At 44.4% G+C, this 217,197-nt stretch overlaps 3 protein-coding genes and 2 long non-coding RNA genes across 16 annotated transcripts; 3 read left to right on the top strand and 2 right to left on the bottom strand.

Annotated features, from left to right (window-relative positions):
- Window positions 1–580: 580 nt before the first annotated feature.
- LOC140846501 (uncharacterized) lies at window positions 581–37,794 on the bottom strand. Its single transcript, XM_073223052.1, has 5 exons — window positions 37,473–37,794; window positions 22,992–23,067; window positions 22,522–22,648; window positions 22,126–22,224; window positions 581–3,884 (listed from the first exon to the last, which is right to left on the bottom strand). Exons 2-5 carry the CDS (start codon window positions 23,037–23,039, stop codon window positions 1,354–1,356), a joined length of 2,805 nt encoding a protein of 934 aa, XP_073079153.1. The 5' UTR covers window positions 23,040–23,067; window positions 37,473–37,794; the 3' UTR covers window positions 581–1,353.
- Window positions 37,795–37,802: 8 nt separating this feature from the next.
- Window positions 37,803–154,574, top strand: LOC140846511 (uncharacterized). Of its 2 annotated transcripts, none has more exons than XR_012125673.1 (2): window positions 37,803–39,761; window positions 154,277–154,574. It is a non-coding gene; the product is annotated as an uncharacterized lncRNA (long non-coding RNA). The 2 variants fall into 2 exon arrangements; XR_012125672.1 differs by lacking the exon at window positions 37,803–39,761 and adding an exon at window positions 148,756–148,916.
- On the top strand, window positions 39,776–44,325 carry LOC140846506 (uncharacterized). The gene is made up of 2 exons (XR_012125667.1): window positions 39,776–43,036; window positions 43,431–44,325. It is a non-coding gene; the product is annotated as an uncharacterized lncRNA (long non-coding RNA).
- On the bottom strand, window positions 67,833–100,958 carry LOC140846502 (uncharacterized). The gene is made up of 5 exons (XM_073223083.1): window positions 100,804–100,958; window positions 86,003–86,078; window positions 85,533–85,659; window positions 85,137–85,235; window positions 67,833–71,132 (listed from the first exon to the last, which is right to left on the bottom strand). Exons 2-5 carry the CDS (start codon window positions 86,048–86,050, stop codon window positions 68,602–68,604), a joined length of 2,805 nt encoding a protein of 934 aa, XP_073079184.1. The 5' UTR covers window positions 86,051–86,078; window positions 100,804–100,958; the 3' UTR covers window positions 67,833–68,601.
- Window positions 154,575–157,001: 2,427 nt separating the features above from the next.
- Window positions 157,002–191,523, top strand: LOC108389157 (zinc finger protein 337-like). 11 transcript variants are annotated; one of them, XM_073223054.1, is made up of 5 exons: window positions 157,002–157,722; window positions 169,207–169,282; window positions 169,625–169,751; window positions 170,030–170,128; window positions 188,228–191,523. In XM_073223054.1, the coding sequence occupies exons 2-5, from the start codon at window positions 169,235–169,237 to the stop codon at window positions 190,753–190,755; spliced, it is 2,802 nt and encodes a 933-aa protein (XP_073079155.1). In that variant the 5' UTR covers window positions 157,002–157,722; window positions 169,207–169,234; the 3' UTR covers window positions 190,756–191,523. The 11 variants fall into 11 exon arrangements, with proteins under 11 accessions (XP_073079155.1, XP_073079162.1, XP_073079160.1 ...); XM_073223061.1 differs by lacking the exon at window positions 157,002–157,722 and adding an exon at window positions 157,797–157,935 and having other exon boundaries at window positions 170,033–170,128; window positions 188,231–191,523; XM_073223059.1 differs by lacking the exon at window positions 157,002–157,722 and adding an exon at window positions 157,797–157,935 and having other exon boundaries at window positions 170,033–170,128.
- Window positions 191,524–217,197: the final 25,674 nt, after the last annotated feature.

The raw sequence follows: 217,197 nt of genomic DNA, 5'->3' as shown, positions 1-217,197 counted from the left end.
GTGGACCTGAGCACCCAGGGTGCAGATGTCTGAAGGAAGGAGAGGGTGGAAGTTGCAACTCCAGAAGAATATTTCACACTTCACCTGTTTGTTCCATTTGGGCCAATGATGCTGCCCACACAGCTGAGGACAATCTCCCCAGTTTGCTGAGCCAAATACTCATCCCAGGGACAGCCTCCCAGAAACACCAGAATAATGTTAGCTCTCGGGGCACCCCTTAGTGTAGGGAACACAGTTAACCCCCAGTCACTGACTCCGTGTTGCACACGAAGAGCCTTCTGCATCCCAGTGTCCTTCTGCAGTGTTTATGGAGGGCAGCAGGGAGCAGTGACCCATTAGTTCCTCATCTGTACATTCAAGTGCCCAAGTCATCACACCCATCACACCTATGCCTCCACGAGGGCATTCCCCCGGGGACGGCGGGGGAAACAAGTTGAGCACCTACCTGTGCCCACATGCCAACCTGCTCTTCTGCCAGACATGCAAGAAGCCAAATCCCTAATCCCTATTTTCCACCCACGTTGTCAGGCTGCTCTGAGTACCACTTGTGCGATGGCTCTCTGCAAGGAAGACATTGAGATGACACTGAATAAAAGAAGGCTTTTATCTGGACAGAGAATGCGGGAGAACATGGGGAGGAGGTGAGGCTGGTGGGAGAGGGAGGCAACAGGAGCGTTTGGTGGAAGAGCCCTGGGCTGCTGGGTAGCCTCAGGGAGGGCGTGTCAGCAACAGCCCTGCCCTTATCCCCGGGCTGTCATCACCGGCTCAGGGCTGCCCACGGGAAGATCAGTCAGTCACAAGACCCGGTCTGCAGGAGAGACATTTCCCCAGGATCCCGGGTAATTCGCTCCCCTCCCCTTCCCTACTGTCTGCTTCTCAAACCTGGACATTGTGTGTCAGAATCTGCCTTAAATACTCAGAACCACGGAGACTTAATTTTCATGGATGGGGAGCATCTCCAAGTTCAAGTCTTGGTAGACCTGCGGATCTCCTTGGCCTGCGTGATGCATCTGCAAGCGGGGTCACGGGCTCAGCTGCAGCTTTGCACAGCAGCGGTTACTTCACGGGAATGGTTGACCACCATAGGCAGACCCTGAGGTGCGGACGGTCAGCCATCGACTAATGCTTTGGCCACACGCTGCACACAAGTGCTTCCCTGATGAGTGGAACCTCTAACACCCACACGTGTGATTATGGCTCACGTTCCTCTCCATGAAGCACACATGGGCCCTTTCCTCCATGTGTGCACTGGGGACTTGGCCACACTCCCTTCATACGAAAGGCTTCTCCCCTGAGTGTACCTTCTGATGTCTCTGGAGATTCGATTTACTCTGAAAACCTCGCCCACAATGACTACACACAAAAGGTTCCTCCTGAGTGTTTCCGCTGGTGGTAGACGAGGGATACCTTGTGGAAAAAACCTACACCACACTCCGTGCACTCAAAAGGCTTCTCCCCCGAGTGTCTCCTCAGGTGGGAGGTAAGAGATGATTTATTTAAAAACCCTTGTCCGCACTCCCTGCACTCAAAAGGCTTCTCCCCCGAGTGCGTCCTCAGGTGGTAGGTAAGAGATGATTTGTGGAGAAAGCCTTTCCCACAGTCCTTGCACACAAAAGGCTTCTCCTCTGAGTGTTTCCACTTGTGGGTTGTCAGGGATGATTTGTGGGCAAAGGCTTTCCCACAGTGCTTGCACAGAAATGGCTTCTTCCCCGAGTGTCTCCACTGGTGGGCGAGAAGAGATTTTTTTCGGGTAAAGGCTTGTCCACACTCCTTGCAAACAAAAGGCTTCTCACCTGAGTGTGTCTTCAGATGACGTAGGAGATATGACTTCATGCTGAAATTTCGCCCACAGTACCTGCACACAAAAGGCTTCACCCCCAAGTGTTTATTCTGATGGTTTATGAGACTGGGCTTCCACCTGAAACTCTGCCCACAATACCTGCACACAAAGGGCTTCTCTCCTGAATGTGTACGCTGGTGGGAGTACAGGGATGGTTTATGGTAAAAGCTTCGCCCACACTCCTTGCACACAAAAGGTTTCTCTCCTGAGTGTGTCCTCTCATGGGAGATCAGGCCTAATTTTCGTTTATAGGCAAGCCCACACGTCTTACACACAAAAGGCTTCTCCCCTGAGTGTGTACTCCAATGGGATTTGAGGGATGATTTTCGGGAAAATCCTTGCCCACAGTCCTTGCACACAAAAGGCTTCTCCCCAGAGTGAGTCTTCTGGTGGCACATCAGGTTTGATTTATGGGTAAAGCATTTCCCACACTCCGTGCACACAAAAGCTTTCTCCCCTGAGTGAGTCCTATGGTGCTCTATAAGGACTGATTTATACATAAAGCCTTTCCCACACTCCGTGCACACAAAAGCCTTCTTGCCTGAGTGAGTCCTCTGGTGGCACATCAGGGCTGATTTACGGATAAAGCCTTTCCCACACTCCTTGCACACAAAAGGCTTCTCCCCCGAGTGTGTCCTCTGGTGGTACATCAGGTCTGATTCATGGATAAAGCCTTTCCCACACTCCTTACACACAAAAGGCTTCACCGTTGAGTGAGTCTTCTGGTGGTGCATCAGTTCTGCTTTACGGATAAAGCCTTTCCCACACTCCTTGCACACAAAAGGCTTCTCCCCTGAGTGAGTCTTCTGGTGGTACATCAGGATTGATCTACACATAAAGCGTTTCCCACACTCCTGGCACACAAAAGGCTTCTCCCCTGAGTGAGTCCTCTGGTGGTGCATCAGGTTTGATTTATGATTAAAGCCTTTCCCACACTCCTTGCACACAAAAGGCTTCTCCCCTGAGTGTAACCACTGGTGGGCGACTAGGCTTGATTTTTGGGTAAAGCCTTTCCCACACTCCTTGCACACAAAAGGCTTCTCCCCTGAGTGTTTATACTGGTGGCGGGTCAGGTGTTTTTTATGGGAATAGCGTTTGCCACACTCATTGCACACAAAGGGCTTCTCCCCTGAGTGAGTCCTCTGGTGGTGCATCAGGTTTGATTTATGAGTAAAGCCTTTCCCACACTCCTTGCACACAAAAGGCTTCTCTTCTGAGTGTGTATATTGGTGGGACATCAGGGCTGATTTTTGGATGAAGCCTTTGCCACACTCCTTGCACACAAAAGGCTTCTCCCCTGAGTGTGTCATGCAATGGTATCTCAAGGCTGATTTATGGGAAAACCGTAGCCCACACTCATTGCACAGAAAAGGCTTCTCCCCAGAGTGTGTCCTCTGGTATGTTACGAGGTTTGACTTACTGCTGAAGTCTGGCCTACCCTCCCTGCACATATATGGAATCTCTCCTGGGTGCATCTTCAGGTGCAAGAAGAGTGCTGACTTATCAGTAAAGTCCTGTCCACACTCCCTGCATGTTAAAAGATTCTGTCCACGATGTGCTTTTCTGTGTTCGAGTACGTCTGTCTTCTGGCTAAAGCCTTGCCCACAATTCGCATGCATGAACCCCTCCCACCCTGAATTTCCTACTCCTTCAAAAACTTTGCCTGTTTCTTTAGGATTTACCTTCTGGGCTTGGCTGCCCTCTATTTCCACCACTGAGTTCCTTTGCCCCAGACTTACTGCCTGGGTGGGGTGTGGGCTGGAAGGTATCCCAGACATCTGACTCCCCCTCCTCGGGAAGGTCTGGGAGTTTTCTTCTCTCTCTTGACCTGCTCCCTTATGACCATGGTCACTCTGATGAGAGAGTTCTTCCTGCTCTTGTTCCTGGTGCTCCAGCCCAGGATTCCTCGGCTGTGGGTTATTTGTTGCACGTGCACCTGCAGACATCTGAGCAGAATGGTCGTGAATCGTGTGCCTCAAGAGGATGTGCTGAGCGGAGGCCAGTGGGCAGCAGGGAGAGAGATGGATTTCTGGCTTTGCTTCTGCTGAAGAGAAAAAGTGCCCCATCAGGATGGTCGCAGGCGAGGCAGCCTGGACCACCACACAAGACAAATGCCACCACCTCCCATGAGGGTTGCCCTCCCAGGCCCTGCTCTTCCATCTAGTTGGAAGCTGCTATCTTCTCTTGCAGAGAGCAATGTACACACTAGGGAAGGATTTTCTTCAGTCTGTTATCTGACTTCAGGTAGTGCATCAGCTAAGTTACAAATGCTACTGAGCCTCAGGAGGGAGATCTTCCTGTGTGTGACAACATGGATGGCCCTGATGTCATCATGCTGACTCACGGCAGACAGACAAATCCCACACGACAGCACCTGTATGTGGGATCTGAGAAACAGAAACAGAAATAGACGGACAGGCAAGGAATCTGAAGGACACCAAAGGTGGGGGACGGGCTGGTAGCAGGCAAAACAAGGTGAGGGGATGAAGATGCGCAAACTTCCAGCTATAACATAACTAAGTCACGGGAAGTAGTGTACAGCACAGGGAAGATGATGTAATTAATTTGTGAGATCATACATGGCTAGTATTATCATGGGGATCATTTTCTAATGCATAAAAGTAATAAATCACTGTGGCCTGAAATGAATCACACCTGAAAACAATGGGAAGTTGTACATCAATGACACCTCAGTCAAAACTGTATCAGATGTCACCTATGGTGTAAACACACGAGAGGCTCCACAACACATGGACTACATCTTTCAACGAATTGCTGGGCCCTGTACCCTTCCCGCTCAAAACTCAGTTTCTTCCACTTTTGAGTCCCCCACTCCAGCCGACACTGACGGAGGTTTTTCTGTTCTTTGGAAAATGCTCCTTCCTGACTGGGTAGAAGGAACACAAAATACACCCATATAAATCTGCTTGGATTCATGGTTTACTTGGTCTGAGTTCTGCTCAAAGCTGATGACATGGTCAGAGAGGCCTCTGCTGTCCGTCCTGTGTGACCAAGTCACCCACTCCCAGCCCACTATCCCAACGCCACCCCCACGTGCTTCTCTGGTAGTGCCTTCACAGCACTTCTTTCCTGAAATCACAGAGGCGGTTAGGGGTGCTCCTGTGCCTACCACCAGTGCAGGTAAGCAAAAAGGAGAGGGGATTGTATGGGCCCCTTCAGTGCTGCATTCCCAGGGTGACAACAGAGGTTGGCATGGAATAAAAGGCCAACTGATGATTCATGAATGAGTATGTTCTATGAATGACCACATCCTAATAGTATGATGTCTTAAAGGTGAGCAATTAAGAACACTAACAAGAGTCACCTTTGCTGAGAAAGGTGGGAAATATTTTAGTAGACTTGATTTTTATTCTGCAAGCTGCTCACCATTAAGTGCCAATGTGAGAAAACAATATATACACACACAAAATGAATACAAAAACCACCTGTAGAAAGGAAATATTTACACTCGCTATTGTGGCTACAAGGAAAACAAAACATTCATGTTCAGAAGGAAAATCTGCAGTAAAAGGAGAAAGTCCACTTTGGAATGCACTCCTGGTGCTTTTGGCCATCAGTGTGCAGACGGTCCCAGCGGATCACCCGGCACCTCTCAAACGTGTGACTTTCTGAGTATTTACATGTCACCCGAGGGCTTCCAGTTACTCTCAGTGGCTTCTGACCATTCCGAGGATACAGCGCTAGCTGCATCTACGAAGCCTGAGAAGTAAGAGTGTCTGGGCTGGCAGCCTTTATTCTGTACCACCTGGGACACCCCAGATTCCTGAGCCCACTGTGTTGGCTTCAAGCCCCTGCAAGGGCCCTTGTCAACCCTAACAGGCCTGACATGGAGTTGCTTTTGTAAGAATTCTGTGGTCAAAATATGAACACTGGGGCCATGTTTCAACACTCACAGTCTGACAAGTTGGTGGCAGAAAGAACCACTCTCCTTAAAATTCACTGACAGATAAATCAATGAGCAACTCTGTTGGGGTGGGAAAGGAGCTGCTATGCTCGGGAAAATACAGAGCAAGGAAAGAGAAAGACGTCCAAAATCTGAATGAGCTCCCTCCATGCAGACCACACGGAATGGGCAAGTCAACAATGTATTGGTGTTGGCACAGAAGGCCTGGTACAATTCCACTCACATCAAGGTCCAGAAGCGACCAAGTGCTGCCCACTGGGCAGAACCACAGCAGTGGAGGCCTTGGGGGATGGAGAGGTGGGGAAAGGACTGGGAAGGGGCCTGTGGAGATGGGCTGGGGAAGAGCAGGGCTCAGCTCACCCACATGCATGCACGTGAGAACGCATGGCCTGTCACTGCAGGTCTGCACATGTCATGGTATTCGGACTCTACCTACAAAGACCCGCACGGAAACATGTGAATATTGGTTGGATGGACTTCCATGCAGTAAGGCTCAAGAGTTATAGGAAATGGTGTGTGAAACTCCCTTTGACAGCACCAGACATAAAAGGGGATCTTGGACAAAAGAGGAAGGCACAGATGGGGAAATATGTCATCAAGAATATACAGCAAAATGCTAGGTGTTCAATACAACAAATAAAAATTTCACAATCTTGGCACTAAGTATTGTGGGATGTAGACTTAAAAGACACATGGGGAGAGGTTAAAGACGGCAGAATAAGAAGTGAGACAGAGAATCCCTCCAAGAAACCACATATAATATGAAAATACACTTAATACAACTAATCCAAAAAGAGCAACAGGAAAAAAGACTGGGCCAGGCTGCATACACCTGGGAAGAGAGCAGACCTCACTAAACAGGGTGATGTACAAAGCCCTGATCCAACGGGACTCAATCCCTTCCCTGAACCCAGCTCACGGGAGGAAGAGAAACACAGTGGGGAGGGGGTGGAGCCTGAGGCTGCTAAACACCCAGCCCTGGAGATCTGCTTTGGGAGCACAAACCTACACTGCATTTTGCCCTGAAGATTAGTGGGGTTTTAAAGCTAAGACAAGAGGAATACTCAAAGGGACTGAGATTTCAGATGTATTTGGAAAACAGGGATCCACATGCCGTGGCTGTGGGACAAAGGAAAGGTGGGCAGTCTGAGTGGCTTCCTAGCAGCAAGAGGGCTGCTGAAGGAGTGGGGATTGCCCAGACCTTGCTGCACGGGAGATGGTATAGTGGACAAAGATCTCTGGGTGCGCTCTGCCCAACAGCTTGGGAACTATCGGAAGCTTCAGGTGCTCCATTTCCCTGGCTGGCTGGCTACTCAGCTCCGAGAGTGCCACTGTGTTATGCAGCCTACTGCGCCTTCCTCCTTGCCTGCTTGCACAGACTCACAAACTGGCAGTCCCTGCCCTGGTGTCACATCAGGCAAAGGGAAGACCACCTATACCAGCTACACAAAGCACAGAGGAATACAACTGTGTGCTCTGTCCACTGGTTTTGACAGTGGAGACAGGCACTGCAGCTGGTAAGCAGGTAATAGCTCTTTCCTCCCGCTAGGCACTAGCGCCGCTAACCTGACACCCCCAACATCACTTCAGGGGATGAGCAGAACCAGAGACTAGAGCTTCTGGGCACTACAGAGTGCCACACACAAATATGAAATGCCAAAGGGATATGGTTCAAACAAAAATCTCACAAACACCAGATAAAAGGCCAAGAGAAACTGAACTCAGCAGTGTTCCTGAATGACATTTCAAATAAAAATCATAAACATGCTCAAGGAGGTACAGAAAAATATTTAAGAACTCAGAAATGAATTTAGGATGGAGATTTCATAATTAAGAAATTCCACACCCGAAATGAAATATAAAAAGGAGGGACTTAAAAGCAGATTACATGTAGCACAAGAAACGGTAAATGGAATAGAAATTAGAGAAAAGGAATATAAGAAACCTGAGGAACAGAGAGAAAAGGGGAAGTATAGGAATGAAAGAATGTTCAGAGAACTGTGAGGCCAATATAAGCAGGACAATATTTGTATTATAAGGGTACCAGCAGAAGGAGACAGAGAAAAAGGGATGGAAAGTGTCTTTGAGGAGGTAAATGCTCAAAACTTCAATCTGTGGAAGGAGATACTCTCTCAGGCCATGGAGGTGCACAGATACCCCAACACAAGAGACTCAAGGAAGACAACACGAAGACATGTGATAATTAAAATGGCAAAGATCAAGGATAAGGCAGACTTTCAAAAGTACCTAGAGAGAGAAAAAAGATCACATAAAAGGAAAGCCCACCAGGCTAGCTTCAGATTTCTCAACAGAAACATTACAGGCCAGAAGGGAGTGGCATTGATATATTCAATGCAATGAAGCACAAGGGACTTCAACCAAGAATACGCTACCCAGCAAGGCTAAAATTTAAATTTGAAGGAGGGATTAAACATTTTCAGATATGCAAAAGCTGACAGAATTCACCTTCCACAAACTACCTCTACACTGCATTTTGAAGGGACTGCTATAGATGGAAGTATTCCAAAGGCTAAATACCTGTCACCAGAGGGAATAAAACCACAGGAAATAAAGCAGAACAATTAATCACTAAGCAGACACAGAATCCAATCAACTAGCTGCAAACTAATTCAAGGAGCAGACAAAGAGTACCGAATATGATACCTAACATACAAAGAATGGAGGTGGAAGAAAAAGGAGGAAAAAAAAGAACGTTTAGGTTGTGTTTGTTATAGCATACTGAGTTAAATTAGACTGTGAGATGCTAGGGTTATTACCCTTGAATTTTTGGTAACCACAAATTTAAATCCCGTAATGGCAATAAGTACATACCTACCGATAACCACCGCAAATAGGAATGGTCTGCATGCAGTAATCAAAAGATATTGAGTCACTGAATAGATAAAAGAAACAAGACCCATCTATGTGCTGCCTATGAGAGACTCACCTCAAACCCAAAGACATACACACATTGAAAGTAAAGGGATGGAAAAAGATACTTCATGGAACTAATAGGGAGAAAATTGCAGGACTTGCACTACTTGTATCAGACAATATATTCTTCAAAAGAAAGAAAGTAACAGGAGACAAAGAAAGACATTACATAATGATAAAGGTGTCAATCCAACAAGAGGGTATAACCGTTATAAATATCTATGCCCCCAACAGATGAGAACCTACATATGCGAAACAAATACTAACAGAATTAATGGGGCAAACAGAATGCAATGCATTCGTTTTAGGAGACTTCAACACACCACTCACTCCAAAGGACTGATAACCAGACAGAAAATAAGAGACACAGGCACTGAACAACATTTCAGAACACATGGACCTAACAGACATCTACAGAACTCTACACCCAAAAGCAGCAGAATACATATTCTTCTCAAGTGCACACACATCTTTATCAAGAATGCATACAGTAGGCCACAAAAAATGCCTCACTAAATTCAAAAACATTGAAATTCTACCAACCAGCTTCTCAGACCACAAAGCTTTGAAACTACAAAGAAATTACACAAAGAAATTACAAAGGAGGCTTACTAACATGCTAGAAAGAAAATCAATGGATCAATGACCAAATGAAAACAGAGATCAAGCAATATATGGAGACAAATGGCAACAGTGATTCAACACCACAAAATTTCTGCAGTGCAATGAAGGCCGTGCTAAGAAGGAAGTATATTTCAATACAGGCCTACATCACGAAAGAAGAACAATCCAATATGAACAGTCTAAGCTCACAATTAATGAAACTAGGGAAAGAACAAATGAGACCAAAAGTCAGTAGAAGGAGGGACATAATAAAGATTGGAGCAGAAATAAATAAAATCAAGAAGAATAAAACAATAGAAAGAGTCAGTGAAAGCAGGAGCTGGTTCTTCAAGAAAATAAACAAAACAGATCAACCCCTAGCTAGACTTACCGAGAAAAACAGACTCTACACACAGACACAGAAACAGAAATGAGAACGGAAAAATCGCCACAGACACCACAGAAATAGAATTATAAGAGAACACTATGAAAAATTATATGCTGACAAACTGGATAACCCAGAAGAAACTTTCAAGAAAAATACAACCTTCCAAGGTTGACCCAGGAAGAAACAGAAAATCAGAATAGACCAATTACTAGCAAGGAAATTGAATTGGTAATGAAAAAACCACGTAAGAACAAAATCCCTGGAGCAGATGGTTTCACTGCTGAATTTTATCCAACATTTGTGAAGACCTAATACTCATCCTCCTTAAAGTTTTCCAAAGAGCAGAAGAGGAGGAAATACTCACAAAGTCACTCTATTAGGCCAGCATCACACTAACAATTAAACCAGGCAAAGACAGCACAAAAAAGGAAAATTAGAGACCACTATCCCTGATGAACACAGAAGCAAAAATACTCAACAAAATATTAGTAAATTATATTCAAAAATACATCAAAAAGATCATGCATCATGATCAAGTAGGATTTATTCCAGGGGTGCAAGGATGGTACAACATTCGAAACATCCATCAACATCATTCACCACATCAAGAAACAGGAGGACAAAAACCACATGATCATCTCTATAGACCCTGAAAAAGCAATTGACAAAATTCAACATCCATTCATGATATAAACTCTCAACAAAATGGGTATACAGGGCTAGTATCTCAACATAACACAGGTCATATGTGAGAAACCCACAGCCAACATCATACTTAATAGAGGGATGATGAAAGCTTTTCCTGTAAGATTGGGAACAAGACAAGAATGCCAACACTCCCCACTTCTGTTCAACAGAGTACCGAAGGTCCTAGACATGGCATTCAGAAAACACAAAGAAATAAAAGGCACCCAGATTGGAAGGAAGAAGTTAAACTGTCCATGTTTCCAGTCGATATGATATTGTACATAAAAAATCCTGAAGAATGCACTCCAAAACTACTAGATCTAATATCTGAATTCAGCAAAGTAGCAGGATACAAAATTATTACACAGAAATCTGTTCCATTCCTATACACTAATGACGAACTAGCAGAAAGAGAAATCAGGAAAACAATTCCATTCACAATTGCATTAAAAAAGAATAAAATGCCTGGGAATGAACCTAACTAAGGGAGTGAAAGACCTATATGCGGAAAACTACAAAACATACATGACAGAAATTAAAGAAGATATGAATAAATCGAAATACTTCCTCTGCTCATAGATAGAAATAATTAATATTGTCAAAATGGCCGTCCTACCTAAAGTAATCTCCAGATTCTGTGCAATCCCTCTCAAAATACCAACAGCATTCAATGACCTAGACCAAATAATTCTAAAACTCATATAAAACCAAGAAAGACCCAGAATAGCCAAAGCAATCCTGAGAAGGAAGAAAAAAGTGCGGGGGATTACACCCCCAACTTCAACCTCTACTACAAAGCCACAGTAATCAAGACAATATGATACTGGCAGAACAACAGACACATAGAACAATGGAACAGACTAGCGAGACTAGATATAAAACCAAGGACATATGGTCAATTAAAATGTGATAAAGGAGCAATGGATATACAGTGGGGAAATGAAAGCCTCTTGAACAACTAGCATTGGCAACACTGGACAGCTACATGCAAGAGAATGAAAATGGATTATTTTCTAACCCTGTACACAAAACGAAACTCAAAATGTATCAAAGATCTGAATCTAAGTCATGAAACCATTAAACTATTAGAAAAAGATGCAGGTAAAAATCTCCTGAATATAAACATGAGCAGCTTTTCCTTGAATGCATCTCTTTGGGCTACGGAAACCAAAGCAAAAGTGAACAAATGGGACTCCATCAACCTAAAAACCTTGTACAGCAAAGGACACCAACAGCAGAACAAACAGGAATTCAACAGTACGGGAAAATATAGTCACAAATGACAGATCCAATAAAGGACTGACATCCAAAATATATAGAGAGCTCACACACCTCAACAAACAAAAAGCAACTAATCCAATTAAAAAATGGGCAGAGGAGTTGAATAGACAGTTCTCTAAAGAAGGAAGTAAGATGGCCAACGGACACATAAAAAGATGCTCCACATCGCCAATCATCAGAGAAATGCAAATTGAAACCACAATGAGATATCACCTCCCATCAGTAAGGATGGCCAACACAGAAAAGACAAAGAACAAAAAACACTGGCGAGGATGTGGAGAAAGGGGAACCTCCTACACGGCTGGTGGGAATGTAAGCTAGTTCAACCACTGTGGAAAGCAGTATGGAGTTTCCTCAAAAAACTAGAAATAGAAATACCATGTGACTCAGGAATTCCATTCCTAGGAATTTACGCCAAGAAAACAACATCTCACATTCAAAGAGACATATGCAGAAGGGCGGAGCCAAAGCCAAGATGGCAGCATGAGTAGAGCAGCGGAAATCTCCTCCCAAAACCACATATATCTATGAAAATATAACAAAGACAACTCTTTGTAGAATAAAGACAAGAGGACACAGGACGACATCCAGACCACATCCAAACCTGCAAGAACCCAGCGCCTTGGAAAGGGGTAAGATACATGCCTCTGCCTGGTGGGTCCCGAGCACCCCTCCCCCCACCTCCCAGTGGGAGGAGAGGAGTCAGAGCAGGAAGGAGAAGGAGCCCAAGTCCGCTGAACACCCAGCCCCAGCCATCCAGACCAGAGCGCAGACACAGTGCATGTGCGGGGCTCTGGATACTAGGGAAACAGGGCAGCAAGAACGGTGAGCAGGTGCCTGAGGCCGGCGCCAGAGGACAAAAGAAAAGCGAGTAGGGACTCTCTTGTCCCCTCCTAGCATGAGCCGGGAGCTCTGTCCTTTCACTGTATCTCTAAATAAAAGCCTGTACTTTGCTCTACCAAATAAAAAAATAATAGTAATAGCGAGCGGCCATCGTTTTTTTGTTCTTGTTCTTGTTTTGTTGTGGTGAGTGCTTTTTTGAAGTCTTAAAGGGACAGGGACCCCAATACTAGGGAAATAGAGCAGCAAGAACGGCAAGCGGGTATCGAAGACCAGCGCCATAGAACAAAAGAAAAGCGAGCAGCCATTTTTGTGTTGTTGTTGTTTTGTTTCGGCAAGCGCTTTTTGGAAGTCTTAAACGGATAGGGACCCCAATACTAGGGAAATAGGGCAGCAAGACCGGTGAGCGGGTGCCTGAGGCTGACACCACAGAATAAAGAAAAACGAGCGGCCATTTTCCTTTTTCTTTTTTTTTGTGGTCGCTGTTTTGTTTTGGCGGGTGCTTCTTGGAAGTCTTAAAGGGGCAGGGCGGGACACATACTCTAGAGGTAGGGATTCCGGGGATCTTTGGCACTCTAATCCTCTGGGCTGCAGGGAGCACGGAGGCCCTTTATGGAGATAAATAGCCTCCCAGCCGCTCCCCCTCCAACGTAACTCCACCCCTTTGGAGCAGCAGCCCGAGCCACAGCAGGCCCACAGCAACAGCGGAGATAACCTCCATAGCAGATGGGGAGGAAGCAGAAGCCCTGTCTGTGTGCAGCTACCCAGCATAAGCCACTAAAGGTCGCTATTCTCCCAGGAGAGGAAGGCCACAAACCAACAAGAAGGGAAGTTATACCAGCCGTCACTCGTCCCAGCTCTGCGAACTATTCCTGTCACCATGAAAAGACAAAATTACAGGCAAACCAAGATCACAGAGACAACAGAGGAGACAGACCTAACCACTCTTCCTGACAAAGAGTTCAAAATAAAAATCATAAACATGCTGACAGAAATGGAGAGAAATAAGCAAGAGATATGGGATGAAGTGCAGAGGGAGATCACAGATGCCAGAAAGGAGATTACAGAAATGAAACAAACTCTGGAAGGATATATAAGCACAATGGATAAGATGCAAGAGGCCATTGATTGAATTGAAAGCAGAGAACAGGAACGCATGGAAGCTGACATAGAGAGAGATAAAAGGATCTCCAGGAATGAAACAATGTTAAGAGAACTGTGTGACCAATCCAAAAGGAACAATATCCATATTATAGGGGTACCAGAAGAAGAAGAGAGAGGAAAGGGGATGGAAAGTATCTTGGAAGAAATAATTGCTGAAAACTTCCCCAAACTGGAGGAGGAAATAATCAAACAGACCAGGGAAATACACAGAACCCCCAACAGGAAGGATCCAAGGATGACAACACCAAGATACATAATAATTAACATGGCAAAGATCAAGGACAAGGAAAGAGTTTTAAAGGCAGCTAGAGAGAAAAAGGTCACCTATAAAGGAAAACCCATCAGGCTAACATCAGACTTCTCGACAGAAACCCTACAGGCCAGAAGAGAATGGCATGATATATTTAATGCAATGAAACAGAAGGGCCTTGAACCAAGGATGCTGTATCCAGCACGACTATCATTTAAATATGATGGCGGGATTAAACAATTCCCAGACAAGCAAAAGCTGAGGGAATTTGCTTCCCACAAACCACCTCTACAGGGCATCTTACAGGGACTGCTCTAGATGGGAGCAATCCTAGAAAGAGCACAGAACAAAACACCCAACATATGAAGAATGGAGGAGGAGGAATAATAAGGGAGAGAAGAAAACAATCTCCAGACAGTGTATATAACACCTCAGTAAGTGAGCTAAGTTAGGCAGTAAGATACTAAAGAGGCTAACCTTGAACCTTTGGTAACCACGAACTTAAATCCTGCAATGACAATAAGTACATATATTTCAATAGTCACCCTAAATGTAAATGGACTGAATGCACCAATCAAAAGACACAGAGTAACAGAATGGATAAAAAAGCAAGACCCACCTATATGCTGCTTACAAGAGACTCACCTCAAACCCAAAGACATGTACAGACTAAAAGTCAAGGGATGGAGAAACATATTTCAGGCAAACAACAGTGAGAAGAAAGCAGGGGTTGCAATACTAATTTCAGACCAAATAGACTTCAAAACAAAGAAAGTAACAAGAGATAAAGAAGGACACTACATAATGATAAAGAGCTTAGTCCAACAAGAGGATATAACCATTCTAAATATATATGCACCCAACACAGGAGCACCAGCATATGTGAAACAAATACAGAACTAAAGGGAGAAATAGACTGCAATGCATTCATCTTAGGAGACTTCAACACACCACTCACTCCAAAGGATAGATCCACCGGGCAGAAAATAAGTAACGACACACGGGCATTGAACAACACACTAGAAGAGATGAACCTAACAGACATCTATAAAACTCTACATCCAAAAGCAACAGGATATACATTCTTCTCAAGTGCACATGGAACATTCTCCAAAATAGACCACATACTAGGCCAGAAAAAGCGCCTCAGCAAAATCCAAAATATTGAAATTCTACCAACCAGTTTTTCAGACCACAAAGGTATAAAAGTAGAAATAAATTCTACAAAGAAAACAAAAAGGATCACAAACACATGGAGGTTTAACAACATGCTCCTAAATAATCAATGGATCAACAAACAAATTAAAATAGAGATCAAGGAATATATAGAAACAAATGACAACAACAACACAAAGCCCCAACTTCTGTGGGACGCAGTGAAAGCAGTCTTAAGAGGAAAGTATATAGCAATCCAGGCACACTAGAAGAAGGAAGAACAATCCCAAATGAATAGTCTAACATCACAATTATCAAAATTGGAAAAACAAGAACAAATGAGGCCTAAAGTCAGCAGAAGGAGGGACATAATAAAGATCAGAGAAGAAATAAACAAGATTGAGAAGAATAAAACAATAGGAAAAATCAATGAAACCAAGAGCTAGCTCTTTGACAAAATAAAATAGATAAGCCTCTAGCCAAACTAATTAAGAGAAAAAGAGAATTAACAGAAATCAACAGAATCAGACATGAGAATGGAAAAATCACGACACACTCCACAGAAATATTAAGAATTATTGAAGACTACTATGAAAACCTATATGGCAACAAGCTGGAAAACCTAGAAGAAATGGACAACTTCCTAGAAAAATACAACCTTCCAAGACTGACCAAGGAAGAAACACAAAAGTTAAACAAACCAATTATGAGCAAAGAAATGAAAACGGTAATCTAAAAACTACCCAAGAACAAAACACCAGGGCCGGACGGATTTACCTCAGAATTTTATCAGACAGACAGAGAATACATAATACCCATTCTCCTTAAAGTTTTCCAAAAAATAGAAGAGGAGGGAATACTCCCAAACTCATTCTATGAAGCCAACATCACCCAAACACCAAAACCAGGCAAAGACCCCACCAAAAAAGAAAATTACAGACCAATATCCCTGATGAATGTAGATGCAAAAATACTCAATAAAATGTTAGCAACTCGAATTCAAAAGTATATCAAAAGGATCATACACCATGACCAAGTGGGATTCATCCCAGGGATGCAAGGATGGTACAACATTCGAAAATCCATCAACATCATCCACCACATCAACAAAAAGAATGACAAAAACCACATGATCATCTCCATAGATGCTGAAAAAGCATTTGACAAAATTCAACATCCATTCATGATAAAAACTCTCAGCAAAATGGGTATAGAGGGCAAGTACCTCAACATAATAAAGGCCATATATCATAAACCCATAGCCAGCATTATACTGAAAGGCAAGAAGCTGAAAGCTTTTCCTCTGAGATCGGGAACTAGACAGGGATGCCCACTCTCCCCACTGCTATTTAACATAGTACTGGAGGTCCTAACCACGGCAATCAGACAAAATAAAGAAATACAAGATATTCAGATTGGTAAAGAAGTTAAATTGTCACTATTTGCAGATGACATGATAGTACAGAAAAAACCCTAAAGACTCCACCCCAAAACTACTACAACTGGTATCAGCATACAGCAAAGTTGCAGGATACAAAATTAACACACAGAAATCTATAGCTTTCCTATGCACTAACAATGAACCAATAGAAAGAGAAATCAGGAAAACAATTCCATTCACAATTGCATCAAAAAGAATAAAATACCTAGGAATAAATCTAACCAAAGAAGTGAATGACCTATACTCTAAAAACCACAAGTCACTCTTAAGAGAAATTAAATGGGACACTAACAGATGGAAACTCATCCCATGCTTGTGGCTAGGTAGAATCAATATCGTCAAAATGGCCATGCTGCCCAAAGCAATATGCAGATTTGATGCAATCCATATCAAATTATCAGCAACATTCATCAATGAACGGGAACAAATAATTCAAAAATTCATATGGAAACACCAAAGACCCCGAATAGCCAAAGCAATCCTGAGAAAGAAGAATAAAGTAGGGGGGATCTCACTCCCCAACTTCAAGCTCTACTATAAACCCACAGTAATCAAGACAATTTGGTACTGGCACCAGAACAGAGCCACAGACCAGTGGAACACACTAGAGACTCCAGACATTAACCCAAACATATATGGTCAATTAATATTTGATAAAGGCTCCATAGACATACAATGGTGAAATGACAGTCTCTTCAACAGATGGAGCTGGCAAAACTGGACAGCTACATGTAGGAAAATGAAACTGGACCATTGTCTAACCCCATATACAAAAGTAAATTCAAAATGGATCAAAGACCTGAATGTAAGTCATGAAACCATTAAACTTGTGGAAAAAAACATAGACAAAAACCTCTTAGACATAAACATGAGTGACCTCTTCTTGATCATATCTCCCCGGGCAAGGAAAACAACAGCAAAAATGAACAAGTGGGACTATATTAAGCTCAAAAGCTTCTGTACAGCAAAAGACACCATCAATAGAACAAAAAGAAACCCTACAGTATGGGAGAATATATTTATAAATGACAGATCCGATAAAGGCTTGACGTCCAAATTGTATAAAGAGCTCACATGACTCAGCAATCAAAAATCAAATAATCCAATTAATAAATGGGCAGAGGAACTGAACAGACACTTCTCCAAAAAAGAAATACAGATGGCCAACAGACACATGAAAAGATGCTCCACATCACTAATTATCAGAGAAATGCAAATTAAAACTACAATGAGGTATCACCTCACACAAGTAAGGATGGCTGCCATCCAAAAGACAAACAACAACAAATGTTGGTGAGGCTGTGGAGAAAGGGGAACCCTCCTACACTGCTGGTGGGAATGTAAATTAGTTCAACCATTGTGGAAAGCAGTATGGAGGTGCATCAAAATGCTCAAAACAGACTTACCACTTGACCCAGGAATTCCACTCCTAGGAATTTACCCTAAAAACACAGCAATCAAGTTTGAGGACAGATGCACCCCAATGTTTATCGCAGCACTATTTAGAATAGCCAAGAATTGGAAGCAACCTAAATGTCCATCGGTAGATGAATGGATAAAGAAGATGTGGTACAAATACACAATGGAATACTACTCAGGCATAAGAAGAGGGCAAATCCTACCATTTGCAACAACATGGATGGAGCTGGAGGGTATTATGCTCAGTGAAATCAGCCAAGCGGAGAAAGAGAAATACCAAATGATTTCACTCATCTGTGGAGTATAAGAACAAAGGAAAAACAGAAGGAACAAAACAGCAGCAGAATCACAGAACCCAAGAATGGACTAACAGGTACCAAAGGAATAGGGACTGGGGAGGATGGGTGGGTAGGGACGGATATGGGGGGGGAGATGGGGGGTATTAAGATTAGCATGCATGGGGGGTTGGGAGAAAGGGGAGGGCTGTACAACACAGAGAAGACAAGTAGTGATTGTACAACATTTTGCTATGCTGCTGGACAGTGACTGTAAAGGGGTTTATGGGGGGACCTGGTATAGAGGAGAGCCTAGTAATCATAATATTCTTCATATAAGTGCAGATTAAAGATAACAAAAAAAAGAAAGAATGAAAACGGGGATTACTCCCTGATAGGATAAAACTAACTGTAAATCAATGATTAATGCATGCTTTAAATATCCTTAATTTTGATCACTTAAAGGGTATCAGATGATCAGCTATGGATGTACACTTTTCTGATAATATTCCTTTCTCTTAAAAAGAAAAAAAGCAATTCCAGTGTGGTAACCTCCAATGAGTTCTACACAATGGTATAAAGGGCATATCAAAGTGTGGGCAAAGGGTCTGTTTGTGTTTATACAGAGGATCAAAGCCTAATTTGGCTACCCAGAAAATGAACTAAGATACGATATGAAGAAGAACTTCCAACATCAGCACTCCCTGCAAGACTCATACCAGGAGATGATCATCAAAAAACCTCCACAAAGATCCAGGCGATGCTGCAGTTGTAGCTGCATCCATCCCACCGTTTCCTGGACTTGCCATTGGAATGAAGAAGGAGATATCTAAGCTGGCCTGTCCTTTCAGTAAAACAACAAAGTTGACTGGATCTATACTGTTGGAACTCAACCAAGAATTAGGAGAAGTGCAAGTTGTAGTGCTCCAAAATCTTACAATTACAGACTATCTACTGTTAAAAGAACATATGGGATGTGAACAGTTCCCAGGAATGGGTTGTTTTAATTTATCTGATTTCTCTCAGACTGTTCAAGTACAGTTGGACAACACCCATCATATCATAGACAAATTTTCACAAATGCCTAGGCTGCCTAAATGGTTTTCTTGGCTGCACTGGAGATGGATGGTAATTATAGATTTGCTTTCGTTATGTAACTATATTCCTATTATGTTAATATGTGTGCACAAGTTAGTTAGTAGTTTAAAACCTATACATGCTTATGTTACTCTACAAGAAGATATGTCAAAGAAATAATCAATCCTCCCATGTTTTCTTCCATCTGCTACCTCCATAGCTTTTCTTCTTTCTTTCTTATTACAACCCTTAAATAGAATTCGTGCCTCATATCGAATTTACCGAGTATCATAATTCCTCCAGGTGGTAAAGATACCTCGACACAAATGCTGGGCATAGAAGCCACAGGGCATAAATCTGCAAACAAGTAAAAAGCTAACCTTTTCAAACAATATGGCTTCTCTCCACTTACCAACTTTACATCTCCCTGTATGGCCCCGGAAGATGACTGGTTAGCCAGAGACGGGTAAGATTCCTCAAGGGAGGAACAACCTAATACAGGCACAGTCGCAGGAGGGCCATCAGGTGAGAAACTGGGGAACAACAGTGGTGAGGCTAAGAACCTCACCCCCCCAACCGTTTTGAGAGAAAGCTCCTGCATCCGTGGATGTTTTATTGCCCTTGTCTAGCTCGGATTACCACATAGTCTACATCCACACACATGATCGTCTACATTTGCTCTCTTACAACAGTAAACTATGTTTTCAACTTTATCTTGCATCTACCTACCACTTCAGCATTTTGCTAAAAATAAATATAATAATAATAAAGGGAGAAATGTGGGATCCACATATAAATCAAGTATAAAAATCAAATGAATATTCATATTTGACCTGATGGTTTATAGTTCATAATGCGTGATCGAAAGTTTCTGTGATGGCTGCCCTTGTACTGTTCACCATGTAATAACTTATTCACTACATAAAAATTTGTTCACCATGTAAGAACTTGTTCGTTATGCTTCAGAAGATTAGAGACTGATGAGAATTAGGCTTGAGATGGATTAATGATTGTGCATTGAGCATTGACCCGCCTATACAGAATTTTATTGTTGTTAACAACCATTTGATCAGTAAATGACAGATGTCCTCTCAAAAAAAAAAAAAAAGGAATCCTACCATTTGCAACCAGGTCGATGGAGGTGGAGAGTATTATGCTCACTGAAATAAGTCAGGCGGGGAAAGGAAAATACCAAATGAGCTCCCTCATTTGTGGAGTATAACAAGAAAGCAAAACTTAAGGAACAAAACAGACTCACACATGCGAAGATGGGACTAATGGATACCAAACGGGAGGGGTGGGGGATGGCAGGTAGGGTGGGACAGAGAAGTGGATTGTGCAGCATGATGATTAGTGAACACACTGTGTGTGGGGTCACGGGGTAGACAGTGTAGCGCAGAGACCAGAAGGGACTCCGGCATCTTAGTGCACTGATGGACAATGACTGCAATGGGGTGTTTGGGGGAAATCGTTAATAAGGGTGAATGTTGTAACCACATTGTCATTCTTGTGAAACCTTCATAAGAGTGTCTATCAATTGATATCTTAACAAAACATAAAATAAATAACAGACACATGGTACAAAAACATGTTAAATAATTTATGCTATCAAAAAGTAATCTAATGAACCGTACTATTAAGATCAGAATAGAGTAAGTGTTACTAGATTCTGGAGATGAAAGGATAGGAAGACCATGACTTGCTTCAAAATAATCGAGATGTGGAAGAAGAGGGTGAGAGTGGGAGGAGGCAGGACTGCCCCCAAGAGAGTGGAGCAGGGAGACAGGCCCACAGAGCTCATCAGATCAGGGCTATTTCACGTCAGGTCGCCTGTACACAAAGAACAAGGCACTAAAAAAATGACCATGATCACACAGGGACAGATGGATTCACTGGGGAGAAATACAATAGATGTCATACAATAGAAGACTTAAAATCCGTCTCTCAAATGCGGGACGGATAGTACAAACTGACCGACTCCTGCCAAACAAACTGGTAAAGACGTATAAGTAGAGAAACGACAACAACCTACAGGATGTGTTCGCGGCCGAGGCTCAGCGAGGATTCCTGCAGCAGGACACAAGGGGACTTCCAAGCACATGGCAATGGCAGCCACCTCAAAATGAGTCGGCTACCACGCTCCCCAAGAGGGGCCTAGGGATCAGGAAGGACAGACGAAGCCGAAAACCAACACCCTCAGCATAACCAGAAGACACCCCACAAATTCACACTTGTCCACAGCCAAGGAAGGGGCATCAGATCTCAGCAGAATCTCCCGTGATCCCACCACAAGGGCCTGGGGTAGGGAGGCCCAGGAAGTACTGGGCACACAGGAGACGGGAACAGGGGGCCCAAAGGGGAACCCCCATTGCTCCAAGACAGCACGTCCAGGCGACAGGTGAAAGAACCGTGACAAGCAGTCCCCATGGTGCCCACCTCCAGACAGCAGACACCCGAACGCAGTGCCTCTGGGTCACAAGAGGGAAAAGGAAGGAGAAGTGGCCCCAGAGACAATGGTGGCAAGAAGAAGAGGTGCAAGATGGGACACACGGGGCCCTGCAGGACAGTAACAAAGAGAAGACACTCCACTGCTGCCTCAGAGAGCCGGGTCAGCAAGGCCACAGAGGGAAAGCCTACTGGGGAGAAGGAGGGCTTCCTGCAGTCGGAAGGTGTCTGGGCACCCAGGACACCCCCTCACTCATCCAAGATGATGGGGTGGGAGGGAGGCAGGGCCAGGCAGCCCCAGCAGCCGCGGTGCAGGAGGACAGCTTCCTGCCAGGGCCCCTGAGCAGCCGCCACCACCATGCAAGGCCGAAGGCCAGTGTCCACCCGGAGGCTCCCCTCACCTGGATGGGGGCCTGGACAGTGTCTCCTCTCTTCCCTCCAGGGCTCTTCCCCTCGCTCCAGCCACGTGATGAGATCCGGTTTACAACAGGGAATTCCTGCTTAGCGGGACAAAGGAGCAGGTCAGTCTTAATTATAGGCTCAAGGGGCTATTTGCTGGCATGGCAGTGGTCCTGGCTCAGACCGACAGTGGCGTGACCTGTCTCCTGAGCTTGGAGTAGAGGCTGGGGTGAAGTGCCCCACCCGGGGAGCGAAGCCTCCCAGGGGGGCAGTGCAAGTACTACAGGCCCTGCCCATCCCCAGGGGAGCAGGAAGCTGAGCACCTGCTTCTCAGTGGGAGACCAGGAAGAGTAAGGATCAAAGGGGTCAAAACAGCCCTGAGGGGAGACCCAGCTCACCCAGCGACACCAGGTGGCTGAAGTTCTCCAGCATCACGTGTCTGTACAGGGTCCTCTGCGCAGGGCTCAGCAGCTCCCATTCCTTCTGCGTGAAATCCACAGCCACATCCTCAAACGTCACAAAAGCCTGCAACACAAACCCAGGCCTGCTCACCAGGAGGCTGCGAGCCACAGCCTGGCCATGTGTGGGCAAGATGGCTGCATCCGTCCCCCAGCTTTGCAGGCGACCACCGGGTGCCAGACCTTCCACACTGCAGGCGGTGGTTCCCAGGGGCAGCCTGAGACGGACAGCACGTCTGCCCTCCTCCCCAGCCCGAGGACCTGCCTCGTCCTGCGGTGGCTGATCAGGCAGGTCACCTCCCCTAGAAGGCTGCTGCCTTGGCACTGTACCAACGAGGCAGCCACCAGGGCAAGTGAAGGGGTGGGTCTGTCCTGTGATAGCAAAGATGGGACATCTGGAAACGTCTCACCTCTCTGCCGGTCTTCCAGGGTCCCAGGGCCGCATTCCTGCTCTCCATGGAGAAGGTAAGCCCTCGGAGGGCTGCTCTGTGGGGAGGGAAGAGAATAAGAGGGTGCGTGGGTGCACCTGCTCCGTGTGAGGCAGGGCTGACCCTCACAGTGGGGAGTAGTCATGGGCACCAGCACGGCCACCTCCAGTGTCCTGACAGGGGCAGAGGGAGCCAGGCTACCTGCTGGCTCATCTCCAAGCTGAGGCCTGGGCGAGAGGCTTCAGTGCCACGGGAGCTGAGTGAGGATTTCTTACCATGCTCAGTGAGAGACGGCCTTGGGACCCCCCAGGGGAGCTCCTGCCTCTCAGGTCAGGTCCCAGAGCTCCAGGGGGCCTCATGACGGCTCTAGCGCCTCTCCCAGCCTCAGGCTCCATGTGCTTAAGTAACCACAGGGCGCAGACCAGAGGCCACCGGTACATGGTGTTGGCAGGATGCACAGCATGCTGCTAACCTCATACTGAAGCCCAGGGGGAGACGTGGGCAGGTAACGTGGGGGGTCCCCGGTATAGAAGCAATATCCCAAACCAGGGCAACCGCAGCCAGCCAGCTCACCCCCAGAACCTCTCCCACATTTGAGGGGTGTGGCAGCCTGTGTCTGCAGAGCTGATGGCAGGTCACACTGTGGAGGGCTTGGGGGCTTCTGATCAGAGGTGACCAGGCAGAGGCTTCCCCCCAGGACTGCTTCTCACAGCGCCTGGCCTACCTCCACCCCTCATACACTCAAGGTTGGGGGCCAAGCCTGGGGCCCAGCGGACAAATCAGTATTGGAACAGTTCCCAGTATCTCAACGCACCATCATCACGGCAGGCGGATGAGCTGTGATGAAGAAGAAGCCCTAAGACACAGAGTCGGCCTCACGTGCGGAAGCCGCTGCCATCTGGGTCCTGGTGCAGCAAAGCACCTGTGGGCACTTTACCGGGAGTCGGTGTGATCCGAACATGAGCCGGTCGGAAGGTGACACTGAAGAGTCATTAAACAATACGGCCACACATGGTGGCATTACAATGGGGCAACGGGTCCACAGAGGCTCGTCATACCGTCCTTTCACAATTTGTATTTTAAAAAATAACAGCGAAAATATGGTAATTTAACTGTCAAAGTGCAGAGCAAAACGATGTCATTAGAACGTTCTCCATATTGAGAAATACAGGCCTGGGTAAACGAAGGGGCCACGTGCTGGAGAGAGAATCCGAGCACTGGGCGGCGTACTAGCTTAGAGAGACTTAACAAGACATCGTGTAGAACCGGTCAGAAGGAAAAGCATTGAAATCCCCTATGTTCTGTATGGGTAATCAAAAAGATTTTTTAACATTTCTTCTTGTGATTTCTTTATACAGACTTTTTATACCCCCTCTGTTGCATGTCTATGTACTCAAAAGTCCCAACGTTATGCTCCTCTATGTACTTTCAAGTTTAAATATTTTATGTTATCTGCAGTCTAAGTCACTTTTTATTTCCTCTTCTCATTATTTGTTGCCAGGTCACAGAAATTCAAGTGATTTTTAAAAACCTGATTTTGGATCTTGTGAAGTTCTAAGTTCTCTTCTTAGTACAAGTAGTTCTATGATAGATCCCTTACGAGATATACTGTAGGAGAGCCAGGGAGAGGCTTTTACTTAGAAATAAAGTGAGAGGACAGACCTCCGGGCTCATTACAGGAGGGGACGAGAGCCCCCCCCCTTAGGATATTTTCTAAGTACACAACAATGTCTTCTGGGAATAAAGACAGCCGAACTTTTTTCTCAGTGCTTATGCCTCTTTTTCCTTGTTTGCCTAGATATTCTAGTATATTCTAGTATAACGCTGAGTGAGGGTGGGGAAGGCTGGACGGAAACACTCGTCCCTCATCTTCCAGGAGGGCACCTCACCACTCACGCACGCCTTTGCTGCTTCCCACCCGCAGGCACTGAGCTATTACTGTGCTATGTAGAGGGCACGGCTCGGAGCTCTCAGCGGAGTGAGACGCACTACCTACTGCCGGGAGGACAAGCCGGTAATAAACCCTTTCACCCCCAGAATGATCTACTCTCATTTCTTTGGTCACTGAATCCATAGTGAACTTGTCCAAGGCAGGACGCCCCACAAGACAACTCCATTAAAGTGGCAAATTAAACTGACTTCAGGAAATTAAGGCTCTGTCCCTTCTTGGGCATGAACTCCACGTGCCTAGAGTATATGATCCTGTGCACGTGCTGCAGGACTCCATCTGCTAAGGTTTGGTGAGCCTCTCTGACAGCCTCTGGGCTGATGCCTCACATGAAGGGGCATGAGGGGTGTTACAGAAACGCCCCTCAAATCCTGAGAAGTAACGTGTGCACAGACATTTCTTAAAATGCAACAATACAGGGGCAGAATAAATTTTATGATGCTTTACAGATTCTGTGTCTCTTAGAAATTGAAGGTGTGTGGCCGCTCTGCACTGAGCAAGTCCACTGGCACCACTTTCCCTACAGCACTGGCTCACTCATGCCTCTGGGTCACATTTGGCAATTCTCACGTTATTTCACACTTTTCATCGTTCTCCTATTTGTTAGGTGACCGGTGATCTTTGATGTTGCCACTGTAGTGCTTTGGGTGCCCCCTCACTGCACCCACGAGATGGCAGAGTCCATCAGGGGGCGTCCCGAGGGCTGTGCTCACTGGCGGTCCCGTCCCTCTCCCTCTGCTCAGGCCTCCCTGTCCCCTCACACACAGCAATGTACAAATAAGGCCAACGGGTTACCCGACAGTGGCCTCTAAGTGTTCCAGTTAAAGGTCACCTGTCTGTCTTGTAAACTGAAAAGCTAGAGAAGATTCAGATGAGGGAGGAGGGCATGTCAGAGGCCAAGATGGGCTGAGAACGAGCCCTTTTCACTGAAGACTGAGCCCAGTTCTCTAGGTATGAACACACAGAAAAGGTTCATGAGGGCAGCAGTGCTCCTCCACTGAGCCCCCATTTGAAAAGATGAAACAGCGTGTGGACGATATGGGGAAAGTTTCGCTGGTCTGGACAGGAGACCAAACCAGCCACAACATTCCCTAAGACGAAAGCCTGACCCAGAGCGAGACCCTCAGTCTCTCCAATCCTACGGAGCTCAGAGATGTGAGGAAGCTGCAGAAGAAAGGGCTGAAGCCGGCAGAGGTTGCCTGATGCAGTTTAAGGAGAGGAACCACCTCTGTAACATAAAAGTGCAGGGAAAGGGGCAGTGCAGATGGTGAAGCGGCACAAGATCTTTTCCGACAACTTCCAGCTGCGATCGCTGACGACGGGGGTACACTAAACAACAGGCTTGTAGTGTAGACAAGGCAGCCTTGCATTGGAAGATGTCATCTAGGACCGTGATAGCTGGAGATCGGAAGGCAGTCCGTTTGCAAACCTTCAGAGGACAGGCTGGCTCTCTTGTGAGGGGCTAATGCAGCTGGTGACTTTACGTTCAAGCCCATGCCCATTTGCCATTCTGAAAATCCTAGGGTCCTGGAAATTATGCTACATTTAGAAAAGATTCCTTCCAAATTTTACTTCTTCACAATGCAGCTGGGCACATAAGAGCGCTGACGGAGGTGTACTCTAAGGTGAACACTTGCAGGCTTGCTTACACATCCACTGGATGCAGCCCTTGGATTAAAAAGCGGTTTTGGGTTTTAAGTCTTATTATAGAAGAAGCACATTTCATAAAGGTCCAGCTGCCGTAGACGGCAATTGCTCTCAGGGATCTGGGCAGAGGAAAGTGAAAATTACTGAAAAGGATTCTCCCTTCTAGGTGTTATTGTAAGAATACTCAGGATTCCTGGAAAGAGGACAAAATATTGACATTTACAGACGTTTGGAAGAAGCTGTGCCTAAATTTTGCAAGTGACCTCAAGTGGTTCAAGACTACAGGGGAGGAAGTAACTATAAATGTGGTGCGAACTACAAGAGACCTAGGTCTCCAAGTAAGGCCTCAAGAGGGGACTGGATCACTAGAATCACAGCATAAACTTTAATGGACAAGCAGATGCTTTTTAGGCACGAACAAAGAGCTCTCTTGGGGTGGAATCTACCTGTGGTGCAGATGTCATCAGGGTAGCTGAAATGACAGAGAAAGATTTAGAATATTTTATAACCTTAGATGAAAATGCAGCAGGACAGTTTGTGACACTACTATTGTGAAAGTTCTGGTGTGGGTAAAATGCAATCGATGTGCGTCCCAAGCTAGAGAGAAATCGTTTGTGAAATACAAAATGGGACACAATAAAGATCAGAACATAATATAATAGAGAAATTAAAGAACAGGGAAAAAAATGAATGACAACAACTGCTGTGTCTTCAAGAAAATAATCAACATAGATAAATCCCTAGCAGATTTGTCAGGAATAAAAAGAAAGGACACAAATAAAGTCAGAAAGAAAAAGGAGAAATAACTAACACCACAGAAATTCAAAGAGTTCCATGGAAAATTGTATACCAGAAAACTGGACAAGCTAGAACACGTGAACTAATTCCCAGAAAAGTACAAACTTCCAAAACTGATATGGAGGAAAGAGAAAAGCTAGACAAATTACCAGTGAAATAAAATTGAATTTTTAATTTAAAAAACCCTCAAAAAATGAAAAGCCAGCTGAATTGTACCAAACACTCAAGGAAACGCTAATACGCATCCTTCCTAAAGCACTGCCAAAATAGAAGAGCAGGGGCTACTTCCAAACCCACTCTATCAGGCCAGCATCACCGTAAAAGCAAAACAAACACATTGCAACAAAACAGCATGAAAGACCAACAGCCATGGTGAACAGAGATGTGAAAATCCTCCACAAAATAATAGAAACCAAATTCAAAAACACAGCAAGAAGACCATCCATCACGACCACGTGCGATTTCTCCCAGGGAATTGAGGAGCAAAAATATTTGCAAATTGACTAACGTGATACACGACATTAATAAAAAAGGCTAAAAATGAAGTGATAATCTCAACAGATATTGAAAAATCACTTGAAAAAAATTCAACATCGATTCATGATAACAGCACTCAACAAAATGGATGTACAGAGTGCACACCTCAACGTAAGAAAGGCCACATAACACAACTCCACAGCTAACATCACCTGAATCGGGAAAAGCTGAAATATTTTTCTCCAAGATCAGGAAATAATCAAGTACACTCTTACCACTTTCATTCAACATAGTAGTGCAAGTCCTAGTCATGGCAATCAGAGAAGAGACAGAAGGCTTCCAAATTGGTGAGGAAGAAGGAAAACTGTCACTATTTGCAGATGACATGATATTATACATAGAAAACCCTGGAGACTTCACTAGAACACTGTTAGAAGGAGTAACTGGATCCAGCAAAGTTGCAGGATACAAGATCAATATACAGATATTTGCGGCATTTCTACATACTAACAGTGAACACAAGCAGAAACCAGGAAACCAATTCCATTCGCAACTGCATCAAAAAGAATAAAACACCCAAGAGTCACCTTAACCAAGGAGGTGAAACAGCTGTACTCTGAAAACTGTAAGACACTAAAGAAAGAAATCGAAGAAGCACCAATAAATGGAAATCTCCTCTGTGCTCCTTTATAGAAAGAAATAATATTGTCAAAATGGCCATCCTGCCCAAAGGAATTTACATGGTCAATGCAATCCATTTTGAAACACCAACGGTATTTTCCAGTGAACCACAGAAGACTCCAAAGAGCCAAAGCAATCTGGAGAAAGAAGAACAACGAACGGTGAGAACGGGGGATCATGCTCTCTGACTTCAGGCTACAGTACACAGAACACTGTGGTGCTGGCACAGAGCAGGCCCATAGGCCAATGGAACAGAACGCAGAGCCTACAAATAAAGCCACATACATTTGGTCAATTAATACACGACAAAGGAACCACAAGTATACAATGGGGAAAACAGGCAGTGTTGGGAAAGCTGGACAGCTACATGCAAGTGAACGAAACTGGATTATGCTTTAACTGCACAGAAGAGTAAACCCAAAATGCATTAGAGACCTGACTCTAAGACATGGAGCCATGACACGCTTAGAAGAAAACACAGGCACAAGGGTCATATTTATGGTTGCATTACTTAAAAGAGCCAAGTTATAGAAGCAACCAAACTGACAGAAGAACAGATAGACATGCTACATGTAGGCAATGGAGCATGACTGAGCCACAGGAAAGATATCCAGCCACTTGTGACAGGAAGGGTGGACCTGGAGGGTATGATGCTAAGTGAAACGTTACACCAGGCAGAGGAAGAAAACACTATATGACTTCACATATGATACAAAACAAAACGAATAGAATTCACTGCCAGACTCAGAGAAGGGACTGGTGGTTACCATGGGAAGGGAGGGTTTGGGATTGGGGTTGAAGCAGGCGAGGAGGACAGAGGTACAAAAACTCAATCATAACGAAACTAGCGGGGGAGGGAAAGCACAGCATAGAGCATACAGGCCACAGCTCTCTTCTATGTTTCTATGGCGATAGTAAATAGTAGTAATTACACTAGTTGGGGTGAACACTTAATAATGCAGGGAACTGCCAAATCACTACAGTGCAGATCCGAATCCACTGGAATATTATACATCAATTATTCTTCAGTAAAAAATCATGATAAAATTAAACTTTCAGATTTAAAAAATGAAGAATCAAACACTTTTAGAAACACATGAATCTAAAAGCCCAAGACATCCATCCCGCAAACCCCAAGAAGGATGACCCCAGAGAGCCTCACTGAGGTAGCAGAGCCCTCAAGCATGCTGACCGGAGCCAGAGCTGTAAGAACCCAGGGTCGGCAGGAGGAGGAGGTGAGGACAACGGCGGTGCTGGCCACTCGGGGAGAAATCGCCACCGTGAGCGGAAACCTGGGGAGAGAGGGCGCTGCCTGTCACCTGCACTGGCCACAGTCAGTTGTTCCGTCACACCGACAGGGCGGGAGGTGGTTCCCAGTTTGTGGCTCAATCACAGATTCTTAGTATCCTTACAAACATTTAGACAGTTCTGAATAAATGTTTCTCCAAATGCTGAGTGGCCATAAGAAAGCTGTCAGTGATTTAAAGAGGTGTTTTTTAATAATATCCACATTACAGTAGTTTTGTGGGGAAAGGGTCCATAGAGCTCCCTACACTGCTTTTCCCAAAGTCTGAATTTTTGGTTATATTATGAGCACAAATAGGGCCAGGTAGTCAGGTGAGTGGTGGGCGCATTATCTGTCTTCCTGGGCACATGGGTACAGGCAGCACAGAAGTAGATTACGGGGAAGAACCCAGAAGGTGGGAGGGAGGGAGTTGGGGAAACATACGGCAAACTCAGAGAGAGGGCCTGTCACCTCGTGGAGGAGACGCCTGTCCACACGTGGGAGCTGCACCTTCACCAAGACGCACAAGGAAAGAACAGGAGAGAGAAGTGAAAAGTACCTGGTGAACACGAGACAGTTCTCTTCCCAGGCCTTTCATACTAACGGCCCCGAGCACGGAATCGAAAGTGCACAGACGCTTTTGAGTCCACTAGGGAGAGTTCCACGGGACCGAGTAGCTCGTGAAATTACGGGGTTGTTAAACTTCTAGTGTGATAATGGGGCCAAAGATGAGTTAAAAGGCAGAGCCACCACACTCGCGCTCAGGAAGCCTGCTGCAGTGTCCGCAGATGAATGAGGTCTGACCGGGCACAAGACACGGTATGAAAATAGAAAGCTTAGGTTAGGGTGGGGCCTGGAGACACAAATAACAAACTGTTGGGCTGATGAGGGTATCAAGAGATTATACATTATATTTCAATTCATGTGTAAGCATTTTTCATTATAAACTTAAACATGGATTCTCTCTTCCCAAACAAACGGGAATGAGAGGAGAGTCCTCTCTGCAGGCCCAGAGTGGAGACCCCCACGAGCTCTGGCTGTTCTGACTCCCGCCCCCTGCCGACATTCCTGGGCGCCAACACGTGCAGAACAGGAACGGAGAGGCAGCGACGGCGGCTTCACAGAGTCAGCAATGCCTCACGTGGGAATGCCAGGCACACTGGGAACATTTAGCTCGTCCACTTATAATTCATTGAAATGTTGAGGAAACAAACCATCCTGGGGTGATGAGAAACTTTCATATACGGATTCGGATGATGGAGACTCAACACCTTATATTTACCAAAACTTTCTGAACTGCACCTTAAAATGAGAGCGTTTTACTGTGTTGAAATCATACCTCAGTAACACTGACGATTTCTTCCTCTGCAGAGCAGAGATTCCAGCCCTAAGCAGCAGGCTGGATGAGAGATAAACCGTGGATAGAGCACAAAGCCCAGGACCTGCACAGAAGCGTTGCTCAGGGAATGCTACCTGAACCGTTTTTCACATGGCCGGTTCTACACCAGGCTCGCAGTCGCCTGCCCACAGCACCGACAGGAGCGGGGACAGACGTGTCCTGAGCAAGGGGCTGGGATCTGGGGAAACGTTTCTCGCTGAGAGGCTTGGTGGCCCGAGAAGCAGCTGCGGCTCTGAGATCACACGGCACAGTGCAGCTCACAGGCCGTCAGTCACGGCCGGGGGAAAGCCCTCCTGGCTTGCAGCAGAGACGGTAACAGGCAAGGAGTACCCAACCCAGGCGGCTGTCCTCCCTACGCCCAGCGCAGTCCCCTCTCCTGTGGGCACAGAACTGGAGGCAGCAGAGCGGGTGGCTACAGGAGTGTGTCCTGGGAAATTCCCAAACCTGGGGTCCACGGCCGCCTCTTGTTCTGGGAAGAGACCCAGAATGTAGGCATCTGCACACAGCCTCTCCTGACGGGATGCTGACACTGATCAGAAAGTCTGTCCTCTTAATGCATCTGGAACAGAAAGTTTTAATAGTAACACTTAAACTATTATTGGGCATTCACTGTACCCCAGAGATGGAACACGTCACAACAGCCTTATGATGTGGTTACTTACCACCCTCCTTTTTCAGATGAGGAAGTTGAGGCACAGAGAGTTTAAAACAGTAACAAAGCCGAGGTCTGAAGTCTCACTGTAAAGCCCATGCTTCACACCAGTGGGCATGGCTAAGGAGATGCCCAGCATACACACATGGGGGAGAATGTGGATCAAACCAGAATATCTGTGTTCATAAGAAAACCACTGGCCCAAAGATGATATACTCTTCTTATGGTCCTATGCTGGCGAACAATGACTTAATGCCAAACCTGATGGTAGTTTCACCCTCCCTGGAAGAGAACCTTTAACCAGTCAACATGGAATTTCCTGCTCAGCACTGGGGAATTTACTGAGACCCCTTCTGTTCCCCGCCGGGCATCCTCGCAGAAAACAATGGATCCTTGGCCAGTAATTTCCTTTCCTCTGCTCCCTTTCCACCTTTAATAACCTTTCCTTTTCTGCAGCCCAAAGGGGTCTCCCTCCACTCACAGAGGCAATGCTGCCCACTCTTGAGCGATCTAATAACGCCCATTAGATTTTCAAATTTACTCAAATGAGTTCCACTTTTTTCAACACTTGCAAAGTGATGTGTCAGATGAAGCTGATGCATTCATGGGATAACAGTATCTCTACTACTGTGTTTTGCTCACAATTTTTGCCACAATAAGTTAAAACCATTTATTTCGCAGTCATCCCACAGGCCTACTGGTGTTGGAAAACCTGCCTGGCCTCACTACTCCTCCCACGCCAATAACCGAGGGAGTCGGAGTGATGCAGGGGGAGGAAGGGGTCGCCTCCTTTCCCAAAGCCACCCAACCGCCCTTGGTTGCCTGCCCCAAGTTGAACCCCAGCCATGTTTCCAAAACCTCTGCCAGGACACATGGACAGCCAGCCGCCTCTTCCCTGCTGGAGGAAGACTGCCCCAAGGAGACCCTGCCCCAACCTCGACTGCTGGCCCTCACCCAAATTAAATCACCCAAGTGACATCTGCCCCTTTGTTAGGCAGGAAAACAGGTTTGAGCAGGAAGGAAAGAGAGTTAAGGCCAGAAAAGCCACTGGCAGGGGCTCAAAGAGTTTACCTGTTAAAACTACAAAGCCAGAAAGGATGGAGTTAGTGAATTGGTCAGTTAAAGCCCAGAAGGCCAGCTTCACATGGAATGTTTGAATACTCCCCGGATAAAGGAAGTGTCTCGGCACAGGATATGTTTTCACTGTGTCACTGGGCTCACACCTTTGTAAGATTTACTTGAGCCTGCTGAAAGCCCCAGCTTATTCGGGAGAAATTCCATCCTGAGGCTAAGACTGCATTTTAATCAAACAGACAATGACTCAGCTCACTTCCTAGGCAGCACAGATGGTCTCGACTGATATGCTTCCAGGCAGGACTGCTGTCCTGGGAGGGAATCAGACGGGTAAATGTCTTGTGCTAAGTTAAAAGAAAAAACTTCATGTCTCATCAAAGATGAACATTCTGGAACCAGTGGACAAGTCCACACTCCAAGCCTTTTGTTATAGTCCTGAAAATCCTTCACCACAGACAAAACTCCAGACCCTGAACACTTAGGGGCGCACCTCTGTGGTCGCCTGCACTTTCTAAGTGTGTAGCCCTTCCCAATTTTTCACCGCACCTGTCTCTTAGGTAGCCCACACTCCCCTTTCTCCAAGTGTGCACATTTTTGCCTTAAATCAACTCTCACTACTACAATGCTCTGTCTCTATGCTTTTCCACTGTGTCTGTGCCACTTTGCTTTGTCATTGTGATCCTCTGGATTTAAGCTCAAACTTTCACGCCCTCTGCCCTATAACAGATAAGGAGGGGCTGCTGAGAGCTCAGATCTGGGCTCGCAAATCACTGTCACCTGGGTGCCACAGATGGCGCTGCAGCTCACGGTCATGCTCTCTAGTAACCTGCCTGAAAGCCCACTTATTTGTCTCTAGGACGTTCCCAGAACATAACCTCATTCCATCCTGTGCTCTGCGGCTCCCCCAAAGCCTGGGGTGGTAGGGACTCGGTTCCCACGCTATACAGATCCGAGTACACACTGGATGCAAGGTGACATTGGCTTAAGCAGTCAGCAGGGGATGCGACCCATGCACAGCAGAGGTTCAGTGAACTTCCTTTGTCATTCTCTCTGTCATTCCCTCACACTCTTGCCTTAATAAACTGCTTCCTCGAGAAGGGGATTGAGGGGTATTATGATCAGTTCACATGGTGTGTGGGGGTCCTGGGGAAGACAGTGTAGCACAGAGAAGACAAGTAGTGACTCTGGCATCTTTCTACACTGACAGAGAGTGACTGCAATGGGGTACGGGATGGGGTACACAATAATGTGGGAGAACATAATAACCAGATTGTTTTTCATGTGAAGCCTTCATAAGAGTATATATCAATAATACCTTAGTAAAAATATTGTATAAAAATATAATGAGATAAACTCCTCCCTCACCTTATACTGAGTTCTCCCACTCCGAACCAACTCCTCTCCCCCAAAAAATATGTCCCAACTGTTTGAGGGTAAGTACTATCTCGGAGGAGAACTGAATCAAGAAATTGCTTGTATTAAGTTCATCTTACAGAACATCTACAGGACAGACTACGGATGGTGACGTAACATCTCTCACCATATCTCAGGTCATGAGGCCACATATCATGAGACTGTTAGGCAGAAGAATAGATATGAGTGGGTGGGGTGGAAAGAAAATAAGGCCAGGAAAACCCACCAGGAGGGACTCAAAAGACTTGGACACTTATACTGTTAAGCCAGAAATGATGGATAGTTAAAAGAATTAAACAGTGAGGCTAAAAACTCCTGGAGTCACTTGGCCTGGAATTCTTGAATATTCCCAGATAAAAGTATCTCAGCATAGCCTCTGTCTTCATCTTGTCAATTACATCATGCCATTGTAACATTTACTGTGCCTGCTAAAAGGCCCAGCTTATGCTTTAACTTTACCCATATGCTGTTTTCTCCTCCTACAGCCCCTAAACTAGTAATTTGCAACCAGGGCAAGAGATAAGCATCATGATTAATTGTCAGGAGCCAGTCCGAATTGCCCACCTGATGGCACTGCCCAGATGCCCAGCAAGACGGAACCACAAAGTGGACTTCTGACAGGAACAACCCCGCTAACTCTCCTTATTATTATGGTATTTGGAAATGTTGCTATAGGGTATTTATACACTAAATTGGAAAACCAAATTTAAAATACCCTGGGAGAAATGCTAGAGGCAAGACCCCATTTCCCCCAGAAAGTAGGGACGGAATGAGAAGGGGAGGATGCAGAGAGAACTTTGGAAACAAGTATTAGGATATAATAAACAGGGGTGGTTTGAGTGGGTTCCAGTACCCTCTCCCCGTCCAACTCGGCCCTGAGAGGAATTTCTAAACACTACTAGACCTACTGGGTCCCAGGGAAAAAAATAGAACAACAAAGGAGAGCCAGCACGTATAACGGACGGGATAGTGTGGGTGGAAGTGCCTGGCATGACTGTACACACTCTCCCCATTGAAGAGATTTTCTTACAGATATTATTGTATATGGTTTAAAGAAACTCTCAAAAAGGACATGACCCTGCCCTCCCTGGGAAGAAAGGTGGCCTGACTGGGCCCCTAAGCCTTCAAATTCGTTGGTTATTACCCCCTTACCTCATCCCCCCAGGGGCAACGCTCTCGTCTCTATGAAACTGGGCACCTACCCAAGGGTACAGTTTCCAGTTCCCGCAATTACAATCAGGTTAGTCTTGGTACACTGCTTTGATGACAGACTGTTTTGATGTTTTTCTTTATATCTGCATGTAATGCTCTAGACCTAGAAAAATAGACTTAGCTATACTTACTAATTAAATGAATAGTAACCGTGGCTATTTTAGAATCAATAATAAGGAAACTGCAAGTAGGGCCCAAGCCAACCAGGTGTGAGGGAACATTGTGAGAATTAAGTCTTGTTTGTTCTGAAACCGCCAGGGATGCCAAGCAAGCACACGTGGAAAACATTAATAATTGCTAAGGCGCCAATAATCTCATCTCTTAAGATTGACCTTTATGTGAACATTTTTTTCCCAAAGAATCAAATGATCTAATCTTTATGACAGTGCATACTCAAAACATATATAACCTTGCTCCATTTCAATAAAACAGGCCAGGCTCAGCTCGGGAACTCTGCTACTGTCTGTGTCCTCATTCATTCATTCCGTCACCCGCAGACACCGTTCTTCCCTCAGGGACCCCTGGACTCGCTGGAGCTGGACTCTGCCAATTAATTTTGGAAACAAGCCCAGCTCTAAACAGCATCGTGACAACAGGAAGAATTCCAGCTTAAAACCAAGACTGCGTTTTAAAACGCAGGAAATTAAGCAGTACGATACTTAAAACAGTCTTTAGCAAACAGACAATGACTCAGCCACCTAGGGGGCGGGGCAGGCAGTCATAAGCTGACATGCTGGCAGACAGATGGTGCTACCCTAGGGAGAAATCAAAGCACTAAATTTCCTGTGCAGAGTTAATTTTGTAGAATTACCTGGAGGACAGAGAAGAGACTTAATATCTCATCACAGACGAACATTTTGGGACCACTTAACAAGTCTACACTCCCTAGCCTGTGACATTCGTGAAAAATCAATAAATTGGGAAACCCCCAACCCTTCAGCACGCACCGCTTTGAGGTCACCCACACTAAGTGCTTAGCCTTGAATGAATCTTAAAGCTTCCAGCGCCTCTTCTCTGAGATCGCCCACACCCCTTCCCGAGTGAGCACTTTCTCTAATTACAACTTATGCCCTTCAGGGTGCCTCGCCTCCCTGAGGTCGCCTGCACTTTATCCCTAAGTAAGTAACTTTAAAGAAAACCTCTTCTCTGCTTCACTACTTTGTCTCTGCCCTTCAATTCTCTGTTGCAGTGGGGGCAGGAATGAAGGAAAATAAACAACGCTCCCCTAAGGACACCACAAGTCATGCGTATGCCCAGCAACGCCCCAGCTTTTCCCCATTCTTGAAAGCCTGAAAAGACACAATCCTAAGACTACGAGTGAACCTTCTCTGAGGCTGCCCACAACTCCCCTTTCTTCGAGCGGCACTTTTGGACTTAAACATTTCTAACTGGTGCGATCAAATTATTTTGCTTTGTCTCTGCGCCCTTCCAGCGGTGAGCGTCTTTGTTACTTCGCTGTCATTCTAACCTGCAGACTGAAGCGCAAGCCTCCCCCCTCTGTCCTACTTCGGGTAAGCAGGGAAGGGCCACCGAGGTCTGAGTTGGGCTCACGAGTTCCCGTCGCCTGGGACACCGGGACAGGCCTCCCGCTGTCCGACCGCGCTCTTTAGAAGCCGCCCCCCAAATCTCCTTTCTTGGCCTTCGGGAAGGTCTCCGAACACGGCCGCACTCCGTGCAGTGCTCTGGCCTCCCCGATATGCTGGGGTGCTAGGCCGGGGTTCCCAGGCTGTGCAGACCCACGCGGACCCCGCATCCAGGTGACCCGGCCGTGCAAGTTGCCGAGGCACCTGCCCCCGCGGAGCTCAGCGAGCGCCCCTTTCCGCCCCCGGCCCTCCCTGCTCTCTGCCGCTGCTCACCGTTCTGGACGCCGCCCTCACCTCCACTCGCCCGACCTGTTCGAGGACTCCCTCTCCTCGGGCGTCAGGAACCCGCCCGCCCAGGCGGAGGCTCCGCCGAGCGCGCGGGGAGCGGCCCTCCAGACGCAGCCGCCCCACGACGCCGGGACTCCCCGGGCCGCAGCTCCCGGCCTTTCCCAGAGGCTCTCCCGGCGACTCGCCCCGTCTCCCCCTGGGACACGGACTCCCTGCCCCTGCGGCCTGCAGGCGCTTCCGGCCTCAGCACCCCTCCCCCGCCGCACCCGCACGGCCGGCCTCCTCCCCGCTCGGAAGAGCGAGCAGGACACGGGGCTGCAGGGCCCCGACTCACCCGGGGACAGACGGCGGGCGGGGACGGGGGCTCCGCGTCCTCGGCCGGATGCAGACGGAGGCTCTGCGCCTCGGCGTGGCCGTCCACCCGAGCACACTACCCAGGATCCCCCGCGCAGGCCGGGATTCCAGGACCCAGAATCCTCAACGGCCGCTCCAGGACGTCAGTACCCAGAATCCTCGGGGGGCGCTCCAGGAAGTCAGTAGCCAGAATCCTCGGTGGGGCGGTGCTAGGACGTCGGTGCAGATTCCCTGGTGGGCAGTTCCAACGCGTCTACACCAGTCAGGGGTGTTGAAACCTCGGCACCCAGAAACCTTGACGGGGCGGCTTCAGGACCTCAGTACCCAGAATCCTCAGGCCCTCTTCAGCTGTCCAGCACTAACCCGTACCCAGAAGCGCCAGCGCGGCACCGCCCCAGGACTTCAACACCCAGAATCCTCGGAGGTGTGACCAGTGGTGTCCAGTACGCAGAATCGTGGGGCAGCTCCACCTCCCGGGACTGCACCTCCCAGAGCCCTCCTTTAGGGCATGCCTGCACTTCAGACTGGAGTCCCCAGCCGCATGGGCTCTCTTTTGTCTCAGCTTGGAGCCTATGCTGTATGTGAGGAAGGCGATGGAGAGGATGGGTGCAGGCTGGCCGCTACCTCAGGGGAGTCTCAAGCGGTCTCACCCTCGAATGAAGGGAGTCCCCCTCCTGGTGGGGAGGCCACATCTGAGTCATGGCACCAATAAAAGGAGTGCCAATTCCTTAAGGGAAGAGACAACCACACCAGAAGCAGATATCCAAGCAAGAGATTCACTCAGTGGTGGCGAGTTTGCTGCCCGCTAGAGTGAGGGAGCAGCCCTGTGGGCTAGGGAGCCCTGCCTACATCTCCTGATAAGGCACTTTAAACCAGCTGATTGGTTATGGCGTCGTTGGGCTTAGCTGGCAGGACGTTATTGGTCTGTGTCACAGAGTTTTCTGCATAATGAGTGGGAAGCTGAACCTAATCTTGGGAAACTGAAACTTAATGGTTGCCATCTCTGGTCCAAAAGTGTGGTGTCGGGCGCCACTTTTGACTAACACTGTAAGAATAGAAATAGGTTAGCATAAGCATAGCCATCTTAAAGGCCTAGAAGCCATTTTCTGAGTATGTGACTTAGAAAGAAAAACTGGAACTGGGTAAGGCCTTGAAAAACAAGTTAATCATGAGCACCGGGTGGTGGGCAGCTGTGACCCTTGGTCAGCTAACCTTGGTCAGTAAATCTTACATACCAAGCTTATCGTGCAGAACCTCCCTAACCATTGAGGAGTAGTCTTACCCTGCCCTTGCTTAACCCCAGGATATATGTCTTGCAAGAATAATGTATAGTTATAGAAAATTGCTATGAGTTAAGTGCTTTGAAATTGCTATATAAACCCTTGGCTCTGAGTGCTCGGGGTCCTTGTTGAGACCCGCTGCGTCGGGGCTGACTTGGACCCCAACTAGTTGGCTGAATAAAGACTTTGCTTGAATTTACATCTCTATGCCTGTGTAGTTTGTTCTCTGGGGAAGCCTCGGAAGCCTGGACCCTAACATTTGGGGGCTCGTCCGGGATACGAGCAGCTTCCCTGAGAACAAAGGACAGCTGGAGGCAAGGTCTAATTGTCCGGACAGGGCAGTGTAATTCGAGGGTCGCCCCCTCGTGTCTGCATAAATCCATTATAAAGCGGGAGTCGCCATCCCGTGTATGGTCTCGGGTTAGTGGTCCCGAGTGAGGAAGTCCGGGCTGGTAGTCCCGGCCCCCAGGTTAGCGACCCTGGGTGAAGCCCAGGTAACCAATCCTGGCCCTAGGGTCCGAGTGACTCGGCCTTAGGAAGGCAAATCCGATCAGCAGAAAACTGGCGCCCGAGGAGGAAAAGATCGAGCTCGTCACCCTGCGGCAGTCCGAGTGGACGCCCTTCAGGAGAATTACGAGAGTTTCTGAGGACCCTGAAAGTGGTGAGTGTGGTGCGCACCAGAGTGAGAGAAGGACCGGTCCGAACGAGTGCGATCAGATGTGGTGTGTGTGCTTGGTGTTATCATTGACTGTTTTACTGTGTTTTGGTTTCGGTTTATATTTTTTTGCGCTTCTCATTTTAAGTTTCCTTGTTCTAAGGTTCTCCTGCTCTCTCCGTTCCTCCTTTCTGCCACTACATCATTCCCCGCGGGCACGGGTCGGGCAATTAAGAGCCATTAGGGCGCCCGCCGCTAGAAGACTCCCGTGACAGGATAAGGGGGTCACAGCCGCGAATCCCAGATAAATTCGCGTCCCCCCTGGAAGGAAAACTGTGCAACGACAGGCACTCGTTCACAAGCACATACAACAGTCATTTTGTTTGAAGTGGCATCTTCATCCTTCGCCTTTGTCTCCCTCATATTCTTTTTCCTTCTTTCTCACCATGGGTCAGACTCAGACGACCCCCTAAGTGTGTAAATGAATATATCTTTCTACCTCCGGATGGTATTAATGAAATTGATTTAAAGACAAGCGCTTGTGAAAATTGGGTATTCTAAAACTTCCAGAAAACCTGATAAAAAGTGTTAAGCATTAATGCTAATTTGAGTTTGCCTGAGGCGGGCATGTCCTTGTAGTTATCAGCTGCCTAAATTTACCTGAGGTCATTTAAGTCATGTTATCTGCTAAATCTTTTAAAAATAAAATGCTTAAAAGCTTGGCTTTGTCTAATATTCAGTAAAAGTCTTGTAAGTAATCTAGAATAGTTGTTACGAATGAGTGAACTAAATGACTGAAGCAAGTGAACCTCTTTTTAATTGTGTGTTACAGTGTGTATACCTACCTACTGCGTGAGGATCTTTGTAGAAACCTAAAACCTTAAAGTTTTGCTAAGTTAAGAAGATATACTCTATGAGAGATTGTGCTGTAAAGCTCATGGTTACAGAAATTATAAAATGTGTTCATAAATTTGTCAATCTAAAGAATGTTAGTTTAACAGTTTACAATGGCCTGCTTCTCGGTGTTCACTGGAAATTAAAGTTTCTAATGGTTTTAAGTTTTAATTAAAACTATTTAAAGTAATAAAACATTTCTCTATGCTAAAAAATGTATGTTTTAATAAGAAAAAGTATAAAGAATGAAAAGTCTTCTGCATGCTAAAGAATGTGTTTTGTGATAAAGAAAGTAACTTTGTTCTAAAGTACAGCTATTTGTTTAAAGAGAGAAAACAGCGTGGTGCCTTTTGTTGTGGAAGACCTGCTCAGCCTGTTGCTTTGGGGGGGAGGGTCAGGATGTTTAGAGATTAAGTGAGATAAACCCAGTCAAGCCGCAGGCAAGCCCAGGCTAATTCTCACCGGCTTATGTGCTTGGGACCATAGGGCAAATGAAGAATAAATTACTATATTCTTACAGATATAGTCGTGCCTAGTGAAATTAAAGCAAGTGAGTCTTGATATCAAGTGCACAGCAAAATTAGAATCTCGTTTCTAGTTAAACAGTTTTCTTTAACTGTTAGTCTGCTCTTAATGTTGAAAGATCAAAGCAGTTTCTCATGCTTAAAGTCTCAGTGAGTTGCCAGAATATTAAAAAAAAAAAAAAAATGAAATCGTAATATTAAAAAGACTAAAAGCTAAAGTTTGTTAACAACTGTATAAGCTTTATTTACCTTTGAAATATTTTGTTTTTGAAAACGATTGCATGGCCTGAGAAATTGAATTATTTATTCCATATATTTTTATAAGTGGAAAAATCTCTAACCAACAAATGATTAAAGTTGTTACTGATTATTTGTTTTCTTAATTTATCCTCCTAAGCAGAATGGTAACAAAGCTTTTTTCAGCTGATTAAATGCACTTAGTTAACAAACCAAAATTTATTCTTAAAAATTAAACTAGAATCTAGACAAGATTATGTTTCTCCCAGAAAAACAAGTTTCACTGTAAAAGTTTAAATGGACAAACGTGTGACCACTTTTGAGAAAGGTTGTAATAGATTTTTTTGACAACCACCAGGTCTTCTTGTTTAATTTATATGCTGTATGTTTTAAAAAAAAAAAAACATGGGGGATGAAAGGAAAGGAGCGACACATAGCAGCAATTAACCGGAGAGTTCCGCTTTATTAGGGAAAGGTGCTGGGTTATATAAGAAGGGGCATGAATTGATTGAAGTGTCACTTCTACGGAGCTGGTGGCTGTTGGCTAGGTGCTGGGATTGGGAGGGGAGCGAGAGGTGATTGGGCTTCAGGTGGCGCCGGCGGAAACCAAGGACCCCCGAAGAGAAGCCGGAAGTTTGCCATCTTACTAGTAGTAGTCCTTCAGAGGACTCTTCATATTTTTTTAATGCAAATGATCTTAGAGCTTTTAATAGAATTTGCATAGCAGCTTATATCTACTATTAAAGAGTAAAACATTCTTGAAGCTTTCAGAGAAGACCTGTAGACTTAAGCACTTTCTCTGCTTTTTTTGTATCTGGTCTTGGACACTTATGCTAAGTTCAAAAAAAAAAAGTGCTTTTACCTCTAGTTAACTCTGATATTTTCCAGAGGGCCCCTGGAACATGTCAGAAGAATTTTTTCTCATTAGAGAAAGTATTTGACTAATTTGGCTTATTTATCTGATATATATATTTATTTATTTACCAGGAAAGCACTGTCAAAGAGAATGATGCTAAACTTTGTTACTAAATGTTTTGTATTACAGAAATATCAGAATTTCCTTATGTCAACTGTCTTACAGTAAGCTCTCATCAGATCTTTAACCATTGTCATTTGTAAGTCTTTTGTCATTTATAGTATTATCCCTAAACTGGTAAAGAACTAGATTTCAGCAGAACAGGTATTAGTTACATAAGATTACATAAACTAAAGAAAATAATTTTGTGTCTTTTTGTTTCAAATGTTGCTGATAAAGTGTTTTAACCTTGTTCTCTTAAACTGACAACAGTTTAGTAAATGACTATCTTTATGAGCAGAATTGAAACTTCCTTCTCTCTACCTGATCCCTCCAGAGTTTAAAAACTTTCAGTGACTGTTTTTGTATTCCATGGCAGTATGTTTATTTGCATGAGTTCAATAAGAATCTGCTTTCCTTGTGAGAAGACTACTTAAGAACACTGGTTATACTGCCAGGGCTTTGACTAGAATGTCATACCTGAGAGACATGTGCATGGACTCAGATGTGAACAACTTTAAGGAACTAAGATTGACTTTATAAAGCCAACAAAGCCCCTTGGAAGAACTGGCCTGGTACCTTGCTTACAGAGTTCCCAGCAGCCTTACCAGGTGAGTAAAGAAGGTCACTTCCTGGCAGGTGCAGAGACCTCGAGAAGAGAAGAATTCATCCAAATCTACAGGTACTGCAGGCAAAGCCTGATGGCAAGTCTAGCTTGGCTGTCTGGCCTCAAGAGGCCTTTAAAAGTTCAATCTGAAATTCCTTACAAAAAGTTCCAGCAAAGCATATTTAAAAGAGCCTGTGTAATCAATTGCTCTTCTTGCTGCACTTGTGCAAATGATCAAGCCAGCTGTTAATTATTTTCTTAACCTGGTTACTTCTAATAAAAATGAGGGTGATTTTAGAGAAAAGTATTGTTTCAATAACTGCAGCCTCCAGAATAGAAAATCCAACTCCAGATGTTGCTACATAACCTAATAACACAATTTGTTTTATCTTGCCTAGAAGCCACAAAACTGCAAATAGTAATAGAAGCGCCAGCCTTCTGAAGCCCTCTCAACTGACCAGTAATAGAGACCTAGCTGCACCCTTTACTGCACCCCCTTCTCAGCACGAAGCAGCCAGAGCGGTCATCGCCCCTTTTCCCTAGCAGCAGCTAGAGTCCCTATCTGTAGAAGACAAAGACCGAGACTCACTTTATCCTCTGCAAGTAGGCAAAGAACCTGCATTGAGAGAGTTCCTGAAACTTACACCTCCCTCTGCAACAGGACAGAAGTAATCAGCACCACCTCAGCTTATTCTAACAAGTAGTAGGCCCGCCAAACCGGAGTCACTCCATGTGTTACCTTTATCAAAGAACGCATTAGCACCGTGCAAATCAGAGTGTTGAGACAGAACTATCAGAGTGTTAACCAAACAGATGACCCCTAATTTCATGATTGAAATAGATACAAGAAGAAGAGGGGAATGTAAGAATAGAAATAGGTTAGCATAAGCATAGCCATCTTAAAGGCCTAGAAGCCATTTTCTGAGTATGTGACTTAGAAAGAAAAACTGGAACTGGGTAAGGCCTTGAAAAACAAGTTAATCATGAGCACCGGGTGGTGGGCAGCTGTGACCCTTGGTCAGCTAACCTTGGTCAGTAATCTTACATACCAAGCTTATCGTGCAGAACCTCCCTAACCATTGAGGAGTAGTCTTACCCTGCCCTTGCTTAACCCCAGGATATATGTCTTGCAAGAATAATGTATAGTTATAGAAAATTGCTATGAGTTAAGTGCTTTGAAATTGCTATATAAACCCTTGGCTCTGAGTGCTCGGGGTCCTTGTTGAGACCCCCTGCGTCGGGGCTGACTTGGACCCCAACTAGTTGGCTGAATAAAGACTTTGCTTGAATTTACATCTCTATGCCTGTGTAGTTTGTTCTCTGGGGAAGCCTCGGAAGCCTGGACCCTAACAACACTAAGGATTGCTCGGATCTGTTATGGGGCAGCTTTGCTCCCCTTTGCTTTCTTGGGTTTGGAGTCTTCTTTTCCTCTCCTCCTATTTTGTCATTTTTCTTCAGAGCTCCTTTTCTCGAGCTGAAATTCTGTTCTTGACACACTGTGGAGCATGAAGCTCTCGTGGGGAATTCCCTCTTGTTCCTTGGGCTGCACTTTCTCCGAGCTTTGGTTCTTTGTGTGCTGCATTCTTGGTTCCTTTTCCCTTTGGGGCGGGGGGAGAGGAACTGGAGAATGTTTGCACGGCTTCCCTTGTGCTCTTTCCCCACCTTTTTGGCTATCAGGGCACGACCTGCTTTCCCTGCTGCGGTGGGGGTGACCTCTTGATTTCCAGCCCACACTGTCTGACATAGGTGGGGTTTCCCTCATGAGCGAGTTGTTTGAGGTCCCGGTATTTTGTGATCTTGTATTTTTAGTAGTCTGGTATCCAGATGGAATCGCGGGGATGGGCATGGGGCAGGGAGAGAGGTCCACTGAGGGGACAGAATCTTGTTCACATAAATACAGTGTTCTCACTAAGCAGATTTGAGCTAGGTCCTCTATTCTTTTTCTTTTCTTTTAAAGATTTTGGTTTTGTTCTAATAGGTGAATACTAGTCCTTTGTCTGTGTGTGTGTATCATGCTTTCATTATCCATTACCCATCAATGGAGACTTTGGTTTTTGTGTTTCTCGGCTATTGTAAATAATGCTGAAATGAACATTGGAGTGCAGATATCTTTATAAGTATTTTCATTTGTTAGATTCCCCTGAGGAAGGCGCCGCCCCAAATCACTCACCAAAGACGTTTCTTGATGCAACAAGCAAGAGGAATTTATTCGGAAGCCAACTAGTTGGGGTCCAAGTCAGCCTGTCGCAGCAGGTCTCAACGAGGACCCTGAGTACTTACAACTAAGTGGTTATATACGATTTTCTGAGGCATTTAGCCCTAGAGATTTACCATGGTTACAGATTATGTTGTAGTAACAAGATAACAATACTATATAGCAAGATAACAATACTACAAAGGCAGTAATTTTTCAAACCTACGATTTCTGAGTTGGTGCCACGTCCTGGGGGTGTAGCAAGGTAGGGTCAGCTTTTATGTTTAACTAACCGAAAGGTTAGCGCTGCCAGCAGTCATGATTGATTAACTTGTTTTTCCAGAGGAGTTACCTGGTTTCAGTTGTTCCCTCTGAGTCATATATCAGAATGGCTTTTTGGGCTTCAAGATGGCTACTCTTAGGCTAACTTATTCCCCAGGGAGGTTGGGGTCCTACACATTTTCTTCAGATAAATACCCAGAGGTGGAATTACTGGATCATATGGTATTTCTATTTTTTCTTTTCTGAGGATCCTCTATGCTGGTTCACATAGTGGCTGCACTGGTTCACACTCCCCCTGGCAGGGCACAGTGGTTCCTTTCCCCCGCATCCTCGCCAATGCTTCTTATTTCACGTCTTGTTCATGCTAACCATTTTAACAGGGGAGAGGTGATATCTCACTGTACTTTGAACTTGCATTTCCCTGTTGATTAATAATGTTGAGCATCTATTCACCTACCTGCTGGCCATCTGTATGTTGTTTTTGGAAAAATGCCTATGTTTCTCCCCCGTTTTTTTTTTTATTTATTAAGGTTTCATTGATATACAATCTTATGTTCGGATTTCACATGGGCAACATTGGGGTTACTGCATTCCCCGTATTATCAAGCCCCACCATTACCCATTACAGTCACTGTCCATCAGCATAGTAAGATGCTACAGAGTCACTACTCTTCCCTGTGCTATACTTTCTCCACATGCCCCCCTGTATTATGTGTGCTAATCATAATGCCCCTTAAACCTCTAATCCCTCCCAACCCCTCCACCCTCCCCATTTCCTTTCCCATTAGTAACTCTAAGCCCATTCCTGGGTTCCGGACTCTGCTGCTGTTGTGTTCCTTCAGTTTTTGTTTTGTGTTATACTCCACAGATAACTGAAATCATTTGGTACTTGTCTTTCTCTGCCTAGCTTATTTGACTGAGCATAATACTCTCTAGCTTCATGCATGACCCAGCTATAGACTGCATAGTAAAAGGCAAGAAGAATTCCATCTTAACGATAAGATTGCATTTTAACACCCAGGAAGTTTAAGAGGCAAGATTCCTTAGCAAGTAGACAATACCTCAGCCTACCTTGGGGGCTGGGCAAGCGGCCTTTTGATATGCTCCCAGAACAAGGTGCCGGTATCCCAGAGAGAAATCAAGGCAGGAAATTCCCTATGTTAAGTTTTAATATTCAGAGGCCACATAACAAGACCTTCCCCAAGGCTTTAGAGATAGTCCCCACCTTTTTGGACAGGCTCTAGCACAACACCTCAAATCCCTTACACTCTTGAGCTCCACCATCCTTCCATACATAGATGATCTTCTCCTGTGCAGTCCCTCCCTACAAATCTCTCAACAAGATACTACTCTCCTTTTAAACTTTCTCTCAGAACACGGCTATCAGGTTTCACCCTCCAAAGATCAGCTGTCTGCCGCTCAGGCCAAACACCTGGGAGTTCAGCTCTCCCCGGGCTACAAATCCATTACCATAGACAGGAAAAAACTTCTCCAAACCATGCCCATTGCAAACACCAAAGACACCATCACTAACTCCCAAATGGCAAGGAACAGACACAGTAATCCTTTCCATGCCAACTGCAGTTAAACTCGAGGTTCCTCCCCATTTGATGCACAACTCCCACCTTAAGCCCTTTGTCTCACCTTATTCCCCGGCCACCAAATCTCCCCCAGGTTCCTACTCCTCCACCCTGATGGGACCTCTTACTCTCTGCATTTCGTGACGTTCATCTCCACTTCCACTCATCACAGAAGAAGTTTCTGCCAGCACGGAGTCCTAAGACCTCCCTTAAAACCGTCACGCGTCATGCTTCAGGATTGTGATCCCTGGTCTCAACACTTATTCTCCCACCAGACATATCTTCCCAACACCAGCCCTTTCTTCTCTTTCAGGCTATCCAAGAGATTTCACCATCAAGGAATCCCTTTGCCCTACAGGTTGCTTTGCTGCCTACACATATGTCCCCAAAGAATGCTATAATCCAGCCACCCTATGTGAACGTGGCAATTGGCCAAAATGCAAAACATTTCTAACCAGACCTTGAACCAGCTTGTATTACAGGGTTACCAACCCCTCTCCAAGGACGATGATCCTTACTAAATCTGAAACACACCATCGCCACTTCAGATCAAGGGCTCATCTGAAGATCGCCCCCCATCAATACAAAAATGACCTTCACCCCTAATCACCAGGAAGCAGTTACTGAAGGCTGACGCTCACCCCTTCCCAAATCCTCTACCACTTATAAAACAGAAAACGGAGGAACTTAAGAATATAGTAATTCAGGGAGCCAAGATAGCAGGGTGAGTACAGCAGCAGCAATCTCCTCCCAAAAACATATACATTTTTCAAAATGCAACAAATACAACTATTCCTAAAAGAGAGACCAGAAGACACAGGACAACAGCCAGGCTACATCTACACCTGCGAGAACGCAGGACTCCATGAAGGGGGTAAGATACAAGCCGGCGCCCGGTGGGACCCGAGCGCCCCTCACCCCAGCTCTCGGCGGGAGGAGAGGAGTCGGAGCGGGAAGGCAGAGGGAGCCTAAGACTACTAAACACCCAGCATCAGCCATCCGCAATGGAGCACAGACACACAGAGCGAGGATTGTGGGATACTAGGTACACAGGACAGTAAAACCTGTGGGCGGGTCCCCGCAGCCAGCACCCCTGGGACAGAAAAAGTGAGTGGTTTCTGAAAGTCTTAAAGGGACAGGGGCCTCACAGCTGGATGGTAATGTCCCAGAGCACACAGCCCAGCAGCTGGGAGTCCCAGTGAACTCTGGGCACCCTAACCTCCAGGGTGGCAGTGCAGCTCTGAGACCCCTCACAGCAATAAACAGCCCCCCATCTGTTCCCCCTCCAGTGTGGCCTGGCCAGAGCAGGGGAGCAGCCTGAGGCTGGCCACGCCCACAGAAAGGGAGCTTCCTCCATACCGGCTGGGCAAGAAACAGAGACCTATCTATGTGCAACCGCCCAACATGAGCCACTAGGGGTCGCCATTGTCCCAGGAAAGGAAGGCCAGGAGCGAGTGGAAAGGGTCTTGGTTCTCCCAGCTGACAGACGAGCCAACAGCATACCACTGCGTCTGTCACCATGAGAAGGCAGAGGAATTTGATCCAGACCAGACTAACCCAGACATCCTTCACACCCCCCCCTGAGAAGTCACCTGGGGAGATAGATTTAACCAATCTTCCTGGAAAAGAATTCAAAATAAAAGTCAAAACCATGCTTATGGAATTGCACAGAAACATGCAAGAGCTAAGGACAGAGAATACAGAAATAAAACAATCTCTGGAAGGACTTCAAAGCAGAATGGAGGAGATGCAAGAGGCCATTAATGGACTAGAAATCAGAGAACAGGAACCCAGAGAAGCTGATGCAGAGAGAGATAAAACGATCTTGAGGAATGAAAGAATCCTAAGAGCACTATGTGACCGATCGAAATGGAAACTATCCGCACTACAGGCGTATCAAAAGGAGAGAGAGAAAAAGGGATAGAAAGTGTCTTTGAAGAAATAATTGCTGAAAACTTCCCCAAACTGGGGAAGGAAATGGCCTCTTAGACCACGGAAGCCGACAGAAATCCCATGACAAGGGACCCAAGGACAGCAACACCAAGAAATATAATAATTAAAATGGCAAAGATCAAGGACAAGAACAGAGTATTAAAGGCAGCCAGAGAAATTAAAAAAAAAAGGTCACCTACAAAGGAAAACCCACCAGGCTATCGTCAGACGTCTCAACAGAAACCCTACAGGCCAGAAGAGAATGGCATGATACATTGAATGCGAAGAAACAGAAGGGCCTTGAACCAAGGATACTGTATCCAGCATGACTATCATTTAAATATGAAGGAGAGATTAAACAATTCCCAGACAAGCAAAAGTTGAGGGGATTTGCCTCCCACAAACCACCTCCACAGGGTATTTTAGAGGGACTGCTCTACATGGGAGCACTCCTAAAAAGAGCAGAGAACAAAACACCCAACATATGAAGAATGGAGGAGGAGGAATAAGAAGGGAGAGAAGTAAAGAATCAGCAGAGAGTGTATGTAAAAGCTCAATAAGAAAGTTAAGTTAGACAGAAACATAGTAAAGAAGCTAACCTTGAACCTTTGAAAACCGCAAATCTAAACCCTGCAATGGCAATAAGTACATATCTTTTAATAGTCACCCTAAATGTAAATGGACTGAATGCACCAATCAAAGGACACAGAGGAATAGAATGGAGAAAAAAGAAAGACCCACCTATATGCTCTTATAAGAGACTCACCTCAAACCCAAAGACATACACAGACTAAAAGACAAGGGATGGAAAAAGATATTTCATGCAAACAAGAGGGAGAAAAAAGCAGGGGTTGCAGTACTAGTATCAGACAAAATAGACTTCAAAACAAAGAAAGTAACAAGAGATAAAGAAGGACATTACATAATGATAAAGGGGTCAGTCAAACAAGAGGATATAACCATTATAAATATATATGCACCCATCACAGAATCACCTATAAATGTGAAACAAATACTAACAGAACTAAAGGAGGAAATACACTGCAATGCATTCATTTTAGGAGGTGTCAACACACCACTCACCCCAAAGGACAGATCCACCAGACAGAAAATAAGTAAGGACACAGAGGCACTGAACAACACACTAGAACAGACGGACCTAATAGACATCTATAGAACTCTACATCCAAAAGCAACAGGATATACATTCCTCTCAAGGGCACATGGAACATTCTCCAGAATAGACCACATACTAGGCCACAAAAAGAGCCTCAGTAAATTCAAAGAGATTGAAATCCGACCAACCAACTTTTCAGACCACAAAGGAATAAAACTAGAAATAAATTGTACAAAGAAAGCAAAAAGGCTCGCAAACACATGGAGACTTAACAACATGCTCCTAAATAATCAATGGATCAACGAGCAAATTAAAATGGAGATCCAGGAATATATGGAAACAAATGACAACAACAACACAAAGCCCCAACTTCTGTGAAACGCAGTGAAAGCAGTCATAAGAGGAAAGTATATAGCAGTCCAGGCATATTTAAAGAAGGAAGAACAACCCCACATGAGTAGTCTCATGTCACAATTATGGAAATTAGAAAAAGAAGAACAAATGAGGCCTTAGGTCAGCAGAAGGAGAGACATAATAAAGATCAGAGAGGAAATAAATAAAATTGAGAAGAATAAAACAATAGAAAAAATCAATGAAAACAATACCTGTTTCTTTGAGAAAATAAACAAAATAGGTAAGCCTCTAGGCAGACTAATTAATAGAAAAAGAGAATCAACACACATCATCAGAGTCAGAAACGAGAAGGGAAAAATCACGATGGATCCCACAGAAATACAAAAACTTATTGAATTATTAGAGAATACTATGAAAACCTATGTGCTAACAAGCTGGAAAACCTAGAAGAAATGGACAACTTCTTAGAAAAATACAACCTTCCAAGACTGACCGAAAAGAAACAGAAAATCTAAATAGACCAATTACCAGCAATGAAATTGAATCAGTAATCAAAAAACTTCCCAAGAACAAAACCCCTCGGTCAACTGGATTTACCTCAGAATTTTATCAGACATACAGAGAAGACATAATACCCATTCTCCTTAAAGTTTTCCAAAAAATAGGCGAAGAGAGAATACTCCCAAACTCATTCCATGAAGCCAATATCACACTAATACCAAAACCAGGCAAACGCTCCATCAATAAAAAAACTACAGATCAATATCACTGAGGAACATAGATGCAAAAATACTCAACAAAATATTAGCAAACCAAATTCAAAAATACATCAAAAGGATCATACACCATGACCAAGTGGGATTCATCCCAGGGATGCAAGGATGGTACAACATTCAAAAATCCATCAACATCATCCACAACATCAACGAAAAGGACAAAAACCACATGATCATCTCCATAGATGCTGAAAAACATTGGACAAAATTCAACATCCATTCATAATAAAAACTCTCAACAAAATGGGTATAGAGGGCAAGTACCTCAACATAATAAAGGTCATATATGATAAACCCACAGCCAACATCATACTGAACAGCGAGAAGCTGAAAGCTTTTCCTCTGAGATCGGGAACAAGACAGGGATGCCCACTCTCCCCACTGTAATTCAACATAGTACAGGAGGTCTGGCCATGGATATTAGACAAAACAACGAAATAAAAGGAATCCAGATTGGTAAAGAAGAAGTTATATTGTCACTATTTGCAGATGACATGATATTGTACATAAAAAACCCTAAAGACTCCACCCCAAAATCACTAGAAATAATATCGGAAATCAGCAAAGTTGCAGGATACAAAATTAACACACAGAAATCTGTAGCTTTCCTATACACTAACAATGAACTAATAGAAAGAGAAATTAGGAAAAGATTTCCATTCACAATTGCACCAAAAAGAATTAAATACCTAGGAATTAACCTAACCAAGGAAGTGAAGGACCTATACCCTGAAAACTCTAAGCCACTCTTAAGAGAAATTGAAGAGGACACTAACAGATGGAAACTCATCCCATGCTCCTGGCTAGGAAGAATTAATATCGTCAAAATGGCCATCCTGCCCAAAGCAATATACAGATTCGATGCAATCCCTATCAAATTACCAACAGCGTTCTTCAGCGAACTGGAACAAATAGTTCAAAAATTCATATGGAATCACTGAAGACCCCGAATAGCCAAAGAATTCCTGACAAGGAAGAAGAAAGTGGGCGGGGTGGGGGGGTGTCTCACTCCACAACTTCAATCTCTACTACAAAGCCATAGAAATCAAGACAATTTGGTCTTGGCACAAGAACAGACCCACAGACCAGTGGAACAGAATAGAGACTCCAGACATTAACCCAAACATAGATGGTCAATTAATATATAATAAATGAGCCATGGACCTAAAATGGGGAAATAACAGTCTCTTCTACAGATGGTGCTGGTAAAACTGGACAGCTACATGTAAGAGAATGAAACTGGGTCACTGTCCAATGCCATACACAAAACTAAATTTGAAATGGATCAAAGACTTGAACGTAAGTCATGAAACCATAAAACTCTGAGAAAAAAACATAGGCAAAAATCTCTTAGACATAAACATGAGTGACTTCTTCTTTAACTTATCTCCCTGGGCAAGGGAAACAAAAGCAAAAATGAACAAGTGGGACTATATCAAGCTGAAAAGCTTCTGTACAGCAAAGGACAACATTAATAGAACAAAAAGGTATCCTACAGTATGGGAGAATATATGCATAAATAACAGATCCGATAAAGGGTTGACATCCAAAATACATAAAGACCTCCCACAACACAACAAACAGAAAGCAAATAGTCCAATTAAAAAATCGGTAGAGGAGCTGAACAGACTCTTCTCTAAAGAAGAAATTCAGATGGTCCACAGACACATGAACAGATGCTCCAAATCGCTTGTCGTAAGAGAAATGCAAATTTAAACCACAGTGAGATATCACCTCACACCAATAAGGATGGCTACCATCCAAAAGACAAATAACAAATGCTGGCGAGGTTGTGGAGAAAGGGGAACCCTCCTACACTGCTGGTGGGAATGTAAATGAGTTCAACCATTGTGGAAAGCAGTATGGAGGTTCCTCAAAATGCTCAAAATAGAAATACCATTTGACCCAGGAATTCCAGTTCTAGGAATTTACATTAAGAATACAGCAGCCCAGTTTGAAAAAGACAGAGATGCCCCTTTGTCTATCACAGCACTATTTACAATAGCGAAGAAATGAAAACAACCTAAATGTCCATCAGTAGATGACTGGATAAAGAAGATGTGGTGCATATACACAATGGAATATTGCTCAGCAATAAGAAGAAAACAAATCCTACCATTTGCAACAACATGGATGGAGCTAGAGGGTATTATGCTCAGTGAAATAAGCCAGGAGGAGAAAGACAAGTACCAAATGATTTCACTCATATGCGGAGTATAAGAACAAAGGAAAAGTGAAGTGTAGGTTGCCATCCATAGATCATTCTGTTTCGGTGGGAATTGACTGTCTTCCTTGGAATCTGTGGTGCAGGCCGCAGCTCACTAAATCTAAACCGAGATCTGTTTCTTGTTATCTCTACCCCCTCATTGCCTGGCGCCAGGGAGGACTTTCCCCAGCGACCTGGAGGCAAATACATTCCTGGAGTAAAGCATGTTAATCACTGTGTCTAGAAACTTGTTCACCCACTCAACAATGTGATGCCTGGTCAATAAATATGAGAGGTGCCTTTCCAGCACCACTCTCGAGCTGGCGTGCCTCGAGTCCCCTGGCTGGCCCACTCAGGTCTTCAATATCTGATCACATTGCCTCCTTTATCTGTGGGTCAGAGATGGAGAAGAGGCCAACACTGAAGGAACAAAACATCAGCAGAATCACAGAACCCAAGAATGTACTAACAGTTACCAAAGGGAAAGGGACTGGAGAGGAAGGGCGGGGAAAAAGAAAGGGGGCATTACGATTAGCATGTACAGTGTGGGGGGGTATGGGGAGGGCTGCGCAAAGAGAAGACAGGTGGTGATTCTACAGCATCTGGCAACGCTGATTGACAGTGACTGTAGTGGGGGGTGGGGGGGGACTTGAGGGGAGGGAGCCTGGTAAACACAGTGTTCTTCATGTAATTGTAGATTAATGATACCAAAAAAATAATCTCCTGCATTTGCCCATGTCTCCTGAGTCATTCTGGGGTAAGGAGGGAAGCGGTGAGATACCCTTTCAATAGGTGTCATAGAAAGTACCTTGTGAGACTATGATGTTAGAAACCATTTACAGAATTAAAATGAAAATTCAGAAGTTTGTGGAAATTGGGCACAGTTAAAAAACAAACGGATCAAAGAAGATAAAAAGGAAATTGCAGATTATCAGTGCCCCATTCTGAGAAGACTTTAAACTAAAATGCACACACTCTTTTCAAGTCATGGAGCTGTAATGAACTTGTACAGTGGACCTGGGTGGGAAGGGCCTGGAGAGATTTTCCCCAAGGTAGGAAGGGCCAGGGCCAGCACTGGGCAGCAGGGACTGCCCAGCAGACGGGCCAGTGTGCACAGGGCAGAAACCAAGAGAAGCAGGGCTGCAGTGTAGCTTTCACTTTCTTTACTCAGGTGGTCTTACAATGGCCCATTAGAAATTTCTTTTATTAAGGTATGACTGATATACACTCTTATGGAGGTTTCACATGAAAAAACAATGTGGTTACTGCAGTTATCTATATTATCAAGTCCCCCCCACACCCCACTGCAGTCACTGTCCATCAGTGCAGCAAGTTGCCACAGCTGCGCTATGTCCCTTCTCTGTGCTACACTGTTCTCCCCGTGACCCCTCACCCTGTGTGTACTAAACACAATACCCCTCCGTCCCCTTCTCCCTACCCCCCGCCCTCCCACACCCCTACCCTGTGGTAACCACTAGTTCCTTCTTGGATCTCTGAGGCTGCTGCCATTTTGTTCCTTCGGCTCTGCCTCATTGTTATACTCCACAAATGAGGGAAATCATTTGGCATTTGTCTTTCTCCCACAATGGCCCATCTTTACTTAGACTTTATTTCCTGCAAATTTGATGACATCCTGTAGCTACTGGTATTACAACTGCCAAGGGGACCACCTTACAAATTATACTTAATAACCTGAGGCTGACCTATAAAGATGAGTCTCTGCATATAATGACTTTCAGTTGCTACAGCAAAAGTCAGTGGCTCAAATATTGACTGTAACATCCTGAAGCCTGGAAACATTGACTGAGAAAGAATTAGAGTTGTCAGGATGTCCTGTACCTGGCCATCACCTCCTTTTAAGTAGCAATGTTGGATGGGTCATGGAATGCCACTAGACTGTCCCAAAGGGACACCTGGGGAACATGCCCAGCCCCGCACTAGAGGACTGATCACACAGGCAGCTACAGATCCTCTGGGTTTGGTCTTGTGACTGCCGGCAAATTGTGCACATCGGAAACACAAATCAAACTGCTCTAATCCCCTAAACCCCCTTCCTCCCCTCGATGTTACCTGTCTTAGCCATGTTTTCAAGGGAAATCTGTACCCATTATGTCCATGTCCCTACATCCTCTTTTTCCCTAAATCCATTGCATAGTAGCCTCTGTCTTTGCCACTAGGATGAATTACACTCTCCGGGCAGGGAGGCACTTCCCAAGTTGCCAGAATCAGTGCTCATTTCAGGTCTGTGTTAATGACTTAACTGAGGCATTACACAAAATTGATTCTCCCTTCTAACCTCAGTACCCTTGACTTAGACCTCACCTGCACCCCCTCGGCTATATTGCCCCAGTACCTCTAGCTGCCAACAGTAAACACTACCTGTGCGTTTTGGTGGGCCCAGTCCCACGGGTTCCTGTTTAATTCTTGTTGTAGGCCAAATTGTGCTGGAGGCCAAGAGTTCGAGCTTTAAAAGCAGACACCGGAGTCTGAATCACAGCTCTTCCGGTACGTTGCTGAAAGTGCCTGAACAAGTTGCTTCCCCACTCTGAGCCTCAAATCCCCATTATGAAACCTGAATAATGATAGTAGTCCTCGCTATCCCTGTCAGGTGGGTTTAATGTGCTGCATGGCAAGTACCTAGCATCCGGTGTTCACCTGAAGAATTGTACTACCACCCACCCTGTCACCCAGCGTGTCCCCTCCGCACATCCCCTGCCTTTGTCTTCCCTAAGGCTGGGTGCAGCTCGTGCCTGGGCTGTTGCCGTGGTCCGGTCTCCAAGCTCACCACATCCAGCTCACCCTCCACATTCTCACCACAGCGGAATTTCTGGCACAAAGTCAGATTGTATTTCACTCTTGCGTTTATACCGTCACTGTATTTTGTTCAGATAATTGTTCTACACTTGTCACCAAATATTGTAAGTAATTTATGCAGCTCAGATGCCTGTAAGTAAACCGTGAGCTTCTAACAGGGAACTAACAGTCTTGGTCATCCTCATGTGATGCAGGGCAAATGTTGAATGATAGATGCTGGATGGACAGATAAAAATCCAGGTCTCTGGAATTGGTTCTGTTGACACATCCTTTATAAATAACTTGTGAAATGATCGGAATAGAACCTGGTGCTTCTGACTGTACGGGGAACGCTTTATCGCCTGAGACTACACCACCAGCCTTAGATGTGGGCCTCTTCAAAGGAAACAGGCCTGCTCTCAGAAATCACTCTGAGTGAACTGTGAAATCGGGAGGTCTGGACACTGGGCTTGGGGAGGACGCAGGTACTGCCTATATGCACCAGCTTTTTTTTTTTTTTTTAGACTTCTGGGAAAGGAATTTGTTTTCATCCTCTTGAAGCCTGCCCCTCAAGTGTCACTACTCAAGAGGAAACCTTCTATAGAAATGGAGGTTTCTCAGTGAACAAGGCAGAATCCATTTCTGCATTCCTGAGTTTACCTTCTGGCACTGAATGAACGCAGTTCTCAAGTTTAAATACATTGGTCAGATTAGGCCACATTGAGTAAAGTTGTTTGTGCAAAGACTTGAACGTGTAATAATAGGAGACTGTGCGATTGTCAGGCAGGGTGCTGTCAGCCATGTTTGGTGAGTATGTAATTTTAACTTCGACTTTTCTTGTATTTTTTATTTTGCTATCTTTAATGCACAAGTAAACAAACATTATGGTTACTAGACTCCCCTATTATCAAATCCCCACCACATATGCCATTACAGTCACTGCTCAACAGCATACTAAGATGCTATACAATCACTACTTGTCCTCTCTGTGTTATACTGCCTTACCTGTGTCCCCCATCACCACCTACATTGTACGTGCAAATCATAATGCCACTTTTTCCCCCTTATCCCTCCCTTCCCACTCACCCACCCCAATCCCTTTCCCTTTGGTAACTGTTAGTCCATTCTTGGGTTCTGTGTGTCTGCTGCTAATTTTTTTATTCGGTTTATGCTTTGTTCTTATACTCCACAGATGAGTGAAATCATTTGGTATTTGCTTTTCCCTGCCTGGCTTATTTCACTGAGCATAATACCCTCTAGCTCCATCCACGTTGTTGCAAATGGTAGGATCTGTTTTCTTCTTATGACAGAATAGTATTACATTGCATACATGCACCACCTCTTCTTTATCCATTCATCTACTGATGGACATTTAGGTTGCTTCCATTTCTTGGCTACTGTAAGTAGTGCTGCAATAAACATAGGGGTGTATATGTCTTTCTCAAAATGGGCTGCTGCATTCTTAGGGTAAATTCCTAGGAGTGGAATTCCTGATTTAAATGGTATTTCTATTTTTAGTTTTTTGAGGAACCTTTATACTGCTTTCCACAATGGTTGAACTACTCTACATTCCCACCAGCAGTGTAGGAGGGTTCCCCTTTCTCCGCATCCCTGCCAACATTTGTTGTTGTTCGTCATTTGGATTTTGGCCATCCTAATTGGTGTGAGGTGATACTCATTGTGCTTTTAATTTGCATTTCTCTGATGACTAGCGATGTGGAGCATCTTTTCATGTGTCTGTTGGCCATCTGAATTTTCTTTGGAGGAGTGTCTGTTCAGATACTCTGCCCATTTTTTAATTGGCTAATTTATATTTTGTTTGTCGAGGTGCATGAGCTCTTTGTTTAATTTAGGATGTCAAACCCTTATCAGATCTGTCATGTATGAATATATTCTCCCATACTGTAGAATGCCTTTTTCTTCTACTGACGGTGTTCTTTGCTGTATAAATGACAAAGGTTTGTCATTTGATATACTACCATTTGTTCATCTTTGCCTTTGTTTCCCTTGCCCAGGGAGATTTGCTCATTAAGAAGTTGCTCGTGTTTATGTCCAAGAGAGTTTTCCCTATGCTTTTTTCTAAGAGCTTTATGGTTTCATGACTTATATTCTGATCTTCCATCCATTTTAGATTTACTTTGTCTGTTGGGTTGGAGAATAATCCAGTTTCATTCTCTTACATGCAGCTGACCAGTTTTGCCAACACCAGCTGTTGAAGAGGCTGTCATTTCCCCATTGTATGTCCATGGCTTTTTATCATGTATTAATTGACCATATACGCTTGGGTTTATATCTGGGCTCTCTAGTCTGTTCCATTGTTCTATGGGTCTGCTTTTGTGCCAGTACCAAACGGTCTTGATTACTGTGGGTTTGTAGTAGAGCTTTTAGTTGGTAAGCAATATCCCGCATGCTTTATTCTTCCTTCTCAGGAATGATTTGTCTATTTGGGGTCTTTTGTGGTTCCATATGAATTTTAGAACTATTTGGGTTAGTTCATGAGCAATGCTGTTGTTGTTTTGATAGGGATTCCATTGAATCTGTAGATTGATTTAGGCAGGATGGCCATTTTGACCATATTAATTCTTCCAATCCATGAGCATGGGATGTGTTTCCATATATTTGTATCTTCTTTAATTTCTCTCATGGATGTCTTGTAGTTTTCAGAGTATAGGTCTGTCACTTCCTTGGTTAGGATTATACCTACGTGTTTCATTCATTTTTATGCAATTGTGAATGGAATTGTTTTCCTGATTTCTCTTTCTGTTATGTTATTTTTTCTTGTATTCTCTTTGATTTAGAGTCTGCATTGAGATTACTAGGTCCACTCTGATCTCTTCTGGTCACTCTTTGTATGTTACATCATTTTCCATCCTCTCAGGTACAATCTATTTGAGTCTTGTATTGAAACTGTACCTTTTGTGGATATGGTATAACGTATAGTTGGGTCATGTGTTCTCCACTATGCAAATCTGTTTTTGATTGGAATGTTTAATCTTTGACATCTAAGAATTTCTGGTAAGGCAGGACTTCTCTCATTTTGTTACTTGTTATCTATATATTTTACAGAATTTTTGTCTCAATTGCTACTTTGCCATATTGTTTTGTGTTTAGTTGATTTTCTGTTTTGAATTGTTTGAACTACTTTCTCATTTCCTTTTGTTTTGTTCTGTACCAGTTTTCTTGGTGGTTACCTTTACCTTGTAATTATATTTAACACTCTATAGTTACAACAACTTTGAATTTATGACAATGTACGTTCATGAGTAGACAAAAACTCTGCTCTTTTACAGAGGGGTTAACACCACTTTCAGTTTAGATACCAGAAAATTGCACCTTTATTCACTGTGTCCCCAAAAATATAAACTAATAATTATATGGAACATGGTACCTGCTTAAGTTCCATAGAAAAGAAAATGCAGATGTAGAAGCCAAAATAATGACACTAGCTTGGAAATTAATAATTTGTAATGTATTTGCCTTTTAAATCATGTAGAAAGTAAAAACAGTTACAAACCCATTTAGTATTAGCATCCTTTCATTTCACCCTGTGAGTCTCCCTGAGCATTTACTGCAGGGCAGGTCTGGTAGTAACTAAATTGTTCATCTGCAAATGACTGCTTTTCTCCCTCCCTTTTAAAGTTCACTTTTGCCAGATACAAAATCCTCGGTTAACAGGTTTTTATTTTCCTTTCAGAGCTATGGAGACATGGGCCCACTGCACTCTGGCCTCCGGAGTTTCTGATGAGAAGTCTGGTTTGTATGAGTTGCTTCTCTTAATTTTGTAACATTCAACCTTAGCCTTTTCAAGTTTGATGTTAGTGTCTTTGCATGATTCTGTGTCAGTCTTGTCTTTTGTGCTTTAGACATGTGTATATTTATGTCTTTCACCAACTCTGGATGTTCTATTTCTCTCCTTTCTGGTTCCCTTGCAATGCTTATGTTGGTCCACTGCATGGTGTTATGCATGTCACTCAGGACTTTTTCTTTTTTTTTGGTATTTTTAATCTACAATTACATGAGGAACATTACGTTTAGTAGAATCCCCCATCACCAAGTACCCCCTACAAAGACTGTGACAGTCACTGTCCATCAGCGTAGTAAGAAGCTGCAGAATCACTACTTGCCTTGTGTTGCTCTGCCCTCCCTGCCTCCCCACCCCACATTATACATGCTGATCATCCTGCCCCCTTTCTTTTCCGCCCCCTTATCCCTCCCTTCCCACCCATCCTCCCCAGTCCCTTTCCCTTTGGTATCTGTTAATCCATTCTTGGTTTCTGTGATTCTGCTGCTGTTTTGTTCCTTCATTTTTTTCTTTGTTCTTATACTCCACAGATGAGTGAAATAATTTGGTACTTGTCTTTCTCTGCCAGGCTTATTTCACTGAGCATAATATCCTCTACTTCCATCCATGTTTTTGCAAATGGTAGGATTTCTTTTCTTCTTATGGCTGAATAATATTCCATTGTGTTTATGTGCCACATCTTCTTTATCCATTCTTTATCATGATGGACACTTAGGTTGCTTCCATTTCTTGGTTATTGGAAACAGTGAGGCGATAAACATAGGGCGCATCTGTCTTTTTCAAAGTGGGCTGCTGTATTCTTATGGTAAATTCCTTGGAGTGGAATTCTTGGGTCAAATGGGATTTCTATTTTGAGCTTTTCGAGGAACCTCCATACTGCTTTCCACAATGCTGGGTCTAGTTTATATTCCGACCAGCAGTGTAGGAAGGTTCCCCTTTCTCCACAACCTCAGCAACATTTCTTTTTGTTTGTCTTTTGGATGGTGGCCATCCTTACTGGTGTGAGGTGATATCTCATTGTGCTTTAAATTTGCATTTGTCTGGTAACTAGCCATGTGGACCATATTTTCATGTGTCTATTGACTACCTGAATTTCTCTTCAGGTTTTTTTTACATTTCTTCAGTTTTCTCTTCCTGTTCCTCTGATTCATTTATTTCTATTATCTTAAATTCAAGTTCATGAATTCTTTATTCTGTTTCCTCAAACTTCTTTGAATCCCTTTAGGGAATTTATTGTTGCAGCTAGTGTATTTTTAGCTGCAGATCTTCATTTTCATTTTTATTTGTTTTCCATCTGTTTAATATTTCCATTTTTTGCCCATGCATATTCTTGACCTTCTTAACCTCCTTAGTTCTTTCACATCCTATAAGACAATTGCTCTAGAGTCTTTGTGTCATACACCTGCCATCAGCTCTCCCATAGAAACACACTTTTTCTTCTTTGAATGAGTCATACATACCTGGTGCATTGTATGCCCCATAGTTTTTCTGGAAAACTGATATTTGAATCTAACAATTTGTTATCTGTGGGAATAAACTCTCCCCCTTCACCAGGGCTTAGTGTTTTGGTGATGTTTTTATTTTTGACTGTTGAAGGCTGTGTCAGTGACAAGGATGATCCTGAGTTTTAAATTTAGAATCTCCCTTTATTTTTCTACCAGAGCCTTCCTTTCCTTTGGCTGTGTGGTCACTGTCCAGTTTTCCTGTATATGTAATTCCTATTCAATTTTCCAGTTTAATTAAAGCTCCAGAGGGGAAATGAGAGAAATGGAGGAACAGAGTGTTCTGGCCCTTGAAATCTCCAGGGAATCTCTTCTGCTGGACAGGGTGGGGCTTGCAGCCAAAAGGGAGGAAAAACATTGACCACGTGCACTCTGTCTGGGCCTATCTGGCCAGAAGCAGCAGTCCTCGTTCAGAGACAAGATCCCTGAGACCTGGACTCGTCCTTTCTTCCCTGTACGGCTCCTGCAAGTTGTGTGCAAGCTGCTGCAGGAGTGCATGGCTGTGGCCCTGGGGCTGGGAGGCTGCCAGTGTGCAAGGAGCTGAAAGGGATAGAAACTAACCACAGGTTACCTTCCTAGGCTTTCCTTGGAAGTTGTAAGGCTTCAGTAGCCTCCAGAGCCCAAAACATTTGCATCATGCAGGTTCTGCCAGTCTATGTGTTGTATCATTGGGAGACAGATTCCAGGGGCTTCCTATTTTGTCATCTTTCCAGAATGTTACAATGAAGTTTTCTTTTTGTCCCCAACAAATTATTCTTTTATTATTTCTTTTTATTAAAGTATCATAGATATACAATATTATGATGCTTTCAATTACACAAAACTGGCTCAAAATTCACCCATATTGTTAAGTCCCCATGCCCTCCATTGTGTCAGTGTCCCTCAACATGGTATAATGTTAGTCATTAGCTGTATTCTCCCTGCCATACTACCGACCCCATGGACAAACTATATAATCATTTTCTTTAACACAAAGCTTAAATTTAAAATTAAATCAGAAAAGATTAATTTCATATATACTTTTTCACATATATGATGGTGTTTAAAATGAAAAATGGATAAAAAGACTAAGAAAAATGCAAAGGAAATTGAAAAGCATTAACATATTTGTATGCTTTGTGAACATTTTCAGCCTTCTTATGCTGAAATTAAAATTATTTGCCTCGATGCTTTCATCAGGATACCACTAAACCTCTACAATGTTCCCAAATGTCAGTTCATTCCTGCATGTTGTAATATACATTTTATTCTTGCTTTAAGCCGAGAATTATTTCAATGTATTTTTAAAAGTTTTCAAATGAATATATTTCTTGTAATGGTTTAATTCTTCTTTCGGCATTCTATGTCGTTAGATTTCCGTTTTTTAAATGCAAGTACATTTCCCATCAAGCACCTGATCAGGACTTCTGAATTTTCATACTCAGTTCAAAGAAAAGTGTATTATGTAAAGGTGTGTATGTGTAGAAACAAGACAATGCTTGGCTTAAAGCAAAAATAAAAATGGATATTACAACATACCGGAATGATTTGAAATTAAGAGAGTAATGAACAAATTCAGTGGTATTTTGACAAACACAAAAAGGAAATCCAGTAAATTTAATTTCAAAGTAAGCTTGAAGTCAAAGCAGATTCAAACTTTCCTGAGAAAATAAACATAAAGACATAAGCTTGCATAGAGCAGACAAACTACATCAATGATTAAGAAAACCCAAACGTTGTTTTATGATTAAAGCTTTTTAAGGATAATCCCAACTTAATGACTGGAATAAATCCTGTCTGGCCATGTCATGTAATTATTTTTATATATTGTTGGACATTAGGTACTAATAGGAGTTCCTTACTATGTTCATAAGATATATTGGTCTGTTGTTTTCTTTTTAATGTCTTTCTATTCTTTGAATAGTAACACTGTCCTTAGAATGGGTTGAGAAGTGTTCCCCCTGCTTCTATTTTCTAGAAGACATTGTAGAAAACTGGCATAATTTCTTCTTTAAATATTTTATAGATTTCATCAGTGAAGCCATTTGAGCCCGGTGAATTCTCTTTTGGGAGGTTATTATTGATTCGATTTCTTTATTAGATATGATCCTACTGATGTGACCTATTTCTTTTTGTATGAGCCTCCGTAGACTGGGGCTTTGAATCATTTCATGCATTTCTCCTAATTTACCAGATTTCTGAACAGAGTTCTACATGTTCTTTCATTATTATTTTCATACCATGGTATCAATAGTGCTGGCTCATCTTTTAATTTTTGATATTAGCAATTTGTCAATTCTGTTAATTAACCTAATAGTTGATCAATATCTTTGGTCTTTTCAATGCAACAGCTTTTGGTTTCCTTCATTTAGTCTACTGGTTTCCCATTTATAGTTTCATTGATCTCTGGCCCAGTGTTCATTGTTTCTTGTTCTGCTTGCTTAGGGTCTATACTGCTCTTACTTTTTAACTTTATATGATAGATGGTTACATTAAAGAATTATTTCTTTTTCCATCCTTATGTGTGCATCACTGGCATAAATTTCTCTTTACAATGCTTTCACTGCATTTCACAAATTGCAACAAATTGTTTTCATTCATGTACAAAATACTTAAAAAATATTTTTCCCTAGTACTTCTGTTCAACCCATGTGGCACGTACAAGTGCATTTTTAAATTTCCAAGTATTTTGGTATATTGATGTATGTTTCTGGTATTGAGCGCTAGTTTCATTTGACTGATCATACAGTGAACTTTTTATGATGCGCGCATTAGCTTCTGGCGGCCACCATAACTCGTTACCACAGACTGGGGGACTTGAACATCAGCTGAGTTCCTCACAGCTGTGGAGCCCAGAATTCCAGGACTAAGGTTTCAGCAGGGTTGATGTCTTCTGAGGCCCCTTTGGCTTGTGAGTGGCTGTGTTCTGCTGCCTTCACATGATCTCTCTGTGCCTATGTTGCACTTCCTGTTTGTAATGACAGCATCCTATGGGGTTAGGGCCCAACCTACTGACTTCATGCACACTTGGTTACTTCCTTATACACCCCGTCTCCACATGCAGTCACATTCTGAGTTACTGGGGATCAGGACATCAACATATGAGGTTCGGTTGGGGGAACACACAATTCAGCCCATAGCAATGTCTCTTCTTTTAAACATATTGTGGTGGGTTTTACTGCACAGAATGGTGTCCACCTTGGTGAATATTTCATATGTGCATGAGAAAATGTGTATTCTGCTGCTGTAGGATCAAATATCCTGTAAATGTAAGATCCAATCATATCATAAGTGATTATCTACTCAGTTGAAATCTGTCCTAGTTTTCTGCCTTTTGCGTATTTCAGTTACTGATAGAGTGCTGCTTAAGTGGCCACCTCTTACAATAAGCATGTCTGTTTCTCTTTGCAGTCCTATCAGGTTTTGCTTCAGGTATTTTGAGGCTGTTAGGTGCACAGCAATTAAGGATTGTGGTAATTTCTTGGAGTGTTGATCCCCTTATTACTATGCAATGCCTCTATTTGTCAAGGATAATTTTTCTTGTTCTGAAATTGGCTTCCTTTAAAGACAATGTATGTTCTCCAGCTTTTGTTTATGATAGCTATGATATACCTTTTGCCACTTACTTCACCTTGCAGTGTGTATTTAAATATAAATGATTTTCCAGAGAATATGTGGTTCTTTACCTTGAAAGGAATTGTTAGTTGGATTAATATCTATCATAGATGTGTTTTGCATTCACTGCATTTTCTCTGTATGTTTCTCCCTTCTGTGAATCTGAACTTTTCACAATTCTGTTTCCTTTTAAGAAATCAATACTTATTTTTAAAACTTCCAATAGTTCATCAGCACATTAACAACTCACACAGATCCTCTAAAATAATGTTATACTGTCTCATGGGCAGGTTAGATACCTTATGACAGTGTAATCCCAATCCCCATTGCATTCATTCATTTTAATTATTCAAAAGCTATACATTATTGATATTATTTTGAAAATGAATCAGCATGTCCATTAAGAGTTGTATTTACATTCCCAGCACTCATTTACGTAAAACTGACATTCTCATATATACTGTATTCATATATATGTACATTTCTCATATATGTATATAAATATACATTTTTTTTCACTGACAAAGATTTAACACATCCTACAAGTCAGGCCTACTGACAAAATTTTACATTTTTGTTGCCTGAGAAAGGCCTTGTTGTCCACTTCTCAATGAGCATTATGGGATACAGAATCCCAGGTTAGTTTCTTTTTCTTTCAATTTCTTAAATATTTCATTCCTATCTTGTTGGAGTGTGATTTCTAGAGGGCTCCAACTTACCATTTTTTGCTGGATGCTAAAAATTATGTTACCAGTGATGCTAAAGTAAAACCTCCATGATTGTATATTAATGATATGTTAATTTAAAAAATGATGTTAGGTATGACAGAAGTGGAAGTAACCAGGCCTTTAGTGTGGTTTTATACTTATCTCAGTTGGGCTGTTAGTATTTGTTGCAGCTGCGTGTCAGACGCGTCAGTGCCTGCTTCTGTCCTCTCGGTCTCCCCTGGTGGGCTTTTCCCTAAGAACTTGTTCTTAGAGTGTCTGGGTTGTAATTTACTGCAACTATACCAGGCTCGATTGATCTGGTGGTCAAGTTTGGGGAAGAGTGTTCTTAAATCTTGTGACTAATTTCCATAAAGTGTTCCCATGTCCCTGTACTAACCAGTGAATGTTTACCATTTAGGAGGTGTGATTCACTTTCTTTAGCTTCTAGTAAAAAAGCTCCTTGCTTGCACTTTATGTTCATGTTGAAATGAGCTCTTCCCAATGTTTTCAGGGATACTTGGGATCTGAAGCATCTCTTAGTGGCCCCCCACCCTGTGTGTGAGAGGAGAGCGAGAGGGAGGAGAAGCAGGCTAACTCCCCTTCCTCCCAGTCAGAGGCTGAGGCAGGTCTCAAGGTCAGGACCATGTTAGGTGGGTCAGTGCATGTGTGACATTTCTCAGAAAAGTTACTTCTACCCACGGCATATTTTAAAGTGGTTCCTTTATTTTTCCCCTGCTGGAAGCATGAGTTTTTCTCAGATCTTCACTTACAATGTGAACATGCTGAAGGTAAACCTCATGAATTTGTGGTGATTTCTCCCCAAATGACCAACAGGCATTGTTCTTACTGTTCATTTCTCCCAGCTGGGAGTCTGATGGCAGGGGTGTAGTGTGCAAGGCCTGGTGCATGCAGGTCAGGCCGCATCGGCCCCTCTTCCTTCCTGAGAACATTTTCTAAGGAGGGCATAGTCACGAATATGGGTCGCACCACTGAGCTCTTTCTGAAAGACACAGACCCGTTCCTTTGAAGTCTGACCAAGGAGGATGGGGTTTTCCTGGTTTCTGTGGGGATAGAATCCTAACTGCACTAAGCACCTGCCCTGAGTACAGCCCACTGTCCTGCACTTTGAATATTTTCACTTTTCCTACTCTGCCAAGACCCTGTGCTCCCTCAATCCCTCCTTTCCCTTTACAATGCCCATCACCCCAAGCAGCAATGAGATCTATACACACGCAGATACGCTTAACTGGCTCATGCAAATATGAACCCCAGGAAGTCCCACCACCCGCCATCTGGAAGCCGGTCTGTAAGCCTGAGACCTAGGGGAGCCGATGTCATGAGTCCCTGAGATCAGAACGCCCACGTGAAGCTCTCTGGTGGACCTGAGCACCCAGGGTGCAGATGTCTGAAGGAAGGAGAGGGTGGAAGTTGCAACTCCAGAAGAATATTTCACACTTCACCTGTTTGTTCCATTTGGGCCAATGATGCTGCCCACACAGCTGAGGACAATCTCCCCAGTTTGCTGAGCCAAATACTCATCCCAGGGACAGCCTCCCAGAAACACCAGAATAATGTTAGCTCTCGGGGCACCCCTTAGTGTAGGGAACACAGTTAACCCCCAGTCACTGACTCCGTGTTGCACACGAAGAGCCTTCTGCATCCCAGTGTCCTTCTGCAGTGTTTATGGAGGGCAGCAGGGAGCAGTGACCCATTAGTTCCTCATCTGTACATTCAAGTGCCCAAGTCATCACACCCATCACACCTATGCCTCCACGAGAGCATTCCCCCGGGGACGGCGGGGGAAACAAGTTGAGCACCTACCTGTGCCCACATGCCAACCTGCTCTTCTGCCAGACATGCAAGAAGCCAAATCCCTAATCCCTATTTTCCACCCATGTTGTCAGGCTGCTCTGAGTACCACTTGTGCGATGGCTCTCTGCAATGAAGACATTGAGATGACACTGAATAAAAGAAGGCTTTTATCTGGACAGAGAATGCGGGAGAACATGGGGAGGAGGTGAGGCTGGTGGGAGACGGGAGGCAACAGGAGCGTTTGGTGGAAGAGCCCCGGACAGCTGGGTAGCCTCAGGGAGGGCGTGTCAGCAACAGCCCTGCCCTGATCCCCGGGCTGTCATCACCGGCTCAGGGCTGCCCACGGGAAGATCAGTCAGTCACAAGACCCGGTCTGCAGGAGAGACATTTCCCCAGGATCCCGGGTAATTCGCTCCCCTCCCCTCCCCTGCTGTCTGCTTCTCAAACCTGGACATTGTGTGTCAGAATCTGCCTTAAATACTCAGAACCACGGAGACTTAATTTTCATGGATGGGGAGCATCTCCAAGTTCAAGTCTTGGTAGACCTGCGGATCTCCTTGGCCTGCGTGATGCATCCGCAAGCGGGGTCACGGGCTCAGCTGCAGCTTTGCACAGCAGCGGTTACTTCACGGGAATGGTTGACCACCATAGGCAGACCCTGAGGTGCGGACGGTCAGCCATCGACTAATGCTTTGGCCACACGCTGCACACAAGTGCTTCCCTGATGAGTGGAACCTCTAACACCCACACGTGTGATTATGGCTCACGTTCCTCTCCATGAAGCACACATGGGCCCTTTCCTCCATGTGTGCACTGGGGACTTGGCCACACTCCCTTCATACGAAAGGCTTCTCCCCTGAGTGTACCTTCTGATGTCTCTGGAGATTCGATTTACTCTGAAAACCTCGCCCACAATGACTACACACAAAAGGTTCCTCCTGAGTGTTTCCGCTGGTGGTAGACGAGGGATACCTTGTGGAAAAAACCTACACCACACTCCGTGCACTCAAAAGGCTTCTCCCCCGAGTGTCTCCTCAGGTGGGAGGTAAGAGATGATTTATTTAAAAACCCTTGTCCGCACTCCCTGCACTCAAAAGGCTTCTCCCCCGAGTGCGTCCTCAGGTGGTAGGTAAGAGATGATTTGTGGAGAAAGCCTTTCCCACAGTCCTTGCACACAAAAGGCTTCTCCTCTGAGTGTTTCCACTTGTGGGTTGTCAGGGATGATTTGTGGGCAAAGGCTTTCCCACAGTGCTTGCACAGAAATGGCTTCTTCCCCGAGTGTCTCCACTGGTGGGCGAGAAGAGATTTTTTTCGGGTAAAGGCTTGTCCACACTCCTTGCAAACAAAAGGCTTCTCACCTGAGTGTGTCTTCAGATGACGTAGGAGATATGACTTCATGCTGAAATTTCGCCCACAGTACCTGCACACAAAAGGCTTCACCCCCAAGTGTTTATTCTGATGGTTTATGAGACTGGGCTTCCACCTGAAACTCTGCCCACAATACCTGCACACAAAGGGCTTCTCTCCTGAATGTGTACGCTGGTGGGAGTACAGGGATGGTTTATGGTAAAAGCTTCGCCCACACTCCTTGCACACAAAAGGTTTCTCTCCTGAGTGTGTCCTCTCATGGGAGATCAGGCCTAATTTTCGTTTATAGGCAAGCCCACACGTCTTACACACAAAAGGCTTCTCCCCTGAGTGTGTACTCCAATGGGATTTGAGGGATGATTTTCGGGAAAATCCTTGCCCACAGTCCTTGCACACAAAAGGCTTCTCCCCAGAGTGAGTCTTCTGGTGGCACATCAGGTTTGATTTATGGGTAAAGCATTTCCCACACTCCGTGCACACAAAAGCTTTCTCCCCTGAGTGAGTCCTATGGTGCTCTATAAGGACTGATTTATACATAAAGCCTTTCCCACACTCCGTGCACACAAAAGCCTTCTTGCCTGAGTGAGTCCTCTGGTGGCACATCAGGGTTGATTTACGGATAAAGCCTTTCCCACACTCCTTGCACACAAAAGGCTTCTCCCCCGAGTGTGTCCTCTGGTGGTACATCAGGTCTGATTCATGGATAAAGCCTTTCCCACACTCCTTACACACAAAAGGCTTCACCGTTGAGTGAGTCTTCTGGTGGTGCATCAGTTCTGCTTTACGGATAAAGCCTTTCCCACACTCCTTGCACACAAAAGGCTTCTCCCCTGAGTGAGTCTTCTGGTGGTACATCAGGATTGATCTACACATAAAGCGTTTCCCACACTCCTGGCACACAAAAGGCTTCTCCCCTGAGTGAGTCCTCTGGTGGTGCATCAGGTTTGATTTATGATTAAAGCCTTTCCCACACTCCTTGCACACAAAAGGCTTCTCCCCTGAGTGTAACCACTGGTGGGCGACTAGGCTTGATTTTTGGGTAAAGCCTTTCCCACACTCCTTGCACACAAAAGGCTTCTCCCCTGAGTGTTTATACTGGTGGCGGGTCAGGTGTTTTTTATGGGAATAGCGTTTGCCACACTCATTGCACACAAAGGGCTTCTCCCCTGAGTGAGTCCTCTGGTGGTGCATCAGGTTTGATTTATGAGTAAAGCCTTTCCCACACTCCTTGCACACAAAAGGCTTCTCTTCTGAGTGTGTATATTGGTGGGACATCAGGGCTGATTTTTGGATGAAGCCTTTGCCACACTCCTTGCACACAAAAGGCTTCTCCCCTGAGTGTGTCATGCAATGGTATCTCAAGGCTGATTTATGGGAAAACCGTAGCCCACACTCATTGCACAGAAAAGGCTTCTCCCCAGAGTGTGTCCTCTGGTATGTTACGAGGTTTGACTTACTGCTGAAGTCTGGCCTACCCTCCCTGCACATATATGGAATCTCTCCTGGGTGCATCTTCAGGTGCAAGAAGAGTGCTGACTTATCAGTAAAGTCCTGTCCACACTCCCTGCATGTTAAAAGATTCTGTCCACGATGTGCTTTTCTGTGTTCGAGTACGTCTGTCTTCTGGCTAAAGCCTTGCCCACAATTCGCATGCATGAACCCCTCCCACCCTGAATTTCCTACTCCTTCAAAAACTTTGCCTGTTTCTTTAGGATTTACCTTCTGGGCTTGGCTGCCCTCTATTTCCACCACTGAGTTCCTTTGCCCCAGACTTACTGCCTGGGTGGGGTGTGGGCTGGAAGGTATCCCAGACATCTGACTCCCCCTCCTCGGGAAGGTCTGGGAGTTTTCTTCTCTCTCTTGACCTGCTCCCTTATGACCATGGTCACTCTGATGAGAGAGTTCTTCCTGCTCTTGTTCCTGGTGCTCCAGCCCAGGATTCCTCGGCTGTGGGTTATTTGTTGCACGTGCACCTGCAGACATCTGAGCAGAATGGTCGTGAATCGTGTGCCTCAAGAGGATGTGCTGAGCGGAGGCCAGTGGGCAGCAGGGAGAGAGATGGATTTCTGGCTTTGCTTCTGCTGAAGAGAAAAAGTGCCCCATCAGGATGGTCGCAGGCGAGGCAGCCTGGACCACCACACAAGACAAATGCCACCACCTCCCATGAGGGTTGCCCTCCCAGGCCCTGCTCTTCCATCTAGTTGGAAGCTGCTATCTTCTCTTGCAGAGAGCAATGTACACACTAGGGAAGGATTTTCTTCAGTCTGTTATCTGACTTCAGGTAGTGCATCAGCTAAGTTACAAATGCTACTGAGCCTCAGGAGGGAGATCTTCCTGTGTGTGACAACATGGATGGCCCTGATGTCATCATGCTGAGTCACAGAGGACAGACAAATCCCACACGACAGCACCTGTATGTGGGATCTGAGAAACAGAAACAGAAATAGACGGACAGGCAAGGAATCTGAAGGACACCAAGGGTGGGGGACGGGCTGGTAGCAGGCAAAACAAGGTGAGGGGATGAAGATGCGCAAACTTCCAGCTATAACATAACTAAGTCACGGGAAGTAGTGTACAGCACAGGGAAGATGATGTAATTAATTTGTGAGATCATACATGGCTAGTATTATCATGGGGATCATTTTCTAATGCATAAAAGTAATAAATCACTGTGGCCTGAAATGAATCACACCTGAAAACAATGGGAAGTTGTACATCAATGACACCTCAGTCAAAACTGTATCAGATGTCACCTATGGTGTAAACACACGAGAGGCTCCACAACACATGGACTACATCTTTCAACGAATTGCTGGGCCCTGTACCCTTCCCGCTCAAAACTCAGTTTCTTCCACTTTTGAGTCCCCCACTCCAGCCGACACTGACGGAGGTTTTTCTGTTCTTTGGAAAATGCTCCTTCCTGACTGGGTAGAAGGAACACAAAATACACCCATATAAATCTGCTTGGATTCATGGTTTACTTGGTCTGAGTTCTGCTCAAAGCTGATGACATGGTCAGAGAGGCCTCTGCTGTCCGTCCTGTGTGACCAAGTCACCCACTCCCAGCCCACTATCCCAACGCCACCCCCACGTGCTTCTCTGGTAGTGCCTTCACAGCACTTCTTTCCTGAAATCACAGAGGCGGTTAGGGGTGCTCCTGTGCCTACCACCAGTGCAGGTAAGCAAAAAGGAGAGGGGATTGTATGGGCCCCTTCAGTGCTGCATTCCCAGGGTGACAACAGAGGTTGGCATGGAATAAAAGGCCAACTGATGATTCATGAATGAGTATGTTCTATGAATGACCACATCCTAATAGTATGATGTCTTAAAGGTGAGCAATTAAGAACACTAACAAGAGTCACCTTTGCTGAGAAAGGTGGGAAATATTTTAGTAGACTTGATTTTTATTCTGCAAGCTGCTCACCATTAAGTGCCAATGTGAGAAAATAATATATACACACACAAAATGAATACAAAAACCACCTGTAGAAAGGAAATATTTACACTCGCTATTGTGGCTACAAGGAAAACAAAACATTCATGTTCAGAAGGAAAATCTGCAGTAAAAGGAGAAAGTCCACTTTGGAATGCACTCCTGGTGCTTTTGGCCATCAGTGTGCAGACGGTCCCAGCGGATCACCCGGCACCTCTCAAACGTGTGACTTTCTGAGTATTTACATGTCACCCGAGGGCTTCCAGTTACTCTCAGTGGCTTCTGACCATTCCGAGGATACAGCGCTAGCTGCATCTACGAAGCCTGAGAAGTAAGAGTGTCTGGGCTGGCAGCCTTTATTCTGTACCACCTGGGACACCCCAGATTCCTGAGCCCACTGTGTTGGCTTCAAGCCCCTGCAAGGGCCCTTGTCAACCCTAACAGGCCTGACATGGAGTTGCTTTTGTAAGAATTCTGTGGTCAAAATATGAACACTGGGGCCATGTTTCAACACTCACAGTCTGACAAGTTGGTGGCAGAAAGAACCACTCTCCTTAAAATTCACTGACAGATAAATCAATGAGCAACTCTGTTGGGGTGGGAAAGGAGCTGCTATGCTCGGGAAAATACAGAGCAAGGAAAGAGAAAGACGTCCAAAATCTGAATGAGCTCCCTCCATGCAGACCACACGGAATGGGCAAGTCAACAATGCATTGGTGTTGGCACAGAAGGCCTGGTACAATTCCACTCACATCAAGGTCCAGAAGCGACCAAGTGCTGCCCACTGGGCAGAACCACAGCAGTGGAGGCCTTGGGGGATGGAGAGGTGGGGAAAGGACTGGGAAGGGGCCTGTGGAGATGGGCTGGGGAAGAGCAGGGCTCAGCTCACCCACATGCATGCACGTGAGAACGCATGGCCTGTCACTGCAGGTCTGCACATGTCATGGTATTCGGACTCTACCTACAAAGACCCGCACGGAAACATGTGAATATTGGTTGGATGGACTTCCATGCAGTAAGGCTCAAGAGTTATAGGAAATGGTGTGTGAAACTCCCTTTGACAGCACCAGACATAAAAGGGGATCTTGGACAAAAGAGGAAGGCACAGATGGGGAAATATGTCATCAAGAATATACAGCAAAATGCTAGGTGTTCAATACAACAAATAAAAATTTCACAATCTTGGCACTAAGTATTGTGGGATGTAGACTTAAAAGACACATGGGGAGAGGTTAAAGACGGCAGAATAAGAAGTGAGACAGAGAATCCCTCCAAGAAACCACATATAATATGAAAATACACTTAATACAACTAATCCAAAAAGAGCAACAGGAAAAAAGACTGGGCCAGGCTGCATACACCTGGGAAGAGAGCAGACCTCACTAAACAGGGTGATGTACAAAGCCCTGATCCAACGGGACTCAATCCCTTCCCTGAACCCAGCTCACGGGAGGAAGAGAAACACAGTGGGGAGGGGGTGGAGCCTGAGGCTGCTAAACACCCAGCCCTGGAGATCTGCTTTGGGAGCACAAACCTACACTGCATTTTGCCTGAAGATTAGTGGGGTTTTAAAGCTAAGACAAGAGGAATACTCAAAGGGACTGAGATTTCAGATGTATTTGGAAAACAGGGATCCACATGCCGTGGCTGTGGGACAAAGGAAAGGTGGGCAGTCTGAGTGGCTTCCTAGCAGCAAGAGGGCTGCTGAAGGAGTGGGGATTGCCCAGACCTTGCTGCACGGGAGATGGTATAGTGGACAAAGATCTCTGGGTGCGCTCTGCCCAACAGCTTGGGAACTATCGGAAGCTTCAGGTGCTCCATTTCCCTGGCTGGCTGGCTACTCAGCTCCGAGAGTGCCACTGTGTTATGCAGCCTACTGCGCCTTCCTCCTTGCCTGCTTGCACAGACTCACAAACTGGCAGTCCCTGCCCTGGTGTCACATCAGGCAAAGGGAAGACCACCTATACCAGCTACACAAAGCACAGAGGAATACAACTGTGTGCTCTGTCCACTGGTTTTGACAGTGGAGACAGGCACTGCAGCTGGTAAGCAGGTAATAGCTCTTTCCTCCCGCTAGGCACTAGCGCCGCTAACCTGACACCCCCAACATCACTTCAGGGGATGAGCAGAACCAGAGACTAGAGCTTCTGGGCACTACAGGGTGCCACACACAAATATGAAATGCCAAAGGGATATGGTTCAAACAAAAATCTCACAAACACCAGATAAAAGGCCAAGAGAAACTGAACTCAGCAGTGTTCCTGAATGACATTTCAAATAAAAATCATAAACATGCTCAAGGAGGTACAGAAAAATATTCAAGAACTCAGAAATGAATTTAGGATGGAGATTTCATAATTAAGAAATTCCACACCCGAAATGAAATATAAAAAGGAGGGACTTAAAAGCAGATTACATGTAGCACAAGAAACGGTAAATGGAATAGAAATTAGAGAAAAGGAATATAAGAAACCTGAGGAACAGAGAGAAAAGGGGAAGTATAGGAATGAAAGAATGTTCAGAGAACTGTGTGGCCAATATAAGCAGGACAATATTTGTATTATAAGGGTACCAGCAGAAGGAGACAGAGAAAAAGGGATGGAAAGTGTCTTTGAAGAGGTAATTGCTCAAAACTTCAATCTGTGGAAGGAGATACTCTCTCAGGCCATGGAGGTGCACAGATACCCCAACACAAGAGACTCAAGGAAGACAACACGAAGACATGTGATAATTAAAATGGCAAAGATCAAGGATAAGGCAGACTTTCAAAAGTACCTAGAGAGAGAAAAAAGATCACATAAAAGGAAAGCCCACCAGGCTAGCTTCAGATTTCTCAACAGAAACATTACAGGCCAGAAGGGAGTGGCATTGATATATTCAATGCAATGAAGCACAAGGGACTTCAACCAAGAATACGCTACCCAGCAAGGCTAAAATTTAAATTTGAAGGAGGGATTAAACATTTTCAGATATGCAAAAGCTGACAGAATTCACCTTCCACAAACTACCTCTACACTGCATTTTGAAGGGACTGCTATAGATGGAAGTATTCCAAAGGCTAAATACCTGTCACCAGAGGGAATAAAACCACAGGAAATAAAGCAGAACAATTAATCACTAAGCAGACACAGAATCCAATCAACTAGCTGCAAACTAATTCAAGGAGCAGACAAAGAGTACCGAATATGATACCTAACATACAAAGAATGGAGGTGGAAGAAAAAGGAGGAAAAAAAAGAACGTTTAGGTTGTGTTTGTTATAGCATACTGAGTTAAATTAGACTGTGAGATGCTAGGGTTATTACCCTTGAATTTTTGGTAACCACAAATTTAAATCCCGTAATGGCAATAAGTACATACCTACCGATAACCACCGCAAATAGGAATGGTCTGCATGCAGTAATCAAAAGATATTGAGTCACTGAATAGATAAAAGAAACAAGACCCATCTATGTGCTGCCTATGAGAGACTCACCTCAAACCCAAAGACATACACACATTGAAAGTAAAGGGATGGAAAAAGATACTTCATGGAACTAATAGGGAGAAAATTGCAGGACTTGCACTACTTGTATCAGACAATATAGTCTTCAAAAGAAAGAAAGTAACAGGAGACAAAGAAAGACATTACATAATGATAAAGGTGTCAATCCAACAAGAGGGTATAACCGTTATAAATATCTATGCCCCCAACAGATGAGAACCTACATATGCGAAACAAATACTAACAGAATTAATGGGGCAAACAGAATGCAATGCATTCGTTTTAGGAGACTTCAACACACCACTCACTCCAAAGGACTGATAACCAGACAGAAAATAAGAGACACAGGCACTGAACAACATTTCAGAACACATGGACCTAACAGACATCTACAGAACTCTACACCCAAAAGCAGCAGAATACATATTCTTCTCAAGTGCACACACATCTTTATCAAGAATGCATACAGTAGGCCACAAAAAATGCCTCACTAAATTCAAAAACATTGAAATTCTACCAACCAGCTTCTCAGACCACAAAGCTTTGAAACTACAAAGAAATTACACAAAGAAATTACAAAGGAGGCTTACTAACATGCTAGAAAGAAAATCAATGGATCAATGACCAAATGAAAACAGAGATCAAGCAATATATGGAGACAAATGGCAACAGTGATTCAACACCACAAAATTTCTGCAGTGCAATGAAGGCCGTGCTAAGAAGGAAGTATATTTCAATACAGGCCTACATCACGAAAGAAGAACAATCCAATATGAACAGTCTAAGCTCACAATTAATGAAACTAGGGAAAGAACAAATGAGACCAAAAGTCAGTAGAAGGAGGGACATAATAAAGATTGGAGCAGAAATAAATAAAATCAAGAAGAATAAAACAATAGAAAGAGTCAGTGAAAGCAGGAGCTGGTTCTTCAAGAAAATAAACAAAACAGATCAACCCCTAGCTAGACTTACCGAGAAAAACAGACTCTACACACAGACACAGAAACAGAAATGAGAACGGAAAAATCGCCACAGACACCACAGAAATAGAATTATAAGAGAACACTATGAAAAATTATATGCTGACAAACTGGATAACCCAGAAGAAACTTTCAAGAAAAATACAACCTTCCAAGGTTGACCCAGGAAGAAACAGAAAATCAGAATAGACCAATTACTAGCAAGGAAATTGAATTGGTAATGAAAAAACCACGTAAGAACAAAATCCCTGGAGCAGATGGTTTCACTGCTGAATTTTATCCAACATTTGTGAAGACCTAATACTCATCCTCCTTAAAGTTTTCCAAAGAGCAGAAGAGGAGGAAATACTCACAAAGTCACTCTATTAGGCCAGCATCACACTAACAATTAAACCAGGCAAAGACAGCACAAAAAAGGAAAATTAGAGACCACTATCCCTGATGAACACAGAAGCAAAAATACTCAACAAAATATTAGTAAATTATATTCAAAAATACATCAAAAAGATCATGCATCATGATCAAGTAGGATTTATTCCAGGGGTGCAAGGATGGTACAACATTCGAAACATCCATCAACATCATTCACCACATCAAGAAACAGGAGGACAAAAACCACATGATCATCTCTATAGACCCTGAAAAAGCAATTGACAAAATTCAACATCCATTCATGATATAAACTCTCAACAAAATGGGTATACAGGGCTAGTATCTCAACATAACACAGGTCATATGTGAGAAACCCACAGCCAACATCATACTTAATAGAGGGATGATGAAAGCTTTTCCTGTAAGATTGGGAACAAGACAAGAATGCCAACACTCCCCACTTCTGTTCAACAGAGTACTGAAGGTCCTAGACATGGCATTCAGAAAACACAAAGAAATAAAAGGCACCCAGATTGGAAGGAAGACTTCAACACACCACTCACTCCAAAGGATAGATCCACCGGGCAGAAAATAAGTAACGACACACGGGCATTGAACAACACACTAGAAGAGATGAACCTAACAGACATCTATAAAACTCTACATCCAAAAGCAACAGGATATACATTCTTCTCAAGTGCACATGGAACATTCTCCAAAATAGACCACATACTAGGCCAGAAAAAGCGCCTCAGCAAAATCCAAAATATTGAAATTCTACCAACCAGTTTTTCAGACCACAAAGGTATAAAAGTAGAAATAAATTCTACAAAGAAAACAAAAAGGCTCACAAACACATGGAGGTTTAACAACATGCTCCTAAATAATCAATGGATCAACAAACAAATTAAAATAGAGATCAAGGAATATATAGAAACAAATGACAACAACAACACAAAGCCCCAACTTCTGTGGGACGCAGTGAAAGCAGTCTTAAGAGGAAAGTATATAGCAATCCAGGCATATTAGAAGAAGGAAGAACAATCCCAAATGAATAGTCTAACATCACAATTATCAAAATTGGAAAAACAAGAACAAATGAGGCCTAAAGTCAGCAGAAGGAGGGACATAATAAAGATCAGAGAAGAAACAAACAAAATTGAGAAGAATAAAACAATAGGAAAAATCAATGAAACCAAGAGCTGGCTCTTTGACAAAACAAACAAAATAGATAAGCCAAACTAATTAAGAGAAAAAGAGAATTAACAGAAATCAACAGAATCAGAAATGAGAATGGAAAAATCACGACACACTCCACAGAAATATTAAGAATTATTGAAGACTACTATGAAAACCTATATGGCAACAAGCTGGAAAACCTAGAAGAAATGGACAACTTCCTAGAAAAATACAACCTTCCAAGACTGACCAAGGAAGAAACACAAAAGTTAAACAAACCAATTATGAGCAAAGAAATGAAAACGGTAATCTAAAAACTACCCAAGAACAAAACACCAGGGCCGGACGGATTTACCTCAGAATTTTATCAGACAGACAGAGAATACATAATACCCATTCTCCTTAAAGTTTTCCAAAAAATAGAAGAGGAGGGAATACTCCCAAACTCATTCTATGAAGCCAACATCACCCAAACACCAAAACCAGGCAAAGACCCCACCAAAAAAGAAAATTACAGACCAATATCCCTGATGAATGTAGATGCAAAAATACTTAATAAAATGTTAGCAACTCGAATTCAAAACTATATCAAAAGGATCATACACCATGACCAAGTGGGATTCATCCCAGGGATGCAAGGATGGTACAACATTCGAAAATCCATCAACATCATCCACCACATCAACAAAAAGAATGACAAAAACCACATGATCATCTCCATAGATGCTGAAAAAGCATTTGACAAAATTCAACATCCATTCATGATAAAAACTCTCAGCAAAATGGGTATAGAGGGCAAGTACCTCAACATAATAAAGGCCATATATCATAAACCCATAGCCAGCATTATACTGAAAGGCAAGAAGCTGAAAGCTTTTCCTCTGAGATCGGGAACTAGACAGGGATGCCCACTCTCCCCACTGCTATTTAACATAGTACTGGAGGTCCTAACCACGGCAATCAGACAAAATAAAGAAATACAAGATATTCAGATTGGTAAAGAAGTTAAATTGTCACTATTTGCAGATGACATGATAGTACAGAAAAAACCCTAAAGACTCCACCCCAAAACTACTACAACTGGTATCAGCATACAGCAAAGTTGCAGGATACAAAATTAACACACAGAAATCTATAGCTTTCCTATGCACTAACAATGAACCAATAGAAAGAGAAATCAGGAAAACAATTCCATTCACAATTGCATCAAAAAGAATAAAATACCTAGGAATAAATCTAACCAAAGAAGTGAATGACCTATACTCTAAAAACCACAAGTCACTCTTAAGAGAAATTAAATGGGACACTAACAGATGGAAACTCATCCCATGCTTGTGGCTAGGTAGAATCAATATCGTCAAAATGGCCATGCTGCCCAAAGCAATATGCAGATTTGATGCAATCCATATCAAATTATCAGCAACATTCATCAATGAACGGGAACAAATAATTCAAAAATTCATATGGAAACACCAAAGACCCCGAATAGCCAAAGCAATCCTGAGAAAGAAGAATAAAGTAGGGGGGATCTCACTCCCCAACTTCAAGCTCTACTATAAACCCACAGTAATCAAGACAATTTGGTACTGGCACCAGAACAGAGCCACAGACCAGTGGAACACACTAGAGACTCCAGACATTAACCCAAACATATATGGTCAATTAATATTTGATAAAGGCTCCATAGACATACAATGGTGAAATGACAGTCTCTTCAACAGATGGAGCTGGCAAAACTGGACAGCTACATGTAGGAAAATGAAACTGGACCATTGTCTAACCCCATATACAAAAGTAAATTCAAAATGGATCAAAGACCTGAATGTAAGTCATGAAACCATTAAACTTGTGGAAAAAAACATAGACAAAAACCTCTTAGACATAAACATGAGTGACCTCTTCTTGATCATATCTCCCCGGGCAAGGAAAACAACAGCAAAAATGAACAAGTGGGACTATATTAAGCTCAAAAGCTTCTGTACAGCAAAAGACACCATCAATAGAACAAAAAGAAACCCTACAGTATGGGAGAATATATTTATAAATGACAGATCCGATAAAGGCTTGACGTCCAAATTGTATAAAGAGCTCACATGACTCAGCAATCAAAAATCAAATAATCCAATTAATAAATGGGCAGAGGAACTGAACAGACACTTCTCCAAAAAAGAAATACAGATGGCCAACAGACACATGAAAAGATGCTCCACATCACTAATTATCAGAGAAATGCAAATTAAAACTACAATGAGGTATCACCTCACACAAGTAAGGATGGCTGCCATCCAAAAGACAAACAACAACAAATGTTGGTGAGGCTGTGGAGAAAGGGGAACCCTCCTACACTGCTGGTGGGAATGTAAATTAGTTCAACCATTGTGGAAAGCAGTATGGAGGTGCATCAAAATGCTCAAAACAGACTTACCACTTGACCCAGGAATTCCACTCCTAGGAATTTACCCTAAAAACACAGCAATCAAGTTTGAGGACAGATGCACCCCAATGTTTATCGCAGCACTATTTAGAATAGCCAAGAATTGGAAGCAACCTAAATGTCCATCGGTAGATGAATGGATAAAGAAGATGTGGTACAAATACACAATGGAATACTACTCAGGCATAAGAAGAGGGCAAATCCTACCATTTGCAACAACATGGATGGAGCTGGAGGGTATTATGCTCAGTGAAATCAGCCAAGCGGAGAAAGAGAAATACCAAATGATTTCACTCATCCGTGGAGTATAAGAACAAAGGAAAAACAGAACGAACAAAAGAGCAGCAGAATCACAGAACCCAAGAATGGACTAACAGGTACCAAAGGAATAGGGACTGGGGAGGATGGGTGGGTAGGGACGGATAAGTGGGGGGAGAAGGGGCGTATTAAGATTAGCATGCATGGGGGGTTGGGAGAAAGGGGAGGGCTGTACAACACAGAGAAGACAAGTAGTGATTGTACAACATTTTGCTATGCTGCTGGACAGTGACTGTAAAGGGGCTTATGGGGGGACCTGGTATAGAGGAGAGCCTAGTAATCATAATATTCTTCATATAAGTGCAGATTAAAGATAACAAAAAAAAAGAAAGAATGAAAACGGGGATTACTCCCTGATAGGATAAAACTAACTGTAAATCAATGATTAATGCATGCTTTAAATATCCTTAATTTTGATCACTTAAAGGGTATCAGATGATCAGCTATGGATGTACACTTTTCTGATAATATTCCTTTCTCTTAAAAAGAAAAAAAGCAATTCCAGTGTGGTAACCTCCAATGAGTTCTACACAATGGTATAAAGGGCATATCAAAGTGTGGGCAAAGGGTCTGTTTGTGTTTATACAGAGGATCAAAGCCTAATTTGGCTACCCAGAAAATGAACTAAGATACGATATGAAGAAGAACTTCCAACATCAGCACTCTCTGGAAGACTCATACCAGGAGATGATCATCAAAAAACCTCCACAAAGATCCAGGCGATGCTGCAGTTGTAGCTGCATCCATCCCACCGTTTCCTGGACTTGCCATTGGAATGAAGAAGGAGATATCTAAGCTGGCCTGTCCTTTCAGTAAAACAACAAAGTTGACTGGATCTATACTGTTGGAACTCAACCAAGAATTAGGAGAAGTGCAAGTTGTAGTGCTCCAAAATCTTACAATTACAGACTATCTACTGTTAAAAGAACATATGGGATGTGAACAGTTCCCAGGAATGGGTTGTTTTAATTTATCTGATTTCTCTCAGACTGTTCAAGTACAGTTGGACAACACCCATCATATCATAGACAAATTTTCACAAATGCCTAGGCTGCCTAAATGGTTTTCTTGGCTGCACTGGAGATGGATGGTAATTATAGATTTGCTTTCGTTATGTAACTATATTCCTATTATGTTAATATGTGTGCACAAGTTAGTTAGTAGTTTAAAACCTATACATGCTTATGTTACTCTACAAGAAGATATGTCAAAGAAATAATCAATCCTCCCATGTTTTCTTCCATCTGCTACCTCCATAGCTTTTCTTCTTTCTTTCTTATTACAACCCTTAAATAGAATTCGTGCCTCATATCGAATTTACCGAGTATCATAATTCCTCCAGGTGGTAAAGATACCTCGACACAAATGCTGGGCATAGAAGCCACAGGGCATAAATCTGCAAACAAGTAAAAAGCTAACCTTTTCAAACAATATGGCTTCTCTCCACTTACCAACTTTACATCTCCCTGTATGGCCCCGGAAGATGACTGGTTAGCCAGAGACGGGTAAGATTCCTCAAGGGAGGAACAACCTAATACAGGCACAGTCGCAGGAGGGCCATCAGGTGAGAAACTGGGGAACAACAGTGGTGAGGCTAAGAACCTCACCCCCCCAACCGTTTTGAGAGAAAGCTCCTGCATCCGTGGATGTTTTATTGCCCTTGTCTAGCTCGGATTACCACATAGTCTACATCCACACACATGATCGTCTACATTTGCTCTCTTACAACAGTAAACTATGTTTTCAACTTTATCTTGCATCTACCTACCACTTCAGCATTTTGCTAAAAATAAATATAATAATAATAAAGGGAGAAATGTGGGATCCACATATAAATCAAGTATAAAAATCAAATGAATATTCATATTTGACCTGATGGTTTATAGTTCATAATGCGTGATCGAAAGTTTCTGTGATGGCTGCCCTTGTACTGTTCACCATGTAATAACTTATTCACTACATAAAAATTTGTTCACCATGTAAGAACTTGTTCGTTATGCTTCAGAAGATTAGAGACTGATGAGAATTAGGCTTGAGATGGATTAATGATTGTGCATTGAGCATTGACCCGCCTATACAGAATTTTATTGTTGTTAACAACCATTTGATCAGTAAATGACAGATGTCCTCTCAAAAAAAAAAAAAAAGGAATCCTACCATTTGCAACCAGGTCGATGGAGGTGGAGAGTATTATGCTCACTGAAATAAGTCAGGCGGGGAAAGGAAAATACCAAATGAGCTCCCTCATTTGTGGAGTATAACAAGAAAGCAAAACTTAAGGAACAAAACAGACTCACACATGCGAAGATGGGACTAATGGATACCAAACGGGAGGGGTGGGGGATGGCAGGTAGGGTGGGACAGAGAAGTGGATTGTGCAGCATGATGATTAGTGAACACACTGTGTGTGGGGTCACGGGGTAGACAGTGTAGCGCAGAGACCAGAAGGGACTCCGGCATCTTAGTACACTGATGGACAATGACTGCAATGGGGTGTTTGGGGGAAATCGTTAATAAGGGTGAATGTTGTAACCACATTGTCATTCTTGTGAAACCTTCATAAGAGTGTCTATCAATTGATATCTTAACAAAACATAAAATAAATAACAGACACATGGTACAAAAACATGTTAAATAATTTATGCTATCAAAAAGTAATCTAATGAACCGTACTATTAAGATCAGAATAGAGTAAGTGTTACTAGATTCTGGAGATGAAAGGATAGGAAGACCATGACTTGCTTCAAAATAATCGAGATGTGGAAGAAGAGGGTGAGAGTGGGAGGAGGCAGGACTGCCCCCAAGAGAGTGGAGCAGGGAGACAGGCCCACAGAGCTCATCAGATCAGGGCTATTTCACGTCAGGTCGCCTGTACACAAAGAACAAGGCACTAAAAAAATGACCATGATCACACAGGGACAGATGGATTCACTGGGGAGAAACACAATAGATGTCATACAATAGAAGACTTAAAATCCGTCTCTCAAATGCGGGACGGATAGTACAAACTGACCGACTCCTGCCAAACAAACTGGTAAAGACGTATAAGTAGAGAAACGACAACAATCTACAGGATGTGTTCACGGCCGAGGCTCAGCGAGGATTCCTGCAGCAGGACACAAGGAGACTTCCAAGCACATGGCAATGGCAGCCACCTCAAAATGAGTCGGCTACCACGCTCCCCAAGAGGGGCCTAGGGATCAGGAAGGACAGACGAAGCCGAAAACCAACACCCTCAGCATAACCAGAAGACACCCCACAAATTCACACTTGTCCACAGCCAAGGAAGGGGCATCAGATCTCAGCAGAATCTCCCGTGATCCCACCACAAGGGCCTGGGGGAGGGAGGCCCAGGAAGTACTGGGCACACAGGAGACGGGAACAGGGGGCCCAAAGGGGAACCCCCATTGCTCCAAGACAGCACGTCCAGGCGACAGGTGAAAGAACCGTGACAAGCAGACCCCATGGTGCCCACCTCCAGACAGCAGACACCCGAACGCAGTGCCTCTGGGTCACAAGAGGGAAAAGGAAGGAGAAGTGGCCCCAGAGACAATGGTGGCAAGAAGAAGAGGTGCAAGATGGGACACACGGGGCCCTGCAGGACAGTAACACAGACAAGACACTCCACTGCTGCCTCAGAGAGCCGGGTCAGCAAGGCCACAGAGGGAAAGCCTACTGGGGAGAAGGAGGGCTTCCTGCAGTCGGAAGGTGTCTGGGCACCCAGGACACCCCCTCACTCATCCAAGATGATGGGGTGGGAGGGAGGCAGGGCCAGGCAGCCCCAGCAGCCGCGGTGCAGGAGGACAGCTTCCTGCCAGGGCCTCTTAGGAGCCGCACCTGCCCTGCAAGGCCGAAGGCCAGTGTCCACCCGGAGGCTCCCCTCACCTGGATGGGGGCCTGGACAGTGTCTCCTCTCTTCCCTCCAGGGCTCTTCCCCTCGCTCCAGCCACGTGATGAGATCCGGTTTACAACAGGGAATTCCTGCTTAGCGGGACAAAGGAGCAGGTCAGTCTTAATTATAGGCTCAAGGGGCTATTTGCTGGCATGGCAGTGGTCCTGGCTCAGACCGACAGTGGCGTGACCTGTCTCCTGAGCTTGGAGTAGAGGCTGGGGTGAAGTGCCCCACCCGGGGAGCGAAGCCTCCCAGGGGGGCAGTGCAAGTACTACAGGCCCTGCCCATCCCCAGGGTAGCAGGAAGCTGAGCACCTGCTTCTCAGTGGGAGACCAGGAAGAGTAAGGATCAAAGGGGTCAAAACAGCCCTGAGGGGAGACCCAGCTCACCCAGCGACACCAGGTGGCTGAAGTTCTCCAGCATCACGTGTCTGTACAGGGTCCTCTGCGCAGGGCTCAGCAGCTCCCATTCCTTCTGCGTGAAATCCACAGCCACATCCTCAAACGTCACAAAAGCCTGCAACACAAACCCAGGCCTGCTCACCAGGAGGCTGCGAGCCACAGCCTGGCCATGTGTGGGCAAGATGGCTGCATCCGTCCCCCAGCTTTGCAGGCGACCACCGGGTGCCAGACCTTCCACACTGCAGGCGGTGGTTCCCAGGGGCAGCCTGAGACGGACAGCACGTCTGCCCTCCTCCTCAGCCCGAGGACCTGCCTCGTCCTGCGGTGGCTGATCAGGCAGGTCACCTCCCCTAGAAGGCTGCTGCCTTGGCACTGTACCAACGAGGCAGCCACCAGGGCAAGTGAAGGGGTGGGTCTGTCCTGTGATAGCAAAGATGGGACATCTGGTACCGTCTCACCTCTCTGCCGGTCTTCCAGGGTCCCAGGGCCGCATTCCTGCTCTCCATGGAGAAGGTAAGCCCTCGGAGGGCTGCTCTGTGGGGAGGGAAGAGAATAAGAGGGTGCGTGGGTGCACCTGCTCCGTGTGAGGCAGGGCTGACCCTCACAGTGGGGAGTAGTCATGGGCACCAGCACGGCCACCTCCAGTGTCCTGACAGGGGCAGAGGGAGCCAGGCTACCTGCTGGCTCATCTCCAAGCTGAGGCCTGGGCGAGAGGCTTCAGTGCCACGGGAGCTGAGTGAGGATTTCTTACCATGCTCAGTGAGTGAGAGACGGCCTTGGGACCCCCCAGGGGAGCTCCTGCCTCTCAGGTCAGGTCCCAGAGCTCCAGGGGGCCTCATGACGGCTCTAGCGCCTCTCCCAGCCTCAGGCTCCATGTGCTTAAGTAACCACAGGGCGCAGACCAGAGGCCACCGGTACATGGTGTTGGCAGGATGCACAGCATGCTGCTAACCTCATACTGAAGCCCAGGGGGAGACGCGGGCAGGTAACGAGGGGGGGTTCCCGGTATAGAAGCAATATCCCAAACCAGGGCAACCGCAGCCAGCCAGGTCACCCCCAGAACCTCTCCCACATTTGAGGGGTGTGGCAGCCTGTGTCTGCAGAGCTGATGGCAGGTCACACTGTGGAGGGCTTGGGGGCTTCTGATCAGAGGTGACCAGGCAGAGGCTTCCCCCCAGGACTGCTTCTCACAGCGCCTGGCCTACCTCCACCCCTCATACACTCAAGGTTGGGGGCCAAGCCTGGGGCCCAGCGGACAAATCAGTATTGGAACAGTTCCCAGTATCTCAACGCACCATCAGCACGGGAGGCGGCTGAGCTGCAGTGAACAAGAAGCCCTAAGACACAGAGTCGGCCTCACGTGCGGGAGCCGCTGCCATCTGGGTCCTGGTGCAGCAAAGCACCTGTGGGCACTTTACCGGGAGTCGGTGTGATCCGAACATGAGCCGGTCAGAAGGTGACACTGAAGAGTCATTAAACAATACGGCCACACATGGTGGCATTACAATGGGGCAACGGGTCCACAGAGGCTCGTCATACCGTCCTTTCACAATTTGTATTTTAAAAAATAACAGCGAAAATATGGTAATTTAACTGTCAAAGTGCAGAGCAAAACGATGTCATTAGAACGTTCTCCATATTGAGAAATACAGGCCTGGGTAACCGAAGGGGCCACGTGCTGGAGAGAGAATCCGAGCACTGGGCGGCGTACTAGCTTAGAGAGACTTAACAAGACATCGTGTAGAACTGGTCAGAGGGAAAGCATTGAAATCCCCTATGTTCTGTATGGGTAATCAAAAAGATTTTTTAACATTTCTTCTTGTGATTTCTTTATACAGACTTTTTATACCCCCTCTGTTGCATGTCTATGTACTCAAAAGTCCCAACGTTATGCTCCTCTATGTACTTTCAAGTTTAAATATTTTATGTTATCTGCAGTCTAAGTCACTTTTTATTTCCTCTTCTCATTATTTGTTGCCAGGTCACAGAAATTCAAGTGATTTTTAAAAACCTGATTTTGGATCTTGTGAAGTTCTAAGTTCTCTTCTTAGTACAAGTAGTTCTATGATAGATCCCTTACGAGATATACTGTAGGAGAGCCAGGGAGAGGCTTTTACTTAGAAATAAAGTGAGAGGACAGACCTCCGGGCTCAGTACAGGAGGGGACGAGAGCCCCCCCCTTTAGATATTTTCTAAGTACACAACAATGTCTTCTGGGAATAAAGACAGCCGAACGTTTTCTCAGTGCTTATGCCTCTTTTTCCTTGTTTGCCCCACTAGATATTCTAGTATAACGCTGAGTGAGGGTGGGGAAGGCTGGACGGAAACGCTCGTCCCTCATCTTCCAGGAGGGCACCTCACCACTCACGCACGCCTTTGCTGCTTCCCACCCGCAGGCACTGAGCTATTACTGTGCTATGTAGAGGGCACGGCCCGGCGCTCTCAGCGGAGTGAGACGCACTACCTACTGCCGGGAGGACAAGCCGGTAATAAACCCTTTCACCCCCAGAATGATCTACTCTCATTTCTTTGGTCACTGAATCCATTGTGAACTTGTCTGAGGCAGGACGCCCAGCAAGACAACTCCATTAAAGTGGCAAACTGAACTGGCTTCTGGAAATTAAGTCTCTGTCCCCTCTTGGGTATGAACTCCACGTGGCCAGAGTATATGATCCTGTGCATGTGCTGCAGGACTCCATCTGCTAACGTTTGGTGAGCCTCTCTGACAGCCTCTGGGCTGATGCCTCACATGAAGGAGCATGAGGGGTGTTACAGAAACGCCCCCCAAATCCTGAGAAGTAACGTGTGCACAGACATTTCTTAAAATGCAACAATACAGGGGCAGAATAAATTTTATGATGCTTTACAGATTCTGTGTCTCTTAGAAATTGAAGGTGTGTGGCCGCTCTGCACTGAGCAAGTCCACTGGCACCACTTTCCCTACAGCACTGGCTCACTCATGCCTCTGGGTCACATTTGGCAATTCTCACGTTATTTCACACTTTTCATCGTTCTCCTATTTGTTAGGTGACCGGTGATCTTTGATGTTGCCACTGTAGTGCTTTGGGTGCCCCCTCACTGCACCCACGAGATGGCAGAGTCCATCAGGGGGCGTCCCGAGGGCTGTGCTCACTGGCGGTCCCGTCCCTCTCCCTCTGCTCAGGCCTCCCTGTCCCCTCACACACAGCAATGTACAAATAAGGCCAACGGGTTACCCGACAGTGGCCTCTAAGTGTTCCAGTTAAAGGTCACCTGTCTGTCTTGTAAACTGAAAAGCTAGAGAAGATTCAGATGAGGGAGGAGGGCATGTCAGAGGCCAAGATGGGCTGAGAACGAGCCCTTTTCACTGAAGACTGAGCCCAGTTCTCTAGGTATGAACACACAGAAAAGGTTCATGAGGGCAGCAGTGCTCCTCCACTGAGCCCCCATTTGAAAAGATGAAACAGCGTGTGGACGATATGGGGAAAGTTTCGCTGGTCTGGACAGGAGACCAAACCAGCCACAACATTCCCTAAGACGAAAGCCTGACCCAGAGCGAGACCCTCAGTCTCTCCAATCCTACGGAGCTCAGAGATGTGAGGAAGCTGCAGAAGAAAGGGCTGAAGCCGGCAGAGGTTGCCTGATGCAGTTTAAGGAGAGGAACCACCTCTGTAACATAAAAGTGCAGGGAAAGGGGCAGTGCAGATGGTGAAGCGGCACAAGATCTTTTCCGACAACTTCCAGCTGCGATCGCTGACGACGGGGGTACACTAAACAACAGGCTTGTAGTGTAGACAAGGCAGCCTTGCATTGGAAGATGTCATCTAGGACCGTGATAGCTGGAGATCGGAAGGCAGTCCGTTTGCAAACCTTCAGAGGACAGGCTGGCTCTCTTGTGAGGGGCTAATGCAGCTGGTGACTTTACGTTCAAGCCCATGCCCATTTGCCATTCTGAAAATCCTAGGGTCCTGGAAATTATGCTACATTTAGAAAAGATTCCTTCCAAATTTTACTTCTTCACAATGCAGCTGGGCACATAAGAGCGCTCACGGAGGTGTACTCTAAGGTGAACACTTGCAGGCTTGCTTACACATCCACTGGATGCAGCCCTTGGATTAAAAAGCAGTTTTGGGTTTTAAGTCTTATTATAGAAGAAGCACATTTCATAAAGGTCCAGCTGCCGTAGACGGCAATTGCTCTCAGGGATCTGGGCAGAGGAAAGTGAAAATTACTGAAAAGGATTCTCCCTTCTAGGTGTTATTGTAAGAATACTCAGGATTCCTGGAAAGAGGACAAAATATTGACATTTACAGACGTTTGGAAGAAGCTGTGCCTAAATTTTGCAAGTGACCTCAAGTGGTTCAAGACTACAGGGGAGGAAGTAACTATAAATGTGGTGCGAACTACAAGAGACCTAGGTCTCCAAGTAAGGCCTCAAGAGGGGACTGGATCACTAGAATCACAGCATAAACTTTAATGGACAAGCAGATGCTTTTTAGGCACGAACAAAGAGCTCTCTTGGGGTGGAATCTACCTGTGGTGCAGATGTCATCAGGGTAGCTGAAATGACAGAGAAAGATTTAGAATATTTTATAACCTTAGATGAAAATGCAGCAGGACAGTTTGTGACACTACTATTGTGAAAGTTCTGGTGTGGGTAAAATGCAATCGATGTGCGTCCCAAGCTAGAGAGAAATCGTTTGTGAAATACAAAATGGGACACAATAAAGATCAGAACATAATATAATAGAGAAATTAAAGAACAGGGAAAAAAATGAATGACAACAACTGCTGTGTCTTCAAGAAAATAATCAACATAGATAACTCCCTAGCAGATTTGTCAGGAATAAAAAGAAAGGACACAAATAAAGTCAGAAAGAAAAAGGAGAAATAAACACCACAGAAATTCAAAGAGTTCCATGGAAAATTGTATTCCAGAAAACTGGACAAGCTAGAACACGTGAACTAATTCCCAGAAAAGTACAAACTTCCAAAACTGATATGGAGGAAAGAGAAAAGCTAGACAAATTACCAGTAAAATAAAATTGAATTTTTAATTTAAAAAACCCTCAAAAAATGAAAAGCCAGCTGAATTGTACCAAACACTCAAGGAAACGCTAATACGCATCCTTCCTAAAGCACTGCCAAAATAGAAGAGCAGGGGCTACTTCCAAACCCACTCTATCAGGCCAGCATCACCGTAAAAGCAAAACAAACACATTGCAACAAAACAGCATGAAAGATCAACAGCCATGGTGAACAGAGATGTGAAAATCCTCCACAAAATAATAGAAACCAAATTCAAAAACACAGCAAGAAGACCATCCATCACGACCACGTGCGATTTCTCCCAGGGAATTGAGGAGCAAAAATATTTGCAAATTGACTAACGTGATACACGACATTAATAAAAAAGGCTAAAAATGAAGTGATAATCTCAACAGATATTGAAAAATCACTTGAAACAAATTCAACATCGATTCATGATAACAGCACTCAACAAAATGGATGTACAGAGTGCACACCTCAACGTAAGAAAGGCCACATAACACAACTCCACAGCTAACATCACCTGAATCGGGAAAAGCTGAAATATTTTTCTCCAAGATCAGGAAATAATCAAGTACACTCTTACCACTTTCATTCAACATAGTAGTGCAAGTCCTAGTCATGGCAATCAGAGAAGAGACAGAAGGCTTCCAAATTGGTGAGGAAGAAGGAAAACTGTCACTATTTGCAGATGACATGATATTATACATAGAAAACCCTGGAGACTTCACTAGAACACTGTCAGAAGGAGTAACTGGATCCAGCAAAGTTGCAGGATACAAGATCAATATACAGATATTTGCGGCATTTCTACATACTAACAGTGAACACAAGCAGAAACCAGGAAACCAATTCCATTCGCAACTGCATCAAAAAGAATAAAACACCCAAGAGTCACCTTAACCAAGGAGGTGAAACAGCTGTACTCTGAAAACTGTAAGACACTAAAGAAAGAAATCGAAGAAGCACCAATAAATGGAAATCTCCTCTGTGCTCCTTTATAGAAAGAAATAATATTGTCAAAATGGCCATCCTGCCCAAAGGAATTTACATGGTCAATGCAATCCATTTTGAAACACCAACGGTATTTTCCAGTGAACCACAGAAGACTCCAAAGAGCCAAAGCAATCTGGAGAAAGAAGAACAACGAACGGTGAGAACGGGGGCTTCATGCTCTCTGACTTCAGGCTACAGTACACAAAACACTGTGGTGCTGGCACAGAGCAGGCCCATAGGCCAATGGAACAGAACGCAGAGCCTACAAATAAAGCCACATACATTTGGTCAATTAATACACGACAAAGGAACCACAAGTATACAATGGGGAAAACAGGCAGTGTTGGGAAAGCTGGACAGCTACATGCAAGTGAACGAAACTGGATTATGCTTTAACTGCACAGAAGAGTAAACCCAAAATGCATTAGAGACCTGACTCTAAGACATGGAGCCATGACACGCTTAGAAGAAAACACAGGCACAAGGGTCATATTTATGGTTGCATTACTTAAAAGAGCCAAGTTATAGAAGCAACCAAACTGACAGAAGAACAGATAGACATGCTACATGTAGGCAATGGAGCATGACTGAGCCACAGGAAAGATATCCAGCCACTTGTGACAGGAAGGGTGGACCTGGAGGGTATGATGCTAAGTGAAACGTTACACCAGGCAGAGGAAGAAAACACTATATGACTTCACATATGATACAAAACAAAACGAATAGAATTCACTGCCAGACTCAGAGAAGGGACTGGTGGTTACCATGGGAAGGGAGGGTTTGGGATTGGGGTTGAAGCAGGCGAGGAGGACAGAGGTACAAAAACTCAATCATAACGAAACTAGCGGGGGAGGGAAAGCACAGCATAGAGCATACAGGCCACAGCTCTCTTCTATGTTTCTATGGCGATAGTAAATAGTAGTAATTACACTAGTTGGGGTGAACACTTAATAATGCAGGGAACTGCCAAATCACTACAGTGCAGATCCGAATCCACTGGAATATTATACATCAATTATTCTTCAGTAAAAAATCATGATAAAATTAAACTTTCAGATTTAAAAAATGAAGAATCAAACACTTTTAGAAACACATGAATCTAAAAGCCCAAGACATCCATCCCGCAAACCCCAAGAAGGATGACCCCAGAGAGCCTCACTGAGGTAGCAGAGCCCTCAAGCATGCTGACCGGAGCCAGAGCTGTAAGAACCCAGGGTCGGCAGGAGGAGGAGGTGAGGACAACGGCGGTGCTGGCCACTCGGGGAGAAATCGCCACCGTGAGCGGAAACCTGGGGAGAGAGGGCGCTGCCTGTCACCTGCACTGGCCACAGTCAGTTGTTCCGTCACACCGACAGGGCGGGAGGTGGTTCCCAGTTTGTGGCTCAATCACAGATTCTTAGTATCCTTACAAACATTTAGACAGTTCTGAATAAATGTTTCTCCAAATGCTGAGTGGCCATAAGAACGTTGTCAGTGATTTAAAGAGGTGTTTTTTAATAATATCCACATTACAGTTGTTTTGTGGGGAAAGGGTCCATAGAGCTCCCTACTCCGCTGTCCCCAACGTCTGAATTTTTGGTTATATTTTGAGCACAAATAGAGCCAAGTAGTCAGGTGAGTGGTGGGCGCATCATCTGTCCTCCCGGGCACATGGGTACAACCAGCACAGAAGTAGATTATGGGGAAGAACCCAGAAGGTGGGAGGGAGGGAGTTGGGGGAATATCTGGCAAAGTCGGAGAGAGGGCCCGTCACCTCGTGAAGGAGGAGACGCCTGTCCACATGTGGGAGCTGCACCTTCACCAAGACGCACAAGGAAAGAACAGGAGAGAGAAGTGAAAAGTACCTGGTGAACACGAGACAGTTCTCTTCCCAGGCCTTTCATACTAACGGCCCCGAGCACGGAATCGAAAGTGCACAGACGCTTTTGAGTCCACTAGGGAGAGTTCCACGGGACCGAGTAGCTCGTGAAATTACGGGGTTGTTAAACTTCTAGTGTGATAATGGGGCCAAAGATGAGTTAAAAGGCAGAGCCACCACACTCGCGCTCAGGAAGCCTGCTGCAGTGTCCGCAGATGAATGAGGTCTGACCGGGCTCAAGACATGGTATGAAAATAGAAAGCTTAGGTTAGGGTGGGGCCTGGAGACACAAATAACAAACTGTTGGGCTGATGAGGGTATCAAGAGATTATACATTATATTTCAATTCATGTGTAAGCATTTTTCATTATAAACTTAAACATGGATTCTCTCTTCCCAAACAAACGGGAATGAGAGGAGAATCCTCTCTGCAGGCCCAGAGTGGAGACCCCCACGAGCTCTGTCTGTTCTGACTCCCGCCCCCTGCCGACATTCCTGGGCGCCAACACATGCAGAACAGGAACGGAGAGGCAGCGACGGCGGCTTCACAGTCAGCAATGCCTCACGTGGGAATGCCAGGCACACTGGGAACATTTAGCTCGTCCACTTATAATTCATTGAAATGTTGAGGAAACAAACCATCCTGGGGTGATGAGAAACTTTCATATACGGATTCGGATGATGGAGACTCAACACCTTATATTTACCAAAACTTTCTGAACTGCACCTTAAAATGAGAGCGTTTTACTGTGTTGAAATCATACCTCAGTAACACTGACGATTTCTTCCTCTGCAGAGCAGAGATTCCAGCCCTAAGCAGCAGGCTGGATGAGAGATAAACCGTGGATAGAGCACAAAGCCCAGGACCTGCACAGAAGCGTTGCTCAGGGAATGCTACCTGAACCGTTTTTCACATGGCCGGTTCTACACCAGGCTCGCAGTCGCCTGCCCACAGCACCGACAGGAGCAGGGACAGACGTGTCCTGAGCAAGGGGCTGGGATCTGGGGAAACGTTTCTCGCTGAGAGGCTTGGTGGCCCGAGAAGCAGCTGCGGCTCTGAGATCACACGGCACAGTGCAGCTCACAGGCCGTCAGTCACGGCCGGGGGAAAGCCCTCCTGGCTTGCAGCAGAGACGGTAACAGGCAAGGAGTACCCAACCCAGGCGGCTGTCCTCCCTACGCCCAGCGCAGTCCCCTCTCCTGTGGGCACAGAACTGGAGGCAGCAGAGCGGGTGGCTACAGGAGTGTGTCCTGGGAAATTCCCAAACCTGGGGTCCACGGCCGCCTCTTGTTCTGGGAAGAGACCCAGAATGTAGGCATCTGCACACAGCCTCTCCTGACGGGATGCTGACACTGATCAGAAAGTCTGTCCTCTTAATGCATCTGGAACAGAAAGTTTTAATAGTAACACTTAAACTATTATTGGGCATTCACTGTACCCCAGAGATGGAACACGTCACAACAGCCTTATGATGTGGTTACTTACCACCCTCCTTTTTCAGATGAGGAAGTTGAGGCACAGAGAGTTTAAAACAGTAACAAAGCCGAGGTCTGAAGTCTCACTGTAAAGCCCATGCTTCACACCAGTGGGCATGGCTAAGGAGATGCCCAGCATACACACATGGGGGAGAATGTGGATCAAACCAGAATATCTGTGTTCATAAGAAAACCACTGGCCCAAAGATGATATACTCTTCTTATGGTCCTATGCTGGCGAACAATGACTTAATGCCAAACCTGATGGTAGTTTCACCCTCCCTGGAAGAGAACCTTTAACCAGTCAACATGGAATTTCCTGCTCAGCACTGGGGAATTTATTGAGACCCCTTCTGTTCCCCGTCGGGCATCCTCGCGTAAAACAATGGATCCTTGGCCAGTAATTTCCTTTCCTCTGCTCCCTTTCCACCTTTAATAACCTTTCCTTTTCTGCACCCCAAAGGGGTCTCCCTCCACTCACAGAGGCAATGCTGCCCACTCTTGAGCGATCTAATAACGCCCATTAGATTTTCAAATTTACTCAAATGAGTTCCACTTTTTTCAACACTTGCAAAGTGATGTGTCAGATGAAGCTGATGCATTCATGGGATAACAGTATCTCTACTACTGTGTTTTGCTCACAATTTTTGCCACAATAAGTTAAAACCATTTATTTCGCAGTCATCCCACAGGCCTACTGGTGTTGGAAAACCTGCCTGGCCTCACTACTCCTCCCACGCCAATAACCGAGGGAGTCGGAGTGATGCAGGGGGAGGAAGGCGTCGCCTCCTTTCCCAAAGCCACCCAACCGCCCTTGGTTGCCTGCCCCAAGTTGAACCCCAGCCATGTTTCCAAAACCTCTGCCAGGACACATGGACAGCCAGCCGCCTCTTCCCTGCTGGAGGAAGACTGCCCCAAGGAGACCCTGCCCCAACCTCGACTGCTGGCCCTCACCCAAATTAAATCACCCAAGCGACATCTGCCCCTTTGTTAGGTAGGAAAACAGGTATGAGCAGGAAGGAAAGAGAGTAAGGCCAGAAAAGCCACTGGCAGGGGCTCAAAGAGTTTACCTGTTAAAACTACAAAGCCAGAAAGGATGGAGTTAGTGAATTGGTCAGTTAAAGCCCAGAAGGCCAGCTTCACATGGAATGTTTGAATACTCCCCGGATAAAGGAAGTGTCTCGGCACAGGATATGTTTTCACTGTGTCACTGGGCTCACACCTTTGTAAGATTTACTTGAGCCTGCTGAAAGCCCCAGCTTATTCGGGAGAAATTCCATCCTGAGGCTAAGACTGCATTTTAATCAAACAGACAATGACTCAGCTCACTTCCTAGGCAGCACAGATGGTCTCGACTGATATGCTTCCAGGCAGGACTGCTGTCCTGGGAGGGAATCAGACGGGTAAAAGTCTTGTGCTAAGTTAAAAGAAAAAACTTCATGTCTCATCAAAGATGAACATTCTGGAACCAGTGGACAAGTCCACACTCCAAGCCTTTTGTTATAGTCCTGAAAATCCTTCACCGCAGACAAAACTCCAGACCCTGAACACTTAGGGGCGCACCTCTGTGGTCGCCTGCACTTTCTAAGTGTGTAGCCCTTCCCAATTTTTCACCGCACCTGTCTCTTAGGTAGCCCACACTCCCCTTTCTCCAAGTGTGCACATTTTTGCCTTAAATCAACTCTCACTACTACAATGCTCTGTCTCTATGCTTTCCCAGTGTGTCTGTGTCACTGTGCTTTGTCGTTGTGATCCTCTGGATTTAAGCTCAAACTTTCACGCCCTCTGCCTCATAACAGATAAGTAACCAGGGGCTGCTTAGAGCTCAGATCTGGGCTCGCAAATCACTGTCACCTGGGTGCCCCAGATGGCGCTGCAGCTCACGGTCATGTTCTCTAGTAGCCTGCCTGAAAGCCCCACTTATTTATCTCTAGGAAATTCACAGAATATAACCTCATTCCATCCTGTGCTCGATGGCTCCCCCAAAGCCTGGGGTGGTAGGGACTCGGTTCCCACGCTGTGCAGATCCCAGTGCACACTGGACGCAAGGTGACACCGGCTTAAGCAGTCAGCAGGGGATGCGACCCATGCACAGCAGAGGTTCAGTGAACTTCCTTTGTCATTCTCTCTGTCATTCCCTCACACTCTTGCCTTAATAAACTGCTTCCTCGAGAAGGGGATTGAGGGGTATTATGATCAGTTCACATGGTGTGTGGGGTCCTGGGGAAGACAGTGTAGCACAGAGAAGACAAGTAGTGACTGGCATCTTACTACTTGAAAGAGAGTGACTGCAATGGGGTATGGGATGGGGTACACAAGAATGTGGGTGAACGTAATAACCACATTGTTTTTCATGTGAAGCCTTCATGAGAGTATATCAAACGTACGTTAGTAAAAAAATTGTATAAACATATAATAAAATAAACTCCCTCACCTTATACTCACTTCCCTCCCACTCCCAACCAACTCTCCTCCCCCAAAAATATGTCCCAACTGTTTGAGGGGAAGCACGATCTCGGAGGAGAACTGAATCAAGAAATTGCTTGTATTAAGTTCATCCTACAGAACATCTACAGGACAGACTACGGATGGTGATGTAACATCTCTCACCATATCTCAGATCATGAGGCCACATATCACATGAGACTGTTAGGCAGAAGAATAGATATGAGTGGGTGGGGTGGAAAGAAAATAAGGCCAGGAAAACCCACCAGGAGGGACTCAAAAGACTTGGCCACTTAAACTGTTGAGCCAGAAATGATGGATAGTTAAAGAGTTAAACAGTGAGGCTGAAAACTCCTGGAGTAACTTGGCCTGGAATTCTTGAATATTCCCAGACAAAAGTATCTCAGCATAGCCTCTGTCTTCATTTTGTCAATTACATAATGCCATTGTAACATTTACTTTGCCTGCTAAAAGGCCCAGCTTATTCTTTAACTTTACCCATATGCTGTTTTTTCCTCCTACAGCCCCTAAACTAGTAATTTGCAACCTGGGCAAGAGATAAGCATCATGATTAATTGTCGGGAGCCAGTTCAAACTGTCCACCTGATGCACTGCTCAGATGCCCAGCAAGAAGGAACCACAAAGTGGACTTCTGACAGGAACAACCCCGCTAACTCTCCTTATTACTACGGTATTTGGAAATGTTGCTATAGGGTATTTATACACTAAATTGGAAAACCAAATTTAAAATACCCTGGGAGAAATGCCAGAGGCAAGACCCTCTTTCCCCCAGAAAGTAGGGACGGAATGAGAAGGGGAGGATGCAGACAGGTCTTTGGAAACAAGTATTAGGATATAACAAACAGGGGTTGTCTTAGTGGGTTCCAGTACCCTCTCCCCGCCAAACTTGGCCCTGAGAGGAATTTCTACATCACTCCTAGACCTGTTGGGTCCCAGGGAAAAAAATAGAACAATAAAGGAGAGCCAGCATGTATAACGGACGGGATAGTGTGGGTGGAAGGGACTGGCATGACTGTACACACTCTCCCCATTGAAGAGATTTTCTTATAGCTATTATTGTATATGGTTTAAAGAAACTCTAAGAAAGGACATGACCCTGCCCTCCCTGGGAAGAAAGGTGGCCTAACTGGGCCCCTAAGCCTTCGGATTCGTTGGTTATTAACCCCTTACCTCATCCACCCAGGGGCAACGCTCTCGTCTCTATGAAACTGGGCACCTACCCAAGGGTACAGTTTCCAGTTCCCGCAATAACAATCAGCTTAGTCTTGCTACACTGCTTTGATGATAGACTGTTTTGATGTTTTTCTTTATATCTGCATGTAATGCTCTAGACCTAGAAAAATAGACTTAGCTATACTTATTAATTAAATGAATAGTAACCGCGGCTATTTTAGAATCAATAATAAGGAAACTGCAAGTAGGGCCCAAGCCAACCAGGTGTGAGGGAACACTGAGAGAATTAAGTCTTGTTTGTTCTGAAACCGCCAGGGATGCCAAGCAAGCACAAGTGGAAAACATTAATAATTGTTAAGGCGCCAATAATCTCATCTCAGAAGATTGACCTTTATGTGAAATTTTTCTCAAAGAATCAAATGATCTAATCTTTGTGAAACTGCATACTCAAAACATATATAACCTTGCTCCATTTCAATAAAACAGGCCAGGCTCAGCTCGGGAACTCTGCTACTGTCTCTGTCCTCATTCATTCATTCCATCACCCGCAGACACCGTTCTTCCCTCAGGGACCCCTGGACTCGCTGGAGCTGGACTCTGCCAATTAATTTTGGAAACAAGCCCCGCTCTAAACAGCATGGTGAAAACAGGAAGGATTCCAGCTTAAAACCAAGACTGCGTTTTAAAACCCAGGAAATTAAGCAGTAGGATACTTAAAACAGTCTTTAGGAAACAGACAATGACTCAGCCACCTAGGGGGCGGGGCAGGCAGTCATAAGCTGACATGCTGGCAGACAGATGGTGCTACCCTAGGGAGAAAGTAAAGCACTAAATTTCCTGTGTTGAGTTAATTTTGTAGAATTACCTGGAGGACAGAGAAGAGACTTAATATCTCATCACAGATGAACATTTTGGGACCACTTAACAAGTCTACACTCCCTAGCCCTGTCACATTCGTGAAAAATCAATAAATTGGGAAACCCCCAACCCTTCAGCACGCACCGCTCTTCAGCACCCACACTTTTTAAGTGCTTAGCCTTGAATGAATGTTAAAGCTTCCAGCGCCTCTTCTCTAAGATCGCCCACACCCCTTCCCGAGTGAGCACTTTCTCTAATTACAACTTATGCCCTTCAGGGTGCCTCGCCTCCCTGAGGTCGCCTGCACTTTATCCCTAAGTAAGTAACTTTAAAGAAAACCTCTTCTCTGCTTCACTACTTTGTCTCTGCCCTTCAATTCTCTGTTGCAGTGGGGGCAGGAACGAAGGAAAATACACAGCGCTCCCCTAAGGACACCACAAGTCATGCGTACGCCCAGCAACGGCCCAGCTTTTCCCCATTCTTGAAAGCCTGAAAAGACACAATCCTAAGACTACGAGTGAACCTTCTCTGAGGCTGCCCACAACTCCCCTTTCTTCGAGCGGCACTTTTTGACTTAAACATTTCTAACTGGTGCGATCAAATTATTTTGTTTTGCCTCTGCGCCCTTCCAGCGGTGAGCGTCTTTGTTACTTCGCTGTCATTCTAACCTGAAGACTGAAGCGCAAGCCTTCCCCCTCTGTCCTACTTCGGGGAAGCAGGGAAGGGCCACCGAGGTCTGAGTTGGGCTCACGAGTTCCCGTCGCCTGGGACACCGGGACAGACCTCCCGCTGTCCGACCGCGCTCTTTAGAAGCCGCCCCCAAATCTCCTTTCTTGGCCTTCGGGAAGGTCTCCGAACACGGCCGCACTCCGTGCAGTGCTCTGGCCTCCCCGATATGCTGGGGTGCTAGGCCGGGGTTCCCAGGCTGTGCAGACCCACGCGGACCCCGCATCCAGGTGACCCGGCCGTGCAAGTTGCCGAGGCACCTGCCCCCGCGGAGCTCAGCGAGCGCCCCTTTCCGCCCCCGGCCCTCCCTGCTCTCTGCCGCTGCTCACCGTTCTGGACGCCGCGCTCACCTCCACTCGCCCGACCTGTTCGAGGACTTCCTCTCCTCGGGCGTCAGGAACCCGCCCGCCCAGGCGGAGGCTCCGTCGAGCGCGCGGGGAGCGGCCCTCCAGACGCAGCCGCCCCACGACGCCGGGACTCCCCGGGCCGCAGCTCCCGGCCTTTCCCAGAGGCTCTCCCGGCGACTCGCCCCGTCTGCCCCTGGGACACGGACCCCCTGCCCCTGCGGCCTGCAGGCGCTTCCGGCCTCGGCACCCCTCCCCCGCCGCATCCGCACGGCCGGCCTCCTCCCCGCTCGGAAGAGCGAGCAGGACAGGGGGCTGCAGGGCCCGTACTCACCCGGGAACAGACGGCGGGCGGGGACGGGGGCTCCGCGTCCTCTGCCGGATGCAGACGGAGGCTCTGCGCCTCTGCGTGGCCGTCCACCCGAGCACACTACCCGGGATCCCCCGCGCAGGCAGTGTTTCAAGGACCCAGAATCCTCCGCGGCGGCTTCAGGACGTCAGTACCCAGAATCCTCGGTGGGGCGGTGCTAGGACGTCGGTGCACAGATTCCCTGGTGGGCAGTTCCAACGCGTCTACACCAGTCAGGGGTGTTGAAACCTCGGCACCCAGAAACCTTGACGGGGCGGCTTCAGGACCTCAGTACCCAGAATCCTCAGGCCCTCTTCAGCTGTCCAGCACTAACCCGTACCCAGAAGCGCCAGGGCGGCACCGCCCCAGGACTTCAACACCCAGAATCCTCGGAGGCGTGGCCAATGGTGTGCAGTACGCAGAATCGTGGGGCAGCTCCACCTCCCGGGACTGCACCTCCCAGAGCCCTCCTTTAGGGCATGCCTGCACTTCAGACTGGAGTCCCCAGCCGCATGGGCTCTCTTTTGTCTCAGCTTGGAGCCTATGCTGTATGTGAGGAAGGCGATGGAGAGGATGGGTGCAGGCTGGCCGCTACCTCAGGGGAGTCTCAAGCGGTCTCACCCTCGAATGAAGGGAGTCCCCCTCCTGGTGGGGAGGCCACATCTGAGTCATGGCACCAATAAAAGGAGTGCCAATTCCTTAAGGGAAGAGACAACCACACCAGAAGCAGATATCCAAGCAAGAGATTCACTCAGTGGTGGCGAGTTTGCTGCCCGCTAGAGTGAGGGAGCAGCCCTGTGGGCTAGGGAGCCCTGCCTACATCTCCTGATAAGGCACTTTAAACCAGCTGATTGGTTATGGCGTCGTTGGGCTTAGCTGGCAGGACGTTATTGGTCTGTGTCACAGAGTTTTCTGCATAATGAGTGGGAAGCTGAACCTAATCTTGGGAAACTGAAACTTAATGGTTGCCATCTCTGGTCCAAAAGTGTGGTGTCGGGCGCCACTTTTGACTAACACTAAGGAGTGCTCGGATCTGTTATGGGGCAGCTTTGCTCCCCTTTGCTTTCTTGGGTTTGGAGTCTTCTTTTCCTCTCCTCCTATTTTGTCATTTTTCTTCAGAGCTCCTTTTCTCGAGCTGAAATTCTGTTCTTGACACACTGTGGAGCATGAAGCTCTCGTGGGGAATTCCCTCTTGTTCCTTGGGCTGCACTTTCTCCGAGCTTTGGTTCTTTGTGTGCTGCATTCTTGGTTCCTTTTCCCTTTGGGGCGGGGGGAGAGGAACTGGAGAATGTTTGCACGGCTTCCCTTGTGCTCTTTCCCCACCTTTTTGGCTATCAGGGCACGACCTGCTTTCCCTGCTGCGGTGGGGGTGACCTCTTGATTTCCAGCCCACACTGTCTGACATAGGTGGGGTTTCCCTCATGAGCGAGTTGTTTGAGGTCCCGGTATTTTGTGATCTTGTATTTTTAGTAGTCTGGTATCCAGATGGAATCGCGGGGATGGGCATGGGGCAGGGAGAGAGGTCCACTGAGGGGACAGAATCTTGTTCACATAAATACAGTGTTCTCACTAAGCAGATTTGAGCTAGGTCCTCTATTCTTTTTCTTTTCTTTTAAACATTTTGGTTTTGTTCTAATAGGTGAATAGTAGTCCTTTGTCTGTGTGTATCACGATTTCATTATCCTTTATCCATCAATGGAGACTTCGATTGTAAATAATGCTGAAATAAACATGGGGGTGCCGATGTCTTTTTTAGTATTTTTCTTTTCTTTAGATAAATACCCAGAGGTGGAATTACTGGATCATATGGTATTTCTATTTTTACTTTTTTAAGGATCCTCTGTACTGTTTCCCATAGTAGCTGCACTGGTTCACACTCACCCTGGCAGTACACAATGGTTCTCTTTCCCCCACATCCTCATCAACGCTTCTTATTTCATGTCTTGTTCATACTAACCATTCTAACAGGGGACAGATCATATCTCACTGTAGTTTGAACTTGCATTTCCCTGTTGATTAATAACTTTGAGCATCTATTCATCCACCTGCTGGCCATCTGTATGTCATTTTTGGAAAAGTGCCCATGTTTCTGCTCATTTTTTAAAATTTATCAAGGTATCATTGATATACAGTCTTTTTTTTTAATTTTTATTTTGGTATCATTAATCTACAATTACATGAAGGACATTATGTTTACTAGGCTGCCCCCTTCACCAAGTCCCCCCTACATCCCCATTCACAGTCACTGTCCATCAACATAGTAAGATGCTGTAAAATCACTACTTGTCTTCTCTGTATTGCACAGCCCTCCCTGTGCCCCCCAACACTATACATGCTAATCGTAATGCCCCCTTTCTTTTTTTCCTACCCTTATCCCTCCCCTCCCACTCGTCTTCCCAGTCCCTTTCCCTTTGGTAACTATTAGTCCATTCTTGGGTTCTGTGCTTCTGCTGCTGTTTTGTTCCTTCAGTTTTCTTTTGTTCTTATACTCCACATATGAGTGAAATCATTTCATACTTGTCTTTCTCCGCCTGGCTTATTTCACTGAGCATAACACCCTTTACCTCCATCCATGTTGTTGCAAATGGTAGGATTTGTTTTCCTTATGGCTGAATAGTATTACATTGTGTATATGTACCACATCTTCTTTATCCATTCATCTACTGATGGACATTTAGGTTGCTTCCATATCTTGGATATTGTAAATAGTGCAGCGATAAACATAGTGGTGCATCAGTCTTTTTCAAACTGGAGTGCTGCATTCTTGGGGTAAATTCCTTGGAGTGGAATTCCTGGGTCAAATGGTATTTCTATTTGTAGGATTTTGAGGAACCTCCATACTGCTTTCCACAATGGTTGAATTAATTTACATTCCCACCAGCAGTGTAGGAGGGTTCCCCTCTCTCCACAACCTCGCCAACATTTGTTGTTGTTTGTGTTTTCGATGTTAGCCATCCTTACTGGTGTGAGATGATATCTCATTGTGGTTTTAATTTGCATTTCTCTGATGACAAGCGATGTGGAGCATCTTTTCATGTGCCTGTTGGCCATCTGAATTTCTTCTTTAGAGAATTGTATTCAGCTCCTCTGCCCATTTTTTAATTGGATTATTTGCTTTTTGTTTGTTGAGGTGTGTGAGGTCTTTATATATTTTGGATGTCAACCCTTTATCGGATCTGTCATTACGAATATACCTTTTTGTTCTACTGATGGTGTTCTTTGCTGTACAGAAGCTTTTCAGCTTGATATAATCCCATTTGTTCATTTTTGTGTTTGTTTCCCTTGCCTGGGGAGATACGTTCAAGAAGAGGTCACTCATGCTTATGTCTAAGAGATTTTTGCCTATATTTTTGTCTAAGAGTTATATGGTTTCATGACTTACATTCAAGTCTTTGATCCATTTCAAATTTACTTTTGTGTATGGGGTTAGACAGTGATCCAGTTTCATTCTCTTACATGTAGGTGTCCAGTTTTGCCAGCACCATCTGTTGAAGAGACTGTCATTTCCCCATTGTATGTCCATGGCCCCTTTATCAAATATTAGTTGACCATATATGTTTGGGTTAATGTTTGGAGTCTCTATTCTGTTCCATTGGTCTGTGGCTCTGTTCTTGTGCCAGTACCAAATTGTTTTGATTACTGTGGCTTTGTAGTAGAGCTTGAAGTTGGGGAGTGAGATCCCCCCCACTTTATTCTTCTTTCTCAGAATTGCTTTAGCTATTCGGGGTCTTTGGTGTTTCCATATGAAATTTTGAACTATTTGTTCCAGTTCATTGAAGAATGCTGTTGGTAGTTTGATAGGGATTGCATCGAACCTGTATATTGCTTTGGGCAGGATGGCCATTTTGACCATATTAATTCTTCCTAGCCAGGAACATGGGATGAGTTTCCATTTGTTAGTGACCTCTTTAATTTCTCTTAAGAGTGTCTTATGATTTTCAGGGTTTAGGTCTTTCACTTCCTTGGTTAGGTTTATTCCTAGGTATTTTATTATTTTTGTTGCTATTGTGAATGGAGTTGTCTTCCTGATTTCTCTTTCTATTAGTTTATTGTTAGTGTATAGGAAACCTATATGCTAACAAGCTGGGAAACCTAGGAGAAATGGCCAACTTCCTAGAAAAATACAACCTTCCAAGACTGACCCAGAGAGAAACAGAAAATCTAAACAGACCAATTACCAGCAACAAAATTGAAGTGGTACTCAAAAAACTACCAAAGAACAAAACCCCTCGGCCAGATGGATTTACCTCAGAATTTTATCAGACATAGAGAGAAGACGTAATACCCATTCTCCTTAAAGTTTTCCAAAAAATAGAAGAGGAGGGAATACTCCCAAACTCATTCTATGAAGCCAACATCACCCTAATACCAAAACCAGGCAAAGACCCCACCAAAAAAGAAAATTACAGACCAATATCCCTGATGAACGTAGATGCAAAAATACTCAACAAGATATTAGTAAACCGAATTCAAAAATACATCAAAAGGATCATACACCATGACCAAGTGGGATTCATCCCAGGGATGCAAGGATGGTACAACATTCAAAAATCCATCAACATCATCCACCACATCAACAAAAAGAAAGACAAAAACCACATGATCATCTCCATAGATGCTGAAAAAGCATTCGATAAAATTCAACATCCATTATGATAAAAACTCTCAACAAAATGGATATAGAGGGCAAGTACCTCAACATAATAAAGGCCATATATGATAAACCTGCAGCCAACATCATACTGAACAGCGAGAAGCTGAAAGCTTTTCCTCTGCGATCTGGAACAAGGCAGGGATGCCCACTCTCCCCACTGTTATTCAACATAGTACTGGAGGTCCTAGCCACGGCAATTAGATAAAACAAAGAAATACAAGGAATCCAGATCGGTAAAGAAGAAGTTAAACTGTCACTATTTGCAGATGACATGATTTGTACATAAAAAACCCTAAGGACTCCACTCCGAAACTACTAGAGCTGATATACAATCTTAAATTCAGATTTCACATGAGCAACATTGTGGTTACTACATTCCCCATTATTATCAAGTCCCACCGTTACCCCAGTACAGTCACTGTCCATCAGCATAGTAAGATGCTACATAGTCACCGCTTGTCTCTCTGTGCTATACTGCCTTCCCTATGCCCCCCCCTATATTATGTGTGCTAATCATAATGCCCCATAATCCTCTAATCCCTCCTTTCCCTCCCATCCTCCCCAGTCCCTTTCCGTTTGGTAACTGTTAGTCCATCCTGGGTTCTGTGACTCTGCTACTGTTTTGTTTCTTTAGTTTTTGCTTTGTTCTTATACTCCACAGATGAGTGAAATCATTTGCTACTTGTCTCTTCACCTGGCTAATTTCATTCAGCATAATACTCTCTAGCTCCATGTTGTTGCAAGTGGTGGGGTTTGTTTTCTCATGGGTGAATAATGTTCCATTGTGTATATGTACCACATCTTTATCCATTCATCTACTAATGGACACTGACTTTGCTTCCATTTCTTGGCTATTTTAAATAGTGCTGCAATAAACATAGCAGTGCATGTGTCTTTTTGAATCAGGGATCCTGTATTCTTTGGGTAAATTCCTAGGAGTGGAATTCCTGGGTTAAATGGTATTTCTGTTTTTAGTTTTTTGAGGAATCTCCATACTTTGAACAATATTCAAACTAATTTACATTCCCACCAGCAGTGTAAGAGTGTTCCCTTTTCTCCACATCCTCACCAACATTTGTTGTTTGTCTTTTGGATGTTAGCCATCCTAACTGGTGTGAGGTGATACCTCATTATGGTTTTAATTTGCATTTCTCTGATGATTAGCAATGTGGATTATCTTTTCATGGCCTGTTGGACATCTGTATTTCTTCTTTAGATAAGTGTCTGTTCAGATCCTCTGCCCATTTTTTAATCAGATTATTTGCTTGGTGTTTGTTGAGGTGCATGTGCTCTTTATATATTTTGGATTGGATATGTCATTCATGAATATATTCTCCCATACTGTAGGATGCCTTTTTGTTCTACTGATGGTGTCCTTTGCTGTACAAAAGCTTTTTAGTTTGATATAGTCCCAATTGTTCATTATTGCCTTTGTTTTCCTTAACAGGGGAGATATGTTCATGAAAAAGTTGCTCATATTTATGTTTAAGGTAGTTTTGCCTGTGTTTTCTTTTAAGAGTTTTATGGTTTCATGTCTGACATTCAGATCTTTGATCCATTTTGAGTTTACTTTTGTGTATGGGGTTAAACAATGATCCAGTTTCATACTCTTACTTGTAGCTGTCCAGTCTTGCCAACATCAGCTGTTGAAGAGGCTGTCATTTCTCCATTGTATATCCATGGCTCCTTTATCATGTATTAATTGACCATATATGTTTGGGTTAATATCTGGACTCTCGGTTCTGTTCCACTGGTCTATGGGTCTGTGCTTGTGCCAGGACCAAATTGTCTTGATTATTGTGGCTTTGTAATAGAGCTTGAAGTTGGGAAGCAAGAACCCCCTGCTTTATTCCTCCTTCTCTGGATTGCTTTGGTATTCGGGGTCTTTTGTGGTTCCATATGTATTTTAGAACTATTTGTTCCAGTTTGTTGAAGAATGCTTTTGGTATTTTGATAGGGATTGCATTGAATGTGTAGATTGCTTTAGGCAGGATGGCCATTTTGACAATATTAATTCTTCCTACTGAAGAGCATAGGGTGAATTTCCATTTCTTAGTGTCCTCTTTAATTTCTCTTAAGAGTGTCTTGTAGTTTTCAGGGTATAGGTCTTTTACTTCCTTGGTTAAGTTTATTCATAGGCATTTTATTCTTTTTGATGCTATTGTGAATGAAATTGCTTTCCTGATTTCTCTTTCTGCTAGTTCATCATTAGTGTATAGGAATGCAACACATTTCTGTGTATTAATTGTATCCTACAACTTTGCTGAATTCCGATATTAGTTCTAGTAGTTTTGGAGTGGATTCTTTAGGGGTTGTTATGTACAATATCATGTCATCTGCAAATAGTGACAGTTTGACTTCTTGCTGTCAATCTGGATGCCTTTTCTTTCTTTGTGTTATCTGATTTCTGTAGCTAGGACCTCCATTACTATGTTGAATAAAAGTGGGGAGAGCAGGTGTTGGGTCCCTTCCCTGTCTCTGACCCGCAGATGAGGGAAGAGACGTGATTGTTCGTCAAAGATCTTAAGGACCAGTCAGGGGACTCAAGGCGTGACAGCGCAAGAATGGTGCCGAGAAGGCATCTCTCATATTTATTGATAAAATGGTTGTTAACAACAATATTGGGGTTTCCATGCACAATCATTAAGTTCAACTCTCAACAGTTTCACCTTCTGAAGGATAACAAACAAATCCTCACGGTGAACAAACACAGAAACTCTTTCTGTCTTGGCTACTGTTTCTGTCCTGACTACAATCATGAACCATAAACAAACCATCAAGGCAAAAGTGCTTATACATATGATTTTCATACTTTATATATAATTCCATATAATTCCCACATTTCCACCTTTTTGTTTTTAAAAGCCTTCAAGATAATGACCTTTGTAACTCAAGCAAAAGATCCGTTCTTAATTTTTAAAAAAAATATCAACTTAGCTGGACAAAAGCAGCAGAGAATGCCTCATGTAAATGGGGGGACGAGGTTCTAAGCCTCGCCTCAGTTGGCCCCCACCTCCTCACCTGTTGACCCTTTATGACTGTGCCTGTCTTAGGTTGTTCCTCCCATGAGGAATCTTACTTGTCTCTGGCTAACCAGCCATCTCCTGGGGCCACACAGGGAGAGAACGTGTGGAAAAAGGAGGCATTAGGAGTAGACTGATGTTTGTTTTCATACTCTCACTCTTATGTCCAGCCTTAATCATAGAAATCACAAAATATAAAGATTTGGTGCACGGACTTTCATGAGTAACAATGCAAACAAAGGACAATCATTTTTTAGACATCACTTCCAGGAAAGTAGCATAAGCATGCATTGGTTTCAACAAACTGGTGACTATATGACGCATCTAGGCTATCAAAACTGGAAGGCAAATACACAAAAGAAACAGGCCTACAATTACTGGCCATATCCAGTGAAACCAAGAAAACCATTTAGGTAATTCAGGCATTTGAGAAAACTTATCAATAATATGATGAATATTGTCTATTTGATTGTGAATAGTTTGAGAAAAGTCAGACAAATTAAAACAACACATGCCTGGAAACTGTTCACATCCCATATGTTCTTTTAACAACAGATAGTCTATAGTAGCGTGGTCTTGAAGTACTGCAACTCGTACTTCTCCCAGTTCTTGGTTGAGTTCAGATAAAACAGAAGCAGTCAGATGTGTTGTTTTACTGTATGCACAGGCCATCTTGGATATTTCATTCTGCATTCCTACAACAAGTCCTGGAACTGGTAGGATGAATGCAGCAGCGACAGCTACAGCAACAGGATCCAACAACTTCAAGTTGTCATCGCAATCAGGTGACAGGGCTCGAGAAACCTGTCCGTGCTTATATCCAGGATGGTCTATAAGAGCAGGAAGAATACGTCCTACTCCACAAACACCTTGATAATGTGAAGAAAAGGCTTGATATGTTTTGTTATTGCATAAAAATACCCAGCCATTTGGAAGTCTATATCCAAAAGGCCATTTTACACGAATAGTAGAATTACAGTAAGAAGGAATATGAGTGCAATTAATGCATATATATTCAGAAACTATAGTAGTACTGACAGGTAAGTTCAATTGAACTTCACGAGTAAGAACTTTAGGAGAGTGAGCAATGTTTATTCCTGAGATATTAGTGAAAACAGAAAAAGGGAGTCCTGTACCTATTAAATTTTTCTTTAATAATCCACTAATAGAGGAATCTCCTGCTACACAAAAAGATGACTTGTTTAGTCCTCGACTTGCAAGTTGTAGCCACAAATTAGGTGAAGAAAATTCCCGCTCTGGAGAGAGTGATATGTCTAAGTAGACATAACTACTTTTATATAATATATCAGGAGATCCTTTTTGATATTTCTCACAAGAATAATTTCTGTGAGAAACATCATTTCTGGTCAAAACTGTTTTATAAATATCATAGTGAGTATTATCTCTTTTAGTCTGATCAGTTGCATTATTCCATCCAAGCTTTCCTCTATACTTTTGTCTATATATCTCTTTGCCATCTTTTTTCCACACTATAGGACCTACAGGAGTAGAGCAGGTGGATACACACTGAAGGACTACTCCTCGGCCTAAATATGGAGGACTGCTCACACTAGCTATAATAGTGCAAGCTTGTGCAGTGTGTGTATGTATGAATGTTATCACCAAAATTAGAAGTAGAAACTTCACTATCCAGGAAGCTTCATTCCAGTGATGAAGTTTGTTGGTGGCCATCTTCTGGAGCAGCTCTTTCTGAGGATGTTGATATTGGAAGTTCTTCTTCATATCGTATCTTAATTCTTTTTCTGGGTTAGCCAAATCAAGCATTGATCCTCTGTAATGACACAAACAAACCCTTTGCCCCACACTTTGATATGACCTTTGTACCACTGTCAAGAACCTATTGGAGACCACCATACAGGAACTGCTGTTGTTTCAGGAAAAGAAACATTGTCAGAAAAATGTATTTCCATAGCTGATCGTCCATCACTTTTGAAAAGATCAAAATTAAGAACATGTAAAGCATGCATTAAGTGTTGATTTGCTGTTAATTTTATCATATCCGGGAGTAATCACCCTTTTTTAGCAAATAATGCTTAAGAGTAAGATGACGATGTTCAATTAGAGCTTGACCTGTAGAATTGTAAGGAATGCCTGTTTTATGAATAATATTATACAGCTGAAAAAATCTCTTTAGCGTAGAGGAGAGGTAAACTGGAGCGTTGTCAGTTTTTATGGTGACAGGAACGCCTAGTATTGCAAATGCTTGTAAAAGATGAGTGATAACATGATGAGATCGTTCTCCTGGTAAAGCTGTGGCCCACGAAGCGGAAGAATAAGTATCGATGGAAACATGAACATGCTTAAGAGTTCCAAACTCAGGAACAATAGTAACATCCATTTGCCAGAGGGCGTTAGCACGCGTTCCCCTGGGAACAGTTCCTGCTTGCAAACGAGGAGAATTAATTTGAGAACAGGTTGGACAAGAATGCAAGATATTGTGAGCTTCAGATGCAGAAAGAGAAAAACGCTTCTGTAAGGTGAAGGAGGGAGCATGAGTCAGGTCGTGATAGCGTTGAGCTGGTGAGTAAGTAACTAAAGAAACAAGCTTGTCCACTTTATCGTTATAATATGATAAAGGACCTGGTAAATTAGAATGTGATCGTATATGAGTAATGAAGAAGGGATGTAGACGTTGACGGATACACACCTGTAATTGAGAAAATAAAATGTTGATAGGAGATTGTACAGTGCCCAATGTTGCAGTTTCTAACAGAGGAACAGAAAAGGCAGCATAAGCAGAGTCAGTGACAGTATGGAGAGGACCTGGGAAATCTTGCAAAGCTTGCAACACAGCTTATAACTCATTTTGTTGTGCAGAAGTAAAAGATGTTTGAAAAGTTTTTGACAAACCAGAACAAGTTATATAGGCTGCTTTAAAAGATTTTGTACCATCTGTAAAACAGGTAACAGTATTTAATAATGGATTAGGAGAAGTTTTTTGAGGAAGGATCCATTGATGGCACTGAAAAAATGAAAATAACTTATTCTTAGGGTAATGACAGTCCATATTTCCTAAATAATCTGAAAGTGCAATTTGCCAATGAGTATTTTCTTGAAATACTTGCATAATATTTTGTTTAGATAAAGGAACAATAATAGAGTGAGGGTCTTGACCAATCATCTGTCTTAGTCTCTGTCGTCCTTTCAGGATAATGGAGGCTACTTTGTCAATGTAAGGTTGTAAGGAGGGTTTAATTTGATACTGCAGAAATATCCATTCTAACCAACCATCACATTGACAGAGCAGTCCTGTAGGAGAATGAGGAGTAAAGTAGATTAATAAAAGTAAGGGTTTGTGTAAGTCAATTTTTGATAATTGAGCTTTTTGAATGTGTTGTTCTATCCACTTGAGTTCTTCCTCAGCTTTTGAGGTTAAGTCTCTAGGACTATTAAGATCTGAGGGTCCCTTTAAAATATTAAAAAGATGTTGTAATTTATAAGTAGGAATTCCTAATAATGGTCGGATCTAATTAATATCTCCTAAGAGCTTTTGAAAATCATTTAAAGTTTTAAGATGATCTCTCCTAATTTGAATTTTCTGAGGAATTATTGAATTTTCTTGAATTTTATTTCCCAAATAATTCATTGGGTATTGTATCTGTATTTTATCTGGTGCTATTTGTAATCCCCATTGTTTTAACTCAGTTTCAGTCTCATTGAGAATATTGGTAAGAGATAAACACCTAGGCAGGGCTATGAGAATATCATCCATATAATGAATGATATAGGCTGAAGACCATTTTTCACGTATAGACCATTTTTCACCTATGCACATAATTTTGACAAATTTTAGGGCCATTTAACATTCCTTGAGGAAGTACTTTCCATTGGAATCTTTCTGAAGGTGCCTGCAAATTTAAAGAAGGGACAGTAAAAGCAAACTTTTCCCTGTCCATTATAGCTAAAGGAATTGTAAAAAAACAATCTTTAAGATCATTTATAGCCATGTTCCAGTCTTTTGGAACCATAGTTGGAGAAGGGAGGCCTTGTTGCAAAAGTCCCATAGGTTTAAGAACTGCATTAATTTGTCTTAAATCTTGTAAAAGTCTCCAATTTCCTGATTTCTTTTTTATAACAAATACAGGAGAATTCCATGGACTCGTGGAAAATTCTAACCTATCTAGCTGAAGTTGTTCTTGAACTAATGTGTGTAGGGCTGCCAATTTTTCTTTATTGAGGGGCCATTGATCCACCCAAACAGGCGTCTGAGTGGTCCACTGTAATGGTATAGGAGCTGACAGCTGTTTATCAATGACCCCTAAGAAAAAGACTGAACTGATGAAGGCTCATTAAAAGACAATGTAGTATGCCATTGTTGCATTAAATCTTGTCCCCAGAGATTAATTGCTACATCAACAATTAAAGGTTTTAACAAAGCTAATTGTTTTTCAGGACCGAGACAATGCAAGGTAGCTGAACTTTGCCATAGTTGAGAAGCTGTACCAATACCTGAAACTTGAATATGCTTCTCTTGTTTGGGCCAATTTTTTGGCCAATATTTAAGGGCAATTACACATACATCAGCTCCTGTATCCAACAGTCCTGTAAAAGACTTGCCTGGAATACTGATCTTGCATTGAGGTCTATCAGATGTAATTTTTGTATTAAGCCATATTTGTTTATCTGTACTTCCAAATCCACCTTGTCCTCTCTCATAAGGTGTTGTTGAAGGTGGGAGATAGGGAAGTAAAAGTAATTGAGCAATTCTTTCTCCTTGAGGTATATATAATTCCTTATCAGATGACACCATTATTTTAATCTCGCCCATATAATCTTGATCAATAACTCCAGGTCTTACTATTAATCCTTTTAGAGTCCAGCTGCTACGGCCTAAAAGTAATCTTACAGAATTGGCTGGTAAAGGACCAAAAATTCCTGTACTAAGTAATTGAACTTCTTGTGATGGGTGTAAATATACAGATTGAGAACAGGCAAGATCTACAGCAGCACTTCCTTTAGTTGCAGCTTGTAAATCATGCCATGTTCTTTTACTTGGAGAGGATGCGTCTGTATTATTTTCTAGGGCCTCAGAGGCTGGCCCGATTGGAGGTTTAAAGGCTGAGATTCATTGATAGGATTACCATCTTTATCAAATTTTGAATGACATTCATTAGGCCAATGTCTCCCTTTTTTACATTTTGGGTAAACAGACAGCAGTTAATCTTTAAAATTTGACTCTTTTGTTCTCTTCTGCAATCAGCAGTCTTTTTTCATATGCCCTTGTCTGCCACAACCAAAACACTTTAAATTTCCTGCATTTCTCCTTGACTTTCCTTTCATAGCAGTTGCTAGTAAATTAGCTTGATATGTAGGAGAACCTGTATCAGCACAGGCTTTGATATAATCTTCCATCCTAGCTCCTGCGGCTTTTAAAGGTCCAAGAACTCTCTGACACTCTGTATTTGCATTCTCATAGGCTAGCATCTGTAACAACAGATCTTTCAACTCTGGATGTGCTACTGTCCTTCTCAAATTATCTTGCAATCTCGCAACAAAGTCAACATAGGACTCATTAAGCCCTTGTTTAAGTTTACCAAATGGCAAGACAGGCTTTCTAGCTGCTTGTATTTTCTCCCAGGCTTTTAAGCAACACAAACGTACTGTGTTACTGCTATGTCTTCATATCTAACTTGTTTCTCTACCTGCAGCCAGTCTCCTTGTCCTGCTAGTTGTTCAGCAGTTATCAGAACTGGAGGACTGGCACGCTGACTTCTCAAAGCTTGTGCCTTTGCTTCCTCATACCACCAGGTTTTAAATTGTAAAAACTCAGAAGAGTCCAGACAAGTATGAGCCAACAAATCCCAGTCATGAGGAATCATCCTTTCCTGTTCTGCTAACCCTCTCAAGAGACCCACAACGTATGGAGAATTAGTACCATATGAAGAAATAGCCTGTTTAAAATCTTTTAATGTCTTGTAAGGAATAGGTGTATAAAGTGCTTTGACTCCTCCTTGTGGAAAATCAGGATCCTCACCTGGCCCAAAAGGAGCTAAACTAACTGGTGCTATTAAGGGTGTCAGGTAAGCATCTATATCACCCTCCCTCTGAGCTTTACGGATTCCTGCCACGAAGGCAGACGTTGCAGGAACAGAGACTGGGGATTTTTTACAATGAGAGGAGCGAACAGAACTCTCATCCTCGGTCTCTGAAGAAGAGGAAGAGGAGGATGAAGGGGAGGTAGGCAGATGTGGGGATGGAGATCGCCCACTTGATCTTTCCACATCATCCAAGAGCTCTCTCTCGCCCTCTTGTGTGTCTGACTTAGTTTCGGACAGTGGGGGAGTTTGCAAAGGCTGCACGGCGAGTGATCAGATTACATAAAGACCAGACAGGCACAGGGATGACATTTCCCTGCCTGGGAGCCTTTTTAAAATCTCTTAAAACATGATCCCAATCAGCTTGTTTAAGTGTCCCTTGTGGTGGCAGCCAATAACAATGTTTTTTAATATACTTACAGAGTTGGGCAAAATCTTCTTTAGAAGTTGTCACTCCTGATGTTTTTAGGAGGGCACCGAGTAATTTTAAATGATCCTCCGGTTTAGTTGCTTTAGTTTCTGTTTGGCCCATTTTAGTGTCCCTGACGTCTCGATCCTGTTCCCTACGTACGCTTTCCTGGGAATCTTACTGGATCGATGATCTTCGGAGCTTCCCCGCCTTTGAATTGCAAGTGCCGCCGAGCGGAGGTTCTCCCCCCTTAGTTTTGACCATCTTTCAGGTCCCTGTTTGGGCGCCACTTGTCGGGTCCCTTCCCTGTCTCTGACCCGCAGATGAGGGAAGAGACGCAATTGTTCGTCGAAGATCTTAAGGACCAGCCAGGGGACCCAACGCGTGACAGCGCAAGAGTGGTGCCGAGAAGGCATCTCTCATATTTATTGATCAAATGGTTGTTAACAACAATATTGGGGTTTCCATGCACAATCATTAATTAAGTTCAACTCTCAACAGTTTCACCTTCTGAAGGATAACGAACAAATTCTCATGGTGAACGAACACAGAAACTCTTTCTGTCTTGGCTACTGTTTCTGTCTTGACTACAATCATGAACCATAAACCGTCAAGGCAAAAGTGCTTATACATATGATTTTCATACTTTATATATAATTCCATATAATTCCCACAGCGGGCATCCTTGTCTTGTTCCCAATCTTAGGGGAACAGCTTTCAGCTTCTCATTGTTACCTGTAATGTTGGGTGTGTGTTTGTCATATATGGTCTTTATTATGTTGAGGTACTTGCTCTCTCTACCCATTTTGTTGAGAGTTTTTATCATGAATGGATGTTGAATTTTGTTGAATGCTTTTTCAGCATCTATGGAGATGATCATTTGGTTTTTGTCCTTCTTTTTGTTGATGTGGTGGATGATGTTGATAGATTTTCGAATGTGTACCGTCCTTGCATCCCTTAGATGAATCCCACTTGTTCATGGTGTGTGATCCCCTTGATGTAATTTGAATTCAATTTGCTAATTTTTTGTTGAGTATTTTTGTATCTATGTTCATCAGGAGTATTGGTCTGTAATTTTCTTTTTTTGTAGTGTCTTGGCCTGGGTTTGGTATTAGAGTGATGCTGGTTTCACACAATGAGTTTGGAAGTATTCCCTCCTGTTCTATTTTTGGAAAACTTTAAGAGAATGGGTATTATGTCTTCTCTAAATGTCTGATAACATTCAGCGATGAATCCTTCTGGTCCATGGGTTTTATTCTTGGGTAGTTTTTTTATTACTGATTCAATTTCACTGCTGGTAATTGCTCTGTTTAGATTTTCTGTTTCTTCTTTGGTCAGTCTTGGAAGGTTGTATTTTTCTTGAAAGTTGTCCATTGCTCCTAGGTGATTGAGGTTGTTAACATATAGATTTTTAGAGTATTCCCTTATTATTTTTTGTATTTCTGTGGTATCCATAGTGACTTTTCCTTTCTTATTTCTGATTCTGTTTATTTATGGAGTTTCTCTTTTTCTCTTAATAAGTCTTGCTAGGGGTGTATCTATTTTGTTTATTTTCTCAAAGAACCAGTTCTTGGTTTCATTTATTTTTTCTATTGTTTTATTTTTCTCAATTTTACTTATTTCTTCTCTGACCTTTATTATGTTCCTCCTTCTGCTGATTTTGGACCTCTTTTTATCTTTTTCCAGTTTTAATAATTGTGAATTTAAACTGTTCATTTGGGTTGGTTCTTCCTTCTTTAAATAGGCCTAGATTGCTGTATACTTTCCTCTTAGAACTGCTTTCAGTGTGTCCCACAGAAGTTGGGGCATTGTGCTGTTGTTGTCATTTGTCTCCATATATTGCTTGATCTCTGTTTTAATTTGGTCATTGATCCACTGACTATTTAAGAGCATGTTGTTAAGCCTCCATGTGTTTGTAAGCCTTTTTGTTTTCTTTGTACAGTTTGTTTCTAGTTTTATACCTTTGTGATCTGAGAAGTTGGTTGGTAGGATTTCAATCTTTTTGAATTTACTGAGGCTCTTTTTGTGGCCTAGTATGTGGTCTTTTCTGGAAAATCTTCCATGTGCACTTGAGAAGCATGTGTATCCCACTGCTTTTGGGTGTAGAGTTCTGTAGATGTCTGTTAGGTCCATCTGTTCTAGTGTCTCTGTGTCCTTACTTATTTTCTGTCTGGTGGGTCTGTCCTTTGGTGTGACTGGTGTGTTGAAGTCTCCTAAAAGAATGCATTGCATTCTATTTCCCCCTTTAATTCTGTTAGAATTTGTTTCACATATGTCAGTGCTCCTGTGTTGGTGCATAGATATTTATAATGGTTATATTCTCTTGTTGGACTGACCCCTTTCTCATTATGTAATGTCCTTTGTCTCCTGTTACTTTCTTTTTTTTTTGATGTCTATTTTGTCTGATACAGTAGTACAACAATTCCTTTTTTTCTCCCTATTCTTTGCATGAAATATATTTTTCCATCCCTTCACTTTTAGTCATGTATATCTTTGGGTTTGAAGTGAGTCTCTGGCAGGCAGCATATAGATGAGTCTTGCTTTTTTATCCATTCTGGAACTCTGTTTTTTGATTGGTGCGTTCAGCCATTTGCATTTAAGGTGATTATCAATAGATATGTACTTATTGCCATTGCAGGCTTTGGATTCTTGGTTACCAAAGGTTCAAGAGCAGCTTCTTTACTATCTAGCAATCTACCTTAACTCATTTATTACACTATTATAAACACAGTCTGAAGATTCTTTCCCCCTCCTTTTTCTTCCTCCTCCTCTCTTTATATGTTATGTATGATATTCTGTGCTCTTTGATCTCTTGACTGACTTTGTGGGTAGCTGATTTAATTTAGCATTTGGTTCATAATTAATTGGTCTTCTTCCATTGCTGTGGTTTTATTTTCTCTCGTGACAGTTATTTAACCTTAGGTGCACTTTCATCTAGAGCAGTTCATTTAAAATAATCTGTACAGATGTTTGTGTGAGGTAAATTACCTCAACTTTTGCTTATCTGGGAGTTGTTTAGTCCCTCCTTCAAATTTAAATGATAATCTTGCTGGATACAGTATTTTTAGTTCATGGCCCTTCAGCTTCATTGCATTGAATATATCGTGCCACTCTCTTTGGGCCTATTACATTTCTGCTGAGATGTCTTATGACATCCTCATAGGTTTTCCTTTGTAGGTGATCTTTTTCCTCTTTCTGGCTGCTTTTAGTACTCTGTCCATGTCCCTGATCTTTGCCATTTTAATTATTATATGTCTTGGTGTTGTCATCCTTGGTTCCCTTGTTTTGGGAGATCTGTGGACTTCCATGGCCTGAGAGACTATTTCCTTCCCCAAATTGGGGATGTTTTCAGCAATTATTTCATTAAGGACACTTTCTATCCATTTTTATGCCTCTTCCTCTAGTAACTCTATAATGCAAATATTCTTCTGTTTGGATTGGTCACACATTTCTCACAAAATTCTATCATTCCAAGAGATCCTTTTTCTCTCTCTGCCTCAGATTCTCTGCATTCCTGTTCTCTGATTTTTATTCCATTTACTGTCTCCTCCACCTCATCTAATCTGCTTTTAAATCTCTCCATTGTTGTTTTCATTTCAAGTATCTCCCTGCTGACTTCATTACTTAGCTCCTGAATATTTTTCTGTAGCTCCACCAGCATGCTTATGACTTTTATTTTCAATTCTTTTTTGGGAAGATTGATGATTTGAGTCTCACTGAGCCCTCTTTCTGGTGTTTGAGGGATTTTGGATTGAACAAGGTTCTTCTGCCTTTTCATAGTCCTGGAGCAATGGGATTGATCACAAGTGAGTGGCTCATGTGTCAGCTGGGAGGACAAAGTCCCTTCCTGCATCCTGATTGCTGTGCCTGTATCCACTGTCTGTGCTGGTAAAGTGCACACAGGGAGCAGCCTCTCAGTTGGTCCTCTAAGGTGCTGTGGGCAGGGTGGCCCCCGGGATGGCCTAGGGTGATGGCGGGTGTTGTGGGCGAGTGGTGCATGTGTCGGCCTGCAAGAAGAAAGCCCTTTTGTGCTTCCTAGTCACTGTGCCTCTCTATGCTGTCTGATCTGGTTAGCTGCATGCCAGGAGTGGCCTCTGGGTTAATCCCCTAAGCTGCCTTGGTGTGGGTGGCCCTCGGGATGGCCTAGGGCAGTGGAGAGGGTCACAGGCAATTGGTGTGGTTGTTTCCAGGAATGGTGCAGGCAGCGGGTTTGTATGCAGGTACTGGCAGGGAGGAAGGAACAGGAGGCTGCTTATCATGGTAAGGGACCGAGGGGCCAACCGTGGGGTTGGAGCACCTGAAGCTCCTGAAACTTCCCAACCTGCTGGGCCGAGTGTGCCTGGCCGATTTTGTCCACCTGTTCATTCTCCTAAACCCTTGCCCTTTTAGCATACTTCTGACTGTAGGGAAGTATTTCAAAGAGCCTGATTTTCATTTGTCCCAGGGCAGCCAGTTGTTGGAACCTGTTTGCAGTCTTTGTCACTGATTTTTGTTTTCAGACCCTCTAATCTCCAGAGCACCTTGCAATGTGGGTCTGTGCTCCCAGGGTAGATTTCTAGGGCTGGGTATTTAGCAGTTTTGTGCTTCCACTCTCTCCCTGCTCTGATTCTTTTCCTCCCGCCACTGAGCTGTGGTGGGGGAAGTGCTCGGGTCATGCCAGGTCACAGCTTTTTACTTTACCCTTTTCCTTGACATGTTCACTTCTCCCAGATGTAGACTGGCTGGTGCACTCTTACTTCTGGTTAGTCTTTTAGGGATAGTTGTACTTGCTGTATTTTCAAAATATATGTGGTTTTTGGAGGAGATTTCCACCACACTTCTTACACCACCATCATTTTTCTCCTTCTCTATTGTTTTTCTGTACTGTTTTCCTTGACCCAGAGAAAGTGGTTGTATCCCTGTGGGAGTACACAGGCTTCAGAGGTACCCACCAATTCAGCTTTTGGTTTATAAGGTGTAACTCACATAGAACATTTTATCAGTTTCAGGTGTGCAACACAATGATTGAATATACTCTAAAAGGATCACCACACTGAGTCTAGTTACCAGCTGTCAGCATACATACATGCTAGTGCACCTTTTTCTCTCCTGAGGAGAACATTTAAAATCTACTCTTAGCAGCTTTCTAATAGGCAGTAGAGTGTTATTAACTGCAGTGACCATAATGCACATTACATCCCCATTACATGTATTTTACACCTGGAAGTTTGTGTTTTGACCACCTTCACCTATTCACCAGCCCCCAATCCCTGACTTTGATAACCACCTGTTCTCTGGATCAATTCTTTTTTTGATGTCACATGTAAGTGCAACTGTATGGTACTTGTCTTTCTCTGTCTGGCCTTCTTCCTTTACCATAGTGCCCACTGGTTCCTCTGTGTTCCTGCAAAAGGCAAGGCTTCCTTCTATTTTGTGGCTGAGTAATATTCCTGTGTACTTGCATGTGTGTGTGTATATACGGGTATTATATTTATTTTACTCATTCATCCATCAGTGGACATTTAGGTTGCTTCCATGTCTTGGCTATTGTAAATAATGCTACAGTGAATATGGGGGTAAAGATCTGTTTTTGCGTTAGTGTTTTTATTTCCTTCAAATAAATCCCAGGAGCGGAATCACTGGGTGGTAGTTCTCTTTTTAATTTTTGGAAGTTTTTTCCATACCATCCTCTGCAGTGGCTGGGCCAGGTTACATCTGGACCGTCAGGGTAAGAGGCTTCCCTTTTCTGCATTTCCGTGCCAACACTTTGCTCGTCTTCTGGACAGACATTCTGACAGGTGTGAGGTGATAGCTCTCTGTGCTTTAGATTTGCATTTCCCTGATTAGTGATGTGGAGCACCTTTCCAGGTACCTGTTGGCTATCTGTATGTGTTTGGAAAAATGCCTATTCAAGTCCTCTCCCTGTTGTTTAAGCCTTGTTTGCTTTTCTCATTTCTGTTCTTTGGCTACTGAATATATGACTTCTCTGTGTATTTTTGATATTAGCCCTTTATCAGATATATGGCTTTCAAATCTTCTCTTCCACTTGTCAGGTCACCTTTCCATTTTGTTCTTGGTGTCCTTTGCTGTGCAGAGGCTCTTTAGTTTGATGCAGTCCTATTTTTTGCATTTGTTGCTTCCCTCTATAATGTCAACTCCAAAAAATGATGCTGAGACCAATGTCAAACACCTGATTGCATATTCACCTCCTGGGGTTTTATGATTTCAGGTATCACCTTGGGAGTATACAATGGGAGGTATGCTCAGGCTTTGAAGCCACTCTCCACTTCAGCATTTTCCACTGTGCACATTTTACACTTTGCTCTATAGTAGACATTTCCAGTGTCCTAGTCAGAAGATAAAGGGAAAAGATGGAGACAGACACTAGGGTCCATTCTGTCCATTTGGAGTATATGAGTGAAAACTCCCAGTGTATTTGCTGAAGCCCATGAGTGGGAAAAGGAATCTCAACACATTGCATGACAATCCAGAGTCCTTATTCAGAGTGACTGAGTGCAGGTTACCCTAATGAGTAACACTGATTACTCTAATGAGAAGGACAATTAACAACTGGGGTCAACCAACAGTCTTCACCACATTTGGCTGACGATACAGAGGTTCTTTACTCCAAGCCTTACAGCCATTCAACTTGTTTTCCTTCGGTTGCTTAAAGTAGGCTGCTGAGCATGTACCCTTCTCTCTCTCTCTACACTGCCACTGTCCTGGGCCTGCTGCACAGCACCAATTGCCACACAGCTGACTCTCCTTCCCTCCATGTGGGAACCACCACCACCCACTTTCCAGACAGGAGACGTGTTCTGCACACTTGAGAAGGTCTTTGAGGACAGACTAAATAGGGAATACCCAAATCTAAGTCCCTGGTACCAGAGGAAACAGAATGAAGGCAGAAAAAGGGAATAGTGAGTTCATGATGCCAGCAGTAAACTCAGGTGGGAAAAACAAGTGGGAGACAACTGGATCTGATATTTTAACTGAGAAACTGGGCAAAGGGACTGATGTGGCTGGCACATGAAATGACATAGCTGGGAACTAAATGGTGGAGGGAGAGGCAAAGAAATGAAAGCCAGAACTGTTTTCAAAGTATCTTGCTTAGGTAGAAGGTGAAGTAGCAATGTTGTCCAGAGCTTTCGGGAGAAGTGATGTGCTCTGTCCTCACCATGACTCGCTTGTGGACTATGGAGTGGTAATTGTCTTATCAAGTCAGTATTGTGTCACATTAATCAGAGATGGGGCTCAGAGGTCAGCCAGTACTCTCACTTAGAAGCATATCATCTTACCCACAACCTGAATGTAGAAAATGTCCCAACAACAATAGGTCAGTAACTGAAGCAGAAACATCCTATTGTATAGATTGTCTTATTCTATAGGAAACACTTATCAGCTTCTTATCACATGTGGCCTGTCCCTAGAGCACATTTGATGTCTGGAGAGACTACTGATGCAAGTGAAAGAACAAAAATTACTTATTCCAGACACAGGGGTGTTGATGTCGCCTTGAGCTATGAGACACAGCAGCCATGGCTCCAGTCTCCCAAACACCAGGGATAACAGTTGCTGTACCAGATCACACCCATAGCCCCTGCCTCCCCAAGCTTTCTCCTCTCCTCTTTGTGTAGGACAGATGATCTGAATCTTGCCCCAAACTGCTTTAGTCACATGTTCCTTCCCTCAAAGCTTTTGACAGCTGCAGACTTACTGGATGGTGGGATCCAGATTCACTAACCTGCACCTGGGATTCTTCCCAGACACCCCAGCCCATCATTCCAACTGCTCCTGTCACTTGCCTCATGAGTCACTGGTCCAGCCAAACTGGGTCCTGGCCACCTCTTCAGAGCCCCCTTTGCACCCATGATCATGTTTCTGGCACACCATTCCTCTGCTCTGTCTACTTGAGTCTATTAGACATGGTGGGGTGCAAATTTGGCCCCTTCTGAGACCACCCCCACCCACAGCACCTGCTGTCTGTCCCACCTGTGCAGTAAGTGGTCCCATTCTGCTTTGTGCCATCCATTCTGGTGTCTGGGCCTGTTATTCGGTCTTGTGTCATTATCTCAAGCTCGACTGGCAGGTCCTTCTTGTCTGAGTCCCAACTAGATTGTAAGGCTTTACACACAGCAGACATGATGACATCTATGCCCTTATGTACCCCACAACACCTCTTAGAAAGCCTGGTAACAGTGAGGATCATTATTTTACTGAATTCTAGTGTCACTTTTAGGGTTCTGGCAATCACTTGAATTACTGTGGAGTGGCATAGCCAAGTTTTCTCTGTTAAGCAGGCCTCTCAATTTTTCTTAAATTACCTATCATGAAATTGCCATCTGTGAATTCCAATAGGATGGGAGTTCAGAAATGTCAGGAGACCCTCAGGTGGTTGTGCTTTGGCAAATACCCAGATACAGTGTGTTTGTTTCATGGTGTTGTTAATTCACACTCGTTTTCCATGGTCAGTTCAATTAAAAACAACAAAAATTATCAGAAAACTTTATTCTTGCAATGAAGGATTTTCCACCTTCAGGTGGTTAGAACATTCCCTGGGTGTCTCAGCTGAGTGCAGAACTCAGCACATTTGGAAAACTCATTCAATCCTGGGTGTTGTTCCTTCATCACCCTTTGGGAAGCCTTGATCATTCGCATGTGCCCAGGGTAAATTAGTCTGAATACATCTGACTCATTCAGTAAATTTCACTTTCTTTTAATAAGAATTTATTACTTTGGAATAATTTGGTGTTCATAGGATAGTTGCAAAGATAGTACAGAGAGTTCCATACTCCTGTCACCCAGTTTCCCTCAATGTTAAGATCTCACGTAACCGTGGTACAATAAACAGAATCAAGAAATTAACTACTGGTGACGTGACTGGTGACTAACCTCCAGGCTTCATTTGGATTTCATCAGTGTTTCCACTGATATCCTTTTTCTCTTCCAAGATTCCACCTGGATCCCAATTATCACTTAGCCATCATGTCTCTTGCGTCTCTTCTGGTCTATTAAAGTTTCTCAGATTTCCCTTCTTTTTCTTGACCTTGACAGTTGTGAGGAGCCCTGGTCAGACATATCACAGACTGCCCCTCAATTAGCTCGATGTAACTGACATCCCCTGAATGTTATTGGTGATGTTACTCTTGATCGTTTGGGTGACTGGTGAAGTTAAACTTGACCGTTTGGTTCAGGTGGTCTCTGCCAGGTTTCACCACTGCACAGTCTCAGTTTTCTCTTTCCATAGTCTGTTCTTTCTAAGCAGGTTAGTAAGTGCAGACTGCATTCAAGAACTGGATGAATAAGTTCTACCTCCTGGAGGGGATGTGTCTGTATATATGACATAGAATTCTTTATATGGAACATCTGTCTCCATGTATTTATTTCTCTGATCATTTACTTATAACACTGTGGACTCATGAATCTTCATTTTCTGACCTCAGTCCTCACCCAGTGCTATGTTATTTATTTCATTGCTCAAACATTCCCAGCTGCGGCCACTGGGAGCTCGTCCACACCGGCTTCCGCGTCCCCTGGATGTGCCCTCATCCTTTTGCTCTGGAGCACTTCCTCCTTAGCTTCTGGCACCAAAGGTGTTCTAGGCCCAGCTTGTGCTTTCCCTTCCCCGGCCCTAGGATCGGTCATTTTCAAGGAGACCTAGTTCCCTTCTTTGGAGTATGGCATTTAGGAGCCAAGCTCTGGGTGAGAGTGTGCTCATTGCCACTAGGGACATCACTGCTTCCTGGCACTCTAAGCCACACAGCGTCAGGAAATAGATGCATACTGACCCATGGATACACACATAGTTACAAATTATCTATATCTACCTATTAAAATGAGCATGGGTTTATAATGATGCCTCCAACTTAAATCCAACAGTAGATGCTTCACTGTAGCACTCTCCCTTTGCTTCTTTGTAACTTCTTTCTTTGATGGTGAGAAAACTGGCTTCCATTACCTTTTTGCTCAACTCTAATAAGTAAATTCATTATTTACTTTCAGAATTGTTAACATACAACCCTGTGAGAAAAAAACTTACAACTGAATTACAGTGTTTATGTACAGTTTTTAGCCTTAGAATTTCCAGTCAAAATACTAATTTTCAAAGTTTCTTGGGTCATCTCCTTTCTTCCCCCTCCCCATTCACTGAGGTTGTATCATATATTTATAATACAATTAGATTCATCTGTCACAGTCTGCTCTCCATGGTGTGTCCTCAACATCCTGGTTGATGATTTTTTAACTGACAAACTGTAAAACTCATGAATTTGTATAAAATTGACAAATGTAAATCACCATATTTGCATCATCCTGGCGCCACACGTAACAGTTACCTCACCTAACAGTTCCTCTGTGTCTCTTGCAGGTAAGTCTCCCCTCCCCCCGAATCCCTGGCAACCATTTATTTTCTGTCCCTGTAGTTTCACCTTTTCACAAATAGCATATAAATGGGATCATATTGTCTGCTGGCTTTGGGGTTTGGCTTCTTTCTCTTAACAGAGTGAGTTCACAGTCCATGTCGCATGCGTCAGCTCCTCCCTTCCCGCCAGTGAGTGGAATCCCGCTGTGCGTTCATCCATCACCTGTTACGGGACCCCTTGGCCACTTCCAGCTTTTGTGAATGTGAACAGAGCTGATATAAATGTTTCCATACAAATTATTTGTTGTTGCTATTTGAGCACAAGTTTTTGCAATATAATGAGTCCTAAGAAATACAGTTTGTCATCCATATGACCAAATATATATTACCCAGGTATGTTTAGTCTTGATGTACAGTTCCTGAAAACACTGCAGAATCTTAAAGGTGAAATAAGTGTCTTGGCACATTAATAAAAGACTCTTGGATCCCCACCCAGGGCCAGGGGCTGGAGGTTGAATCAGCCACTGGCCAATGATTTAGTCCATCATGAATATGCGATGAAGCCCCTGAGATGAGCTTATTGCTCTCTGCTCTCTTCAATCCTGCTTTTGGTTGAAGAGAACTACTAAGCTTGGGGAACCAGTATGCCTCCATGTGCCACCGAGCCAGGCCCCAAGCCCCACCAGGATAGAAGCTCCTTTATGTGGGACCCCACCCTGTGTAGCTCTTCATCTAGTTGTTAACCTGTATCCTTTATTAAACTAGTGAACATATGTGTTTTCCTGGGTTCTGTGAGCCACTCTGTTAAATTAACTGAAACTAACGAAGAAGTTGTGAGTCAGTAGCACAGCTTAACTTGCTGCGGCCTGGGACTGGCTTCTGAAGTGGGGAGTGGAAAGCATCCCAGTGGGACAGAGCCCTTCACCTGGGGAATCCAGTGCTGTCCTGGCAGATAGCTTCAGATTCGAGTTGAGTTGACAGACACCCTGCTGGTGTTTGAGAATTTCTAGGTGGTGTGTGTGTGACACCCCTGCCCCCACAGACACATTGTAACCATACTGGGAAGCTGACAGGAGTCATACTGGTGCTGCTGGGTGATACTGTTACTGTAAAAATACATGTGATGGAAAAACACACCATCCCAGTTGGTGTCAGAGTACTGGGATTTGCTACACTGGCCCAGGCTCATGGAAATATGTGGGTTTTTTTTTTAAGAGAAATAAAAAAAATGGTGGCTATATAAAAAGTGGAAGTTTTATGGCCCAAATTCTCACTTGGCTAATTCTAATTTCAACCATTGTATACATATTTAGCCTGCTTATGTATCCCTTGGCAGAAAAATGTTTACCTGTCAAAGAGTCACCTGGAGCAAACTGTTAGTCAAGGAAGTACCAGCCCAGGTTTGGGGTGGAGAGGAAACTCCCACGCACCTGGATGTAATTGGTTGGGTGTCCACTTACCATACCACTTACCATAGAGACCTGCCTACAGAGTTCGTCCTGGTGCTAGGAGTAAGGAAGGAGAGAGCAGAGAGAGCTCAGAGAAGCGGTGGAGCCCTTTGTTAAGCAGGACCTGGTGCAGGTGCAGCAGGCCCCCAGCAGAACCTGGCGCTGAGGAGCAGGGGGCAGCCCCAGGACTGTGTGCGGCTGGGGCCCAGCCAGAGAGTTGTGACCAGAGACTGTCTTTGCCACTTGTATATATCTGGGTGACTGCTCTGAGAATAAGCCTTAGTATGAGCCCCTTTTAACCCCTGACACTTCATTGTCATTATTCTGTCTCACCATATTCATAGAGAACTTGCTGGGGGCAGGGACCTCCTCATCGTAGAACAACAGCAGAGGATGAGGAAACTCTGATGCCTTGATGGCCACCCTGTCACCTGTGGGATGGAACAGCAGCTGCACCAATCAGTTACTAAAAGTAAAAGTTACCCATGGGTTTTAGAAATGTCAGTAGGCCCAACTCCTAGGGAGTCGGCTCACTGGCTGTGTAAGGAAATGCAACCCATGGAGAAGCAGGCTGAATACACCGTTCCCCAGTTATTATCTGTAGCAGCCAAAAGGACAATAAAAGGAGGTGCTGGGTTAGGCCTTAAGGTGAACCAAGCTTGGATTTGGGTCAATCTGAGTTTTGACCATCAGCCTCAAAGCTGCCTAGCAAGGGAAGAATTAAGTCAGAGCAACAGGAAGCAACTCTAAGATGTCTGGATCACCAAAAAGATGCTTAATTTAGGGGGCAGCAAGAAACACAAAATGACTGAAACTAGGAGACACAGTGTGAAAGAACTGGCTCATTTTCTGGATTGGTGTCACCAGCTTGCTGAAGAACCTTTACTAAAGTGGATTGTGAGAGTAACCAGTCTTGGGACTGTGTCTTTAGTTTTGAATGCTTAAGAGTGGATGAGTTTGGGCTGATACAAGATCCACAGCTCACTATTGAACAATCACAGATGGCTGTACGAAATGTGGACATATAGGCCGTTATTCCTGAAGGAACAGCCAGACTGTGGACTGGATAAAAGCCACTTTGAGGTCTGTTTCTCCTGAGAAGGGGGACTGCCCTTATAAATGACAAATGGAATACCCCAGAGGAAACAGCTGATATGCTTTACATGCAAACCATGTGGGATTTCCTTTATGATGACCAAGATATTCACCCACTGAATATTCCTGTCACACAGGTTGAAGCCGGGGTTCTTGTTTGCGGAGCTTAAGAATGAGCTTCACAAACAGTCAAGGTAGGAGAGCAGGGTACAGGCGTTTATTTAGAGATACAGTGAGAGGACAGAGCTCCCGGCTCACGCCAGGAGGGGACAACAGAGTTTGTAGTGGTGCATGGTCTAGGGGGTTTTATAGGCAGTTGAGGATTTTTTGAGAACATGAAAAAACTTAGGGGTGGGGACTTGTTAAGTGGTCCCTGAATATTAAAAACTAACTTAACTGTAAGGAATTTCCTGCCTTGATTTCTCCCTGGGACACCAGTGCCTTGGTCCGGGAGCACATCAGAAGGCTGCCTGCCCAGCCCCCAAGGTGGGCTGAGGTATTGTCTACTTGCTAAAGAACCTTTCCTCTCGAACTTCCTGGGTGTTAAAATGCAATCTTACTTTAAGATGGAACTCTTCCTGCCCTTTACCCTGCCGTCTACAGCTGGGTCTGCAGCTAAGTTAGGTGCTCAGTTTACAGAATCACCTCCTCAGATCTGAAGGAGGAGAGACAGCACACAGGCCTGGGCCTTTTAGCATGCTGAAGTGAATCCTACACATGGGTACAGATGATTAGCATAACAGAACATGTGCTGCTCTTCTTTATCTGGGGAACATTAACTGATGTCACTGAAGAATGATTCTAGAGCTCAATGTTTAACAGTTTTAGCGGTGGGGGGTTCCTTGCATGTAGTTACATTGCTCTCACAGCAGATATCCCACCCTGCCCCCTCCAGAGGCCCTCACCCTACTCTGACTACATCTATGGTCCCTGTCTCAAGGTTATCGTGATGCTGTGATTAAAAAGGGCCCCTGTTACAAAGGCACCCCATGTAACTTCACTGCTATGAAATTGAGCAAAATTTCAAGAAGCCTGATCAGATTTGTTATCTCAGCTTCCTCACATGGGTCTTGATACCATGTGAGTGAGGTAAGAGCATTAAAGTAGTCAAGGAAATGGGGAGAGACAGGGACTGGTGCAAAAGAAGAGAAATCTTCAGGTGGGTATTGAAAAATGGGATAAATAAAGTGGACATTGATGGGGTTGAAACAAAGCTGCCAGTGCACCCACCACTCCAGGAGACTGGGCAGGTGAGGGTAAAAGTGCAGCATTTCCAGAATCTCTCACCTGGGCTTAGTGCATCTCCATATCAGTAGGTAATGACAAGGGGGAGCAAGGGCCTATCTGGACCGGAGAGGTTAGGTAGGGGCCTTTTTTGCAGCTGGGTTATGAGAGACTCTGGTGAGCAGAAGTGGGCAACTACTTTAAGCAATAAATGGGTTTCTCCTACTTTATTTATCCCTTTGACTAATTTTGGTTTCAAAGATAATTTGCCCTGGCCTGGGAACATATTTTTCCCTGGGAGTTACACTGGGCCAGTGGGGCTCCCTGTGGCTCCCCCAGCACTACAGAGGCTCAAACAAGTCTGCTCTATTTACCTCAGTTTGGAGGAATTTAAAATGCCTGAAGGCCAAGATAACAATGAGAAACCTGACCAAGAATCCCCTGGGATATAGAAAAGGCAGGCTAGTCAAGTTTACAATAGATAAAAGAGCCTGGATCTTCTGGCCACACCCCCATCCAGGCACCTGAGGTCATTTGCACATGTATGAGTAAAGTGGCCAGGGGGTGGGGAAGAAAGTTTCCTGGGTCTCCTTGGTAGTGGATTCCAACGCACTGTGATGTCAAAACCTGCAGAATTCTCCCTGGCTAAGGCTAGATTCAGTGGATGTGGTGGAGATGCAACAGTTGATGGGATTAAGGTGAAAGTTTGAATGAAAATTGGGGTATTGGAGCAGATTTTCTGTGAGGTGGTTGGATCTCCTTTTCCTGAATGTTTTATTGGGATGGATATTATGTCTGACTGGGGATAGCTTTCCCTACGTAGTGGTGTAAACTAGAAGAAATGTAAACTCACCCTCAGGCCAGTTTCTTTTTGGTATCACTAATCTACAATTACATGAGGAACATTATGTTTACTAGACTCCCCCCATCACCAAGTCCCCCCACGCACACCCCACTGCAGTCACTGTCCATCAGCATAGTAATATGCTGTATAATCACCACCTGTCTTCTCTGTGTTGCACAGCTCTCCCCATGCCCCCCCATTATACATGCTAATCATGATGCCCCCTTTCTTTCCTCCCACTTATCCCTCTGTTCCCACCCATCACCCCCAGTCCCTTTCCCTAAGGTAACTGTTACTCCATTCCTGGGTTCTGTGGTTCTGCTGCTGTTTTGTTCCTTCATTTTTTAAAAATGCATTTTATTATCATTAATCTACAATTACATAAAGAACATTATGGTTACTAGACACCCTCTTCACCAAGTACCCCCCCACACACATATACACCATTACAGTCACTGTCCATCAGCGTAGTAAGGTGTTGTAGACTCACTACTTCTCTGTATTGCACATCCCTCCCTATACCCCCCACATTATACATGTTAATCATAAGGCCCCCTTACTTTTTCCCTGCCCTTATCCCCCACCCCCTCCTGCCCAGTCCTTTTCCCTTTGGTAACTGTTAGTCCATTCTTGGATTCTGTGATTATGCTGCTGTTTTGTTCCTTCAGTTTTTCTTTGTTCTTATATTCCACAGATGAGTGAACTCATTTGGTACTTGTCTTTCTCCACCTGGCTAAATTCACTGAGCATAATACACTCCAGCTCCATCCATGTTGTTGCAAATGGTAGGATTTGTTTCCTTCTTATGACTGAATAATATTCCATTGTGTATATGTACCACTTCTTCTTTATCCATTCATCTACTGATGGACGACACTTAGGTTGCTTCCATATCTTGGCTATTGTAAATAGTGCTGCGATAAACATAGGGGTGCATCTGTCTTTTTCAAACTGGGCTGCTGCATCCTTGGGGTAAATTCCTAGAAGTGGAATTCCTGGGTCAAATGGTAAGTCTATTTTAAGCATTTTGAGGAACCTCCATACTGCTTTCCACAGTGGCTGAACTAATTTACATTCTCACCAGCAGTGTAGGAGGGTTCCCCTTTCTCCACAACCTCGCCAACATTTGTTGTTGTTTGTCTTTTGGATGGTGGTGATCCTTACTGGTGTGAGGTGATATCTCATTGTGGTTTTAATTTGCATTTCTCTGATAACTAGCAATGTGGAGCATCTTTTCATGTGTCTGTTGGCCATCTGAATTTCTTCTTTGGAGAACTGCCTGTTCAGCTCCTCTGCCCATTTTTTAATTGGATTATTTGCTTTTTGTTTGTTGAGGTGCATGAGGTCTTTATATATTTTGGATGTCAACTCTTTATCAGATCTGTCATTTATGAATATATTCTCCCATACTGTAGGGTACCTTTTTGTTCTATTGATGGTGTCCTTTGCTGTACAGAAGGTTTTCAGCTTGATATAGTCCCACTTGTTCATTTTTGTTTTTGTTTCCCTTGCCCGGGGAGATATGTTCATGAAGAAGTCACTCATGTTATGTCCAAGAGATTTTTGCCTATGTTTTTTTCTAAGAGTTTTATGGTTTCATGACTTACATTCAGGTCTTTGATCCATTTCAAATTTATTTTTGTGTATGGGGTTAGACAATAATCCAGTTTCATTCTCTTACATTTAGCTGTCCAGTTTTACAAGCACCATCTGTTGAAGAGACTGTCATTTCCCCATTTTATATCCATGGCTCCTTTATCATATATTAATTGACCATATATGTTTGGGTTAATATCTGGGGTCTCTATTCTGTTCCACTGGTCTGTGGCTCTGTTCTTGTGCCAGTACCAAACTGTCTTGATTACTGTGGCTTTGTAGTAGAGCTTGAAGTTGGAGAGCAAGATCCCCCCCCACTTTATTCTTCCTTCTCAGGATTGCTTTGTCTATTCAGGGTCTTTGGTGTTTCCATATGAATTTTTGAACTATTTGTTCCAGTTCATTGAAGAATATTGCTGGTAGTTTCATAGGGATTGCATCAAATATGTATATTGCTTTAGGCAGGATGGCCATTTTGATGATATTAATTCTTCCTAGCCAAGAGCATGGGATGAGTTTCCATTTGTTAGTGTCCTATTTAACTTCTCTTAAGAGTGTCTTATAGTTTTCAGGGTTATAGGTCTTTCACTTCCTTGGTAAGGTATATTCCTAAGTATTTTATTCTTTTTGATGCAATTGTGAATGCAATTGTTTTCCTGATTTCTCTTTCTATTAGTTCATTGTTAGTGTATAGGAAAGCCACAGATTTCTGTGTGTTAATTTTGTATCCTCCAACTTTGCGGTATTCCAATATCAGTTCTAGTAGTTTTGGAGTGGAGTCTTTAGGATTTTTTATGTACAATATCATGTCATCTGCAAATAGCGACAGTTTAACTTCTTTACCAATTTGGATTCCTTGTATTTCTTTGTTTTGTCTAATTGCCATGGCTAGGACCTCCAGTACTATGTTGAATAACAGTGGGGAGAGTGGGCATCCCTGTCTTGTGCCCGATCTCAGAGGAAAGGCTTTCAGCTTTTCACTGTTCAATATGATGTTGACTATGGGTTTATCATATATGGCCTATATTATGTTGAGGTACTTTTCCTCTATACCCATTTTGTTGAGTGTTTTTATCATGAGTGGATGTTGAATTTTGTCAAATGCTTTTTCAGCATCTATGGAGATGATCATGTGGTTTTTGTCCATCTTTTTGTTTATGTGGTGGATGATGTTGATGGATTTTCGAATGTTGTAACATCCTTGCATCCCTAGGATGAATCCCACTTGCTCATGGTGTACGACCATTTTGATGTATTTTTGAATTCGGTTTGCTAATATTTTGTTGAGTATTTTTGCATCTACGTTCATCAGGGATATTGGTCTGTAGTTTTCTTTTTTGGTGGGGTCTTTGCCTGGTTTTGGTATTAGGGTGATGTTGGCTTCATAGAATGAGTTTGGGAGTATTCCCTCCTCTTCTATTTTTTGGAAAGCTTTAAGGAGGATGGGTATTATATCTTCTCTGTATGTTTGATAAAGTTCTGAGGTAAATCCTTCTGGCCCAGGGGTTTTGCTCTTGGGTAGTTTTTTGATTACCGCTTCAATTTCTTTCCTGGTAATTGGTTTGTATAGATTTTGTGTTTCTTCCTTGGTCAGTCTTGGGAGGTTGTATTTTTCTAGGAAGTTGTCCATTTCTTCTAGGTTTTCCAGCTTCTTAGCATATAGGTTTTCATAGTATTCTCTAATAATTCTTTGTATTTCTGTTGGGTCCATCATGATGTTTCCTTTCTTGTTTCTGATTCTGTTGATGTGTGTTGATTCTCTTTTTCTCTTAATAAGTCCGGCTAGAGGCTTGTCTATTTTGTTTATTTTCTCAAAGAACCAGCTCTTGGTTTCATTGATTTTTTTTCTATTGTTTTATTTTTCTCAATTTTATTTATTTCTTCTCTGATTTTTATTATGTCCTTCCTTCTGCTGACCTTAGGCCTCATTTGTTCTTTTTTGAATTTTGATAATTGTGATTTTAGACTATTCATTTGAGTTTATTCTTCCTTCTTTAAATATGCCTCAATTGCTATATACTTTCCTCTTAAGACTGCTTTTGCTGCGTCCCACAGAAGTTGGGGTTTTGTGTTGTCATTTATTTCCATATATTGCTGGATCTCCCTTTTAATTTGATCATTGATCCATTGACTATTTAGGAGTGTGTTGTTAAGCCTCCATGTGTTTGTGAGCCTTTTTGTTTTCTTTGTACAATTTATTTCTAGTTTTATACCTTTGTGGTCTGAAAATTTGCTTGGTAGGATTTCAATCTTTTTGAATTTACTGAGGCTCTTTTTGTGGCCTAGTATGTGGTCTATTCTGGAGAATGTTCCATGTGCACTTGGAAAGAATGTGTATCCTGTTGCTTTTGGATGTAGAGTTCTATAAATGTCTATTAGCTCCATCTGTTCTAGTGTGTTGTTCCGTGCCTCTGTGTCCTTACTTATTTTCTGTCTGGTGGATCTGTCCTTAGGAGTGAGTGGAGTGTTGAAGTCTCCTAAAATGAATGCATTGCAGTCTATTTCCTCCTTTAGTTCTGTTAGTATTTGTTTCACATTTATAGGTGCTCCTGTGTTGGGTGCATAGATATTTATAATGGTTATATCCCCTTGTTGGACTGAGCCCTTTATCATTATGTAATATCCTTCTTTATCTCTTGTGACTTTCTTTGTTTTGAAGTCTATTTTGTCTGATACTAGTACTGCAGCACCTGCTTTTTTCTCCCTATTGTTTGCATCAAATATCTTTTTTCATCCCTTGACTTTAAGTCTTTGCATGTCTTTGGGTTTGAGGTGAGTCTCTTGTAAGCAGCATATAGATGGGTCTTGTTTTTTTTAATCCATTCAGTGACTCTATGTCTTTTGATAGGTACATTCAGTCCATTTACATTTAGGATGATTATTGATAGGTATGTACTTATTGCCATTTCAGGCTTTAGATTCATGGTTACCAAAGGTTCCAGGTTACTTTCCTTACTATCTAAGAGTCTAACTTAACTTACTTAGTATGCTTTTACAAACACAATCTAGAAGTTCTTTTCTGTTTCTCCTCCTTTTTCTTCCTCCTTCATTCTTTATATATTAGGTATCAATTCTGTACTTTTTGTCTATCCCTTGATTGACTTTGGGGATAGTTAATTTAATTTTGCATTTGCTTCATAATTAGCTGTTCTACTTTCTTTACTGTGGTTTTATTACCTCTGGTGACAGCTACCCAACCCTAAGAACACTTCCATCTATAGCAGTCCCTCCAAAATAGACTGCAGAGATGGTTTGTGGGAGGTAAACTCTCTCAGCTTTTGCTTATCTGGAAATTGTTTAATCCCTCCTTCAAATTTAAATGATAATTTCACCGGATAAAGTAATCTTGGTTCCAGACCCTTCTGCTTCATGGCATTAAGTACATCATGCCACTCCCTTCGGCCTGTAAGGTTTCTGCTGAGAAGTCTGATGATAGCCTGATGGGCTTTCCTTTGTATGTGATCTTCTTTCTGTCTCTGGCTGCTTTTAACAGTCTGTCCTTATCCTTGATCTTTCCCATTTTAATTACTATGTGTCTTGGTGTTGTCTTCCTTGGGTCCCTTGTGTAGGGGGATCTATGGATCTCCATGGCCTGATAGACTATCTCCTTCCCCAGATTGGGGAAGTTTCCAGCAACTACCTCCTCAATGACACTTTCTATCCCTGTCTCTCTCTCTTCTTCTTCTAGTATCCCTGTAATGTGAATATTGTTCTGCTTGGATTGGTCACACAAATTCTCTCAATATTCTTTCATTCTTAGAGATCCTTTTTTCTCTCTGTGCCTCAGCTTCTTTGTATTCCTCTTCTCTAGTTTCTATTTCATTTATCGTCTCCTCCACTGTATCCAACCTGTTTTTAATACCCTCCATCATGCTCTTCAATGACTGGATCTCCAACCTGAATTCATTCCTGAGTTCTTGGATGTCTTTCTGTACCTCCATTAGTGTTGATGAGTTTTATTTTGAACTCCCTTTCAGGAAGGGTCACGAGGTCCATATCATTTAAATCTTTCTTGGGAGTTGTATTAATAATTTTACTCTGGACAAGGTCCCTTTGGCATTTCATGTTTGTATATGGCGCCCTTAGTGTCCAGAAGCTGTAGTCTCTGGAGGTGCTGAGCCCCTGAAGCAATGTCGGGGGTCGCAGGGGAGCAGTACTGGTGCCTGGGGGGAGGAAAGAGCTGTTCCCCACCTCCCAGCTGCTGTGTCTGTCTCCACTGCCTGAGCCAGTGGGCTGGGCACACAGGTATACACTTTTGTCCCAAAGCAGCCAGATATGGATCCCTGCTTTCCACAAGTGGCTGGAGTCCCAGTCTCCCCAAGAACTCTGCCTGTATTAACTTTCCAACCTGGTAGTCATGCGAGTCTCATGAAAGCACAGTGAAATGTAGGTTTGTGCTCCCAGAGCAGATCTCCAGAGCTGGGTACTCAGCAGTCCCAGGCCTTCCACTCCCTCTCTGCTCCATTTCTTTTCCTCCCGCCGGTGAGCTGGGGTGAGGGATGGGCTTGGGTCCTGCAGAGCACAGCTATGGTGCGTTACCCCTTTTGGTGAGGTGTACTCTTTTCTCCAGGTGTGTGCAGTCTGGCGCCATCCTCTTTCCTGTTGCTTTCTCAGGATTAGTTGTGCCAACTATATTTTCTAATTGTATCCAGTTTTAGGAGGAAGCCTCTGTCTCTCCTCTCACACCGCCATCTTTAATCCATCCTTGTTCCTTCATTTTTTTCTTTGTTTTTATACTCCACATATGAGTGAAATCATTTGATACTTGTCTTTCTCCACCTGGCTTATTTCACTGAGTGTAATATACTCTAGCTCCATCCATGTTGTTGCAAATGGTAGGATTTGATTTCTTCTTATGACTGAATAATATTCCACTGTGTATATGTACCACCTCTTCTTAATTCATTCATCTATTGATGGACACTTAGGTTGCTTCCATTTCTTGGTTATTGTAAATTGTGCTGTGATAAACATTGGGGTGCATGTATCTTTTTCAAACTTGGCTGCTGCATTCTTAGGGTAAATTCCTTGGAGTGGAATTCCTGGGTCAAATGCTATTTCTATTTTGAGCTTTTTGAGGAACGTCCATACTGCTTTCCACAATGTTTTTGTAATGGGTCTCAGATCCGGCATGCCAGAACAGGAGGAAGGAAACAGGTCCTCACACAAAAGTAGGTTATAAAAAGGGAGATTTTATTTCAGCTGGCTGGCATCTGCCAAGGAGCAAGCTCTCCAAGTGCAGCCCTGAGCCCCTGTTACATCCTTTTAAGCATTTTTACTGCATCCTGCTTAATTTTTCCAGCTTTTCCACCTTTGCCTAAATTCAGCAAGATATATTCCTTGTTTAATGCTCAGGGGGCTTAAGCATCCTGTTCTGCCCACCTGTTGCAGGAAGTGTGTGATACTGCTGGTCTCTAACAAAGCAATGTACAGGAGCAAAAATAGCCTGGGGTTAGTTGAACATCCTGTTTCTCATGGGATTTATATCTTTTCCTTTAGTTTCTCAGAAGTTGGTACTTGACAAGGATCTGGGGCTAACTTTACAGAGAGCTTTGTGTCCTGTTTTTATGTCTGAAACTGCTTCAGCCCCTCACAGTTGAACTAATTTCCATTCCCACCAGCAGTGTAGGAGGGTTCCCCTTTCTCCACAACCTTGCCAACATTTGTTGTGTTTGTCTTTTGGATGGTGACGATCCTTACTGGTGTGAGGTGATATCTCATTGTGGTTTTAATTTGCATTTCTCTGATGACTAGCGATGTGAAGCATCTTTTCACGTGTCTGTTGGTCCTTAGGCCAGTTTTAATCAGGCGTGCTAAATGGTAACCACCAGAACTGCCTGATCCCACACAGGAGGTTAATTTCAAGCAGACCTGGTGGACAAAAGAGATCAGCACTTTAATTAGTGACCTGCTAGAAGCTGGAGTTCTGGTGCCCACAAATTTGCTGTACAACAGTCCTGTGTGACCTGTGGAAAAGGCACATGGCTCACAGAGACTAACAGTAGACTTAGTGAGACTTAAATAAAGTTGTGCCATCCATAGCCTTAGCAGTACTAGACATTGTCTCAACCATATAGAAAATACAGCAGGCTGATGGAGGCTGGCACTCAGTGACTGACCTTGCAAATGCTTTCTTCTCCATCTCAATCTCTGAAAAGAGTTCACCCCAGTTTGCTTTCACATGCGAAGGATCCCAGTTTACATTTACTGCTCTGCCTCAGGGTTATCTGAACTCACCTGTTTATTGCCACAACTGGAGGGATTTGGACTGGATGCAGGTCTTGAGTGTTATGATACACTATATTGAGGATGCTATGATAATACTGGAAACAGAATATCAGGCTGGGATTGATTTGAATGTGATAGTGACACACATGACCAACCAGGGCTGATTAATAAATCCAGCAAAGGTCCAAGGGCCTGCTCAAACAGCGATATTCTTAGGAACAGTGTGGGCAAGGAGCCATCCTAGGTTCTCCACAAGTGACTAAGAGTAAACTGCTGTCACTACCCGCCAGAACCAAACAAGAAGCCCAGCATTTGGTTGGTTTATTTGGATTTTGAAGGATGCATATTCCACACCTGGGAATGTTGCTAGCACCCATCTCTAAGACTACATGAAAGAAAGCTATCTTTGGGTAGGACTTGAACAAAATTAGGCCATGTCTGAATTACACAAAGCAGTCATCCTCTTGACTCCTTTGGGCCCTTATGACCCCCATTCAGATAGGATTTTGGTAGTGTCTGCCACACATACCCATGCAGACTGGACCTTGTGGCAAAAGCCCATGAGCATCTTCCAGCAGTGAGCATTGGGATTTTGTACCAGAAAATTCCCAGATGCTGCTACCTGGTACATACCTGAGGAGAAAATGGGAATTTCTGACCAAGATTCCCACCTGACTTTAATAGCATCAATTGTGTATATAATAGCCCGTTTTCACATTTATGGGATGTTTACCAGTGACAGAGCCACTGGTCAATCATGGGAACACCAGCCTAGGGGAGGGGTGGAGAGAAAACACCCATTCTCTCCTCCCCTCGGTTCCTGGTATGTAATTGGTAAGGCATCCTCTAGTCACTAGAGACCCACCCACAGAGTTTCTCTCAGGGTGAGGGGTAAGGATCTAGAGAACATGGCTGGAAGAACAAAGAGCAAAGAAAGCCTGAGACCTCCTGACATGAGAAGAAACCCTCTTTTAAATCCTCAACTTCTTGCCCTTGACTGTATTCAGTCTGCACAAATTCATGGAGAAATTCCCTGTGCGGGGAACCCCTCCTCCCAGAGCAACATTATTGGCATAGCTGCGAGGATTTGTTGAGATGGAAGGGCTGTCCTTACGGGAGGGATGCTTCAGTGGGCTGCCTTTATGCATGGTGGGGAGAGGCCCAGGGAATCCCCAGTGGGGATTTGGTCTGGCATGGCTTGCCTCCTAGAGGTTTGGGCCACTCCCCAGAACTAGTGAGTGGTGGGGACACCTGAGACAGTGGAGTTGGCCATCCACAAAACAGGGGATTCCGTAGGGGAACTGAGTGTCCATGTGGTGGCTGGTACTGAGCATTGGGTGGTTCTCACAGCATTTGTAGCTCCAGGAGGAGAGGGATCCCTTCCTGCCCAGGGCAAGTTCTCTATGAACCCAACGAGACTGAATAAAGACAAGGGCAGGGAGTTGGGGATTAAAGGGGGTTGCCCTGTTTATTTTCATGGCAGTCACAGACAGCTCAGTATAGCCAGCCGGCTCAAGTGTACTCCCCAGGATGGCTACAGGTTCTGCTTCCAGAACCACCAGGGCTCCACAGCTCTAGCCCTGCCCTCCAATCTGGTACCCTCCTTGCCCCACCATCAGACTGGGAGGAGCTCTGTGGGCAGGCCTCTGGTGACTGGGAGAAGCCTGACCAATTATGTACCAGGAACTGAGGGGAGGAGACCTCCCTTACAACGGTGATCCCAGGACTGACCTAGGGCTCTGTCACTGGTAAACATCCCATCAACACACAAATAGGCTTTTATTACATACACAGTGGGCACTTTTAAGTCCAGGTGGCAATCCTGGTCAGAAAGTTCCATATTCCCCACAGTGCTGGACAGGGTTACTGCAGAGAGAGATGCGCTTTGGTGGGAAGTAGCAGAACGGGAATGCAAGTTGTGGGGTGCTATGAGGAAGGAAAGAAAGTTGTTAAAGGCTGAGATAGTGCTGTTGAAGGATGTGATAGTGACATGGGAAGGGACAATAGGAGAATGCAGGCTGCAAGATGCCATGGGGAGATGAAGGAAGCAGTGGTGCCTTCAGCCCCAGAGATGGTAGAAGAGATGTCAGTGGAGGATGAGCCAGGGAACAGCGAGGGGGTGGTGCAAAGGGCAGAGGCTCTGCCGGTGCAACCGCCAGCGGCACCCAAGATACCAGCCCCTCTCCGGTTGGAATCCTACCAGGTAATAGTTAAGAAAGTAAAAACACAGCAACAGTGAGTTCCTAAGGGAGAGAGGCGGCCGGCTCCCCAGGTTGTGGACCGCTCCATGCTCCGCCCCTACACCCAGGCCGAGCTGGTGGTTTGGAGCTCCCAGTTTTGGCAGAAGCCCTCGGAGCCCATGTCAGCCTGGCTTTTGTGCCTCTGGGACGTTGGGGTGGATGAAATTATTTTGTCTGGATCAGAAAACGGGAAGCTGGCTTCCTGGATGACTCACCCTGTTCTCCAGCAGAGATTACAAAATGCTTATCAGACCTGGAGAATGACGCCTTTCTTGATTGGTTTATAGCCCGGGTCCTGGCGTATGGCCTTCTCGGGGTGATTTGCCATCTTTCTGCACTAGATGGCAGACATATGCTGAGCTTCAAAAAGTTCTGTGGGACTTGGGGATGACGAATGCCATGTATAAGCCAGAACATCGGTGTATGGAGGAAGAGTCGTTTTCAGTGGGAATGAGAAACGTGGTGCTTCGAACAGTTCCCCATTCCTCCTTGGGTCCCTAGTGGCTATTCTTGCCCCTAACTTAGGGCAATCCATAAATGAGGTTATTCATATTCTAGCAATGTTGGGAGAGGAAAAAGCAATGAGAGGGTGGAAGACAGTGTGATCTGCCACTGAGAGAGAGCTTAAAGGGCCCCATGAAGGTCTCAAGGACCCAGATGTAGGTTGATTTGGTAAAGGCAGGTGCAGAAATGAGAAACTGCTTGGGTAGCCAAATAAGATCTTGGAGCTGTGGCCACAACTGAAGCCAGAGCAGCAGATCCAGCTGCTGAGGAAGAAGAAATAGAAGCTGGAGACAACCATATGTCCAGCCCATGTGTCTGCAGGACTTCCTGGGGGAGAGTATGTAGACCCTGCCTGGACCCTTACTGGACAATGATCGGATGTTATGGTTTGACTGAGGCTAGGGTCAAGGCACCTGCCTTGGGAACTGGCTGGGCACCAGAGGCCACTGGTTGGTCTATTTCTTCATCCACAGTGAATGTGCATTGTATCCTGGCCCTGGTGGTCACAGAAGCTGAATGTTCCCTGATTTATTGTGACCCTGAATGGTTTTCTGGGACCCCTGCTATTTTCAAAATTGGGGCTGTCAGAGTAGAAAAAGCTTGAATTGCTTTGGGAATAGGGCACCTAATACTGTGTGTGATGTTATGTTCACCTCTGATTCTCTTACAGATAAATGTGGCATTGCCCAGACATTTTGGGTCTTGTAATCTACTGAAGAGTGTTTCCACACTTGGCATGGGTTCTGAGGCCCTTATGCCATTTGGCACAAAATGACATCAGGAGGGGCTGGGATGAAACCTGTACATTTATCTCTGCCATTGCAAAATGTACAGTCAAGGCCATGAAGGTCTTGAGTGAGACAGACCCATCAAGGCCCTGTGAGCTGGATGTCCATGTGACTGAAGACAGCTATGGCTCAGGCCTCTGGCGATGGCTTGTAGGTCATTTTCCTTAGGCATCAGAATGATGAAGCAGATGAATTGGCTCAGGTACATTAGCTAGCAGGACGGCCTTCCTTGGGGCAGGCTAAGTAATGTGGGCCGTAGCCTATTGGTGAGGCCTGCCTCTGAGTTTTGGAGAAGTCAGCAGAGCACTGTGTGGCTGAGTCCTCCAGCAACCGGGAGGCTACATGGCCTTGAACATTTTCTTTAGATGAATCATCTGATATCCATGATGCCCTGGACTATTTCCAAGAAAACAAAGTTTTTAGGTTCTGGAGAAAATAAGCCGGCAAAAGTGAAACTTGAAAGGATGATGGCTGTGGGAACTGACATGGCTGTGCCAGAAATCAAGAGAAGTCCTGGTTCCTCCTGTTGGGACAACGATACACATGCCACTATATTTCTTTTTCTGAGCAATTGCAGCTCACTGCAGTTTCTCCTTAGCTTGATTATACTTTTCTTCTCTGTCAGTGATTCATTCATGAAACTTATGCGTTTCTTCCAACCATTGTATTTGTTTCTCTTCCAGTGTCTTTTCAAATTTGAGTTGCACTTTCTCAGCTTGGGTTCTTAAATTTCAGCATTCTTGTTTTAACCTCTCCACCATTTCCTTCAGTATTTGGTTTGAATTCAGCAAATTGTTCTCCAAGTGTGCAAGTGAGGTCGCTTGGATCTGTAAACCACTGACTTGCTGTTTCAGATCAGAATTTTCATTTTTTCTTTCTCTACATTTTCAATTTTCTCAATTTGTTGTTGAAGTTTTAAGCTAATAGTCTGAAGTTCCCTTCTGGCCAACTCTTCTGCCATCTGTGAAGCCTGCAACTTCTCTTCACACTAATCTTTTTCAGATTGCCTCCAGACATCATGCTCCACTTTTATTTTCTCTAAATCTGCTAATCTGTTCTCAAGTTCTAGGTTTTCATCTTGTAATACTATTAGTTTTTGATAACCTTGTTTGTCAGGAGCCAGTCTGAACCTCCAGCCTGACGGCGCAGTCTGGGCAGTCGGATGGCAGGGGCGGTACAGCGGCCTTCCCAGAGGAGCGACCCTGATATCCCTCCTGCTCAAAATGCCCCTCCTAATAAATTTGCTTATTTTGGTTTCAATTCAAGCTGCCTCTTCAGGGAAGAAGCCATATCCAATTCTCCCTGAAAATTTTAGGTACTGGCCCTATAGGAAATTGGAAAAATCTACTCCTGTCCTTGTGACTACCCCTGATGATGGGAAAGAGAGACCCCATGAGTACTGGACCCAAATTTATAGGAAAAAAGATAGGGAAAATTTACCTGGGTTGAGGTTCCTTCCTCTGCCCCTACGTGGCCTCCAAATGACATACTCAATGATTAATGGTGACAGGTGGGTACAGAGAGCAAATGATATTCTTTGGCTAGCCCACCAAAGAAGGTCCTGGCAAACTATAAAACAAATGAGAACAGGGCATTACCTAACTCCAGATCAGAAAAATCTCCATTATAAGTCTTACTGAAAATGGGTCCAAGGCACAGTCCACAAAATTTGTCCCTGCCCGCCAAAAGGTCACCGTGTCCTTTTAAAGAGAGCCTGTTTCTTTCCTACGGGACATGAAGAACGGGAGTATAACTATGAAAGCTTGAGGGCCGTACATCAAAATAATAGATTAGTGAGCTTTAGATAGTCATCTGTAAAGAAACCAAGAGTCTGGCACCTACCTAACCTTTGTACGATTTTCTGGCCGCAGTAAGTAAGAAGAAAGCTTACTTGGAAACAAGTGAACTGCTAAGACCTGCAAAATGACATAATCTCATTCTCCAAACTCATGTAACTGTGCTATGTGCCAATTAAATGATTAATATCTCTACTTTATGTAATCAAAGAGCATATAATCAGGCTGCTACTTTTCATTAAAGGCCAGGCTCAGCTTTTGCTCGTGTCTTTGTCCTCATTCATTTCAGTGAGTCATCGACGTCGTACATCCTTCAGGGACTCCTGGACTCACTGGAGCTGGACTTCCACACTTCTTCCTTGGCATCTTGTACTTTATGTATTAATTCATGATCCTTTTCTACTAGGAGTGGTTTGTGGTGTTCAACAGATGATTCGAGAATTTCATTGTCTGACTGTAATCCATCCAGGTCACTTTAAATCTTATTCCTTTCTCTTTATAGCTCACTCTTAGCCCTTGCTGTCTCCAGTTTGATGTCTGTTATTTCTAGTTTGTTTGAATGTTTAAGTTCTTTCACTTTACTGGTCAGTGTATTTATTTCCTGTTCAGCTATATGCAATTTACTGATTAAAATATTATTTTGTTCACTGCATGCTTGTAGCTCCTTTTCCAAGTGTTCAGCCTGTAGTTTATCTGACTGTTTTTCAGGCTCCAGGGATCTGACTGTAGCCTGCATCTCAGCCAACTGCTGCACCTGAGTTCTTTGGACATTCTCCATCTGAGCACTGGAATTCTCTTTTTCAGCCCTTAATTCTGCTACTCTAAACCTGCTAATTTCTGACACAAATGGACTGTGTCTTGAACAATCCTCTCCATTCATTTGCTGTCTCCTGAGGCATCAACACTTAGTAGCTGGTTACGTAGTTCTTCTTTATCTTTCTCCAGTCTTGCCATCTCTGATTCACTTTTTATTTTTTCTTCTTCTAAAATACAAGCAAATTCTTCTCTCTGGTGTTCAAATTCTAATTTGAGAAATGTATGTATGTTCATAGCGAAGCTTACTGCATTCATCTCTGTACTTTTCCACTTCATCCAGATTCCTAAAACGTTCTTTCATTGGGTTTCTAATTGTCATTGTATTTGGGGTTGTAACAATTCCAACTTTTGTAGAGTTAATACCCCCAGTTTCATTTCTTCTAAGTCTTTAGTTTTCTCTACTAATTCCCCTCTTAGCTTTTCAAGCAGCAGCTGGAATTTCTCCTGATGAGTTCGCTTTTCATTTAGCAGGTGCTTGAGTTCATTTTGTGACCTTATGTACTCATCTTGCAACCTTGTGTGTTCAGCTTTCAGAATGTGATAATTAATTTTATGATGTTCACACCATAACTTTTCACCAACTAACCATTTTTAGAACTCAGACTGAGAAGTTGTCAGACTACTGTCTCCACCAGGAGGAAAAATGGTGGCGGAAGTGCCCATATTGATAAGTGAGCTGACAATCATGTAAAAATAAGTTATGGCTTTCTTCTTTTCTTAGTTTTCTTCCCAACAGAGAACTCTTCTTAGTTATCTCCTTCTTGATGAGACAGAATCTCAGGAGGCCAAGTTATACCAGACTCACACAGTCCTTGCAACGTGCGCACAGGAAACTTGGTGACGGGTGTTCTGGCAGCACTTGCCACTGGGGACACCTCCACAGCTCCTATCATGGACACCCACTCAGATCTTCTTGCAGGAGCATTGGGACTAAGAGATATGGCCCCATCCATGGGGTGGGGGCCCAGTCCACCACTCCTGGCGAGGTGCTGGTGGTCACTCATGGCGCAGGCTGGAGAGGAGCAGCTGGAGGGCCAAGAGGGCCAATGCTCCTGCACCAGGGTGAATCTGGGGTGCCTGGGAGAGCTCTGGCAGTGGCAGCAGTGCTCCTTCATGGCAGACGGGACTTCTTCAGGGTGCAGGGCCAGCCCCATAGCCGACATGTAGTCAGGACTCCAGCCACTGCCTGCTCCCCCACAATCCCCAGCCTTGTACATTTTGGCACATGGATCAGTGATCACTGGCCCTTCTGCCACCTTGGGACAAGGCCTAGGAGCTGGCCTCCTGTGTGTTCCTGGAGTAAAAACAGAGTGGCCCCCAAAGAATATGGTAGTGGCCAGAAGGTAAGAGCATCTTACAGGGAGTTTTGTCTTATCATTGTGGCCAGCACATGTGCCTCTACTAGCCCTATATACAGAATGCTCAGTAAACCCCCAGAGGAAGAGGGTTAAAGGTCTGTTATGCTAGACCAGGACAGGACCCCCTTCCTGGCATGGTCTTAACATGGGGACACTCTCTCACATGCATCCTACCTGATGGGCAAGATTTGCCTTTGTTGGTGTCATTAAAACATGTCTTATCACCCTTAAGGTTAATCTCCCCTACAGTCTCTGTGTATTGGGCATGTCCTCTAGCCAGACCTGCTCTTTGCTGAGTATGCACAGATCTCCCTGCCTGTCCAGCTGCTGGCTTCCCAGAGGACATGCAAGTGATGGACTCATCTGAGTAGGACTGGTTTGAATACAGCTGGATCTTCATGCTTGAGATTATAATGGTTTTGTTGTCATCTGTATCATAATTTCTCTTGTTATTTGAATGTTGTTAATAACCTCTGTTCCTGTTGTGGAATGAGAGAGTGCTTCAGCTTTCTCCCACAGGGGCCATTGCAGAAGATCATGGATGCATAGATTGTGAAGCAGGAATCCTGGAAGGATGGATTGTGGAATAAATGGAAATTTCTGATCAAATTCATGCCTGGTCTTAATAGAGCCTCTTGTGTATATAATCAGAACCTGTTTGCACATTTATGGGATGCTTACCAGTGAGAGAGTGAGCACAGAGTACCAGTCACGGGAGTACCAGCACACGGGAGGGGTGGAGAGGAAACACCCATTCTCTCCTCCTCTCAGTTCCTGGTATGTAATTGGCCAGGCATCTGCCAGTCATCAGAGACCTGCCCATAGAGTTCCTCCCTCTGTGAAGGCCAGGGAAGTAGTACACAGCTGGTGAGTGGGGAGTAAGGAGTGACCGAGACCTACTGCCATGAGCATAAACTCCCTTTAAAACCCCAAACTCCTGTCCCTTCCTTTACTCAGCCTAATCAAATTCATAGCACACTTGCCTCAGGTGGGGAAACCCCCTCCTCCTAGAGTAACATACGATTTGACAGAATTATTAGCATGCTGTTGGAAATTAATTGAGGCTGCCTCAATGACTGAAGGACATAAAAAAAAGTCATCTTGAAACCTGAGATCCCCATAATGTCTTGGGTGATGTCAGAGGAACACTCTGGTCAGGAAGGAAGTGCCCAGGAGAGTTCCACGATGAGATGGAAATGGTCCCGATAGGAGCAGGCTGCTGGGGAATGCTAGGAGGCCGCGCAGTGTCCATGAACAGGCTGCCTCTTTTCCCCCAGGACTGACGTTCAAGCCACCAGGTGAGTTGCTGATTGCTACATGGGCTTTGCCTTGGGGACAGCTCTCAGCTGAACAACAAAGAGCTACATTGTTTACAGACAGAGCTTCCAAGGTTAATGGACGATATTCTGTTTGGAAAGCTGCTGCCTTAAGACCAGTGGATGGCAAGACTCTGGTTGAGGAAGACAAGAACAGATCAGCTCAGGGGGCTGAACAGTGCTATTTTCCTGGCAGTGATGGAAGAAATGAATGATGACAAAAGCCCCTGTATTTGGATTTTTACTGACTTGTGGACTGTAGCCAGTGGCCTGGCAGTGTGGTCAGGTAAATGAGCAGTGGAAAATGGGACTTTTAAAGGAATGCCTGTGTGGAGTGCAGCCCTATGGAAATCACTTTGAGAATTTTAAGAGTACATTTAAGTAGGACATGTCGATGCCCTTCAGAAGAACCCCCTTCCCGGAGCAGAAGGTGATTGGAACCACCAAATGGACCTGTCCGTGTTTCCCTGAGGTGGCCACCCAGGTCCATGACATGAGTGGGTGTGCAGGAGCTGCAGCAGTGCAGAGATGGGCTGACTCTAGACATATTCTTGCACCCTGTGAGGCACTGAATGCCAAGAACTGTTCCATATGTCAACAAGAGAGATAAAGACTGCAGTTGGCTATGGAAGATTCCCTGGTGAGAAGGCCCCACACATAGCTGGCAAGTAGGTCACGTTGGACCATTGCCAGTTGCCCCTCGGGGCTATAAAGGGTTCCTAACTGGAATAGACAGACACTTATTATTGACTGGACTTGGTGTACCCAGTGGTAGATGCAAATGCTCAAAATACCATTAAAGGATTGGAAAAGAAGATACTGTACAAATTTGAACCACCAAGTTACATCTCTTCTGACCAAGGGACACATCTCACAGCCCATGGTGTCCTCGGTGGGCCAGGAGATGTCCCATCAGGGGGACATACCAGATTGCATATCATCCTTAGAGTGATGGTTGAATAGAAAGTTGGAAAGGGCAGCTGAGATATTTGCTGTGTAAAATGGGGGGATATAAAGGCATGAGGGGCTGGCTTACATGCCTTCAAGAGCATGTGCCCACACTTAAAGTGAGGGGAATAAAGGAGGCACCCTACTGCATAGATTCCTCTACTTCCCCAGTGAATCTGGGGAAGAGGGGCTGGGGTGGATGCTAGTGTGCCTACACAGGTCTTCCCCACGTAACTGCAACTTGCTTTTTTCCTACCAGATGCAGTGGTTCCAGGACCAGGGCTGCAACTGTGGGTGCCTGTAGCAGGGAAGATTACTGATGAAGAAACTGTAACCATTCCCTTAACTCTTTAAGTCAGAATTCCTAAGGGCCTGATCAGGTGGATTGTGCCTTCACTGAACCTGGCCAAGGTGGGGCTGACAGTAAGCTCTGCTGTGCTGCCTAGTGCCTGGGACATTCCTCTAGCTCTGCACCAGTGTAACCCTGCCCTATGTGACTGGGAGTGGACTGAGGGGGAGGCACTTGTTAGACTGGTATTGCTGCCAGAAATCTGGACCAGCACTGTAGATGAACCTGATGCCCCCTCCGCACGGGGAAAAGTCTGGATACAGATAAATGAAAAATGGAGAGAAGGAGAAATTATCGCTAAGGGTAAAGGGATGAGTAAGTGGGTTGTGCAGTGAGGAGATTCCAACATTTTATTAATGCCTCAAGAGAGGCTCAGGGCAAGAGAATAATATCTCCTGGCAAAAACATACCAGATGCCCAGAAAGGTGAAGCCATGTGTTTGCCAAGACCAACTGCTCTTGGAACCTGACAAGGTTGAATGACAGCCTACAAGTCAGAGTTAATTTATCTGGGAGAAACTGTGGTCATAAGACTTCATAAGACAAATAACTTAATTCTTTAATTCTGTCCCCACCCCACACAGGCTTCTACAAATGTTAGGCCTACTTGCCTTGGTGCAATTGCTCTATCTGTTGTGTTTGTAAGGTGAATTGTAACCAAAATAAGCAGGCGACGAGAGGCAACAAAGGGCCAGGCAGTTTATCTGAGCGCAATCCTGGGCGAGGTTCACCAGTCTGAAACACAGGCTGGAGAAATTGCGTCCAGCAGGGCAGGTGGGGAGTTTTTAAGAGAACAGGGAAGGGAGGGGAAGTGGGCCACGTCAGGGGTGTGTGTGGAAATTTTTATTGGCTCAGGGTCGGGTGATGGACAGTCAGAGGTCTCCTTCCGGATGGAGGGGGTCTGCATCCGGGGCTTGTTGGCACGTCATGGAACTGGAATCCAGGAAGAGCTCTTTGTTCCTTCCCCATATGGCACAGAATTACTTGGTTCTGTCTCCGCTCAGCCTGCACTATCCTCGTTCCTCCCTCCGGTACCTCCAGCCTTACAGTGTTAATGCCATACCAGATGTAAGTGCTATGATGGGTATAATCATTTTCCTGTAAGTGTGGAGAAAATGGGAATTTCTGACCAGGATTCCACCTGGCCTTAATAGCGCCCATTGCATATACATATAAGAGCCTGTTTGCACATCTGTGGGATGTTTACTGGGACAGAGCAGCTGTTCAGTCACGGGCGTACCAGCCCAGGGGAGGGATACAGAGGAAACATCTATTCTGTTCTATCCTGAGTTCCTGTATGCGATTTGTCAGGCATCCACTAGTTGCGAGAGACCCACACACAGGGTGCCCCTGGTGGGAGGGGTGGAGAAGGGAGGCCACAGGGAGAGCAAGGAAGGGCGGCTGTGCAAGTGGGGAGAGGGTGACCAGGACAGCCAAAGAAACACTGAGATATCCATCTGGGAAAGAAAAAAAAACACATTTTAAAGCCCCAGCTTCTTGCCCCAGCCCTTGTTTGGTCTACCCAAATACATGGGGAACTTGCCCAAGGTAGAGAACTCCCTCCTTCCTCCTGGAGCAACAGTAAGGAATCTGTGTTTGGAGACACTGGGTGGACTGTGATATAATGAGTCATAAGAAATACATATCTGGTGATTCAGATGACCACGTATATATTTCCCAGGTATATTTGGTCTTCATCCACGGTTCCCAAAAATACTGCAGAAGCATAAATGTGAAATGCACGCCTTGACATGTGAATGAGAGACTGTGGGACTCCCTCACAGTGGCAGGGTGTGGAGGTTGAATCAGCCAATGGCCAATAATTTAGTCAATCATGACTGCAATGAAGTCCTCACAAAAACCCCTGAGAAGGGCTTATTGGTCTCTTGGATCCTGCTTCTCAGTCTGAGTTCAGGCTTGGGGAACCAGAACACCTTACATGCCACTGAGCCAGGCCTCAAGCTCTGTGAGGACAGAAGCTCCTTTATTTGGGACCTTGTCTTGTGTGTCTCTTCATGTGACTGTTAACTTGTATCTTTTATGGTATCCTTTATTAAGGGTAAGTGTGTTCCTGAGGTCTGTGAGCCACTCTAGCAAGTTAATTGAACCTAAGGGGGAGGTCGTTGGAATGTCCTGTAAGAATAGAAATAGGTTAGCATAAGCATAGCCATCTTAAAGGCCTAGAAGCCATTTTCTGAGTATGTGACTTAAAAAGAAAAACTGGAACTGGGTAAGGCCTTGAAAAACAAGCTAATCATGAGCACCGGGTGGTGGGCAGCTGTGGCCTTTAGTCAGCTAACCTTGGTCAGCTAATCCTACATACCAAGCTTATCGTGCAGAACCTCCCTGACAACTGAGGAGTGGTCTTATCTTGCTCCTGCCTAACCCCAGGATGTATGTCTTGCAAGAATAATGAGCAGCTGTGGAAAATTACTATGAGTTAAGTGTTTTGAAAATGCTATATAAACCCTTGGCTTTGAGTGCTCAGGGTCCTTGTTGAGACCCGCTGCATCGGGCTGACTTGGACCTCAGCTAGCTAGTTGAATAAAGACTTTGCTTGAATTTACATCTCTATGCCTGTGTAGTTTGTTCTCTGGGGAAGCCTCGGAAGCCTGGACCCTAACATTTGGGGGCTCGTCCGGGATCTCGAGCGGCTTCCCTGAGAACAAAGGACAGCTGGAGGCAAGGTCTAATTGTCCGGACAGGGCAGTGTAATTCGAGGGTCGCCCCCTCGTGTCTGCATAAATCCATTATAAAGCGGGAGTCGCCATCCCGTGTATGGTCTCGGGTTAGTGGTCCCGAGTGAGGAAGTCCGGGCTGGTAGTCCCGGCCCCCAGGTTAGCGACCCTGGGTAAAAGTCCAGGTAACCAATCCTGGCCCTAGGGTCCGAGTGACTCGGCCTTAGGAAGGCAAATCCGATCGGCAGAAAACTGGCGCCCGAGGAGGAAAAGATCGAGCTCGTCACCCTGCGGCAGTCCGAGTGGACGCCCTTCAGGAGAATTATGAGAGTTTTTGAAGACCCTGAAAGTGGTGAGTGTGGTGCGCACCAGAGTGAGAGAAGGACCGGTCCGAACGAGTGCGATCAGATGTGGTGTGTGTGTGCTTGGTGTTATCATTGACTGTTTTACTGTGTTTTAGTTTCGGTTTATATTTTTTGTGCTTCTCATTTTAAGTTTCCTTGTTCTAAGGTTCTCCTGCTCTCGCCGGTCCTCCTTTCTGCCACTACATCATTCCCTGCGGGCACGGGTCGGGCAATTAAGAGCCATTAGGGCGCCCACCGCTAGAAGACTCCCGTGACAGGATAAGGGGGTCACAGCCGCGAATCCCAGATAAATTCGCGTCCCCCGTGGAAGGAAAACTGTGCAATGACAGGCACTCGTTCACAAGCACATACAACAGTCATCTTGTTTGAAGTGGCATCTTCATCCTTCGCCTTTGTCTCCCTCATATTTTTTTTCCTTCTTTCTCACCATGAGACAGACTCAGATGACCCCTAAGTGTGTAAATGAATATATCTTTCTACCTCCGGATGGTATTAATGAAATTGATTTAAAGACAAGCGCTTGTGAAAATTGAGTGTTCTAAAACTTCCAGAAAACCTGATAAAAAAAGTGTTAAGCATTAATGCTAATTTGAGTTTGCCTGAGGCGGGCATGTCCTGGTAGTTGTCGGCTGCCTGAGTTTACCTGGAGTCATTTAAGTCATGTTATCTGCTAAATCTTTTAAGAATAGAATGCTTAGAAGCTTGGCTTTGTCTAGTGTTCAGTGGGGGTCTTGTGAGTAGGCTAGCGTAGTTGTTGCAGGTAGGTGAGCTGGATAAGTGTGGCAAGTGAACACCTTTTTAATTGTGTGTTGCAGTGTGTATGCCTACCTGCAGCCTGAGAATCTTTGTAGTAACTTAAAGCCTTAGAGTTTTAAGTTGAGAAGATGTGCTCTGTGTTTGCTGGGAGATTGTGCTGTGAAGCTCATGGTTGCAGAAATTGTAGAATGTGTTTGTAAGTTTGTCGGTCTAGAGAATGTTAATTTGACAGTTTGCAGTGTCCTGCTTCTCAGTGTTCACTAAAAAATTAAAGTTTCTAATGGTTTTAAGTTTTAATTAAAACTACTTAAAGTAATAAAGAAAACATTTCTCTATACTAAAAGATGTATGTTTTAATAAGAAAAAGTAAAAAGAATGAAAACTCTTCTGCATGCTAAAAAATGTGTTTTGTGATAAAAGAAAGTAACTTTGTTCTAAAGTACAGCTATTTATTTAAAGAAAGAAAACAGCGTGGTGCCTTTTGTTGTGGAAGATCCGCTCAGCCTGTTGCTTTGGGGGGAGGGTCAAGATGTTTAGAGATAAGGTGAGATAAACCCAGTCAAGCCGCAGGCAAGCCCAGGCATAATTCTCACCGGTTTATGTGCTTGGGACCATGGGGCAAATGAAGAATAAATTACTATATTCTTACAGATATAGTCGTGCCTAGTGAAATTAAAGCAAGTGAGTCTTGATATCAAGTGCACAGCAAAATTAGAATCTCGTTTCCAGTTAAACAGTTTTCTTTAACTGTTAGTCTGCTCTTAATGTTGAAAGATCAAAGCAGTTTCTCATGCTTAAAGTCTCAGTGAGTTGCCATGAAATCGTAATATTAAAAAGACTAAAAGCTAAAGTTTGTTAACAACTGTATAACCTTTATTTGCCTTTGAAATATTTTGTTATTGAAAATGATTGCATGGCCTGAGAAATTGAATTATTTATTCCATATATTTTTATAAGTGGAAAAATCTCTAACCAACAAATGATTAAAGTTGTTACTGATTATTTGTTTTCTTAATTTATCCTAAGCAGAATGGTAACAAAGCTTTTTTTCAGCTAATTAAATGCACTTAGTTAACAAACCAAAATTTATTCCTAAAAATTAAACTGTAGAATCTAGACAAGATTATGTTTCTCCCAGAAAAACAAGTTTCACTGTAAAAGTTTAAATGGACAAATGTGTGACCACTTTTGAGAAAAGTTGTAATAGATTTTTTTTGACAACCACCAGGTCTTGTTTAATTTATATGCTGTATGTTTTAAAAACAAAAACAAAAACATGGGGGACTCTCCATATTTTTTAATGCAAATGATCTTAGAGCTTTTAATAGAATTTGCATAGCAGCTTATATCTACTATTAAAGAGTAAAACATTCTTGAAGCTTTCAGAGAAGACCTGTAGACTTAAGCACTTTCTCTGCTTTTTTGTATCTAGTCTTGGACACTTATGCTAAGTTCAAAAAAGTGCTTTTACCTCTAGTTAACTCTGATATTTTCCAGAGGGCCCCTGGAACATGTCAGAAGAATTTTTTCTCATTAGAGAAAGTATTTAACTAATTTGGCTTATTTATCTGATATATATATATATTTACCAGGAAAGCACTGTCAAAGAGAATGATGCTAAACTTTGTTACTGAATGTTTTGTATTACAGAAATATCAGAATTTCCTTATGTCAACTGTTTTACAGTAAGCTCTCATCAGATCTTTAACCATTGTCATTTGTAAGTCTTTTGTCATTTATAGTATTATCCCTAAACTGGTAAAGAACTAGATTTCAGCAGAACAGGTATTAGTTACATAAGATTACATAAACTAAAGAAAATGATTTTGTGTCTTTTTGTTTCAAATGTTGCTGATAAAGTGTTTTAACCTTGTTCTCTTAAACTGACAACAGTTTAGTAAATGACTATCTTTATGAGCAGAATTGAAACATCCTTCTCTCTACCTGATTCCGCCAGAGTTTAAAAACTTTCAGTGACGGTTTTTGTATTCCATGGCAGTATGTTTATTTGCACGAGTTCAATAAGAATCTGCTTTCCTTGTGAGAAGACTACTTAAGAACACTGATTATACTGCCAAGGCTTTGACTGGAATGTCATACCTGAGAGACATGTGCATGGACTCAGATATGAACAACTTTAAGGAACTAAGATTGACTTTATAAAGCCAACAAAGCCCTTTAGAAGAACTGGCCTGGTACCTTGCTTACAGAGTTCCCAGCAGCCTTACCAGGTGAGTAAAGAAGGTCACTTCCTGGCAGGTGCAGAGACCTCGAGAAGAGAAGAATTCATCCAAATCTACAGGTACTGCAGGCAAAGCCTGATGGCAAGTCTAGCTTGGCTGTCTGGCCTCAAGAGGCCTTTAAAAGTTCAATCTGAAATTCCTTACAAAAAGTTCCAGCAAAGCATATTTAAAAGAGCCTGTGTAATCAATTGCACTTCTTGCTGCACTTGTGCAAATGATCAAGCCAGCTGTTAATTATTTTCTTAACCTGGTTACTTCCAATAAAAATGAGAGTGATTTTAGAGAAAAGTATTGTTTCAATAACGGCAGCCTCCTTCCAGAATAGAAAATCCAACTCCAGATGTTGCTATATAACCTAATAACACAATTTGTTTTATCTTGCCTAGAAGCCACAAAACTGCAAAAAGTAATAGAAATGAAACCCAGAATAGAAGCGCCAGCCTTCTGAAGCCCTTTCAACTGACCCGTGATAGAGACCTAGCTGCACCCTTTACTGCACCCCCTTCTCAGCACGAAGCAGCCAGAGCGGTCATCGCCCCTTTTCCCTAGCAGCAGCTAGAGTCCCTATCTGTAGAAGAGAGAATGAGACAAAGACCAAGACTCACTTTATCCTCTGTAAGTAGGCAAAGAACCTGCATTGAGAGAGTTCCTAAAACTTACACCTCCCTCTGCAACAGGACAGAAGTAATCAGCACCACCCCAGCTTATTCTAACAAGTAGTAGGCCTGCCAAACCGGAGTCACTCCATGTGTTACCTTTATCAAAGAACGCATTAGCACCATGCAAATCATAGTGTTGAGAAAGAACTATCAGAGTGTTAACCAAACAGATGACCCCTAATTTCATGATTGAAATAGATACAAGAAGAAGAGGGGAATGTAAGAATAGAAATAGGTTAGCATAAGCATAGCCATCTTAAAGGCCTAGAAGCCATTTTCTGAGTATGTGACTTAAAAAGAAAAACTGGAACTGGGTAAGGCCTTGAAAAACAAGCTAATCATGAGCACCGGGTGGTGGGCAGCTGTGGCCTTTAGTCAGCTAACCTTGGTCAGCTAATCCTACATACCAAGCTTATCGTGCAGAACCTCCCTGACAATTGAGGAGTGGTCTTATCTTGCTCCTGCCTAACCCCAGGATGTATGTCTTGCAAGAATAATGTGCAGCTGTGGAAAATTACTATGAGTTAAGTGTTTTGAAAATGCTATATAAACCCTTGGCTTTGAGTGCTAGGGGTCCTTGTTGAGACCCGCTGCATCGGGCTGACTTGGACCTCAGCTAGCTAGTTGAATAAAGACTTTGTTTGAATTTACATCTCTATGCCTGTGTAGTTTGTTCTCTGGGGAAGCCTCGGAAGCCTGGACCCTAACAGTCCGATCTGTAGGTAAGAAACACAGGTAATTGCCTGGGGCTTGCAGCGCATCTGAAGTTGGGGGATGGAGGGCAGTCTTCTAGAATGGAGACCTTAAGCTGGGGTATTCGGTGCTGCCTCTGGGCTGATAGCATTAGAATTGAGTCGGGTTCTCAGACAAGTTGCTGGTGTTCCAGAATTCTTTGGAATTCCCCCCTGCACCACCCTGCACACACACTGGAATCGAGTCTGGGAACCTGAAAGGAGTGAAGCACGTCATCACAATGAACAGTGTGTAAGAGTATATGTATATTACATGTCATCACAGCATTATCCCAAACTGCCCTTCCACCGTGTTTCCTGTCTCCAGGGTGTACAAACCTGACTGTTAGCCAGTGATGGCTCCAGAATGTCCCCAGGGGGAGAGAATAGGGAACATCCCGTGTGCCAAGGCAGTTGGAGAAGTGCTCTGCATGGCGCTGTTCCTTTTCTGTTTGATTTACACACAATCTGTTAGTAGTTAAATGATGAAGATTAAGCTGTTTATATTGGGAAAAAAGTGGGCTGTGTGTTTATTCACAATTCAGATTCTGAAAAAATTGAGGATAATTGATTTGCAGGAAATAGTTCAAAAGAACCTGAATTTAAGATAACATTCAATACCATCAAATTAGAAAGACAACACTTTACAGAGGAAAAATCTGGTATCAACATTTTTTATTTTGAGGAGTTTGTATAAAGTTGGAAAAGTTTAACTCATCTTCATCCCAATCATCCCAGTTTGCAGGGCCTCTGTGCCCTGTAGTGTAAATATCTCCGACCAATGAAAAGGCTTCCTGTATTTCATCTCTTCTGAGATACATCTTTTTTTCCATATTGTAACATCTCTGAATTTTTGGTGCATGCTGTCCTAGTATTTTGTTAGATTTTGAGCAGTTTTTATTTTTCTATCATTTGTATTGGAGTCAGCAGCAACTTGCATTTGATCAAACACACTATTTTCTCTGGCTTGTTCTGTGATGAGGTGGGAAAGACAGTCCTTCTAGGAGCTGCTTGCGTGGTTTTTTCGGTCACTAGCGCCCGGTCACACTCCAGGCCGGACACCCAGCTGCCTTTGCCCATGTCTGCCTCTGTACATAACAGGTGTTTCAAACTCAATGCTTCTCAGACTGGGGTTCTGCCATCACCTCCATACCCCAAACTGTGCTTCCACCGTGTTTCCTGTCTCCAGGGTGTACAAACCTGACTGTTAGCCAGTGATGGCTCCAGAATGTCCCCAGGGGGAGAGAATAGGGAACATCCCGTGTGCTCAGGGAGATAGGATAAGACCCTCACCCCTCTCGCTGTGGAACAGATACTAGTTAAAGCGTGGCCTATTTCATAAAGAGTGTTTGGGTTCTAAATGACTGTACCTCATTTTTCCCATTTGTCAAGGGAGAATGGTTTCCCAGTTCTGTTAATAAAATGGGCAAGGCAACTAAAAGTGCCATAAAACTGAAATTCTGTGACTTAAGATAGGAGACCTTTTAAAAAGACCTTTGTACTAGAATCATTCAAGTGGCCAATTCCCACTAAGCAACTGACATTCTGAGGTCATGTGTCAGTGGGGGACACGTGTGTGGAGAGCTCCTGTTTGCTCACTGCCAACTCTTCCTGCCAAATTTGCTTCCTGTACTGGGTACTGTTCCTGAGTGGGTCAAGGTGGGGTTTATTTTCACACAGGACGTTTGCAGGGACCACCAGGCATAGGCAGGTTTCATAGAACCTGCAGGGGCCTGATGCCCTGGGTCCCCTGCAGCCGAGGAACTCCTGCATTGGGGCTGCTGTGGGCCCATTAGATCATGAACCCAAGTGTGTCAGACCTGGGAATGGTTCTCTCCTCAGTGTTTTTAGGGCACTGAATTCCCATCTGGCTCAGGAGAGCCTTTGCATCAGCCCAGTATTGTTACCTTTTCTTTTCGCTTGCTTGGCAACTTACTTTGTGGAGGTACTGAAATAGTGCCTGAAAGGGGAAAGTGGACGTGGACTTAGAGAAGAGAACGTGGGGCGAGTTGCAGCACGGCTGTGCAGCAGATGCTCCCGCAGCTCCCAGAACGTCCATCCGACAACTGGGTAGAGGCTGTGCAGCTTCCATCCAAGGAGGCCTCACTTGAAGCTGAGGCAAAAGGCAGCCCCTGCGGCTGGGGGACTCGACTCGGAACTGCAGACCTGGGCCGAAAGGGGGGGTCTGGGAGGTGCAGTCTCGGGAGGTGGAGCTGCGCCACGGATTCTGGGTACTGAAGACCCATGGTCACGCCTCTGAGGATTCTGGGTGTTGAAGTCCGGGGGCTGCACCGCGCTGAGTCTTCTGGGTACTGGTAAGTTGGTGCTGCATCGCTTCAAGGATTCGGGTGCTGGACAGCGGAAGAGGGCCTGAGCTCCTGGAGCGACACCGCGCCCAGGGTTCTAGGTACCGAAGAAGTGAAGCGAGGCTAATGCTTCCAGGTACTGAAGTTCTGGAGCCACACTGCGCCGAGGATTCTGGGTACTGAAGTTCTGGTCTCGCCACGCGGAGGGTTCTGGGTGCTGAAATCCGGGGCCTGTGTGGAGGATCCCGGGTAGTGTGCTCGGGTGGACGGCCACGCCGAGGCGCAGAGCCTCCGTCTGCATCCGGCAGAGGACGCGGAGCCCCCGTCCCCGCCCGCCGTCCGTCCCCGGGTGAGTCGGGGCCCTGCAGCCCCCTGTCCTGCTCGCTCTTCCGAGCGGGGAGGAGGCCGGCCGTGCGGATGCGGCGGGGGAGGGGTGCTGAGGCCGGAAGCGCCTGCAGGCCGCAGGGGCAGGGGGTCCGTGTCCCAGGGGCAGACGGGGCGAGTCGCCGGGAGAGCCTCTGGGAAAGGCCGGGAGCTGCGGCCCGGGGAGTCCCGGCGTCGTGGGGCGGCTGCGTCTGGAGGGCCGCTCTCCGCGCGCTCGGCGGAGCCTCCGCCTGGGCGGGCGGGTTCCTGACGCCCGAGGAGAGGGAGTCCTCGAACAGGTCGGGCGAGTGGAGGTGAGCGCGGCGTCCAGAACGGTGAGCAGCGGCAGAGAGCAGGGAGGGCCGGGGGCGGAAAGGGGCGCTCGCTGAGCTCCGCGGGGGCAGGTGCCTCGGCAGCTTGCACGGCCGGGTCACCTGGATGCGGGGTCCGCGTGGGTCTGCACAGCCTGGGAACCCCGGCCTAGCACCCCAGCATATCGGGGAGGCCAGAGCACTGCACGGAGTGCGGCCGTGTTCGGAGACCTTCCCGAAGGCCAAGAAAGGAGATTTGGGGGCGGCTTCTAAAGAGCGCGGTCGGACAGCGGGCGGTCTGTCCCGGTGTCCCAGGCGACGGGAACTCGTGAGCCCAACTCAGACCTCGGTGGCCCTTCCCTGCTTCCCCGAAGTAGGACAGAGGGGGGAGGCTTGCGCTTCAGTCTGCAGGTTAGAATGACAGCGAAGTAACAAAGACGCTCGCCGCTGGAAGGGCGCAGAGACAAAACAAAATAATTTGATCGCACCAGTTAGAAATGTTTAAGTCAAAAAGTGCCGCTCGAAGAAAGGGGAGTTGTGAGCAGCCTCAGAGAAGGTTCACTCGTAGTCTTAGGATTGTGTCTTTTCAGGCTTTCAAGAATGGGGAAAAGCTGGGGCGTTGCTGGGCGTACGCATGACTTGTGGTGTCCTTAGGGGAGCGCTGTGTATTTTCCTTCGTTCCTGCCCCCACTGCAACAGAGAATTGAAGGGAGAGACAAAGTAGTGAAGCAGAGAAGAGGTTTTCTTTAAAGTTACTTACTTAGGGATAAAGTGCAGGCGACCTCAGGGAGGCGAGGCACCCTGAAGGGCATAAGTTGTAATTAGAGAAAGTGCTCACTCGGGAAGGGGTGTGGGCGATCTCAGAGAAGAGGCGCTGGAAGCTTTAACATTCATTCAAGGCTAAGCACTTAAAAAGTGTGGGTGCTGAAGAGCGGTGCGTGCTGAAGGGTTGGGGGTTTCCCAATTTATTGATTTTTCACGAATGTGAGTGGGCTAGGGAGTGTAGACTTGTTACGTGGTCCCAAAATGTTCATCTGTGATGAGATATTAAGTCTCTTCTCTGTCCTCCAGGTAATTCTACAAAATTAACTCAACACAGGAAATTTAGTGCTTTACTTTCTCCCTAGGGTAGCACCATCTGTCTGCCAGCATGTCAGCTTATGACTGCCTGCCCCGCCCCTAGGTGGGCTGAGTCATTGTGTTTGCTAAAGAGTGTTAAGAATCTTACTTCTTATGACTGGTTAGCCAGAGATGGGTAAGATTCCTCAAGGGAGGACCAACCTAAGACAGGCACAGTCGCAGGGGGGCCATCAGGTGAGAACTTGGGGATCAACACAGGTGAGGCTTAGAACCTCAGCCCCCCTGTTTTGAGAGAAATCTTCTGCATCCGTGGATGTTTTGTTGTCCTTGTCTAGCTCGGATTAATACTTAGCCTATAGGCACACACCTGATCATCTACATTAGCCCTCTTACAGCACTAAACTAAGTTTTCTACCTTTATCTTGCATCTACCTACACGTCAGCATTTTCTGAAAAAAAAAAAAATAATAATAATGATAATAAGGGAGAAATGTGGGATTCACTTATAAATCAAGTATAAAAATCAAACGAATATTCATATCTGACCTGATTGTTTGTAGTTCATAATGCGTGATCAAAACTGAAAGTTTCTGTGATGACTGCACTTGTACTGTTCACCATGTAAGAACTTATTCACTATGTAAGAATTTGTTCACTATGTAAGAACTTGTTCGTTGTGCTTCAGAAGATCGGAGACTGATGAGAATTAGGCTTGGGGTGGATTAATGATTGTGCATTGAGTCCCCTGTACAGAATTTTATTGTTGTTAACTGTTAACAACCATTTGATCAATAAATGTGAGAGATGCCCTCTCAAAACAAAAAAAATCCTTCTTAATTTCCTGTGTTTTAAAATGCAATCTCGGTTTTAAGCTGGAATCCTTCCTGTTGTTACGATGCTGTTTAGATCTGCCCTTGTTTCCAAAATTTATGGGCAGAGTCCAGCTCCAGCGAGTCCAGGGGTCCCTGAGGGAAGAACGGCGTTGGCGAGTGACGGAATGAATGAATGATGACACAGACACTAGCAGAGTTCCCGAGCTGAGCCTGGCCTGTTTTATTGAAATGTACCAAGGTTATATATGTTTTGACTATACAGTTTCACAAAGATTAGATCATTTGATTCTTTCCGAAAAAGTGTTCACATAAAGGTCAATCTTTAGAGATGATATTATTGGTGCCTTAGCAATTATTAATGTTTTCCACTTATGCTTGCTTGGCATCCCTGGCGGTTTCAGAACAAACAAGACTTAATTCTCACAGTGTTCCCTCACACCTGGTTGGCTTGGGCCCTACTTGCAGTTTCCTTATTATTGATTCTAAAATAGCCACAGTTACTATTCATTTAATTAATAAGTATAGCTAAGTCTATTTTTCTAGGTCTAGAGCATTACATGCAGATATAAAGAAAAACATCAAAACAGTCTGTCATCAAAGCAGTGTAGCAAGACTAAGCTGATTGTAATTGCGGGAACTGGAAACTGTACCCTTGGGTAGGTGCCCAGTTTCATAGAGACGAGAGCGTTGCACCTGGGGGAATGAGGTAAGGGGGTAATAACCAACGAATCCGAAGGCTTAGGGGCCCAGTCGGGCCACCTTTCTTCCCAGGGAGTGCAGGGTCATGTCCTTTTTGAGAGTTTCTTTAAACCATATACAATAATATCTATAAGAAAATCTCTTCAATGGGGAGAGTGTGTACAGTCATGCCAGTCCCTTCCACCCACAGTATCCCGTCCGTTATACATGCTGGCTCTCCTTTATTGCTCTATTTTTTTCCCCAGGACCCAACAGGTCTAGGAGTGATTTAGAAATTTCTCTCAGGGCCGAGTTGGGCGGGGAGAGGGTACTGGAACCCACTCAGACAACCCCTGTTTATTATATCCTAATACTTGTTTCCAAAGTCCTCTCCGCGTCCTCCTCTTATCATTCTGTGCCTACTTTCTGGGGGAAATGGGATCTTGCCTCTGGTATTTCTCCTAGGGTATTTTAAATTTGGTTTTCCAATTTAGGTATATAAATACACAATAACATTTCCAAACACCGTAATAATGAGAGTTAGCAGGGTTATTCCTGTCAGAAGTCCACTTTGTGGTTCCTTCTTGCTGGGCATCTGGGCAGTACCATCAGGTGGGCAGTTTGGACTGGCTTCCGCCAAAAAAAATGCTTACACATGAATTGAAATATAATGTATAATCTCTTGATACCCTCATCAGCCCAACAGTTTGTTATTTGTGTCTCCAGGCCCCACCCTAACCTAAGCTTTCTATTTTCATACCGTGTCTTGAGCCCAGTCAGACCTCATTCATCTGCGGACACTGCAGCAGGCTTCCTGAGCGCGAGTGTGGTGGCTCTGCCTTTTAACTCATCTTTGGCCCCATTATCACACCAGAAGTTTAACAACCCCGTAATTTCACGAGCTACTCGGTCCCGTGGAACTCTCCCTAGTGGACTCAAAAGCGTCTGTGCACTTTCGATTCCGTGCTCGGGGCCGTTAGTATGAAAGGCCTGGGAAGAGAACTGTCTAGTGTTCAGCAGGTACTTTTCACTTCTCTCTCCTGTTCTTTCCTTGTGCGTCTTGGTGAAGGTGCAGCTCCCACGTGTGGACAGGCGTCTCCTCCTTCACGAGGTGACGGGCCCTCTCTCCGACTTTGCCAGATATTCCCCCAACTCCCTCCCTCCCACCTTCTGGGTTCTTTCCCGTAATCTACTTCTGTGCTGCCTGTACCCATGTGCCCGGGTGGACAGATGATGCGCCCACCACTCACCTGACTACTTGGCCCTGTTTGTGCTCAAAATATAACCAAAAATTCAGACTTTGGGGACAGCGGAGTAGGGAGCTCTATGGACCCTTTCCCCACAAAACAACTGTAGTGTGGATATTATTAAAAAACACCTCTTTAAATCACTGACAACTTTCTTATGGCCACTCAGCATTTGGAGAAACATTTATTCAGAACTGTCTAAATGTTTGTAATGATACTGAGAATCTGTGATTGAGCCTCAAACTGGGAACCCCCTCCCGCCCTGTCGGTGTGACGGAACAACTGAGTGTGGCCAGTGCAGGTGACAGACAGCGCCCTCTCTCCCCAGGTTTCCGCTCACGGTGGCGATTTCTCCCCGAGTGGCCAGCACCGCCGTTGTCCTCACCTCCTCCTCCTGCCGACCCTGGGTTCTTACAGCTCTGGCTCCGGTCAGCATGCTTGAGGGCTCTGCTACCTCAGTGAGGCTCTCTGGGGTCATCCTTCTTGGGGTTTGCGGGATGGATGTCTTGGGCTTTTAGATTCATGTGTTTCTAAAAGTGTTTGATTCTTCATTTTTTAAATCTGAAAGTTTAATTTTATCATGATTTTTTACTGAAGAATAATTGATGTATAATATTCCAGTGGATTCGGATCTGCACCGTAGTGATTTGGCAGTTCCCTGCATTATTAAGTGTTCACCCCAACTAGTGTAGTTACTACTATTTACTATCGCCATAGAAACATAGAAGAGAGCTGTGGCCTGTATGCTCTATGCTGTGCTTTCCCTCCCCCGCTAGTTTCGTTATGATTGAGTTTTTGTACCTCTGTCCTCCTCGCCTGCTTCAACCCCAATCCCAAACCCTCCCTTCCCATGGTAACCACCAGTCCCTTCTCTGAGTCTGGCAGTGAATTCTATTCATTTTGTTTTGTATCATATGTGAAGTCATATAGTGTTTTCTTCCTCTGCCTGGTGTAACGTTTCACTTAGCATCATACCCTCCAGGTCCACCCTTCCTGTCACAAGTGGCTGGATATCTTTCCTGTGGCTCAGTCATGCTCCATTGCCTACATGTAGCATGTCTATCTGTTCTTCTGTCAGTTTGGTTGCTTTTATAACTTGGCTCTTTTAAGTAATGCAACCATAAATATGACCCTTGTGCCTGTGTTTTCTTCTAAGCGTGTCATGGCTCCATGTCTTAGAGTCAGGTCTCTAATGCATTTTGGGTTTACTCTTCTGTGTGCAGTTAAAGCATAATCCAGTTTCGTTCACTTGCATGTAGCTGTCCAGCTTTCCCAACACTGCCTGTTTTCCCCATTGTATACTTGTGGTTCCTTTGTCGTGTATTAATTGACCAAATGTATGTGGCTTTATTTGTAGGCTCTGCGTTCTGTTCCATTGGCCTATGGGCCTGCTCTGTGCCAGCACCACAGTGTTCTGTGTACTGTAGCCTGAAGTCAGAGAGCATGATCCCCCGTTCTCACCGTTCGTTGTTCTTCTTTCTCCAGATTGCTTTGGCTCTTTGGAGTCTTCTGTGGTTCACTGGAAAATACCGTTGGTGTTTCAAAATGGATTGCATTGACCATGTAAATTCCTTTGGGCAGGATGGCCATTTTGACAATATTATTTCTTTCTATAAAGGAGCACAGAGGAGATTTCCATTTATTGGTGCTTCTTCAGTTTCTTTCTTTCGTGTCTTACAGTTTTCAGAGTACAGCTGTTTCACCTCCTTGGTTAAGGTGACTTGGGTGTTTTATTCTTTTTGATGCTGTTGCGAATGGAATTGGTTTCCTGGTTTCTGCTTGTGTTCACTGTTAGTATGTAGAAATGCCGCAAATATCTGTATATTGATCTCGTATCCTGCAACTTTGCTGGATCCAGTTACTCCTTCTGACAGTGTTCTAGTGAAGTCTCCAGGGTTTTCTATGTATAATATCATGTCATCTGCAAATAGTGACAGTTTTCCTTCTTCCTCACCAATTTGGAAGCCTTCTGTCTCTTCTCTGATTGCCATGACTAGGACTTGCACTACTATGTTGAATGAAAGTGGTAAGAGTGTACTTGATTATTTCCTGATCTTGGAGAAAAATATTTCAGCTTTTCCCGATTCAGGTGATGTTAGCTGTGGAGTTGTGTTATGTGGCCTTTCTTACGTTGAGGTGTGCACTCTGTACATCCATTTTGTTGAGTGCTGTTACCATGAATCGATATTGAATTTTTTTCAAGTGATTTTTCAATATCTGTTGAGATTATCACTTCATTTTTAGCCTTTTTTATTAGTGTCGTGTATCACGTGAGTCAATTTGCAAATATTTTTGCTCCTCAATTCCCTGGGAGAAATCGCACGTGGTCGTGATGGATGGTCTTCTTGCTGTGTTTTTGAATTTGGTTTCTATTATTTTGTGGAGGATTTTCCCATCTCTGCTCACCATGGCTGTTGGTCTTTCATGCTGTTTTGTTGCAGTGTGTTTGTTTTGCTTTCACGGTGCTGCTGGCCTGATAGAGTGGGTTTGCAAGTAGCCCCTGCGTTTCTATTTTTGCAATGCTTTAGGAAGGATGCGTATTAGCGTTTCCTTGAGTGTTTGGTCCAATTCAGCTGGCTTTTCATTTTTTGAGGGTTTTTTAAATTAAAAATTCAATTTTATTTTACTGGTAATTTGTCCAGCTTTTCTCTTTCCTCCATATCAGCTTTGGAAGTTTGTGCTTTTCTGGAAATTAGTTCACGTCTTCTAGCTTGTCCAGTTTTCTGGTATACAATTTTCCATGGAACTCTTTGAATTTCTGTGGTGTTTATTTCTCCTTTTTCTTTCTGACTTTATTTGTGTCCTTTCTTTTTTTTCCTGACAAATCTGCTAGGGATTTATCTATGTTGATTATTTTCTTGAAGACACAGCAGTTGTTGTCATTCATTTTTTTCCGTGTTCTTTAATTTCTCTATTATATTATGTTCTGATCTTTATTGTGTCCCATTTTCTATTTCACAACGATTTCTCTCTAGCTTGGGACGCACATGGATTGCATTTTACCCACACCAGAACTTTCACAATAGTAGTGTCACAAACTGTCCTGCTGTGTTTTCATCTAAGGTTATAAAATATTCTAAATCTTTCTCTGTCATTTCAGCAACCCTGAGAACATCTGCACCACAGGTAGATTCCACCCCAAGAGAGCTCTTTGTTCGTGCCTAAAAAGCATCTGCTTGTCCATTAAAGTTTATGCTGTGATTCTAGTGATCCAGTCCCCTCTTGAGGCCTTATTTGGACACCTAGGTCTCTTGTAGTTCGCACCACATTTATAGTTACTTCCTCCCCTGCAGTCTTGAACCACTTGAGGTCACTTGCAAAATTTGGGCACAGGTTCTTCCAAACGTCTGTAAATGTCAATATTTTGTCCTCTTTCCAGGAATCCTGAGTATTCTTACAATAGCACCTAGAAGAGAGAATCCTTTTCAGTAATTTTCACTTTCCTCTGCCCAGATCCCTGAGAGCAATCGCCGTCTACGGCAGCTGGACCTTTATGAAATGTGCTTCTTCTATAATAAGACTTAAAACCCAAAACTGCTTTTTAATCCAAGGGCTGCATCCAGTGGATGTGTAAGCAAGCCTGCAAGTGTTCACCTTAGAGTACACCTCCGTGAGCGCTCTTATGTGCCCAGCTGCATTGTGAAGAAGTAAAATTTGGAAGGAATCTTTTCTAAATGTAGCATAATTTCCAGGACCCTAGGATTTTCAGAATGGCAAATGGGCATGGGCTTGAACGTAAAGTCACCAGCTGCATTAGCCCCTCACAAGAGAGCCAGCCTGTCCTCTGAAGGTTTGCAAACGGACTGCCTTCCGATCTCCAGCTATCACGGTCCTAGATGACATCTTCCAATGCAAGGCTGCCTTGTCTACACTACAAGCCTGTTGTTTAGTGTACCCGCCTCGTCAGCGATCGCAGCTGGAACTTGTCGGAAAAGATCTTGTGCCGCTTCACCATCTGCACTGCCCCTTTCCCTGCACTTTTATGTTACAGAGGTGGTTCCTCTCCTTAAACTGCATCAGGCAACCTCTGCCGGCTTCAGCCCTTTCTTCTGCAGCTTCCTCACATCTCTGAGCTCCGTAGGATTGGAGAGACTGAGGGTCTCGCTCTGGGTCAGGCTTTCATCTTAGGGAATGTTGTGACTGGTTTGGTCTCCTGTCCAGACCAGCGAAACTTTCCCCATATCATCCATAGGCTGTTTCATCTTTTCAAATGGGGGCTCAGTGGAGGAGCACTGCTGCCCTCACGAACCTTTTCTGTGTGTTCATACCTAGAGAACTGGGCTCAGTCTTCAGTGAAAAGGGCTCGTTCTCAGCCCATCTTGGCCTCTGACATGCCCTCCTCCCTCATCTGAATCTTCTCTAGCTTTTCAGTTTACAAGACAGACAGGTGACCTTTAACTGGAACACTTAGAGGCCACTGTCGGGTAACCCATTGGCCTTATTTGTACATTGCTGTGTGTGAGGGGACAGGGAGGCCTGAGCAGAGGGAGAGGGACGGGATCGCCAGTGAGCAGAGCCCTCGGGACGCCCCCTGATGGACTCTGCCATCTCGTGGGTGCAGTGAGGGGGCACCCAAAGCACTACAGTGGCAACATCAAAGATCACCGGTCACCTAACAAATAGGAGAACGATGAAAAGTGTGAAATAACGTGAGAATTGCCAAATGTGTCCCAGAGGCATGAGTGAGCCGGTGCTGTCGGGAAAGTGGTGCCGATGGACTTGCTCAGTGCACGGCAGCCACGCACCTTCAATTTCTAAGAGACACAGAATCTGTAAAGCGTCATAAAATTTATTCTTCCCCTGCATTGTTGCATTTTAAGAAATGTCTGTGCACACGTTACTTCTCGGGATTTGGAGGACGTTTCTGTAACGCCCCTCATGCTCCTTCGTGTGAGGCATCAGCCCAGAGGCTGTCAGAGAGGCTCACCAAACGTTAGCAGATGGAGTCCTGCAGCACGTGCACAGGATCATATACTCTGGCCACGTGGAATTCATGCCCAAGAAGGGACAGAGCCTTAATTTCCTGAAGCCAGTTCAGTTTGCCACTTTAATGGAGTTGTCTTGCGGGGCGTCCTGCCTCAGACAAGCTCACAATGGATTCAGTGACCAAAGAAATGAGAGTAGGTCATTCTGGGGGTGAAAGGGTTTATTACCGGCTTGTCCTCCCGGCAGTAGGTAGTGCGTCTCACTCCGCTGAGAGCGCCGGGCCGTGCCCTCTACATAGCACAGTAATAGCTCAGTGCCTGCGGGTGGGAAGCAGCAAAGGCGTGCGTGAGTGGTGAGGTGCCCTCCTGGAAGATGAGGGACGAGTGTTTCCGTCCAGCCTTCCCCACCCTCACTCAGCGTTATACTAGAATATCTAGTGGGGCAAACAAGGAAAAAGAGGCATAAGCACTGAGAAAAAAGTTCGCTGTCTTTATTCCCAGAAGACGTTGTTGTGTACTTAGAAAATATCCTAAGGGGGGGGCTCTCGTCCCCTCGTGTACTGAGCCCGGAGGTCTGTCCTCTCACTTTATTTCTAAGTAAAAGCCTCTCCCTGGCTCTCCTACAGTATATCTCGTAAGGGATCTATCATAGAACTACTTGTACTAAGAAGAGAACTTAGAACTTCACAAGATCCAAAATCAGGTTTTTAAAAATCACTTGAATTTCTGTGATCTGGCAACAAATAATGAGAAGAGGAAATAAAAAGTGACTTAGACTGCAGATAACATAAAATATTTACATTTTTGAAAGTACATAGAGGAGCATAACATTGGGACTTTTGAGTAGATAGACATGCAACAGAGGGGGTATGAAAAGTCTGTATAAAGAAATCACAAGAAGAAATGTTAAAAAATGCTTTTGACTTCCCATACAGAACATAGGGGATTTCAATGCTTTCCTTCTGACCGGTTCTACACGATGTCTTGTTAAGTCTCTCTAAGCTAGTACGCCGCCCAGCGCTCGGATTCTCTCTCCAGCACGTGGCCCCTTCGGTTACCCAGGCCTGTATTTCTCAATATGGAGAACGTTCTAATGACATCGTTTTGCTCTGCACTTTGTTTGACAGTTAAATTACCATATTTTCACTGTTATTTTTTAAAATACAAATTGTGAAAGGACGGTATGATGAGCCTCCGTGGACCCGTTGCCCCACTGTAATGACACCACATGTGGCCGTATTGTTTAATGACACTTCGGTGTCACCTTCCGAACGGCTCATGTTCGGATCACACCGACTCCCGGTAAAGTGCCCCACAGGTGCTTTGCTGCACCAGGACCCAGATGGCAGCGGCTCCCGCACGTGAGGCCGACTCTGTGTCTTAGGGCTTCTTCTTCATCACAGCTCATCCGCCTGCCGTGCTGATGGTGCGTTGAGATACTGGGAACTCTTCCAATCCTGATTCTCAGCAGGGCCACAGCCTTGGCCCCCGACCTTGGGTGTATGAGGGGTGGAGGTAGGCCAGGCGCTGTGAGAAGCAGTCCTGGGGGGAAGCCTCTGCCTGGTCACCTCTGATCAGAAACCCCCGAGGCCTCCACAGTGTGACCTGCCATCAGCTCTGCAGACACAGGCTGCCGCACCCCCCAAATGGGGGAGGGGTTCTGGGGGTGAACTGGCTGGCTGCGGTTGCCCTGGTTTGGGATATTGCTTGTATACCGGGGCCCCCCCACGTTACCTGCCCACGTCTCCCCTGGGCTTCAGCATGAGGTTAGCAGTATGCTGTGCATCCTGCCAACGCCATGTACCGGTGGCCTCCGGTCTGCGCCCTGTGGTTACTTAAGCACATGGAGCCTGAGGCTGGGAGAGGCGCTAGAGCCGTTATGAGGCCCCCTGGAGCTCTGGGCCCTGACCTGAGAGCCAGGAGCTCCCCTGGGGGGTCCCAAGGCCATCTCTCATCACTGAGCATGGTAAGAAATCCTCACTCAACTCCCGTGGCACTGAAGCCTCTCGCCCAGGCCCCAGCATGGAGATGTGCCAGCAGGTAGCCTGACTCCCTCTGCCCCTGTCAGGACCCTGGAGGTGGCCGTGCTGGTGCCCATGACTGCCCCCCACTGTGAGGGTCAGCCCTGCCTCACTCGGGACACGAGCACTCAGGCACCCTCTTACTCTCTTCCCTCCCCACAGAGCAGCCCTCTGAGGGGTTCCCTTCTCCATGGAGAGCAGGAATGCGGCCCTGGGACCCTGGAAGGCCGGCAGAGAGGTGAGACGTACCAGATGTCCCATCTTTGCCATCACAGGACAGACCCACCCTTTCACTTGCCCTGGTGGGTGCCTCGTTGGTACAGGGCCAAGGCAGCAGCCGTCCAGGGGAGGTGACCTGCCTGATCAGCCCCTGTGGGATGAGGCAGGTCCTCGGGCTGGGGAGGAGGGCAGACGTGCTGTCCGTCTCAGGCTGCCCCTGGGAACCACCGCCTGCAGTGTGGAAGGTCTGGCACCTGGTGGTCGCCTGCAAAGCTGGGGGACAGATGCAGCCATAGTGCCCACACATGGCCAGGCTGTGGCTTGCAGCCTCCTGGTGAGCAGGCCTGGGTTTGTGTTGCAGGCTTTTGTGACGTTTGAGGATGTGGCTGTGGATTTCACGCAGAAGGAATGGGAGCTGCTGAGCCCTGCGCAGAGGACCCTGTACAGACACGTGATGCTGGAGAACTTCAGCCACCTGGTGTCGCTGGGTGAGCTCGGGCTCCCCTCAGGGCTGTTTTGCATCCTTTGAACCTTACTCTTCCTGGGCTCCCACTGAGAAGCAGGTGCTCAGCTTCCTGCTCCCCTGGGGATGGGCGGGGGCTGTGTACCTCTGGGACTACTGCCAGGCCTTCCAGTGCCCACACAGCCTGGAATGCATGGTTCCCAGCTCCATCCCACCACCACGGTCTTCCCCTCGCAGTCTGGCACCAGCACATAGTGTCTCTGGCCTATAACCAAAACTGACCTACTCCTTTGTCCCGCTAAGCAGGAATTCCCTGTTCTAAACCGGACCTCATCACGTGGCTGGAGCGAGGGGAAGAGCCCTGGAGGGAAGAGAGGAGACACCGGCCAGGCCCTGGTCCAGGTGAGGGGAGCCTCCGGGTGGACACTGGCCTTCGGCCTTGCACGGCCAGGGCAGCTGCTCAGAGGCCCTGGCAGGAAGCTGTCCTCCTGCACCGCGGCTGCTGGGGGTGCCTGGCCCTGCCTCCCTCCCACACCGTTGTCTTGGATGAGTGAGGGGGTGTCCTGGGTGCCCAGACACCTTCCGACTGCAGGAAGCCCACTTCTCCCCAACAGGGTTTCCCTCTGTGGCCTTGCTGACCCGGCTCTCTGAGGCAGCAGTGGGGTGTCTTCTCTGTATTACTGTCCTGCAGGGCTCCGTGTGTCCCATCTTGCACCTCTTCTTCTTGCCACCATTGTCTCTGGGGCCACTTCTCCTTCCTTTTCCCTCTTGTGACCCAGAGGCACTGCCTTCGGGTGGCTGCTGTCTGGAGGTGGGCACCATGGGGACTGCTTGTCACGGTTCTTTCACCTGTCGCCTTGACGTGCTGTCTTGGAGCAATGGGGGTTCCCCTTTATGCCCCCTGTTCCCGTCTCCTGTGTGCCCAGTACTTTCTGGGCCTCCCTCCCCCAGGCCCTTGTGGTGGGATCACGGGAGGTTCTGCTGAGATCTGATGCCCCTTCCTTGGCTGTGGACAAGTGTGAATTTGTGGGGTGTCTTCTGGTTATGCTGAGGGTGTTGGTTTTCGGCTTCGTCTGTCCTTCCTGATCCCTAGGCCCTTCTTGGGGAGCGTGGTAGCAGACTCACGTTGAGGTGGCTGCCATTGCCATGTGCTTGGAAGTCTCCTTGTGTCCTGCTGCAGGAATCCTCGCTGAGCCTCGGCCGCAAACACATCCTGTAGATTGTTGTCATTTCTCTACTCATAAGTCTTTACCACTTTGTTTGGCAGGAGTCGGTCAGTTTGTACTATCCGTCCAGTATTTGAGAGACGAATTTTAAGTCTTCTATTGTATGACATCTATTGAATTTCTCCCCAATGAATCCATCTGTCCCTGTGTGATCATGGTCATTTTTTTAGTGCCTTGTTCTTTGTGTACAGGCGACCTGACGTGAAATAGCCCTGATCTGATGAGCTCTGTGGACCTGTCTCCCAGCTCCACTCTCTTGGGAGCAGTCCTGCCTCCTCCCACTCTCACCCTCTTCTCTCACATCTCGATTATTTTGAAGCAAGTCATGGTCTTCCTATCCTTTCATCTCCAGAATCTAGTAACACTTACTCTATTCTGATCTTAATAGTACGGTTCATTAGATTACTTTTTGATAGCATAAATTATTTAACATGTTTTTGTACCATGTGTCTGTTATTTATTTTATGTTTTGTTAAGATATCAATTGATAGACACTCTTATGAAGGTTTCACAAGAATGACAATGTGGTTACAACATTCACCCTTATTAACGATTTCCTCCGAACACCCCATTCCAGTCATTGTCCATTAGTGCACTAAGATGCCGGAGTCCCTACTGGTCTCTGCGCTACACTGTCTTCCCCGTGATCCCACACACAGTGTGTTCACTAATCATCATGCTGCACAATTCACTTCTCCATCCCTCCCAACCTGCCATCCCGCACGCCTCCTGTTTGGTATCCATTAGTCCCATCTTCGCATCTGTGAGTCTCTTTTGTTCCTTAAGTTTTGCTTTGTTATTATACTCCACAAATGAGGGAGCTCATTTGGTATTTTCCTTTCCCCGCCTGACTTATTTCAGTGAGTATTATACTCTCCAGCTCCATCCACGTGGTTGCAAATGGTAGGATTCCTTTTTTTTTTTTTTTTTGAGAGGACATCTGTCATTTATTGATCAAATGGTTGTTAACAACAATAAAATTCTGTATAGGCGGGTCAGTGCTCAATGCACAATTATTAATCCATCTCAAGCCTAATTCTCATCAGTCTCTAATCTTCTGAAGCATAACAAACAAGTTCTTACATGGTGAACTAATTCTTATGTAGTGAATAAGTTATTACGTGGTGAACAGTTCAAGGGCAGCCATCACAGAAACTTTCGATCACGCATTATGAACTATAAACAATCAGGTCAAATACGAATATTCATTTGATTTTTATACTTGATTTATATGTGGATCCCACTTTTCTCCATTTATTATTATTATTATTTTCATTTTTAATAAAATGCTGAAGTGGTAGGTAAATGCAAGATTAAGGTATAAACATAGTGTTGTAAGAGAGCAAATGTAGATGATCATGTGTGTGCATGTAGACTATGTGCTAATCTGATCTAGACAAGGGCAATAAAACATCCACAGATTCAGAAGCTTTCTCTCAAAACTGTGGGGGGAGGGGCGGTGAGGTTCTAAGCCTCACCACTGTTGTTCCCCAATTTCTCACCTGATGGCTCCCCTGCGACTGTGCCTGTCTTAGGTTGTTCCTCCCTTGAGGAATCTTACCCGTCTCTGGGTAACCAGTCATCTTCCAGGGCCATACAAGGAGATGTAAAGTTGGTAAGTGAGAGAGAAGCCGTATTGTTTGAAAAGGTTATCTTTTTACTTCTTTGCAGATTTATGCCCTGTGGCTTCTATGCCCAGCATTTGTCTCGAGGTATCTTTACCACCTGGAGGAATTATGATACTCAGTAAAGTCGATATGAGGCACGAATTCTATTTAAGGGTTGTAATAAGAAAGGAAGAAGAAAAGCTATAGAGGTAGCAGATGGAAGAAAACATGGGATTGATTATTTCTTTTACATATCTTCTTGTAGAGTAACTTAAGCATGTATAGGTTTTAAACTACTACCTAACTTGCGCACACATATTAACATAATAGGAATATAGTTACATAACCAAAGCAAATCTATAATTACCAGCCATCTCCAGTGAAGCCAAGAAAACCATTTAGACACCCTAGGAATTTGTGAAAATTTGTCTATGATATGATGGATATTGTCCAACTGTACTTGAACAGTCTGAGAGAAATCAGATAAATTAAAACAACCCATTCCTGGGAACTGTTCACATCCCATATGTTCTTTTAACAGTAGATAGTCTGTAGTTGTAAGATTTTGGAGCACTACAACTTGCACTTCTCCTAATTCTTGGTTGAGTTCCAACAGTATAGATCCAGTCAACTTTGTTGTTTTACTGAAAGGACAGGCCAGCTTAGATATCTCCTTCTTCATTCCAATGGCAAGTCCAGGAAACGGTGGGATGGATGCAGCTACAACTGCAGCATCGCCTGGATCTTTGTGGAGGTTTTTTGATGATCATCTCCTGGTATGAGTCTTGCAGGGAGTGCTGATGTTGGAAGTTCTTCTTCATATCGTATCTTAGTTCATTTTCTGTGTAGCCAAATTAGGCTTTGATCCTCTGTATAAACACAAACAGACCCTTTGCCCACACTTTGATATGCCCTTTATACCATTGTGTAGAACTCATTGGAGGTCACCACACAGGAACTGCTTTTGTTTTTTAAGAGAAAGGAATATTATCAGAAAAGTGTACATCCATAGCTGATCATCTGACACCCTTTAAGTGATCAAAATTAAGGATATTTAAAGCATGCATTAATCATTGATTTACAGTTAGTTTTATCCTATTAGGGAGTAATCCCCATTTTCATTCTTTCTTTTTTTTTGTTATCTTTAATCTGCACTTATATGAAGAATATTATGATTACTAGGCTCTCCTCTATACCAGGTCCCCCCATAAGCCCCTTTACAGTCACTGTCCAGCAGCATAGCAAAATGTTGTACAATCACTACTTGTCTTCTCTGTGTTGTACAGCCCTCCCCTTTCTCCCAACCCCCCATGCATGCTAATCTTAATACGCCCCTTCTCCCCTCACTTATCCGTCCCTACCCACCCATCCTCCCCAGTCCCTTTCCCTTTGGTATCTGTTAGTCCATTCTTGGGTTCTGTGATTCTGCTGCTGTTTTGTTCCTTCAGTTTTTCCTTTGTTCTTATACTACACAGATGAGTGAAATCATTTGGTATTTCTCTTTCTCCGTTTAGCTAATTTCACTGAGCATAATACCCTCCACCTCCATCCATGTTGTTGCAAATGGTAGGATTTCCCCTCTTCTTATGGCTGTGTAGTATTCCATTGTGTATATGTACCACATCTTCTTTATCCATTCATATACCGATGGACATTTAGGTTGCTTCCAATTCTTGGCTCTTCTAAATAGTGCTGCGATAAACATTGGGGTGCATCTGTCCTTCTCAAACTTGATTGCTGTGTTTTTAGGGTAAATTCCAAGGAGTGGAATTCCTGGGTCAAATGGTAAGTCTGTTTTGAGCATTTTGATGAACCTCCATACTGCTTTCCACAATGGTTGAACTAATTTACATTCCCACCAGCAGTGTAGGAGGGTTCCCCTTTCTTCACAGCCTCACCAACATTTGTTGTTGTTTGTCTTTTGGATGGCAGCTATCCTTACTGGTGTGAGGTGATAACCTCATTGTAGTTTTAATTTGCATTTCTCTGATAATTAGTGATGTGGAGCATCTTTCCTTTTGTCTGTTGGCCATCTGTATTTCTTTTTTGGAGAACTGTCTGTTCAGTTTCTCTGCCCATTTTTTAATTGGATTATTTGATTTTTGATTTTTGAGTCATGTGAGCTCTTTATACATTTTGGACGTCAAGCCTTTATCATATCTGTCATTTACAAATATATTCTCCCATACTGTAGGGTTTCTTTTTGTTCTATTGATGGTGTCTTTTGCTGTACAGAAGCTTTTGAGCTTAATATAGTCCCACTTGTTGATTTTTGCTGTTGTTTTCCTTGCCTGGGGAGATATGATCAAGAAGAGGTCACTCATGTTTATGTCTAAGAGGTTTTTGTCTATGTTTTTTTCCATGAGTTTAATGGTTTCATGACTTACATTCAGGTCTTTGATCCATTTTGAATTTACTTTTGTATATACGGTTAGACAATGGTCCAGATTCATTCTCCTACCTGTAGCTGTCCAGTTTTGCCAGCACCATCTGTTGAAGAGACTGTCATTTTGCCATTGTATGTCCATGGCTCCTGTATCAAATATGAATTGATCATATATGTTTGGGTGAATGTCTGGAGTCTCTAATGTGTTCCACTGGTCTGTGGCTCTGTTCTTGTGCCAGTACCAAATTGTCTTGATTACTGTGGGTATATAGTAGAGCTTGAAGTTGGGGAGTGAGATCCCCTCTACTTTATTCTTCTTTCTCAGGATTGCTTTGGCTATTCGGGGTCTTTGGTGTTTCCATATGAATTTTTGAATTATTTGTTCCCGTTCATTGATGAATGTTGCTGATAATTTGATAGGGATTGCATCAAATCTGTATATTGCTTTGGGCAGCATGGCCATTTTGACGATATTGATTCTTCCTAGCCACGAGCATGGGATGAGTTTCCATCTGTTAGTGTCCCCTTTAATTTCTCTTAAGAGTGACTTGTAGTTTTCAGAGTATAGGTCATTCACTTCTTTGGTTAGATTTATTCCTAGGTATTTTATTCTTTTTGATGCAATTGTGAATGGAATTGTCTTCCTGATTTCTCTTTCTATTGGTTCATTGTTAGTGTATAGGAAAGCTATAGATTTCTGTGTGTTAATTTTGTATCCTGCAACTTTGCTGTATGCTGATACCAGTTCTAGTAGTTTTGGGGTTGAGTCTTTAGGGTTTTTTATGTACAATCATGTCATCTGCAAATAGTGACAATTTAACTTCTTCTTTTCCAATCTGGATATCTTGTATTTCTTTGTTTTCTCTGATTGCCATGGTTAGGACCACCAGTACTATCTTAAATAGCTGTGGGGAGAGTGGGCATCCCTGTCTAGTTCCCGATCTCAGAGGAAAAGCTTTCAGCTTCTCGCCTTTCAGTATATTGTTGGCTGTGGGTTTATGATTTATGGCCTTTATTATGTTGAGGTACTTGCCCTCTATACCTATTTTGCTGAGAGTTTTTATCATGAATGGATGTTGAATTTTGTCAAATGCTTTTTCAGCATCTATGGAGGTGATCATGTGGTTTTTGTCATTCTTTTTGTTGATGTGGTGGATGATGTTGATGGATTTTCGGATGTTGTACCATCCTTGCATCCCTGGATGAATCCCACTTGGTCATGGTGTATGATCCTTTTGATATACTTTTGATTTCAGTTTGCTAACATTTTATTGAGTATTTTTGCATCTACATTCATCAGGGATATTGGTCTGTAATTTTCTTTTTTGGTGGGGTCTTTGCCTGGTTTTGGTGTTAGGGTGACGTTGGCTTCATTGATTGAGTTTGGGATTATTCCCTCCTATTCTATTTTTTGGAAAACTTTAAGGAGAATGGGTATTATGTATTCTCTGTCTGTCTGATAAAATTCTGAAGTAAATCCATCCGGCCCGGGTGTTTTGTTCTTGGGTAGTTTTTAGATTACCGTTTTAATTTCTTTGCTCATAATTGGTTTGTTTAACTTTTGTGTTTCTTCCTTGGTCAGTCTTGGAAGGTTGTATTTTTCTAGGAAGTTGTCCATTTCTTCTAGGTTTTCCAGCTTGTTGCCATATAGGTTTTCATAGTAGTCTTTAATAATTCTTAATATTTCTGTGATGTCTGTCATGATTTTTCCATTCTCATTTCTGATTCTGTTGATTTGTGTTAATTCTCTTTTTCTCTTAATTAGTTTGGCTAGGGGCTTATCTATTTTGTTTATTTTGTCAAAGAGCCAGCTCTTGGTTTCATTGATTTTTTCTATTGTTTTATTCTTCTCAGTTTTATTTATTTCTTCTCTGATCTTTATTATGTCCCTCCTTCTGCTGACTTTAGGCCTCATTTGTTCTTCTTTTTCCAATTTCGATAATTGTGATGTTAGACTATTCATTTGGGATTGTTCTTCCTTCTTCTAATGTGCCTGGATTGCTATATACTTTCCTCTTAAGACTGCTTTCACTGCGTCCCACAGAAGTTGGGGCTTTGTGTTGTTGTCATTGTTTCTATATATTCCTTGATCTCTATTTTAATTTGTTTTTTGATCCATTGATTATTTAGGAGCATGTTGTTAAACCTTCATGTGTTTGTGAGCCTTTATGTTTTCTTTGTAGAATTTATTTCTACTTTTATACCTTTGTGGTCTGAAAAAGTGTTTGGTAGAATTTCAATATTTTGGATTTTGCTGAGGCCCTTTTTCTGGCCTAGTATGTGGTCTATCCTGGAGAATGTTCCATGTGCACTTGAGAAGAATGTGTATCCTGTTGCTTTTGGATGTAGAGTTTTGTAGATGTTTGTTAGGTTCATCTGTTCTAGTGTGTTGTTCAATGCCTGTGTGTCCTTACTTATTTTCTGCCCGGTGGATCTATCCTTTGGGGTGAGTGGTGTGTTGAAGTCTCCTAAGATGAATGCATTGCAGTCTATTTCTCCCTTTAGTTCTTTTAGTATTTGTTTCACATATGCTGGTGCTCCTGTGTTGGGTGCATATATATTTAGAATGGTTATATCCTCCTGTTGGACTAAGCTCTTTATCATTATGTAGTGTCCTTCTTTATCTGTTGTTACTTTCTTTGTTTTGAAGTCTATTTTGTCTGAAGTTAGTACTGCAACCCCTGCTTTCTTCTCACTGTTGTTTGCCTGAAATATGTTTCTCCATCCCTTGACTTTTAGTCTGTACATGTCTTTGGGTTTGAGGTGAGTTTCTTGTAAGCAGCATATAGATGGGTCTTGCTTTTTTATCCATTCTGTTACTCTGTGTCTTTTGATTGGTGCATTCAGTCCATTTACATTTAGGGTGACTATTGAAATATATGTACTTATTGTCATTGCAGGATTTAAATTCGTGGTTTCCAAAGGTTCAAGTTTAGCCTCTTTAGTATCTTACTGCCTAACTTAGCTCACTTACTGAGGTGTTATATACACTGTCTGGAGATTGTTTTCTTCTCTCCCTCATTATTCCTCCTCCTCCATTCTTCATATGTTGTGTGTTTTGTTCTATGCTCTTTCTAGGATTGCTCCCATCTAGAGCAGTCTCTGTAAGATGCCCTGTAGAGGTGGTTTGTGGGAAGCAAATTCCCTCAGCTTTTGCTTGTCTGGGAATTGTTTAATCCCGCCATCATATTTAAATGATAGTCGTGCTGGATACAGCATCCCTGGTTCAAGTCCCTTCTGTTTCATTGCATTAAATATATCATGCCATTCTCTTCTGGCCTGTAGGGTTTCTGTCAAGAGGTCTGATGTTAGCCTGATGGGTTTTCCTTTAAAGGTGACCTTTTTCTCTCTAGCTGCCTTTAAAACTCTTTCCTTGTCCTTGATCTTTGCCATTTTAATTACTATGTGTCTTGGTGTTGTCATCCTTGGATCCTTTCTGTTGGGGGTTCTGTGTATTTCCGTGGTCTCTTTGATTATTTCCACCTCCAGTTTGGGGAAGTTTTCAGCAATTATTTCTTCCAAGATACTTTCCATCCCCTTTCCTCTCTCCTGTTCTTCTGGTACTCCTATAATATGGATATTGTTCCTTTTGTATTGGTCACACAGTTAACACTGTTTCATTCCTGGAGATACTTTTATCTCTATGTCAGCTTCTATGCATTCCTGTTCTCTGCTTTCAATTCAATCAATGGCCTCTTGCGTCTTATCCATTGTGCTTATATATCCTTCCAGAGTTTGTTTCATTTCTGTAATCTCCTTTCTGGCATCTGTGATCTCCCTCTGCATTTCATCCCATTTCTCTTGCGTAGTTGTCTCCATCTCTGTCAGCATGTTTATGATTTTTATTTTGAACTCTTTGTCAGGAAGACTGGTTAGGTCTGTCTCCTCTGTTGTCTCTGTGATCTTGGTTTGCCTGTAGTTTTGTCTTTTCATGGTGACAGGAATAGTTTGTAGAGCTGGGACGAGTGACGGCTGGAATAACTTCCCTTCTTGTTGGTTTGTGGCCTTCCTCTCCTGGGAGAATAGCGACCTTTAGTGGCTTATGCTGGGTAGCTGCACACAGACAGGGCTTCTGCTTCCTCCCCATCTGCTATGGAGGTTATCTCCGCTGTTGCTGTGGGCCTGCTGTGGCTCGGGCTGCTGCTCCAAAGGGGTGGAGTTACGTTGGAGGGGGAGCGGCTGGGAGGCTATTTATCTCCATAAAGGGCCTCCGTGCTCCCTGCAGCCCAGGGGATTAGAGTGCTGGACATCCCCGGATTCCCTACCTCTAGACTAAGTGTCCCGTCCTGCCCCTTTAAGACTTCCAAGAAGCACCCGCCAAAAGAAAACAGCGACCACAAAAAAAAAGAAAAAGGAAAATGGCCGCTCGTTTTTCATTATTCTCTGGTGTCAGCCTCAGGCACCCGCTCACTGGTCTTGCTGCCCTATTTCCCTAATATTGGGGTCCCTATTCCTTTAAGACTTCCAAAAAGCGCTTGCAAACAAAACTACAACAACAACCCAAAAATGGCTGCTCGCTTTTCTTTTGTTCTACGGCGCTGGTCTCCGACACCCGCTCGCCGTTCTTGCTGCTCTGTTTCCCTAGTATTGGGGTCCCTGTCCCTTTAAGTCTTCCAAAAAGCACTCACCACAAGAAAACAACAACAACAATAAAAAAAAGATGGCCACTCGCTTTTCTTTTCTCCTCTGGCACCAGCCTCAGGCACCTGCTCACTGTTCTTGCTGCCCTGTTTCCTTAGGATCCAGAGCCCCGCGCATGCACTGTGTCTGCGCTCTTGTCCGGATGGCTGGGGCTGGGTGTTCAGCGGTCTTGGGCTCCTTCTCCTTCCCGCTGTGACTCCTCTCCTCCCGCTGGAAGGGGGTGGAGGGGTGCTCGGGACCCACCAGGCAGAGGCTTGTATCTTACCCCTTTGCAAGGTGCTGGGTTCTCACAGGTTTGGATGTGGTCTGGATGTCGTCCTGTGTCCTCTGGTCTTTATTCTAGGAAGAGTTGTCTTTGTTATATTTTCATACATATATGTGGTTTTGGGAGGAGATTTCCGCTGCTCTACTCATGCTGTCATCTTGGCTTCGCCCTCCTGCATACGTCTCTTTGAATGTGAGATGTTGTTTTCTTGGCGTAAATTCCTAGGAATGAAATTCCTGAGTCACATGGTATTTCTATTTCTAGTTTTTTGAGGAACCTCCATACTGCTTTTCACCTTGGTTGAACTAGCTTACATTCCCACCAGCCGTGTAGGAGGGTTCCCCGTTCTCCACATCCTCGCCAGTGTTTTTTGTTCTTTGTCTTTTCTGTGTTGGCCATCCTTACTGATGGGAGGTGATATCTCATTGTGGTTTCAATTTGCATTTCTCTGATGATTGGCGATGTGGAGCATCTTTTTATGTGTCTGTTGGTCATCATACTTTCTTCTTTAGAGAACTGTCTAGTCAACTCCTCTGCCCATTTTTTAATTGGATTAGTTGCTTTTTGTTTGTTGAGGTGTGTGAGCTCTCTATATATTTTGGATGTCAGTCCTTTATTGGATCTGTCATTTGTGACTATATTTTCCCATACTGTTGAATTCCTGTTTGTTCTGCTGATGGTGTCCTTTGCTGTACAAGGTTTTTAGCTTGATGGAGTCCCATTTGTTCATTTTTGCTTTGGTTTCCGTTGCACAAAGTGATGCATTCAAGGAAAAGCTGCTCATGTTTATATTCAGGAGATTTTTGCCTGCATCTTTTTCTAATAGTTTAATGGTTTCATGACTTAGATTCAGATCTTTGATACATTTTGTTTCGTTTTGTGTACAGGGTTAGAAAATAATCCATTTTCATTCTCTTGCATGTAGCTGGCCAGTGTTGCCAATGCTAGTTGTTCAAGAGGCTTTCATTTCCCCACTGTATATCCATTGCTCCTTTATCACATTTTAATTGACCATATGTTCTTGGTTTTATATCTAGTCTCGCTAGTCTGTTCCATTGTTCTATGTGTCTGTTGTTCTGCCAGTATCATATTTTCTTGATTACTGTGGCTTTGTAGTAGAGGTTGAAGTTGGGGGTGTAATCCCCCATGCATTTTTCTTCCTTCTCAGGATTGCTTTGGCTATTCTGGGTCTTTTATGGTTTTATATGAGTTTTAGAATTATTTGGTCTAGTTCGTTGAATGCTGTTGGTATTTTGAGAGGGATTGCATAGAATCTGGAGATTACTTTAGGTAGGATGGCCATTTTGACAATATTAATTATTTCTATCTATGAGCAGAGGAAGTATTTTGATTTATTCATATCTTGTTTAGTTTCTCTCATGTATGTTTTGTAGTTTTCTGCATATAGGTCTTTCACTCCCTTAGTTAGGTTCATTCCCAGGCATTTTATTCTTTTTTAATTCAATTGTGAATGGAATTGTTTTCCTGATTTCTCTTTCTGCTAGTTCGTCATTAGTGTATAGGAATGGAACAGATTTCTGTGTAATAATTTTGTATCCTGCTACTTTGCTGAATTCAGATATTAGATCTAGTAGTTTTGGAGTGCATTCTTCAGGGTTTTTCATGTACAATATCATATCGACTGGAAACATGGACAGTTTAACTTCTTCCTTCCAATCTGGGTGCCTTTTATTTCTTTGTGTTTTCTGAATGCCATTTCTAGGACCTCCGGTACTCTGTTGAACAGTAGTGGGGAGTGTTGGCATTCTTGTCTTGTTCCCGATCTTAGAGGAAAAGCTTTCATCATCCCTCTATTAAGTATGATGTTGGCTGTGGGTTTCTCACATATGACCTGTGTTATGTTGAGATACTAGCCCTGTATACCCATTTTGTTGAGAGTTTATATCATGAATGGATGTTGAATTTTGTCAGTTGCTTTTTCAGGGTCTATAGAAATGATCATGTGGTTTTTGTCCTCCTGTTTCTTGATGTGGTGAATGATGTTGATGGATGTTTCGAATGTTGTACCATCCTTGCACCCCTGGAATAAATCCTACTTGATCATGATGCATGATCTTTTTGATGTATTTTTGAATATAATTTACTAATATTTTGTTGAGTATTTTTGCTTCTGTGTTCATCAGAGATAGTAGTCTGTAATTTTCCTTTTTTGTGCTGTCTTTGCCTGGTTTAATTGTTAGTGTGATGCTGGCCTAATAGAGTGACTTTGTGAGTATTTCCTCCTCTTGTACTCTTTGGAAAACTTTAAGGAGGATGAGTATTAGGTCTTCACAAATGTTGGATAAAATTCAGCAGTGAAACCATCTGCTCCAGGGATTTTGTTGTTACATGGTTTTTTCATTACCAATTCAATTTCCTTGCTAGTAATTGGTCTATTCTGATTTTCTGTTTCTTCCTGGGTCAACCTTGGAAGGTTGTATTTTTCTTGAAAGTTTCTTCTGGGTTATCCAGTTTGTCAGCATATAATTTTTCATAGTATTCTCTTATAATTCTTTCTATTTCTGTGGTGTCTATGGCGATTTTTACTTTCTCATTTCTGTTTCTGTGTCTGTGTAGAGTCTGTTTTTCTCGGTAAGTCTAGCTAGGGGTTGATGTGTTTTGTTTATTTTCTTGAAGAACCAGCTCCTGCTTTCACTGACTCTATTGTTTTATTCTTCTTGATTTTATTTATTTCTGCTCCAATCTTTATTATGTCCCTCCTTCTACTGACTTTTGGTCTCATTTGTTCTTTTCCTAGTTTCATTAATTGTGAGCTTAGACTGTTCATATTGGATTGTTCTTCTTTCGTGATGTAGGCCTGTATTGAAATATACTTCCTTCTTAGCACGGCCTTCATTGCACTGCAGAAATTTTGTGGTGTTGAATCACTGTTGCCATTTGTCTCCATATATTGCTTGATCTCTGTTTTCATTTGGTCATTGATCCATTGATTTTCTTTCTAGCATGTTAGTAAGCCTCCTTTGTAATTTCTTTGTGTAATTTCTTTGTAGTTTCAAAGCTTTGTGGTCTGAGAAGCTGGTTGGTAGAATTTCAATGTTTTTGAATTTAGTGAGGCACTTTTTGTGGCCTACTGTATGCATTCTTGATAAAGATGTGTGTGCACTTGAGAAGAATATGTATTCTGCTGCTTTTGGGTGTAGAGTTCTGTAGATGTCTGTTAGGTCCATGTGTTCTAAAATGTTGTTCAGTGCCTGTGTCTCTTATTTTCTGTCTGGTTATCAGTCCTTTGGACTGAGTGGTATGTTGAAGTCTCCTAAAATGAATGCAATGCATTCCGTTTTCCCCATTAATTCTGTTAGTATTATTTTCGCATATGTAGGTTCTCATCTGTTGGGGTCTTAGATATTTATAACAGTTATATCCTCTTGTTGGATTGACACCTTTATCATTATGTAATGTCTTTCTTTGTCTCCTGTTACTTTCTTTCTTTCCAAGAATATATTGTCTGATACAAGTAGTGCAAGTCCTGCAATTTTCTCCCTATTAGTTCCATGAAGTAACTTTTTCCATCCCTTTACTTTCAATGTGTGTATGTCTTTGGGTTTGAAGTGAGTCTCTCATAGGCAGCACATAGATGGGTCTTGTTTCTTTTATCTATTCAGTGACTCAATATCTTTTGATTACTGCATGCAGACCATTCCTATTTGCGGTGGTTATCGGTAGGTATGTACTTATTGCCATTACGGGATTTAAATTTGTGGTTACCAAAAATTCAAGGGTAATAACCCTAGCATCTCACAGTCTAATTTAACTCAGTATGCTATAACAAACACAACCTAAACGTTCTTTTTTTTCCTCCTTTTTCTTCCACCTCCATTCTTTGTATGTTAGGTATCATATTCGGTACTCTTTGTCTGCTCCTTGAATTAGTTTGCAGCTAGTTGATTGGATTCTGTGTCTGCTTAGTGATTAATTGTTCTGCTTTCTTTCTTGTGGTTTTATTCCCTCTGGTGACAGGTATTTAGCCTTTGGAATACTTCCATGTATAGCAGTCCCTTCAAAATGCAGTGTAGAGGTAGTTTGTGGAAGGTGAATTCTGTCAGCTTTTGCATATCTGAAAATGTTTAATCCCTCCTTCAAATTGAAATTTTAGCCTTGCTGGGTAGCGTATTCTTGGTTGAAGTCCCTTGTGCTTCATTGCATTGAATATATCAGTGCCACTCCCTTCTGGCCTGTAAGGTTTCTGTTGAGAAATCTGAAGCTAGCCTGGTGGGCTTTCCTTTTATGTGATCTTTTTTCTCTCTCTAGGTACTTTTGAAAGTCTGCCTTATCCTTGATCTTTGCCATTTTAATTATCACATGTCTTCGTGTTGTCTTCCTTGAGTCTCTTGTGTTGGGGTATCTGTGCACCTCCATGGCCTGACAGAGTATCTCCTTCCACAGATTGAAGTTTTGAGCAATTACCTCCTCAAAGACACTTTCCATCCCTTTTTCTGTCTCCTTCTGCTGGTACCCTTATAATACAAATATTGTTCTGCTTATATTGGCCACACAGTTCTCTGAAAATTCTTTCATTCCTATACTTCCCCTTTTCTCTCTGTTCCTCAGGTTTCTTATATTTCTTTTCTCTAGTTTCTATTCCATTTACCGTTTCTTGTGCTACATGTAATCTGCTTTTAAGTCCCTCCTTTTTATATTTCATTTCAGGTATGGAATTTCTTAATGATTAAATCTCCATCCTAAATTCATTCCTGAGTTCTTGAATATTTTTCTGTACCTCCTTGAGCATGTTTATGAGTTTTATTTGAAATGTCATTCAGGAATATTGCTGAGTTCAGTTTCTCTTGGCCTTTTATCTGGTGTTTGTGAGATTTTTGTTTGAACCATATCCCTTTGGCATTTCATATTTGTGTGTGGCACCCTGTAGTGCCCAGAAGCTCTAGTCTCTGGTTCTGCTCATCCCCTGAAGTGATGTTGGGGGTGTCAGGTTAGCGGCGCTAGTGCTTGGCGGGAGGAAAGAGCTATTACCTGCTTACCAGCTGCAGTGCCTGTCTCCACTGTCAAAACCAGTGGACAGAGCACACAGTTGTATTCCTCTGTGCTTTGTGTAGCTGGTATAGGTGGGTCTTCCCTTTGCCTGATGTGACACCAGGGCAGGGACTGCCAGTTTGTGAGTCTGTGCAAGCAGGCAAGGAGGAAGGCGCAGTAGGCTGCATAACACCGTGGCGCTCTCGGAGCTGAGTAGCCAGCCAGGGGAATGGAGCACCTGAAGCTTCCGAAAGTTCCCAACCTGTTGGGCAGAGCGCACCCAGAGATCTTTGTCCAGTATACCATCTCCCGCACAGCAAGGTCTGGGCAATCCCCACTCCTTCAGCAGCCCTCTTGCTGCTAGGAAGTCACTCAGACTGCCCACCTTTCCTTTGTCCCACAGCCGCCGCATGTGGATGACTGTTTTCCAGATACATCTGGAATCTCAGTCCCTTTGAGTATTCCTCTTTTCTTAGCTTTACAAACCCCACTAATCTTCAGGGCAAAATGCAATGGTTTGTGCTCCCAAAGCAGATCTCCAGGGCTGGGTGTTTAGCAGCCTCAGGCTCAACCCACACCCCGCTTTGTTTCTCTTCTTCCAGTGAGCTGGGTTTAGGGAAGGGATTGAGTCCCGTTTGATCAGGGCTTTGTACATCACCCTGTTTAGTGAGGTCTGCTCTGTTCCCAGGTGTATGAGCCTGGCTCAGTCTTCTTTCCTGTTGCTCTTTTTGGATTAGTTGTATTAACTGTATTTTCATATTATGTGTGGTTTCTTGGAGGGATTCTCTGTCTCACTTCTTATGCTGCCCTCTTTAACCTCTCCCCATGTGTCTTTTAAGTCTACATCCCACAATACTTTGTGCCAAGATTCTGAAATTTTTATTTGTTGTATTCAACACCTAGCATTTTGCTGTATATTCTTGATGACATATTTTCCCATCTGTGCCTTCCTCTTTTGTCCAAGATCCCGTTTCATGTCTGGTGCTGTCAAAGGGAGTTTCACACACTGTTTCGTATAACTCATGAGCCTTACTGCATGGAAGTCCATCTAACCAATATTCAGAAGTTTCCGTGCGGGTCTTTGTAGTCCGAATACCATGACATGTGCAGACCTGCAGTGACAGGCCATGCGTTCTCACGTGCATGCATGTGGGTGAGCTGAGCCCTGCTCTTCCCCAGCCCATCTCCACAGGCCCCTTCCCAGTCTTTTCCCCACCTCTCCATCCCCCAAGGCCTCCACTGCTGTGGTTCTGCCCAGTGGGCAGCACTTGGTCGCTTCTGGACCTTGATGTGAGTGGAATTGTACCAGGCCTTCTGTGCCAACACCAATACATTGTTGACTTGCCCATTCCGTGTGGTCTGCATGGAGGGAGCTCATTCAGATTTTGGACGTCTTTCTCTTTCCTTGCTCTGTATTTTCCCGAGCATAGCAGCTCCTTTCCCACCCCAACACAGTTGCTCATTGATTTATCTGTCAGTGAATTTTAAGGAGAGTGGTTCTTTCTGCCACCAACTTGTCAGACTGTGAGTGTTGAAACATGGCCCCAGTGTTCATATTTTGACCACAGAATTCTTACAAAAGCAACTCCATGTCAGGCCTGTTAGGATTGACAAGGGCCCTTGCAGGGGCTTGAAGCCAGCACAGTGGGCTCAGGAACCTGGGGTGTCCCAGGTGGTACAGAACAAAGGCTGCCAGCCCAGACACTCTTACTTCTTAGATCTCGTAGATGCAGCTAGCGCTGTATCCTCGGAATGGTCAGAAGCCACTGAGAGTAACTGGAAGCCCTCGGGTGACATGTAAATACTCAGAAAGTCACACGTTTGAGAGGTGCCAGGTGATGTGCTGGGACTGTCTGCACACTGATGGCCAAAAGCACCAGGAGTGCATTCAGTCAATGTGGAGTTTCTCCTTTTACTGCAGACTTTCCTTCTGAACATGTTTTGTTTTCTTGTAGCCACAATAGCCAATGTAAATATTTCCTTTCTAGAGGTGGTTTTTGTATTCATTTTGTGTGTGTATATATTATTTTCTCACATTGGCACTTAATGGTGAGCAGCTTGCAGAATAAAAATCAAGTCTTCTAAAATATTTCCCACCTTTCTCAGCAAAGGTGACTCTTTTCAGTCTTCTTAATTGCTCACCTTTAAAACATCATAGTAGTGGGACCTGGTTATTCATAGAAGATACTCATTCATGAATCATCAGTTGGCCTTTTATTCCATGCCAACCTCTGTTGTCAGCCTGGGAATACAGCACTGAAGGGGCCCATCCAATCCCGCCTCCCTCTCACTTACCTGAGTGGCGGTAGGCACAGGAGCACCCCTAACCGCCTCTGTGATTTCAGGAAAGAAGTGCTGTGAAGGCACTACCAGAGAAGCACGTGGGGGTAGCGTTAGTACAGTGGGCTGGGAGTGGGTGATGTGGTCATGCAGGGCAGACAGCAGAGGCCTCTCTGACCACGTCACCTTTGAGCAGAACTCAGACCAAGTAAACCATGAATCCAAGCAGATTTATGTGGGTATATTTGGTGTTCCTTCTGCCCAGTCAGGAAGGAGCATTGTCCAAAGAACAGAAAAACCTCCGTCAGTGTCGGCTGGAGTGGGGGACTCAAAAGTGGAAGAAACTGAGTTTCGAGCGGGAAGGGTACAGGGCCCAGCAATTCGTGCAAAGATGTAGTCCATGTGTTGTGGAGCCTCTCGTGTGTTTACACAATAGGTGACATCTCATACAGTTTTGACTGAGGTGTCATTGACGTACAACATCCTATTATTTTCAGGTGTGATTCATTTCAGGCCACAGTGATTTATTTTATGCATTAGAAAATGATCCCCATGATAATACTACTTCCCATTCATGGTGTCACAAATTAATTACATCATCTTCCCTGTGCTGTACACTACTTCCTGTGACTTAGTTATGTTATAGCTGGAAGTTTGCACAGCTTCATCCCCTCACCTTGTTTTGCCAGCTGCCAGCTCCTCCACCACCCTTGGTGTCCTTCAGATTCCTTGCCTGTCCATCAATTTCTGTTTCTGTTTCTCAGATTCCACATACAGGTGCTGTTGTGTGGGATTTGTCTGTCTTCCATGAGTCAGCATGATGACCTCAGGACGATCCATGTTGTCACACACAGGAAGATCTCCCTCCTGAGGCTCAGTAGCATTTGTAACTTAGATGATGCACTACCTGAAGTCAGATAACAGACTGAAGAAAATCCTTCCCTAGTGTGTACATTGCTCTCTCCAAGAGAAGATAGCAGCTTCCAACTAGATGGAAGAGCAGGGCCTGGGAGGGCAACCCTCATGGGAGGTGGTGGCATTTGTCTTGTGTGGTGGTCCAGGCTGCGTCGCCTGTGACCATCCTGATGGGGCACTTTTTCTCTTCAGCAGAAGCAAAGCCAGAAATCCATCTCTCTCCCTGCTGCCCACTGACCTCCGCTCAGCACATCCTCTTGAGGCACACAATTCACGACCATTCTGCTCAGATGTCTGCAGGTGCACGTGCAACAAATTACCCACAGCTGAGGAATCCTGGGCTGGAGCACCAGGAAAAAGAGCAGGAAGAACTCTCTCAGCAGAGCGACCAGAGTGATTGGGCAGAAGGTCAAGAGACAGAAAACTCCCAGACCTTGCTGAGGAGGGGGAGTCTGATGTCTGGGATACCTTCCAGCCCACACCCCACCCAGGCAGTAAGTCTGGGGCAAAGGAACTCAGTGGTGGAAATAGAGGGCAGCCAAGCCCAGAAGGTAAATCCTAAAGAAACAGGCAAAGTTTTTGAAGGAGTAGGAAATTCAGGGTGGGAGGGGTTCATGCATGCGAATTGTGGGCAAGGCTTTAGCCAGAAGACAGACGTACTCGAGCACAGAGAAGTACATTATAGACAGAATCCTTTAACATGCAGGGAGAGTGGACAGGACTTTACTGATAAGTCAGAACTCTTCTTGCACCTGAAGATGCACCCAGGAGAGATTCCATATATGTGCAGGGAGGGTGGGCCAGACTTCAGCAGTAAGTCAAACCTCGTAACACACCAGACGACACACTCTGGGGAGAAGCCTTTTGTGTGCAAGCAGTGTGGGAAAGGCTTTACTGTGAAATCAGCTTTGATCTCCCACAAGCGGACACACTCAGGGGAGAAGCCTTTTCTATGCATGGAGTGTGGGAAAAGCTTTATCCGAAAATCCAACCTGATATCCCACCAGAGGACACACTCAGAAGAGAAGCCTTTTCTGTGCAATGAGTGTGGGAAAGGCTTTACTCATAAATCAACCCTTATCTGCCACCAGAGATCTCACTCAGGGGAGAAGCCTTTTGTGTGCAATGAGTGTGGGAAACGCTTTACTCATAAATCAACCCTTATCTGCCACCAGAGATCTCACTCAGGAGAGAAGCCTTTTGTGTGCAAGGAGTGTGGGAAAGGCTTTACCCAAAAATCAAGCCTAGTCGCCCACCAGTGGTTACACTCAGGGGAGAAGCCTTTTGTGTGCAAGGAGTGTGGGAAAGGCTTTAACCATAAATCAAACCTGATGCGTCACCAGAGGACTCACTCAGGGGAGAAGCCTTTTGTGTGCCAGGAGTGTGGGAAACGCTTTATGTGTAGATCAATCCTGATGTACCACCAGAAGACTCACTCAGGGGAGAAGCCTTTTGTGTGCAAGGAGTGTGGGAAAGGCTTTATCCGTAAATCAGAACTGATGCACCACCAGAAGACTCACTCAACGGTGAAGCCTTTTGTGTGTAAGGAGTGTGGGAAAGGCTTTATCCATGAATCAGACCTGATGTACCACCAGAGGACACACTCGGGGGAGAAGCCTTTTGTGTGCAAGGAGTGTGGGAAAGGCTTTATCCGTAAATCAACCCTGATGTGCCATCAGAGGACTCACTCAGGCGGGAAGGCTTTTGTGTGCACAGAGTGTGGGAAAGGCTTTATCTATAAATCAGTCCTTATAGAGCACCAGAGGACTCACTCAGGGGAGAAAGCTTTTGTGTGCACGGAGTGTGGGAAACGCTTTACCCATAAATCAAACCTGATGGGCCACCAGAGGACTCACTCTGGGGAGAAGCCTTTTGTGTGCAAGGACTGTGGGCAAGGATTTTCCCGAAAATCAGCCCTCAAATCCCATTGGAGTACACACTCAGGGGAGAAGCCTTTTGTGTGTAAGACGTGTGGGCATGCCTATAAACGAAAATTAGGCCTGATCTCCCATGAGAGGACACACTCAGGAGAGAAACCTTTTGTGTGCAAGGAGTGTGGGCGAAGCTTTTCCCATAAACCATCCCTGTACTCCCACCAGCGTACACATTCAGGAGAGAAGCCCTTTGTGTGCAGGAATTGTGGGCAGAGTTTCAGGTGGAAGCCCAGTCTCGTAAACCATCAGAATAAACACTTGGGGGTGAAGCCTTTTGTGTGCAGGTACTGTGGGCGAAATTTCAGCATGAAGTTGTATCTCCTACGTCATCTGAAGACACACTCAGGGGAGAAGCCTTTTGTTTGCAAGGAGTGTGGACAAGCCTTTATCCGAAAAAAATCCCTTCTCGCCCATCAGTGGAGACACTCGGGGAAGAAGCCATTTCTGTGCAAGCACTGTGGGAAAGCCTTTGTCCACAAATCATCCCTGACAACCCACAAGTGGAAACACTCAGAGGAGAAGCCTTTTGTGTGCAAGGACTGTGGAAAAGGCTTTCTCCACAAATCATCTTTTACCTACCACCTGAGGACGCACTCAGGGGAGAGGCCTTTTGAGTGCAGGGAATGCGGACAAGGGTTTTTAAAGAAATCATCTCTTACCTCCCACCTGAGGAGACACTCGGGGGAGAAGCCTTTTGAGTGCACGGAGTGTGGTGTAGGTTTTCTCCACAAGGTATCCCTCGTCTACCACCAGCGGAAACACTCGGGAGAAACCTTTTCTGTGTAGTCATTGTGGGCGAGGTTTTCAGAGTAAGTCTAATCTCCAGAGACATCAGAAGGTACACTCAGGGGAGAAGCCTTTTGTATGAAGGGAGTGTGCCCAAGTCCCCAGTGCACACATGGAGGAAAGGGCCCATGTGTGCTTCATGGAGAGGAACGTGAGCCATAATCACACGTGTGGGTGTTAGAGGTTCCACTCATCAGGGAAGCACTTGTGTGCAGCGTGTGGCCAAAGCATTAGTCGATGGCTGACCGTCCGCACCTCAGGGTCTGCCTATGGTGGTCAACCATTCCCGTGAAGTAACCGCTGCTGTGCAAAGCTGCAGCTGAGCCCGTGACCCCGCTTGCAGATGCATCACGCAGGCCAAGGAGATCCGCAGGTCTACCAAGACTTGAACTTGGAGATGCTCCCCATCCATGAAAATTAAGTCTCCGTGGTTCTGAGTATTTAAGGCAGATTCTGACACAAAACGTCCAGGTTTGAGAAGCAGACAGCAGGGGAGGGGAGGGGAGTGAATTACCCGGGATCCTGGGGAAATGTCTCTCCTGCAGACCGGGTCTTGTGACTGACTGATCTTCCCGTGGGCAGCCCTGAGCCGGTGATTACAGCCCGGGGATCAGGGCAGGGCTGTTGCTGACACGCCCTCCCTGAGGCTACCCAGCAGCCCAGGGCTCTTCCACCAAACGCTCCTGTTGCCTCCCCTCTCCCACCAGCCTCACCTCCTCCCCATGTTCTCCCGCATTCTCTGTCCAGATAAAAGCCTTCTTTTATTCAGTGTCATCTCAATGTCTTCATTGCAGAGAGCCATCGCACAAGTGGTACTCAGAGCAGCCTGACAACGTGGGTGGAAAATAGGGATTAGGGTTTAGGCTTCTTGCATGTCTGGCAGAAGAGCAGGTTGGCATGTGGGCACAGGTAGGTGCTCAACTTGTTTCCCACGCCGTCCCCGGGGGAATGCCCTCGTGGAGGCATAGGTGTGATGGGTGTGATAACTTGGGCACTTGAATGTATAGATGAGGAACTAATGGGTCACTGCTCCCTGCTGCCCTCCATAAACACTGCAGAAGGACACTGGGATGCAGAAGGCTCTTCGTGTGCAACACGGAGTCAGTGACTGGGGGTTAACTGTGTTCCCTACACTAAGGGGTGCCCCGAGAGCTAACATTATTCTGGTGTTTCTGGGAGGCTGTCCCTGGGATGAGTATTTGTCTCAGTAAACTGGGGAGATTGTCCTCAGCTTTGTGGGCAGCATCATTGGCCCAAATGGAACAAAAAGGTGAAGTGTGAAATATTCTTCTGGAGTTGCAACTTCCACCCTCTCCTGCCTTCAGACATCTGCACCCTGGGTGCTCAGGTCCACCAGAGAGCTTCACGTGGGCGTTCTGATCTCAGGGACTCATGCCATCGGCTCCCCTAGGTCTCAGGCTTACAGACCGGCTTCCAGATGGCGAGTGGTGGGACTTCCTGGGGTTCATATTTGCATGAGCCAGTTAGTGTATCTGCGTGTGTATAGATCTCATTGCTTCTTGGGGTGATGGGCATTGTAAAGGGAAAGGAGGGAGTGAGGGAGCACAGGGTCTTGGCAAAGTAGGAAAAGTGAATATTCAAAGTGCAGGACAGTGGGCTGTACTCAGGGCAGGTGCTTAGTGCAGTTAGGATTCTATCCCCACAGAAACCAGGAAAACCCCATCCTCCTTGGTCAGACTTCAAAGGAACGGGTCTGTGTCTTTCAGAAAGAGCTCAGTGGTGCGACCCATATTCATGACTACGCCCTCCTTAGAAAATGTTCTCAGGAAGGAAGAGGGGCCGATGCGGCCTGACCTGCATGCACCAGGCCTTGCACACTACACCCCTGCCATCAGACTCCCAGGTGGGAGAAATGAACAGTAAGAACAATGCCTGTTGGCCATTTGGGAAGAAATCACCACAAATTCATGAGGTTTACCTTCAGCATGTTCACATTGTAAGTGAAGATCTGAGAATAACTCATGGTTCCAGCACGGGAAAGAAAATGGAACCACTTTAAAATATGCTGTGGGTAGAAGTAACTATTCTGAGAAATGTCACACATGCACTGACCCACCTAACATGGTCCTGACCTTGAGACCTGCCTCAGCCTCTGACTGGGAGGAAGGGGGGTTAGCCTGCTCCTCCTCCCTCTCGCTCTCCTGTCACACACAGGAGTGGGGGGCCACTAAGAGATGCTTCAGATCCCAAGTATCCCTGAAAACATTGGGAAGAGCTCATTTCAACATGAACATAATGTGCAAGCAACCAGCTTTTTTACTAGAAGCTAAAGAAAGTGAACCATACCTCCGAAATTCACTGGTTAGTACAGGGACATGGGAACACTTTACGGAAATTAGTCACAAGTTTTAAGAACACTCTTCCCCAAACTTGACCACCAGATCAATCGAGCCTGGTATAGTTGCAGTAAATTACAACCCAGACACTCTATTTAAGAACAAGTTCTTAGGGAAAAGCCCACCAGGGGAGACCGAGAGGACAGAAGCAGGCACCGACGCGTCTGACACGCAGCTGCAACAAATACTAACAGCCCAACTGAGATAAGTATAAAACCACACTAAAGGCCTGGTTACTTCCACTTCTGTCATACCTAACATCATTTTTTAAATTAACATATCATTAATATACAATCTCATGGAGGTTTTACTTTAGCAGCACTGGTACCATAATTTTTAGCATCCAGCAAAAAATGGTAAGCTGGACCCCTCTAGAAATCACACTCCAACAAGACATGAACGAAATATTTAACAAATTGAAAGAAAAAGAAAGTAACCTTAGATTCTGCATCCCATAATGCTCATTGAGAAGTGGACAACAAGGCCTTTCTCAGGCAACAAAAATGCAAAGTTTTGTCAGTAGGCCTGACTTGTAGGATGTGTTAAATGTTTGTCAGTGAAAAAAAAATGTATATTCATATACATATATGAGAAATGTACATATATATGAATTTACAGTATATGAGAATATCAGTTTTACATAAATGAGTGCTGGCAATGTAAATACAATTTCTCTTAATGGACATGCTGATTCATTTTCAAAATAATAAGCAATAATGTATATCTTTTGAATAAGTTCAATGAATGAATGCAATGAGAATTGGGATTACACTGTCATAAGGTATCTAACCTGCCCATGAGACAGTATAACATTATTTTACAGAACCTGTGTGAGTTAATGTGCTTATAAACTACTGGAAGTGCTGCAAATTTTTAAAAATAAGTATTGATTTCTTAAAAGGAAACAGAATCGTGAAAAGTTCAGATTCACAGAAGGGAAAAAATACAGAGAAAATGCAGTGAATGCAAAACACAGCTATGATAGATACTAATCCAACTAACAATTCCTTTCAAGGTAAAGAACCACATATTCTCTGGAAAATAATTTATATTTAAATACTGCAAGGTGAAGTAAGTGGCAAAAGGTATATCATAGCTATCATAAACAAAAGCTGGAGAACATACATTGTCTTTAAAGGAAGCCAATTTCACAACAAGAAAAATTATCCTTGACAAATAGAGGCATTGCATAGTAATAAGGGGATCAACACTCCAAGAAATTACCACAACCTTTAATTGCTGTGCACCAAACAGCCTCAAAATACCTGAAGCAAAACCTGATAGCACTGCAAAGAGAAACAGACATGCTTATTGTAAGAGGTGGCCACTTAAGCAGCACTCTATCAGTAACTGAAATACGCAAAAGGCAGAAAACTAGGACAGATTTCAACTGAGTAGATAATCACTTATGATATGATTGGATCTTACATTTACAGGATATTTGATCCTACAGCAGCAGAATACACATTTTCTCATGCACATATGAAATATTCATCAAGGTGGACACCATTCTGTGCAGTAAAACCCACCACAATATGTTTAAAAGAAGAGACATTGCTGTGGGCTGAATGGTGTGTCCCCCCAACCGAACCTCATATGTTGATGTCCTGATCCCCAGTAACTCAGAATGTAACTGCATGTGGAGACGGGTGTATAAGGAAGTAACCAAGTGTGCATGAAGTCAGTAGGTTGGGCCCTAACCCCATAGGATGCTGTCATTACAAACATGAGGAAGTGCAACATAGGCACAGAGAGATCATGTGAAGGCAGCAGAACACAGCCACTCACAAGCCAAAGGGGCCTCAGAAGACATCAACCCTGCTGAAACCTTAGTCCTGGAATTCTGGGCTCCACAGCTGTGAGGAAATCAACTGGTGTTCAAGTCCCCCAGTCTGGGGTAACAAGTTATGGTGGCCGCCAGAAGCTAATGCGCGCATCATAAAAGGTTCACTGTATGATCAGTCAAATGAAACTAGCACTCAATACCATAAACATACATCAATATACCAAAATACTTGGAAATTTAAAAATGCACGTCTACATGACACATGGGTTGAAGAGAAGTCCTAGGGAAAAATATTTTTTAAGTATTTTGTACATGAATGAAAACAATTTGTTGCAATTTGTGTAATGCAGTGAAAGCATTATAAAGAGAAATTTATGCCAGTGATGCACACATAAGGATGGAAAAAGAAATAAATCTTTAATGTAACCATCTATCATATAAAGATAAAAAGTAAGAGCAGTATAGACCCTAAGCAAGCAGAACAAGAAATAATGAACACTGGGCCAGAAATCAATGAAACTGTAAATGGGAAACCAGTAGACTAAATGAAGGAAGATCTACCATTGTGGAAAGCAATATGGAGGTTCCTCGAGAAGCTCAAAATAAAAATACGATTTCACCCAAGAATTCCACACCAAGGAATTTACCATAAGAATGCAGCAGCCCACTTTGAAAAAGAGAGATGCACCCCTATGTTTTTCGCCTCACTGTTTACAATAGCCAAGAAATGGAAGCAACCTAAGTGTCCATCAGTTCATGAATGGATAAAGAAGAGGTGGTATATAAACACAATGGAATATTATTCAGCCATAAGAAGAAAAGAAATCCTACCATTTGCAAAAATATGGTTGGAAGTAGAGGATATTATGCTCAGTGAAATAAGCCAGACAGAGAAAGACAAGTGCCAAATGATTTCACTCATCTGTGGAGTATAAGAACAAAGAAAAAAATAAAGGAGCAAAACAGCAGCAGAATCACAGAAACCAAGAATGGATTAACAGATACCAAAGGGAAAGGGACTGGGGAGGATGGGTGGGAAGGGAGGGATACAGGGGCGGAAAAGAAAGGGGGTAGGATGATCAGCATGTATAATGTGGGGTGGGGAGGCAGGGAGGGCAGAGCAACACAAGGCAAGTAGTGATTCTGCAGCTTCTTACTACGCTGATGGACAGTGACTGTCACAGTCTTTGTAGGGGGTACTTGGTGATGGGGGAGTCTACTAAACATAATGTTCCTCATGTGATTGTAGATTAAAAATACCAAAAAAAAAAAAAAGACCTGAGTGACATGCATAACACCATGCAGTGGACCAACATAAGCATTGCAAGGGAACCAGAAAGGAGAGAAAATAGAACATCCAGAGTTGGTGAAAGACATAAATATACACATGTCTAAAGCACAAAAGACAAGACTGACACAGAATCACGCAAAGACACTAACATCAAACTTGAAAAGGCTAAGGTTGAATGTTACAAAATTAAGAGAAGCAACTCATACAAACCAGACTTCTCATCAGAAACTCCGGAGGCCAGAGTGCAGTGGGCCCATGTCTCCATAGCTCTGAAAGGAAAATAAAAACCTGTTAACCGAGGATTTTGTATCTGGCAAAAGTGTCCTTCAAAAGGGAGGGAGAAAAGCAGTCATTTGCAGATGAACAATTTAGTTACTACCAGACCTGCCCTGCGGTAAATGCTCAGGGAGACTCACAGGGTGAAATGAAAGGATACTAATACTAACTGGGTTTGTAACTGTTTTAACTTTCTACATGATTTAAAAGGCAAATACATTACAAATTATTAATTTCCAAGCTAGTGTCATTATTTTGGCTTCTGCATCTGCATTTTCTTTTCTATGGAACTTAAGCAGGTACCATGTTCCATAAAATTAATAGTTTATATTTTTGGTGACACAGTGAATAAAGGTGCAATTTCTAATATCAAAACTGAAAGTGGTGTTAACACATCTGTAAAAGAGCACAGTTTTTGTCTACTCATGAACGTACATTGTCATAAATTCAAAGTTGTTGTAACTATAGAGTGTTAAATATAATTACAAGGTAAAGGTAACCGCCAAGAAAACTGGTACAGAACAAAACAAAAGGAAATGAGATAGTAGTTCAAACAATTCAAAACAGAAAATCAACTAAACACAAAACAATATGGCAAGGTAGCAACTGAGACAAAAATTCTGTAAAGTATATAGAAAACAAGTAACAAAATGAGAGAAGTCCTACCTTACCAGAAATTCTTAGATGTCAAAGATTAAACATTCCAGTCAAAAACAGATTTGCATACTGGAGAACACATGACGCAACTATACCTTATCCACAAAAGGTACAGTTTCAATACAAGACTCAAATAGATTGTACCTGAGAGGATGGAAAATGATGTAACATACAAAGAGTGACCAGAAAGATCAGAGTGGACCTAGTAATCTCAATGCAGACTCTAAATCAAAGAGAATACAAGAAAAAATAACATAACAGAAAGAGAAATCAGGAAAAAAATTCCATTCACAATTGCATAAAAATGAATGAAACACGTAGGTATAATCCTAACCAAGGAAGTGACAGACCTATACTCTGAAAACTACAAGACATCCATGAGAGAAATTAAAGAAGATACAAATATATGGAAACACATCCCATGCTCATGGATTGGAAGAACTAATATGGTCAAAATGGCCATCCTGCCTAAATCAATCTACAGATTCAATGGAATCCCTATCAAAACAACAACAGCATTGTTCATGAACTAACCCAAATAGTTCTAAAATTCATATGGAACCACAAAAGACCCCAAATAGACAAATCATTCCTGAGAAGGAAGAATAAAGCATGCGGGATATTGCTTACCAACTAAAAGCTCTACTACAAACCCACAGTAATCAAGACCGTTTGGTACTGGCACAAAAGCAGACCCATAGAACAATGGAACAGAGTAGAGAGCCCAGATATAAACCCAAGCGTATATGGTCAATTAGTACACAATAAAAAGCCATGGACATACAATGGAGAAATGACAGCCTCTTCAACAGCTGGTGTTGGCAAAACTGGTCAGCTGCATGTAAGAGAATGAAACTGGATTATTCTCCAAACCCAACAGACAAAAGTAAATCTAAAATGGATGGAAGATCAGAATATAAGTCATGAAACCATAAAGCTCTTAGAAAAAAGCATAGGGAAAACTCTCTTGGACATAAACACGAGCAACTTCTTAATGAGCAAATCTCCCTGGGCAAGGGAAACAAAGGCAAAGATGAACAAATGGTAGTATATGAAATGACAAACCTTTGTCATTTATACAGCAAAGAACACCGTCAGTAGAAGAAAAAGGCATTCTACAGTATGGGAGAATATATTCATACATGACAGATCTGATAAGGGTTTGACATCCTAAATTAAACAAAGAGCTCATGCACCTCGACAAACAAAATATAAATTAGCCAATTAAAAAATGGGCAGAGTATCTGAACAGACACTCCTCCAAAGAAAATTCAGATGGCCAACAGACACATGAAAAGATGCTCCACATCGCTAGTCATCAGAGAAATGCAAATTAAAACCACAATGAGTAGCATCTTAGTGTGCTGTTGAGCAGTGAATGTAATGGTATATGTGGTGGGGATTTGATAATAGGGGAGTCTAGTAACCATAATGTTTGTTTACTTGTGCATTAAAGATAGCAAAATAAAAAATACAAGAAACGTCTAAGTTAAAATTACATACTCACCAAACATGGCTGACAGCACCCTGTCTCACAATCAAAGTCTCTTATTATTACACGTTCAAGTCTTTGCACACACAACTTTACTCAATGTGGCCTAATCTGACCAATGTATTTAAACTTGAGAACTGCGTTCATTCATTACCAGAAGGTAAACTCAGGAATGCAGAAATGGTTTCCGCCTTGTTCACTGAGACACCTCCATTTCTATAGAAGGTTTTCTCTTGAGTAGTGACACTTGAGGGGCAGGCTTCAAGAGGATGAAAACAAATTCCTTTCCCAGAAGTCTAAAAAAAAAAAAAAAAGCTGGTGCATATAGGCAGTACCTGCGTCCTCCCCAAGCCCAGTGTCCAGACCTCCCGATTTCACAGTTCACTCAGAGTGATTTCTGAGAGCAGGCCTGTTTCCTTTGAAGAGGCCCACATCTAAGGCTGGTGGTGTAGTCTCAGGCGATAAAGCGTTCCCCGTACAGTCAGAAGCACCAGGTTCTATTCCGATCATTTCACAAGTTATTTATAAAGGATGTGTCAACAGAACCAATTCCAGAGACCTGGATTTTTATCTGTCCATCCAGCATCTATCATTCAACATTTGCCCTGCATCACATGAGGATGACCAAGACTGTTAGTTCCCTGTTAGAAGCTCACGGTTTACTTACAGGCATCTGAGCTGCATAAATTACTTACAATATTTGGTGACAAGTGTAGAACAATTATCTGAACAAAATACAGTGACGGTATAAATGCAAGAGTGAAATACAATCTGACTTTGTGCCAGAAATTCCGCTGTGGTGAGAATGTGGAGGGTGAGCTGGATGTGGTGAGCTTGGAGACCGGACCACGGCAACAGCCCAGACAGGAGCTGCGCCCAGCCTTAGGGAAGACAAAGGCAGGGGATGTGCGGAGGGGACACGCTGGGTGACAGGGTGGGTGGTAGTACAATTCTTCAGGTGAACACCGGATGCTAGGTACTTGCCATGCAGCACATTAAACCCACCTGACAGGGATAGCAAGGACTACTATCATTATTCAGATTTCATAATGGGGATTTGAGGCTCAGAGTGGGGAAGCAACTTGTTCAGGCACTTTCAGCAACGTACCGGAAGAGCTGTGATTCAGACTCCGGTGTCTGCTTTTAAAGCTGGAACTCTTGGCCTCCAGCACAATTTGGCCTACAACAAGAATTAAACAGGAACCCGTGGGACTGGGCCCACCAAAACGCACAGGTAGTGTTTACTGTTGGCAGCTAGAGGTACTGGGGCAATATAGCCGAGGGGGTGCAGGTGAGGTCTAAGTCAAGGGTACTGAGGTTAGAAGGGAGAATCAATTTTGTGTAATGCCTCAGTTAAGTCATTAACACAGACCTGAAATGAGCACTGATTCTGGCAACTTGGGAAGTGCCTCCCTGCCCGGAGAGTGTAATTCATCCTAGTGGCAAAGACAGAGGCTACTATGCAATGGATTTAGGGAAAAAGAGGATGTAGGGACATGGACATAATGGGTACAGATTTCCCTTGAAAACATGGCTAAGACAGGTAACATCGAGGGGAGGAAGGAGGTTTAGGGGATTAGAGCAGTTTGATTTGTGTTTCCGATGTGCACAATTTGCCGGCAGTCACAAGACCAAACCCAGAGGATCTGTAGCTGCCTGTGTGATCAGTCCTCTAGTGTGGGGCTGGGCATGTTCCCCAGGTGTCCCTTTGGGACAGTCTAGTGGCATTCCATGACCCATCCAACATTGCTACTTAAAAGGAGGTGATGGCCAGGTACAGGACATCCTGACAACTCTAATTCTTTCTCAGTCAATGTTTCCAGGCTTCAGGATGTTACAGTCAATATTTGAGCCACTGACTTTTGCTGTAGCAACTGAAAGTCATTATATGCAGAGACTCATCTTTATAGGTCAGCCTCAGGTTATTAAGTATAATTTGTAAGGTGGTCCCCTTGGCAGTTGTAATACCAGTAGCTACAGGATGTCATCAAATTTGCAGGAAATAAAGTCTAAGTAAAGATGGGCCATTGTGGGAGAAAGACAAATGCCAAATGATTTCCCTTATTTGTGGAGTATAACAATGAGGCAGAGCCGAAGGAACAAAATGGCAGCAGCCTCAGAGATCCAAGAAGGAACTAGTGGTTACCACAGGGTAGGGGTGTGGGAGGGCCGGGGGTAGGGAGAAGGGGACGGAGGGGTATTGTGTTTAGTACACACAGTGTGAGGGGTCACGGGGAGAGCAGTGTAGCACAGAGAAGGGACATAGCGCAGCTGTGGCAACTTGCTGCACTGATGGACAGTGACTGCAGTGGGGGTGGGGACTTGATCATATAGATAACTGCAGTAACCACATTGTTTTTTCATGTGACACCTCCATAAGAGTGTATATCACTCATACCTTAATAAAAAATATTTCTAATGGGCCATTGTAAGACCACCTGAGTAAAGAAAGTGAAAGCTACACTACAGCCCTGCTTCTCTTGGTTTCTGCCCTGTGCACACTGGTCCGTCTGCTGGGCAGTCCCTGCTGCCCAGTGCTGGCCCTGGCCCTTCCTACCTTGGGGGAATCTCTCCCTGACCCTTCCCACCCAGGTCCACCTTACAAGTTCATTACAGCTCCATGACCTCAAAAGAGTGTGTGCATTTTAGTTTAAGTCTTCTCAGAATGGGGCACTGATAATCCGCAATTTCCTTTTTATCTTCTTTGATCCGTTTGTTTTTTAACTGTGCCCAATTTCCACAAACTTCTGAATTTTCATTTTAATTCTGTAAATGGTTTCTAACATCATAGTCTCACAAGGTACTTTCTATGACACCTATTGAAAGGGTATCTCACCGCTTCCCTCCTTACCCCAGAATGACTCAGGAGACATGGGCAAATGCAGGAGATTATTTTTTTGGTATCATTAATCTACAATTACATGAAGAACACTGTGTTTACCAGGCTCCCTCCCCTCAAGTTCCCCCCCACCCCCCACTACAGTCACTGTCAATCAGCGTTGCCAGATGCTGTAGAATCACCACCTGTCTTCTCTGTTGCGCAGCCCTCCCCATACCCCCCCACACTGTACATGCTAATCGTAATGCCCCCTTTCTTTTTCCCTGCCCTTGTCCCTCCCTTCCCACCCTTCCTCTCTGGTCCGTTTTCCTTTGGTAACTGTTAGTACATTCTTGGGTTCTGTGATTCTGGTGATGTTTTGTTCCTTTAGTGTTGGCCTCTTCTCCATCTCTGACCCACAGATAAAGGAGGCAATGTGATCAGATATTGAAGACCTGAGTGGGCCAGCCAGGGGACTCGAGGCACACCAGCTCGAGAGTGGTGCTGGAAAGGCACCTCTCATATTTATTGACCAGGAATCACATTGTTGAGTGGGTGAACAAGTTTCTAGACACAGTGATTAACATTCTTTACTCCAGGAATGTATTTGCCTCCAGGTCACTGGGGCAAGTCCTCCCTGGCGCCAGGCAATGAGGGGGTAGAGACAACAAGAAACAGATCTCGGTTTAGATTTAGTGAGCTGCGGCCTGCACCACAGATTCCAAGGAAGACAGTCAATTCCCACCGAAACAGAATGATCTATGGATGGCAACCTACACTTCACTTTTCCTTTGTTCTTATACTCCGCATATGAGTGAAATCATTTGGTACTTGTCTTTCTCCTCCTGGCTTATTTCACTGAGCATAATACCCTCTAGCTCCATCCATGTTGTTGCAAATGGTAGGATTTGTTTTCTTCTTATTGCTGAGCAATATTCCATTGTGTATATGCACCACATCTTCTTTATCCAGTCATCTACTGATGGACATTTAGGTTGTTTTCATTTCTTCGCTATTGTAAATAGTGCTGTGATAGACAAAGGGGCATCTCTGTCTTTTTCAAACTGGGCTGCTGTATTCTTAATGTAAATTCCTAGAACTGGAATTCCTGGGTCAAATGGTATTTCTATTTTGAGCATTTTGAGGAACCTCCATACTGCTTTCCACAATGGTTGAACTCATTTACATTCCCACCAGCAGTGTAGGAGGGTTCCCCTTTCTCCACAACCTCGCCAGCATTTGTTATTTGTCTTTTGGATGGTAGCCATCCTTATTGGTGTGAGGTGATATCTCACTGTGGTTTAAATTTGCATTTCTCTTACGACAAGCGATTTGGAGCATCTGTTCATGTGTCTGTGGACCATCTGAATTTCTTCTTTAGAGAAGAGTCTGTTCAGCTCCTCTACCGATTTTTTAATTGGACTATTTGCTTTCTGTTTGTTGTGTTGTGGGAGGTCTTTATGTATTTTGGATGTCAACCCTTTATCGGATCTGTTATTTATGCATATATTCTCCCATACTGTAGGATACCTTTTTGTTCTATTAATGTTGTCCTTTGCTGTACAGAAGCTTTTCAGCTTGATATAGTCCCACTTGTTCATTTTTGCTTTTGTTTCCCTTGCCCAGGGAGATAAGTTAAAGAAGAAGTCACTCATGTTTATGTCTAAGAGATTTTTGCCTATGTTTTTTTCTCAGAGTTTTATGGTTTCATGACTTACGTTCAAGTCTTTGATCCATTTCAAATTTAGTTTTGTGTATGGCATTGGACAGTGACCCAGTTTCATTCTCTTACATGTAGCTGTCCAGTTTTACCAGCACCATCTGTAGAAGAGACTGTTATTTCCCCATTTTAGGTCCATGGCTCATTTATTATATATTAATTGACCATCTATGTTTGGGTTAATGTCTGGAGTCTCTATTCTGTTCCACTGGTCTGTGGGTCTGTTCTTGTGCCAAGACCAAATTGTCTTGATTTCTATGGCTTTGTAGTAGAGATTGAAGTTGTGGAGTGAGACACCCCCCCACCCCGCCCACTTTCTTCTTCCTTGTCAGGAATTCTTTGGCTATTCGGGGTCTTCAGTGATTCCATATGAATTTTTGAACTATTTGTTCCAGTTCGCTGAAGAACGCTGTTGGTAATTTGATAGGGATTGCATCGAATCTGTATATTGCTTTGGGCAGGATGGCCATTTTGACGATATTAATTCTTCCTAGCCAGGAGCATGGGATGAGTTTCCATCTGTTAGTGTCCTCTTCAATTTCTCTTAAGAGTGGCTTAGAGTTTTCAGGGTATAGGTCCTTCACTTCCTTGGTTAGGTTAATTCCTAGGTATTTAATTCTTTTTGGTGCAATTGTGAATGGAAATCTTTTCCTAATTTCTCTTTCTATTAGTTCATTGTTAGTGTATAGGAAAGCTACAGATTTCTGTGTGTTAATTTTGTATCCTGCAACTTTGCTGATTTCCGATATTATTTCTAGTGATTTTGGGGTGGAGTCTTTAGGGTTTTTTATGTACAATATCATGTCATCTGCAAATAGTGACAATATAACTTCTTCTTTACCAATCTGGATTCCTTTTATTTCGTTGTTTTGTCTAATATCCATGGCCAGACCTCCTGTACTATGTTGAATTACAGTGGGGAGAGTGGGCATCCCTGTCTTGTTCCCGATCTCAGAGGAAAAGCTTTCAGCTTCTCGCTGTTCAGTATGATGTTGGCTGTGGGTTTATCATATATGACCTTTATTATGTTGAGGTACTTGCCCTCTATACCCATTTTGTTGAGAGTTTTTATTATGAATGGATGTTGAATTTTGTCCAATGTTTTTCAGCATCTATGGAGATGATCATGTGGTTTTTGTCCTTTTCGTTGATGTTGTGGATGATGTTGATGGATTTTTGAATGTTGTACCATCCTTGCATCCCTGGGATGAATCCCACTTGGTCATGGTGTATGATCCTTTTGATGTATTTTTGAATTTGGTTTGCTAATATTTTGTTGAGTATTTTTGCATCTATGTTCCTCAGTGATATTGATCTGTAGTTTTTTTATTGATGGAGCGTTTGCCTGGTTTTGGTATTAGTGTGATATTGGCTTCATGGAATGAGTTTGGGAGTATTCTCTCTTCGCCTATTTTTTGGAAAACTTTAAGGAGAATGGGTATTATGTCTTCTCTGTATGTCTGATAAAATTCTGAGGTAAATCCAGTTGACCGAGGGGTTTTGTTCTTGGGAAGTTTTTTGATTACTGATTCAATTTCATTGCTGGTAATTGGTCTATTTAGATTTTCTGTTTCTTTTCGGTCAGTCTTGGAAGGTTGTATTTTTCTAAGAAGTTGTCCATTTCTTCTAGGTTTTCCAGCTTGTTAGCACATAGGTTTTCATAGTATTCTCTAATAATTCAATAAGTTTTTGTATTTCTGTGGGATCCATCGTGATTTTTCCCTTCTCGTTTCTGACTCTGATGATGTGTGTTGATTCTCTTTTTCTATTAATTAGTCTGCCTAGAGGCTTACCTATTTTGTTTATTTTCTCAAAGAAACAGGTATTGTTTTCATTGATTTTTTCTATTGTTTTATTCTTCTCAATTTTATTTATTTCCTCTCTGATCTTTATTATGTCTCTCCTTCTGCTGACCTAAGGCCTCATTTGTTCTTCTTTTTCTAATTTCCATAATTGTGACATGAGACTACTCATGTGGGGTTGTTCTTCCTTCTTTAAATATGCCTGGACTGCTATATACTTTCCTCTTATGACTGCTTTCACTGCGTTTCACAGAAGTTGGGGCTTTGTGTTGTTGTTGTCATTTGTTTCCATATATTCCTGGATCTCCATTTTAATTTGCTCGTTGATCCATTGATTATTTAGGAGCATGTTGTTAAGTCTCCATGTGTTTGCGAGCCTTTTTGCTTTCTTTGTACAATTTATTTCTAGTTTTATTCCTTTGTGGTCTGAAAAGTTGGTTGGTCGGATTTCAATCTCTTTGAATTTACTGAGGCTCTTTTTGTGGCCTAGTATGTGGTCTATTCTGGAGAATGTTCCATGTGCCCTTGAGAGGAATGTATATCCTGTTGCTTTTGGATGTAGAGTTCTATAGATGTCTATTAGGTCCGTCTGTTCTAGTGTGTTGTTCAGTGCCTCTGTGTCCTTACTTATTTTCTGTCTGGTGGATCTGTCCTTTGGGGTGAGTGGTGTGTTGACACCTCCTAAAATGAATGCATTGCAGTGTATTTCCTCCTTTAGTTCTGTTAGTATTTGTTTCACATTTATAGGTGATTCTGTGATGGGTGCATATATATTTATAATGGTTATATCCTCTTGTTTGACTGACCCCTTTATCATTATGTAATGTCCTTCTTTATCTCTTGTTACTTTCTTTGTTTTGAAGTCTATTTTGTCTGATACTAGTACTGCAACCCCTGCTTTTTTCTCCCTCTTGTTTGCATGAAATATCTTTTTCCATCCCTTGTCTTTTAGTCTGTGTATGTCTTTGGGTTTGAGGTGAGTCTCTTATAAGAGCATATAGGTGGGTCTTTCTTTTTTCTCCATTCTATTCCTCTGTGTCCTTTGATTGGTGCATTCAGTCCATTTACATTTAGGGTGACTATTAAAAGATATGTACTTATTGCCATTGCAGGGTTTAGATTTGCGGTTTTCAAAGGTTCAAGGTTAGCTTCTTTACTATGTTTCTGTCTAACTTAACTTTCTTATTGAGCTTTTACATACACTCTCTGCTGATTCTTTACTTCTCTCCCTTCTTATTCCTCCTCCTCCATTCTTCATATGTTGGGTGTTTTGTTCTCTGCTCTTTTTAGGAGTGCTCCCATGTAGAGCAGTCCCTCTAAAATACCCTGTGGAGGTGGTTTGTGGGAGGCAAATCCCCTCAACTTTTGCTTGTCTGGGAATTGTTTAATCTCTCCTTCATATTTAAATGATAGTCATGCTGGATACAGTATCCTTGGTTCAAGGCCCTTCTGTTTCTTCGCATTCAATGTATCATGCCATTCTCTTCTGGCCTGTAGGGTTTCTGTTGAGACGTCTGACGATAGCCTGGTGGGTTTTCCTTTGTAGGTGACCTTTTTTTTTTAATTTCTCTGGCTGCCTTTAATACTCTGTTCTTGTCCTTGATCTTTGCCATTTTAATTATTATATTTCTTGGTGTTGCTGTCCTTGGGTCCCTTGTCATGGGATTTCTGTCGGCTTCCGTGGTCTAAGAGGCCATTTCCTTCCCCAGTTTGGGGAAGTTTTCAGCAATTATTTCTTCAAAGACACTTTCTATCCCTTTTTCTCTCTCTCCTTTTGATACGCCTGTAGTGCGGATAGTTTCCATTTCGATCGGTCACATAGTGCTCTTAGGATTCTTTCATTCCTCAAGATCGTTTTATCTCTCTCTGCATCAGCTTCTCTGGGTTCCTGTTCTCTGATTTCTAGTCCATTAATGGCCTCTTGCATCTCCTCCATTCTGCTTTGAAGTCCTTCCAGAGATTGTTTTATTTCTGTATTCTCTGTCCTTAGCTCTTGCATGTTTCTGTGCAATTCCATAAGCATGGTTTTGACTTTTATTTTGAATTCTTTTCCAGGAAGATTGGTTAAATCTATCTCCCCAGGTGACTTCTCAGGGGGGGGTGTGAAGGATGTCTGGGTTAGTCTGGTCTGGATCAAATTCCTCTGCCTTCTCATGGTGACAGACGCAGTGGTATGCTGTTGGCTCGTCTGTCAGCTGGGAGAACCAAGACCCTTTCCACTCGCTCCTGGCCTTCCTTTCCTGGGACAATGGCGACCCCTAGTGGCTCATGTTGGGCGGTTGCACATAGATAGGTCTCTGTTTCTTGCCCAGCCGGTATGGAGGAAGCTCCCTTTCTGTGGGCGTGGCCAGCCTCAGGCTGCTCCCCTGCTCTGGCCGGGCCACACTGGAGGGGGAACAGATGGGGGGTGTTTATTGTTGTGAGGGGTCTCAGAGCTGCACTGCCACCCAGGAGGTTAGGGTGCCCAGAGTTCACTGGGACTCCCAGCTGCTGGGCTGTGTGCTCTGGGACATTACCATCCAGCTGTGAGGCCCCTGTCCCTTTAAGACTTTCAGAAACCACTCACTTTTTCTGTCCCAGGGGTGCTGGCTGCGGGGACCCGCCCACAGGTTTTACTGTCCTGTGTACCTAGTATCCCACAATCCTCGCTCTGTGTGTCTGTGCTCCGTTGCGGATGGCTGATGCTGGGTGTTTAGTAGTCTTAGGCTCCCTCTGCCTTCCCGCTCCGACTCCTCTCCTCCCGCCGAGAGCTGGGGTGAGGGGCGCTCGGGTCCCACCGGGCGCCGGCTTGTATCTTACCCCCTTCATGGAGTCCTGCGTTCTCGCAGGTGTAGATGTAGCCTGGCTGTTGTCCTGTGTCTTCTGGTCTCTCTTTTAGGAATAGTTGTATTTGTTGCATTTTGAAAAATGTATATGTTTTTGGGAGGAGATTGCTGCTGCTGTACTCACCCTGCTATCTTGGCACCCTGAATTACTATATTCTTAAGTTCCTCCGTTTTCTGTTTTATAAGTGGTAGAGGATTTGGGAAGGGGTGAGCGTCAGCCTTCAGTAACTGCTTCCTGGTGATTAGGGGTGAAGGTCATTTTTGTATTGATGGGGGGCGATCTTCAGATGAGCCCTTGATCTGAAGTGGCGATGGTGTGTTTCAGATTTAGTAAGGATCATCGTCCTTGGAGAGGGGTTGGTAACCCTGTAATACAAGCTGGTTCAAGGTCTGGTTAGAAATGTTTTGCATTTTGGCCAATTGCCACGTTCACATAGGGTGGCTGGATTATAGCATTCTTTGGGGACATATGTGTAGGCAGCAAAGCAACCTGTAGGGCAAAGGGATTCCTTGATGGTGAAATCTCTTGGATAGCCTGAAAGAGAAGAAAGGGCTGGTGTTGGGAAGATATGTCTGGTGGGAGAATAAGTGTTGAGACCAGGGATCACAATCCTGAAGCATGACGCGTGACGGTTTTAAGGGAGGTCTTAGGACTCCGTGCTGGCAGAAACTTCTTCTGTGATGAGTGGAAGTGGAGATGAACGTCACGAAATGCAGACAGTAAGAGGTCCCATCAGGGTGGAGGAGTAGGAACCTGGGGGAGATTTGGTGGCCGGGGAATAAGGTGAGACAAAGGGCTTAAGGTGGGAGTTGTGCATCAAATGGGGAGGAACCTCGAGTTTAACTGCAGTTGGCATGGAAAGGATTACTGTGTCTGTTCCTTGCCATTTGGGAGTTAGTGATGGTGTCTTTGGTGTTTGCAATGGGCATGGTTTGGAGAAGTTTTTTCCTGTCTATGGTAATGGATTTGTAGCCCGGGGAGAGCTGAACTCCCAGGTGTTTGGCCTGAGCGGCAGACAGCTGATCTTTGGAGGGTGAAACCTGATAGCCGTGTTCTGAGAGAAAGTTTAAAAGGAGAGTAGTATCTTGTTGAGAGATTTGTAGGGAGGGACTGCACAGGAGAAGATCATCTATGTATGGAAGGATGGTGGAGCTCAAGAGTGTAAGGGATTTGAGGTGTTGTGCTAGAGCCTGTCCAAAAAGGTGGGGACTATCTCTAAAGCCTTGGGGAAGGTCTTGTTATGTGGCCTCTGAATATTAAAACTTAACATAGGGAATTTCCTGCCTTGATTTCTCTCTGGGATACCGGCACCTTGTTCTGGGAGCATATCAAAAGGCCGCTTGCCCAGCCCCCAAGGTAGGCTGAGGTATTGTCTATTTGCTAAGGAATCTTGCCTCTTAAACTTCCTGGGTGTTAAAATGCAATCTTATCGTTGAGATGGAATTCTTCTTGCCTTTTACTATGCAGTCTATAGCTGGGTCATGCATGAAGCTAGAGAGTATTATGCTCAGTCAAATAAGCTAGGCAGAGAAAGACAAGTACCAAATGATTTCAGTTATCTGTGGAGTATAACACAAAACAAAAACTGAAGGAACACAACAGCAGCAGAGTCCGGAACCCAGGAATGGGCTTAGAGTTACTAATGGGAAAGGAAATGGGGAGGGTGGAGGGGTTGGGAGGGATTAGAGGTTTAAGGGGCATTATGATTAGCACACATAATACAGGGGGGCATGTGGAGAAAGTATAGCACAGGGAAGAGTAGTGACTCTGTAGCATCTTACTATGCTGATGGACAGTGACTGTAATGGGTAATGGTGGGGCTTGATAATACGGGGAATGCAGTAACCCCAATGTTGCCCATGTGAAATCCGAACATAAGATTGTATACCAATGAAACCTTAATAAATAAAAAAAATTGGGGAGAAATATGGGCATTTTTCCAAAAACAACATACAGATGGCCAGCAGGTAGGTGAATAGATGCTCAACATTATTAATCAACAGGGAAATGCAAGTTCAAAGTACAGTGAGATATCACCTCTCCCCTGTTAAAATGGTTAGCATGAACAAGACGTGAAATAAGAAGCATTGGCGAGGATGTGGGGGAAAGGAACCACTGTGCCCTGCCAGGGGGAGTGTGAACCAGTGCAGCCACTATGTGAACCAGCATAGAGGATCCTCAGAAAAGAAAAAATAGAAATACCATATGATCCAGTAATTCCACCTCTGGGTATTTATCTGAAGAAAATGAAAATACTTATAAAGATATCTGCACTCCAATGTTCATTTCAGCATTATTTACAATAGCCGAGAAACACAAAAACCAAAGTCTCCATTGATGGGTAATGGATAATGAAAGCATGATACACACACACAGACAAAGGACTAGTATTCACCTATTAGAACAAAACCAAAATCTTTAAAAGAAAAGAAAAAGAATAGAGGACCTAGCTCAAATCTGCTTAGTGAGAACACTGTATTTATGTGAACAAGATTCTGTCCCCTCAGTGGACCTCTCTCCCTGCCCCATGCCCATCCCCGCGATTCCATCTGGATACCAGACTACTAAAAATACAAGATCACAAAATACCGGGACCTCAAACAACTCGCTCATGAGGGAAACCCCACCTATGTCAGACAGTGTGGGCTGGAAATCAAGAGGTCACCCCCACCGCAGCAGGGAAAGCAGGTCGTGCCCTGATAGCCAAAAAGGTGGGGAAAGAGCACAAGGGAAGCCGTGCAAACATTCTCCAGTTCCTCTCCCCCCGCCCCAAAGGGAAAAGGAACCAAGAATGCAGCACACAAAGAACCAAAGCTCGGAGAAAGTGCAGCCCAAGGAACAAGAGGGAATTCCCCACGAGAGCTTCATGCTCCACAGTGTGTCAAGAACAGAATTTCAGCTCGAGAAAAGGAGCTCTGAAGAAAAATGACAAAATAGGAGGAGAGGAAAAGAAGACTCCAAACCCAAGAAAGCAAAGGGGAGCAAAGCTGCCCCATAACAGATCCGAGCAATCCTTAGTGTTAGTCAAAAGTGGCGCCCGACACCACACTTTTGGACCAGAGATGGCAACCATTAAGTTTCAGTTTCCCAAGATTAGGTTCAGCTTCCCACTCATTATGCAGAAAACTCTGTGACACAGACCAATAACGTCCTGCCAGCTAAGCCCAACGACGCCATAACCAATCAGCTGGTTTAAAGTGCCTTATCAGGAGATGTAGGCAGGGCTCCCTAGCCCACAGGGCTGCTCCCTCACTCTAGCGGGCAGCAAACTCGCCACCACTGAGTGAATCTCTTGCTTGGATATCTGCTTCGGGTGTGGTTGTCTCTTCCCTTAAGGAATTGGCACTCCTTTTATTGGTGCCATGACTCAGATGTGGCCTCCCCACCAGGAGGGGGACTCCCTTCATTCGAGGGTGAGACCGCTTGAGACTCCCCTGAGGTAGCGGCCAGCCTGCACCCATCCTCTCCATCGCCTTCCTCACATACACCGTAGGCTCCAAGATCGGTCAATTCCCCAATCCTGAATCCCTCAACCCCTACAGTCACAAAATGGGAAGCTCACCGTTGATCATCTGGCACTTCCTGAGGCCTACCGTGAGGGAGGAAGACACCCCACTCATACCTTTATGGTGGCATTGGTCTCTGAGTAGTTCTTATCAGTCCTAGGGCTCAGCCAGCGGTAAGACCAGACCCTTTCCTTTCCTCTCATTTGGCCTGGGTCTCACCCTTCCTCCTGCTCTCCAAAAACCTCGTTACCAGGTGACCCAAGACCCACCGACCCATCAGGGTCACTCAGCTATTGGGACTTGGTGACAACCAACTCCTAAAGCCCAAGATCTCACCTGATATTTGAGTTGAGTGGGGCACCCCTCTAATCAACATACCAACACTCTCATATCCACATGCGGGGAACGTCCTCTCTGCCAGCTGACTCCCCACTCAGATGTCGTTTAAACGATGTGAACACTCTTAGCCTAACTCCGACATCAAGCCCAAAAACCTCATCAAACTTTGTGCCCAAGATTGGTCCACTTACTCATTAGAGAACCAAAGTAAATGGCCCCCTCACGGGTCCTTAGATCCCACCCTTCTGCAAGATCTTTACAGCTATTGTGAGTGATCGACAAAATGGGTAGAGACTCCCTATGTCCAGGCTTTCTCTGTCCTCGGAGCTAATCTGTCCTTATGCAGAAATTGTAACCCAAAACATGTCTTACTAGCATATAGCCTGTCCTCAGCCACCCCTTCTTCCCCCACAGAGTTTGACCCAGTGGACGTGCCACCTCCTTACAGATGACAAGCTCCACAACCGCCACCCTCCCCCAATCTCAGCACCACCCCCAGCACCAACTCCACCAGTACCAGCTCCTCCTACCCCCTCTGCCCCTGCCCCCACCTCCCCTTCTTTCAGTCCTCCCACCACTCGCTCTTCACCCAGTCGGCTCACTTGCCAAAGATTAAGGCCTCTCTTTGGGAGGCGGCCGGAACTGAAGGAATAGTCCGCGTTCATGTTCCCTTCTCTATGGCGGACCTCTCCCAGATTGAAAAGCGTCTAGACTCCTATACCACCAATTCAACCTCATACATCAACGAATTTCAAAATCTACTGCAGGCATACAGCTTCAGCTACCATGATATCTATATGATCCTATCCAATACACTTCTCCCCGAAGAGCGCAGGTGGGTAAGGGAACAAGGTCATACATACGCTGATGAGGTTCATCCGACCACCCCCACCCATCCAATAGGGGCTCAGGCCATTGCAGATCAGGATCCTACCTGGGACTACGGCACTCCCAGTACACTAGCCCTCCGAGATCATTTCTCCACCTGCCTAGTTGTGGACTTAAACGAGCCATGCAGAAGGCAGTCAGTTTTGAAAAACTGCAGGAAATCATTGAACAAAAACAGGAAAACCCCTCCACTTTTCTAGATAGACTGCCTTAAGCCCCTCAGCAATACACCAGCCTCGACCCAGAAACCCCTGATGGCAGACAACTCCTCATGACCTATTGCTTTTCCCAGAGTTACCCTGACATACGGGCTGAATTTTAAAATCTGGAGAGATGGCCTCTTTCCCCAAAAACTCTGTTCTAGCCACAGCTTTTAAAGTCTGTCACAATAGAGATGAAAAAGACAAACAGCAGAAGTATCAGATGCTAGCACAGGCCCTAACAGACCCCAATCCGTCCACTGTGACGGGACCACGGAGAGGACGTCCTCCACCAAAATTGCCTCCGTGACCCTGTTTTAAATTCTGGATGGAAGAACATTGGGCATGCGTGTGCCCCAATCCCAGGCCACCACCAGGACCATGCTCCAAGTGCCATTCCAGAGTTCACTGGGCGGTAGATAGTCCCAGCCCCACAGGGGGCCGGATCAGACTCCACCCCAAACCCAGAACTCTTGGGCCTGGTGTTGGATGACTGATGAGCCCTTGGGACTCCCCTCCCGACAAATGTCTTCACCTTCCAGGAGCCCAAGGTAACCATTCTGGTGGATGGACATCCCTTTAACTTCCTCATAGACATGGGTGTGACATTCTCATTATTGAGGGAGTTTTGGGGACCTACCTCTCCATCTAAATCCCCTATTGTCCGGGTAGGGGGCCAAACAATATTTCCATAAAATCCCCACACTCTCCAGCTCTTTTTCTGGTAACCCCTTCTCCCACACATTTCTACTCATGTCCCAATGCAGTATTACCTCATTAGGATGAGACATATTATCGAAATTCCAAGCTTCCATTTCATTTAGCCTCGCTCCTTCCCTTATCCTCATTCTCACAGAATCTATCGAGGCAATGCCAATTCTAAGCCCTTCCATCCCCCTCTATCAGTGAACCCCCAAGTCTGGAATGCCACCACACCCTCCTTAGCAAAACACATGCCTGTCAAAGTTCACCTGAAGGACCCCCTGCACTTTCCTTGCAACCCCAATGTCCCCTGCCCACCACTAGTCTTCTAGGGCTTCAGCCAATCATTGCAGATGTACATAGGAAAGGACTCATTAGGCCCACACATTCTCCCTATAACACCCCCATTTTAGCTGTAAAAAAGCCTAATGGTTCTTTCCCCTTAATTCAACATTTGAAACTCATAAATATTGCAGTCAAACCTACCCACCGAGTGGTCCCACACCCGTATACAATACTATCCTCCATACCCAACTCTTCCCTCTATTTTCAGTTATTGGTCTCAAAATGCTTTCTTCACCATCCTTTTATTCCCCGCATCTCAACATATCTTTACTTTCACCTGGACTGACTCCCCCCCACACACACACACCAATCCCAACAATTCACTTGGACAGTTCTACCCCAGGGTTTCAGGGACAGTCCACAGATATTCGGACAAGCCCTAGCAAATGACCTTAAGGAGCTGACACTTCCCCAGTTCACAGTCCTCCCGTATGTTGATGATCTCCTTCTGTGCAGCCCCTCTCTTCAAGTCTCTGAGACCGATACCATTACCCTTCTTAACTTCCTTCCTGTAAAAGGATACCGAGTCTCCCTACATAAAGTTCGATGATCTCAACAAACAGTCACATACTTGGGAGTCCACGTGGCTCCAAGGCCATCACTCTAGACCTGAAAGACTTATTCGAGAATTGCCCACCCCAATAATGAAAGAAGAAATAGTCTCAATCCTAGGTCTAGCACGATATTTTTGAGCCTGAGTTCCCAAATTCTCCCTCCTGGCTGCACCCCTCTACACTTTAACTAAAGGAGACTCAGAGGAACCCCTACTCAACTCTGCCAAGACTCCCTTTGTAAAGCTCCAAGAAGCTCTTCTTCAAGCTCCTGCCCTTCACTTACTAGACACACAACAACCTTTTACACTATACGTACATGAATACAACGGACTGGACTTAGGAGTCTTAGGACAAATGAAAGGCCCCACCTTCGCTCCTGTAGCCTATCTCTCCAAAAAGTTAGATGCTACAGTCCAAGGATGGGCTCCCGACTAAGAGCCTTGGCAGCGGCACATGATCCAATCCAGGAGGCAAAAACACTCACCTATGGAGGCACAATCACAGTCATATCACCCCATCATTTTAAAGACCTCCTAACATGTAAAGGATTAAGGACCCTTCCCCCTGCTGAATGCTTTCACTCCTTGTCTTCCTCCTACATGATTCTTCTATCTCCTTTCAGGCCCGCTCATCCCTAAATCCCACTGCATTGCTCCCCATTACGCAAGACCCACCCTCCCATCAGTGTATTGAAACCCTCGAAGACCTCCTCCCATGTCCCTCCCATATAAAAGAGGGGCCCCAAGAAATCCTACTCATTTGTGGTTCACTGATGGCAGTTCCTTTCTAATGGAGGGGGAACGGCAGGCAGGATATGCCATTGTTACCGTAACTGAAACCATTGAAGCAAAATCTCTGCCACAAAACACAACCAACCAACAGGCCGAACTCTTTGCAGTCAAGCGGCCTTCCAACTGGCCGCTGAATGCTCCCTTACACTTTATACTGATTCCAAGTATGTTTGCACATCCTTCTTTCTCACTCAGCCATCTGGAAAGAGAGGGGACTATTAACTACCAAAGGCACCCCCATTACCAATTCTAAACTGACCACAGACCTCCTCCATCCCTCTCTCCTCCCTCGTGAGATAAGAATCGTTTACTGCCACTCACATCAATCCGACTCGTCCCCAACAATAGGCACTTCGAAGGCAGCACAGGCCGCAGGAAAGGCTGCTAATGTCAGAAAGCCCGAGCATTGCTCTAGACATTCCTCACTGCTCTTCCAACATTCCTGATAATTTTCCCCCCAAACATGACCTCTGTTCCTACTTACACTCTCTATTTCACAACATCCCACAATATTTAAAACTCTTTCTCAAACTCTTTCCTCTAAATGCCAAAGACCGCAAATACATCCAAGAGCTAACCACGGACTGTCATTTCTGCAAAAGAACCAGTCCTAACACCGCTTTGAAACCCAGCTCTTTTCCAACTCATCAAGCCAGAGGACATATCCCCAGAGCAGACTGGCAGCTTGGCTTCACAGACACACCCAGAGTCTGAAAACACACTTATCTTCTGGTGTTTGTGGACACGTTCTTGGGGTGGGTTGAGGCCTTCCCCACCTCAAACAAGAGGGTTCCAACATCGCTTCAATTCTTCTCTCAGTTATAATCCCGAGATTTGCAATGCCCACCTCATTTCAATCAGACGATGGTCCAGACTTTGTTTCCCACATTACAGAAAAAATTGTAGGAGCTCTCGACATCCCATGGCATTTCCATATTCCTTATCATCCCAAATTGTCAGGAAAAGTTGAACGTACCAGTTAAACACTAAAAAACCTTCTGACCAAACTCTCTCGCGAATTTCACACTGATTGGATTAAACTCCTTCCTCTAACTCTGTTCCGACAGAAAAACCTTCATTATTATCCCCTTTTGAGGTACTCTATGGTAGACCTCTGCTGCCCCCTGGAATAACTCCCTCCCGTCCCCTTCTCCCTGAACACGTTTCTTATCCCCTTCTCTCTTTCATTCGCTCCCAGCTCTGAAGTCATCAAGCGGCCCTGTTTCCAGATCCCTTGAGGTCTCACTCCATTCCTCTGACTCCGAGCGACTGGGTATACTTCTTTCCTCCCTCCTCTGACTCCACTCCCTTAACCCCAAAATGAAAGGCCCTCTAAAAATCATTGTCTGAACCCCTACTGCTGCTCGACGAGAGGAGTCCCCTGGAAAATTTACCTCGTGGATTCATATCTCGAGGTTGAAGCCTGCCAGGCCTCCGGGAGACAGCTCAGGAGAAAAAGCCTTGAACCTGACTCCTCCACGCTTCACCTGTACCCCCTGCAAAACAGAGCCCATAAAACTTCACATCTGCTGTCTAAAACTACCCCCCATCATTCCCGAGGACGGATCTTAGCATCCCCACCTTATTCACTCTTACCCTCTGCTTACTTACCCCCTTTGCCAATATGTCATATGTTTGGAGATTTAAGTTGAGGGAAACATACATACAAAAAAAACACAAAAAACACTGCCGTGGCAGCCACAGCTGATTGTCCCACAACAGGCTGTGCTTCCGCCATTAGGATGCCCTACACAACTCCGAGATGGCGCCACAAGCCACGCAGCCCTGCCTATGTATCACCTTCGACTGGACAAAAGAGTCCTGTCACGGCTGGTGGGTCGGAACTTACCGAGACTGACCCTACTGGTTATGCAAAAATACGTGATGCACACAATGGCGACGGGATGTTCAAATTGAACTCGAACACAGAAACCTACACATGAACAATTTCTGACACATCGGATTCCCAATGGGCGACTAGAGTAACAGGAAAATTCTATTCCCATGGGTACTCATCTCACCATCCGGGGAGTTTAGCCTAAATAGAGAGCATGTCTCCATTGTTACCCAACACTCCCGACTGTCATCCAGC

This window comes from Manis javanica, chromosome 15, assembly GCF_040802235.1.
Source record: "Manis javanica isolate MJ-LG chromosome 15, MJ_LKY, whole genome shotgun sequence".
In the NCBI taxonomy this organism is placed as follows: Eukaryota; Metazoa; Chordata; class Mammalia; order Pholidota; family Manidae; genus Manis; species Manis javanica.
Note: the sequence above shows the minus strand (reverse complement) of the source record. Positions and strands in the feature narration are given on the sequence as shown.

Bases quoted from the DNA above. Each gene is read 5' to 3' on its own strand.
- LOC140846501 (XM_073223052.1), bottom strand. From the start codon at position 23,039: ATGGAGAGCAGGAATGCGGCCCTGGGACCCTGGAAGACCGGCAGAGAG. The intron at 22,225-22,521 runs GTGAGCTGGGTC...TGTCCCGCTAAG, and splicing joins CAGCCACCTGGTGTCGCTGG to CAGGAATTCCCTGTTGTAAA. The intron at 3,885-22,125 runs GTGAGGGGAGCC...TTTTCTCTTCAG, and splicing joins CTGTCCAGGCCCCCATCCAG to CAGAAGCAAAGCCAGAAATC.
- LOC140846502 (XM_073223083.1), bottom strand. From the start codon at position 86,050: ATGGAGAGCAGGAATGCGGCCCTGGGACCCTGGAAGACCGGCAGAGAG. The intron at 85,660-86,002 runs GTGAGACGGTAC...TTTGTGTTGCAG, and splicing joins CCTGGAAGACCGGCAGAGAG to GCTTTTGTGACGTTTGAGGA. The intron at 85,236-85,532 runs GTGAGCTGGGTC...TGTCCCGCTAAG, and splicing joins CAGCCACCTGGTGTCGCTGG to CAGGAATTCCCTGTTGTAAA.
- LOC108389157 (XM_073223054.1), top strand. From the start codon at position 169,235: ATGGAGAGCAGGAATGCGGCCCTGGGACCCTGGAAGGCCGGCAGAGAG. The intron at 169,283-169,624 runs GTGAGACGTACC...TTTGTGTTGCAG, and splicing joins CCTGGAAGGCCGGCAGAGAG to GCTTTTGTGACGTTTGAGGA. The intron at 169,752-170,029 runs GTGAGCTCGGGC...TGTCCCGCTAAG, and splicing joins CAGCCACCTGGTGTCGCTGG to CAGGAATTCCCTGTTCTAAA.